The 288358-nt window shown below is 32.5% G+C and overlaps 22 protein-coding genes, 3 long non-coding RNA genes and 3 other non-coding genes across 31 annotated transcripts; 23 read left to right on the top strand and 5 right to left on the bottom strand.

Annotated features, from left to right (window-relative positions):
- Positions 1 to 23189: 23189 nt before the first annotated feature.
- LOC138855724 (uncharacterized) lies at positions 23190 to 23846 on the bottom strand. Its single transcript, XR_011394795.1, has 2 exons — positions 23461 to 23846; positions 23190 to 23397 (listed from the first exon to the last, which is right to left on the bottom strand). It is a non-coding gene; the product is annotated as an uncharacterized lncRNA (long non-coding RNA).
- Positions 23847 to 24274: 428 nt separating this feature from the next.
- LOC106616239 (cecropin-2) lies at positions 24275 to 24802 on the top strand. Its single transcript, XM_014232805.3, has 2 exons — positions 24275 to 24483; positions 24575 to 24802. The coding sequence occupies exons 1-2, from the start codon at positions 24385 to 24387 to the stop codon at positions 24665 to 24667; spliced, it is 192 nt and encodes a 63-aa protein (XP_014088280.1). The 5' UTR covers positions 24275 to 24384; the 3' UTR covers positions 24668 to 24802.
- Positions 24803 to 27512: 2710 nt separating this feature from the next.
- On the top strand, positions 27513 to 30402 carry LOC106616218 (cecropin-2). The gene is made up of 2 exons (XM_070105582.1): positions 27513 to 27840; positions 30310 to 30402. The coding sequence occupies exons 1-2, from the start codon at positions 27742 to 27744 to the stop codon at positions 30400 to 30402; spliced, it is 192 nt and encodes a 63-aa protein (XP_069961683.1). The 5' UTR covers positions 27513 to 27741.
- A 3031-nt stretch (positions 30403 to 33433) lies between these two features.
- On the bottom strand, positions 33434 to 34031 carry LOC138855739 (uncharacterized). The gene is made up of 3 exons (XR_011394817.1): positions 33804 to 34031; positions 33689 to 33739; positions 33434 to 33626 (listed from the first exon to the last, which is right to left on the bottom strand). It is a non-coding gene; the product is annotated as an uncharacterized lncRNA (long non-coding RNA).
- Positions 34032 to 35594: 1563 nt separating this feature from the next.
- LOC118681850 (cecropin-2) lies at positions 35595 to 36000 on the top strand. Its single transcript, XM_036368383.2, has 2 exons — positions 35595 to 35712; positions 35813 to 36000. The coding sequence occupies exons 1-2, from the start codon at positions 35614 to 35616 to the stop codon at positions 35903 to 35905; spliced, it is 192 nt and encodes a 63-aa protein (XP_036224276.2). The 5' UTR covers positions 35595 to 35613; the 3' UTR covers positions 35906 to 36000.
- A 3370-nt stretch (positions 36001 to 39370) lies between these two features.
- On the top strand, positions 39371 to 39913 carry LOC106616225 (cecropin-1). Its single transcript, XM_014232790.3, has 2 exons — positions 39371 to 39574; positions 39677 to 39913. Exons 1-2 carry the CDS (start codon positions 39476 to 39478, stop codon positions 39767 to 39769), a joined length of 192 nt encoding a protein of 63 aa, XP_014088265.2. The 5' UTR covers positions 39371 to 39475; the 3' UTR covers positions 39770 to 39913.
- A 4069-nt stretch (positions 39914 to 43982) lies between these two features.
- On the top strand, positions 43983 to 44768 carry LOC106616227 (cecropin-2). The gene is made up of 2 exons (XM_014232791.3): positions 43983 to 44408; positions 44531 to 44768. The coding sequence occupies exons 1-2, from the start codon at positions 44310 to 44312 to the stop codon at positions 44621 to 44623; spliced, it is 192 nt and encodes a 63-aa protein (XP_014088266.2). The 5' UTR covers positions 43983 to 44309; the 3' UTR covers positions 44624 to 44768.
- Positions 44769 to 50978: 6210 nt separating this feature from the next.
- Positions 50979 to 51553, top strand: LOC106616236 (cecropin-1). The gene is made up of 2 exons (XM_014232801.3): positions 50979 to 51212; positions 51282 to 51553. The coding sequence occupies exons 1-2, from the start codon at positions 51114 to 51116 to the stop codon at positions 51372 to 51374; spliced, it is 192 nt and encodes a 63-aa protein (XP_014088276.1). The 5' UTR covers positions 50979 to 51113; the 3' UTR covers positions 51375 to 51553.
- Positions 51554 to 54043: 2490 nt separating this feature from the next.
- LOC106616234 (cecropin-1) lies at positions 54044 to 54524 on the top strand. The gene is made up of 2 exons (XM_014232799.3): positions 54044 to 54267; positions 54339 to 54524. The coding sequence occupies exons 1-2, from the start codon at positions 54169 to 54171 to the stop codon at positions 54429 to 54431; spliced, it is 192 nt and encodes a 63-aa protein (XP_014088274.1). The 5' UTR covers positions 54044 to 54168; the 3' UTR covers positions 54432 to 54524.
- Positions 54525 to 55568: 1044 nt separating this feature from the next.
- RpS7 (ribosomal protein S7) lies at positions 55569 to 57584 on the top strand. Its single transcript, XM_014232837.3, has 4 exons — positions 55569 to 55669; positions 55983 to 56147; positions 56216 to 56548; positions 57380 to 57584. Exons 2-4 carry the CDS (start codon positions 55983 to 55985, stop codon positions 57461 to 57463), a joined length of 582 nt encoding a protein of 193 aa, XP_014088312.1. The 5' UTR covers positions 55569 to 55669; the 3' UTR covers positions 57464 to 57584.
- On the top strand, positions 56610 to 56747 carry LOC118681853 (small nucleolar RNA psi18S-1377). The gene has a single exon (XR_004977608.2). It is a non-coding gene; the product is annotated as a small nucleolar RNA psi18S-1377 (small nucleolar RNA).
- LOC118681852 (small nucleolar RNA psi18S-1377) lies at positions 56804 to 56941 on the top strand. The gene has a single exon (XR_004977607.2). It is a non-coding gene; the product is annotated as a small nucleolar RNA psi18S-1377 (small nucleolar RNA).
- On the top strand, positions 56986 to 57082 carry LOC118681854 (small nucleolar RNA psi18S-1377). The gene has a single exon (XR_004977609.1). It is a non-coding gene; the product is annotated as a small nucleolar RNA psi18S-1377 (small nucleolar RNA).
- A 14581-nt stretch (positions 57585 to 72165) lies between the features above and the next one.
- On the top strand, positions 72166 to 91306 carry LOC106616258 (acyl-CoA Delta-9 desaturase). 3 transcript variants are annotated; one of them, XM_036368241.2, is made up of 7 exons: positions 72166 to 72369; positions 72728 to 72844; positions 86430 to 86978; positions 89434 to 89564; positions 89638 to 90029; positions 90079 to 90272; positions 90955 to 91306. In XM_036368241.2, exons 3-7 carry the CDS (start codon positions 86495 to 86497, stop codon positions 91113 to 91115), a joined length of 1362 nt encoding a protein of 453 aa, XP_036224134.2. In that variant the 5' UTR covers positions 72166 to 72369; positions 72728 to 72844; positions 86430 to 86494; the 3' UTR covers positions 91116 to 91306. The 3 variants fall into 3 exon arrangements, with proteins under 3 accessions (XP_036224134.2, XP_036224133.2, XP_014088308.2); XM_036368240.2 differs by lacking the exon at positions 72728 to 72844; XM_014232833.3 differs by lacking the exon at positions 72728 to 72844 and having other exon boundaries at positions 72167 to 72369; positions 90097 to 90272.
- A 484-nt stretch (positions 91307 to 91790) lies between these two features.
- LOC106616230 (acyl-CoA Delta-9 desaturase) lies at positions 91791 to 95157 on the top strand. The gene is made up of 5 exons (XM_014232795.3): positions 91791 to 91896; positions 92965 to 93195; positions 93424 to 93554; positions 94292 to 94497; positions 94588 to 95157. Exons 2-5 carry the CDS (start codon positions 92976 to 92978, stop codon positions 95087 to 95089), a joined length of 1059 nt encoding a protein of 352 aa, XP_014088270.2. The 5' UTR covers positions 91791 to 91896; positions 92965 to 92975; the 3' UTR covers positions 95090 to 95157.
- Positions 95158 to 112469: 17312 nt separating this feature from the next.
- LOC106616222 (acyl-CoA Delta-9 desaturase) lies at positions 112470 to 127369 on the top strand. 2 transcript variants are annotated; one of them, XM_014232787.3, is made up of 5 exons: positions 112470 to 112768; positions 113265 to 113651; positions 124372 to 124502; positions 125839 to 126230; positions 126328 to 127369. In XM_014232787.3, the coding sequence occupies exons 2-5, from the start codon at positions 113267 to 113269 to the stop codon at positions 126722 to 126724; spliced, it is 1305 nt and encodes a 434-aa protein (XP_014088262.1). In that variant the 5' UTR covers positions 112470 to 112768; positions 113265 to 113266; the 3' UTR covers positions 126725 to 127369. The 2 variants fall into 2 exon arrangements, with proteins under 2 accessions (XP_014088262.1, XP_069961682.1); XM_070105581.1 differs by having other exon boundaries at positions 112471 to 112626.
- Positions 127370 to 152334: 24965 nt separating this feature from the next.
- Positions 152335 to 153272, bottom strand: LOC106616245 (uncharacterized). Its single transcript, XM_014232812.3, has 2 exons — positions 152950 to 153272; positions 152335 to 152888 (listed from the first exon to the last, which is right to left on the bottom strand). Exons 1-2 carry the CDS (start codon positions 153100 to 153102, stop codon positions 152487 to 152489), a joined length of 555 nt encoding a protein of 184 aa, XP_014088287.2. The 5' UTR covers positions 153103 to 153272; the 3' UTR covers positions 152335 to 152486.
- A 1078-nt stretch (positions 153273 to 154350) lies between these two features.
- Positions 154351 to 156068, top strand: LOC106616235 (pyridoxal phosphate homeostasis protein). Its single transcript, XM_014232800.3, has 5 exons — positions 154351 to 154565; positions 154627 to 154839; positions 155251 to 155398; positions 155460 to 155701; positions 155784 to 156068. Exons 1-5 carry the CDS (start codon positions 154476 to 154478, stop codon positions 155853 to 155855), a joined length of 765 nt encoding a protein of 254 aa, XP_014088275.2. The 5' UTR covers positions 154351 to 154475; the 3' UTR covers positions 155856 to 156068.
- Positions 156069 to 161483: 5415 nt separating this feature from the next.
- Mlc2 (myosin light chain 2) lies at positions 161484 to 166114 on the top strand. The gene is made up of 3 exons (XM_014232785.3): positions 161484 to 161610; positions 162565 to 162804; positions 162934 to 166114. Exons 1-3 carry the CDS (start codon positions 161608 to 161610, stop codon positions 163357 to 163359), a joined length of 669 nt encoding a protein of 222 aa, XP_014088260.1. The 5' UTR covers positions 161484 to 161607; the 3' UTR covers positions 163360 to 166114.
- A 4931-nt stretch (positions 166115 to 171045) lies between these two features.
- Positions 171046 to 177704, top strand: Rsod (Related to Sod). The gene is made up of 12 exons (XM_014232838.3): positions 171046 to 171506; positions 171774 to 172079; positions 172140 to 172734; positions 172790 to 173836; positions 173908 to 174079; positions 174150 to 174620; positions 174687 to 174821; positions 174896 to 174980; positions 175039 to 175228; positions 175311 to 175461; positions 175521 to 175650; positions 177422 to 177704. The coding sequence occupies exons 1-12, from the start codon at positions 171419 to 171421 to the stop codon at positions 177517 to 177519; spliced, it is 3468 nt and encodes a 1155-aa protein (XP_014088313.2). The 5' UTR covers positions 171046 to 171418; the 3' UTR covers positions 177520 to 177704.
- Positions 177705 to 177931: 227 nt separating this feature from the next.
- VhaAC45RP (VhaAC45-related protein) lies at positions 177932 to 181160 on the top strand. The gene is made up of 4 exons (XM_014232807.3): positions 177932 to 178387; positions 179007 to 179259; positions 179873 to 180246; positions 180317 to 181160. Exons 1-4 carry the CDS (start codon positions 178064 to 178066, stop codon positions 180524 to 180526), a joined length of 1161 nt encoding a protein of 386 aa, XP_014088282.2. The 5' UTR covers positions 177932 to 178063; the 3' UTR covers positions 180527 to 181160.
- Positions 181161 to 187212: 6052 nt separating this feature from the next.
- LOC106616246 (mitochondria-eating protein) lies at positions 187213 to 206689 on the top strand. The gene is made up of 8 exons (XM_014232813.3): positions 187213 to 187298; positions 188154 to 188926; positions 201098 to 201471; positions 201566 to 202312; positions 203445 to 203574; positions 205287 to 205472; positions 206138 to 206276; positions 206343 to 206689. The coding sequence occupies exons 3-8, from the start codon at positions 201227 to 201229 to the stop codon at positions 206471 to 206473; spliced, it is 1578 nt and encodes a 525-aa protein (XP_014088288.2). The 5' UTR covers positions 187213 to 187298; positions 188154 to 188926; positions 201098 to 201226; the 3' UTR covers positions 206474 to 206689.
- On the bottom strand, positions 206601 to 209568 carry LOC106616249 (uncharacterized). The gene is made up of 3 exons (XM_014232816.3): positions 208980 to 209568; positions 207152 to 207297; positions 206601 to 207036 (listed from the first exon to the last, which is right to left on the bottom strand). Exons 1-3 carry the CDS (start codon positions 209272 to 209274, stop codon positions 206809 to 206811), a joined length of 669 nt encoding a protein of 222 aa, XP_014088291.2. The 5' UTR covers positions 209275 to 209568; the 3' UTR covers positions 206601 to 206808.
- Positions 209569 to 210494: 926 nt separating this feature from the next.
- Positions 210495 to 211990, top strand: Tpi (triose phosphate isomerase). Its single transcript, XM_014232831.3, has 3 exons — positions 210495 to 210599; positions 210695 to 211294; positions 211382 to 211990. Exons 1-3 carry the CDS (start codon positions 210540 to 210542, stop codon positions 211586 to 211588), a joined length of 867 nt encoding a protein of 288 aa, XP_014088306.1. The 5' UTR covers positions 210495 to 210539; the 3' UTR covers positions 211589 to 211990.
- A 1843-nt stretch (positions 211991 to 213833) lies between these two features.
- On the top strand, positions 213834 to 218164 carry LOC106616264 (uncharacterized). Its single transcript, XM_014232839.3, has 8 exons — positions 213834 to 214475; positions 214545 to 214704; positions 214768 to 215029; positions 215095 to 215233; positions 215293 to 215422; positions 215481 to 216158; positions 216253 to 217515; positions 217938 to 218164. Exons 1-8 carry the CDS (start codon positions 214220 to 214222, stop codon positions 218113 to 218115), a joined length of 3066 nt encoding a protein of 1021 aa, XP_014088314.2. The 5' UTR covers positions 213834 to 214219; the 3' UTR covers positions 218116 to 218164.
- A 2600-nt stretch (positions 218165 to 220764) lies between these two features.
- On the top strand, positions 220765 to 226782 carry LOC106616217 (uncharacterized). The gene is made up of 6 exons (XM_070108208.1): positions 220765 to 221747; positions 221812 to 221983; positions 222058 to 222235; positions 224702 to 225040; positions 225123 to 225420; positions 226242 to 226782. The coding sequence occupies exons 1-6, from the start codon at positions 221033 to 221035 to the stop codon at positions 226583 to 226585; spliced, it is 2046 nt and encodes a 681-aa protein (XP_069964309.1). The 5' UTR covers positions 220765 to 221032; the 3' UTR covers positions 226586 to 226782.
- Positions 226783 to 227422: 640 nt separating this feature from the next.
- Positions 227423 to 287214, bottom strand: LOC106616215 (protein similar; the record flags this gene model as incomplete). The annotated part of the gene is made up of 6 exons (XM_070108171.1): positions 227423 to 230626; positions 252593 to 253407; positions 261824 to 262628; positions 263184 to 263644; positions 276541 to 277664; positions 287138 to 287214. Coding segments are annotated over 6 exons (4008 nt in total), but the record flags the coding sequence as incomplete, so codon positions are not given.
- LOC138855738 (uncharacterized) lies at positions 247869 to 248686 on the top strand. Its single transcript, XR_011394815.1, has 3 exons — positions 247869 to 248197; positions 248287 to 248328; positions 248387 to 248686. It is a non-coding gene; the product is annotated as an uncharacterized lncRNA (long non-coding RNA).
- Positions 287215 to 288358: the final 1144 nt, after the last annotated feature.

The raw sequence follows: 288358 nt of genomic DNA, 5'->3' as shown, positions 1-288358 counted from the left end.
TAATATATTAGACCTGACTAGCAGAAGACTTTGAAAATGATAAAAATAGAAACAAATTTATATTACACCTTTCAAGACTCGATAACTACTAGAAAATCTTTTTTATGTTAATAGGAAATTCGGATCAGAACTTTTACTATCCATCGCATTTTTAGACAAACCGAATATCCGATCTAACACTATAATATCTACAAGTATAAATAAATCTCCCATCAAAATTTCAGATTTTTTTTTTAAATGTGAGTAGGCTTACAATTGCTGAAATCTCTTCTTTCTTTTGATATTAAAAATATTACTATGGTAAATTTGCTCAGAAAATGCAAAAATAGTTCCCACCATCGAATCATATCAAGAAATAGGACTTTGATGTCACAATTTTTCGAAGTAGTTTAGTTAAATATTGGCAATTTGATAATTTTTATAAGTTTGATGTGGAAAAATTTCTATACCTCTAACAAAAAATATCCTACATAAGCTATGCACCAAATCGATTTTTCCTAAATTATAATTTCGAATATTGCAAATAAGACTAGTATGTAAATGACCCCCCCTGTACTGTATTGTATTATACACTGTACTGAGGAAATTATAAAAGAAGCTACTTCCTTCAGCACCGTGACAACCAAAGAACCAAAGAGCTAACTAACATTCCAAAAGCTAATTTTGAACTGTAGTACTACTTACATAATACACAACACGCGTATATTTCCTTTCTCAACAGCAGTTCAACTCGACTGTACGTACCTACTTGCTATTATTCAAATAGTATAAAAATATATGGTATATTTATTTGACTATTTATTGTATTCTCTGCTCGGACAAATTGAAACTCGAATATCATTGATGAACAACAAAGCATCACAACAAGGAGGAGTAGTATGCAAATATTCGAGGCTGGTGGTGGTGGCTCGATGTGGAGAGCTGTGGTATGGTATTGCATTATCCCGCTGTTCGACGTATTATAATGACTCAATGTTTCACGCTTCGATAACGCGTTAAGCATTCATAACATTTTTTTGCTGGAGATTGGTAGTAGCTGGAATTAAAATTTTATTGTTCGGGAAGCATTTGCCATTAATTTTAAGTGGCACATTCGAAGTCACATACAGCTCTGTGTCTTAGGAGAGAAATAAGTGTTTTCAAAGTTTATTTTCGTATTTAAAACACTCTGTGTATTTATTTAAAATTTCGACGCAATTTTAGGAGTGTTAAATTTTTTTAACAAGTACTCACCATAGATACATATATATTTTTTAATGTATAAGTGAGGTAGAGATTTCAGGCGTAACAAAAAGTTACTTTCTCTAAGTTAAAGCCGAAGAAGAAGGAAATATATCGAAATATATATTCATAAACATACCTATGTACGTTGATAATTTTTTTGAAAGCTCAGACTATAAACTTCGTATGGTTTCTTTTAAAATATTTCAACTTTCAAAAAGCATGTTGTATGATGGACCGAAATCCAAACGTGGAATTGCAACAGTGAGTTGACAAAGTTAAGTCATTTATATCTTGGAGTGTGAACGATTTACATAAACAGTCTTTAAATTGGAAAACCATCAACAGCAACGATGAATGACGAAATCAAAGGAAAAGTATCCCTTTTGAAGAAGAAGAAGGCCTGTTTCTACAAGACAGTTAACTGGTTTATCAAAATGATGGATTCCTTTTCCAGCTTTTTTTTACCATTTAGTGTATATGTTCACTATTTAGGAAATTATCGCCCGTTTTCATTAACTTTGTACAATATACATATTATATAACATTACAAACATTTCCCAGTTTCATTAAGATGTTTCTCTTATCGCCTACGATTATCAATCGGATTTTCTGAATTCTGTATACTCGTTTTTTAAAGATTACTATTAACTTTATATATTCCTATGTAGATGTAACTGAAAATGTTTGACCGTTATACCTTCTTTAGTTTTATTATTTCCAGTATACATCCTGTGTTAGCAAGAACACGATATAGTCCATTTAAAGGCTAAGGAACACATACACGTGCTATTTACTCACATATCATCTTAGCCCTTGTGGTTTTGGTATTTATAACCTTACAGCTATCTCGATTACACTATATTTCATGGTGTTACTACTACTATATATATATATGTATATATACTATATGTTACGAGAGGTCCGATAGTTATGGAATGACACATTTTCATCGAAAAGTTCTGATTTTAGTGGGCATTAGTTTTGGTTTCAAAGTAAAGCATACAAAAACTTTAATTTAACTGGCACCGAGGCTATAAACCTTTCACAAATAAACTTACAAGAACTTGATTTCGCTCGGTCGGTTTGTATGGCAGTTATTTGCCATTTTGGTACAATTTCAGCGCTTCCGCCAAATGAGCAACTTCTTTAGGAGAAAAAGACGTGTGCAAAATTTCAGATCGATATCTCAAAAATTTACGTCCTAGTTCGCGTATAAACAGACAGATAGACTGACGAACGGACAGACGATACACCACCTTACAAACTACTAACATTCTGAAAAATGTTCAAAGCTCATCACCAGTAAGTACTAGTTATTAGATTTGTTTTACCTTTACAATTTTTTAAAATTCTAAGCAAGAATTTTTCTATGCAAATAAAAGAAAGAACTGAAAAAGATCATACACACATGTGTGTAACTCCTTCGCGACAACATCAAAGACAAACAAAGCAGATAATAAACAAAAAAACGAAAATTTGGCAATAGACAACAAATCCTTTGAATATGTACAATGACTTACATAGGTAAGGCAATTTGTGACCTTAATTTGGCAAACCAAACAAACTCGCTGAAGTGTAGCAGAAATAGAAAAGAAAAGTCCCAGAAAAAAATTAGAAAGAAAGAATTTTAAAATCTAATTTCATGCTATTTATACATGTGTAGAAAAAATGCGACAAAATAAATAAAATCAGGAAGCGCAGCAACGCGTTCGAACACACTCGAGCCTTCACAAGATTAAAGGCGAATCCTAATACACGGCGAAGCGGCATAGAAATACACCCCTGCATGTATGCGCGTTTAAATTTACATATGAGCAAATATTGAGTACCTTGCCATGGAACGGGTTCCGTTACTCTGCGTGCTTTGTATATTTTTTCACATATTATTATTTGCAAATTAGCCACCAAACGTTGCGCCCACCCACGGCTAGAGCGCTTTGTCAATACAACGGGTGAATAGAGCATTTCGAACCAATAAAGCGTAAAGCCAACTGCGCGACCGTCGAGGAGGCTTTGAGGACCAGCCATCGCGACGGCCGCAAGGAATGTGCTGGTTGTCATTTTGTCAAACTCATTTTAAAATTTTCTTTGTACCTACATGCATATGTATTGTGCCAAAGGGTGTGCGAGGCCTGTACCATAATATCTTTTGACTTTCCGCTTCGTATGCCAAACTTATTTGTTTGCTGTCGGTTTGCAAATTTCATTGCTCCGATGGCGAACAATAACAACAAACTACACACGATTGGAGTAAACATTTACCACCGTGGTGCATATTGATGTGATGGACATCCATCCTGAGGGTTTTGTCGACTTTTTAAAGAGACATGTGTGCTTTGGTTGCTGAACATTGCCGTTGATATGGTTCGATGGGCTTAAATAACTGGTAATTTGTGGGGCTTGGTGAATAAATTTATGTTGCAAGTTCTTCAGAAACTAATCAATGAGAAGCTTTCGAATTTGCCGAAATTTAATTAATATTTTGAACGAACTGGACACGGAAAAATATTTAGTTGTTATACAATGTTTTAATCATTCGTTATTTTGTCACTTTCCCGTTGGATATTTCTTGGGAATCAAAATTTGAGAGATAAGGTGTGCTGAACTTTTAGCTGAATTGGACATGCTGAACCACTGACTTTAATATTGCGGCAGTAGTGAAGAATATATAAATCGGTCGTGTAACATCGAAACACTCTCGCGCTCTTTAATCTAAATTCCACGCATTGATGTAAGGTAAGTAAGTTTGAATCGTAAAGGAACTTAAAATGGACAAAAATTCTGCATCTATGTTACGCACGTGATCATGGAAATCAATCTTTGATCATCTTGCTCACTGTCAATGACTTGACGAGCTCCATTGACTACTCGAAGTTGCGACATAGAGACAATTTCTGACTGTATTTTCGAATTTTGGAAAAGATACCATTAATACCTGAAAATATATGTTTTACAAGTAAGGCGACTCTCATTTGCGCTTACGATATTTTTTTTCGCTCTCTGCATCAAAGCTGTTATTAGATTCTAGGCATCCAATAAAAAATATTGGGTCTCCTAACTATATTCGTGTAGAATAGTATAATTCAAAGCAGCGCCCATTCGAAACTTTAACATTTTCCCGTCTCTCTCGTGAATTCCATCACAAAGGAACTTCGCCGTCCTGGCGGCCAAGAATGAATCAAGCAGTTTTTGATGTTAACCGTATTCCAGTGGCGGCCCCACTTCCACTTTGACCGTAACAAATAGTAGTCAGAAATGGTAATGTTGGGGCTACAGAGCTGGTCAGGCAGAACTTCCCAGCCGTTGTTTTCCAAATTGTTTTTAGCCGGGCTTGTAACATCAAGCCGAGCGTTGTCATGATAGCAAATTATTGCCTCGCGTCTATTCGCAAATTCCGGTTTCTCCCGAATTTAGAAGCTCATAATACAACACACCCTTCTGACTCCATCAAATGCAGAGCAGGTTGGTTGGCCAAGTTTCACATATGACTCTTTGCATCAAGTCACAATCCGATGCAAAAACGATTACTTTTTTTAGCATTCAAGCAGCATTTCTCACATGCAAAATCGTCTTTCAACGACTCTTGGCCTCCCCTTCGTCTGCCAAGTTATTGTTGTTTACGCTTCAAGTGAAGCGCAGTCACAGCTTTCCAATGCATGTTCGGAATATTGAAACAATGGAATAATAAACATTTTAGGCCACATCTCTGAGCATCAATATAATTATAGACACAATATTTTACGACGGGCCTCAGCAGAAAACAAAAAAATCCTTCATATATATAATACATGTTTGCCGAACAAACAAAAATTAAATACAAGGTTTTGTAGATCTTAAAAAGCTAAACGTTGCCTAGTGTTCGAAAACAGAAAAAGTTTTCACAGCGAAGCAAAGTTCTGGTGTGTAAGAGAAGGAAATCTTCTACCAAGCAGTCTGAAAGTTTTGTATCATTTTAAGGAAATAATTCTTTTGAGGTAAGGTCCCGTTTTCATTGACACTTAACACGACATTTTCAACGAAGAACTTAAAAAAAACTGTACTTTAAACTCTGTCATGATTTTTGACCCTCGTTTAACTGTTAAAATTTAAACTAACCATTCACATCACTAAGTTTAACACCGCCCAACGTACTGCATAACAAGCATAATCTTCACAAATACAGAGTGTCAAACATCTGTTTAACTTTTCCTAGCTAACAGTATATCAACATAGTCGCAAATGCAAGGCTCGTGTTTATGTTTAAAAAAATTAAAAATTGTAATTTATGCTTTCTCAAGTAAAATTGCGCAGTCATGTGCACTTTTCATGTAAGCATTCGAAATCATCCTTCATTTTGCACAGCTGTTCAGTTGCATTGCGCTCACAATCAATGCACGAACCAGTAAAATGTGACAAATGGTCATTCCAAAATATCAATTTATTCACGCTCAATGACTTTCAATTACTCCTAAACTTATATTTATATGACCAATTGGTCAGTTGGTTAAAAAAAAAATGGACGTGTTCATGCAACTTGTAGAAGGGTTGTATGTTAATTGGATGTCACGTGGTGCACAGAGATTGTACAATGTCACATGAGTTGTGACATGGCTTTCGAAGCAGGGGTCATTTGTAATAAACGAGCCACCGAAGACCTTGTTGAGTTTTTAACAAATAGTTACATGTGTTAACACAAATCCATAATTTAGACAGGCAATTTAAAAAAACACATTTATACACCATGAAACATTAGACTTACTGAATTACCACAACGCAGAATTTTTAGTTTATAAAAACAAAGAGTAGTCAATATTGTTTTTTTTTTTAACAACGTGTGATTACATTATGTTTCTTGAATTCACAAATAAGTATTCTTCAGAATTTTTTCTTATAAACCATCAGATCAAATTTAAGTTCATGAATTTTGATCTCATATGTCAATTAGTGTGTGTTTGCCAGCAGTTTGTTTACGATGCGGAAGTTTTGTCTGGTGATTTTAATATAGTAAACAAAAAAAATTTAACTACGAGTATGCATGAAATTTTATGTTTCCAATAGAATCACGGCTACGGAATCACTGAATATGTTGCGGAAGTATTTTGGGGAGTCTACTTTGTCACGAACACAGTAAAGGTCGTGAAGACATCAAAAACTTGCCTTATGGGAGTCTTCTATCCACCAACATAACGACTTTTGGTTAATGCTCTGGGTATGAACAACGTCGAAAAACGGTTGCCAAGAGATGCTTCACAACGTAGCTGAGGACATTCATCAATCGTATCATTACTGCTAACGAGACGTGTTTTTATGAATATGATGTCAAAACTGTCACACAATCTAGCAATGGCACTCCAAAAAAAAAACGAAACGAATCCACAAAACAAAAATTCGATATATAAAAAGTCTATGCAAAATTGGAAGCCAATTTTGAAGTCGATAATAAAGATTGGTATTCATATTTGTAAAAAAATTTTTTTTTTTGGCAGTCCGGGTCATTTTTGATCAGATGTTGTTTATGAAGCTTATGTAAAAGACTATAATTTTAGATTAATTAGATACGTTGTTTTTTGAACCTCGTTTGATTGACTTTAAAAGTGCGGTATTATATCCACTTTTCCAAAATCAACTTAAGTAGAGGCTGCGCCTAACAAAAGCTTACTTTGTTTTATCTATTTCGAGATATAGCTGCTTGGGCCATTATTCTGCTTTAAGCGACTTACATCTGCGCACCCTCAAACTATTGCATGAGCAATTCGGCATCCTCAGAGGGAACATCTTGGCCGATTTAGCTCTTCGTAACTCTCCGCTATGAAATCCTAAGGAATCTCTGAAAAGATATACTTTGCCTTTCTGCTATACTTAAATCCATAATAAGTAGTTACCTAGAAAGATCATATTGACATACTTGTACTTCCTTCACTTGGATGTAATTGGCATTATGTCAATAGCTTTCAAAGGTTTGCACGAGGTTATTGCACATCGAGGCACCCGGCACTGGATAATAGTTGAGTTACATCGTACATCACGAAGCTTGTTTTAGTTTCAGTGAAGGGCTTTTAAGCTCAGAATAACAAGCTTGACAAGATATTTCACTTAAACTGGGTATCCTTTACGCTTTTAAGTACTCAGGTATAATTTAGACCCTTTTTTTTTAAATACTAAAATTCTGCGTCTCTGACAGGTCTACTTTCGAATCATCTATCAAGACTGAAATAAGAATGGAGTCACCTTAATGAAGCTAATGATAAATGGTTATTTTTTCCACCAAATAATTTTCGTCTATCATTACCGAAGAAAAATTTACATACATAAAAAAATGTAAATCTCAAAATAACGACAATTTAAGCTGTCATTGTGATCAAAGCACGGGTGTTGGTCTTCGTGGAGTCAACCCTTGCCAACAACCGGGATCAATGGTTGAGGAGTTAAACCGCAACTGATTCTACCAATATGAGTACACAAAAAAAAAACAACAAAAACAGTCGTTACATATACTCATACGATTAACGTCGATGACATTAGGCCGTGACATATCATAACGCTTGTTTATAAGAAGAGTGGCGTAACTCGAAAATGTAAAAGTTTAAAGAAAGGAAGAAGAAACTAAAAGTTAACAATTTAATAAAAAATAAAAAAACTTTTGAAGGGAATATGCATTAAGTGATGAAGCAACCATAACATGAAATTAACCGGTATAATATTTTGATAAAGTGTGAGTAGATTCTTTTTCTATGATTTTTGAAAATTTGTAATTTATGAGTTAAGCCAATCGTTGGGGAAACAAGCGATATGTGAACATGTGGGTGTATGCGCAGTGCGTTTCCGAAACGTCAAAATCGCGTTTGTCACACATCAACACAATATCACAACATCAATCAAAACCACGAACCGTTACATGCATACATACCTTCATATGTGCATATGTAGCAGGATGACAACCGAAAAGGATTGGCGGTGTAATTTTCGCGTTGACTTCACATAAGCTGCGCTGAGCCACACTATTACTTTTATGCGTTTTCAACCTCATTTTTTACAAAGCCTCTTTTTTGCCATTTTTTTTTGCTTTTTGCTAGCAAATGCGTTTCCCGCTGCGTAAGTGCTGCGCACCCTCTGGGACTTTCCGCCACCGAAGTTTGTGTGTGCTTTGCGAAATTTAAAGTTTTCATTCAGAAATTTTCAACACATTTTCCACGATTATTTGCATGTGCAACACGAGGAGTCGCAGCCGAAAGTAACGAATCTAGCAAAATACATACATACATACGAGTAAGCGCCTTCTGGTCGGGGAGATGTGGGCAAAGTTGACAACTGCAACAGGCGGCTTTTGTTAGTCGTGTGCACGAAGCACATTTAAAAACACATATCTCAAATCAGATTTTATGGGTACTTAGCCTGTTGGCCTGTGTTTGTAAGCAGTATGCTTGAAGGGGTGGTAGCTATTCGGCACCACACAGTATTTTTTGCATATCCTAACAACAATGTGTGAAAATTAAAAAATAAATTGCTCCCATATCTGTAAAACTGATTTGAATTCAAGGCATCATTTCTCAGCACAGCGTGTTGCAGTGTCAGGCACGCGATTGTGCGACGTCAAATTTCATAGTTTTCCCGATTGTCATCAGCAGTACAAAAATATGATTATTTCTAAAAATAAATAATAAATAAAAATTTTTATTACACACTAACAGAAACAACTAACAAAATCACACAATCACAATTTAGACAAAAAGTGAATTTCTACATAAACACCTTGCAATTATTTAATACTGTTATAAAAGAACAATCAAATTCTAATTTATGTAATTTTTCGTTTTCGTTTCTTAGTATTTAAAGAAGCCCAATTTCCCTTTGAATAAAAATACCCTAATTCATACATAACACAACAAGGTATATAGGCAACTAAATTCTCTCAGAGCGTTTTAATTACAAATAATAACACACATTTGTCTTAATGAGTCATATTAATATTTAAATTAGTCATAGGTACATGATTCATATGTGATACCGGAAATATTTCATCAGTTGTCTGCTTAGTCTAAATAGACATACTCAGTTATACAAACATATTCATGTGTGAGGCTGGTTCAGTACTTCAAGATAATCAATTTTCTTAAATAATTGTTTATAATTTTGTAGAGAAGGATTTATTTAATAAATTTTATTATGCTAAATCAGATATTATCACTCAATCTTATGACATCTCACATATTGGCGAAAAGAAGTAACTGTAACGAACGAACACAATTCGTTACCTAAATCTGAACGGTTTGAACATTAGCCTCATATTACGGAGTTATTGCTGTGGAAACAAACAGTGCCTAAAGGTTAGGTTAGATTAATTTGGCTAATTTAACGGCACTATACCATACTTCGTCTTGCCATTAATTATGTTACAAAGTTTACACAGCGAAAACAAATTCGCGGAAGAAAATTCCGTTATGTTTTATTATAATTTCTTTGGAGTGTCTAATAATATTTATTAATGAGCTAACTGTTTGCTTTCGTTTTTTAACAATGGAATAGTTAGCTAAAGGAAATCATACTTAAGTGTGGAAAAACGCTGAACGTGAAATTTATGATAATATTTGGAGAATGATTCTTTACCGCACTATTGATCGTATTTTCTCGAATGTCTACAGTTGATAACAGAAATAGAAGTGGTCGGCGTATTTCGAACCAATTTAGTCTTACCATAAAAACTGTTCGCGAACACATTTACCTTAGAAAACAGAAAATTATGTCAAGGTGAATAAGTATATCGACCTGATCAATGTCAAAACTTATTCGAGATGATCTCCACATGAAAACCTACCATCAGTCAACTGTTCATCTTCTGACAAACCGCTTGAAGTAAATTAGGGTGAACGTTTCCTTTTTACAGATGAAAAAGTATTCGCTGTTGAAGAAGTCTTTAATAAGCAAAACGACAAAAACTATCAAATACGGAAAAAATGTTATTCCAAGGGTTCAACGTAGTCACCATCCAGCTGCTGCAATGGCGTGGTCTCCTATTAGGGCGTTAAATCTCGGCACTTCTGTGAAAAAGGGATTAAAACTTGGGCACAAGTGTACCAGCAGGCTGTTTTAGAAGGTGTGGTAAAGCAGTTAAGCAAAACTTTTTGCGATGAAGAGCATTGGAACTTCCAGCATGAATCTGCTCCAGCACAAATTTAGAAAGTCTCACAACAACTTTGGTTCGAGCAGCGTCATCAATACCAATAGAAACTCTGCGTGCTGCTATTGATCAATAGCCGAATCATTTGAGGGCTTGTGTGAACAAATAACCGCTCCCAAGTCTTTGATTTTCTTCAGGATTCCAGTCCGAAACTGTTCTGGTAACGTCGTGAGATTTTCGAAACGTATATACGGCGTCGAAACTCGATATGGACCGCTAGCTATTTGGTTGCGATCCGGAGCAATGCTAACCGCTAATAACTCTTGGAGAATCCGCGCATAATTTTTCGATGGCATCAGTTGAGAATATTGTAGATTGTAGTGTTTGTAAAACAGTCGCTGTAATGTTCCACAGACAATATGACAATACTTGTAGATTTCACGCTTGAATTAAATATTTTTATATGTGTACTTTGTAACAGAATTTATGGCAAGACTAATCACATACATACGTACATGTATATCACCAGCTATTCGACTGAAAATGTTGTTTAGATTATTATTTATTGCTATGATCCCCCCATTACATTCCCGGCCCTAATATTTTCAGCAATTTTTGAAAGAGCGGTGTTAACTATATTGCATATATTTTAGCTTGGTGGTTGCCTCAAATGTTATTTTCTGAGTTGAGAGTTCTCATCCTATTCTTAGTTGACTTTTCCAAAACTAAAATTCTTCTCACAAAATATTTCTCTTATTCACATCGCTTTACAGTCTGTAAAATTATACAACTTTGCTATACATATTTATATATTATATAAGTCCTCCCACCACCAACGAACTTATTCCACTCCTCAATGCATTTACATTCATAACGGTGTTCAACTATGCGTTGCTGTAACCCAAATTGGGACACATCATTTTTCATAGGCCAAAGTGTCACTTGCACATTTTACCACAAGCGTAACAATACTAAGAACAACAACAATAGGTGTATCGCAACTGCTAACAATCAGTTGTCACTCAGCGACGCACCCAATCATGAAGGCGATGTGTTGACAACTTTGTTGCGAAAATCTCAAGAAGTAGAAAAAAATCAGCAACACAAATTTGCATTCATTAAGAACGCAGGGGAAGGAGAATGATTGCAATAATAGGAAATAAACGAGTTTGAAGGAAAGCGCTCTGCAACATATTGACAGCATAATAATATGATACCGTTTTTTCAGCAACAACAACAAGTAAAGTTGACTGCTCCAAATTTGAAGTGTGTGAGTGTCTGTGCGTAAAGATGATGGTATTCAACATATGCTGAGTGCCACTTCCGGCCCATCATTGCCGCCATACGCGCGTTTGTCACAAAAATAAATTGTTTATTTTGAAGAAATCAAATTGCAACCGTTTACACAGCTTGTGATTCACTTAAAAAGTGAAAGTGCGAATTTTTTTCGCTCGCGCTCAATGCAAATGTCACCTTAGATTATTGTAAAGCATCAACGCCAGTGACGACTCCCGCGTCAACACCCTTGAAGCTGAATCCACCCTAAAAATAATATCAAAATCGCGAATCTTAAATTAATGATAGGCATATTCGTGGCACCGACTGTTTTCTTTTCATTTTCGCACTCACACTTAAAAAAAAAACTGTTGTTGCCAAGATATGCAAACTTTGTACACTATCGTGCCTAGATGCGACATGTGAAAATGCTCTTTGTGATAAACACATGTGTGTCTCTTCATTTCCGTTTGCAATTTTTCCAATTCTCTTGTAAGAAATGCTAAAACATGAATTCGAATTTTTAAAAAAGAAACTGCATTGGCTTTGATACGCTTATTATGTTAATATTCTCGCTATTCCGTGACTGCAAAGATGACAGGCGCCATTAAAGAGTTTTGATTAATGATGGGAGTCGAGAATTATGTGAGTAGCGTCGTCTTGTCAGCGTTGAATTTATAAAACTTAAGTGACTCTTAACGCTGATTACTTCTGGAAAGAAAAGCACATGTGTTTCATTATTTCGCATATGCGAAGGCGCCCAACAACTTACATAGATAGGTAGTGACCTGAACCTATATTGTCATATGTACAGTTATTTGCATAATTGACTGTAAAGGGAAACAAAAACCATCCATTTTTCATTTCGAATAGAAATCTACTTTAAAGCCTCATTTACAAGCATTTCCGAGAGTTCCTATAATATTCACTTTGTAAACGCTCCCTTTGACAACAAATATGCCTATGATATAAATGAAGATTGAATTCGTTAACCATCAAAAGTCAATTAATGTTTTTTTCATAATGTAAAAAATGTTTTTTTTTGTTTTTGGCCTCTAAACATTGCCAAAAATATAAGAGATACCAATTTTTTGTCTACCATTTTGATTTTTCCAAATATAAATCACGAAAAAGTACTTTCTTCAGTCCCTTTTGGAACTTCCTCTCTTACCGGTTATGCACGAGCGGTCGCCATAGTCAGATCCACCGCAACTGCTGATTCTGTCGGCGCTCTTATAACACATTAAAATTATATCAAAAATTCAGACAGACTCGTAGATCGCCGCTCCACGAACCTCTGAGTTACTTCTGTCATGAAATAAAACCTTCAGCCATTCGAAGAGAATTTATAGCCATTAAGAGCCTATATTTGTCAGATCTAGAAAATATAAAAATTGTTCAGACACCTGAATGTGACCATCTAGACTTAATAACTCAATGCAAACGAGTTGAGTTTTAAAACAGATTTTGGAGCGAAACATCTATTTACGCCTTTGATTGAAAGTTCTGAAAAAACTCCTCTCTGATCATCTAAATGCAGCCCATACCACAATAAATATCTATCGGCTGTACTCTATTGGCAGCTATATGTTATAGTGATCCAATCTGAAAAAAAATATCTACCTTTGCCTTGAATAACAACCCACGCCAAATATCATGAAGATACCTAATATATGCATATGTACATACTTTTTAGGTTCTCCGACGTTTCCTTCTTGATGTTACAAACTTCGTGGTAAGCTTTATATACCCAGTTCAGGATATATAAAAACAAACATCGGAAGAGATCAAATGACATTAGATTTCACATCGACTAGAATTTAAATACTCAGACGTCCTCGGATAAAACCCGAAACTAAATTTCGCTTTCGTTTGCCTTTACCTAATCCGCCTCTAACATTTCTTTAGAAAAACCAAAAAGTCATATATTTACTAGCTTAGAACACTGAAATAATACTGCTTCTTGTTTTCTACTTTATATCCGGTTACATCAATTTTATTTCTATAATTTCATTCTTCAATCCTTCACTGGTCCTATTTTATTCGTCATTCTAACGCTTACTTTACATTTCGTCATATCGGAGTAAAATAACTACGCAATAACATGTAAAGTGTAGTGTAACAAGGAAAAATAAATTTAATCTCTCAAACGAAACTTTTATATTTATCCAGTTCTACCAAGTACCTTGTGGCTTCAAATTACGCCACTCTTCATTTCCAACAATATTGAAATAAGCCAGTCTCTTACGGTTACGTTTTTATTTATTCATTCAATATTTGATCAATACAACTCCGTTGAGTTGAGTTGAGTTGGGGTTGGGGCAGGCATCAAGTCAAATATGAATGTTAATCAAAAAATCAAACAATTGACATTCAATATGGTCTAATTTTTACGCTGCCATTATACAAATTATAATGATAAGGTATAAAGCATGAGAGATGGAATAAAAAGCACACGCCAACTGACGCAAAGGACGCAGTAGACAGTGTAGTTAGACCAGCCGCAGAATTCCCCAGAGAGACGGTGAATATTCATTGAGAAATAAGAAACACGAAACGCAAGTGATTTCCGCCGCAGAGCCAGAAATACAGAGTAATTGAAATTTTAGAGCTCACCAACTGGCTCGAAGATGATCGAATTCTTGGTTAAAGCAATTGAAAATGCATTACTTACTAGCATAATAAACAATATCGATGGAATACTCATAAAATAAAGGTAAACAACTGCAGCGTAGTCGAAGTCCATTGAAGACACGATGTGACTAAGGGTGGTTTGGTAAATATGTATTTGTATATATGTATTAAAGGTGCTGGGGCAAGTATGGATTTATAGATGAAATGTAAACAAACTATACAAAGCGGTGAAATTAAATACAAACAATTTGAACACAGCTTTTAGAGTACCGGCGATGCATGCTTGGAGTTTTACTTAAAGAAATTAATATAAATATATATTCAATTATGTACTCCGTATATATATTTATTTTTTTTTGTGTGGCTTATATCTAAAAATTTATTAACGCTAATCACAAACAGACAATTCGGACAACACATTTTACCTTTCACAAACAGCCGAACAGAAGCTCAAATTGTGACTGAAATTATAGAAAAACCAACGAAAATGAACCAAAAAAAAACAAAAAACGTACGAAATATGAAGTTGAAAGTGAAGTGTGCCTAATTGTATAATCCTCTGCCTTCTCCCTTCTTTGTTATTGCATTAGCATAATGCAGAGATAATATGTGGCACTTAGTTGCCCTCTAACTGCATTCAAAAGCCTCAAATTAATTCACAAAGGGCTCGCGATATGCACGCAACCCGAAATCATTCTAGCACCAAAGAGAATTTATTAAATACATACATATAACATCTAGAAGAGAAAAATATTGAGGTTCTGTCACAAGCAAGCCAAACTCGACTGAACTCTTAGCGAACGGCCAGGAAAGCGCTAACTCCACCTCATTTCAGAAACTCAAGCAAATGTTGGAATATAGCACACACGAGTGTGCTTACATAATGAACTAGTATATTCTAGTTACAAATATAGGTATGTGTTTAATTCTGATGGACGTGCATTCTCGAGTTTTTACCTAATTTCACCTTTTATCTTTGCAAGAAATGATGATTTGCTCTAATCGCACACACTTCACTTCAGCCGCAAGTGAAAGAAAAGCCAAAAAAAGGCGAGAGTTTACTTTGTGTTGGCCACACTTTCGACGTCTTATCTTCATCACAAACACCCTATACGAGCAAGAATCGCATCAGGATACTATCACACCAGCATTGTTGTTTCTGCTGTCACCAGTCACCCACCATCAACACCACAGCACAAAACAATGCATTAAATATGAGGCATTCGTGGACTCAGGCATAAGTATTTCGAGAAAAAAAAAACATAGAACAATGGCACAGTGTTCACGAATATTAAAATATGAAGTAAAATACCAAAAACTTTATAGCATTTTGGTCAATTTATAATTTATCCAGCGGTTCCGACAGTTTGACTAGTCGTTTCATAAAGAACAGATTTACTTCGGAGCAACGTTTGCAAATCGTGCATATTTATTAACAGAATAATGGTTCGGTTCGCGCGACGCATCGTAAACTGCGTCCAATATTCGGTCGACATAATCGCCTATCAGAATCGGTAATTCGAGCAATCATGGATCGGTTTCGCAACATGTTTACGCTATTGCTGCTGTGGAACAAAATATCGAAGAATACCCAAATGATTGCGAGTAACAAGACAACTTTTGGTGAGCGCATTATCATGCATCGTGAACCTGTGGCGTGGCCTCTAAGATCGTGTTATAATGTCGCAAATGACGGTTATATGAAGTCGCAAAGTAAAGTGGTCAAAAATTGGACCTTGGCTGAAATTTATTCGTGTTAGCAGCTCCGGTCATTTGCCCAAAATCAAAACATAATGGCAAACTCTTATCTTTATAATATAACTAAATTCTTTGCCATAACATTAAATTATATGCACCCTTTTTATAATACTTTATTAGGTCGCCGAAGTTTTCTTCTGGTTGTTAATAAACTCGTGGCAAACTTAATACATCCTGTTCAGGGCACAAAAAGGAATATGTTTAAACCTTTAAATATAAGATATTATCCATGATGAGTTTTATATTACGCCCCAAAGCACTTGTACTCAAACATGTATTTCGAAAAATCTTTCCGTGACGTTGTGACATGATCAGGCATACCATCTTCGTTTATAAACATTGATTGTTCTTGGTAGAATATAAATCGAGATTTTTCAGTGTTACATAACCAGTTCTGCAATTCCAAAGTTATATTACATATCTGTAGATAGTCCATGCGCTTATAAAGCTTAAAAGCTTTTTTATATGCTATTTCATATCCAACCGCCATTATTTATAAAGCCTTCAGGGGTAATGAAAAATCGTTTAATTTTATTTTAAATTTTACTTTTGTTCAACATCGAACCACTGTTCCATTACACTGTTGTGGATTGCGTGAACTGCGCTGGTGCTGATGCCATTGTTGTTTTCTTTGATTAAGTTTTTGACACCAAAGACAATTAAATGTCCATAAAAAACGACTAGTGCTTCAATAAACGAAGTACCTTCGAATTAAGCAACTGCCTAACGGTTCAGCGAATTCCAGCCCAACTTCCTAAAAGTTCACAAACCCACAAAAAACACATACCCTGGCCAGCGAGTTACTAATTTCCCGTTAATGAGCGCTATTTGCCACAACACCGGTGCGGTGCAGATGTGCTTTCGCAATCGCTTCGAGCGCACATTGGTGGCAAGTGTCATACACCGTCATTAATATTTGGTTTTCAGCCTACGCTTCCTTTCATTTCTAAGTGTATGGCCCAATGCTGCGTATTAGTTTTATTTTTTTTCCTTTCTTTTCTAAAGATTAATTTGTGCCTGGCGAAGAATTGACATTTGCTGTCAACGCTATGTTCTCGTAATTCTCCGCTCAGTCGGGATTTGTATCGAAGCGCACATGAGCTTTGTCGTGTCCGTGTGTGCTCACCAGCATTTCTCTTGATTATTTTTCAAAGCTGCCACATATTATTCCATTGTCTGCCTCAAAGTTATTGGGCGGAAAATTGTTATTAATTGTTCTGCAACACATCAAAAGTCGCATGAGCGCACGGCGTACGTCCGTATCGGATTTCAAGTGATGGTGTTAATTATTATATTGCGTTTTCTTTAACCGAAATGCATATGCATACATACTCTCTATTAGTTTTAAAAGGGAAAACATTGTGGTTGCATAAATCAAACCTATTTTATATTTATTTATGTCCTCCGACGTATACGACAGTTAAGTTTATAACCTTATTATCTGGACTCGATCTTGTTCCAAAATGCATCGATTCTAATCAAAATCAAACCTAAAATGAAATCTTATAATAATCCTCTTTAAAATATGCAAGTTCTTAGTTACTTCTACTAATCGTTTGAAGGTAATGTTTTCGAAACAAATGTCTCATTTAACGTCAAGAAATGTTAAGCTCGATTTTGGAAGATTTTTATTGCTAATGAAATGTTAACCGCACCAGACAAAAACTTTTTCTGTATGCAAAGCATTGCGGGGTCTCTTTATTCGCGCTCTAAATAGCATTATTTTGCATATTTATATACCCGCTAAGCCGAGTGCGAAGTACTTTGAGAGTTTACTTCGCAGAACTTGAGTTTTTAAGTCTGTGCACACTAATATAATAAATATTATAATACTTTAAATTCTACGGAATATAAATGTCAAACAGTTCTAAATGGTTATATCATAAAAGTTAGGCGAAAACATTCCTATTTGTCATTATTTAAAAAATTGATAATTGAGAATATTATCGAGTAAGAATAGGTACTGCTACTAACATAGGCTAGTAAGGTAATCTGTGGTACCTTCGCTCAATTTAATATTCAAAATTGCAAAGCATCAATCGTATTTGAGCACCTCGTATCATTTGAGAACTTATTGCATATTCGGTTATTGGGTGCGAGTCCCACTTGCTTGTATTCATTGGTCCAGTGTCTAGATTAGCTTTCTGATATCACAAATGCCGTGGGCATATGCAGGAAAAATTATGTACTCTTCGAATTCACAATTAAAACTTTTTTGGGGTTAGACCTATTATAGGTATGTAAGCTCTCCAAAGAGCTTAAGAGTCTCTTTTTCGTATCTGCATGTTTACGTATGTATACTTTTGTTTGAGCTGTTGATTAGGCCATTTGTCCTTGTCTCAATCTATCTATCTATCTAGGCCAAATCTTTTGGCTTGGTCATATTTTTTACTCAAAGTGTAACTGGTTGTCTCCATGGACAGTTTATCAAAGACATTGGGTGATTTCGTCGTTGGATTTATTAAAGTTAAAGATCCGTTAGGAAACTGAATTAAAATGGAACCTTTACCGTATAGATTTAAAAAATGTTGTGGGAATTATTGGTCTATATACTTGTATAAGAAAGGGAGTATAGTTTTAAGTAATATCGTTTTGTCGTATAAGCCATTTTTTAAATTAAAGCAACAAATCGCTTTGAGCCGACCACAAATTTTATGAGGCGGCTAATGTCAGTTACGGCTATGTCTCCTGGTTCGCCGAACGTTTGACTGCTGAGATGTTTCAACCTCTAGCAAATGCTGGACAATGGTTCTTCGCCATTGTTGTCGATGCTTTGATATTTGCAATTCACTTTCTTTCATACAACTTTGACAGTTTGCGTCCGTATGGATTTTTAGCCTTACAGCGTGAATGCCTATTGGACAATATCCAGTAAGAACCATTGGGACAAGATAAACTTTACTAAGGGCAAGTAGTATTACTAAACACACTTTTTTTACGTTCTCATGACTTCCTTGTTTCCATTTTAATAATTTTGTGTGATTTTTTTGTGTTGGAATGTTTTGAAAAGTGTATTTTTTAATCATAAAAACAATGCAAAATAGTTGATTTTGTCATTATGAGTTAAAACACTTTTGACAAACTGTTGTTTTTGGGCTATCGACAAAACTTTTAATATATGTGACTAACTTGTCACACTGTCATATTTAGAAATACAATTTCCACTTTCAAAAAATACCTTACTACTTTTTAATACCAAAAAATATGCAAAACTATATTCAAATTTTAGATTTCACCCCGCACACGTAGCATCATATCGCACGCATCAAACCCAATAAAAGTGTAAACGGCGGCACATTAGCGGGAATTGGGCGCAAAGTTGAAAATCAATACAATTACAAACACTTATCGAAACTAATAAAAGCGGAAAACAGCAGCAAATAGATTTCAAGTGCATTATTCAAGCAACATGCGTTTTCAATCATTTTTCCAGCAACGCCCGAGGCTATAAAAATTCACTAAGGCCTCACGGCGCCCCGGTGCTTATATATTCTAAGCTTAATATGGGTGCATGTACGTTTGGATGGGTGTTGAAAATGAAATAAAAAAGCGCTTATGTGGAACAACGCGAGAATACTCACACCTTTTAAGCAGAATTTATTAAACTCCTACTGTGACATGTTATCCTTTCGCTGCGGGGGGGGGCTAAGAAACACCCATCATCACACACATTGACAAGTACTTAGGCAATACTGGAGTGGAATGCAGCGTGCAATCTGCGTAGTTGGTTATTGGATGTTATATCAATAGATGTATTTGTTAAGGAAATAACGGGAAAATGTGACATATTTTCAAGTGCTGCACGTCATTACATCAAATCACGATTTACGACCCCCGATTTAACTCCCTGTGAGATATGCACATGAAAGTAAGTGGAATGTGCAAAAATATATGGAAATCATTGTGAATGGATATGAAAAATCCAAGCATGAAATTCAAAAAAATAGCCAATGAAATGAAGGCATCACATGCGGATATGGAAATTATAGCAATGACGATTTAAAGCAAATTAAATGAAAAACCTTATTTCGTACCAGAATTTAATAATCAGCAATTCAGCTGCTCATTTCATACACACATTCAAACCCGCATTATCAGCCACCTCATTATTATTCAAATTAATTTCTTCTATTATGCGCTTTTTTGTCAATTTAATCCAGCTTATACACGCCTTCACAAATGAGTGAATGTCACATGACAAAACTTCGACACTCACGCTCACTCATCCTGTCTACTTAACGCCTCGCATCTTCTAATGACCGAGAGCGCTCATTGGTTACCACCCTAAAATCCTTGTTCTTACCAACAAATCAACAATTCATACCTATATAGGTGTATACTTGTATCATAGTATATGAACGTAGGTTTGAGATACTTGCATTTGAATACCTAAAATTTGATTCTGTTATTTGTAATCATCTCATCACTTTTCAGTTACTTTTAAGCTGTCAATAATTCGTTCAATCTGCTCGCGATTTTTACAAATGCTACCAAAAATTAAACCAAATGAGGCGAATTGAGTAGAACAAACAATGCCGTGGGCCATAATGAAGACGATAAGAATATATATTTATACCTATATATATATTATAAATGTGTATGTGTAACAATGTCGAAATTTGACATAATTCTTGCACAACCTGGCAATTTCCCAGGAGGCGTGTGAAACATTGTTACATTTTCAATCGAGAAGGAACATGTAGGTATACCCTCTTATAACTTTGCATACCATATACTGAACGTGCGTCTTATTAAAATTTCATTTGTTTCGTCCTATTTCTTTCTTCAAGTGGGCGTTAACTGTACGTGCTTTAAGGAATTTTTTTTGTAGAAACTGTAACGCAATGAGTTTTATATTACTACAGTATTCAGTCACAAAACTCTGTTCTTTTGACAACTCTTTTAATTTCGCATAATTTCTCATCCGAACGATTTCGTTTATTTTCCACCGGCGATTCGTGTCACTATACGACCTCGTTAAATGTTTACGAGCAGTTCGCTGTTCCAGAGATAAATCGTTATAGATCGTAAGCTCTACAACCTTCATACAATTAATTGGAAAATAGTTTCAAAAGATCGAGGAGAAAGGTTAAAGGTTTAATCCTAACCTGGGCATACCTTATCTGTAGCAGCCACTAAGAATAGACATGTTTTGCAAGTATAAGCTTGGCGATTTTCGTTTATTAAAAAAAAAAAATCTAAAGCTATAACGGGTTCACCATGGTGCATTCGTAATGAAAATATTCAAAAACATCTTGTCATTCCTATGATAAAGAAAGTATTCTAGGACAGCTGGATGAACTATGAGCATAAACTTCGTAATATCCATTCGCTAATACCTTGCTACAACGCTGTAATCAAACTAGGTTAAAAACAAAAAGATCTACCAGCCTTATAAGGAGCAACGTATCACCAAACAGGCTCACCTACAACCCTGAATTTGTCTAGTTAAACAGATTTAAGATTTTATTACTTATTTTAGGTTTTGAACAAGCAGATTCAATAAATAAAGATAATTTCGAAAAAAAGAGGATAAAAGAGGATAAGAATCCATATTCGGTAGACATGGCTACGTGTGACTTTTTCCTATTTTCAAAATTAAAGGGAACCTTAAAGGGCAGTCGTTTTACAAGCAGAGATGACATTAAAAGCAGATCTCTGAAAGAGCCAAAGACTATCCCAAAAACCGAGTTTAAGAAGTGTCTCAATTATTAGAAAAAGCGCTGGCATAAGTGCATAATATCGAAGAGAAACTATTTTGAAGGCCACAACAATAATCTAGACGAATGAATAAATATCTTTGTCAAAAAACCCATGTGTTGTTATGTTTTATGGAAGGAAATTGAATTTAATTAGTTAAGCTTTTCCAACGCTCAGCGAGGGCAATGAGCACATCACAAAAATTAATTTCAAATAAAGTTTGAATAATTATTTTATGTTATTTCAATTATATTCAATAATTTGCGCGCTGTCATTGCCAACTCAAATTATAGGCCCGCTTTGAGTTTTATAAGCAAGAGGACGCAACTAATCAAGTGATTTCCCTATGCGTGTGCCATTGCTGTGAGTCAACTCAGGCAAAGCAAAGAAATGATATGTTGGCTACTAATTGTATAAAATTTCTTTTAAACGGGGATTCTTCATATGTTTGAGCTGGTATTTTTTGACTTTGGATACAGAAAACAGCTGAGTTCGGAAGCGTGTACAATGAAAGTACTTTACTATTTTTTATAGCATGAAAAAATCACACTTTTTGTGTAAAATTAATATGTTTAATGTAATTAAAAGATATCTAGAACTAGATTATGGAAAGAAGACCATTGGTCATGTTTTCGGTCACTGGGGTAATAGAAGAAAATAAGAATTTATAGACTGAAACATTAAACTGAAATTCAGAAATACAAAGGCACCTTACAAGAACTTGTTTCCGATCGTTCAGTTTGTATAGCAGCTTTATGATATAGTGATCTGATCTGAACGTCAGGAAAGGACAGGTGCAAATTTCAGATCGATAGCTTAAAAACTGAGGGACTAGTTCGTATATATACAGACAGACAGACGGCCATGGGTTAATCAAGCTCATGCTGATCATTTATGTATATATTTTATAGGGTCTCCGACGTTTCCTTCCGGGTGTTACAAATTTCGTGGCAAACTTAATATACCCTGTTCAGGGTATTAAAAGGTATTCCTAACAAAGAAAGCTAATAATATAATAATAATAATCTTTGAAAATGAACTGTAAAACATTGATGTATTATTTTAATATTCGCTTTGTGATCTGCGTCTGTATCAAACATAGAGGAAAAAGACCCAGAAAACTTATTTCAGTGACTAATTATTCGGCCAAAAAACCAGGAACAAGCGAGACTAAATATATTGTTTTGACGATCTCATTTTTAAAACAATTGTAAATATTACTTGATATGTAATCTGGGATCATTAACTTCACCAATAATGATTGAACGATTCTTCAAGTAATACATTTGTTCACCGAAATTTTCGGATTTCGAATCAATGAAGTATTTCCATTTTTCATATAATTAGAGCTAAAACCGCTGAAAATCTAAAAACCACCGATCATACGGAATGTATAGTTCTAACCTTTTTGGAACTCTTATTTCAAGGATCGGTCTATTTTTTATATAAATTATTAGTTTTATGAAGTAAATATTTGTTTATATAAAATAAAAAATTTATAAAATTTTTCACATTTAAAAAAATTTACTAAATATACAGAAACTACACAGCCAATATCGATATCTTTACTTAAAAATAAAAGGAATAAAACATTATTCCTCCTCATTCGTATCTGGATCCAAATTTCTTAACATCTTTCCAAGAACATCAATATTTGTAGCAATTTTATTGATCTTTTCCGCATTTTCGTTCACCGCATTAACCACTTGACTCTGAAAAAGAAAACATTTAAAATTAATACCGAAAGATATGAGTGCATTAAACAAATAACTCACAGTTCCCTCGTTGAGATCGTCCAACCAATCGGCCTGTGTGATTCCCACAGCGGCAATAAGCAAAAAGACAGCAAAGATTACCGCGATTTTTGTATTCATCGTGAATGAAGCGAAGGCAGCGAATGTGAGGAGTTTAATGATTGATCTCTTCAATGCAATGCTTTTATATATAAAAGAAATGCTACGCTTACGAGCTTAAGCAGGGGATTTTTGCACAGATACTCTTCTAAAGTAGTATTTAGTGATAAGAAAACACAGCGGCAAGATGCTCAATGCTAAAAATAATTTCTACACAAGAGTGCTTTCATTTTCAAGATTGTTGGCCTGCCTGTACAATAATTGCTATATAATACTTTTATTGCGGTAGTAAAATGTACTGACCCGCATATTTTTGTAAATTTTAATTAGACGGAAATTGTTGAAGTAAAGAAAAAGAAGAAACTCTCAGAGTTTTAGTAAAGCTTAGAGTTAAAATGTTCCTTTATTACCTTAGTTTTAGTCCATATACATTAGGATTATAAATTAAAATTATAATTATTTTAGAATTAGCAGATAAACTTTTATAAGACTACTTATGCACACCATTTTAGTATTTCTTAGGCAATCTTTTTTTTAAGGACTATGCACTAACCGAAATTTAAATTGATCACCAAAAAACTACAATATATAGAACTGTGCACACATTCGAACCAGCATGCATATACATACAGCAACAATACAATACGTGAAGTGAAGGAAATCCCCGCCAACGCGCTGATAATGAAAGGTGGCGTTTGATTATATTTCCGTGTGTTACGAATATAAAAGCATTGCCGAGCTGGCTAATTATCAATCAACCCTATTCAAGCTTCGAATAAAGTATTGTAGAAATACACCAAGCGTAAAAATATTTATATTAATATATAATCAACTCACAACAACAAAATGAACTTCAATAAAATTTTTGTGCTCCTGGCTGTCTTAATCGCCGTCTTCGCTGGTCAAACCGAGGCGGGATGGTTGAAAAAAATTGGCAAAAAAATTGTAAGTTGCCTTTCAACACTTAAAGAATTTTTATATAGATCCACATTTCTATACATCTTATTAATTTTAATTTATTTCTAACAAATTTCAGGAGCGCGTTGGTCAACATACCCGAGATGCCACCATTCAAGGACTTGCTGTGGCTCAACAGGCCGCCAATGTTGCAGCAACTTTGAAAGGATAAACTGAATCTGCTCGGAAGTTGCTACAAAAGCATTTATGTACCTAACATAAAAATAATATTTATTTATTTAGAAAATAGTGAATAATTTATGGAGATTAATGTTAAAATACTACAATAAAAATATGTTTCCCAAAATATTTTTCTATATCTAATTCTGATACTAGATCGCAGAGATAGAAGGAACTATAGTTATGGTTCTTAAATGTTACGCTTGTGATAACCTAAGTCATTTTAAAAACAATTACAATTGAACCCTACCTTATAGTGATAGTTAAAGAGTAGTTCGCATTATGGAAACGGCGCAAAAAGTTGTATGAGCTTTGATAGGATCACTAGACTTTACTAAGTCGATCTAGAAGTGTGAGCAAATTGTCAGGCAAATAACTTGTAGGCACTCACTCATAAATTATGAGTCATAATCCAACAATATTATGTGAACTTCCATACTTCCTCAAGTATGACCAAAATTAACATCAGAAACAATTGAATATGTAATATTCGTATTATTGGTGTAGTATAAGCAAATCCATTATTTTTCCATTAGATGGCGTTATTTATCTGTACCTAGCGTTGTGTAAGTCCGATCGGGTTTGGCTAGATGGCGTTAGAAAGTTGACCTTTCGTTTTGTTTGAACGCGCGTCAACGATGGACACTAGAAAAGAGAAAATAGCTATATTTTACAGTTTTTCTTCGATAAGGGCGAAAACACAAGCTAGACGGCTGAAAAAGTCAATAGCGTTTATGGTTCTGAGACTGTAACAGCCAATCATGCGCGATTTTGGTTTCGTCAATTCCGTTCCGGTAATTTCGATATCAAAGATGCACCACGCTCTGGGAGACCAATTATCGAAAAAATCGCTCAAATAATGGAAAACGCCAAGTCCAAACATCGATTGCGATTGTCCAGGACCTAAATATTGCACAAAAAACAGTTTGGAACCATTTGAAGAAGGCTGGATACGAAAAGTAATAATTAAAGCATTCAATTTCATGCAAAAATAATGAATTCATTTACACTACACCTAATATAATATATTTAATAATCATAATAGATTGAAATTGCTTCCTCCAAGGTATGCTAGGAGTATAGCTCAGTTTTTACAAGAACATGCCTAAGAACAAAACTATAGTTATTGCAACAGATCAATAATTCCACTATATAATAGTTTTTTTGTTTTTGTTTTTGTAAGCTTGGCATATTTAAATAAATCCATTAATCACACTGTTCTTATTCAACCTAAACAATTACAACTAACTAAATGTAAAGTATTAATTCAATATGTACGTGAAAATTTGACAACAGAACTCTTCGACCTAGTTCATTCATCCTCCTGAGCAGTAAACGAAATCTCCATGCAATTATCTATGGCATTTTCTATTTGCTTCCGAACATCGTTTTAATAATTTCACAAATTATTATGCTTTCGAGCTGACCTATGACAACGCTATAAATATCAAAGTTTTATTTTACCGATCGAAACCAATTTTGTTTGTATTTTATGTTATGTTTAGGGTTATTTAAAGCGTGTTTTCCAAAATGACGTAAACAAAATATTGAGTTTCCTGCAACAAAAGTGGAATGTTTGATAAAATAGTTTCGATTTCGGATAGAAGGAAATACAAAAAAAACCGAACCCGTAATAAAGAGGAATCACGTAATACCCAGAAAAACAATACTCATGATATTTCACAAATAATTTGCAAATACTGAACAGATTATTAATATGTGTGCTGTTACTGAATTGAAAGTAAAGAAATAAAAAGAAGTAAGAAATGAAACAAACGAAAGATAGAAATATAATTGAAAGAAATAGCAAAAACTTCAAACATTCAATAAGCATGGGTGTTTGTCTGTAAAGACGTTTTAATTAATTACTCGCACAACTGCCCTGCAGGAAAATTTAATCATCAATATACCGAAATAAAAAAAATTAAGGCTACTTGTTAAAATTTGGAAAGTAAATAATTTGTATATAAAAAAAAAATATTTATTTTTAATATATCATGTATTATTAAATTTATCAAAATTATTAATAGTATAATAATAACAATTAATGTGTGATATAAATTTATCAATATAATGTAATGATAAAGAAATGTTTTTTCTTTTGAATAGTTGCATCAAAAATTTCAGTTCAAGTTTTTCATTCAGATTTATAAGTATAAAGACATTTATGAATGAAACAGAGCTGAATTTATTTACTTGCACTTCTTATACAAATTGTTGAAATAGTGTAGATATTTGCTTAAATAATGTCAATACAAGTGATTTTTTATTTCCAAGTCTCAAACTGAAAGCAAACGAGCGGTTTATTTGCAGGTGATTAATAACTGAAGCTGAATTTTTTTAAACTTTAAAAATTGCCTCAAAATGAAGCATTGTTTATAAATATAAATGATGCCAGAATAGCTGAGAAAATATTGTTGATAAAGATTAACAAGCGCCAAATAATAATTCTCAAGAAAATGAGAAAAATACTTTTTGTAAGAAAACCTTAAAGATTGACTAAGTTTTTTATATTAGTTTGTGAGCGTATTGAACGAAGAATAATATCTAATCAATATTTTTATAATGTAATCAAGTTAGTATTCAATGTTCATATATCCAAATTTTAAACTGTATTCCTATGTGATAAATAGTTGCCCTTATATATTTAAGATTACCGTAATAGATTTAAGATTTTCCAGATTTTAGATTTCATAAGAAGTTCTCTATGAGATAACGTTTGAACTTACTGTCTATAGACAACCGCAATTGCAAGGTCGGCGATGGCTTAAAAAGGGGATTTTTCCACAGTCGACATTCTAGAGTTTTAGTGATAAGATAGGCAAGATGCTAAGGCCTAAAAATAATTTCTATACACGAGTGCTTGCTATTTTTGGATTTGTCTTACTAACTTTGTCCACCCAAATTTTTTTATGCTGCAAATAAATAAATACATACATACATACATAACTCCTTTGTCAAGCACTGAGTGTCATACAAGTAGAAAGAAATCCCCGACAACGCGCTGATAACGAAAAGTAGCACTTGATTGCATTTCCAAGCTTAAAATAAGCTCATACTAATAAAATGAACTTCAATAAAATTTTTGTTCTCTTGGCTGTCTTCATTGCCGTCTTCGCTGGTCAAACTGAAGCAGGATGGTTGAGAAAGATTGGCAAAAAAATTGTATGTCTCTACCAAAAAGTACTCTAAACAGAAATACATTTCTGTACTAATTCTTGAAGAACGAAGCATTTACATGTGACTTTCCCTTTTCTTTTTGTAACATTTCAGGAGCGTGTCGGTCAACATACTCGTGATGTCATAATCCAGACTATTTCTGTGGCTCAGCAGGCAGCCAATGTTGCAGCAACTGTGAAAGGAAAAACTGAACATGTTCGGAAGTTATGTAGCTAAATTAAGATTAATATTTATTTATGTAGATAAGTTTGTAACTGAATTACTGAAATTAAATTAAGAATAAAGACAATTTTTTCAAAAACTAAACACTTTTTATACTTACTTACACTTATATTTGCTATATAATAATTATATCAAACCTTCCGAATACTGTTATCCAGAAATTTCTACGATAATATATTTTTTGTTTTATATCTTTAAGCTTTCCTTAAAGGAAGAAATTACTTTCTTCTCGACTGTCCAGTATTCGACAGACCGATTGAAACATCATGTCATACCTTCGCTGAGTGAGGTGAATTTGCTGAAAGCTCAACTAATTTGTGCAAGACGCTTCGACTCAAACCGAAACCTAACCTCCTAATGTATAGTATATTGGGTCAGTTTTTGTTTTCGAAGGTTTTGTGGCTATGCTGGGTGTTAGTTTTATGACACATGTTTACTTGAAAAAATCTCTCATATCGAAGGATTCTACCTGTTTCAAGTTTAATATTAAGTCGTCTGAATTTAACTAGTTACAAACGGGATTAAATACTTCTCCCTTTACCTTCAATCAATAATATTTCGACTCACAAGCTCATCGTACCACCAAGGCAACAACACTCCAGACTAATAAAAGTAAGTGTTATTTATACCGAATACAGGGTATAGAATATAATTATACCTTGAGCAGGGTATGTTAAGTTTGCCACAATGTTTGTAATATATTATATATGCCTACTTTATTGGTATCATATACATATATAAATGATCAGCGGGACGATCTCGATTTAGCCGTTTGTATGTCCGTTTGTATATACGAGAACTAGTACCTCAGTTTTTGAGATATACTTGTATTTCTAAAAATTTTGCACACCTTCTTTTCTTACTATTAAGCTACTTGTTTGTCGGAACCGCCTATATCGGACTATAGCATATATCATATAGCTGCCTTACAAACTGGCCGGTCAAAGTCAAGTACAAAACAAGGTGACAAGGTATCTTAACAAAATTTCGTATAAATTATTATCCAAAGCATCGTTGCAATCTTCAAATATATTGTTCAGATCAGACCACTACTGACCGATCAAAATTAGAGTAAATATATTTTTATACACTTTTATGATATAAAAAATGCACCTGTAAAGAGTGTTAACTACGGTGCAACCGAAATCAACGTGTTTTCTTGTTATATTATTTTTTTTTATGTTTAAAATTCAATTCACTGGAGCACCTTACATCCTCTAGAAACCATTTGAATTATGGAATACCAGCAAGTGAAATTTGTGATGTTTATTAATGCCAAATACTTTTCTTTAATATAATATTGGATAATCTAGCTAAAAAGCTCAAAATTATTTAGAGCCTTAAAATTTAATAAAAATATACTAATTTGGCCATAACTGTTACGGATTGTTAAAAATAAGTAAAGCGATCGCGCTCATAAAATTTTGGACAAAAATATATATAAAGCGTCTACCAATAGGGATGACGTGTTTTTACAGCTCGCGGCGGCCATGTTTGTTTACGGATTTGTATCAAATTTTGTCAGTGATTTCAGTTAGGTTTGCCATTTTATTATGTCACGTTTCACTTTGGCACAACGCTCGAAAATTGTCCAAGATTATTACACAAATTCACGTTCTCCGAAAAATTCACAAATTCACGTTCATCGAAAAATCATAGTCTCAGATGAGGCCCATTTCTGGCTTAACGGCTTCGTGAAATTCTCGTATGGTTTAGGAAACGCAATTGCTTCCCCAAATATTTACCGTTTGGTGCGGATTGTGGTATGGCGGCATCATCGGGCCTCATTTTTTTCGAAATAATGCAGGAAGTACCGTTACCATCTATAGCGAGCGTTATAACATAATGTTGACCTATTTTTTTCCGGAATTCGATGACATCGACGAGGACGATCTCTACTTCCAACAAGACGGTGCGCCGCCTCATGTTTCACGACCATAGACACGTTGAGTGCAAAGTTTGACGACATGTTAAGTTCGAAAAATGGCTCAGTCAAATGTCCGCCAAGATCATTTAAGGCCTCAAGATTATTTTCTCTGAGGGTATATTAAATCAAAGAACTACGCCAATCAACCAGCAACGCACGAGGAGCTTGAAGATAACCTTCAGCACACTACAGCCGAAAGAAAATTGTAAGTCTCCAACAAATACTGTAAACGGAAATATACTTCTGTACTAGTTCTTAATGAACGAAGAATTTATGAATTTCCTTATCTTTTCATAAAATTTCAGAAGCGCGTTGGTCAACATACACGAGATGCCTCAATCCAGACCATCGCTGTGGCCCAACAGGCTGCAAATGTTGCAGCAACATTGAAGGGATAAGCTGAATGTTTTTCCGCGACAAATATCTATTTCCATATATGTTTTAAGACTTAATTTAAATTAATATTAATTATTTAGACAGTCTGGCCGATTTATGGAGATTAAAACATAAGTAGTATTCTACAATATTAAAATAGCTATTAAGGTTAAAAAAAATATATATATTCATTACATTTATTTATGGCCTTTGTGTTAGCGATGTATCAATCTTTACTTTAATTTTTAGATTAAGTAAAATTATACTGAATGCCAATAAAAACCAATCGTTTTAGACAATTCTTCTCACTTTAAATTTTCGATCTATTGAAATTATATTATGAGCAAAAATGTCTATAAGGAAAAATTTTTAGCACCATTGCTCGTTTTAGTACTATTGTATTTTATACAGTATTGACCCTGCCGATGATTAATAAAATTTAATGAAATTTTCAAAATAAGTACGCATATTTAAAAAATAAGTCAGAAATTTTCCACATTTTTTTTCTGGTAGAGCGGGTTTCATACAAATATATATAACTTTGTTTTGTTTTTTAAAAAATGTCGCAGGGAGACTAACAGAAAGAAAAGTTATCATGATATTAAAAACAAAATTTTCATTTTGTGATGCCGATGTTGGGATTAAAAATTAAATTTAATTTTAGGTATTAAAAATTAGGTTTTTAATATGTTTTAGTTTTAAACCCAAACTAATGAGAAGTATGTGAATTTAAATTTTGTTTAATCCCGTATTTGGAATTACAAAATAAAATAAAATTTATCAAAGAACCTAATTGCAAAAAGTGAAAAATCACAGATCGACCATATATAATAATAAGAATAGATTTGAACCTTCTTTGACTACAGAAAGAACAGCTGGATCAAGTCGTACGGAGGTAATACTTATAAAAAAGAGTTCGTTAAGGAATTTAATGTCAATCTCGAAGAAACGGCAGCGGGTATTAAAAGTTACCGAAAATTGTAACGAAATGGTTAAGCCCATTCATGATTTAGACCTTTTTGTGTTATGATTATTTCAAGTATCATCCGTTAGTTCCTTACATTGCGTAAAACTTAATATCAATGCAGGAAAAATATATTGTAGACTTGCGGTTGAGGTTCATACAGCCTCGCGCTCTGCTTTATGACAATTCCAAAAACATTTTATGAATCTAATTAAATCAATTGTTCAAGTCATATCATACAAGTATTTATCGATTGACTAATACGAATTCGAATATAGCTCAGAACTTAACATAGAACATAGGACATACGCATGGTATTTTTATTTAATGTTTGGACAGCAAGATATATTCGAAAAAAAATCCTCAATTTTAAAAATTGTATGAGCGCACAGACCGAAATCCGGTTCTTTAATGTACTTTTTATTTAGTTACCAAGTGTTGAATCAACTGGTGTTTCGCAAAATGACGTGTCTCAAATTTTGGGTTTCAATTAACAAAAGTTGATCATATTAAACATTTTGAAGAAAGCAGAACTGAAAAAATCACGAAACTTGGTTAAAAAGGAATAACCGAATACCTAGAAAAACAATGCCAACGAAGTTTCAGCAATAATTTGCGAATAATAAGCAACTAATTTGTATTGTTGAATGGTAAGTAAAAAATAATAATTATTAACAAATGAGACGAACAAAAAATAGCAATATGATTGAAAGTAATAGCGAAACCACAAACATTTATCCACACACGTAAATATGTGTTCGTGTATGTAGCTCCATCAAAGTTAATTATGCGCACAAGTACCTTGCAGGAAAATTTAAGCATTGCTCTAGAAAAACAGGTTAAAATTAAACTGACTACTTTAATTAAGGAAAAGTACCTTATTATTATTTATTATATATTTTTAACTTTAGCCACGTACAATCTTGTTCAAAATGTTTAAAAACAAAACAATTAATGATAGCATCATTCTTATGGTTTCATAGATAATATTGATATAATATTTAAAATATATATAACAACTTTAAATAGTTGATTTGTTTAAAAATCTCGAGTTACATAGGTATCAAAAAGATTTTTTGTGTGAATATATACGAATATAAATATAAAATATATTATATAAAAAAGTACCAAAAATACCTCGCCCGACGAAAGTTATTCGAAAATAAATTTCAAAATTTGATGTTTTCGTTTGTAGAGAAATTTTAATTAATAATTTTCCTACAAGGCAATCAACAATTAATGAAGATATCTTTGTAAGTATAAACGCATTTATGAATGAAACGTGCCTTTACTCATAAAATTTACTATAAATGTGTTTGTAAACCTTTTTTAACTTATGCACTGTAATTGGTTCCCAAAATTTTAAACCGCGTTTTCTCGAACCACTGTTTTCAAAGTCTGTTAGAAAAATTGCTCTGAAACGGATGAAACGATCAACTTGAAATTGTCACACGATTCTTCGATATATTTGCGAGGTAATGATTGAAAAAATAAGATTTTTTATAATAATTACATATTTTTAAACCAAACTAAAGTGACAATTTTTTCACAAAAAAGACTTTTTTTGGGAAGCCGACACGTTTTTTTGGTTTTTTGCATTCTAGATATTTGCTGACCAACAGAAATTTTTTTCGGAGGTCCTCCTGAAGAACGGCTGCAGGAAAAATATAAAATTTTTAAAAATGGATTGTAATTTTGTTATACATCATTTTGTATTTGGGAAGTTATTTAAAGCATTAATTCATGATTATAAAAAGATCGCCATATTTTTACTTAAATATACAGACTCCCGAATCATACAATTAATTCGTTAAAAAACGATCGTTTGAGAATTACAATTATAATTTAAGAACTGCTCACTTTAATCAAGCAGTATTGTTATAATATTCAAAAAATCATTTTTCCAAACTTACTTTACGCTCTAGCAGAAGAAATTAAATTCCTCATATTCATTTGAAATAACTTAATCTTACAACGCTCTATCATTCTAAGAGCAAACAAACCTTTTCGATACATTATATTAAACTTTTCTTCAGAATCATTTTAAACCGGTTAGAAATTAAATTCACTGGAACTAACTGTTCTCAAAATTTTCAATAGCATACATTATCTAGGAATTTATTTTTATTTTCATTCAAAAATGCATTTTACTAATACACAACAAATAAAAATTTATTAATTTCATTTAGAATCATGATAAAAACTTTTCCACATCTTTTCAAACATATCAGCAGTTTTAGACGCTTGGTCTATTAAATCCAATTTCTTTTGCAGCAAATCAGTCTGAAAAGGAAAATACTTGAAATTAAACCGATGTATTTGAATGTATTAAGCAAATTACTAACAGCACTCTTAGTGAGTTCCGTTTTCTTTTGCAGCAAGTCTGTAAGTTGAGACTGAAAAAGAAAAACACTTTAAATCAATATCGAAAGATATGAGTTTAATAAGTCAACAGCTAACAGCGCCTTTGGTGAGACTGCCAAAAAAGTCCCGCTGTTGACATTCCACGCCCGCAAGAAGCAGAAAAGCACCAAATATTATCATCATTTTTATAATCATTTTGAGATGAATGCTTGATGCCTCGAGATAACTGCTATTTTTCAAAACGGAATGCGACGTTTACGAATGTAATGGATAACGGAACGAATTTTTGCTAGAAATAGCGTCTCAACACGAATGTTTCAGATTTTTAAAGATTTCTTTAGGGCGGTTTGAGAATATACAAATTAGACACGGTAACAAATTTGATTAACCGGAACGAAACACCTAGTGTGCTAAATGAAATCTCATGCTACTGATTATAATACGAATATTGAGCCACTTTTTAGTATTAAGCAGAACAAGAAAAAAGTTAACTTTGGCTGCATCAAAGCTATAATACCCTTCACATGTGTATTTCTTTTAGCGACTATATGCATAACTAAATCTGAAATCGTAACCGTCCAACGTTTTGCATCCAATTTAAAACATTTTACGCGTTCTTAGTAAGTCAGTTTGTATAGCAGCTACATATATGTATAGCATAGTGATCCGTTCTGAACAAAATATTTCCATACAAGACTTCGATTTTGACCGATCACTTTGTATGCAGCTCGATAATAGAGAGAGTGTTGTACAACCTGATAGTTGTCGGAAACAGAATTGAAAGCGATAAAAAAATGTAGTAGGTGTCATGAATTGAGATATTATTGGTTTGACGTTCGAAACGGAAATTGTATCGGTTTTGGGTGTCACGGAAACCAATTTTAACAAAGCAAGAGGATAGTCGCTGACAGATTTGAAATGTAAGTTAAGAAATTAATTTATATTAGTGTTACGATTTAATATATCTTTATTTCTATAGAAGAAAACATAAGAATAAAACACAAAATGTCATAATTATTGAGTTTATGGAATAAATCCAGATACTTTAAGAGGATTTATAAAACGTAATAAACGCAATTTAACACCCAAATGCGTGTTTATACAGTCGATAATGTGATATAAATCTGTAAAGTATGCATGTCTACAAGCATACAAGCGAATGCAAGCCAAATATCACATGCGATTACCCTGGTGCATCAAGTGGATTACTGTGATCTCTTAATATTTTCCTTTTAATTTTTACTTTACTTTTTTCTTCCAGAACTGGTTTGCAATTCTGACAACTACGCAAATCTATCTTGGATTCCACAACACCGCTGATTACTTCCAGACAGATCAGTCATTTATATATACCTTCTATAGGGTATCCGAAATTTCTTTCAGAGTGTCGACCCTCTTCGAAAATTTTAATTAAAGCATAAAAGAAAAAGCTGTAGTCACCAAAATTTACTGAATTGACTGAATATTGGTATAACATAACGACAACCAAACAAATCAAAACAAAGTATGACAAACGTATCACACTCAGCGTATTAGCTAGTTCTGACCAATATATATGGTGTACGATTGTCAGACAGAATAACGGAAACCAGTAGATTCCATATATGAAACTTAAGAGATGTTATGGAAATTCAGAACGTTCTATGGCGTGGTTATAGGACACAAATATTGATCATCAAAATTTTATATGGAGCAGTAATATGAATGTATATAGCTATTCCAGCTTGCGCTGAGTACCATAGAAAGAAATCCCCGACAACGCGCTGATAACGAAAAGTGGCACTTGATTGTATTTCCACTGTTCGCGTACAACGAGTATAAAAACAACCTCAAGCTGGCGAATGTTCAATAACCACAATTCGAACGGCGAATAATACAGAACTTAAAATACACGCACACTAACAAAATGAACTTCAATAAAATTTTCGTTCTCCTAGCTGTCTTCATTGCCGTCTTCGCTGGTCAAGCTGAAGCAGATTGGTGGAAAAGGATTGGCAAGAGAATTGTAAGTCTACAACAAATTCTCTAAACTAAAAAATATTTCTCTACAAATTATTAAATTACAAAACATTTATGAATTTCCTTTTCTTTTCATAAAATTTCAGGAACGCATCGGTCAACAAACTCGAGATGCCACCATCCAGGTCATTGGCGTAGCTCAACAGGCGGCCAATGTTGCGGCAACATTAAAGGGATGAACCAGCCAGCTGATACAACAAACAATGAAATGTAATGTTTATTTAGTTAGATCATTTTGTGACTGATATTAAATTAATAGTAAAAAAATAAATTCTTTTTACTTTTATACGCATTATTATTATTAAAAATTGATAGAATTAACTTTATTTTAAGGAAAAATTTATTGATTTGTAAACCATAAATATTCTTTTTTCATCATATTTTACGCAAGAAATGAAAAAAATAAACCAAATACTAAATATTTTATGTTTCATTTCGCTAAGAACAAAATGTTTGTTTTCTAAAAAGTTTCAAGGTCAAGGACTGTCAACTTGGCAGCATTCGTTTTGAAAGTGTTTACGCTCCTCATTGAGAATCTGCTAGAGTACTTAGGAGGATAACAAATATTTGATCCGATTTTCATCTTTTTATTGTTCACTCAAATATAAGAAGAGATACAATTAATATGAAAATTAAAATTTCGGTTATCTTTTTAGTCGACATATTTTATTAAGATTGTGCAACATTTTGTGTCAATCTTAAAGATTTCTCATTTGTACACCATGTATGCGGGGATATATAATATTAGGTAAAGTAAAAAGTTCATTCGGTTTTTTATTGATTTTTCAAAAGATGATAACTTTGTGTACATTTGTCCGATTTAAGTCAAATATGCGCCGTTTTGTCCGTAAACTTATTGCCAACCTCATTATACCCCTCTCGTAGAAGGCGGCGTCCCTATTGGCAAAAAACTCGGAGAGCCAATTTTCACAGGCCTCTCTTGAGGCCAACTTCTCACCACTAAGCGCGTTCGCCATGGACAGGAAAATATGGTAATCACTTGGTGTCAGGTCCGGACTATAAGGTGGGTGCATTAGCACCTCCCATCCGAGCTCCCGGAGCTTTTGGCGCGTCACCAAAGACGTGTGTGGCCTGGCATTGTTCTGATGGAACACAATTCGGCCGCTGTTGATCATAGATGGCCTCTTCTGGATGAGTCCTGCCTTCAAGCGGTCTAGTTGTTGGCAGTAGAGGGCTCAATTGAGCGTTTGGCCATAGGGGAGCAGCTTGTAGTAAATGATTTCTTGCGAATCCCACCAAACACGCAGCAAAACCTTCCTGGCCGTCAATCCGGTCTTGGCCGCCGTCTGGGCCGCTTCCCCGAGCTTTGACCACGACCGTTTGCGCTCGATATTGTCGTAAGTGACCCATTTATCATCGCCAGTCACAATCCGCTTCAGAAACGGGTCGATTTTGTTGCGATTCAGCAGCGATTCGCAGATGGAAATTCGGTCCATCATGTTTTTTGCGTTAGTTCGTGTGGCACCCAAACATCGAGCTTCTTTTTGAATCCAAGGTTATGCAAATGGTTCCAAACGGTTTTCTGGCTTATCTTTATTTCCTCAGCACTTAAATAAGTGCCCACGTGACGGTCTGTTTCCACTATTTCCATGATTTTATTGCAATTTTCGATGACAGGCCTCCCGACGCGTGATGCATCTTTGACATCGAAATTACCGGAACGCAACCTAGCAAATCACTTTTGTGCTACACGTTCGTTTACAGTATCGGGCCCATAAACTAAATTAATGTTTTCAGCCGCTTTGGCTGCTTTTTCGCTTTGATCGAAGAAAAATTGTAAAATATAGCGAATTTTCTCTTTGCTGGTATCCATCTTTGACGAGCGCTCACAACGCACTGAGTCAATCAATCGAAAAACTGTCAAGGACAAACTTTGATGCGCCACGTAACACTAGTACTATGGACAATAACACCATCTCTTAAATAAAAGCCGAACGAACTTTTTACTTTACCCAATATATGTTAAAATATTTAATTTAATCTAGTTATATAACCCCACATTGGATGGCAAATTGAAAATCGTTAACTTTTTTCATTATGAAATCGATTTCGATGGTTCACTTGCTATTGGAAGAAGCATGTAACTTAATTCAAAGTACATGCACTTTCTTCTTGTTTTCTTTTTGAAAAACCTTTCTTATATCAAGATTTTCGGCCTTATCTACTGTTGACCAAAAACGTCAACTGTATTTTGTTAATAGAGCCTAGTTCATATAAAAAGGTTGTAAAATCAAGTAAATAGTTAATAAAGTATGCTTACACTTTATTGATAGTTGTTTTCCATTAACAATTTTGAGAACAGATTTCATGGATTCACATACAAAAATTACATCTACGATGAGGGCAAATTTTCGAATATGGAAGATGTTTCTCATATTAAGTTCCCGATAAGAAAAACACAGATATCTGAATTTTCCCCCAAATTATTAAATATTTTCACCAACAAAAAAATATCAGAATTGTGATTTACTTGGAACAAGAAGTCTCCAGCTTGTCTAAAAAATCTGAAATCTAAACTTTGAAGTAAGCAAGTCTTCGCTTTCGGATATTCGACATTGCTGATTGTCACATACAATATGTACATATGTACCATACAATATATGTTTAAGTGAGAATATTTATTTACCTGGAATACACATACTACTGAATGAAAATAATAATTATTTCAAATAAGAATATATTTGTACATATTCGGTTAAATTGTCTAGATAATATTTTTAATTCCACAAATTAACCCAAAGACAGATAACACTGGATAACAAAATTAAACTTTTTTGTTTTATGAAGTTTATAAACTGCTTCTTGCTATTTTGACGTTGCTGATTTCAAATCTTTCCTCAGTTTCTTTCTAGCAGCTCTAGTTTTAGTGATGCATTTACTTCTTGAAATATCGTAACTTGGCTTACTTGAATTAATTTTTAGGGCAAAAAATTACTAAATTTCATAAATAAATAGCGGTTTATTATTATCTACATTAAGAAGAACTTATTTAAATGATCCGAATAGTGTTTGTGCTGTTTCTGGTGACTATATATTTAGAGAATGCCGTTTAAATGCGGTTGATTCTATACAAAAGGCCTATTTGACTACATTCAACACATTGAGCAGCTCATGTTGCTCTCGCAGAGACTAAGATGTAACATGAGCATTGAGATGGACATCCTTTTTCTCCATTTAGAATACTTCACAGAAAATGTGAATATGATAGCTGATTACTGCTGGAGCATTCAAAATAAGACTGATGTTTCTACTCATGCAAGAAAAGCATATAAAAGAAAGTTTTTTTCATGTAAACTAAGAGCAATATATTTTCTAATTCTAAAATTGTATTGTTTTTGACTAAAAATGTAATATGTTCATATTTCGAAAACTAGAGCTGCTAGAGAAAAACTGACTACAGATATGGAATCAGCGTGGTAAAATCATACAATATAGGATAAGAAACGTCAAACAAAACTACCGTTTCCCACTGTAATGAAAAATTGTATGATGCTGGCAACACATACATACTTAGCAACATTGCTAGTCTCTTTAGTGAGTGAAAAGAAATCCCCGACCACGCGCTGATAACGAAAGGTGTCGTTTGCTTTGTATCTCCGATGTGCTATAAAAACCAAGCCGAGCTAGTGAACTATCGATAAACACAATTTGAACGTCGAAAAAGGTAGAAGCACATCAAGCTTAAATAATATTTCATACAAGCAAACAAAACTACATACATAAATAAAATGAACTTCAACAAAATTTTCGTTCTTTTGGCTGTCTTCATTGCCGTCTTCGCTGGACAAACTGAGGCGGGTTGGCTGAAAAAGATTGGCAAGAAAATTGTAAGTCTTCAATAATTAGTCAAAAGTGAAACGAGTGTCAATATATGTTCCTTAACAAGAAGCGTTTATTAACTAATCTCAATTTCCTTTCTTAAATTTCAGGAGCGCGTCGGTCAACATACTCGTGATGCCACCATCCAGACCGTCGCTGTGGCTCAACAGGCAGCGAATGTTGCGGCAACATTGAAGGGTTAACTGAAACTGTTTGGAAGTTGCTGCAACAAATATTTACGTACCTAAATTAAGTTTAATATTTATTTAGTTAGATAATTGTGTGATTGATTTCTGGAAATTGAAATAAAAGAATTTGAATAAAACTAAAATTTCTGAAAAATATAACACACGTTTTTAAATATTATATTATCCATATATGTCATATGATTTTACATTAAATCTTATATTATAATAATACAAATGTTGTCGAACTTTCTTTTCCGAACAATTTTTTTGACATTGAACAACATATTTCAATTTTTATTCAGTGTGAACAAAATTAAATGTAATGTCCATGATGTATTCTTCATGTTTCTCCTTAAGGGGCACACCTTGTGTGACAAAAACATCGATTTTCGGGATTTAAATACTACTACTTCATCGATTGTTTTGAAATTTCCAGGGTATACTTATACATGTTTCAAGAATAAACAGTGAAAAAAAATTAAATATTTTTTGAGAGATACGAGATCTTCGACGGCCCTAAAACAAACAAGTCCTTCACCGCTGCGATGATTCCAGCCGTCTCCGTGGGTGAAACCTAAAAATACATAAACTTCGTTTGACTAGAAGATATTCTCCGTAAAGTGACCTACAATAAAGTAAAATAAAAAACTTTACAAAATGGCGGAGTTTTAAAGTTGAATTTTACCTAATTTTTTTTTTTTTTTTGAGCCTACCAAAATGTAGAAAAGGCAGACAAAAAGTTCATGATGATCGAATCATTTGTCTTTTAGTTATCACTGCAGCAAATTCAAAAAATGCTGTTTGGAGAAAAACAGGTTTAAAGATAAACTCATGGAATTTCAAATTGAACTGAGCGGCTATACTTTAAATGGCTGTAACTCAAAAGCTATGTTATTTTCAAAGGTATAAACTATCGAATAATGAAATTGATCTATTTAAAAATATTATCAAGGGTTATTTGAGCGGTTGTTTCCCAAGCTGGCGTATATGAAATATTAAGTTTCCATCAACAAGAGTTTAAAAAAAATTTACTATTATAAAAACTAACCATAAAGGAAAAAATGCGGCTTAAGAGGAATTACCTAATACCAAGAAAAATATAAATGATATTTCGCCAATAATTTTCAAATTAAAAGCAGATCGATTACCTTTTTTATGTTGTTGAATGAAAAGTAAACAAATATAAATTAATACGAAATGAAACGAACAAATGAAAGAAAAATGATTAAAAAATAGTGAAAATACAAACGTACATCGAAGCGTGCGTATGTATGGTATGTGAAAACAATTTAAATAATTATTCGCACAATGACCCAGTAGGAAAATTAAACTATCGATATAAAATTTTTTTTTATATAACAAAATGTTTATTTCAAAGCGTCGTGACATGCACTTCATCAAGTGTAATAACATTTCCCCCCCAAATGATATCTACCTTATTTATTATGTTCGGAATATGAATAAAATAGATCGAAACAAATATTGTTTTTCTAACAAACATAATGTATTTAAAAAAATGCATAATTATCCACGAAAAGCCATAAAAAATACCATGAAAAAACGTTAGCTTCGGCTGCACCGAGACCATAACCCTTGACAGGTGCATTTCTTATAGCATAAATTGGTATAAAAAGATATTTATCTCGATTTTGATCGATCATTTTGTATGGCAGCTATGCGTACCGAGTTTTATAAACATAGCTTGTCAAATTAAAAAACGTGTTTCATACAAAAATTTTATTTAGAGTTTTCAGTTTGTATGGCTTATATGCTATAGTGGTCCAATATCGGCGATGGCGGCAAAAGAGCAGACTATTTAGGAGAAAAGGACATATGCCTAATTTCTGATCGAAATCACAATAACTGAACGACTAGTTCGCGTATATACAAATATATTTAATAGGGTCTCCGACTTTTCCTTCTGGGTGTTACAAACTTCGTGCCAAACTTAATATACCCTGTTCAGGATACAATAAAGATAGATTTTTTTGTTTCATAGTGTCAACAAATTTTAGTCAATATTTTCCCTGCTGGGTCATTTAATAATTTTCTTTATGAATGCTATTATAGATTGCAAAAATATTTATGAATGAAACAGAGCTAAGCTAATTACACAATTTGTTTACGTACGTTAACGGAACGATTTATTTGCGTGTGCATTTCATTTGTTGTTCCCAAATGTCGGGGAACCAAGCTGCAAATCAAAATCCCCGCCAAAAAATTTTGATTGGAACTTTAGAAATTGACTCATAATAATAATTTGTTGGAAAACATAAGTTGAGAACTACCAATAACTAGCAAAACATTCAGAAACCAAAGTATATATAAATAATGCAATTGCATTGAAAAATATTGCATTATGCATTAGCAGTGAAAAATATTAAAATACTTGTAAATACCTGTATGTAACTATTTTATTTAAAAATTCTAAATTAAATCGAAACAAAAAGATTTTATCAACATAAAATATTTATTTTTAATTTTTTAACAATATTTTAGCACTACTTTTTAAAAATAATTTAACAAAAATTACAGTCAATTAAAAATTTTTTTCAAAAAGAATTATTCCTCCTCATTCGTATCTGGATCCAAATTTCTTAATATCTATCCAAGAACATCAATATTTGTAACAATTTTATTTATCTTCCCGGCGTTTTCGTTCACCGCATTAACCACTGAAAAAGAAAACACATAAAATTAATACCGGAAGATATGAGTGCATTAAACAAATAACTCACAGTTCCCTCATTGAGATCGTCCAACCAATTGGCCTGTGTGATTCCCACAGCGGCAATAAGCAAAAAGACAGCAAAGATTACCACGATTTTTGTATTCCTCGTGGTTGAAGTGAATACAACGAATAGAGATAATTGAATGATTGACTGACCTCCAGTCAATTCATTACTTTTTTACTTTACATTCTATCATAAAAGGGATCGACGTTGACGTACGTGAAGCCTAAAGAAAGGGGATTTTTGTACAGATGCTGTTCTAGAATTCAAGTGATAAGAAAACAAGAAGACAAGCTTAGCTTTAATTGTATGCACTAGTGCAATATATTTTATAATATTTGTGTGTTCGTTGAAATAGTTTAGCACTCACCACTTCGGTGGAAATGTTGAAGATAGCGGTTCACAAAAATTTTTTACGTTTCAATAGCTTTTCGTGGGACTTTCGTCCTTATTTTAATGCAAATACGTGAAAGAATAAATTTAGATACTATAGAAGTGATGATTTCCCATTGTTCGTCGTTTAGGCGATGTTTGACATATGTACATATGCAACATCTGGTCGAATTTGACTCGTGTCAGAAGTCAAGTCAGTCACAAAGCCTTTATTGATGGCCGTCAAGTCATGAAAAACTTGCCTCATGCGAGTCGAACGAAACAGTGCTTGTGATCAGTATTGTGTTGACATTTGAAAGATAGCAGAGGATCTCAACATTTTTTATGGATCAATTTAACAAATGTTGGTTAATGTTTTGGGTCGACGCTAGAAGCGTACCAGAAGGACTGAATCTTGTGCAAAAACAATGTCGCGAAAAGATCGCAAAAGATATGCTAGGCAACTTAGCTGAGAACTCTACATTCATAAAACTGGTGACGAGACATGGGTTTCTGAAATGACATTGAAATTGTCCTAGCGTATAAAGAATGGAGCTCCAAAAATGAGCCGAAAGGGCAAAAACCGCGTTGTCAAAAATCAAGGTGATGCTTATCGTTTCCTTTGGTTAGCGTCGTGTTATTCACCATGAATTTGTTTCACAAAGTCAAACGATCAATAGAGAATACAGCTTCGCTGTTTTCGGGCGTCTACGTGAAACAAATCGTCGTAAACGACCGGATTGGCGAAAGGTCATGCTTATGTGAGAACTAGTTATAATACATTTTATAAATAAATTAATTAATGTATTCTTGAAAAAATTAAAAATATAAATACATATATCTTAAAACCTACATTTTCTGGCAACATACTAATTTTTGGAAAATAAACCACAAAGTTAATACTAAAGAAGAAGAAAAAGTTTTACCGAACTAAACTTACATCCGATACAGTGTACTTAATGTATCCTTAGATTATGATAAGTACATATTTCCATCTTAACTGCTTTAGTAGGCTTATGCTTCATTTATACATACATTGAAATTTAAATTAATATAATGTGATGAGCATAGCTTCAATAATTCTACGGCATTTTAAATAAATTTAATACTAAATCATAAAAATTATGTACCTAATTTTATATGGAAGAGTAGACAAGTCAAAAATTTTATTTAAATTTTTAATTGCCCAAAAGTTAAGCAGCAAATTTAAATGATGCTGTAAGTATATACAAATATACAGATATACTTGCACTAGTATAGAAAGAAATCCCCGGCACTGCGCTGATAAGGAAAGGTGCCGTTTGCTTTGTATCACCGATGTACTATAAAAGCAAAGGTGTGCCAGTGAACTAACAATAAACACAATTCGAACGTCGAAGAGAGTGGAAGCACATCCAGCTTAAATAACCTTTCATACAAGCAAACAAATATATTGTACATACATAAATACAATGAACTTCAACAAAATTTTCATTCTTTTGGCTGTCTTCCTTGCCGTCTTCGCTGGACAAACTGAGGCGGGTTGGTTAAAAAAGATTGGCAAGAAAATTGTAAGTTAGAAAAAATAGCTAAAAAATATATGTTTTTTAAAGTGTATTCTGCAATAAGAAGATTTTATTATGACTATATATCTATATATATATATATATATATTTCTTTTCTTAAATTTTAGGAGCGCGTCGGTCAACATACACGAGATGCCAGCATCCAGACCATCGCTGTGGCTCAACAGGCAGCCAATGTTGCTGCAACTTTGAAGGGATAAACTGAACATGTTCCCTTGTTGTACAACAAATATATATATATATTTACCTAAATTAGTTTAATATTTATTTATTTAGACATATTTGTAACTGAATTATAGAAATTAATGTAATAGTATTTGAATAAAAATAATTCTTACCAAAAAATATGCATTTTACACTTTTATATATGTTTATGTATATTATATGAACTTTGATGTAACAATCTAAGTATCATTAAGGCCATTGGCCAATGCTATCTATCTTTGCTTGCTGTATTTCGAAATACCTATGACACTATGAACTCTTTCAAGTCTGGCATACGAGTGAGGAAAAAGAGATATCTTGACGAAGTTAGAGAAACGAAATAAAGAACTCAGATTATCATAACTTTAAAGCGCTTCAAGAAATTAAATTGCCATTACATCACTATTCATATAATATATTTCAGGACATTTTTATTAAATTTTGAAAGCTATCGAAGCTAATAAATAAAAATTGGTTTTCTATAATCAAGCAAAAACAAAAAAAAACAACAACTTCGGTCGCACCGAAGCTAAAATATTCCTCCGAAATGCACTAAAATGGTCGCGCCTTAGTAATAATAGAAACAACAAAATGTTTAGTTGGAAATTACATAATTTATCATAACGTAAGATCAGCATTAACAAATGTTCATAAATAAGTGCGAAAATTTTGTCGAATTTGCATAATGAACTTTTAAGTCCATATGAGTATATGTAAACCAGTTTGCAGTTTCAATTAATCTTAAGATTCTAACTTCAGTTTCCAATTATTCTACATTCAGGCTCTGTAAATATAAAAATCTATATAAAAAAAAAAAAAAATATGGGACTCTTTCGTTCACTTTCAGTTTTTTCGGGGTGTTTCCGAATCTTACGTTAATCAAGAATTTGGATTTCCATTAATTAAAAAGTAACAGTTATTTTCTCGTTAAAAATTTGTTTTCTTGTTATGAAAAAATAAAGAATGATGTAGAGGAATCACCTAATACCAGGAAAGACAATGACGTTTTACAAACAAATTGTGAAAATTGAGCAGAACATTAACCGCTTTCGTGTTGCTTGAATTGAGAATAAGAAATCAAACACTGAGACAAATGAAAGATAGGGATAAGAGTAAAAGTGAGATTAATGAGATTTTAAAATTTTATAGAAAGATTTATGGTATATGTCGACACATTCAGTATTAATTATTCGCACAAATAACCGGTAGGAAAATTTTATATAATTTAATTATCGCATAACTAAAATTATTAAACATTTAAATAATAAATTAAAATTCGAAAACTATGTTTTTTGTAATGAAATAATAATTTATACACATATTTTGCAAAATTGTTTGACGTAGACATTGAGAAAATGCATCAAATAGATCGAAGAAAATACTTTCTAATACTTGAGATTAAAATCGAACATTCAAAGTAAATTATAATAAATGGCAAAGAAAATAATTTTCTTTGGTGTGGTTTCAATCAGAAATTTCTGATAATTTTTTCCAATTGGGGCATTGAATCACTTTATGACTACGTTTATAGATATGCAAATAGAAAACTTTTATGAATAAAACAGAGCAGAGTTAATTGCCTAATTTGTTTGCGTGGCTTTACTTATAAAATTTAATATATAAGTATGTAATGAATGACGTTTAATGTGATTTTTTATTTCCGATACTCGAAGCATAATAACCGATCGTTTCTTACTAGATTAATTTCATTTGTTGTTGCCAGATTTCGGTGAACCAAACGCAAAAACAATGATTGCTAATTTAAATGCTTTTTTATGAATTTTAGGAGCGCGTGGCTGAACAAGCCGCCAATGTTGCTGCAACATTAAAAGGAGAACTGGGTGTTGCTGCAACAATATCTAAATACCTAAATTAAATTTTATATTTATTAATTTAGACAATTTTGTGGCTATTTTATAGAGATTAAGAGAACCATGTTTTAATTAAACCAAATTTGGCAGAAAATATAACATTGTTTATTATTATTATATAAAATATATGAAGCTGGCATTTGTAACTGAAAAAAATCTAAACTTAAATAGTAACAAGTAAGGAAGTACTAAGATCGGGTGGAACCGATTATTTTATGCTCTTGAAACTTGCAAGGATCAAATCCGGGGAAATACCTTCAGGCGTAGCAAAACTCGATATGAAACTAGAAAAAACGTTAACTTCAGCTGCACTGAAGCTCTAATACCCTTCACATGGGCATTCCTTATAGCAAAAAAGGATATAAAAAGATCTTGACATTAATCGATTAGTTAAAATGGCAGCTTTATACAATAGACGTCCAATCTAAACAATATATTCGTAAATTGTAGTATTGCTTTGGACAAAACTCCATGCCAAATTTCATGAAGATATTATGTCAAATAAAAAAAGTACATACAAGGACTTGATTTTGACCGATCATTTTGTATGACAGCTATATCCTATAGTGGTCTGATAGCGGCGGTTCCAGGTAGTGGGTTTTTTGGAAAAAAAGGACAGGTGGAACGTTTTTTACACGTTAAGGGACTAATTAACCCTTTGTTTACATTTAATGGGATTTAGGTCAATGGCCCTTTTGTTTACAATTTATTTACATTTTGCCGAGGTCAATGACCATTTATGAGGTCAATTTAGCCAAGTCAACAATCTTTGTTTACATTGAAGTCAATGACCCTATTGTTTACACTTAGCCATCTTATCTTCTTGCACGAATTCCGAAATATTATCCTAGAACTACTTAACTAACTAAGATTACCGATTTTAGTTGAATGTCTATCATTCGGGAAGGTTTGACGTTCAAGTAGAAGGCAAACCATCGTGCATTCATTTTCAATAATTAAAAATTGATCAAATTTAAAGAAATTTTTCTATTTTATTTCGCATGCATCTTCGTATTTGTCGTAGGTAGGCATCGTGGTAGGCATCTATGGAATTCATCACTGATTTGTGCATACACGTTTATAGAATATTCTGCCTTTAGCCGAAAATATATGAAGTGGACGGATGGACGGACAGACAGACAATCACTCAGAATTCAAATTGTCTCGTCATCTTGATCATTTATATATGTGTATATTTATATATATACATATACCATTGTTACTTATTATATTTATAGGTATATATGTACCATATTTATGAAGTTTGCCAGAAGAGCGAAAATGAGGTGTTAAAAGTAAACATTTGTATTTGACAAGATTTATTCACAAAATTTGGAACGGATTACTATCGAATGCAGCGCTACAATCTCCGAATAAATTGTTCAGATCGAACAACTATAGCATATGCTATATGAACGAATAGCATATGTCATTTAAACTGACCGATCACAATCAAGGAATTGATCTCTATAAAAGGTTGTTTTCCGTTGGATGCAAATTGTTGGCCGGTAAAGTTTTCAAATTTAGTAATAGATATGGTATAATAAATGCACCTGTGAAGGTTCTTATATAATATATTATATATAATAATTATAATATCTTCAGTGCAGCGGCAGTTACCATTATTTCTGGTATTTCCATTAAATTTAAAATTATTATCATTATACAAAGTAAATCGGCCATTGTTACCGCAATTATCGTATGTATAGAAAGCAAGGAGGAAAACTTTTCAATTATTAGCAAGAGCCACATTGTTTTGTGTAGCAAAAAATTCCGAAATATGTTTAAAATATTTTACGAACCGGAATTTATAACGATTAAGGTTTATATAAACGAAAAAACAACTAGTATAAATCGCATAAACTGGCATAAGCACATAGCGATAGAACAATAGGTATTTTACAATTTTGTTGCGGTATTTTGTACTGTACTGAATTCAATTGGATAACTTTATTGATGCTATGAAGTTATTTGAGAAGAGAGCATAAGGTAATCCTGCCGACAAATAAATTTGAAAGGAATATAGTTATTTTATTTTATTATCAAACTATTATACTATATTAAAAAGTTTTAATTACAGAAATAGTAAAAAGCGCAAGTGCGTAAAGTAAACACAAGTAAGGAAGTACTAAGTTCGGGTGTTACCGAAGATTTTATAATCTCGCAACTTGCAAGGACTAAAGCCCGAAGTATTGATCCGATTCAACCCATTTTTGACACAAAACATACTATTAGCGAGAATTTCATTTATTTAATTTATTATATAAATTTCAATTATACATATATCTTACACATTGACCGATATTTTGGATAAAAACTATAAGCACTGGGGTCCACATATTCAGTACCTAGGGGCTTGAACAGTTTTGGTTCGATTTAGACAATTTTTGGTCCCAAGGTGGCATACTTTAAAAGTATTATTCATGCAAAGTTTTACCCCGATATAATCATTGTTGCTTGATTTGCATAGAGGAAAGTGAAAGAATCAGATGGAATTTAAAGTGGTGTTATTTGAGAAATATCCGATTTCGCCGATTTTCACACTACAAGTATAACATTAAAATATGAGAAAAATGTTATGTATCGGATTTGGTTGAAATCGGTTGGGCAGATTTCAAGATATGGGTTTTCACCTAAAAGTAGGCGGTGCCACGCCCACTGCCTAATTTTGAATTTGCTTTCTATAAAGTCATCTTATACCATCCCAGAAACAAAATTTAATTTATCTGGCGTGTATAGTGCTTGATTTATCGCGCTTTTAGTAGTTTTTAACAGTACCGTTACATGGGGAGTGGGCAGGCTTGTCACCCGATTTCACACTGACGATAGAAGTGCTAAAAGTATTTGTTTTCAGTGTATTTTGGTATTATAGCTTTAACGATTTAGGAGATATCCACATTTTGAAACGGAACTGCCCCTCCCTAATGTGATCCTGCATACCAAGAAACAGTCTTGTGTCTTATGGCAATTTATTTGTTTTTGCATAATGGCGTTTTGTGGCCTTGCAGTGGCCTGATTACGCCCATCTGAAATACCAACCGTCTTACGGTACGAAGAAACATGTGTACCAAGTTTAATAAAGATATCTCAATTTTTACTCAAGTTACGACGGACGGATGGACGGACAGACAGTCTCCCGGATTTCAACTCGTCGCTTCATCCTGATCATTTATATATAATATATATAACCCTATGTTTATCTCGATTAATTTTAGGTGATACAAACAACCGTTAGATGAACAAAACTATTATACTCTGTAGCAACATGTTGTCATCCAAAAAAATGTCGCAGAAGCCTAAACGGCCACCAAATTGCATTAAGTACCGCCAAATTTTCAAATTATGATATATATTCGACACGGAATGAAGACATCAACGACTTAAAATTTACTAAAATGGCAAAGCTATAATGTCCTTCGAACTCAAACACACTACTAGAAGCGCAAAGGAAGGGAAACAACACCTCCACCTTGGAAAAACCCCACTGATACTGAAACTTGATTTCACTCTATGTATCTAATCGACTTTAATATTTATAACGAAGATATGACTGACCCGAAAGAACAAACACGAAGTTTTATTGAAACTGTTTTTGTCAAGAATCTTGACGAACATTTGTTAAGTTTTTCTTCAGATGTCTTATAGGCGTATAATGCAAACTCACCATCTGAATTTTAACAGCTCTCCGAAAGTAGGAAATAAATGATTCATATAGGACACAGTTTCCATGTAAAGTCTTTTAAACCAAAGCAAATGCGTATTTATATACACAACCCATCTATATATAATGAGTAAAAAAATAATAATTTAAATTAAAACAAATTAGAATATTAAGTCGATTGCATGACTAGCACTAGTTGGGTCAAGGATTCAAATCCCAAAAATTATATAAACAGTTATAGAATTATTCTTCAAACGGCATTCGTCACCGCCTTGTAATCCAAACGTTCACCAAGTTAAGTTGCAGCAACATAAAGTGGTTCTCAAATAAATCCACGAGCCAGATAATTTCAATAGTAGTCGATATGCATTCAGAAAAAAGCGAAAAATATTTTTTTCTGTGTAATAAATAATATATATTTATATAAAAAAAAACATAATTATAACGGATATATTGTGTGAATCCATCGGAAAAGTAGTTTGATGTACTGGAAATATAAATGAGTTTAGGTAAATACACATGAGATATATTAATGTATATATAAAAACTCGGTTTTGAAAACAAAACGAGCTTTCTTTGCTGCTGAGCGGAATAAAATCACCTAATTTAATCAAAAAACGAACAACAAAATATAACCCACCTAACAGTATATATTTATACTAAAGGTAGACAGTGAATATTACACATATATGTATGTATGCATATATGCATACTCGCATAATTGACGATCGGCGCCTGTGGTCCCCCTTAAATATGTTTGTATATAACCGCTTGGCATTCTTTCCAGCTGAGTCTAGCGGGCAGACCTAGCAGACCAGCTCACTATAAAAGGTGGAAGCAACGAATGCATCGCCATCAAATTCACTTCAAGTGTCTTGAGAAGAACAAAAGCGACCAATAAACTATATCTTGTAAATTCCATACGTTTAACTAAATACTAAAATACGAATCAACATGAACTTCAATAAAGTCTTCATCTTTTTGGCTGTGGTGATTGCCATTTTCGCCGGACAAACGGAGGCGGGTTGGCTGAAGAAGATCGGCAAGAAAGTTGTAAGTATTTTTACTAACGAAATTGTCTATCTTTGACATAACTTAAATTCTTAATTTTGTTGCCGACAGGAACGTGTTGGTCAGCATACCAGGGATGCCGCCGTTCAAGGAATTGCTGTGGCGCAACAGGCCGCCAATGTCGCTGCTACTGCCCGCGGATAATTTTTATTGCCATATATTGCAAATATTTGAATTAGAGTTATAAACTCAAATTTTCCTAAATATGTCATAGCATTTACTAAAAAAACTATTGTATTTATTTAACAAAACAAAAAAAACGCAAACATTAAAATTATTAAGATGACGAACAAATTTAGAATAAAATGAAATTCCTAAAATAATACTGGTATTTATTTATTTTCCCTATAATTTATTATTTATAGGTATACTCCTTTTATACTTTAAACGATTTAAGAATATTTCGTAGCAACATCTTCAAATCAGGTAAAACTGCTAAAAAACCAATACAAATAACTTTTTCATTTGGATTAGTGATTTAATTTTACCGAATTTGAATTTACGAATAATTATAAAGGTATTAATCTACAATAATTTATTTGTTTTATAGATTTTCTTAATAAGTCCGCACTATATACGACATTAACTTTTTGAAAAGCCTTGCGGATTTTCTAACTAAATGGATATGAAATTTTATTGGTTAAGCCAACCGAAAACAAGCAAATGTCCTCCTCGAAAGCATTCAGAGAATACCAGTTAATAAACCAATATCCTAAGGCCCTTATACAGAAAATATCTGCAATATCAAGGATATAAGGACCTATGTACTGGAAATTCTGTACAATCTATGGTTTGTGGACCGAATTTGTGAGGCATAAATATATACATCCTCATATTTTCCATCATGTATACTTTTTCTATAAGTGGAAAATGTATATGTATGTGGATATATATGATCTCTGATTCTTGCTCGAGTTTCTCCTAAACAGTTTTTGATGTTTGTCAGTATAGACATCTAACTCTAACCTTAAATATTGACACATCCAAGCACTCAAAGCTAATAGAGATTAATAAATATGATTATTTATAAGAAACGGTCAAAATGACGTGACGGCTTCCATTGTTCGTCTATTGTGAGTAATTTAGACAAAACTAGGTACACGTCTTCACAAGTTAAGGAAAAATAAACCTAATTTGGTGCAAAGGACCGTTAGTTTGAAAACTTTGAACGTAATTGAAAATCGGACAATAGGTGTGGATATTTGAAATGGACGAATTCGAACTATAACGAATAAATAAAGGAACAATGAAGATACTCGTATCGAAGAATTGTCAAAATAGCTAACTAACATAACTTAATTATGGGGTTCTATTCACTAGCGAATTTCAAAAAATCGATTTTTTATTTTGCATATATGTACATATATCGAATGTAAATATATATTCTCCGAAAAATTGAAGTTGGCCCGGCAAATCGTTTTGAAGGTATGAGCGTATTTGCAAGAATTTTTTAACTTATTGTAATCGGCACCAAAAACTTTAAACGCATATTTTTCGAAACGCTGTTTTCACCGTTGTTGAGCAAAATTTCTACGAAATGGCTAGACGGGTGATTTAAAATTTTCACACTACTTTCTTAGATATACAGATCAGATATATATATATATATATATATATGTATATGTATTTGTCAGTTAATGCTGACGGAATAACTTCAATTTTTTAAGCCGCTTTGAAGTGTAAAAATTTGCAACAAAAAGCCACTTTTTTTTTGGCAAGACGCCATTTTGTCAAAAATCAAAATTTTTACTATGTCTTCGTTTATTGTCTGTATTCATCTATGGTAGTAATTATTATTATTATTTTTTTTTTTTGGTTTAATTAATTTGGTTAAATCTTGCTCTCCACCGACACTTTCTAGCGGAGGTTCTCCTAGAGATCGGCAACGAATTACTATTACTAATTTATTAAGTATCTTAAACAGCTTAACTGAAATCGGCACAGATCTGGCTTAACTCTTATGTATATAACCAATTTTATACTTTGGACTTTGTGGTTGCCATTATGCCAAATAAATACTACAATATTGGTCTGGTTTATGATCCGAATTTTAAGGGATATTATATTTTGAATATAAAGCAAGTTAACTTAATAAAACTAATTGATCATATGATCTATAAAATAAGTAAGTAACATAATAATAAAAATAAGAGCAATCGGTTTATAATTTCCTCCAGTAAATATTATGTTATTCATGAAACTCATAGGCATAATTTTTCATGTTTTCATAATACCGTTTAGTGGGTATATAATTGCTCTCATTCCGGCTCTTCACTCAAAAATAATCCGGATATCACTATTTCTATATAAATTGACTAACATAAGTGCATAATTAATATATATTTATAGTAGTTAATTTCTAAGATACACACTTATTTAATCACCCACAACAAGTATCGCATAATATAATATAACTTTCATTAGAGTGCTTCCGATTTGTTATTTTCTCGAGTATCAACGCAATTGAAGATATTAATTTTTTATGCGCTAAAAAGTGCTTCCTTATCGGGGGGTAGGTGTGCGCTTTGTTTGCATTAAGACGGGGATTCTCCTAGAGTACTCTATTATATGAATGATTGTCTATAACCAACTCGGTAGAGACAAAACTACATATGTATGTATGTATGTATGTATGTACGCCTCTGCGCTGCTATCATCGAATAAAATCACCGGGTTGTGTAAAAAAATATTATCGGCTTATCAATATGCGCCCACATAATGAGCGCCGTTATGTGTCTGTGCTCCCCCGTTGCATTTCTAGGTTTCATAATGCCAAAAGCCGACGCTTGAGCTCACTATAAAAAGTGCAGCCAACGAATGCATCGCCATCAAACTAATTTCAAGTGTCTTAAGAAGAACAATAGCGTCTAGACAAGCGCCAATAAACTACGAAACTTGTAAATCACACACTTTTGTAAGCAGAAAAAATCATATCAACATGAACTTCAACAAAGTCATCATCTTCTTGGCTGTGGTGATCGCCATTTTTGCCGGGCAAACGGAGGCGGGCTGGCTCAAGAAGATCGGCAAGAAAATTGTAAGTATTGCCACTAAGTTTTTTGGTTTATATTTTCCAAGTTTACTAACATCCCTAATACTTTTCGACAGGAGCGTGTTGGTCAGCACACCAGAGATGCCACCATTCAGGGACTTGCTGTGGCGCAACAGGCCGCCAATGTTGCTGCCACTGCCAGGGGCTAATTACTGCCATGTTCGCAAATTACCCGCTGCCTAAATAAATTAGTGTTAAATTATTTCAATTTTTATTTATTCTAACAATAAATTTATCGATGCAAAACCAAAAGTTTGTTAATTTAATTATATCGGATGGTCTCGCTGAAAAAATATATTGTTATATCTTATATACCTATAATAAAAATCACCAGAAAACAGCGAAAATATTAAAAACTACAGTAGAATGAAGATTTAGTAGTATTTAGACTATGTTAGACTTTAGTTTATTTATTTATTATTATTTTTTTTTTTTTTGATAAACGATAACAACTCGTCCAACAAATTAAAGTTTGTGTCTTGAAAAGGCTTCTCCATCTCGATGTAGTTGTTAGCGGAGGGAACCAAGTCAGGTCTGCAAACTCATTCGAGTCGCATAAACTAATGGTGTTATCGGACCGCCGTTAGTTAACCCAAAAGATTTAACTTCTAACAACATTTAAGTCATATAAAATTACAGAATTTATAGATATACATACATATTTATTTATTACATAGAGTTTTTCCCAAACCCTTTTTTTTTGACATTTCATTGCGATATTTCATTATCTGGAGAAATATCTAACAATTTTTAATGTTCCATATTAAATGTGTTATAAAACTTTTAGTAAATATTTTTTAGTAAAAAAAATTCAATTCTTTCTTAATACCCACCACAAAATAATAAAAAACATCCATACATATTACTCGAATTTTTTTTATATAAAGAGCCCATAATTATAGCGCCTGTTCCAGAGATACAATATTGGAAGTTTCAACAGGACGGCCTAAAGTTAACTTTCTGCATAATTAGCATGCTTTTCAATCTTCAGTATAAAGCTAATATAGTTTCAATATTATGTAACATTTTTTTCCATATATAATTTTCTAAATTTGTAGAACAGGGTTATGTCACTACTAAATTCTATAATACATTTATATAAAAAATTGTATAAAATATAACTATAGATTTGTGATTAAAAATTTTATTTTATTTATATATTTCCTTTTTATAATTAGTGTTCATTCTTTTATTTTCAAACCACGCTGTGTAAACAAATATGAGAGCGCACTCTAGCGGCGACTAGATAATGTAAGATCGCTGAATATTCACTCGCTTGTATGTGACAGCCAACTCGCTGCTTACTAGCTTGTCAATATGCGAATGACGGAAGTTACTGTTCTGTGGCATGCCTTTACTTCCTTTCCTGTCAAAATAATTGACCAAGGTTGGTGTACTTTTCTGTAATCTTCACAAATTAATTATAATTTCCATATATGCCAAGTGAAATATGCAAAAATGTTGCATGCAAACAAGCTAAATAAATCAAATATATCGAATATTGTGTATTTAATTGAAAAAATGTGAATAGTGACGAAGATGTGCAGTGATTAAATGTACGCCGGTCGGACGCTGTTACATTTTACTACTTGTTAAAATATGTGACCTGCTTATAGCAGCTGAATTGCTTTCGCATTCACAGAAGCACACAAATTCAATTTAGCGCTGCTAATAATAAACTTGTGGTGTTCTATTCACAGATGATCGGCAACAAGATTATCAAGCCCGGTGGCGCTGAACCTGATGACTTTGAGAAGTCCATTGCCCAAGCTCTTTTGGAGTTGGAGGCCAACAGCGACCTGAAACCCTATTTGAGGGATTTGCACATCACCCGTGCACGTGAGATTGAGTTCGGTAGCAAGAAGGTAAGTTTGAGTGTTATGAACACAAAAAAAAAATAGTGTACAATATGTTGTTTGTATTGCATTTGCAGGCTGTCATCATCTACGTTCCAATCCCACAACAAAAGACGTTCCAGAAAATCCAAATCATCTTAGTGCGTGAGTTGGAGAAGAAATTCTCTGGTAAACACGTTGTTGTAATTGGCGAACGTAAAATCCTGCCCAAACCTACCCGCAAGGCCAGGAATCCATTGAAGCAAAAGCGGCCACGCTCACGTACGCTCACCGCAGTGTACGATGCTATCTTAGAGGATTTGGTCTTCCCAGCTGAAATCGTTGGCAAGCGCATCCGCGTCAAGCTTGATGGCTCGCAGTTGATCAAGGTGCATTTGGACAAGAATCAACAAACCACTATTGAACACAAAGTAAGTACAGTGAATAAGTGTGTAGCAAAATCGAGAGTTTATAAATATGAAACAAAGTAGTTTGTCCCTGTGTTGTTTGCTGATTGATTACCTAAAATCAGCGATTGTCAAACGGGACGCACATTAAATTCCAATGTCTCGTTATTGCCTTTTAATCGCCTTCGAGGCTTTAAGGCACTTCCATACATTGGAAACAAACTTATCTCAATAGTATAAATTATTGCAAAAAAGCGCATTTTGTTTTATGTTTAAATTTCGTCCCTGTGTTGTTTGCTGATTGAATTGCCAAAATCAGCGATTGTCAAACGGGACGCAAATAAAATTCTTAAGTCTCGTTATAGTCTGTATTTAGCTTTTACGGCATGTAGACTTCTCCATACTTTAGAAACAATCAAACAATGAAATAAATTAGTACAAAATGCTCTTTTTGCCACGTAACGTTCTTGTGTTGTTTGTTGATCGCTGCTTCAGGTCAATAATTGTCGAAAAGAACGAAAATTAATATGTGTAACTTTAAATTTATATGCCTCAATTTTACTTTAAAAATTAAGGCCGCTTTTAAAGTTGTGCACAAAAATTATGTAATATATAAACAAATAATTTATGTTCCGCCGTTTTGCCTCCCGCCCGTCCTTTTTCAAGATCTATGGCGAGTTGGGACTTCCTACATAGGCGGAAAATTAACAATATCACCGAAAATGCTGTTATACTGTAAATGGTAAACAACAATGGTCTGGCGATATTTACATTATAGTAATTTTATTTTAGTTGTATTAAGAAAGTTTATTGGTATGTCGAAACTAGCTAACCAAATATTTCTCTTCTTTTCAGGTTGATACTTTCACCTCTGTGTACAAAAAGCTTACCGGTCGGGATGTCACTTTTGAATTCCCAGATAACTTCTTGAATGTTTAATTTCTATCCGATGCGGAAAAAAGGGGGAATATTAAATGATTCTTTGGTAAATACGTTTTTAACAACGTATTTGGAAGAAAGTAATAACTAATAAAAATTTTTAAAATAAAATTAAAAATAACGCGAACAACTGTTTTGGTTTTTGTGACTAGAATTGAGGAATTTGAATGTGCTTAATACAAATTTATCGCTTCGTAGTGCATGCACAAAAGTAAGTGTCTTAAGTGATAATGAATGAGTATAACAGTGCGAATGAGTGCTAGAGCCTTTTTAAAAGACACTATAATATAACTAAAAACAAATTATATCGATACTGAAAAGTTAGAACCGGTAAAATTTCGAAATTTCTCAAAATATTTGTCACAGAATTGATACAGCTGAAATACATAGCTGCTATCTATATAGATTTCATGAAATAACTGAACCAATCTACAATTGTTATGATATCTCAAAATTACTATTTATAATGTGACACCACTTGAAGCACTAAATAAATATCACCTCCTCCACCTATAAAAAAATAACGCCGTTATATAATAAGATACGTTTAACTTTTACGGGAATTAAAAATCGAAACAGTAAGTCAACCTGTGGGCTTTAAATTTGAATAATACATACGTATTTAATAACGATGTAAGAATGATCCTGCCCTGGCGTATACGTCAACAGTGCCCACCCTCTTTTTTGTATTATACTATTTCGGGGTGGTGTGATAAAAGGGGTTAATACCACCGTCTTGCTGCATGAGTGGATACTTTTACACTCTTTATACATACTTCTACACTAATTTGCATACGAATACGCGTTTAATTAATATGCTTCTCATTACAAACATAGGAACGTGTTAGTATGTATGGCTTTTGAAAAACATTTTTCACTAACGGGATATCAATGTTACAAAGGATTATCAGCAAACATACATATATGTATACCTGTTTGAGTATTATCATACGCCTTGTTGCACTTCATTCATAAATATTTGTTCTTTGCGTCTTAATTAAAGAATGTTTCGTTTTTGTTTGCCTAGCCGGTTTGCCTTTTTGGATGGTACATATGTAAATCCATATAAATACATATGTATGTATGTACCAATGTGTGCATAAAATCCCTTGTAACCCGAAAATTAATTGTTTAACGACATGTGTCACTCATATGGGAATTGCGCCAGTTTTTGTTTGAACATTTAAATTAAAGGCAACACACGCAATTATTTATTTTTTAACACATGTGTGTGCGTACAAGGCTTAGCGAGTATTAGTATCAAGTTTTGTAATGAGATACATATATTTTCGAAAAATGATAACAGCCTACGAAATTGATGAATACTTAATTTGTGTTAACAGACTTACCCGACTTTATACTCTGAAAATGAAAGAAATGAGTAAATTAGCAAAAGCCATATAACATTTATGAAAAAATGATATTCCATGCAATATTTATCAATAAATTTTAATGTTAAAGTATTTTTAATTAATAAAAAGTAACACTTGTATATCGTTCACTCAGTTTTGCTTTTTGCATCACACATATTTATTCCTATATCTAAAAAAAATGTAAGACTCTTTTTGCTCATTTTCTCCAATAAACAAATATATAAATAAATAAATAAATTTGATTATTGCAACGATTTAAGTGATATTTTAATTTTGTATTCAGTTAAGTCAGACCACCAATAACTAGTTTAACGAATATTGAAAAGTAACTGTTAATATTAAGTTATTTGTACTACAGGGTGAACCAAAAGCTTTTAACTCTGAAACTGAACAAAAAATCGACTGCAACTTTTTTGCACCGCCTAGGGTTTCAAATGTTTTGCTTTAAACATTTTGAATTAAAAATTTGATTTTCAGTTTTTAAGCTCAACATCTAAAGATTCAATATGTTGAAAGTCTGATGCACAATTATAAAATTTTTAATAAAAAAATTAGCAACCTCGTCCTTTGCAAAAGATGCTGGGATTAATAACTAAATTTTCAATTTAATTGAAATTAAATTTTTAATTCCGATTATAATGCAAGATATTTGGGATGAAAAATTGATGATTTTATAGTTAATATTTAAAATTCCATTTTTAATGCCAAAATCAGAATTATATATTGACATTTTATGTATTGAAGATAATGGCTCTGTGCGAGCACCAGTTCAAAATGGTAGAACACGAAGTACGCAAATTCTAAGAATTGTAAGTTCAAAAACAATTTGTTTGTTAATTTTTAGTTATGTAACTATAAGTTTGGGTAATTTTTTTTTTATTTAGGTTTTTATTTTTCGATTATAAATACAATTTTAATTCGGTTTTACGGATTACAATTAGTTTTTATTATTTTTCAGTCACGTTTTTGGACTACCTTTTGTTTTATTTTTCAATCCGGTATTTTGGATTTAAAATTTCAAAATTAAGACTTTCGGGATCACAAAATAATTAAAAAAAAATTAATTCAAATGTTAATTAAATAATTTTTTAATGCATTATTGACAACCCTGGCAACGGCAATATAAAGTTATAAAGGTTTTAGTCACCACACTCTGGCCGGATATAAAAATGCGGTCTGTTATTTAATAAAATGAAAAATTGTGTGTGAAAAGTTCAAATGTACGCTGTATAATAATTTGTATAGTACACATCAGTGACTGTTAATATTAGACTTTATTTTTTAACATTAACATATAATTTTGTTATGATTTTTTACTTTTTAATTAAAAAGAGTTATGTTGTCTATTTAGTAAAATTTCAAAGGGAACTTTTTATTTAAAGCTTTCGTTTGATAGTTAATTCTTAAGTGTATTATGATCAGCTGGACAAATTGAGTGATGCACTCAAACAGAAGTGCCCAGAATAGGCCAATAGAAATGGTGTAGTGTTCCACCATGATAATGCGAGACAATATTCAAATTTGATGACTCGCAAAAGCTTTAGCGGCTTGAATGAGATGTGCTATGACACCCAAAATATTCTCCATACTTGGCACCTCCGGACTATTACTTGTTCCGGCCTTTGTAAAATTCTTTGAACGGGAGAACATTCACATCAAATCAGGACATCAAAAACTACTTAGACAGGTTTTTTGCCTGCAATGATCAAAAATTGTATGAGCGTGGTATCAATCTCTTGCCCGAAAGATAGCAAAAGGTTTTGGATCAAAATGGGGAATATATAATTTCATAAAATGTTTTACACAATAAAAAAATCGTGTTTAAATTGCACTAAAAAAACGAAATTACTTAGTGAACGACCCAATTTAAATAATTAGCGTGATGAGCTGAGTAGAGGTCGGAGTTAAATGTTTTCCTTTTATGCCCATTTTAATCGTGCAAAATGAAGAGAGAGTGAATGTGACTGAGTTAATAAAATTTAAGCGCAATCTTTATATGCAACAGGTATAATAGTAAACGTATGTTTGTATGTATGTATATATTGCTATATTCAATCAAATCCATATGCATATTGAAAGTCATTACCGGCTGAAAAAGAACATTTTCGAAGGTAAGGTTAAGACTTACACGGTTATTGCAAACATTAATTAGCCTTTCCGTGGATTACCCTCCAAATAAATTATGAAGATGAGATGAATAAAATTTTGTAAAAATTATTCGAGTGATTTACAATTTTTTAAAAACCTAGATCAAATCAACTAATCAGAAATAAGAAATTAAATATAATCCACTATAATTTTGTTTTATTGTACAAATAGTAAACTGATCAGTTAATGGTAAGTTACCATATAATGATATTAATATTATTAATTTCTTGTATTAGAAATCTATAACAAATTTTTGGAAAATAAATATTTTCTTTGGCTTTTAAAAATTTTTGATCGATTAGTCGGAAATTTGTTTTCAGGATTTTTACCAAAAACTACAAAAATCTATAAAAACGAAAAAACGGTTCATCACGTTCACGTTCCTAACATTATATAAGACATTTTTTGTTTTGCATGTCGGAGAGTGCCTTCTGGTAAAAAATATTTTGAATTAGTAAGAATAAGAAAAGTCCGCTTGTAAGAACATCTGTCTATGGTAACTTTTACTATATATGGTACATTCAATGTGGCAGTAGGGTATATAATTCTTTTTTTTTTCCAAACTTAAAATTTCAAGTCGGTCCTAGCAAAATTTTTATACCTGTTTTAAGAACATTTTACATCAGATTTCAAAATTTTAAAGCTTTTCCCTATAGCTTACATTTTCAAAGTCGGTGCTCCTCATAAATTTAAAACTACTTCACAGATTCTTTTGAAATCTTTTCTGCACATACATATTTTACGAGGTAACGCCGAAGGGTTATTTATAAATTTGTTAAAAAAATTTTAGTTTACAATAACAAATTAGCTGATTTTTTCGCTAAAAATCGAGTTTTTTTCTTAAAAGTGTTCTAAAATATTGAAAAATTTTAATTTCGAAAAGCACGCTTGCTTTACGTGATGGAAATTATTAATTAATGAAAAAATATTGATTTTTTATTTTGAAGGATCCAGCACCCTGTTACGAGCGACAACGCAAACTTACTTTTTTTCCGAGACGCTCCAGAGTAATTGCTACCAGTGCCGAATTTTTTCATATTTCTCCAAAATAATTTAAAAATGTCATACTAAAATGTACCATTGGTTTTTAAAAATAGATTTAAATTGTTTCATAAAAAAATGGGCCTTTTTTTTACAAGAATTAGCCCTGCTCCCCTTTATGGGATATACATATATGGTATATACATATATACGAGGTGTGTTCAAAGGAAAAGGTGAATTTTGAATTTTTTTGCAAAGTACTTATTTATTCAGCAATATCTATTTTGTCCGCTTCAAAGTAATTCCCATCCGATATAATACACTTGTGCTAACGCTTTTTTTAATCCTCAAAGCCCTTCTGAAATGCGCTTTTCGGTATGTCGCTCAGTTCTTTTTTCGATTTTGACTTGCAAACCGCTTTCCTTTCATTGGTTTCTTCCGTTTTGGGAATAGGACAACCGTATTGTGTCCGTGGTCGCACCTGCAGATGCTCATCGTCATCAACATCTTCTCGGCCTTCTGTAAAGCGCTTGTATCACTTATAAACATTTTTTTGAGACAAAGTAGACTCAACGAATGCCACAGTCACTTTATTCCATTTTTATTGCAAAATTCAAAATATATTCTTTGACCCATTTCTTTAAAAAATCGAAAAGCAAACAAAAACGTCACTAACCTTTTCTGTTGTCAAAAACAAACTACTAATCGAAATTGGCTCCTAATGCAAGCACATGATAAACATATGTGTCCGATTATAACAATAATCGATAATATTGACAATCGAATGTACACAGTTCGAAATTCACCTTTCGAACACACCTCGTACCAAACAGGATATTATTCTATTCCTATACTATATTCATGTCCAAATAAATCTGCTTTTAAAATTATTAATTATTATATAATTATTACAAGATATGGTTGTTACAATCGATCGATTAATAAGTAAGTAACTAAACTTTTAAACTGCTTGGGTGTCAAGGGATTTGCTAAAACGCTATTTATTACATATTTAATATAGCTTTAATGACATATTTTAGAGACATGCAACATTTTTTGTAAATATATTTCTGCGAGTATATGCATACATATGTACAAATGTACATACATATGTCAATATTAATTAATTTTCATTCATGGTAGAATAAATATCTATGTGTACACATACGAGTATAAGTAAGTGATTTTTGTGTATGACTAAACAACACTATTTGAGATATGGAGCATGTATATATGTACATCTGTATGTTTGTATCTCCTACCCTTTCAATCGACACGATAGTTGCTAATAAGCTTTCACTATCTGGTTTCGTGCGGCAAAAACATTGACACATTTCAACAATAAACGAATGTGGTTTGGTATGAAAAAGTGACTAAGTAGAGTAAGCAATATTATGAAGCTTGAATTATAAAGACCTAGTTATTGCATAGTTGCTTTTGTTAAAACTATAATATTTTGATTTGATTTCAAAAAAAGATAATTTCTACTGAATTTTCAAGAACTTTGCGAATGTTTTCTTTAACTTTAGGTAGTAAAAATAATTTAAATAAAAGCTATTTCGTTAAAAGTTCAAACTTTTAGGGTTCTTCGTGTTACCTCATTATATAATATTGATAGGCAAGCGTCCATTTGGTTCGTGTGTAAAGCACGTGCAAGTATCGAGATTGACAGTCAATTGTGTTCTAGAAGGTGGTGATTTTAATTCTTTAGTAGTTATATTTTTTCTAACGTAAACTTTGTAGGCGCTAATTGACATTGAACTTGAATTTTAAATAACAGGGGTTGTGGTTATTGATCTTGGGGAAAACCATAACACAAATTTGAAAAGGGACATACCTACTTCAGCGTTATTTATAATCCTTATAGTATTTCTGAAGTGTGACATAACCTCAATTCCGTTTGAGAATGGTATTTACGGTAAAAATTAATTTTTACTAACTTTACGGCATTTTTGTTTATTTATTTTTACTTCTTATCTTATTAAATTTGTTTACCTATTACATATATTTCTTGCAATCATTCAGCGTAATGTGAAAATACTTGAAAAAAAATTACTTAAAGTTCTCTAGCTGATAAAACGTTTTTTTTTTCTTTCTGTCGTAATATGCCAATATGTAATATATCTTAGCAATATTAGATGAACGTTTATTACTGGATCTAGAATAGTTTAATGCTGAAAATGTGTGAAATCCGTCCATGAAATTCCCCAGCTCCCATACAATCCATATAATGATTTTCATTACTCTGGCAGCCTTTACACTGAATACTCGTCGAACAGTGTAACCCACACACTTTTCATAAAAAAAGACATGACACTTGAAAACATGTATTTGAGTATACTTAGGTATTGCTAAAAGTTGTTGCAATCAGTCCAGATGAACTCCTAGCCCTCATATACTGTATAGATACGAGTAGAATAATATCTGACTTTCTAGCTGATTTTGAACCCGATTTAGTGATTTCCGACTTTCCGCCTGAATGTGAACCGAAACTTTTGGTTGTTCAAGACGAAATAAATGCCATACTTTCTTGAAACGAATGAACCGCAACGACATTATGGGAAATTTGAATTATCAAAATATTTGTGTCTAGTTAAATTGATTAACCAAAAGTCCACAAATCCACTTAAGATAATATGCGTGTAGGAATTTTTGAAAGCGTTTGTGCAGTGTGCAAAGTTATGATTTCTACATATATTTACATATGTAAACAATATCCATGTACTTACAAGTGTACATAGATTGCTGAAAAGACAACGAGCAGATATAATTTTTCATGCAACATTCACCTGATGACAGTGTTAAAAGCAAAAACACACAACCCAAACGGATCACTGTACGCCCCGTAATTATATATGTAAAAAATTTGCAGGCAATTTTGGTGATTATAGTGTTCTATAAATAGATATTTCTTCTAACAAATTATGCTTGTACAACCTTGTATATTTTTGGAAATCCTCTCATTACGTCCTTTGATTATAGAGGTATGAATAACGGAATCATAAAACAAAAATAAAGTTGCAGTTTTTAACCAGTATTTCTTATCAGCAGTCTAGTTGCTTATCTAAAGAGTTTGCAGCTGTGTTAACAACTTGGGAATGTACAAGTAGTTAACGCATTTTATCTTATAAGTGATTTCAGAAAAAGTACAATTTTTGTAAACAATACTTCGAAACTAATGTAGTTATGTATTTAAAAACATACAAATAGTATATATTATATATAACGTAGATATATACTTATGTACATAGATATATGTATGTATGTATATATGAGTCTACATGTTAAACATAATTCTTAATAAGTGAAATATTGCTTTATGATAAGCAAGTGCCTAAAATGGTTACATTTTCATATATTGCTATAAATGCAACACCTGGCTGGTATTAAAACCTATTGTTATCAATATTGATTACATTTCTGATTTTTAGCATGCACACCTGTTCAATAACCCATTCAACCGGCATGATTATTGACTCACCGCCAAACCGTTATCTCTTATTATATTATATAAAAGCGAAAGCGACATTTTTTCGGAACAGTGGGTTGTAGGCACATCAAAAGACTAATTTCTATGTACCTACATATATTGATTGATAAGCAATGTGACGCAGATTATAGATTACACCGTCTAAATAGAATTACTATTTGTAATATTGAGATAATTTTTTTTTAAATTGAAATGGATGACAAGAATCATAAAAGAACACAAGAATCCAACTGCAAAGTGACTCATATTGTTTATTTCTGTTTTGTAATGAAAACAATGGTGATATTTTGAATTTGCTCAAGTTGAGCAGAGTAACCGTTTTGGAGATACAGTCTTCAAAAGTTGCGCGCACGAGGTCAGTTATATAGTCATTAAAAACTTTAAACGCGTTTTTCTCGAAACTGTGTTTTCAAAGTCGATTGTCAAGATTTCTCGCGAACTACTCAATCTGATCCGATCCGAATGAAATTTTACACAGGTCTTCTAGACATAATTTACAAGCAATTTTTATCCAATACCTAGTTTGCAGTCTTAATTAAAACAGGTATTGTATTTCAATATATCAACTCCGCATAATCCTGTAAGAAGCTCTGCTGTAAACGCGGTGGAAACTTTGTTTCGAGAGCCTGCCGGAAATGACGTCGTAATGATCTAGTTTGAATATTTTACTTCGAAAATTTCACAAAATCTTGCTAAAATGTGTATAAAAATTTGGATTAATAAAAAGTTTGAATAAAATATTTTACATTTCATATGAAAAAAGGCCATAGGCCGTTTTTTCCTCAAGGAAACCCATGTAACCCCTTAAATTTCTGACCGGCAAATAACTTTTTTAAGTTTGGAAACAAAACCGGGTCAAACCGTGTCAACTTAGCTGTGGTGCCGTCGGAGTTGTGAACCGGTAAGTTGTCATAGCAGCATTAAATTGAATAATAAGTTGGCCGTGATTACAGAGCACCGCGATCTGAAAAGATGTTTATCCAGTTTTGCCTTTAGAATAAAACATCCAATTTTAATTTTATGTACAGATATTTGCTTCATTTTTACTTTTTCTTAAATAGTGCAGTAAAATATATACTTTTGATTACATATCATCAAATAATTAAGCAAATTATGCTTAAGGTCGTGTAGAAATAAGGAGTTTTAGGGAATCCTCTCTGATCTTATAGATAGTGTAGTGCCCTGTTTTTAATACAATTAGGAAGCTTTTTTTTTATCAAAAATGTTACCTTTGAAAATCCTAAGTGTGAGCCGTTAAATTTCGAACGAACAAAAGTCATGAAATATTTGTTCTAAATCTTATGGTAAATATCATATCTGTCATATCATGTCATATCTAGTTGAAGCATATAATTGAAATCTTTTTACATACTAATCAATTTTTTTTGAGGTTGTACAATCTTTTTTGCGTTCGTATGAAATTTGGTCTTCATATGTCAATTAGTGTGTGTCTGGCAGCTGTTTGTTTACGACGTAAAAGGTTTGTCTGGCGATTTTTATCATAAAAAAAGAAGTAAAACAAGTAAGGAAGGGCTAATTTCGGATGTAACCTAACATTTTATACTCTCGCAAAGTCAAATGGTATACTCGTTTGAGATTTCTTTGTGGATTGACTGATATTTTCGGTAGAAGGTCAACTATAGGCACTGGGGTCCACATATTTAGTACTTAGGGGTTTGAACAGTTTTGGTTCGATTTAGACAATTTTTGGCCGCAAGGTGGCATACTTTAATTGCATTATTCATGCAAAGTTTTACCCCGATATAATCATTTTTACCTGATTTGCATAGTGGAATGTGAAAGAATCAGATGGAATTGAAAATGGTGTTACATGGGAAGTAAGCGTGGTTGTAGTCCGATTTCGCCCATTTTCGCACTATGACATAGGAACATGAAAAGAACGTTATGCACCGAATTTGGTTGAAATCGGTTGAGCAGATCTCAAGATATGGGTTTTCACCTAAAAGTGGGCTGTGCCACGCCCACTGACTAATTTTGAACGCGGTTCCTATAAAGCCAATTTATACCATCTCAGAGATAAAATTTAATTCGGAAAAGTTAAAGAAACAATGCTTGAGAACCGAGGTCAATGCTAGACTCGTACCAAAAGACCTGCATGCTCCGTCACATTCTAACATGATTGTGACTGACTTTTTGGCCAAAGACGAAGCGAGAGTCATTACTTAGCCACCGTATTTGCCAGATTTGGCTCCCTTTGACTTTTTTCCTGTTTTCGAAACTGCCTTGACGGCAGTGAAAATCATCCCAGTCGAGGCTTATTACAAGTATATGCAAAATTGAATTACGCGTTGGCTTGCTTGTATTGGCTCAAAAGGAGCCTATCAGTTCGTGTCAAATTTGATCAGATGGCAATCGCTTTGTCACGAAATAGTTTACTTTTGAAGGCAGATACAAAGAGGATTATAGACACATTAAAATGTTATTTCGTAATAATCCAGTGTATTGAGACAGAAATTTAGAATAACGGAAAGCATATAATTTTCTTAGAATGTGTCGCTGATATTTTACAACTTTAATTTGTTTAATGGCATAGCTATAAAAAACATTTCGCTGAAGGAATTTACAATCCCCTTTCCACCATAGTTCTAGCAGGAAAAATGGTGAACGTACCTATATACACATATATGTATATTTTTATGTATATGTTTAATGTCTGTATATATGCATTTGACTTTAATGAGTAGCGTTGACATCATTGCTCAGACATTACGGCGAGTAAAATAGCGTTCACACACACATACACACCTAAGCTTGTATAAGTTTACGTTTTTCCGTTTCTAAAGAAGGCTAGATGATTGAATATGCATTATTTATAGCTCGTTTTCTAGTTTCCTCGATTAAATATTTCAAATATAATATATATAAATAATTGTTGCGAGTCTTTTCTCCGTTTTTGTATTAAATTATTGTTTTCTTCTTATATATTATACCCTGAACTGGGTACATTGAGTTCGCCACGAAGTTTGCAACACCCAAAAGGAAACGTCGGAAACCCTATGAAATATATATATAAATGATCAGAGTGACGAGCTGACTCAATTAAGCCATGTCTGTCTGTCTGTCCATTTGTCTGTACATAACCGCCGATATCGGACAACTATAACACATAGCTGCCATACTAACTGCCCGATCAAAGTCAAGTTCGTGTATGACAAACTATTTTATTTGACGAGATATCTTTAAGAAATTCGGCACAAAGTATTACAGAAAAACAAGTAAGCAAGGGCTAAGTTCGGGTGTAACCGAACATTTTATACTCTTGCAACTTGCATGAATGGAAGCCGTGTACTTACTTTCAGGCGATGGCAAAATTTTATACCCATTTTCGCACTGTAGGATGTCACAATAATGTTATGTACCAAATTTGGTTGAAATTGTTCGAGCAGGTCCCGAGATATGGGTTTTCCACATTGCCACGCCCATTGTCTCATTTTGATATGAATGCCTATAAAGCTTATTTTTAGCATCTCGTGTACAAAATTTAGTGTCTCCCACGCTCTTATTTTTATTGAGTTAGTTGAGTAGAGCTTAGTTGTAGCACTTTATAGGTTTTCGTTTAGATATCTAAATTTTTCCATGCAAGGACGGACGGACGGTCAGACAGTCACTCAGCTCGTCATCGTGCTCATTTAGATATATAGATATATAACCTATATATCTCGATTAGTTCAGATGATACAAACAACCGTTCAGTGAAGAAACCTATTATACTCTGCAGCAGCATGTTGCAAGAGTATAATGACGCTATAATCTCCAACAACAACTTGTTTAGATCGAACAAATATAGCATATACCTCTAATATAAGCTGACCAAATAATGTTGTAAAATAAGACGCGCAGCCGTTCGTGTTTGAAATAGTGCTCCGCTTTGGTTGCCCAGATTTCCCCTATTTATAGATATTCCTTATCCTAGTTCATGTGTTACATATATCTATCTTAAGCCTAATCTACTGTATATAACGGCATTATCTACACATATCTTAATCATAAATATTCACAACCGCATATCACAATTGTTTCCTATCTCTTTATTACTTTAGGATAATTTTACATAGCCAGTGCAATATTTGTATTGCATACAATAAATACTATAGTCTCTATTCAATATATAAGAGTACATTCGTATATGCAGGCGATAATGGACCAAAATATTTGTAATATGATATCTGTTTAAATACAGATTTACAAAACTGTCTTATCTACAATTGTAGCCGTTAAGAACTGTTCAGAAATCTGAACAAATGTACTTGTATGGAAAACTTTTTTATTTGACAAGTTATCTGCGAAAAATTTGACACAGACAATTCTCCAAGGCAACCACATAATCTCCTGATATATTATTGATGATCAAAAAGTTCTTGTGTAGAAAACTTTTTTATTTGACGAGAGATCTTTACGAAATTTGGTACAGATTAAGGCAACGCTATAATATCCGAATATATTGTACATATCGGAGCGCTATAGCACAATGGCAAGAAACATATTTTTTTATACCCTTTTTTGCTATACGAAATTGTTTTTTTTATACCCTGAACAAGGTAAGTTTGCCACAAAGTTTGTAACACCAAGAAGGAAACGTCGGAGACCCTATAAAATATATACATACATAAATGATCAGCATGATGAGCTGAGTTGATTTAGACATGTCCGTCTGTCTGCCCGTCTGTCTGTCCGTCTGTATATATGGAAACTAGTCTCTCAGTTTTTAAGCTATCGATCTGAAATTTTGCACCTGTTCTTTTCTCACTAAGAAGCTGCTAATTTGTCGGAAGGGCCGATATCGGGCCACTATAGTATATAGCTGCCATACAAACTGAACAATCGAAAGCTAGTACTTGTATGGAAAACTTTTTTATTTGACGAGGTATCTTCACGAAATTAGGCATAAGTTATTGCTTAAGGCAATAATGTATTCTCGGCAGAAATTGTTCCGATCAGATCACTATATCATATAGCTGCCATATAAAATCGGAATCAAGTTCTTGTAAAGCGGCTTTGTATTTGAAGGGTTCTATAGCTTCGGTGCAACCGAAGTTAACGTTTTTTCTTATTTTGCATTTAATATTTTACATAATTTTCTTGAAAACAAACACTTAATTATGTTTAATTAATTTATTTTGCTTTACTAGTCGTTTTGTGAAAGTATTTCTAATCTATAACACACATACATATACACCTAACCATTCTATTATTGTTGTTGCTCACACATACGTATATACACATATAATCTTGAACACTGTTAGTATTTGTATTTGCATGTTTTAATATAAATACACACATACATAGTATGTCTGGATTTGTATATGTATGTGTGTGTGTAATTGTGCGCGCATGTATGGGTCAATTGACGATGACGAAATCAAAAGTGGAATTGACTACGTCAACATGTTTCACAGCTTCATGCCGCTGGCAACCCACCGAGATTGTTGTTGACACCGACAGCGTTCATGTTACCGGCAACTATTGCTACCTAAACAAAAACAGTAACAGAAATTACAATAGCAGCGGAATGAAAACAACAATGTCAGCAGTAATAATAAAAACAAAAAAACCAAAAAATATACAAACAATAATAAACACACCTACAAAATAAGAGTGCGAATGGCAAACGTAGTCAAATTATAGTTGCTCTGTTGTTGTTTCGGTGAAGTGCTATAAAAATTATAGAAGGAATATAGTGAATATATGTGCAGGTGTGTATGAACAATTTTATATGTGTATGTATGTATAAATGTAATTAACCCGACTGCGCGCAACTACAACGCCCCGTCGGCACCTATGCGCCACAGACTTTTGCATGTGAATATATATATATATATATATATACATCAATATGTATGTGGTGGATGATTTTTGTTTTCATTTATTGCCTTTTAACGCTCGCCCGCATTTTTGTATATTTCTTAAACTTTATTTTTCCTCCCACTAAATCCAGTGTGAGTTTTTACTTTGAGCGCTTTAATCGGTGAGCGGTGGTGCGCTGAGCGTTGAACATTGACTTTGAACTATAAAATTCCGTCATATGTTTACATGAGGCGGTCGCGCGCTTGGTCAATTGTGGTGACACATTCTGCGCCACGACGCGCCGTACTCTGGCCCGCACCGCGCTGAAAGGGTGGGTGGGCCCTTCACGCGATATTAACGCGTCAGACCGAAACACTAAATAAATACGCCAACAAAAGGGTGCACAAACGCGCACACATGCATAAAAGCGCGCTGTTTAATGGGAAATAGTACCGGGCATATTGAGTCTATGGTATGTAGAGCGTAGCGGTGGGAGCGACAATGCAATGTAGCTACTTGGGTGCTTGGGGTGCTTGGGGTGCTGGCGCTCCATTGCGAGGCTCGATTATTTTACTTCACTACTAACCTACTCTTGATCACTCGTAATTTCTTAGACAGCATGCACACACATACATACATACATACACAAAGCCATAAAAAACATACCTACCCACTATCTATATACAACTTTACTTACAATTACTTATCTACTAATTTATTTTTATGTTTGTAGATACAATAGCTTGTAACTATTGGTATGTCGGTATGTATGCATGAATGTATATGCGACTATGTTCATTTGTGTGTTTGTGTGGCAAGTCGAAGTGTGCGCCCCATTGAAATTTACACACAAACTATATTTACGTATGTTTGTATGTATTTATGAGTTAGTGGAGCCGGTCGCCACTCAGTCAGTCATTGGCAGAAGTTCGGTTTGTTGAGACGCACTCGTTTGTGTTACGCGGTACGCGCTCGTTTGAATTCCGTTAAATATTAAAATAAATTTCAAAAATTGTTTGTTTTTTGTTTCGTGTTATTAGTAGTATTTTTTTGTTTTACTTTGTGTAAAAGCGTTTGAACTGAATCCCAGCTAGTGTTTTCAGCAAAAGGTGATTTAATAAATTTTACATTTCCTTACAACTAATTGTCTTTTTAATTATGGCAATTATTGCTTGAAACAACTACATTTATCGCACTTAATGCTCTAACAAGTAAAAATGTTTGCTGCCTGCTGGTCGCAGCGCTTGATATCATAAACTCAAATATTTGCTGCAGTTAATTATGCCACATTAATGTATCAAAACATTAAACAAATAATAATAAAAATATTTTTGAAAATGTGCTGAGGTGTGTGGTGACTGCCAATGAAACCCACGAGCGCAGGCAGGCAATCTGCTATAAATTATTATAATTTTTTTCGAAATAGTTCAATCAAGCTGTAGTTCAAATCAAGATAAATTATTTCAGATTTTTAATGAGCTTGTATCCATATGTGCATAAGAATTAATGAGTGAATGCTAACAGCAAATAATTAAACGGAAAAAATATATTTATCGACTTAAATAATACAGTTTTATAAAATATGTAAGTATGTGATTTTGTGTTTTAATCCTCAAGTGCGCGGCCTTGTGATAAGTGAACTAACTTTTGCTAATACAAGGAAAAAGGGATTAAATAAATTTCACCAGAATTTTTATATTTGATATATTTTTATCACAAAATATTACCTTAAAGTATGATACGAAACAGTCCGACATTTAAAGAATGAAATTCATAATAAAAATTGTTAATAAAAGTAAAATCACGCTCAGAACGAAAATGATGATAATAACAGCGAATAAGAAAAAAATTAACTCATATTGCTGTTTATAATTGGATTTAAAATCATATTTTTCGAATCTCGGATTTTTGAAATTTTTTTTAGAATTTGTTTTCCCTTGATAAATTTTATAATTTTTCATAATATTATAATTATTTTTTATAGAAAACAAAAAATTAAAAATGATTTACCATAAAATAAATTGCAAAAAGAATACGTTAGATTAAATAATATAGTACATAGAAGCGTTGATCTACTTCAGACTATACACCTCAGTGCGACATGTCGTATACGTGACCACAAAGTCGTAAAAAAGTTTGGTGATTTTTTATTGCTCTCACGAATCAATACTCTTACACAGTATTGCGCGGAATATAATCGCATAGTTTTTTTTTTTAAATATTTTATATAAAAAAGTTAACAAAGTTCAATCAAATAATTTTTTATTTCTTTGTTTGTTGATGTTAGTTATTCTACATTTTTATAAGCGCAAGAAATGACAAAAATTGTCATTTGTTTTTAATATTTGTTAATACATTGAATAGAAAAACTTAACAAGTGTGTGAAAAATATATGAGTGTTTTCAAAAAAAGAATGATTCAATTTTTCTTCCACCAAATTCAATTATGCTCCCCTAATTCTTGTACAACTTTGTACACTTTTTTATATAAGTTATATTATAATTTAAACAGTGTTTCACAAACATAGAAGTACGTTGCAAATTACATTACGATATTTAAACTATATTTACGCTTATAACTGTAAAAATTCCATTGAACCGTAACACTTTATATACAAAATGCATGGAAATATAAAAATAAACCCTTGACAATTTTTTCCGAATTTTCAACATAGCAAAATTAACATATAAATTTTTCTCAGTGTTGAAAATTTCGTGAATAGTCACTTTTGGCATATTTGCTAAGCTAGAGCTAGTTCTCTTACGGCTATTTTCATATTAAAGTATTGAAAACGAACTAGAAAAAACACTTTTTCGAGCATAAAGTTCGGCATATTGAGAAAACAATTCCATAGGTTTATTTTTTAAATTGCATAAATGTAGATTTATCTTAAAAAAAAAAGAAATGAACATATAAATAGAATCGAATTCTGAAGCTTCAAAAAAGGCAGAAACTCTGCTTTTCTTTTTTTTTTTGTTAATGTTTTATTGTTTTCAATCTGCTTGTAAACGAATATGTACGTATGTTTTTAGTACATATATACAACAGTTATATGTTAATTTCTAGTACAAAATTTAAATCAATTGACCTTAAGTGCTCTTTAAGTTATAGGTCGTTTCAAGTGTTATGTGTTAGAAAAAGCGTATGCTTGACATTATTACATACATGTACTTATGTAAACATAGCATAAACTATACTTATAACTTTAACCTACTCGAGGTGTATAAAATTCAATAATATTGCTGGTCTCTTTTGTGTTCGAAAAAAGTATGTTTTTATTTTGTTTACTTCTCATATTCTCTTTTTTTTTGTTCTCCTCATCAACGTAACCAAGTTTTTTTCTGATGTTGTCATATGGTAAACTCTTACTCGCTCTAGCCTCACATTTACATGTATTATATATGTATATATATATGTATAGTCTGTTATAGTCTAACTTATTATATGCTGTAATGAGTCTTAACAAATCGTAGGCGCACCCCATCGTCATTGGCATTGGCATTGATCTCCAACTGTGCTTTGTCGTTGCGAATGCGTGGAAAAAACACAACAACAAATTGGTTCGGAATAAATTAGTGACTTCGAATTCTTATAAAACAGATATTGAAAATCGCTAAGGTTTAGAAAGAGTGACGAAAAGATAAAAACAAAAATGTGTCTGCGTTGAATGAAGCAAACTATTGTTAAACTAAGAACTATGATATATACTTACATACATAAATAACGTAAATGTATAAAGATTAGATATAGTCATTGTGTCAAATAAAAGCGAATATTTTATGTTTTGAATTGGTTGGCCACACATCTGTTTCGTAAACAATGATGTCATTTTAGTGTATCTGTAGGTCGAAATTAAGAGGAAAGCAGAAACTTTTAAATTTATACAAATATGTAAAGGGTGTAACTTTAAGAGATATGTATATATTTTCATTGATAGAGGGCTGTTAAGCTAGCTGTCAAAGTGAAGCCATTTGTTTACATTACAAACTACTATTGTATGTAAAGATTTTAACTGAAACCACGTTGAACATTTTTGTTTTTTATATTAAAAGAAAATCTTTGCTGAATTTGTGTTGTTTCATAAAAAAGCTTAAGTAAGGTTAGGTAAACTGACTGATATTCGCGGAACCACGAATAATCCCACTTGAACAGCTAGGGACGTCTATTCTTTCTGATGCCCGGACCTACTAAGCATAGACTAAGAAGTCCATCCCATATCAAAAAAACGTATGAGCCTGCCACAAATTTATTAAGGCGGTTCACCTGGTTCGTGGAAGGTCTGGACATTTTCTAGATATAAAAAATTTACATTTACTTATTTTATAGTTAACGCATCGTGAGTTTTGAGAGAAATTTCTGGCAGAACCAGATTGTGTATATAGGAAAAGGCTGTAATTAAGGAGCAAAAACTCTAAAAGGAAATTCCATCGCATGCAGAAAAATAGACTGCCTGTTGTAGGCCAAAGGCATAATGTTCACATCAATATGAATACTCTTAGCACTAAAGCAGATTCAAGCGCTACAGCCCAACAAGCCACACATGAAATTTATGAACTTCTGGTAAAGGAATCATATCAAAATATTGGCTAGTCAATTAGTCACCCTGTTCATGTGATTCGATTACTGTTTGTCCTTTTTTGTGGGGGTTATTAATCTGATGTTGTGATACTACCTATATCTGATAAACGACTAACCAGTTGAAAAAGTCTGAATTACATATTAACCATTTCATCTAGTTTTCTGTGTGCTATTTCAAATAAACTCCTATAGCTCTAAAAGAAGCAGCTTTTATATGTAATATATACTACATATGGTATATTAATCATAACACTATATACGACTGAGACCTCTCCCTCCCTTACTTAGTAACAAATCTATATATTTTAAATTTTTTTTTTTTATAAATACTAATATGCCATATACTTACATACCTACAACGTGCACACTTTAGTCTGTAAAAGTATATCACTAGCGTAATTTTAATGACATTAAGCGCAATTAGATTTTACTCTGCATTAAGGCAGTATATTAAAATGTATGTATGTATATGCACCTAAGTAGTTTTGCTTCGACAACGGTTGTTTATTGTGTTTAGTTAGAGTGCCCGTGTTCATAAAATACTTGCATTATGTTCCTGGTAATGAAAAATTTATAACGGTATATTTTCTGCTGATATTAATCAAATAATAATATGTGACACATGTCTATCCCACCGTTCCAAACACGAAACGAACCGGGAGAACATCAAACTATTTACCGAGTTTTTACAAGATTATGGTGACATGTGTTACTCTTTCATTTTAATAACATACAGGCGTAGGTTAATTATTAATACCAACATAAGAAGAAAAAAATTTGGCAATAAAACCGTTTTTTTCTATGTTTGAAGATTCAAAGTTTGATTTCAAGACCCTGGGAAAGGTGGCCATGCAATTATCTGCAATCTTTACTCGCTTAATTGCACTTGAGCAATTACACAATTTTTGTTTTATTAGGTCAATTAACTGGTGAGAAAACTATCATAAATCTTATTTGTTTGGTTGACAAGTTCGTAGAAATATGGCAGGGGTACGATATAATTTACTTTCCCATAACTGGATCGAATCAAGCAAAGTCTAAATATTATGATACGAACAAACAGCTGGTATGAATTTTTTTTTTTTGCAAAAATGCCTGAAAACATTTTGGTATTCGAAGGGCTTTCAACTGAACAGATAGGTTGAATGACTTTAAGCAGTCTATTTTAGTATCCTTCAGTCAGACTCTATTTTGAAAACTTTTTTTAAAGGGTTTACAACTAAACAGATGGGTTAGATTAGGTCGAACTGACTTTTTTAGTAACCTTTTCTAATATTTTCTAAAACAGACAGTGTTGACATCTCCACAAGAAACTAACTCGAAAATCTTAGGACTTCTTAAACATTTTATTATTAAAAATATTAAACATGATATTTGGAGTATCAGTATCAGGTTAATGTGTTTACAGTTCCTAAGAGCAAAACTGGTCAAACACTAAAATTACTAAAAACAAGAAAAAGCGTTAACTTCGGTTGCGCCGAAGCTATAATACCCTTCACAAATACAAAGGCCCCTTACAAGAACTTGATTCCGAACGTTCAATTTTTATGGCAGCTATATGATATAGTGATCTGATCTGACCAATTTCTGTGGAGAATAATTTGTTGCCTTAAGCAATAACTCGTGTTTAATTTCGTGAAGATACCTCGTCAAATAAAAAAATTTTCTATGCAAGCACTTTACTCCGATCGTTCAGTTAATATGGCAGCTATATGCTATAGTCATCCGATCTATACAATTTATTCGGAGATTAGATTAATGCTTTAAATAATAATACACGCCAAATTTCATGAAGATACCTCGTCAAATGAAAGAGTTTTCCATACAAACACTTGATTCCGATTGTTCAACGACAAATGAGCAGCTTCTTTGTTAGAAAAGGACAGGCGCAAAATTTCAGATCGATAGCATAAAAACTGAGGGACTAGTTTGTATATATACAGACAGACGGACAGACCGACATGGCTAAATCAACTCAGCTCATCATGCTGATCATTTATGTATGTATATATTTTATAGGGTCTCCGACGTTTCCTTCTGGGTGTTACAAACTTCGTGGCAAACTTAATATACTCTGTTCAGGGTATAAAAATAGTTCCAAACGCTTTCTTTAAAAGCACATTAATGAAATTCTAGATAACCATACAAAATAATAGAGAAATATTGATTTCCAAGTAATGCATAGTGGCCTTATCCCTCAATTGGGGTTAATATAAACAACATCAATCACATTTTAACGAATCGTGTGCGCAGTATAAACACACTAAAAATAATAATTGTCCAACCAAATGTAAACATACTTCAAGCGAAATTAATGGAACAAAACATTTTATGGACGCTCGCAATGGAAAATCATAATTTTGCTACAAAAATAAATTGGTGTTTCTTTCGCGCTAAGCAAAGCGCACAAGTTTTTAGTAATCGACAGCTGATTTTAGAATATTCAGGCCGCAAAGCAGCTGTGGCGCGTTGATTTGGCATTTGTTTGTTTGAGAATCGATTTGAAAATCAAATGAATTTCGAAACAAGGTATGATTTGGGTATTTGCAAGCGTCTCGTAAAATATATAAGTATATGTGTATGTGGCTAATAAAATATTTACATATAATATATTACAATGCAAATAAAAGAGTTTGACTTAGCGTGCGTTCATCACATTAAGAGAAAATGTCTATGAAATAACGGGTATGTCCGAAATAAATTCCGAAAGCGGACAAACAAAAATGTTAATGTAGCATTCAATAGTATGCGGTCAGCGGTTCCCAAATTGTTTTTGGTGATGTTATGTGTCATTGTGGTAAATAACTTCTGGAGTATTTTCAGCATTTTTGTTATTATAAATACATTTGGGTACCTCTGGATGTACTTTATCGAATATATAAGTTATATCATGTGTATATACAAAGTTATTCTTATTGTTATATTTTTTTGCATTTTTTGGAATTTCAATTTGTCCTTATATCCCAAATGTACATATATATTTATTTATTATTTACATTGCTGTACCCCTGGGTTTGCTTAATCGAGTACACAACCTTACAGTTATTCGTATTTTTTATACTTTTTATTTTCACAATTTCTTTCCTTTTGTCATTATTTTTATTTTTATTTACTTCATACTTGTATTGCTTGGGTGTGCTAAATTATTACCAGTTTACGTAAACATAACTATAATAATTGCAAAGGGGAGGACAGCAACTAACATATTATTAAAATATGTGTAGACGATTGTGTATATAAAGAATGGTCATTAGTTCGAGTTCCTTCAAAGAAGGGAAAAAAGTTATGTAAAGGTCAGGTAATTGTGCTACAGCGGTTTCTGGATATAAACCTCCCGGTTAAGGGTTTTATCTTATACAAAGAAGAGTATGAGATTTTGATAGACAGGGTTAGCAGAAAAATAGTGTTGTAAAATAAATAACTATTATGAGTGAACCCCTGGGTGGGCTTGGAAATCTTCTTTTCCCAAGAGAGGTACTAACTCTTTTTTTTAATTAAAGGAATATGATTGTACTCGTAATTGTAATTTTAAGTATTCGATTATTTTAATGATTCATTGAACATCTCGCCGGTTTAGGATAAGAACCTATTATCAATACTTGCGTAACCATATCTAGTATATACAAGATGTACATAAGTAGACAGTATGCGGAAAAGAAGATAAGAAAAGTCAATAAATTGATCAGTAGCTAATAATCGCTTAAAATATTTTAAGTATGCCAATTTTTTAGTGATTCATTGAACATCTGGCCGGTTTAGAGTAAGAACCTGTTATCAATATCTTGTATGTAAGAGATGTATGTAGAAAGTATGCGGAAAAGAAGATAAGAAAAGTCAATATATTTATATGTGTAGATACGGACAGTATATTTTGTTTATTTTCTATATGTGTGTATAGCGATATTTATTAATATGGTAAGGAGTGTCTATATTTCGGAGAAACCGGATTCAAAACAAGCGTCGCCTATGTCAAGCTAGTTGGTTAGTTTTGTTGATAGTATTTTCAGAGAAAGTTAGGTTAAGTTAGGTTAGGAGGTCGATCCCAAGAAGGATCCCACTTGGACAGCTTAAGACGCTGGTCCGTTGTGATACCTACAAAACTCCTTTAATCTGGATCAAAAGACCCTTACAAGTCGACGAAACGCTTTGTGCTTACAACAAACTTGTTAAGACGGCCAATATCCATTTCGGCTAAGTATTCAGATCCGCCAAAAGTGTGATTGCCGAGATATTTCAATCTCAGCCTAGCGAAAGCCGGATATTGGAGGAGAAAGTGCCGGGATGATTCCACCTCGCCCTCCTCCATCCAACTTTGGCAACTAGTATCGGGTAGTACTCTAAGCCGTACCGCATGAGTGCCCATTAGACAGTGTCCAGTGAGAACTCCTATCATAGCGGCGAGATGCACTTTGCTCAGGGCGAGAAGTTCCCCCGACCTCCTGCGCTCCACTTTTGGCCAGAAGGATCTCGCGGTCGCACAGGAGTTGGTCGTCGACCAGCGCCTGCTGAGTGCACGCGAAGTCCATTGATCCAAAGCTAGAACGCAAGACGTTAACTGAGATCCAACTCGATCCCATTCCGATGTGAGCGGGGCAAGGGTGCCCCCCTCTGGCTAGCTCATCGGCTTTGCAGTTTCCAGCGATTCCGCTGTGACCAGGCACCCAAACGAGCCTGATGTTGAAATAGCCATATGCTAGCTCTAGTGAAGACAGACACTCCTTGACTAGCTTTGATTGCACGGTTCGCGCGCTCAAAGCTAGTATTGCCGCCCTACAATCGGAGTAGATGCTCACTTCTACAAACGAGGCTGCACTACGCAGCAGTACTTCTACCGCCATTTTGATAGCAGCCACTTCCGCCTGAAAAACACTACAGTGGTCCGGTAGCCTGAAGCTAAGACTGACGGAGAGCTCCTTGTAGAAAACCCCCCCTCCAACCAGTTAAAAGGGATCGAAATCACCGTAATGAAAAAAACTAAACTACCTTTTGAAAATCTCTTTGGGAAACTGGTTTTTTTCGAGATTTTGACAAGAGCTACCGTAGCAAAATCTTATAATCTTAATTAATTGTTTTTTATTATGTAAAACACTTTGAAGAAACCAACTCTTTGTAACCAATATAACTTTAAGATATTTAGGAACACTTGGACCTGTTTCTTTCGATTCAAAACAACGTTTTATACGCTGAGTGAAATTATTTAACCTTTACACTATTACAACTAAATTGATAGTTTGTTGTTGCTTTTACATGTACATTTTTTGACAAGAACAAGAACAAATTATTTACCAGGAATGGAAAACGTTAGATATATTCTAAATTATCTGATGCCTTTTTATTAACATTGGAATTAAAAGATTTTATCACATAACTTCGTAATAACAAATTTACGACAAAGTAAGGAAACAAAAATATTTAAAGCTATAAAGTAGGAAACAATTTAATTGCCAGTAAGACCAATGTTTAACATTGCCAAACAAAAATGTAAATAATATTCAATTCATCAATCCTTTTAGACTTTGCTTTTTCAATTACTATAATCTCTCGGTAAAGTGGCACCAATTTTTTCTCCGCTCTGAAATATAATAACTCTTGTAAAATATCGCTTACTTATGCTTCAAATAGTCACCGACACTCCTCCCTTCCCTACTTACCGCCCGTATCAAACCAAGTTGTTCAAAAGTTATGCCCGTAGTTGCAACCAATGTTGCCATTGTTCAATTTGAATACATGATTTTTGACACATTTAGTTTTTTAGTTATAATTTTTCATAATGTAAAAGCTCAAAACTAAAATCCAACTATTAAAAATAGTTTGCCTATTTATAAATAAGTGTATTCGATTGTGATTTTGAGTTATTTTAAGAATATTTCATATATACTCAAGTTTATTTTTTAATTACTACAAAATATCGAGACTGGCAACAGAGTTGCAAGAAATTGCTCTTTCACTCGTTTCTATGCGGAAAAACCAATTTTCGCGGATATCCTACCGTACGGTCTGTAGAAGCGGTCAGTTTAAGATTATTTCAAATATATTCAAATTTATTTTTTAATTATAATAAGAGCAATCATCTGACTCGTTTCTAGGGAAAAATCCAATTTTCACGGATATCCACGTACACGGACGGTAGAAATGATATTCTGCTACATTGCGTTCTCACATAGGTCGTATCAGCTGATGCGGTCTACGGTTTTACGATCACTAACTGAATCATTAAGTTTCGAGCCAAACCATAAGCTACGTATCACTCCGGGGTATAAAAATCGTGTGATAAGGAAAAAATAATTAGCTGTGTAGTAAAATGTTATCTCTACTTCGTGGTATGGCCGTAAAAATTTGCGTAGTTCTAACAGATGTTGTGCACCATTCATCATTGCTGGTGGATGGTGTATATTGAAATATTGTCTATGTTTATATGGGGAAATGCTCTATAGGCACATACACAATATACATACATATAAACAACAGTTATTTATACACGAAGAAGTTATATATTGATAAACTTAATTTAAAAATTCTTATCATAGTCGCTGAGGGTAATATTTACGCAAGCGACTCTAAAGTGTTGAGATTGCCTTTAAAATCAAATTTTATATTTCATCAATGCCACTTTGTCATATATACAATGTATAGCTGTCTTATCTTCGCACATACAAAAACATAAAACAATAACATAGGTTTGTTTACGCGCTTGTTTATCTCTTAGACCTGATAGTTATTGTGTTTGTGTATTTACATCGAAATATGTAAGTATATGTGTTTATCGTAATTCAGCTAATTTTGAGTTTCTATAAATCAGTTGGCAATCATTAAGCGCCGGAAACGTTGAGAAATTTATAATTTTTTTGATACAAATTATTTTTTTGAATTGAAATGCTGTTGACTTATTGAACATTTAAAAATATTGACAACAATTAATTTATGTTTTAGAAGCATTTCTATTTACTATTACTATATGGTATCGAACAGGATAAAATTTATTTAATACAAACTTACTTCCATGTACCATCTGATCACATTTGACGCGGAAGTTTGATCTCCATATGTCAATTAGTGTGTGCTTAGCAGCTGTTTGTTTAGGACGTCTGACAATTTTTACCATTGAAAAAAATTGAACAAAGAGTTCGGAATCATTGAAAATGCTGCGGAGGTGTTTTGGGAAGACTATTTTATCTCAAACACAAGTGAGTAATACAAAGTTCTGACACATTTGACTGACACAAAGCATTCGGTGAAGATACTGAAGTCGCCGAAAACTTGCCTCACGCGAGTCTTTTAATGACAACAAACTAGTAAAAAGACCTCAATACTTTACAAAAACAAAGTCGAGCAGAGGTCGCAAAAGAGATGCTCGTCAAGGTTTCTGAGGACCCTAAAGATTTTTTGAATTCAAATTTCATTTTGAAATTTTTTCTAAATTTTAGAATTTTTTAAATAAATTTTGAAAAGATACTACAATACTTTATACAATATAAATAAAAAAAATTTTGAAATGTTTTTTCGAAATTTTTGGTATAAAAAAAGATAATTAATATGATATTAAAATTACTAATGCATTTTTTTAAAAATTTTTAAATAAAAAAAATTATTTTTAAATTAATTTTTCTTAAAAAAAAGGAGTTTTTTAGGAAAAAAATGTAACAAACATTTCAAAAGAGATGCTTTTCAACGTATCTGAGGTCCCTTCACTCAACAAACGGTAACGGTATTTTATAGAGAATTATTTTTCTCTTTTTAGTTTGAAGTGCTTTAAAAGCGTATTTTTTTAGTTTTGTTTAAACTAAATAATTTTATTTTTCACTTTTTAGTTTTATGTGCTTTTTGGGTACTTTAAACCTTATTATTTTGACACACGTGGTGTTTTCATTTTTATACTCTCGCAACCTGTTGCTACAGAGTATAATAGTTTTGTTCACCTAACGGTTGTTTGTATCACCTAAAATTAATCGAGTTAGATATAGGGTTATATATATATAAATGATCAGGATGAAGAGACGAGTTGAAATCCGGGTGACTGTCTGTCCGTCCGTCCGTCTGTCCGTCCGTCCGTCCGTGCAAGCTCTAACTTGAGTAAAAATTGAGATATCTTTATGAAACTTGGTAGACATGTTTCATGGTACCGTGAGACGGTTGGTATTGCAGATGGGCGTAATCGGACCACTGCCACGCCCACAAAACGCCATTAATCAAAAACAAATAACTTGCCATAACTAAGCTCCGCATTAAGATACAAGACTGTTATTTGGTACACAGGATCTAATTAGGGAGGGGCATCTGCAGTTAAAATATATATAAAAAGTGGGCGTGGTCCCGCCTCTAATAGGTTTAATGTGCATATCTCCTAAACCGCTAATGCTATAATAACAAAATTCACTGGAAGCAAATGTTTTTAGCACTTCTATTGACGGTGTGAAAATAGTTGAAATCGGGTGGCAACTCCGCCCACTCCCCATATAACGGTACTGTTAAAAACTACTAAAAGCGCGATAAATCAAGCACTAAACACGCCAGAGACATTAAATTAGACAGTGGGCGTGGCACAGCCCACTTTTAGGTGAAAACCCATATCTTGAGATCTGCTTAACCGATTTCAACCAAATTCGGTGCGTAACGTTCTTTTCATGTTTCTAAATGGGCGAAATCGGATTACAACCACGCCTATTTTCCATATGACACCATTTTAAATACCACTTGATTCTTTCACTTTCCACTATGCAAATCAAGCAACAATGATTATATCGGCGTAAAACTTTGCGTGAATAATACGTTTAAAGTATGCCACCTTGTGACCAAAAATTTTCTAAATCGAACCAAAACTGTTCAAGCCCCTAGGTACTGAATATGTGGACCCCAGTGCCTATAGTTGACCTTCTACCGAAAATATCAGTCAATCCACAAAGAAATCTCAAACGAGTATACCATTTGACTTTGCGAGAGTATAAAATGTTCGGTTACATCCGAACTTAGCCCTTCCTTACTTGTTTTAAGGATGTGTTTAAGTAAATTTGTTATTCAAATGCCAGCATGGAAGTTAATGCGTTTAGCTACATAGTTTTTTGCGCATTTTTTTGAAGCATGGACCTCTAAAGCTTTTAGCTGCATAGTTTTAGGCAAATTTTATTTTATTTTTTTGTCTTTCACTGCCACTGAAAAGATTTTCAATCATACAAACAGACAGGGGAAACTAATAAAAGCGTTACAAAAACAGCATTTTGTGGAGTTTCCGTATGTTTTGTTTGACGGGCGCCTTCCGACATTAAGTTTAGGACAGTTGAAGGTCTTACTATTTTAAAGTGGAAGTTATTAAGATAAGAACAACATACATACAAGCATATATAATTCTACAAAATATGTGTGTGAGTACCTATAAATACTTTGGTGTTGTGCGTATGTACAGGAATTTGTCTAGTCTCTTAACCACGAATTTCAAAAATTTATAAATAAAGCTGTACAAAACTGGCGTTACGTTAAATATTATATGGATTTCGTGAATTTTATAATTTTATTCATTCATCTAAGCTGATTTTCACACGCAAATCACTCTATTATGAGGCATTTTTGTTGTTGTCTTACTCAGCTGTATGATGTAAGAGATGTAATTACTTTTTATGTATGCAAATTAATACAATATGTATCTATATACAGAGTGGTTCACTTGGTAGCTTGTTTAAAATATATGTGTATACATATACATATATAATAAATGTACTAAAGTATTTGTTTTTTTTTTTTGTGAGAGAATGCCTCAGTTTTATACTAGCTCAGTTGTTCATACTGTCAACTGCCACTATTTAATATTGTAGAGTAAACTAAGCAGCCATTCTACTAAAAGAAGATATCTGAAGAAACCGCAAAAACTCTCAAACTCTGAGAATGTATTGGTCAATAGGTCGTTCCAAAAACGAAAGTCATGTAAATCGATTGGATTTTCGTTCGATAGCGTAGCTCGCAAGTAGAAAAGCACTTAAAAAAAAACTTTATGGAGCACTCTATATTAAAATAATATTTAATATTATAATTAAGATTCTTTTTCTTACATGATTTCATATCTCGATTTCATTATTATTAAGGGATACATCTAGCATGACAGCCACAAAAAGGCGATTTTAAACTAAACTAATCCATCAATTGTTTGAAAATTTGTACATATTATAAAATTACAATTACATAACAAAATTTCTATTTGAAGATTCTGTTCGTACAATGACCTATGGTAAAAAAAATTAAAATTTGACAATATGGTGGCGTTTTTAAAAGCAAATTGGAATTTCACCCAAAATTTTTGTCGTTTTTGGCTTGTCAAAATTCGTTTACATTAAAAACTGCTAGGTCATTGCATATAGAACTATGATTATACAGAAGATGAAAAAAAAAATTAAATATTTGAAAAATGTAGTTTTAGTAAAACGCGTTAAAGAATGATAGAGCTGATTGAATTGAATAGCTACACTTTAGTAGGTTTTAACTCGAAAACTATGCGAGATATGGATTTTAAAATATTACAAAACCTTTTATACATTTACATATATTTCCATAACGAAAAATCCTCTACAACGATTTCCTACTAAAACCTACCTCAATTAATTTTCAGTTAACAAATCGCCGTTAATCTATGAAGAATTTTAAGGGTACAAACAATAAGACCGTATAGTCGAGATGTGCCTTTCGACACCCAACGCTGCCGCTGCGAACAGCAGCACTAGTACAAATGCAGTCACCTGCAATGGAAGTTGTGTGAATCTTAACAACAACAACAACAACAATAATAATATTGATAAACTAAGCGCAGCAGCAAATTGTGGAGTGAGCGAGAATGCAAACAGTGTCAGTATTAGAAATAGATTTTGCACAAACAACAACAACAACATCCAAGAAGAAGATGAACGCGACGTACCTGATGAGCAATCCAAAGATTTAGCTGATAGCTTAGGTTATAAGGAAGAAAATGCTGTCTACAAAGAAATTCCACAAAATGCAGCGGCCCCAAAAGAAGTACATCAAACAAAGGCGGCCAGCGCCGAGATCGAATACAATCCACAGATCAGATGGTTAGATTTAATAGCACAAGTCTTTTTACATACCGGTGCCCTCTATGGAATTACTCTGCTATTCCAGGCGAGATTCTACACAATTTTGTGGGGTAAGCGAAAATTGAATAATAAAAAGGCAACAACCCAACATCTATAAGAGCAAAAATAAATAAAAAACAAAATTATTAGGCACTTCATACTATTTATATCTGTTATCAATATTTAAACAAACAAAGCAAGTTATGAAAGCACACATACACCTACGCACATACATACACAGATATTATTATCTGTGAAGCATAGCTTCTTAAGCATATTGAAATAAAGCACTACACTACAAGTATGTATTGAATTGTTGCCATATAGTGAAAGGTTGGCAACATTATTTCAGATAATTTTTGGATATTTTTTTAAATTTTTTCGAAAGAGTTGAATTTTTTTTAAATTAAAAAATATAATAATTTTATTAAAATTTCCTTTTGAAGTTCTTTTTTCGAAATTTTTGAATGCTTATAATTAAAAATAAACGAATTTTTAAAATAAATTTTGCTTAAAATACTATTTGTGTAGGAAAAATATTTACAAACATTTAAGAAATAAAAACATTGTTCCGGCTAGTTATCTATTATTGCCAAAAATAAACTATAAAATATGCTAAAAATGTCTGCAATAGGAACATATTTACATTTTCTCACTGTAGCTGCATTTGTTTATTTTTTCGGAGGTGTAAAGTTCTGCCTATTTGACATACATGCTTATGTGCACATTTTTCATGACTTTTATTGCATAGTTGCTTGTTTCATTCCATTAGTGGGATAAAACTGAAACTTACTAGAATTGTGCTAAATAGATGTTTGGCTAGTTTCGCCATTCACACACGAGTTGGTCAATATGTACATAAGTATGTATGTAAACCCCACCCCTAAAAGGTTTTAAGATGTGAAAACTTACATTAAACACATGAATGCGGAATATGGCAAATATTTATACATTACAGATTTACATTTGTAATCTAATGCCTTGCAGACGCTTAGTCATGCGAAGCAAAGAAATAATAAGAGTCAAATGTTTCATGACACTGAATTTAATGCTGGCGACGCGAATTTCAGAATATTTCAACTGAAATTTTACAGGCATTCGATTTTAAAGTATAGGGTGAGGCATTGTCAACATAAGTGGCAACTCGACTAGGTCAACATATCGCTCTCAATTTGGCTTTTAAAATGATTTTCAGAACTGTATTTTTTAAATGTCTTCAAGCTTGGAAATACCCTGGAGAAAAGGTTTGGAAGTTTCTATGTATTGGACAAAATGCTTTAAAAACGTTAAGTAAAAACATAACCAGCATAAAAAATTGCACAATTTAGTTAGAGAAAACGTATTTTTAATGTGTTTTATTTTAAAACATACCTAATACTCATATATACCTAATAATCCTACCTTAATTGCATTAAGTATTTACCACAAAACCAGAGAAGTTTAACCACTGTTATACCGTTTAAAATATTCTCACTCTTATCTGTTGCCATATAAACATAAAAGCAGAAGACCTTACATGAAATCATAATTGATTTTATTTTAGTTCAAGTCAATAGTGACAGACGGTGTTCTTTGTTTGAAATTTCAATATGAGTATAAATAATTATCTATGTACCTATATGCATTTGTATGTTCGACTGAGCAATATAAAATTACACAATTTTTTACATTGGAAAGCTGTGCTCTTGCCTACAGTTGCCAAGCTTGCAATCTGTACACTTTGTATTCAACAATTTTTCTAATTGATTATTGAAACAGAAATATTTTATTTTAATCAAAAGTGAACTTCGACCAATACAATTAGTTGCAGAGAGCAACTGATTCAAATTAATGCTTACATACACAAATAGAGTCTATGCATACCAATCTATTGGTACACGCATACACACATATATATTTATATATATACTCATGAAAATATGTGCCGAAGAAAGTACGGCATACGCCCAATGAAGAACGCGCGCGCAATAGAAGAATTGCAAGCACTTGACAGCATCCAGTTAGAACGGCTGGAATTGTTTTCAAGAGCAATAAGAAAAAGCGTTAACTTCCTCGGCACCGAAGTTCTAATACCCTTCAGAGGTGCATTTTTTAGAGTATAACAGGGTATAAAAAGGTCTTTATATTGATTTTCATTGGTTAGTTTGTATTGCAGCTACATGCTATAGTTGTCCGATCTGGGAAACATCTCTAAATATTTTAAATTTACCTTGGAAAAGAATCTATGCCAAATTGTATGAACATATCAAAACGATATGCAAAATTTCAAAACGATATTTGAAAAACTGAGGGACTAGATTGCGTATATACAGATGGCTGAATCGCTTACTGTTCAGGGCATATCAACAAATACATAAATACATACATACATTAAAGTGTGCGCATTTCTGTTAATTTACAGAGCTTTCATGTTTGTAGGTATATTGCAGCAGTGGCTAACACATGTCAGATTCCATCTTGATTGCTTCATAATTGAATATGTGTATTTTGAGAAATTCTTTTCTAAGCAACAACTTTCAATTACAGTGGTGGCGCTTATCTGGAGTTCTGGCATCGGTATCACCGCTGGAGCGCATCGTCTATGGTCACACAAGTCCTACAACGCTTCCATGCCATTGCGGATCTTGTTGGTGTTTCTATTTACGATCGCCGGTCAGGTGTGTATCTTAGTATACCTTACTATATTTATGAGTTATTTAATATCAACTATATATTCTGTACAATCAACAGCGTGATGCCTACACTTGGGCGTTAGACCACAGGATACATCACAAGTTCTCGGAAACAGATGCCGATCCGCACAATGCACATCGTGGCTTCTTCTTCTCACATGTAGGTTGGCTCTTCTTGACGCCACATCCCAAAGTGGTTGAAAAACGCAAAGTAATCGACATGTCAGATTTGCAGAATGATAGGGTGGTAATGTTCCAACACAATTACTATATACCGTTATTTGCACTTTTCTCGATTGCCTTGCCCGTGTGTGTGCCTTGGTACTACTGGGATGAGAATTTATGGATTTCATTTTGGATCAACTTTAATATGCGTTTTACTAGCACACTGAATGCGGCGTTCTTCGTCAATAGTGTGGCCCATATGTGGGGCAAAAAGCCGTATGACAAGTAGGTTGCACTTGCTTATGAAAAACTTAATTGTTGACTGAATTTACAGTTATTTTTTATTTTTTAGGAATATCAGCCCTGTTGAAAGCCCTATCGTGTCATTTTTGGCGTTAGGTGAGGGCTGGCACAATTATCATCATGTTTTTCCTTGGGACTACAAAACCGGAGAGTTTGGCAGCTACAAATTAAATATCACAACAGCCTTTATTGATTTCTGTACGAAGATTGGCTGGGCCAGTGGAAGTAAGTTATGACAATTTTATCTATTAGCGTAGAAAAAATATGTGCCTTCGATTCGCCATAAATTTGCTCGTTATGCATATAAAATAATGTTATATAAAAAGAAGATAAGCGGTATAACCCCTTGCTATTCTATCCATATTTGATAATGATCCCATATAAATCTTTGAGATGTAACTCCTTTAGGTAGTTCTTGAAATTAAAAAAAATATTTATTTATCAGGAATAGAATATGGGAGACGAAAGCCATTAGAATGAAAGTGGTGTAACATTAAACTCGCGAACCGAAATGAAACCGAATGTTCAGCCAGGAGATTTTCTACTATAACTTTAACATTTTTTGAGATAATAAAATTTTGTAATAGAAATACTCAAGAAAAATTGATAGTGAATGGTACAAATTAATAAGATGAAAGTGCAATAATATATAGCTGCAATACAGCCGATTGCATGGATATGAGACTCCAGAAGTTAAGGAGATTAGAACACAAAATTATTTAGTTTTATATAATAACATTTGGGCATTATTTTTGCTTGCGACGAATAAAAAACAATATAGTGATGAAAATTAATATCGGCCTACTTTAGTTAACTGCATGGTTTTTTTTTGTAAATTCTTATTTATTGTATTTTAATTTCTCGAAATAAAAAAATCTTAATAATTTTTTATTGCCAATTTTTTTAGGAAAATCCGTTTCGCCAGATATGATTAAACGGCGCGCTGCCAAGTGTGGCGATGGATCACGTTTTCTCACCGATGAATTCGCTCATAAGGATCAAGTTTGGGGTTATGGTGATCGAGATATACCAAAGGAAGATGCCATTGAATTGGCCAAAATGAAATGAGTATTTCAACCATCTACACTACAACTACAACTACACACAAAATTTTGTAATTTAAGGCTTTTTAATAAGTTTGTATTAACTTCTACATTCGTTCAAATTCTTAGGTCATTTAGACTAAGCTTTAAACTTAAGCTTTATTCACATTTTGTGCCTGCAATGTGAAGCGTGCGTAAATGTTTTTTTTTTATATATTTAATATTATATATCTATGTATATATATATAAGTACATACATGTAATTAAATACTGAACATTGTCTATATGAAAATTAGTTGGTCTAGTATGTAAAAGTACTCCTTGTAATTAAAATTTAACGGTTTCCTCATGAATTTGGAAAACAAGAGTGTAATTGACGCAAGACACTACCAAAGCGATTATATAAATAAATACTAAATACATAAAGAAAAAGAAAATAAAAAAGGCTTACAGTGTCCGTGTTTTTATTTTTTATTTTAATGCTTGAGGTGCATGCCCTTTTTCATTTAGCAGTATTTACAGTTAGTGCGAGTGCGATGTCTAATTATGCCCGGCTCATATGAATACTTAATTATGCTTTAGTTTCCATAACAACGAATTTAATTTTAAATCAACTTCGAATTATATATCATCTTTAATGCTTAGTATATAGTGCGTATATACATTTGTATGTATTACATATGCATATAAGGTATAGCGTTTTTAAAACAAGATTCCTATTTTTGAATCAAGGAAGTTACTTTAGTTGAGTTTGTGACAGCACGCGTAGTGGTTGACCGGCAGTTTTGGATCCGCAAATATATAGAGTAAAGAAAACCCTAAGAATTTATTTTGTGTTAAAGTTCTACAAAAGCTAAAGGAAAGCTAAAAAGGAATTAAACTATTCGATCTATAAAAATCTATAAAAAGAAAATCGATTACGTTTATTGCAAGATGGGCGTTAATTTTTTTTTGATTACACAGTGCAACAAAATAAAAAATAATTGGATTACAAATTATTTTGTTAGGGGATATAAAAAAAATATTTACCAATTTTACCAAAATATATAATTTGATTTTCCCCTAAGTTCTTTAATTCAGGTTTTATCAAAAATTTCGGTCATTGGATGGTTCAAGTTTCCATAATAAGTTAAACAGAACCTTTTATTGTAACTTTTTATATTTTATAATATATCTTATTTTGTTATGTTATTAATAAAACGAGTTTGAAATAATGTCCTTTAGAACCTAATAAAGCAGATGTTTAATACCGCTGTTGTTATATAGAAGTATTATAATCTTAATCTTTTTAATGATTTTCTGTTTAAAAATATCGATATATAAAATATATAAAGCGGGGATACTGCGGGAAACTTAATTCAGTTTGTATGACAGTTATATGCTATGATAATCCGATCAGAATCATTTCTTCGGAGATGCACCATTGAGTTGAGCAATAAGCAATGCAAAATTTTGAGATAATATATCCTCAAATGAATAAATTTTCGACACTTGATTCTGATCGTGCAGACAGCTACATAAATGCCATCCATTCCGACAAAAGTGCAGCTTCTTGGTGAGCAAATGACGGATGCAAAATTTCAGATCGATATCTGAAAAACTGGGGGACTAGTTCGTATCACGTACAGACGAAAAGGCAGACGCACAGACAGACATAGCAAAATCGACTTAGCTTTGACACTTAAAACTCAAGTCTTGGCTAAAAATACTTTTCAATGACACTACTTTTTCCCATATTATATTATATTTTTTATATTAAAATAAAGCTTATTTTTAGAAATTACAACTTTCTTACTTTTTTAATATCTATATAATAAGACAGCGGAAAAATCAATTACTACTATTTTTAATTTCCTTTATTTTTTACTAAAAAGATATTTCGAAAATGGAAACTCAAAGCAATATCGCTAGCAATGGCGAAACCCAACAACAACAACAACAAACACAGTCATTGACGTCGGCAGACACAACTAAGGAACGTCCACAACGCATTAAACGTGAAGCGAGCTGGCCTTCTGTACTATTTTACATACATTTGAATATACTCGGACTCTATGGAATTTTTATAATGTTTACGAACGCCTCATTCCTGACGATTTTATTCAGTAAGTTCAATAGAAATTGACAAAAGGTTCATAAGTCAACGGCTGTATGTTTTGTATACTTCGTGTATGTTTAAATAAAAAAAAATATATAAATATATGTATAAATGTTTGTATGTATGTGTGTATGAGTATCATAAATGTGTATTGGTTGTATAATCCGAAATGGATTGAACTTAAAGGTTGTGGTAATCGATAAAGTAATTCAAATATTTTTTTAATCAATTTTAGCCTTCACTTTGACCTTTCTGGGAATTTTAGGTGCAACGGCTGGCGCTCATCGCCTTTGGGCGCACCAAACATACACAGCCAGCACGTCACTAAGAATATTCCTGATGCTATGCCAAACCATAGCTGGACAGGTAAGTCTTTTATGTTGGTAAGGAGGTATTTATCCTTCGAATTGTTGCACTTGACAATTACAAAAAGCTTAAACTTGGAAAAATTGGATATTCTCAAAAGTTCATTTTGAGTGGTTATAACCACTTGAGAATTTAAAAAAATCGTTTCTTTTTTGCTAGTATAATCGGCTCCCAAAAGTTTAAAAGAATTTTTTTCGAAACGCTGTTGGTAGTGAAAATTTCTCCGAAACGGCTAGACCGTTCGACATGAAGTTTTCACAAGAACTTCTTCGTCAAGTGATGGTCGCAGGAATAAGATGTTTATTTAAATTTTTTAGCGACTCTGAAATGTGAATTAAAAAAAAGAACGAATTTTTATTCAAAAACAAAATTTTGACTGTTTTTTCGATAACTACTTGTATTCATTATAGTAATGATATATTTTTTTGGTTTTGCATTTGAGACAATTTTAAATCTTTCTCATCGCCAGACACTTTTTTTCGGACGTTTTTCCACCTTAAATATATTTTTTAATATTTCTAAACACTCTGCTTCACCCTGTACTAGTTCACACTTAACGAAAAGAATGTAAAGTTAAAAATTCATCGCGGTTGCGAACTTTGCTAAACTGAACAAAAATAAAACCATAAATAAATAGTAAATTTATGTTTACGCTCTTAGCATTCGGTATTATTTTTACGATCTAACGCAAAATTTTTTACAATTTTTGACAATACGAACTTGACTCAATCTCACAGGGCCCAATCTATAGATGGGTACAAACTCATCGTCTACATCATCAGAAATTCCGCCAAGAAGATGATCCCTTCCACAGCGCACACAGCTTTATGGCCGCACAAGTGAACGCACAAATTATGAGTTACACACCCGAACAACAACAGTTGCTTAGTCAAGTCGATATGTCGGATATTGAACAGGATAAAGTGGTGATGTTTCAAAAAAAGTAAGTACTCGAAAAATTTTTCGTTTTTAGAACGACCTTAATATATATCTATCAATAACACTAATATTAAATATATCGAATTTTCTCCAGGTATTACTGGGTACTCTACTTCTTCCTGCACGTTTTGTTGCCCGTCAATGCACCGCTTGAGTATTGGGGCGATTCAATTGCCGCGGCCACCTTTGTGGCCTTCTCGCTGCGATATCTCATCGTTTTGAATGTTTGTTGGCTTATCAATTCGGCACATTTCATTTGGGGATTGGATAAAAACTTCAAACCCTCCGATTCGAATAGTGTGTTCTTCATAACAAAAAGCTATTGGCCTCAATATCATTATCTGCTGCCCAACGACTATCAGAGCGGTGAGTTCGGTGATTATGGTAGCGACTTTATAACCGCAATGATACGCGTGTTTGCTGCTCTCGACATGGCAACGGATCTGCGTACAATAAGTTCGGTAGCCGTGCGCAAGGGTTTGACTACCGCCGTGGAGACAGGACGTCCGATTGTCGAGTGCATTCAGGAGCACGCAATCGAGGAGATGAACGAAATGCCAAAGAATCATTTCTTGAATCGCGACCGTTTTATGTAGAGTACATTCAATCAATATTGTATTTGAATATAGCATTATTAGTCGAATAATACATTATATGGAAATGATGTCCTTCATTTTTACGAAAGACTTTAATAACCTTACCAAAATTCTCAATCTGAAATTGCTACGAATAAATTTCAATCATTAAGGCACCGTATTTATTGATCCAGCATCTTTCTAATGAAATTATTAGACAGCTAGAAGAAATTTAAGACACTGATTAGATGCGACCGAGGTTTATGAAAGCAACGTTAATAGATGATTCATATAATTATCAGTGCTACAACTAATCCATATATAACATTAGCAATGTCTCTTTCGAGCAAAAACTGCTTTTAAGACTATGGTCATGGATGTTAAAAGATTGGTATCATAGCTAGAAATGACGATGGTAGAATTTTGTGGTCTAGTCGATTCGATAGGGTAGCCTATGAATTAAAATACTGCTAAGCTAAATAAGGCACGTTGTTCAGAGAAAGACGCTGAAGCTCTCCAAATATGCACATCACACAGTCTAGCCTACTACTACTATGAAGGTTTTTGGTTTTAAATACGAAGTAGAGAAGAAGATAGAAGTAGCGTAATAAGCGCCCGATAAATACTTAGACTATAAAATAAAAGCTTTTGGAATACTGTTAACATAGGCTCTTCATTGACTTGACCCAATAATTTTTCTGGAAGTCTGAAAAATCGTTTAAAAGAGCTTTTCACTAAATGGGACCACTTTTTCTGCAACTTGGCGTAGAATCTTCATAATCCCTAACAAACGATGGCTACTGTTTATACTGTTTCTTAGTCTTTGTTGTATACCACTGGATCCATGCTTCGTCGACGGTTACATACGCAACGCAGAAACTCCTCTTTTGCTTTTAAATAACGTCAAACACTGCTGTGAAGTGGTCTCACGTTAGCGTCGACTTTCATCATGGGCAATATTTAATGAAGGTCGTTAGGGTCTTGAGATACATACCTATTGTCTTTGTTATTTTGGGCATCCTCAATCTGTTGTCTGCCAATACAATATTGTGGAGTTTTTGCGACGTGCAACCACGTTGAAATTTCCTTCAAAAAGTAAGAATTGAATTCTCAATCGACGTAGCTTTTTTTCCATTTTGATACCCTGAACAGGGTATACCCAGGTAACACCCAGAGGAAAACTTCAAAGACCCTATAAAATACATATATATAAATGATCAGCGTGTTGAGCAGAGTTGATTTAGCCATATCCATCTATGCGGCTGTCTTTATATACACGAATTAGTCCTTCGGTCTTTTAGATATCGATCTGAAGTTATGCACACGTTCTTTTCTCACCAAAAAGCTGCTCGTTTATCGGAGCCGCTTTAGCATATAGCTGCCATATAAACTAAACGATCAAAATTAAGTTCTTATATAAATTTTTTTTTTAATTGACAATATGTCTTAACGAAATTTGGCACGTATTATTCTCCATAGCAATGTAACAATATCTGACGAAATTCTTCAGATCGGACCACTATATGAAAATCAAGTTCTTGTATGGAAACTTCATTTCTGAAGTTAACATTTTTTCTTGTCAAAATGCTAGCCCCATTCGGCGTATATTTTGACACTAGCCGTCTTTATGATGGTAAATTTCTCTGGCGATTTTGGTGTGGGCGTGCCTAATTACTTATCGGATCACCATCGTACGTACAATGCGCATAACGAACTTCATGCGCATTGCCCCTGTGCGCCGAAAAGCGAAGTCAAGGCCAAAAGCTACAGAAATTAAACAAAGGTTGGACCGCTGTTTGCACACGAAATTCCCAAACAGTTTTGTTTACAACTATATATGTACATACTTAAAACGACTTATTAAGAAAGAAGAGTTAAAATTTCATAATAAGAAACCAAGAAAATAATACGTGTCCATTTTCATACTCATGTGAAAAGACACGAACCCAACTCCAGTCTTTATTTAGTTTATTTTTGTATTTTAGTCACACAGTTTAAAAACAAACAGAATCGGCACATTTTCAATGAAGCGATGAGAAGTAGTGTAGAGCTGGGCATTGACGGCTTCAAGCAAATAATGCGTGTAAGTAAGCATGGCGAGTGAGTACACGTACATACATACTGCTGTATCACCACATATGTGTATGTATGGATGTATGTGTTAAAGTCAATCAAAAATATTAAAAATGCGCTCGTCAACAGACGGTATTATGTCAATACTCGAATTCCCACAAATTGATTTGACTTCGAGTGGTTATCCATAGCACAATACCCTAGTACTCGTAGCGAAAACTTACACACATACACACACAATGTGTATTTGTTTACTAATTCAATTAGATAAATCAATTAGATTTTGCAATTACTTATCCGCCGCCATGAAAGTATGCAAAGTAAGTGAATTGATAAGGTGTCAATTGGAAAATACTCGTCACCGGTCGTCTGTCGTCCGTCATCGGTTGTCGGTCTCCCATCATTCAAAGAGCGAATATCGAAAAAGCACTTCAACATAATAAATGCATCAGTATGAAGAGTTTAATTCACGCGTCTTTCTATATGCCATCATATTTGACACTTTGCATTTGAGATATTAATTTGCGGCTGATTAGCACTTGCGTTTTCAAAATCAAACAATTGATTTATGCTCCATTGATTACTTTATGTTTCATGTGTATCAGAATATATGTGTGAGTGTGCATGTGAGAGCTAGTGCTAACTGTGGCTATTATGTTTGTTTGATTCTACACAAAGTTATTATAAATTATCACAAAGTCGGTAATATTTATAAAACTGAATGAATGTGCCAATATTTGATGTCACTAGACAATGGCGTGGCTTAACGGGGGTTTCGGTGAATTCGTAGTTCGATAGACGTAAGATAGCGCATACTGATATAGCTTACTTTATAGCATATTGACTAGATATGTTGTCATGATCAGAGTAAGGGTGTGAACTTCCGCAGGTCATTGCGACATTTTATTTGTACCAGAACAACCAAAAAGCCATGGAAGATCACCCTATGATCTCTTTACTACACCATTATCTCCATGTTGAATGAGGAAACCGGAAAGCGTACATATTGTACATATGGTATATTATATTATATGTTGTTAGCACTATAATATTTACAAAGCACTAAGAGTTTTGTGATTTTCTGACTCAATATTGTTTGAGCAACCGTCAAAGAAGGACACGGGTAAAGAGAAAACACGTCATACATATTGCAGAGTTTTTCTTGGCCAAGAGGAGAGGAGTTATGTTCCATTAAGCCAATGGCATTCAGACACACATCGATAGTGACTCCGGGAGCTTGGTTTGGATGTTCTTATGAATTAATTGTGCGGTTTCTGTCTATGGCGAATGATTTTGCTGAAGAGATAATAAAGTTGAGGGTTTCTATGAGAGTGGCATTATGAAATTACCTTTAAAATGATAACTAGTTCTTGAACATAGCGGTACATATTTGACCTAAATCAAGTTATTCTTTCTGTACTAAATAAAACCTTAAAGTTAGTGCGATGCGGTCAATATGTCAGAATTATCGTAAGGGAAAAGAGAAAAACCTCTTAAAATCTTCAGATGGTCTATTCAAAATACCTGAGTACTAGAAGATTAGGTAAAGGATGGGTGCATGTTTGGCGGTATAAACTTTAATTTCAAATAAAACTCATAAAAATGATTGCAGTTGTTTAATATTTCAACAGAATTTATTGTATACGGCCACCGCAATTGAGACATATGTAGATCCTTCTGTTTGTAAAATGTTAAAAACCCTTTTAACTTTAGGAGATGTTATCAATAGTAGCTGGTTTACATGAATCGTATTTCTGACAATTCTTTTTACCACTTTCCTTCTAGAAAAAATACACTCTGCACATCGCATCGCTGAGCAATTTTGCCAGAAGAAAATATGATCGTTAAGTGTGCTGTAAAATCTTAAATTTATTTTTTATCCTGCCGCCGAACGACTGCTAAAATTTAGAAGCATTCTCAAGGCACTAATTATATATTCGGAAGCCTGCCATTTATCGACTCCTTTGTCGGATTCTTTTTAAATAACTTCGAGTATCTTTTTTCCTGCGTTTTATCGGCATGACAAACATATGTGAGTAGAGAAAACCTGTTGAAACAGAGTGGCCTGAATGAGATGGTAGATCCTCAGTGTCGTGAATTCAGTCAAAACTCTCTTCAGAACTGTTAGATTTTTCGCTAAACGAGGAGATTCGTAGGTGGCCAATCGAAGAAGCACCCAACATACATTTATCTCTTATTTCTGACAGAGCACTATACGATTGTCACCTACTATAAACAACACGTTTCGTGTTTAGACAAATCAGTTGCAATAATCAATCAATTTACATATATCATACATCATACGTATATAATGTTGGTTCCAGTAGTAAAGTTTCTGTCCTTATTTTTCACCAGTCACCCACGAGAGAGTTTTAAATGAATTTTTTTAATTTTTCTTAATTTTGTTTTTTGTAATAATTACATTATGATCATTAAATTCTTAGAATTCATTCATTGTGTCATATATAGATACGAGTACATACATATGGTATATAATATTAATGACTTCAGCGGATTGAACAAAAGTAAAAAAACTGGTGAAATACTGTCGGAACTATTAGAATTATGTGTATATACATATATAGACTTTGTTTTCATCACTTGATATATCTACATACATATGTGTTTGTATTTGTTTAACTAACCAGAATGTAATTAGAGCTTAACGAAGCTTAATATCTTCAATGTTATATTTGAAGGTTATCATTTAATGTGAAGACGATTTGTGCAATTTTTAGATGAAATATTTTTTAATGACTCAGAAATTCTAAATCTAATGAAAATAAAAACAAGAGAAAACGATAACTTCGGTTGCACCGAAGCTATATTACCGATCGTTTAATTTGTATGGCAGCTATATGATATAGTAATCTGATCTGAACAATTTCTGCGGAGAATAATTTGTTGCCTTGTGCCTAATTTCGTGAAGATACCTCGTATAAAAAAGATACCTCACATATAAAAGTTTTCTATACAAGTACTTATTTCCGATTGTTCAGTTTGTATGGCAGCTATGTGCTATATTGGTCCGATATCGGCCGTTTCGACAAATGAGCAGCTTCTTGGTGAAAAAAGGACAGGTGCAAAATTAGAGATCGATAGCTTGAAAACTGAGGGAATAGTTTGTATGTATACAGACAGACGGACATGTCTAAATCAACTTAGCTCGTCATGCTGATCATTTTTGTATATACAAATATTTTATAGGAAACGTCAGAGTTCCTTCTGGGTGTTACAAACTTCGTGGCAAACTTAATATACCCTGTTCAGGGTATAATGGAATAGAAGCATATTTTATATAAGAATTATTTCGAAATGACGTGGTATCTTTTCTGGGATGGATAAACACATTTTTGAAAATATTTATTAACTAAAACTTAGACTAAGGGGCGCTGTGGTAAAATTTTTGGTTCCCATTATGTATTTTCATCAAAAAACCCCTAAAAAGGTTTAGATCTATGGGCTAGAAATTCATTGTTGAAGATCGAAAATTTCATTTACTTTTGTTTTCACCAATTACGAAATCAGTCTCAGTAAATAATAACTCCATTTAAATTCTTTAAAAGCCTTTCAGCACTCGCAATAAAAGGTTATAAAACATTTTAATTTTAAAATAGTCATTTGATGCATGCGATTCCATTGTGAAACAGTTGGCAAATCGCCGAATCAGCGAACGGCAAGCGCTTTGCACAGAGCGTATGCAATTTTACACCCATTCAACACTTCAGCCTAATGAGTGGCGAATATGATTTGGCAATTTTTCTTTGGTGTCAGACAGTAAATAAAAAACAATAACACTGAGGGTTATCTTGCTTTTTTACTAAACTTGAAGTTATACAAAAACAAATACATAAATATATGAATACACACACACCTGTACGCGGAAAATAGTTCGCCTAAAAAACGAAATTGCATTTGTGGAGCCTTTTTTTGCCTTGTGACGCCGGCGTGTGTAACCTAAAGACGCTTAAAAAGTGATTAAACGCTACACTATTACGACTTACGGCATTACAATGAGTAGCAAATTTTATTTTTCTTATGAATGTTGTGTGACTTTTTAACGCAATCATTGAGTACACCATTTTACATGATCGATTTTATGCGGTTATCGTGTAAAAAACGAATTATATACTCGTACTTATCTTCACAGTAATCATCAACAACCATGGCTCGACTAAGGTTACATATGAATAAAAATTCTTTCACTTTTGGATGAAGGTTGACCAATGCTAAATATCCTTAGAGAGCTACTTAGTCCTTTGCAGTTGTCATTGTCTTAATCCTGGTATAAAAGTAATTGTACTCCGAGCTTTGAACACAAATATTTCGTTAAGTTTATTTATGTTGCAGGATTCAAAATGGTAGTATGTTTTCAGACACTGGGAAAAGTGGAAAATATCTATTTTCAATTAGTTTGAAAATTGGGCGTTTAAAAGGTAGTGCTCCAACGCTTCGTAAAAGTCAGCAGTGTCTGTGGGGCTGACATCATTAGTTTTATCCCAAAACTAATCGCGACTCAAAATACAAATAGAATTATATTCTCAACAAAACGGTTATACATACTTGGAGCAAATCTGTTATACTTTTTCGAAAATCTATTATATTTACAACTGTTATACTCATAATTAAACTGTTAAACTCAGAAAAACGGTTATATGCAGAAAAAAAACGTTATACTCAAACCAAACTGCTAAACACACAAGAAAATTGTGATATTAAATAAATTACTATATTATTATTATTATTAATTAATAATAAACTTTTATACTCAGAAAATATGTTTCCTCTCATAAAAAACTATACTCAAAACAAAACTGTCATATTCAGACATAACTGTAATATTCAGAGAAAAACGGTTATATTCAGAACAAAACTGTTATACTTAAACCAAACTGTTATACACACAACAAATTTCTAATATTAAAAAAAATTTAATACTCCGTTATACGCTATGTAGCAAGTGGCGAGTATTCATTAAAATTTGTTTAATAGTGTTACTTGCAATCTTATTGCAAACTTGACTAAAATTTAACAGGTTTTCTCACTTTATTACATACATACATAAAAATTTCCATACTTTCCATATTTACTTTTATTTATTTTATTCTTTAAGTTATTAACATTTACAATGTGAATAAACTTGACACTTTTTTTCTCAATATAATATTTCAGGATCCCGATCTTAAAAACATGTGTGCTTATTCCGCTAGTTTTAAGTTTGCAAAACAAAAAATATGGTCAGCTATGCTGAGGCATCGATAAATTTGGGAAAAATTATGCATAATGAATTAAGCTAAATCTTTCCGAATAATACCTCGTTACTTTTACACCACAATTTTCTCTTCCTTTGAGTCACAGTAGCATATAATATCATTTATGATGGCAGAAAGTGTTTCTCAATTCCATCGTCACAAGGTGAGTCTTAAAAAATTGCGTTATTATTTAAGTGACAAATGTCACGTGCCACAAAAAGTAACTATTAAAATTTTTTTACGAATTGTATTTGTTTATACATTGTTTATACATACACAACATATTGTTTATAAGATTTCGCATAAAAATATATACATATGTATGTATTTACGTGTGTGTTGACTTGTAAGTTATGTATATGCATTTAGTAATGATTTTACTTTAACTTTTCTTTCGTTAAAATAAATAAACTACTTTTCGTCGGCATGCAAAATTTTGAATTTTTAGATAAACTATTTGCCACCTTTGGCACGTTTTTTGGGAAAATATGCAAGTAAATCTAAATATTATATTTATTTATTAACACAATAAAAAATATATATATTTAATCTTTTTTTCAGACAAACTTTCAATTATTTCATGACTGATCCGAGGAATTTCAATTTTGATTTTATCACTTTAAGGTTTGCTTTATAGATATATTTAGAGGCAATAACGGTATTATAGTTAAAATACTTCCCCGTTTAATGGTTTTAGTGAATACACAAACCTATTATTAAACTCTGCATAATTTTTGAGTTCTATTGCTACAAGTCGGAGCTCTTCCGTTGACATTAAAAATGGTCGATTGTTGTGGTTGTGTGATTCTCTTATTAGACTTACTTTCCACTTGCAAGTCAGAAAGAAAGTGTTTTTTTTGTGAACTTTTTTGAAGAGGTACTTTTTTAATAAATAAATACTTATGCTTTTACAGAATTTGATGTACTTTAATAATCGGCGATATAGTTTGAAAATTTTTTAATTTCCTTGGTCCTGTAGCCGTTTTGCTGAAGGACTTTCGAAAAAAGTGTAAGGCGGTAAGATAGTCTTTTTTGTTTAAACCCAAAAACCAAAACAAATTTATTTTTACAAAAGATGAATACCGGTAATCATAGAAGGACTAGTAAAAATTTTGATTTTTGACAAAATCTCGGCTTCCTAAAAAATGTCGTTTTTGTGAAAAAATGTATACTTCCTTCCGCCTTAAAAATTGAAATTATTATCAAAAAACTTATATCTTCAATTATTACTTGACAAATATATCTAAGAAGGTCGAGCGGCAGTTTCAAGATACTCAGAAAAGAGCATTTCGAGAAAAACGCGTTTAAAGTTTTGAGAGTTGATTATACAAAGTTTAAAAATTCTTACAAACACGCTCATAGATCCGAAAATATTTGCTAGAGCAATTTAAAAATTTTCGAGAACTTTTTCAAATATATTTGTATTTGATATATATGTAAAAAAAATCCGTTCTTTTAAATTCACAAGTGGAAAGCTGCTGGAAGCTATCATTCGAGGCGTTATTTATCATGTTGAAAGAATTGTTGCAAAATTGCAACGAGAAGGTGGTCTTCCTAAAACGATCACATGGCTCAGTAACTGGAAACTTTGTTTATACACTAATTTTGATAAATCTTTTACTTTGTCAAACTATTGAACAGTTCATTAATATTTCTGTGATATATTTTAAATAACGTTGTTCAATCTCTGAAGCATACTCTTTACCTGTGTCTATATGTATAGGTATAAGTAAATATGCAAATATGTATATATTTATGTAAACATTTTAGTCGATATAAATGGGTTTATTAAACTTACTCGTCAACCAGAGAATTTCTTTGTATATTTTATCATATTATTATAATCGAAGTGGGTATCGTGTTGATTTTAGCAAATTCACACATACACCTCCTTACATATGTACATAATAGGGTGGGTAAAAAAACGTAATGTTTTTTTCGCTTGATATTCTGAAAAATTCGTTGATAGACACCTCTTAGAAAGTCTTTCCAAGTATGAGCTCTTAATTGTAACGGGAAAGTCCTTCGCCTAATGGTTTTCTATTTTTTCTAATTATCAGATCAAAAAATTCATATTTCCAATCCAACTACTTAAAACGTATTTCATTTCATTGATTTTGTATGTCCTTCAAAAAAAGTCTATTACGATTTTTTCGTAAACCTAACCGTTTAAAAGATATTCACAGTTCAACTTTGACTATTTTAAGGCAAATAGGTTTTTTTGTTTTGAATTTTATAACTCAATGAAAAAAAAATTTAAATGCAAAGTCCATGGTCTTGAAGGAAATTTTCTGCTTTATCAAAATGATCTGCATAATTTTTCGTTTAAGTTAAGTGTTTACGAGATATTCATCGTCAAACAACAATGCCTTTCAAAGGAAAACAGACAAAATTATACCATTTTTAATAGGGCAGTAAATTTCCTAAGAGACTATGAGGTTTACATTCGAACATGATTTCTTTAAACTAAGTTGTAAAATTCAAAAGAAAAAAACAAATTTGCCTTAAAATAGTCAAAGTTCAACCGATAATATCTTCTAAATGGTTAAGTTCACGGAAAAAAACAATAGACTTCAATCCACTTTGTAGAGCATTCAATTTTCTACACAATCCACAAAACGAAATATGTTTTCAAGTAGTTGGAAACGAGATATGAATTTTTTAACTTTTACAAAGGAAAAATAGACACCTGTTAGGCGGAGGACCTTACCGTTACAATTAAGAGCTCATATTTGGAAAGCCTTTCTTAGAGGTATCTATCAAGAGTATTCAAAGTACCAAGCGAAAAAAATATTTCTTTATTTTCACCCACCCTAATACCTATATGTATTTATATACATATAATTAGCATATGTGCATAGAAAATACATACATTTGTTTACATGTTTGTATGAATGTACATATGCTGAATTTGTGGAGACGTCAGCAATGGAGCCATCGCACAACAGTTTGTGACAAATTTGTTGACGAAGGCGAAGGTAATGGCAGCTCTGCTGGCAATACAAATGACATTGACGTTACCAATGGCTTCCGTTCGATCGCTTCACTCACCTGTAGTTTCTTTTACAGTTTGCGTTTGCCAAAACTGGCTTGCTTTTAACATAAACAAAATCATCATACAATAGCTTTATTAACACTTGTTTTCTCCTTATTTGATAGTTTTTTGACTCATAAAAATTCACCTGTCAGTGAACACTCTAGTTAGTTGCGCGCGAAAAATATGCGAAACCTGTAAATTAATTAATTAAAACACAAAATTAGTGTGCTTTTGCAATGAAATTACAGTCAAAAAATATTTACTTCAACCTGTGCCGAATTTATGACATATAAAATCACGTGTGTGTAAAAATTGGAGATGGCCGACGTTGTCTAATTAGATTTAGTGTGTAACCATAAATATCAACAACACCTATCGTTCCATAATCGCCCTTTTGTATATTTATATACGTTTGCGTTTGCGTATGCAATATTTTATATTTTTGACCTTATTTATTTCGGTTTTAATTGACTTGCTGCTTGAGATAATAGGCACTTGGGCACAAGTATCTACATATATATATATATATGAAAATATGTATTTGTGTATACATATGTACTTACACAAATAAATATTTGTTACTTACTTTTATGAATTGCTACATTATTCCAACAATATTCATAATTTTGGTTAAAATATCACTCTAGCGATTCTGTAGGAGAAGAAAGGTAAAATTACAGTATTATCTAAGTATAAGGTTGTCAAGTATCTCCCTTCCGCTTTTTTGCTCTTCATTCAATGCTTTATAAAAAGTGTTACAGTGATCGGATTTAGTTAAAATATGCGCCGTTTTGTTCGATGATCTGTTTCCATCTAGACGGCAACTTCATAATACCTTCCTCGTAGAAGCCCCCCTCCATATTTGCGAAAGACAGCCACTTTTCACAAGCCTCTTTTGAGTTCAACTTCACACCACCAAGGGCATTCGCCATGGACAGGAAAAGGTGGTAATCACTTGGCGCTACGTCCGGGCTATATGGTGGATGCGATAAAACCTCCCATCCGAGCTCCCGGGAGATATTTGACAACCTTATATTATAATCGCAAATACCAGCCAATTAAATTCTAAACAAGATAATATTATATGTATTCAAGCATATCTTATTAAAGAAGTATAACTATTACTCTTCTATCCCACTTGCTTAAAACGAACACTTTGCATTTGTGGTATACGAGTTGGTTGTTCGATTCTGTCTCTGTTTTTCTTATATATATAGCATTTCATCTTTGAACTTTGCCACTTCATAAAGGTAGAGTCAATTTAATAGACAGATTTAGAAAAGTTAGTCAAAAAAGTAATACCTGCTACAGGTAAACATTTTAATAAGTTTCCGTAATAAGAAATAAGCCAGTGAATTTCTTCTTTTCCAAGGTTTTATACCCTGAAAAGAGTACATATATTAAGTTTTCCACAAAGCTTATAACACCTAGAGGGAATCGTCGGAGATCTTTTAAACTATAGCTGACTGACGAGCAGCGTCGATTTAGCTATGCCCGACTGTATATACGTGAATAAGTCCCTCATTCTTTGAGATATCGCTCTGAAATTTAGCACACCTTCTTTTCTCCTCATGAACTGCTCATATCAGACTATTATAGCACATAGCTGACATACAAACTGGCCGATCAAAATCAAGTTCATTTATGCAAACTTTTTATATGCGAAGTTAACGTTTTTCTTGTGAATTGTTGTTTGAGTTCTACTAGAGCAAATTTTTTATAGCTGGATCCATTTGATGTAGATTGTGTTTGCTCAGAGTTTGCTTTTAGTTCAATAATTATTTTTTTTACTTAATGGGTCTTCATTCGGATCGGTTTTTACAAAATCTCTTTAGATTAATATTGTATTCGGCTTAATAATTCCATTCCATTTTATAGTCAAAGACGGGACTTTAAAAGTAATTTTTGTTACCATTTATTGTTGCAAATACACAAGTATATACTCATATTATTTTCACAGAATAGGTGCCAACATTGTGCCTCATATTTAGAAAAGCACTTATTGCATTTCAAGTCTTTTATATTTTTTTATATCTATACATATTTTCAAACATTCATATATTGCATAAAACGGTTGGCAACCCTGCTTCTATTAAATATGTAGAAAATACTAAGATTTATTCACTTTAAAATGTTTGCAACAGTTATTCACCACTTTTAATTTGGAAGTAATTATTAATTTTTAATTTAAAATAAGTGGCAACTCGATAAAATTATATAAAAGATATTTTATTTCAAAACATTTGTTGGATATTGTAATATTTTAAAATAGATATACATATAAATAGTATATATTATTTATAATTTTTAATTGAATAATTTAAACATGTGGCAACCCATTTTTTTAAACCCTTTTCAGTTAAAATATTTCTCATTTCTTTGGACTTAAACAAGTTTTGATTGCATAAATATAAACATATGGCAACGCCGTTTTTTAAAGACCTTTTCAATTGAAATAAGTATCTAAAGGCCTCGCAAAATCAAATACTCAACCACTAATATAATTACATTTACATTAATTTACATAAATTCATGAGTTAATTGAAATACCCGCTAAAATTGTTTTTTTTTTGTATCTCTGTTGATTTTGCATCGACATTGTGTCGCATTTCCTTGTATTCACTAGATGAAACCGCCCACTCTGAAAATATTCAATTTGCTTATACTACAAATGAGCAATTTACTAAACAGCACTTCATTATCAGCATAACAGTAGCAACAAAAAAATGCTGCTACAATGTGTCTCAGGTGCAAAACAATATTATTTAAATAGTACAACAACAAAAACAACACAGTTGAACAGCGAAAAGAGAAATAAGAAAGTGAGTGAACAAATTAACGAAAATTGCCAAAACAGCGTAAACTTAAATGGTTTATTTGTGTTTGTACATGTATGTGTGTATGTATTTGTTTGTACATATATAAAACCTACATAAGAAATGCTCGCGCAAACGACGCTGAAGGGTGTTGGAAGGCAGCGGCAAGCTTGGTGATGCTGTCTACGCTCGCTGCCGCCGTCGCCGTCGCCGCCGCTGCAAAATGCAATTGTAGTCGTAACCACTCAGCGGTGCGACGCTTCGTTGTTGCAATATTCACTTTTTAACTTTTTTCGATTTTTGTATAACTGCCAACTGTTGCTGTTATTGTTGTGTGTTGTATTTGCTGCTGACGGGTCAGTGGAGACGCGAAAGCTTCTGATGAAGGGCTCAGTTGGCCAATACCCATATGATTTTCTGTTTACGTCAGTAGTTATGTGTTGATGTAAGCCAGCATGCACACAGGTTTTTTACAATGTATTGCATGCAACTTCAGCTTACACATAAACATACATGCATACTCGTATGTGAGTGAGTTTTGACCACATTCTTTGCTCTCCAAAGCCGCAGATGCTTTGTCAGCACGGGCTACACGCTATGCAACTTACAATTACCGCTGAATGGGTTGCTGTATTGCCGTGTTGGTGGCTTTGTTGTTTTGGCGGAGTTGGTGTTGCTGAGGTGCTGCTTTTGTGTTTCAAGCGATGACGTCGCGCAAATTCGTCAAGCACCATTTCGTATGCATGCATATGTACATGCAGACATGTATGTGTAAACAAAAAGTTATTTGCATATGTATGTGTGCCAAACATGTGTATGCATATGTGTCAAATACATATGTATGTATCTATATGTATACAATGCGCGATTGTGTGTTTGGTGGCAGCTACACATGCGCAGTCTAACACACTCATAGCTGTTTGGGAGTGTTTGTCAAGTGCCGCAGCTGATGAAGGGTCTGACTTTGAGACATATTTATTGTGGTGTAAAATTTTGAGTTTTTACGTTTTTGTTAAAGAAATTGAATGACATAAGATTTTATTGGTAGAAATGGTACAAACAATTTTTATACTTTTGCAACATGTTGACACAGAGTATAATAGTTTTGTTCACCTAACGGTTGTTTGTATCACCTAAAAATAATCGAGTGAGATATAGGTTTGTATATAATATATATATATTTGTATATCAAAATGATCAGGATAAGGACACGAGTTGAAATCCGAGTGACTGCCTGTTTGTCCTTCTGTCCGTCCGTGAAGCGATAACTTGAGTAAAAACTGAGATACACGTGTTCCTTGGCAAAAAAGTGACACACAAGCAAAACGCCATTATTCGAAAACCGATAAATTTCCATAACCTAGCCATAAATTAAGATACAAATAATAAAATAAATAATAATAATGTTCAAAAGTGGGCGTGGCCTCGCCTTCTAATAGGTTTACTGTATATATCTCTCAAGTTTCAAGCTATATCATCCAAATTTTCACAGTACATATCAGTTCGATATCTCTTGGGACAGCATTTTACACCCAAGATGATACAAAATTGGACGGTGGGCGTAGCATCGCCCATATTTAGGTGAAATCACATATGTATATCCGAACCTACGCCAACAAATTCAACCCTATTTGGCACTTAAGATTATTTTGATATTTCCATGTAACAGTACGAAAATGGGCAATAACCACACCTACTTCCCATATAACACAACTTTACATTCACTTTCCAGTTCCCATGTACCTAATACAAAGATTTTCAAACTTCCAGTTGACTTTATACCACATACATATATCGGCCAATGTTCTAGTTATTTTAATGAAATTGAGAAAGCGTGTTTTTTTTAATAAAAGTTTATCTTTGTGCGTAAAATGTATAAAATTGGGCTAAAGTTTGCCTCAGCCCCCATAACTTATAACTGATACTCACAATTTTGCAACTTCCGGCTGACTTTATACCATATATTTATATGTTTATATATATATGATATATATATTATATAAAATTGCTTGAAAATAAGTTCTTAAGTATATCTCAGCAATGACAAAAATTAATGCAATCAGCCATTTCTATGCCCCGAATGATATTGGTATAATTTTCGCTGTCGAGAAGTAATATATAGTAATAAAACTAAGTGAATCTATGACCTTTAAAATAATTTAATATGATACCAAATGTGATTGTAATCCAACATTTCGTCGAACAATGATGTTAAACCTTTGTTGTATGTAGCGACTCTTAATATTAAGTTTTGCCAACATCTGAAGGTATTTCCCGGCTTGGATGCTTGTTAGTTGCGTGACTATGAAATGTTCGGTTACACCCGAACTTTGTGCTTCCTTACTTGTTCTAATATAAAATATTTTCCTGTTTAAGATTTCTACTGCAATTAAGGTCAAAAAAGGGCAAATATCCATGGAGACTAAGAGATACATGTTTTTATTTCCTGATCCACGAAGATTAGAGATCACATTTTGGGCCTAAAAGGTATTGTATTTTTCTTGACTTTTATAGGTCAGTTTGTAACTCAGCTATTTTTTAATACGATTTGAACCATATGTTCAGAGATTTTAGCGTTGGCTTGAACAATAATCTATGCCAAATTTCGTGAAGATATTTTCCAATATTTCATAAATTGAGAGACGAGTCGGAAATGTGTATTTTGTGTAACAACTTGAAAAACTGGATGTGCTAGAATACAATATGACAGGGTTATGGTGACAGGGTCCATTCGGAGCGAAGATTTGTTTTATTGAACAATTTTTGTTAATTTCTTTAGCTTCCGTACTATGATAGGTGTTGCCTCTATTGAGGAAAATTATATTATTCCCGCTCAAGAAATATGATAATCGTCTTAAATGCCGTTATTACGTATGGTTAAAATCATTAGACTCGTTGCCTGGACATAGCGGAATCGGGAGCGGTACTATAGCCCAGCTCACATCCAAATGGGACCGAGTTTAATCTCCATTGGCATTTTTGGTTCTAGCACTGGACCAATGGTTCTCGCATGCGCTTAGCATATCTAGGAGATCTACTGAACTAAGTTACTTGCTCTTAGCAAAGTTCACCTTGCTACAATCATAGGGGTTCTTTCTGAACAATGTCCAGTAGGCATTCATGCGATTAGGCCTGTGCCAAACACTTTCTCCTCCATTGTCCAGTATTTGCAAGACTGAGGTTAAAACATCTCGGCAGTCTTACCTTCGGCGAACCAGGAGACATATTCGAAACTGACATTAGCCGTCTCAACAAATTGGTTATAGGTTCAAAGCGCTTTGTCGATTGTTAAGGGTCTTATGGTGAATTATATAGGAGGTTTAATATTAGGTCTAATATAGCCTAATATACATATGTATATAGTTCAGTTCAGACCAATGTAAAATATGATGTTTTGCAAAAAAAGCACAAGTTCGTTCTTGCAGGAGACTTTGATGTTTTTTATTTTATTTTTTTTTTTTTTAAGTTTCGTAATTCCAGAAATGATTGGTATTCTATGTTGACCAATGCTGGTGCAACATCATCAGATATATGTAATTCATCCTTCGCGGTTTAAAAAGAATGTGACCATTCAAGCCAAATTGTCTTAAATCACCAATAGTTTTTATAAATATTGTTTATTTGATCTCTAAAACTTTGAGTACATATTCAAAATGTATTTCTCAGTCGACCCGAATCCACAAACCACCCATATATGTAAACTAATGAATAAATGAACTCACACACATAGAGTTATGTATGTACATATGTATGTGTATATGCTTTGTTAGTATGTACGTGCGTTTGTAGTGCCAAAGTTTTGCCGAAGTGTGCATAGATACACACACACATGCATATGTGTCTGTGAACACCTTAACAACAACAAAAATGCTTGTGAGTATGTATGTGCTACCACACGGCAGATGCTGCTCGTTTTTGTTGTCACCGACTGCTACTGTGCCGCCGCCATTGCCACCGCACCGGCCAACAACTGTACATACGACCGACTGACTGCCCTCTGCTGACACTTGTTGCCGTGTTATAGTTTTTGCTGTTCTGCTGTTCGGCTGTTGTTGCTGCTGCTGTTGTGCTTTTTTGCAGCCAAACGGTACACGCTGCGCCGATTTGTTGCGCCGCTGCTGGCCATTGGCGTGTGCGTTGGTGTGAGTGCGCCCATATGTATGTTGCCTAGGAAGCAGAATCTCAACGTTGCGGCTGTAATCCAATAGATACGAAACTTTTGACTTGACCGAGTTCATTTGTCTTCGGAACGGCGGCGTGTAAAGATCGTTAGAAGTTTGGTGCCGATGAGTAAAACAGGAGTGTAAAAACTCTGAAAAGTTTTTATTCACAAATATTCAGTTTGTAGCGCAGCTTTCGAGTTGTAGACATTCAAAAAAAGTAAGAGCTTTGCTACGAAGTAGTAAACAGAGACGAACTTGAAAGAATTTGAAGCGAACAATATTGAAAAGTTAAGCGAATTTGTGGAAAACAGTGTGCCGTTCCGAGTTTTTCGAAAATAAATTGAATTAAGTGCATTTTGGTATGTGTTTTTGTGCGTAACTCTATGTTTCAAAACTTTTGTCAACAGTTAGACAAAGCGACAACAAGTTGCTAAAGTGCTTAGAAAAATCTCACTAAAATCAAAAACAAAAAAAGAGCAAGAAAATAATTAATAAAAATATTTAACAGCAGCAGTGTGCTCAGAAAATACAAACTTTCATTCCCACAACCGTTACGGAAACTTTATGATTTTTTCCCTTAAAAAAAAAAACAAAAGATATTAAAAAATTTTAAAAGTAATTTAAACAGTGTTAAAGCACTAACTGGGCAACAAAACAAAGAAACACTAAATAAATATACAAACAACCCATGCAAACACAAGAAATAAAAAAATATAAAAATAAAAGTATTGTAAAACTTTCTTTTTTTCCCTTCCTTGTCTTAATAAATGTTTACTTAAATTCGTTTCTAAAGCGAATATCTTAATTCATTTATTATAACAACTCTCTCACACACTCACACTGACTTTTAACTAGAAATGGGTCACCAAGCGACTTCCTCAAGTCACGTTGACAGCACCGCAACGCTGCTTAACGATGGAGCTGAGCTGAAAAAGCGCATCAATGGCACAGCAAACGGCATAAACGAAGCTAAAGTAGCTTCTACCGATGCTGCTGCGCTAGCCGGAGAGGCGCCACCGACAACCAATCCACTGAAGAAGATCGGTCTCTATGAGCCCGTTTACCACGTCAATCTGGAGGAGTATACACGCACCTTTAAGGGTGACAAAGTGTTTGGCGTCGAATTCAAAGCGCCACTCAAATGGGATAAAGTCATACAAATATTTCTGGTGCACATTGTGTGCATTTTGTGTTTCATCGTTTTTCCTTTGGAAAAGCTGAGATTGTACACGACATTATGGGGTAAGTGAGCAAAAGTCGTTTAATAACGAGAGCAATATGAAAATATTGAAATTAGAGCTCGAAAGTATGTGTGTATTAGATAACATGTAAGTTTTAAAGTAAAAACTAATTTTAATTTTTTTTCGAAAACGTTTATTATTTGCATATTTTTTATGGCTTGTATAAATATATACGAGTACATACATATATTAAAAGAAAAAAAAAATTAAGCTTTTAAAGTTACTACCTTTTACTATACATTTTGTAATTTTCATTTTCGAAAACGGTTTATGAATTTTCCAATTCATTCATATTTTTTATTGCATATATAAATATGTAGATACATGAATAGAAAAAATATTTTAAAGCTACTTTAATTTATCAGCGGTTTTCAAAAAGTTTATTTCAAAACATTGTACCGTTATGTTTTTCGCTGCACGGTCTTAGTCTCGCTTTAAGTTGGTGTCACAATTTTCTATTTGTTTTGTAAGTGTTTAAACGTCGTTTTCAACTCCGCTTTGTGCACATATTGTCATCCATTTATACAGTTAGAATTATTGTGCTATCTCATCTTAGATTACAACAGCGTTTTTTTCTTTTTATTGTAACGAAATCGTTACAAGGGCGCCATTCGACTCATTAGGGTTTAATTCGATTATTTTTGTTTTTTTTTTGCACATTTCAGTTATACCATAAATATAGCTGATTTGCAGATTTTGAAACGAATAACGTAGCATGACAGTCATAATGTATAATTTTATTGTTATGTTAGAGTAGAGAAGTTGATCGTAATGGAAATATAGATAGTTAAGTATCTTGTTTTCGAAGTTGTATTGTTAAAAAAATGTTTTGTCAGAAATATTGTGAAAGTAAGCAAAATCAGATACCCATTGTCAAATAAACTTTCAAACGATAATTTTCACGCTATTAGAATTAGAAAATTTTAACTTTTGATAACTCTTACCAAGGAATTGTTTCTGTTTTGTAACTATAGAGAGTTATAACTTTTGTAAGAACAAAAACCAAACAATAAAACACGTTAGCTAAGAATACCTTCCACAAATAATAAAATTTTAATTTGGACCATTTGAAAATTTAATTTAAATTTGTAACTTTTATTTTTTTTAGTTTTGACATTCGAAAACTTTTTGGTCCAAGAACTATAAAAGGATTTTTTACTTATACTTTAAAATTGTATATCGTTAAATTAATTACCATAGAAGATGCTATTTTTTGTGCATATATTTTTTGATTCCGTATTACTTTCAGTAAATTTTTTTTTTTTTTTTACAATTCATTCAATTTTGCATTGAATATTCAAAACGTTTTCTTTGAGCCTGAGTATACTTAAATTATTATATTCATTGACTAACGCATTAAAAGCTTTGGCATTAAACGTAATAATCTCTCAATAATAATGAAAAAAATTTTGTTGGCTATTAACCATTTGACCGCATCACGCATGTTTTAAAACGCACTTCTTGCCAACATTAATTTTTGCACGTTTTGCTTTGCTCATTTTCGGCATTTTTTTCAAGTTTGAGCTGCGGCATATAAAACGAATTATTTTTTGGTTTTTCTTTCTATTTAGTTGGCGCTTATGTGTCATAATTATTTGATTGTTGTTTTGGGCGCTTACATAACCACCATTACGATCGTTGAAAGTACCAAAATAAAAGTTTCCGCAATTGTTGAGTTTTTATGCCGCGCTTTTGTATAAGCTCATGTGATTGCCACTTGTCATTTGTCATTTGTCTATTTTGCATGGTTTCCTTTTCGTTTGCATTTAACGGTTTTTAGTTTTTTCGCTTTTCATGCTTTTTGTCAGACTGTTTATGATATTTGCCGCTCAAATGCATGCTGACAGCATAGATTTACAATGGAACATAAATATAGCGGTAATTGCAAATTATCATTAATTTGATGCAGTGATACTATCTGTAAGCGGAACATAAATGTAAGGTTGGATATATAATATTATATTTGCTTATATCCATTTATCCCAGGTATAAAAATACTATGTCTTGAATTTGGTTGGTCTTTTTACAATAAAGCTCAAGTGGGTCTTGATCGTGACGTCGGCGTGCGTACTTCAATTGCAAACTCGTTGCAAAATTTAACTTAATGCTTGATATTATATCAAAGGGATCTTCGGCACTATTAAGTCCAAGCTGCATTATTTTTCTGAAAATTCATCAACTATTCATTTAGGGCTTATAACTAACATAGTAAGTAACTCAAATTGGAAATTTGAAAAATATTTAGTAATATTTCGATAGGCTAAGTTAGGTTCTAGGGCAGATCCCAAACTTGTACAGAAACTGAAATTTATTAAAAATCTGTCTAGGCGTTTACGTCTAATCCAGCTAACTAACATACATACCATACATACATATACATTTATATATAATTCTTGCTTTCATCACATTAAACATAAGTCTCTGACAAATTTCTGAATTTTTTTATAACTAAAATAAGAAAAGCAATAGCAATTTCATGTTATTTATATTTAGGATTTTATGATCTTTACATTTTTTTCTTTTAGTTGCTTACATACAATAAGTAATTATAAAGCTTTTAATAAGCTCAATTTAGAGATTCGCAATCAAATATTTCATGAAAAAGAAGAAATGATTTATATCATTATAATAGTCTTTTAAGAACGCTCTTTAGACGTTAGTTGATAAACTTTAAATATTCGACTGGTTATATGCCTAAAAAATACACTATAACTTCAAAATCGTTGCCCATTGAGTAGAAAATCTGAATTTTTGAATTTTTTGAATATTACATGCTTGTGATTTTTACGAAAAAAAGTCATATATCGCAAAGCCATATATCACAAAATCAAATAAATCAGTTCGCCTGTATATGTATATGTGTAAAATTATGCACACCTCCTTTTCTCTCCAAAAAAGCTGCTCATTTGTTGGAATCATATGGCTGGCATACAAACTGATCGACCAAAATCAAGCAAAAGATATTTTTATATCCTTTTATGCTATAAGAAATGTATGGTAAGGATTATAGCTTCAGTGTAGCCGAAGTTAGAATTTTTTCCTGTGTTCAACCGATTCTACCGATCTACCTAAATGGCTATGGGATTTTATGAGAATTTTCATCAAGGTAGAAATAAGCTTGCAGGTTTGTCATTGCTGATCCATCACAGTTAACACTGAAAAAAATTAATTTACATACATATATTATGCAAGCAGAATATTGCGAAGACAAAATAGTTGTTTATGAAAGAGTAATTCCCAAAAGCACATATATACATGTATATGTGTAGTATGTATGTATAAATAATGTGTTACCACACAGACTTAAATTGCAATGAAACTAGCTTGAGTTTAAAAATGCCTTGTAAATAATTTAATGTATTTACACACATATACATACATATATGCTTTGTTATATCTACATATGTATGTCTATACATACGAGTAGATACTTAACGCTCTTGACAACGAATTGGCTGGTAAACATTAATTGTTTTCCCCGTGGCCGAATTATGTCACCTTACTCATGCTTTGCGCTACTTGCAAGTATGCATGTGTGTAATTTAATTTTATTTGGAAACAGTTTTTTCTTCTTTTCTGCTGCGTCATCATAAAACGTAACGTCTTCAATAAAACGAGTTTACGAAACGCTTGCTTTGTTGGGGTACGCGTATTGGTGTGTTGGTGCTTCACCGTAAATTTTGTTTCACAAGAAATTGAGCAGATCATTACTTTGTGTATTTTGATATTAATTTTATATATAATAATAATAATAATAATAAATTGACAGCTACGCCTTTAACAGATGCTCCGCCGAAATTTTACGTAGTTTTGTGATATCAGTCGTGAGGATATGATGAATTTGCGGCTTTAAAGGTTTTTAACAGCTGCCAGCTGATGAAGAACTATTATGGGACTAAAATACAAATTTTGGGTTCAGAAATGCCTGCTCTTGTAGATATGTTATAGGTTGACACTTCTTTTTTCTAGTTCGTTTAGAATCTGCAATAACCGGCGAGTATAGTCAATATATTATATAAAGCAAATACAACTTGTGTTAACAGAAGAATGATGAATTTTCATGATTTTACACATAACTATGCACATGCATATACATGTGTGTTTGTATGGCATATGCATGCGTAATCTTGGGAATAATCATGGAAAACCCTAAGAGGATACAATTACAAAGTTTCGTTTTTACATTTTAAATAAATTAATTTTAAGATACAATTTATGGATCACTGTGAAAACCAACTCAGGTTAAAATTTATTGTTGTAAAATCTGCACATGCAATTCTTTTCTGGCTACCCCGAAAACCACAGACTAAACATACATACATACACTTGCATTGGTGGTTTCACTCTTTTTTTATGTTTTGCTCTTTCTACTCTGCCCAGCCTAGTCTTTTCGTCTGGTTTCTTGACATTGAGCCAACGACAAAGTGTGCGGAAGATCAGTTAATGTTATCGCGATGCTTTTCGTAAGACCCACCGTGTTCGGCTGAATGGCCGCTTGCACGTGCCACATATACGTCAATGTGTGTGCGATATCGCTGCAGTTCACATGTGAAATAAGGAGTTGGCATGTTCTGCTTAAAAACTTTAATTTTTTGTTTATTTTTAAAAGCTACATACTTCAAGTACGTGTTTGCATTTCTGAGTGATTAAACTGTTGCGTCAAAAATTTATTGATTGTTTCTTGGTATTTTTAGCGTAGCAGCTGAACTATTTAAGGTTGAAATTTGCACAGCATGTATCAAGGGCCACTTCAATATTAAAGGATGGGGTTTTTACGCATATTTTCAAAAAATGTTTACTCGTTGGTTGATTGCATTTATTTAGTTTCATTTTTTATACCCTGAACAGGGTATATTAAGTTTGCCACGAAGTTTCTAACATCCAAAATGAAACGTCAGAGACCTTATAGAATATACTTACATACAATATAAATAAATGATCAGCGTGACGAGCTGAGTCGAGATATTTTCGTCTGTCTGTATATACGCGAACTAGTCTCTCAGTTTTTGAGATATCGTTGTGAAATTTTGCATACGTCCGTTTTTCTTCATGAAGCTGCTCAGTTGTCGGAACCGCCGTTATCGGGCCACCATATCATACATACATGTACATATGTATATCTACGACACAAACTGGTCAAAATGATGTCTTTGTGTGGAAAACTTTTTTAAATATTTGATAAGATATCTTCACGAAATTTGGCACAGATTATTGCTCAAAGCAAGGGTATTCTGTAATCCTAAAATAAGTTCAATAATAGGTGGAAAGCGTTTGAAGTAAGAATGCGACTTACCATCACAACAAATGAGGGAAAAGCAAATTGTCTTGCGGTGACTTAATTATATATTGAATATTTACAATATTACTCTTTACTTTTAATTTATTAGGCCAGATTGTAATTATAACAGTACATTTTGAAGTCAAAATCAAAAATTTCCTTAGACAGCTTTCATAATCAAATTGTTTATGATAATTTGAGTATGTGTGAATGCCAAACACAGTGACTCAATTTACATCTTAATTGCCTCAACTATTGGAACTATGTGATAATGACATTCATTTAAAATTTAAGGCCTTATTTTCTATATTGTAATACTAAAATGTAGTATAAAAAGTTTATATATTGCGTACTAATAAGTCCGGGACTTGCAGTTTCCGGCTAAGATTACAAGTTCCTTCTAAAAGCGGGCATCACTCGCTAGCGCATAATAACCAGTGTATTTTCGTAAAGAGAAAATCTTCTTCTTCAAAACTCCATAAACAGTCAGGGTTTTGTCTTTTGGCACCTACTTGTAAGCAACAGGAAAATGTTTTGGAAGTTAAAGCGACTATTAAAAGTTAAAAACCGTTTAAAATTTGTTATACTCGCAATTGAGTTAGATAAAGATTTTTCTATAGTTATAAATCGATGAATCAATGCAATAATATCATTTTTTTAATCTTCTTATAGCATAAAAAGGTATAAAAATATAAACGTTAAACAACAAATTTATCTCAAAATTTTAATATCATTTTCGTAATAGTCGAAACGCCCAATAAATACAAATTGAAATGGCTTATGCGTATGAAGTAGATACGAAAGAATTGTACATTGGTTGCCAATTAATATTGAATCACCAATTAAAATTTAAAGCGATTTTAGAGTTTTAAAACGAAAAAAAATAAGCAAAAAGTGAAAAAGCTAAAGAAATAATATGCTGGCGAACCGCAATCAATTTGCACTTGTTTACGATTTTTTAGGGAATTCCCCCTTTGCATGCGGAAATTGAATGAATTATTTTTTACGTATATTAACTTTCTGCAAAAAAGTGTTTTTCTAGCAATATCAATAATTACTTAGCTATTTTAAAATGGTTTGTTGAGTGTTATACACATACACATATAAGGGTACTCGTGTGTGTAAAAATCTGAACGCCAAGATCTTGTTTCCTACCTTCGCAAATGTAGAGTTTTTGGAAATGGCACATACAAGTACATATAAGGTATACCTGGTTATATATTTGTCATAAATATAGTATATATATATAGTCAATATTATACATGCAAATATAAATTTACGTATAAATAAATAAACAAACATACAGATGTACATATACGAGCACCCACGAATATTTGATTCAAACTTTATGCTTATAAGTATATTTTTACAATGATTCGCGGTGTCTTCTCTCGATTGTAAAATTTACTCACATACTTTCTAAAATGATTTCATCACTTTCCATCTTTTTTGTTTGCGCTCTTCTTTGTCTCACTTGACACAATAATATTAAAAATAAATAAAAACGCACGTAATTATGCACTTAAGCTTATGTACTTGTATGTGCCTATTGACCTTCGCGTCGTTAAGTGGACGATCAATTTCTCCTCGTTTTCTCAATTCGAAACAGATTGGCGAACTTTTTTCTGAAAGTTATAACCATCAAAGTACCGAACTAAGTTGTTCCTCAATACAATACGCATTGAAGTCGGACACTCTCGAATGATTTTGATTTTAGTAAATGTGCGTAATAACCGGTTTAGGCTACTAACCAAAAAGTAAAATCCATATATTGATAAATTTACAACAAAAGAAGAAACCGAGTGTGTTGAAGGTTAATTCTGCTTATTCCAAATGATCAACAAACTATTGCAAGCGGACTGTAGCTGAACAACAATTAAATTATTTGATATACATATATATTTATATATAGGTATATTGTTTGTGTAGAATAAGCATTTGTAAATGAATATATATATGTATGCAGTATAGTAACGTATAGCTGCTCACATATACTAAGACGTGTGGGTCTTCCCACTTCCAGTCCATTTAGATGGTTTTATAATTGCATTAAGTATACTCGTATACTATTGTAAACATTTGTTTTGTACTTGTATGCTTATTTTGCTAGAACTAATTATAACTAGAGATATCTGTGACATAAACTGTCAAAGTAAATACAAATGTTTGACAGAAAACGAACTCATAGAGCTAATTTCATTTTTTGATTTTCATTATTAAAAAGGTTTATAACTCAAAAATAAAGCTGGTTGTTAGTTTTAATTAACTTGCTTGATGTTTGATTGTGCCCCAAATTTCTTTAATATGTACTTGTAGTATCGAATGTCGATTTAAATTTAATCTGTATTTTCCCTTGCAAACCTCAATTTCAAATCGTTAATATTCTAATCAACCTCGATAACTAATTCGATAGAATATTTCGTTATCTTAGCGATTGCTCTTTTGCCACTCGATTTAATATTTTAAGAATATTTACGTATGTACAATCTAATCGAAATTGACCCGGACTGACAAAAAAATACATTTCCGCAGTTTGTAATACAAATCTTTATTATTGCTTTCATAACAGACTTCTGAGACAATCAAGCAAATTTCGCCTCTATTAAACGTCACTATTATTAATGCTTTGGTTTAATGTAGGGTCCTCAGCTACATTGTCCAGCATCTCTTTTGCGTCCACTACTTCGTTTTAGCAAAAGTTTAAGGTTTTTTGATATGAGTCTAGCATTGTCACGCTTCATACCCAAACCATTAAGCAAAATGTGTTGAGTCAATCCGTAAGAAATGTTGAGATCTTCTGTTATCTCTCCGATGCCAACATGACGATTTTTAAGCGCTGACTCGCATTAGGCAAATTTTTTACGACTTCACGACTTTCACTGAATACTTTGTGCTACACAAATACTTATGTACGCGAGAAAGTAGACTTCCCAAAATATTTCTGCAACATTTTCAATGATTTCGTGGCCGGATTCCATGGAAAAAATTTCAAGCAAACTCGTTGTTCATTTTTTCCATGGTAAAATTCACCAGACAATATGTAGACCAAACTTCACACGAACATGAAAAGTGCTTGGAAAATTTTTTTCGCGATTCGGTTTGCGCGCAAAGTTTTGATGATAAATCTGGATGATATATAAAAATATAATATATTTATTTGAAAATACTTTGACCTACAATCCAGCTTAATATCAGACAATTAGTTAATGCTTCCTTTCTCAAAACATATGTCTATGGAATACTTAGATTTCAGAAATCGCTCTCACGCTAGTTCCAAATAGACAGATAAAAATCTATTGAAGTAATTCTAAATAAAAAAACACCATTAAGACTTATACAAAATTAATAATTTATTAAATTTCTTTATAATTGATACACATTGGTTCTCGGTCTAGTTCATTTTTAGTTCGCTCATTCTAGTTGTAAGCTAAACGATACAACTGTTCTAGTTGTAAACTAGTCAGAATTCAGCCACGAATTTCAAGTTGTAAACCAATGTGTTGGTTTCTAATACTGTGTGTGTGTACATATATTCTATGATATACGAATATGCCATGCATACAACGCCGAATTATATTCTGCACGCATGGGCGTTGACTGTTATTGTAATCTTACCGAGTTTGTTAAGAGTGGAGAATTCCATAAAACGAGCACATAAGTGTGTATGATAATTGGTTGGAAATTTTTTGTGTTTCTCTAAAGTTTAGTTAGTCAATATTAAAATTGAATTTGCATAAAGAGTTAATTTGAGGACAAAATCGTAAAAAACTCTAGAGCTATTATGACAAAGCAACATCTTTGATGTGTGTATACCCTTTTCTGCAATTCATTCTCCCTGAAATATGTGTTATGTGTGCTATAGAATTGCAAAAACTGATGCTGAGCCATTAAGAAAGTAGTTGTTTGAAGTTATTGGGTAAGTTATACGCGGGGATTTACAATATTTTTATTTTTATTTTTCGTGTTATGTTAAAATTTGATTTTCTAATATGAAATGAAATAGTTTTCGTCTACTAAAGAATTTATTTGATCCTCTTGCCTACATATATTGGAGCAAATAATATATTATCTGCTAATATCGTTCAATAACCAAATATTTAATATGCCAAATAAATTTCATGGAATGAAAGACGTTTAAGTATTAACAGGCTATATAATGAAAATCTATTAGAATTTGGTCTTTGAGATAATAGTTGCTAATATAACAGGTAGAATTTACTATATACGGATTTAACTAGATAAGGACTAGTATTCTAAACTGCCCACACCCATTCTAAAAGTTTATTTTGACCATTAATTTAAGAAGAAAATAAAAAGCAAATTTGGGAGATCGTTCCGAATAATTATACTCGACAAAAATATTTCAAATGAAGATGCAGTTTTGGAGATATTTTTAATTTAAAAGTTTCGTTTAAAGATGTCGTTTTGAACAATACTTCGAAAAAAAACATCTAAAATCGTTAGAGATCGAAGCATACTTTTTGTAAGAGGAATATTTTCAGTGAAGAAATCTTAATTACATGTATATATACATATAAAACAATGAATTTAGTTCAGATTCTTATTCGGATAATGCCATTATAATGAAAATCGTCCAGAAAATTAGTATTCGCATAATTCTATTAAGGATCTTTCATGTAAATCATTAATAATACTTAAAGTTCTTAATCAGTAAAATATATGTATATGCTATAGTCACATTAAATCTGAACAATTTCTTTGGAAATTGCATCGTTGTCTAGGACAATAATCTATGCCAAATTTATCAAAGATGTCTAGTCAAATGAAATAGCTTTCCATACAAGCACTTGATTCCGATCCTTCAGTTTATATGGCAGCTCTATGCTATAGTAACCCGTTCCAATAAATGAACAGCTTCTTGGTGAGAAAAGGACAGTTAAAAAAACCCTGTTACGGGTATAAAACCCATTTAAGGAGCATAACTTGTGTGTAAGAACATAAGGTGAATTTGGGAATTAATAGAACCTACTTACCCTATTAAGTCTTTTAAAATTGTAAGGATATATTTACACATATTTTAAAAATGCATAAACAAATTGTTAAAGAACACAAAAAATTCGATTTTTGATCATGCAAAAAATTTGATAGTGATCGGATCATTTGTGTCCGAGTAATCACTCAAGCAAATTTGATAAATGTTATTTTGAGAAAAAGCATATGAAGATAAACTGATGGATTTTTAGAGGTATAGAATAAAGGAATTCCTAATATCTATATTTTTATATATAAGTACTTGTTTATGTACAAATTTATAATATTACTTTATATATTTACTTCTCTATCGTTTTCCGAAAGTCATGCCTCAAAAAGCATTCTGTCAATAATATTAAGTTAAGCAAAACTTATGTAATCAAACCTTAACACATGTACATAAATAATTATTACTAATAATTTCTCTCTTTCCCTCTCTTATCGATTACAGCCTTCTTTATGGGCGGCGTTGCCGGTTTTGGCGTAACTGCTGGTGCTCATCGCTTTTGGACACATCGTTCCTTCAAGGCCAATGTACCGTTACGTAGCATATTGATGCTTTGCTTCTCGGTGGCCGGGCAGGTAATGAAATACCAGTAGTAAATTAAGTAATTAACCTGCATTACTAACAGATTACAATCACTCACTGTACTTAGACGAGTGCATTGTCTATTGTTCGCATGTTTGTTAGCGTATTTATCAATTACCGTCAGCACTATATTTCCGGTTTAAGTGTGTTTTATAAGAAAGACATGTGTGTTACTTATAATGAATTGAAATTGTTAAGAAAATGTGTTAAAGCAAGCCATTAACAGGGTTAATTAAGCTTTTAATTAGCCGGCATTGCTTGTGCATGCCGATTTTATTGCCAATTTTTGAATGCATTAACTAACATTTTTTAATTATGCCTAAAGTGTCATTGCTATTCATGTGAGCACACATTTATATTTACTTAGTCATACATAAAGTACACGTACGCGTTATTAAATGTGTGTATTATGTCTCAAAATTAACAAAAAAACAGTTTCTCTCTATACATTTGAACTGAAGTTATTTTAAAAGTCTCCACATTAACACAAAGTAGCTAATTGTCTTCTATACAAGTATATCCTAAAATGACTAATTTTTTTTGTTAAATTACTAACCATGAATATATTGTACAATACATGACCATGGAAATTGTTTTTGGTATAGTATTCCCTGCGTAATTAGTACGCAGTTATTACATTTTTCAGGTTATTTAAATCACTAGTCTGAATTTCGTCACATTATTGAGTCAATTTGAGGTAATTACACTTAATTTTTGATGAATACTTAACCGTTGGCTTAATAATGTATGTAATAATAAAAGATTACTAAACTATTTTAGGATATATTGATATACATTATTAATCCCTCAATCTTGCTCTATCAGAAAAAAAAAGTTTGAAAATTTTCAAAAATTCATCAACTTTTTGTAGAGCAATTAAGTGGGGCATACTGTAAATCCAATTTGCATATCTTTGCGTCAATCTTTTTAACAATTTATAGTTGTAATAAAAATAAATATTTTTACACCTCAATAGGGCTTGGCACCTTGTAAAATATTTAAGTACATTCACATAAGTTTGAAGTCCTCAGAAATATTTTAATTAAGTGTGTGTTGTGTAAACAGCCATTTACTGAAACATTCAGTTATGCCATAAAAAATTTAAAATTTTTGTTTAAAAGTTGCATATTTTCTATGGAAGTTTACAGCAGACGCTTAATTTATAAAATTAGTAAATTTACTCTATTGGTAATATATGCGAAATTCGCTAATTGACTAAATTAAACACTTGTCTAAAACTCCTATTATTTCCATATGAAATCGCTTACAAAGAAATCTTGACTTCACGCCTTTGTTTTTTCTTTGTTTCTTCTTTTTTTCGCTTTTCAGAATACGCTCTACGATTGGGTGCGTGATCATCGTGTACATCACAAATACTCGGAAACCGATGCTGATCCACACAACTCGAATCGTGGTTTCTTTTTCGCTCACGTCGGCTGGCTTATGATGCTGAAGCATCCAGAAGTTTTACGTCGCGGCCGTCAGCTGGATTTGAGCGATGTAATGAACGATCCTGTTGTGCAGTTCCATCAGAAATACTTTATACCCTTGAAAATAATGCTCTGCTTTGTATTGCCCACCATGGTGCCAATCTACTTTTGGGGTGAGGAATTCCATTTGGCCTTCATTACACAATGTCTCTTCCGTTATGTTAGCAGTTTGAACTTCACATGGTCGGTGAATAGCGCCGCTCACATGTTCGGCACACGGCCGTATGATAAGTAAGTAGAAATTTTTTATTTATTTATATGATAAAATCCTGTTATCTGATTTTAGTTACTCCCTATTAATTAACTTTTACTCCTTTTCTTTTAACAGTCGCATCAGACCCACTGAGAACATTTACGTCTCTATCATTGCCATGGGTGAAGGCTGGCACAACTATCACCATGTTTTTCCCTGGGACTACAAAGCAGCTGAACTTGGTAACTATTTTGGCAACTTCACCACAATGATTTTAGATGCCTTCCATCGTATTGGTTGGGCTTGGGATATGAAGGAACCGTCGAAGGATTTAGTGCGTCGCGTTATTGACAAATATGGTGATGGCACACACCCCACGACAGATAGGTCAACTGAAACACCATCGGTTGGACATTTTCATTATGCGGAGATACCCGATCCTGAATTTGACGCATCCGATGCTGAGTCGAGCAGCACGGAGAGCACAAAGCTAGATGAGAATGAGAATTTGAAGAAGAAAGTGCAAACGTAGAATTCAGTTAGTAGTTGGTGATTAAAATGCTAACTATGGACTGGGTGTAAGTGAGCGTGAGACGTCAGAGCTCCTAAAAATATGGACGTGTGGCTGTTTATTTAATTTTTTTTCATAATGCGTAAGTAAGTGCATATGTCACATACATATAGTATGTATGTATTGGCATAAATATGTGCTTATAATAAATAATGGGTGTTCCGTTTATACATAGATATACATACTTATACATACATTATATAAATTATATTTGCATAATTATCTAGAAACAAAAGCCGGGTAAGATATGTATGTCATTCGTTTTTTGTCGGGTTAAGTGGAATGCACATTCAAGCACTTTGGAATAAATAAATAGGTTTTTAAGCGAAAATATGACAAATGCGTCACAAGTAAAAGATATTCTAGTACCAGCTTGTAAGAATCTTAAATTTATGAAACATTTTTTGTACTATGTAAACACACAAGCGAGATAATTGTGCTGCAAATGATTTACAATTAGTCAGTTAAGGCAACATTCTCAATCACAATGCAAATTTATATTACTAAAATTATTTTTATTAGTAAGTAAGTGTGTTCATTTGTGAACGAAATTTTGATGTACAATAAAAAAATATATCAAATTAAATTACTAAACGTTAAAAAATATTTACTGGTCTTTTATTAAAAGTCTGCAAATTTTTGTTAAATTGTCTGTCCTCAATATCTTCAGTACAAGAGAGAGGCATGGTGTCCTTATATAGGCCTCTGGAACAACTGACTTAAAAAATATAAAAACGATTTTCATTAGTGGACAAATTCAAAACAGTAATATTTTACCATCTGATTAAATTTGACCCAGATTGGTACAATAAAACTGCGCGCGCTAACATAATCGATACATTTTTTTCCCTAGATTAGTACGACCATTGTTTGTGTTCGTGTGAAGTGTGATCTGCCTGTGTCAAATAGTGTCCGTCTGTCAGCTGTTTTTTTACGACGCGCACACTTTGTTAGGCGACTTTTCATTGGAAAGAAATGTAACAATGAGTTTGCTAGAAATTTGGTGTTTCCAATGGAGCCATGGCTTCGGTGAAATCTTACATACGTGTTTTGGGGTGTTTACTTTATCACCAACACAAGTATTTGAGTAGAACAACGCATTTAATGAAGGTCGTGAAATCATCGAAAACTTACCTCTGTTAACGACGATAGCATCGAAAAATAGAGAGATAGCAGAGGATCTCAACATCTCTAATGGATCGACTCAACACATTTTGGTTAATATTTTGGGTATAAAGCGTGTTAATATTAGATTCGTATCAAAAGTTGATGAACCTTTTGCAAAAACGACGTCGAATAGAGGTCGCAAAAGAGGTCGCAAAAGAGTAGACAACGTAGCTGACATGCCGTTCATTCAACGCATTATTATTGGTGACGGGACGTGGATTTATGAATATGACGTTGACACTGTACAATAATAAGTGTATGAAAAATTGTATTAAGCGTTGGCATGCCTGTTTTGGCTCAGAAACCTACTTTGAAGACGATAATAAAATATTGTACGTAAAATACATTGGTATATATGTTGTTATGGGTTAAGATTATTACGGCATGTATCGTTCGATTATTTACCAGTCGCTTATATCAGCTTGGAACATTGGCGGTTTTTCTGATGGCTTTAACTTTTTCAAGATTTTCTTATTTATCTGTCACTCCAAACTGTCGAAGAACGAACATTCTATTATAATATGAAACACGTCAGCTCAGTTCTCGAGATCTCTTTGTCGGATTTTTGTTCTTATTCTCTATTATGCATAACTTGCTTGATATACGCTTTAAGGGGTTTAACTTTAATGGTTTGTTCGCATAGCATGGATCTTTCCCCGATGAAACCGGTTTACGTACCTTGGCCCGTAATTTAAAAGTCCTTAATTTCTCGTTATAGTACAAGCGGGTTTTCCGAACCCTAGATAGCTAGTTTCTTCAGATAACTAAACATGTGCTTTATCAGGAAAGATATGGTAAGGCTCAAACCGAGAAACGATAATAAAAGACAACCTTAAATAGCTCCGTGTTATGTTACTGATCTTCTGTCAACTGAAGTTATAGTATGTATCTATTTAAAACCTATACAATGAAGGGAATAACTCAATGAAGCGTTTTTTAATGTTAGTTAGACTCCAGAAAGTACGAAAATGTATGAATGAAAATGATTTGACCGTCTGTCCGTCCGTTCGTCCGCCTGTGCTAACTTTAACTTGAGTAAAAATAGAAATATATTTATGAAACTTGATACACATGGTTCTTGGTACCGTAAAACGGTTGGTATTGCAGATCGACGTAATCGGACCACTGCCACGCCCACAAAACGCCATTAATCAAAAACAAATAAATTGCCATAACTAAGCTCCGAAATAAGATACAAGACTGTTATTTGGTATATAGGATCACATTAGGAAGGGGCAGTTAAATTTTTTTTAAAAAGTGCGTGTGGTCCACCCCCCCTAATAGGTTTAATGTGCATATCTCCTAAACCGCTAAAGCTATAATAACAAAATTCACTGAAAACAAGTGTTTCTTGCACGTCTATCGACAGCGTGAAAATGGTTAAATCGGGTGACGACACCGGCCACTTTCCATATAACGGTATTGTTAAAAACTACTAAAAGGGCGATAAATCAAGCACTAAACACGTCAGAGACATTAAATTTTATCTCTGTGATGATATAAAATGACTTTATTGGAACCGCGCTCAAAACTAGACACTGGGCGTGGCACCGCCTACATTTAGGTGAAAACCCATATCTTGGGATCTGCTTAACCGATTTCAACCAATTTCGGTGCATAACGTTCTTTTCATGTTTCTATGTTATAGTGCGAAAATGGGCGAAATCGGACTACAACCACGCTTACTTCCCATGTAACACCATTTTCAATTCCATCTGATTCTTTCACTTTCCGCTATGCAAATCAGGTAACAATGATTGTATCGGTATAAAACTTTGCGTGAATAATGCATTCAAAGTATGCCACATAATGACCAAAAATTGTCTAAATCGAAACGAAGCTGTTCAAGCCAATAAATAACTGAGGCAACAGTTCCTTCTTCTTATTATTAATATATATAAAGAAATCTAGAAAAAGAGTATACCGTTTAATTTTGCGAGAGTATAAAATGTTCGGCTATATCCGAACTTAGCCCTTCATTACTTGTTATTTAAATATTAAATTAAATGCGTCTTCTGAAAAAAAAATTCATAAAAAACTCGTTTTATCTGATTTGCAAGTGGATAAAATTCCTAACACCACAGTTTGATATTAACAGAGGTACATCAGTAAATGATCAGCATGATGAGCTGAGTTGATTTAGCCATGTCCGTCTGTCTATCCGTCTGTCCGTCTGTATATATGCAAACTAGTCCCTCAGTTTTTAAGCTATCGATCTAAAATTTTGCACCTGTCCTTTTCTTACTAAGAAGCTGCTCATTTGTCGGAACGGCCGATATCGGATCACTCTAGCATATAGATGCCATACAAACTGAACAATCGGAGTAAAGTGGCTGTATGGAAAACTTTTTTATTTGACGAGGCATCGTCATGAAATTAGATCGGAATCTAGTTATTGTAAGGAACCTTTTTATCTGTGAAGGGTATTATAGCTTTAATTCCACCGAAGTTAACGTTTTTTCTTGTTTTATTATACATACATTCCATATGTATGAATAAAAGAAGCTTGTTGTCATACTCGAATCAAGTTTCGAATAAGTGCAGTTGCACGCTTTTTTATGTACATTTAAATTAATATATTTTTATAATTTTCAAATAACACTTAAACCATTGATTAACCTTTCACATTTATGATAAACAAGAGAAGCGTCAATTTCGCCTAAGTTTGGTCACGTGGAAACATTGTAAAACTGGTGGAAACAAAAGCCGCCAAATAGACAGAAGTGTTAGGAAAGCGAACTGACTGAAATTTAACTGATGTCTTATATATTCACGTACATACATACTATATACTACATACTACATATATAGTATGTTTACACGTGTCTGTACTTTTATTTTATTATGTAAACCAGTAACAACTAAAAAATTGGTCACCAAGAGAATTTAGATTTGATAAAAAAAAACTCAAACCGGGCAGATTTACACACATACATACCAATGTACGCGTATATTGATGTATATATATTGTATGTGTCTATATGTACATAGGTATGTATATATGTATACAAGTATGTACATATGTATTTGCACACAAGCTGCTTTTTAATTAAAATTAATTTGACTAATTTGTTATTTATTCTTAAACAAAAAAATAGTATTTACATATTTAAAAAATAAATAAACTATTACTATTGCCAAAACGCTGAGTTGGTAACAGAACAGGAAGAAGCGGCTAAAATCTAACCGCATGTCGTTCTGTCCGTCCGCTCAACTAATTAAGCTTACATTGTAGCAATATATTTTAATCTGGCCACATTTACATGCTAAATTTAATGTAAATAGTGTATAAAAAGCGATTTTTGAGAGAAAAGTAACAACTCTAGTAACAAAAGTATTGTATTTACCTCGACACAGTACTAGTATTAGAGTGGTCTTTCGCGTACAGTAGCAAAATTTAGATAACCATTTTTGCGCATTTATTTGTACATTTGTACGAATATTTGTTATGAATATTTGCTATGTGTTGTTGTAGTTGTAATCTCGTTTTCTAGGATTAGTGTGGCCAACAGCTTGGCCAGATGTGGTGGCCTACGTGCAAAACTTCACGTACGCTTGCGCGAAGGCCTTGAAAAGGTTCCTTCCTATGCCAGACTATGCTATAAATGGTACTAGTAAGCTGATTGCATGTGAAAATTCCAACATAAATAAATTCTTGCGTTCTTTATTTCTTTTACAACAAGGCACTTGCAGTTTTTGTTGTTACGTTGCTTGCAAGCATTGATCATGTTTCGTTGCACGTACGCCTGGCGTCAAATTGCACGCTTGATCGACATCGGCATCGGCACTTCCTTGCCAATTATTATGAACAATTTGTCAAGTATGCGCTTGCAGCGGTGATAAATTGCTTCGGCTACATGAAGTTTTAAATGACGACTTAATTGCCGTATTACGAGGGTGCAATTCTGGTAAATATCAGGCAAGTCTTGATAAATATTTCTGTTGTCATCAGTGAGTATTTACAATGCGAATTTGTTTATTTATTTATTTTTTTTTTATATATATATTTTTTTTTTGTGTAACTTTCTCCTCCGCTTTGTTTTCGAGCTTATGTCAGAACGGGTACACCTTCTTTGGGCAATTTAAGTTGTTCAAGTTTTTTACAACATTTGACATAAGGAGCCATTAAATGTCTTGAACCAAATTGACTTTGGGATTTCGTTTGTAATTGTTTTGCCAAAATCAAGGTTACACTCAAATTTGGTGATATCCGCTAATTCTGCGTAAGTCTATAATGCAGTCAAGGTCAAATATTCTTGTTAAAATATGATTAGACCAGTTATTTGTAATATTTATTTGAAATATGCATATATATTTTTTTTTTGTTATAATTTGTATTAATTAATCAATATAATTTGTATTGCCAACACTCGTTCTATAGTTAATAACTTATCTTCTATTATAAATATTTTAAGGTTACTACTTTTGCTAATTGCATGAGAATCTCTCGATAGACAAGACCCTGTCTCTATATCACATGTAGTGAAAAGACCTAGATCTGGTAATTTGGACTAACTATGATCTCGACGTTCGATGAATCCAATAATGTACAGTTAGATTTCTTCTTGATAGTTTTTCAAAAAATTACTGGGTAAAGCCTTGTCGACAATGTATTTTTAGGGGCTTGGGTCGACCGAGAAACAACCATTCAATGAACTTCGGTTTGGATTCTGATGTGTCTAAAACAAGAATAGAGCTCTTTGTTTGATCTGAACTTGATTAAATGCCCATACGGTATAGTGGGTTAAAGTCAAAGAACATATGAACATAGAAATGAACATCGAATAATGTGGAATAGATTAAGAAAACCTTTGTAATAGAGGAATTGAAACTGCTTTTCACTTTCGACTTAAGATACCCAGTCATAGAACTTTTCTACTGTGTTCTTGTTTTTGAGTTTCCGGTAACGTTGAAGAGGTTTAGAATATATGTAATGCATTGAAGCAACTATCGAATACCTCACAGAGTACTTTAACTTCGCATCATTTGGAATTAAATTATTATCATGAAATCCTTGGCTTAGAAAATAATATTGCTGATTAGTTTGCCGAATTTAAAAGTGGATCTTAATACAAAATTGTGTAAAGGTCATCCATCAATAGATGTTGTTGCATTATAGAAAAGAAATAAGGAGGAGAAATAATTTAAATGGATCGTAAAGTTCAAACGATCGTAACAAGTGCTAAAATTTCAAGCTACGGACATGAGTTCGATATAGTGGCGCCTTACAAAGAGTCGCACACAGTATGCCAATCACTCATTGGGAAGTTGGTATCAAAAAATCGTTTCCTTCCTTCGATAAACTGAAACAGTTTCTCCAGAAACCGAATAACCATCAATTGATTTTGTATAAACAACAATTCAAGCAAATTTTTATAAATAATAAAAAAAATATAATAAAGTAAAACCTCCCAAATCATTGGTACAATATATATTTTAGCTCTCAATATTCTATATAGATTTTTTATCATCCGAATAGTCCGTTAAATACATACATATGCTTTTGAAGTTTCAAGTGTCAAGTTTTAGCGCAATCTGTCTGTTCGTGCAAACTGTAACTTGAGTAAAAATTGAGATATCGTAACGAAACTTTAACACATGTTTTTTGGCAAAAATGTAAGAACGAGTTCGTAGAAGAGCGTAGTCGGACCACTTCCACGCCCTCAAAATGCCATTAAACGAAAACCTATTAAGTCCCAAAATTAAGCACTTAATTAAAACATAGAACTGTAATTTGGGACAGGGAATTGCAGTAGTAAGGATACCTGTAGGCTAAAATTTTTGAAAAAGATGTTTAATGTACTTATCTCTCAATCCATTCAAGCTATAAAACCCCAATTCGCTCTGAACAAATCCCTTAAGCAGAACTACTGACACTGTAACTATAATATATATGAAATCGGATGGTAACCTCGCCCACTTCCCATATAACGGTACTGTTAAAAACTACATAATGCCCGATAAATCAATGATAAAATAACGCCAGGGACATCAAATTTATATTATTATATTTACATCCGAGATGGTACTAAAGGGCTTTATAGTAGTCACAGTTTGACGATGAGCGTGGCATCGCTCACATTAGGTAGTTAGGTAGCATTAATCGTACAATTTTATGTCGCAGAGTGTGGACGCTATAGGATTACAACCACGCCTACTTTTCATATAACACAATTTTAAAATCCATCTGATTCTTTCACATCCCAGTATACAAATATGATACTAATGAACGTATCGGGATAAAACTTTGTACGAATGAAGTGTGCCACCTTATAACCAGAAATTATCCAAATCGAACCAAAACCGTTCAAACCCCCAGGTACCGTATATATGGTATAAAATGTTAGGTTACATCCGAACTTAGCGCTTCCTTACTTGTTTTAGAATATATTTTTCCGTATATTTCTGTGTCGCCTTCATTAAGATTCTTTAAAGTATGTATAACAATCTCAACCTTTCCTAACAAAAATTAGATGGTTTATAACTATGAAACCGCTACAAACCATAAATGTTTTCACAGCTTTTGTCTTAACTCATATACAGTGGTACATATATATGTGTATTTTGATCTATAGATATACAATTTAAACAGATACATTTTTCGAATTAAACTGAGATTCAAAGCAACATAGAAATGTAAAAATGTTCACCGACCTCAAATGAAGCGATCAAAAACGAAAAACAGATGCGTTGAAGGTTAGAAACAAGTTTAAAATTTCCCATTTTTGTTGAAAGTTAAATTTCACAACAAAACAAATTCAAAGCTGTTTGTTTTGATGTGTGAAAAATCGTTTTTGGCCATACGGCTTATTGGCGTGTAGGTGGGTAGGCTTAAAGATACATTTGCTAAATTGAAGACGATCGATGATATTGCAGTATTTCTCAAAATGTGCCAGATAAAGTTTATGCATATATACTTGTACATTTATGTACATGTATGTATATGATATATTATATGTATATTACAACATCGGTAATTCAGATCTCTTCTTCTTTTTAATAATTATTTTGAAAATTAAAATAATAATGAGTAGATACTGTTATATTGCCATACAATTGTAAAAAAAAATTGGCAATTACTCAACTTTTCGCCATTAATTTAGAACCCCATATTTGATTATGTGCACATAAAAAATGTATACATATAACAAGTAAGGAAGGGCTAAGTTCGGATATAACCGAACATTTTATACTCTCTCAAAGTCAAATGGTGTACTCGTTTGAGATATTTTTCTTGATTTGCATAGTGGAAAGTGAAAGAATCAGATAGAATTTATAATGGTGTTATATGGGAAATAGGCGTGGTTGTAATCCGATTTCGCCCATTTGCACACTATAACATACAAATATGAGAAGAATGTTATGTACCGAATTTGGTTGAAACCACCTAAAAGTGAACGGTGCCACGGTCACTCTCAAATTTTGATCGCAATACCAACCGTCTCCCGGTACCAAGAAACATGTGTACCAAGTTTCATTAAGATATCTCAATTTTTACTCAAGTTACAGCTTGCACAGGCGGACGGACGGACAGACAGTCACCCAGATTTCAACTCGTCTCTTTATCCTGATCATTTATATATGCATAGCCCACTCGATTAGTTTTAGGTGATACAAACATCTGTTAGGTGAACAAAACTATTATAATCTGTAGCAACAGGTTGCGAGAGTATAAAAAATTTACGGGTGATCTGAGTTCATGAAGAGTAAGGAAAGAGGGCGGTTAAATTTATAAGGGTTAAAAACTATTTATCCCGATTTTCGGGAAAACTTTAAGTCCTTTGAAAAAAGTTGCATTGCAATGTTGTAGGTAATAAAAAGATTTGCAACTTTTGTGTTAAACTTTTTTAGATAACCTGAAAATGTATGTGAAAAATTCAAATAACGGTTTTTGTTAAATATATCTTAATTAATTTCAATTAAAACCTTTTTCATTTTATTTTGAATTAGTTTTTCTTCGTTGAAATTTTACTTTTCTGATGGACTTTCCGGAAATTGAGATAAACATTTTTATTAATTAAAAATTCCACCAACCCCCTTCCCTTCTTTTTTCCGACCACAGATCACCAGTAAACTATTTTTCCTTTCTTATTTGGTATGTTATCTTCTTTATCCAATCTGTTCCACCTTATTAAATTTTTTTCCACTTTTTACCAGGAAGGAAATATCAAATCCTTGAGCGTATTGAGAAAGAGGTTTAAGCTTAATGATTCAAATATTAATTACTCCATCTTCTTCCTTTTCTAACAAAATCTGTCTCCAACCTAATTAAAATCGAATCACATTTAAATGTATACGTAGCTATACATACTCGTATATAAGTGTATGTATGTAAATCTTTAAAATATTGTATGTTGCATACGATTTTAGAAATAAATTTGCGCGTGTTTCACACATGCGACAGATACGACATTATTCATATTACAAAATTTGTAAATTACATAACTCATCGAATTAGAATGTCTAGTGGAAAAAACCAGAAATAAAGAACAAAATTTGTTAGAAAACCTGTCACAAAAATTTTATTTATTGGACAGTAACTAAAGACTTAACAACACTACGTATCGTCTTCTTTTGTGAGTTAGCATATCAAATTAAATAGATAGAAATATGCGTTGTGGCTCTCCGAAGTTTCACTCGAAAGGTACTGTAATAGTTGCGCGAAGATCAAAAGAACATATTTACCATATATGAACACATATGTGCATATATATATTATATTGAAATGTTGAACTGGTATTATATAATTTATCTGGCGTTTGTAAAATAACTCGAAAGCTCCAACTGAAAATGTTCATATACTTGTATATATGTATATATCTTTTGTAGCCTGTTAAACATTACACAAATTTCTTGAACATAACCTTACTTTCTTTTTTATTATTCATATGAATTTATTGGCTAGACTACACAATTCGCCTAACCTAATACAGCATAGCGGCTTTGTGATTTAAACAAGACTATAATTTTTTTTCTTAAATAATGCTATAAATAACAATTATTAACGTTGTAAAAAAATAGTTTTCTTTATGATCTTTAGTGTCAGATAACTGCGTTTAAAGAGCAAGAATATATATGTATTTGTTGGTGTTAACAAGCATTATAACGGTAAGTTAGACTTTTAGTTTTAAATAAATGTGTTTCAGAGTTCTATCTTGAAGATATTGAAAATGTCTTCATAGGATATTTACATGAAGAGGATTTACATAAGACTACAAGTATTTACCCAAATCTTGATAAGCTTTAAGCTTTTTAGATTAGCCAGCAAGGTAAATATTTTTGAACTTTCAAACACTTTGATTACAAACTCTTTTAATAATCATTATTTATACAATAGAAAATTTTTCATATGTAGTCTTGCAGTGCTGCTTATATTACGTTAAATTTAGTCAAATTTAGTGACACTCGAAATCCATTCGATGAAAATTCTTCCACTTTTTTTAGGAATTTGAATTGTTTTCTTAATTTAAGACGCCATATAAAAAGTTAGCATGGCTTTAAAATCCAATTCTTTAATGAAATATTCAAACGATATTTAAAATAGTTTTTTTTTATTATTTTATTTTTTGGAATTTTAAAGAAATTATACTTGATCGATACCGATCGTTGTGATTCTTTTCCTATACAAAAGCCTACATTCGCATAGAAGATGTTCTATAGTCTGTTCTCTTCTACCTCTTGAGATCTTCTAGAAAAGTCATTGTATGGTGTTCCCAGTTTGTAGACTTGACCTGTACGCACTCCCTCTAGAGTTCTTATGTCATTCCTTTTGAATTTTAATAGTCACGTAAGGCGTAATGTGTTTCAGAGTTCTATCTTGAAGATATTGAAAATGTCTTCATAGGATATTTACATGAAGAGGATTTACATAAGACTACAAGTATTTACCCAAATCTTGATAAGCTTTAAGCTTTTTAGATTAGCCAGCAAGGTAAATATTTTTGAACTTTCAAACACTTTGATTACAAACTCTTTTAATAATCATTATTTATACAATAGAAAATTTTTCATATGTAGTCTTGCAGTGCTGCTTATATTACGTTAAATTTAGTCAAATTTAGTGACACTCGAAATCCATTCGATGAAAATTCTTCCACTTTTTTTAGGAATTTGAATTGTTTTCTTAATTTAAGACGCCATATAAAAAGTTAGCATGGCTTTAAAATCCAATTCTTTAATGAAATATTCAAACGATATTTAAAATAGTTTTTTTTTATTATTTTATTTTTTGGAATTTTAAAGAAATTATACTTGATCGATACCGATCGTTGTGATTCTTTTCCTATACAAAAGCCTACATTCGCATAGAAGATGTTCTATAGTCTGTTCTCTTCTACCTCTTGAGATCTTCTAGAAAAGTCATTGTATGGTGTTCCCAGTTTGTAGACTTGACCTGTACGCACTCCCTCTAGAGTTCTTATGTCATTCCTTTTGAATTTTAATAGTCACGTAAGGCCTATATTCTCATTCACATTTGACTCTACCGATACTCAGCTTCAAGTATATCTTTAACATGTTTGTGGATTAAATATCTACAAGTAGCCAGAGGTAAATGAATTCGCTTTTTTCGGACTCTAATTGTAGGGTTGTGCCTGTTCTGGCAGATTTATTGTAAAATACGATGTTAGATCCACTAAGAGATTAAGGTATTCTTTCACTATCTTTGATGAAACCCTAAGTCACTTTAGTGATTTCAAAGCCACTTGGCTATCTGTATACATACATATTTTTCTTGTTGTGAGCGCACTGCTTGTCAGAACTGGAAGGCTTTCTTTATGTCATTCTGCTTGGAAGACACTACAATGATCTGGTCAACGGAAGGCGATTTTAATGTCTAATCTTGCTGAAAAGGCTCCACCATCCGATCCATTATCCAGCTTGGGCGCGTCCGTATAGATGCTTATCCCTGTGCCATCTCGCACTTTTCCCACTTTTATCTGAAAGGCAACCGAATTTAAATTTAATTCTATAAGATTTCGAAAATCCGTAGTAACGGAAACTTACTAAGGATTTTAGAATGCCCCTAATTACAGACGGCTAAAAGGAAGAATATTCTATCCAAGAGTTGACTTCGCTGCCAGTTGCTTACAGAACAAATTTGTGAACAGTACCACCATAACAATATACATATCTTATGTCATAATTGGCCTTACAACTGCAGTCCTTTTACAGGTGTATGGTGCTATAGCTGCTTTTTTTTACCCTAGCGTCTAAGTTTGGTTTCCACGAAAGCTTCCTGTTTAAAAGTAGTATAAAATTAGTCCGAAATCAACTAAATTATTTTATATCCTCTCAAAGATAGGTACAATAATCTGCATTTGATAATACAAATAAAATTAAATAATATAAATACAAGAAGAAACTTAACTTTAGCTGCACCTAAGCTACAACACCCTTCACAGGAGCATTTCTTATAGCAACTATATGTACAAGTAATTCTAAAAACGTAACCCATGTTGTTTGATATAAAAAAACCATGTCGAACTAAGGTTACTCAATATGGGAAAACGATTCTTTATGAAGATGTTTATCTCGACTTTAATCGGTTAGTTTGTACAATTTCTTCGAAGTTTGTCAAGTTTTCATATAGGACTTGATTTTGATCGATCTGTTTGCTTGGAAGTTTTATGCTATAGTGGTCCGATAATGGTGGTTCCGAAAAAGAAACAGATTGTTGAGAAGAAAAGCATATGTGATAAATTTCAGATCTATATATCAGATACAATAATACAATTAAATCGAAAATAAGTAAATATCATGGGAATTTATATTCAAAACTCGCGATTTGGGATTTGAGAAACACTACACAACATATCACTTGACAACCCTCAGCGGTGAAGCACACCAAAATGTTATATAAAGGCGGAAACAATGTCTGAAAGGTATATTAAAAATATCAGTGCTGTAATTTAGTTATTAAATGTAATTCATCTCAAGATATTTTTAACAAAGCGGATATTGCATGCTTGAGAGTTATAAAAATACTAAACTGCACTAATAAATGCAAATAAGCAGTCCTGAGTGCATAAGTGTTGTTAGTAAGGCCTATTACTTTGAAAATTGCAAATTAATACATATTTAAATATGAATAAATCACATTTTTTATGTAGAAAGCAGGTACTTCAAATTATGAAGAAAATAGTTTTCAATATTTGTTTATGAAAAAATGTGATAAAACTGATTTTTAAAACTATTTTAAAATTTTTAAAAAGAATTTGGATACAAATAAACATATAACAAGTAAGGAAGTTCTAAGTTCGGGTGTGACCGAACATTTTATGCTCTCGCAACTTGCAATGATCAAAGCCCGGGAAATTACTTCAATTACTACAATTAAAAAGTTAACTATAGGCACTGGGGTCCACATATTCAGTACCTCGGGGCTTGAACAGTTTTGGTTCGATTTAGACAATTTTTAGTCACAAGGTTGCACACTTTAAACGCATTATTCACGCCAAGTTTTATACCGATACAATCATTGTTGCTTGATTTGCATAGTGGAAAATGAAAGAATCAGATGGAATTTAAAATGGTGTTATATGGGAAATATCTAACTCGATTAGTTTTAGGTGATACAAACAACCGTTAGGTGAACAAAACTATTATACTCTGTAGCAACAGGTTGCGATAATATAAAAGTGAATATACAAATAATTTGTTAATTTAGTAAACCGATTTCAACCAATTTTTGTTGTTTTTTTTACAACGCCTTCAACGCGACAACCATTGCTGTAAAGTTTAGCGAATATTCGCGCCATTTGCCATACAACTCGTTCAACTATTAAAAATCATTATGAATTAATGAAGTTTGTGCGAAAGGTGAGAATTCGAAACCTGTAGATCGGCACGAAATTAACATTTCAAATAAAGTATATTTTATTATCGAACAAAAACTAAGATATGTAAATTTATATCGGTTTAATATTATCATACAGCTATCCTTAGAAAGAAATATGTTTGTTTTATGTATAATTAATAAATAGCTTTGCTTTGCTCGCAAACTTTAATCACGTTTTGGTGTAGTGGTGAATGGATTTATGTCAGCACGTGGCTTTTTATCGTTCACCATCTTTGTTACTATTTTTAAAGTCTAATATGCATATGTATAAGCTCAAAAAGGTAAACATAAATTTTCCTAAAGATAATTAGTGGGCAAATATAATTATGCACTAATGGTAGAGGCTTGGTCGAATTTTTTTTCGCTTTTGTGAGTATTGAGCTGGACGGAAAATCAATTTTTCGACTAGCTCTGCTGGCTGAAGGCGAGCCCCTTTAGAAAAGAAGAGGTTGAAGTTAAAGTATCTGATAAGAAATTTTTCTTATAATATCCGAAATAGGGTTTACTTTTTCATCGTTTTCATTGATGGAACAGGTATACGGTGCAATTATCGCTTTGCGCAGAACTTTCATGTTCCTTTGATATCGTTAAAATTTCAGCAATGTCGATTAATTTCATTTTGGATTTGGTGGAGTCGCTGGAGAAGAGGCGCAACGAGCTTTATCACGGATGGGTTGAAGCTAGGAGGTAGAGTTTCCTGTAAGGAGCTCAGGGAGTGTCTGTCCTCACTAGAAATAGCATCAACCTACTTCATCATCAGACTCGTTTGGGAGCTAACCAGAGGGTGTACCCACGAGGGCAATCGAGTTGGATCTCCTTTGGCGTCTTGTGGCGTCTCGGCAGTTATAATTTTGGCACCAGGAGAATTAGCTGAAACTGACATTAGCCGTGTCTCTCAACAAATTTATGATATGCTCAACGGAATTTGTCGATTTGTAAGAGTCTTTTGGTCTATTAGATGGGAGTTTTGCATCTAATTTCGATGTATTCATCTCATAGAAACGAGGTACAATGTTAAGTATGCCTGTTATATTACTGTGACAGTGCGATAAAAAGTGATATTTGGAAAAAATTGGTATTTAACCATCTGCGAGTTGTCCATCCACCTCTGTTAATGATGATAACATAGAAAAAGTTAAAAAAAAAAAGTCTAAGTTGAAAATCGTCTTGTAGGCATCGGGGAAATAGCAGAAAAACTCAACATCTCTTGTGGATCGACTCAGCACAATTTGGTTAATGTTTTGGATATGAAGCGGGTCAATGCTAGACTCGTACCAAAAAAAAAACGGGATCTTTTGCAAAACCGACGTCGAGTAGAGGTCGCAAAGGAAATGTTTGACACCGTACATTCATCAAAGGCATCATTACTGGTGACGAGACATGGGTTTATGAATATGATGTCGAAACTGAATATGAATATGACGTCCAACAATCTAGTAAAGAACGCTCTAAAAGTCGAAATTCACCGAAGGTACTGAAGGCACTGAGGGCCGAGGCTTATAACAACTGTATGGAAAATTGTATTAAACGTTGGCATACTGGTATTGGCTCAGGAGCCTGTTTTGAAGGCGATAATACAAATATTTATATTATATTAAAATATATGAAAATGTAGTTTATTTTGTCAGTCAGAGTCAAATTTGATCAGATGGTACAGTTTCATTTACAGAACTGTTCATTTAAAAGATACAGCTAAAAGCAGTTAAGTATGAAATCTCTTCCGTACGGCTTGGAAGAAAGGTGGTAAGGCTACTCTGAGCCTCTCCGCCTGTTTTTAGTGAAACAAATGAAGCTTCAGCTCTTTATCTTAATTGGAGGTTAGTGGAATAAATCGAATACTTTTCTTTATAATACCCAGTCTTTGACTTAGGAAAACACGATCTATCGACTAAAGCCTAAGTAGTTTGGTAATACTCACATAATTCCCTCAAATCTATCACTGAAATGGGTATAATCATTTAAACTTGATTTGTATATTCCATAGTTTTCTCGACAACGTTGTTCATAGCTATACTAAGAATGGACTGTATGATTAGGACTTTTTGAAAGACCAAACTAAGCTCTGCTAACAACTTTTCTAATAATGAATCATAATCACAGGATTGAACTCAATTTCTGCACAGTATTGAATAATTATCTTAATGTGTATGAAAAGCCATACGGTTGAGACCACACACTCCACAAAAGTGAAGTCATTTCACAAAATCGATTTTCTCAAAATCGCTTAAGTCGCTCATAAATAATTTCAATATTCTTTAGGTTATAAATGCTAATTTAGAGCCTATCTGCATCAAGAAAAAATGTAGATACACACATATATAACATTAAATTGAAAGGATTAATTAATATTCTCACTTTGAAATAGAGCGATTTATTTCCCCTTTCTCACTTGTTTTGCTTAAAAAATGGAATAATTTCCAAAGTTACAACCAAGTATCAAAATGTATGACTGTATGTATTGGGTAGGCATAAAATACTAGTTTGATTAGTTATCGAGTTTCGTATGCTAATTACAACTTATTTAAAGTTAGCCATGAATTAATTCAGCGTTTAGTTAGCGTTTATCATTTGAGCGCTTGTACAGTTTGCTGTTCCAAAAATAGATTTTCTAACCTTGCAATGTTTTACACGGCAAATACCTAATTTAATGCCATTTAACAGTATTTAATTGTTTTGAAATAAAAGTGATTGTCAAAACAACCTTCTAAACGGAAGCTTACTGTCGCAGAAATTATTTTGTATTGAAAATGTAGTGCACACATTCAAATATCTCATAAATATTCTTCTCATTGGTTATAACTGTTGCGCGTGGGCATATTATAATGTTTTATGTGTGTGCATATGTACATACATTTTTAGAGATGCGTAATTTACATAACTGTGTTGTTGGGATGTCGAAATGTTTGAAGTTCAGAAAATGAAAAGAAATCATAAATTTACAATTTGCACAGCACTTATTCAAGTTTGTATGTATGTAAATATAGACATAGCCTTTATACATTTTCAATTACTTCGGCAAAATAATTGCTTTTATGAGTGCTTTTTGTGTTTTCGAATGTGTGAAGACTGTAGAAAATAAATATTGAGTTTAAAGTTTTTAAAAATATTTTTCACTTAACAAACATCTCAAAAAATACGTGAGTTGTTTCGAAATTACTTCATATTTTTGAATTTTGCTCCAAATAGAGAGGAGTTTTATCCCACCAAAATTACATTTTTCATACAATCGAAAACTGGAGAATCATTGTATGGAGAAATATCTATAATACATATAGTAGATATGTATCTTAGGTGGGTTACAAAAAAAAAAAACCGAATGTTATTGGTTGTTAGACACCTCCAAGTAAGGCTCTGCAAGTATAAGCGCTTAATTGTAAAGGGAAAGTCCTCCGCCTAACGTTTACCTATTTCTTTCTTATAATCGCTCTTCCAACTATTTAAAAATATATTTTGTTTAACGGATTTTGTAGGAAATTGCATGCTCCTTGAAAAAGATCTATTACGATTTTTTCGTAAACCTAACCGTTTAAAAGATTTCAACAGTAGAAGTTGGACTAGTTTAAGGCAAATTGGTTTTTTCTTTTGAATTTTATAACACAAATTTTATAAAAAAACTTGTAAGTTCGTGGTCTTGTAGGAAATTTTCTGCTCTACAAAAATGATCTATATAATTTGTCGGTTAAGTGAAGCGTTTACGATATTTATATCGATATTAGTCGTGTGATAGTTACGCTAAAGAGACACCCGGACACGTAAGATAGATATTAGTTTATATCATATTAAATGCAACCCGTTTGGTGAAGAAAAGCTTAAAATATTTTTTTTTTCTTTTTGCCATAATGTGTATTTTTAGTGAATTCCCAATATTTAAAATTTTAATCAACATATTTACAAAAACAAAATTGATAATGTTTTTGACGTACTCCTTCTCCTACGTTCATTTTTACTCTTACAATTATTGGTAATATAAGATTCCTCGTAAAATATTTGTGCCGAAACAATTGAAACGAGTTAATGACTATTGCATAATGAATTTAAGTAATCACAAAATTAATTGAAATGTGATTACATATGGTATATGTATATTTGCAATGTTAAATAATTTAATCGTTAGATATGATGACTAAATTGACTGTCAAACTGTGCAATTAATAGCCGAAATTAATTGGATGTTCAGACACGCACATACATGTAAAATATCTTTCACAAGTAATTTCTTATCTATAAAAAGGCTTTATTGATTACTTTTCGAAATAACAATTCACAATTTACATATGTATGTATATATTGGTATGAATTTTAAAATTTTTTTTAGTTTACAAAAGGCATGACAAGTCTTATAACAGAAAATTATAATACTAGTAACCAAAAATAAAAATTGTTTTAAAAAGTTTGCTTACTTTTAAAGAGAAATTTACTTTTTTTGACAAAATTTATAGACACAAGCCACATTCATCGGAAACCGTTTTGCTTTATTCACACTTATTGTGTGATATAATCAAACTAAAGTCCAATGGACCGACGACAATCAGCATATGTGCTATACGGGGCTAATGAAAGACGTTGACCGACTTTATCTATATAGATTACTTAAACTTACACTAAGTGAAAAAATTCTCAATTAATGACCTATCTATAGGTTAAAAAGTCGAATTGGGCGAAACCGTTAATATTTTAGTACATGCATAAAGCTTACAGGAAAACATTAACCCAATTATTTTCATGTACTTGTATTTTTACGATTTCTTCGATTATTCAGTGCAGACTCAATCAAGCTTATGGAATGCAAAATGTGGTTACAAGAGACGTAAAGGTTGTTCTGATTAAATTTTGTCTATTCTTAAAACCGAAAAATGGGCGCACAAATACGAATTTACTTAAAGGATTATTTCTTGTGTATTTCAAAAAAATCGTTTTTTTGTTTTGCAGCTATATCGAATGTAAATATATTTGAGAATATTCTCCGAAAAGTGGTTGATCCGGCAACTTATTTTGGAGATATGTATATGTGAGAATTTTCGAACTTTGTGTAATCAGCTCTCTTTAAAAACGTATTTCTCGAAACGCTGTTTTCATATTCGGTGAAAAAAATTTCTCCAAAACGGTATACCGATCGACTTGATATCTTCACCCGACCTTCTTACAAATATTTGCCAGTTAATGATCGAAGCATAATGGTTGTTGATAATAAACAATTTTAAGGCCACAATGAAGTGTAAACTGTTTCACAAAAATCGACTACGACGAGCTACCAATTTGTCAAAAATCATTATTTTGACTAGATCTTTAATCATAACCTGTATGTATAGTAATCGTATTTTTGTTTTTCATTTTTGAATTCCAGATAATTTCAAGCAGAAAATTACGACATAACGTCCGTTTTGCATTATATTAACCAACATACTCGTATGTACATATAGGCACTTTTACATGAGCGTTAACACATATAGTTTGCAAATTACAACCTTCAAAAAGACATACATACACACACCTAAACTCTTGAGTATTTTTTTTCAGTGAGTACAAAAAAATTACAAAAAATAAAACACTTTGTTCGACAAAGAAAAGAAAGCAGTGGAAAAATAGTAAAAACGAAAAGTAAAGTTAAAAATAAAAAAACAAACAGATAACAACGTTTGTACCCACACATCTACAAATGTACATATGTATATAGGTAAGCATGCGAGAAGCCATGCGCATGCGTTGAAACCTGTCTCTGCAGCGCTAATACGATGAAATGATGAAATGTATTGACTTGTGGCTCATACGCCGGCACTAATACTGCATTATTTGAAATTCATTGATTGGAAGGTTATAACGAAATATTTCCTGCAGCGCTTTCATCACTTTTACATAGCTACTCGTAGGCATACATACATATGTATACCTACGAGTATACAAATGTATATGGAGTGATTAGATTTTCATATACAATGAATTATTTACTCATTTTATACAATTATATATGGATATTATTAAACAAGCCGAATAAATTTTGCAATTTACTAAGAAATAGGTACACCAAAATTTAACTTTTCGTTTAACACAGCGAAATTACACAGCTGATATACTCGTATGTTATGTATTACATTGAGTAACATCCAAAAGCTATTGGAGTAATATGGACCAACGGCAATTAAGCAATTATTTAGAGGAACTCAAATAATTTTAACTATATTTTAATTGTAACAATGTTTATATTGTCGACAGTAAAGCATTAAATTACCCAGAATAAATACTAAATTACAATTAGAATGACTAAAGTAGAAATACAAGTAGTTAGAAATCCCACAGACTTACAACATTTTTTGGAAATTTGACACCAAATTAATATTTGTTTCATTAAAACGCGGAGTTGTTCCTGCCAATCTAATTTAACGACTTAGTTAGATATCTGTGTCGAACTACATTTATACATATTTTAAGAATACATAGAAAAAATTTTGTGGAAAAAAATTTTATATTTTTCGAACTAGACGCAATCTCCGACAGCGCTAAAAAAAGAACGTTCTCCATTACTGCAATGATTCCGGCCTTCTTCTAAGATGAAATCTAAACACAAAACTCTACTAAAAGATATTATCCGTACAGTAATCAACGGTGTAAAAAAGTCGAAAATTAACAAAGAAAAAGTTTAATTTTGGACAAAATTTTAATGATTTTTGGCCTGCCAGATTTCATATTTAATCAGGCTAAAAAACTTTACATTAAACTTCATTGTATGAAAACCTATATACAGAATATGCAGAAAAAATTTGACAGTGAAATTGGAAAAATTTAGTTTTGAAAAAAGAAACTGTTTAAGCATAAACTGATGGAACTGGGCGGCTACATTTTAGAAGCTGTAACTCTAATACTACTTGAATTTAGTATGTTATTTTTAAAGTTTTACCCCATCGAAATATATCGATTCATGAATTTCACACTAGGTGTACAGAATATTTTTCATAGTGTAACGGCATACTGCACCAAAATGAATATCGGTTCACGTCTTCCCACAACGCCAATATGCCGAATATACTATTTTATGTTAATAAATGTAGTTAATAGTAGCTATTTCATATACAAGTATAAAGAAAAGTACAACGCAAACACGTGACCTATAGTATAAGCTACTTTGAAACTATTGTTGAGCAATCAGTTCACACTTGTGCCTCATAACGAATGTTTATTTTAAACGGAACATAGTTTGGAATAATAAATTTAATTTTTTCTAATGACCATCTAATGTTCGCTGCCTCCGAACTTAGTAATTGCATACTTTTTATTGTGTTATATATACATCTAGCACGCCTTAAAATAAAATTGTCACTCAAAAAGCGGGGAAAATAAACAACGGAATCGGTTCAATACCTTTACAATTTTCTAGTCTGGCTGAACTTTTTTGTGACACTTTTTTATACGAAAAAATACTTAAAACAAAAATAGTATACTTAGTTAATAAAAAAAACAATTAGTATTATATTTATGGTTTTCATCTACTCTCTTTGCTCATAATTTACGGTCGCTACTATTAAAATTGTACTCTAAGCCCTGATTTGAGGGTTAATATAATTAAAGCAGAAAGAGCGCACATTTGCTTAATTTGTATTTTACCGTGTCCGCCCATTAATGTATGGCACAGTTATTACTCACGTTTTTAATTATATTCATTAACGTCTGCTCTGTATGCTTTCTAGATTTTCGTATCGCAATAACGATGCTATTACGCATACGATTCGCACACACATTCATATGTATTGTACATATAGACATTTGTTGATTTCAATACTTGTATATGAATGAATGTGTGGAAGTGTGCTCACCTGTTCGTTTATGCTTCAAAATTAATGGTCATAAGGGTCACATTTATTTTTCTAAGCGTGATTCAAACATAACACACATATGCATATATACATATGTAGACATATTTAAATATGTATGTATGGATATTCGGTCGTGTTTTCAAACTCATCTACTCAGAAATGCTGATATCAATTGTGATCATTATTGACGAAGTTGTGAAACTTACAAATGCACATCTACAATGCACATACATATCTACACAAACATTTATAATACATACAAGTACATGTGTTTGTACAAGAGAATTTTATGAATTATGTACATATGCATGTATATGTGGTATTTGTGTATTCGTAAATTTTTGCAATTTTCGCTTTGAGTTATATAATTTGTTAATGTATGAATTATGAAATGTCTTTAGTTAAGTATTACAGTAAAATCTATTGATTGCAACGATATTGTGTGACGCAACAACATTCTAACACATACGCTATGTCGCAGGCTGCTTCGATTTGAATATAGTATTTAGTAAATTCTATTTGAAAATTGTTTAAAATAAAGTTGCCACCTGCCAAAAATTTTTTTATTCGTTTAAATTATTGAATAAATTAAATATTACAATCTAGGGAAAAATTGTAGAGAGTTTAAGCGAGACTACAATTGCTTTCTTATAAAATTAATGTAACAGTGGAATTATTTGAAATTAAAGTATTACACTAACTGATAGTAAACATCTTTAGGATGATCTTCAAATTGTAATATACCATTTTTAAAAAGGCCATGTTCAATAAAATAAATAAATAAATGAAATAAAAAAGACATACATAAATACACTGGTAAACACTGTTTTAGTCGTACGAACTTTGAGATCAGTTTTTTTTTATATTGCTGGTACCCTCATTAACACTATATGTACGTATAATAATTTTGTTTCAATCACGTCCAGATTCTTTGAGACAGCCTCTTATATATACGCGTATTTATTAAATAACTTAATATATACGACTATATAACTATTACATTGGACTAACTTACATCATATTTACATTTGTTACATCGTAAACATGCCACGAAAGTGTTTTTGTTACGTGAGTAGAGAATTAACTTTTAAATATCAGCATCGTAGTTTGACGTCATTAATTGAACAGTGCTATTTAGACCATTTTGGATTTACTGTGAGGAATCAAGATAAATTCTTGGTTCCACATAAATGTTGCACAATATAACGTATAAGAACGCTATTAGGTTGGGCTAAACAAGAACTCAGACATATGCCATTTCCTATACCAATGATTTGGACCGAACCAAAGGATCGTGTAAGTGATGGTTATTTTTGTTTGACTCAAACAAAAGGCACTACAGCCAAGTCCAAAGACACTATCCAGTAACCAAACTTGTCGTCAGCCAACATACACATTCTACATAGTGCCGAACTGCCTGTGCAGTTAACTAAGCTCGAAAAGGCAGTGGATTTATATATCTGAAAGAGAAATTCCACAAACTCAGTGAGGCAAAAATAAAAAGGGTATATTTACAGGTCCACAAATACGGAAACTGATTAAGGATAAGATTTTTGAAGAAAAACTGAAATTGATCAGGAAAAACTCGCTTGGAAATGTTTTGTGAGCGTTGTCCAAAATTGTCAAGGAAACCATAAATCGGAAAATTACAAAGACCTTATAAACGAATTTCTAATGTCATATATAGCTTTGGCGTGTAATATATTCTTAAAAATACATATGCTGGACTCTCATCTGGATTTCTTTCCGGCAACTGCTGTCAGTGCCGTACCAGGGGAGTGGTTCCATCAGAACATGAACGGAGAAACGTTACAAAGGGAAATGGAGCGCAGCAATGCGAGCAGATTATTGCTGGATACTTTAAAAAGGCCTTCCAGAGTCACATATTTACGAAAATGTATTTTTTCTATATTATGCAATAATTTCTCTAAATGTAGCTGATCTTTGTACTTTTCAAGAAAATATATATTTGTTTGGTTGTCACAAGTAAACCTGACGTTTAAATTTTTTTTCATTAACATATTATGGTTTAGTAGTCCTGGGACATTCAAAATTTGATATGTGTTCTTCATTTTGTTAACCAGTGTTATCAAACCTAAATGTATTTAGCAAGACTTGCATTTGATAATATTTTTAGAAGGGTTACCAGCTGTTTAAAAAAATGCAATCAAATTAAATTGAAGCCAAGTGATAAATTTTTAGAAATAATATAATAAACCTTAAAAAAAATTATGAATATTTAGTTTAAACGCAAGTTACATTTTGATGGTCAGCGCAATGCAAGCTCATCATTACTTTCATAATGTCAAAAAATTAGAAAATACATATGCGAATATTTTATTTTGTAAGATCTAAATACATATGTATATATGAAGGTAATAAAAAAGCTATAAACTGTTTGCAACTAGGTGGTACTAACCGCATTTCCTTCGCACATTAACTGTGAGTAACAAACATTAAATACATTTTTTTTATTACTTATGCATATATGCTTTTAACTGTAATATGTGTTAAACAATTTTAACTGCGAACCTGAATGAACATTTTATTTAATATTTTTCCAAAAGGAGGTCACATATATACATACATATGCGATGACCTTGTGAGAGGTTGGTAACAACTAGATCGAAAGGGCCTTGAAAGTTTTGAAACAAATCGAGATTCTGAAAAGTCGACTTCTTGTTGTACTTAGATTGGTTTGAAAATAGGTAGACATAGCGTATGGAGGCAAAGGACAAGAGCTCGCATTCTTTTGAGTAAAAGGAAATAATGTATCCCGTCAACAATGACAATATTCCGAAAACGGTTCTTGAAATCTTTGATAAAAAGACTCTTTAAAAGCTCTCTCTGGGTTTATAACAATAAATATGAACGTCGCTGTTTGTGCTCCTGAAAATATTTAATACAGTACTAGCTGGTGGTCCTATGGTATAGTCCAATATTTTAACATTGAATTGAAGATTTTATTTAGCATAAAATTATTCTATTTAGGTCGGTGAAGTATGTATCGTTTTGTTCGATAAGTTGTTGGTATTTTGAAGATAATTTCATAACACCACTCTCATAGAAACCCTCGTCGCTATTGGCAAACAACTAAGAAAATCGGTTTTTATAAGCTTCTCTAGAGACGAATTTTTCACTAACAAAATCATTCGCCATAGACAGGAACAGGTGGTAGTCACTTCATGTCAGATCCAAACTATAAAAAGGATGCATAAAAATATTCCAACCAAGCTCCCAAACTTCTGGGGAGTCATTATCGATGTGTGTGGCCTCGTGTTAACCTGATGGAACATAATTACTCTTCTATTGGCCAAAGCTTTCCGCAACTGGCCTATTGCTTCCTTCTGGCGATCCAATTGTTGACACTACAGGTATGAATTAAATGTTTAATCGAAGGAGAGCAGGTCATAGTAGAAGATTTCCTGCCAATCCCTTCAAACACATAGCAAAACGTCCCGATTGCCAATCCTAAACTGGCTACCGTTGCGAGCGCTCACCGCAATTCTACCACGACCATTTTCGCTTGACGCTATCGTAAGTGACTGGGTTTTCATCGCCAGTAACAATTCGCTTCAGAAATTGATCAGTTTTGTCTCATGACATGAAGTGAAATCAGTTACTTGTGGAATGCAACTGCTTCAATATCTTCTGTGTTAGACTATACGCGTAATGATTTCATACTAATATCCGAAAGCCTATGTACATAATGAGGTTTACACACTAATTTGAACTGGGTTAAAGAAACATATCCACAAATGTTTATACATTTATATTCCTAGACTTTTATTATCGAACTTTTTAAAGAATTCACCAAAAATTCAGTTCCACCAAACAAAATTAAATTCTTTTTTCACGTTTTCTGCTTCTGTCTGATTATAGAATGTTAATAAAAATTAAATTAACCTTTTCTTCATTCAATTAGTTTATCTGAGTCACCAGCTTCACTTCCCATTGCTGTGGAAGGTTGTTTGGAGACAACAGCTTCTGCAGACACCACTTCAGCTTTGCTAATTTCAATTTTAATTTCATCTTTAGTTTCTTCTGTAACGCTATTAACGGCTGGAGCTTCACTCTTAAGTATACTTGGACTTTTCCCTTCTGACGCCACTTTTTGGCGCAATGTTTCATCTATAATATGTTTCTCCAAAGACAACGATTCAGTTTTTGGCAAATCTACAACAAAGGGATAACTGCTCGACTCATTAGCATTATCCTTGCCTTCGTCACTGGGCATAAGACCACTCGAATTGGCGACAACAGCGGCGGCTGCAGCCGAGAGACGGCTTGCCGCTTCAGGCATTATGCTTTCCCACTGAAATTTTATAATAAACTAAATGTTGTTGTACTAATAAAGTATCGAGATATGGCTATACCATCATAAAAATTCCAACCGTTATCCAGAAGGCCAACGCCAGCACTAGCACAAATTTTGATAGTTCAAGAAATACGAAAGATATCGGGCCCAGTGTTATTTTAATGAGGATACTTCTTAAGCAGTACAACATATTTTCTATTGTGTTCGCCATTATTTTGGGTTTTGTTGGCACAGCACAACTACTATACTGCGAAATTTTGATAGTTTTTTTTTTCAGATTTATGGAGTATAAATTTATTTATTTACAATTTTTTCTAAATTCTTTAATTGTCTTTTTTTTGATTTGTGATTTGTTTTGTACCGAATTCGATTTTGATTTCGAATTTGAGTTCTGGGTCTTGTAATAATTTTATAACAAAAACGAAATAATATTACTATTTACTTAACTTAAAAAGAGATTCTTTTAAATATGCCTAAAAATATTTCAAATTTTATTTCGGCAGTAAAATCTCGGCGAATGACATACATACATACATAATCAAGATTTGGGTTGTGAACTTTTTAATTTAAAAATTTTGAACTAAAAATTAGATTTTCAATTTCTAATCCAAATATCAGAATTTAAAAATTAAAATTTAACTTTAAATCCCAACATGAGGGATCAAAATTAGATATTTTATATAAAATTAGATTTTTAATGTAAAATTAGATTTTTAAATAGATTTTTAATGCAAGTAGTAATTACAATATTAAAATTTAATTTTTAAACCCAAAATTAGAATTAAAATTTGAAGAAATACAAATCGTTTGAATATGTAAGTTTGACGATCAGTGCCAAGAGTATTGAAAATAATGGCTCTGTGCGAGCTCTAGTGAAAAAATTTTAATTCTAAAACAATTTTTTAAATTATTAATTGTGTGGTTGGGATTACGATTTTTTTTATTTTTCAATCTGGTATTGACAGTTAAAATTTAAAAACAAGTTCTTAACCCAGTTTGGGACTACTTTTTTTTATTTTCGTACCCGTATTTGGGATTAAATGTTGGTTTTTTCAATTCGGTATTTTTGATTAAAAATTTAAAAGTTATTTTTAATTAAATTTAAAAACTATTTTTTATCAAGATTTCGTTATTACCAAGAAACATTTATTTCAAAAGTTAATTCAATTATTTTTTTAAAGCAATATTTGCAATCATGTTCAAGACACATATATGTACGTATATACATATGTGTGGATTTAAAAAACTTTAGTAAATTATATATTATCTATAAATTTTAAATAAACCCTACTACTAACAGAAAAAAAAGAATTCGTTTTCTATGTTATTCACAATTTTCATGAGAGCAAGATTAGTGCGACATCCGAGTCTGAAATTTTATATGTCAACGTTTTCCAAAACTCTCGCATACAGATGTCCCTACTGTACAAAACAGCTGACTCATATTTACGTTTTTTTTTACATTTTCAGTACATATTGGACAAATATTTATTTATCATAAATTATTGATAACATTTTGTTTTTTAATAATTATATTTTAACTGGCGTAGTTAATAACTGATTACATTTAACGCTTTGAACTCTATGATACGCACAATGTCGGATGTTAATGTCAAAGCGGGCATAGAATGCATTTTAAAGCGCATCGATGAGGCTTATACACGTCGGTCGCCGGTAAATTTATTTAAAATTTAATAACTTAATTCATATTCCTAAATCTTTTGTTTTATATTAGCATATTAAGGCATCGAAACCACTGCTTGTGGCGGTTAGTAAAACCAAGCCGGTTGAAATGATCATCGAAGCTTATCAAGCTGGTCAGCGACATTTTGGTGAAAACTACGTGCAGGAGCTAGTGGAAAAAGCGCAGCACCCTGACATTTTGCAGCATTGTCAGGAAATTAAATGGCATTTTATTGGTCATCTTCAGAATAATAAAATCAATAAAGTAAGTGTAACAAGGTATAAACCAGTTAAAGTGTAAAACGAATTGTCAGTTTTATCTTAAATTTATTCCACCTAGTTGATTCTTGTTCAGTTTTTATAAAAATATTTCGATTTGATTTTTCTATATGTTCAAAATGTGGAACCATCATGGTTATAGTTTTAGAGTGTTGTAACAAATATTACTTGGAAATTTTTTTTTGGGGGTAAAGTCTGTTCGGATATAATTGGGGTTAAACTACTAGAATATTTATTGGAAAAGCCATTGAATTATAAATTATGGGCTTACTATAATGGCAAGCATTTATTTAATCCGCTATTAAAATATATAAACATTTTTACATTAACTACTGCTACTAAATAGTTTCTACTTATATTTATTAATTTTTTATCAATTGCTTTCATTAATTTGAAGGTGCTCAAATTACCCAACCTATATATGATCCAAACTGTTGATAACGAAAGATTGGCCAACGGACTCAACACCGCTTGGGAAAAATTCCAAAGTGATAATAAAAAGCCTCTTTCAGTTTTAATACAAATCAACACTAGTGGAGAAGAAGGTAAATAAACATTTTATTAACTGTGATACTAACTAATTATCTAAAAATTAATTTTTATTAGCAAAGAATGGCGTGCCACCAAGTGAAGCTCCAGCACTGTACAAGCATATAAAAGAAAATCTAAAACACCTTCAATTAGAAGGTGTTATGACTATTGGCGCATTCGGCTTTGACTATTCAACTGGACCGAATCCTGATTTTATTTCGCTGATAAATGTGCACAAGCAAATCTGTGAAGAGCATAAACTGGACCCGGAGGCTCTGCAAGTGTCCATGGGCATGTCTGATGATTTTGAATATGCGGTAAATAATATTATTTTTAAATAATTTGTTAGGTGCAGTTTTGCCATCTCATTCTTAAATTTTGCGTTTCACTTCCCTTTAGATTGAAGCGGGCAGCACCATAGTACGTGTTGGAAGTGCAATTTTCGGTTTCCGTGCGAAAAAGAATGTTTAATGTACTAATATAACGGTTTCACGCACTAAAGAAGCCGATTCTTGGATGTTTAATGTGCTAAATTGCATAAAAATTTACTAAAATAAGTAATGGACTTATTAGTTACTGTTTTGGCTCTGTAAAGTTATACTCATTCATTGTAATAAGCTATGGAAGTGTATAAAAGCTTAAAGTGTTAAGAATATATGTATACGTATGTTTATATAACTACAATATGATTGTTTAACAATTAAAAAAACATCGTAAAATTCAGGTAATGTAGACATTGTCAGATTTTAGGTTTGTCATTTTAGGAATAGTATAATGAGATATAATATCAAGAGAAAAGTGAATAATTTGCAATCAGTCTTGCTCAATGTGAAAAGTTTTCGCAAAAGCGCAAGGTTTTTCCTTAACTCCCAGTATGTGGTGTGGTGCCAAACTTTTAGGAAGATTTCAAAACTCTTCAACAAATTGGAGGTGACGCTAAACATAAAATTTAGCAACCATTTGATTAATAATTAATTTATTTTATTTATACGATTTTTTTTACAATTACAAGTACATAGATTTATCCAACAACAATAAGTGGAGACGAATAAAAATTGTCAATACACGAGTACAACAAAAAGAAATTCACAAGGCAAGTTAGATGACAATATTGGTACTAATTATTAGTAGTTTATATTTGCAACAGTTTTCATTTGTATGACCGTGGATTCCAAGACTACTGTGGCTACGATCAACTCTGATAATTATACGAACATATTCCACAAAATTATTAAACAAGGTCGCCTAGACACCCGCCATAATTGTAAGTATCATATGTATTCACAAAATATATACATATTTACATTTATGCGGAAGTTTACAAGCTGATGATATATGCATGCATTTTCAACTGTCTCCCGTCATAAATACTAATTTCTGGGCACCTAATAATCACTGCTGAAAATTTACCTTTTCTATTATTTACCAGTTGATTCATCTCTTAAATAAATTCGTTGGCCTTTTGCCAGTAAGAGTGTTAGTGTGTCTATTATGCTTGAATATTTAAATATATGTATAGGTGTAGACTTTCGGTGGAATTCACCCAAATATATTTAGTTTTTACGTTTATACGAAGCCTTGTATTTGAACATATGTACATATAATATTTATACGATCTCGTATATACAACAAATACATAAATATATATGTAGAGTAAAGGAATTGTATATAGCGATGTATAGAAAAGTATTTTACCACTTGTAAGCGTAAAAGTTTTAAAATTCCATTGCGTCTATTCAATTGAAATAGTAAATTGATTATGATTGATAATCGTATGTTTCTTAAGAAAATGGAATTTATACATATATGACATCATTATTATTTCTTTGTTAATTACTATGACCAACACATACATAAACGAACTAATTTTAAAAAAATTAAAATAATTGTAGACATTTTTTGCTTTATATATGATACACATATATGTATGTAAACATTTTTAATGGTAAATCTAAATATAAAAATCTTAAACTGTAAAAAAGTAGAGGCAAAAGTGAGTTAAATAGAAAATTCTTTTCTCAAAAATTACTGAAACTATTTATCAGCTTAAGTAGGGTGAAAAATGCTTTAAGTTCCCTTAATATACATATGTAAGAGTAGCGACTAAGATATAAAAAAATTCTTTGTTTTTTGTGATAAAATTTGAAAAACTATATATATACATACTTGTATATACCCAATCTATTAGGTTAGATTAGATGGCTGATAGCTGAAACAAAAAAAAATAGTAAAAGACTTTATTTTGTTAGAAGCAGCTTTCTACATACATACAAATATCGAAAGGCTTTAATTATTACCTAAACTACTTAGCTAGTTATGACTCTTATACTATATAAACACATACTAGTTATACATCCGTAGGAAAATCAATTTTAGAGCGAAAATCTAGTCAACGTTTGTGATTGTTGCTATGCCATTTTGTGGAACCATCATATAAATATGTACGGTATATACAATTATATGAAATTTGTGCTTAAATTAGGCCTTAGGTAGTGTTCTCTATACAGATAAGTCATAGAGAATTCTTTAGTATCTTTGAAACAATGTATTATCTCATATACCTATGTATCTTCTTCTTGGCGATTTTGCAGCATATTTTAAAAATTGAAGACAACCCTTAAGAACCGCAAAGCCAAAATGTTTATTTGTCATCAGTTGTAATGTTGTTTCGCTAAAAGTAAACTCAACAGTGAGAACAATATTCGGAAAAACCAACACTTATTTGATGGATCTTCTTGTATTGTAGATCTTGAAATTTAACCTTTATGACAAACTTTGCTGATACACTTCACATGCCTTCCTTACATTATTTCCTTCAACCTTAAATTGTTTTGTGGGTTCTGCATTTATGAGAAAACTTTATACCGTCAGAAAGAAGATATTTTAACGGAAAAGCTTATCGACTTAAAAAAAAAGATATTTTGACGTTGGAATTTTCGATTGAAATTTTCTTCCTTTGCCGAGATTAAGTCAAAATAAGGAGAAATAAATTACGGAATATCTGGTAAGTAAAAGAATTGGTTTACCCCAATTTTCGTGAAAGAAGAAAATTTTTTAAAAGAAAAAATTAAAAACTCGGTTATTTAAATTACTTAAAAAACCATTTTGAGGTTATGTTAAAAATGTGTTAATTTAAAAGTTGTAGAACTTTTTATTACTTACTACTTTGATATTAGCCGTTTTTAAAAATTCAGTAACCCCCCTCCTCGTCCTTTCCTGAGCTCAGATCGCCCGTCAAGTATTTTTCTATTAATTTGTATTATTTATCTTCTTTTTCCAAAGTGCTTCATTCTACTATGATTTTTTTTTTACTTCTTACAATATTTCCATAGAAACTAGTGTACTTGAAAACGTAGATAACCACACTGAGATTACAATTTTCGTAAGCGCTGCTTGATAGTAATCGATTATATTATATACACAAAATGCCCACTACCGACGCATTTGCAAGCAGTGGGCTAGCAGTATTCACTCGTAATGTTAATTTTGGTATACTCTTGTCGAACGGTAACCAATTTTGCGTTATTATAGTTACGTAATAGGGTCGATAGTTTATGCCACTATGTCTATTTTGTAGTCATTCTTTCAGTATTTTTACAATACGTGGCTACTTTACAATAATAAACACTTTAGGAAATTTAAGAATGATGCAACGTAACCTAATATTGCAAATGGGCACGACGGCCAATTGTTAGAGTTGCAATAACTTGGTACGAAAATAACCTAAATCGATGCTTACCTATAATATGAAATATTTTTATTTAAAAAATCAAAGGCTTCAACAGTAATAGAAATATTATACATTTCAAAACAGTATTGCTAATGCTTAATGTTTTGACTATTTTGACTGGACTTCTTTTGTGGCGGTATGTGAAGTCGCTTGTCTACGCAGATAAGCCCAAGACCATTGACGCTTTGGTAGAGAATTTCGGCGCGTTATTGCTAACATACGGCCCCAATTACTGCAAAAAGTGGTCGAAAAATTATGCTCTCGACTGGAACTTATTTGATCCAGCCGCTGCGATCATTTGTACGATATTATTTTTAAAACATAATGTAAAGCCCTTATCTTTATAATAAAGTCTAATTCTTGGCCATAACATTAAATTGGAAGCGTTTTATTTTTAGGTTTAGAAAACCTAATGTCCATAAAAAACACCTCTTGAATACTATACATTCCCTTATTTTAAAGATAGTTGAGATTTCTTAAGTTAAGTAATTGTGTTGCTCTTTTAATACCTAGTACCTATCATCTATGTAACTGGGTTTAAGCTTAATGCAATACATTACATTAGAAATATTTGTATACACACTTCCTTAACTTGTTTCGTATCTTATAATTTCGTTTGACGCCTTGTGAAAAAAACTTACTATTGAGTTAAAATACAGTTTCGAAATATAAGTCTTTAAAGAGATTCTTCAAAAGTAAGTTTTATTGTGTTGTGTGGTTACATGAATAAACAGAAAAGTGGCGATCATGAGAAAAGGACCTGTAGAGATATTATGTGTGCCTGTAACTACGTAAACCATGCGCATGTGGTAAAAGCGGGTTTCATATAAAATATCTATCTTATTAATTTTCCACGAAGTTTGTAAAACTCAGAAGGAAACGTCGCAGACCGTATAAAGTATCAGCGTGATGAGCTGAGTTCATTGAGTTATGTCCGTAAATCAGTTTGTTTTTTACTTTTCTCTTCAAGAAGCTCTAAAAACATTCTTCAGATTGGACTACTATAGCATATAGCTGTCAAACAAACTGACCGCACTTGTGAATGGTATTATAACTTCAGCCGAAGTTAAAGTTTTTTCTTGCTTTTTATAAATATTAAAATTTATATGCTTAAATCAGCAATAATTGATTGATAGGCGCCTTAACTAAAAATAAATTGAAATGCATTTATTATATAATTCAATTATGCTTGGATAACACAATTATATAATGTATAAGTATGTGTGTGCGAATGTTGTGCATAACATAAAAATATCATAATAAAAATAGTCTTGAGTTTCAGTAACACGAAAGATATTTAGAAATGCAAAAAAAAAGCAAAACAAAATATGTTATTGCACAACCGATTGCTCGACAATATTCAAACTTATACCAACATATGTTTTATGCATATAGATGTACATACATACATACTAAACAATATGTACAAGTGTTACTCAACCGATTGCGTACGGCGGCCGAAATCTTATAGAATGCCACGGATTCGATTCCTAGATTCTTTTTAGGGTGTGGGAGAGTAAAAGTCTTTGTGCACCACATATGCGTATGTATGTATGCAAGTATATAAAATATTTAATATGTATATATTAGATATATGCGCCAAGGCAGAATATACCATATAACATAGTAGAATGCTTTGGTCCGTAGGTGCTTTCGACCGAATTTAAATTTCGTTCATAAAATAACAAAAACAAGTTCAAAATAAAATTAAAAATAAAATGAAAAATAAAACGCATAAACATTAGATGCTTTCAAAACCACTGACGAAATTTCGTTTTCGTTGGTACAGAATTTTCGATCAGGCCAACACATCGAAATATACCACAAACATACTTGAGTATATACTTGCATACTTACATATATCTATATACCTATGTATATTCAAGTATGTGAGTTCTATAAGTACATACACCAGATTGCGGTGCGACAGAACGAAACACTAAAAATTAGAAAAAGAAGAAGAATTGGTTTTTAAAATTAGATTTTCATCGAGCATCAAAAAATGCGCAGAAAAAGTGCGCATACGGGCACAAACACAAACATATGTCCAAACACATTGATATACGCACCTAGCCAAAATTTATGTAGGGTTGTGTACGAGATACAGGCATGAAAGTGGCCAATATACCCCACCAAGCAGCCGGGCGAACCACAGCACGGCTACTAAAAAAGGTAGCACGAATATGTGAATGCACGAATGGAAAATCCGACGTATGAATATAGTTCGGCAAAGCAGACCAAAGGCCGAAACAGCATAAGATGGCGCTATATTAATTCTAAGAGGAGTAAGGGAAGGTGGCAAACTGATTGAAAAAATACCTGTGTATGGGTATTTGTGTGCGCAGGTGTATTGGTGTGTGTGTGTGTGGTTGGAAAGAATCGAGGCGCAAATTCTACAAAAGAAATGATGTCTTCCCGATAAAATCAGCCAGAACACTCAGTGTGCTCTGACCGCTCGATCCGTTTAGACAGCACAGAAAAAAGTTCAGCATCATGGTAAGGACTCACTATGGACTAGCCTTGTTTGTGGACTTATGAACTTGTGCACAAAGCAAAGGATATATAGCAAAATTAAAAAAAAATAAATTAAATGATTGAATATACAAATAACTACACAAAACAGTAAAGTGAATGAAGTAATGCACGCAATGAATGGAATTCGAACGAAGTAATTTTGGAAAAGTGATAACAAATTGAAAATGGTTCAGAAGTGAAATTAGTGATCAAATAACGGTTAATATAATATTGAAAATCAATTATCAGTGAAATTATATAAATAATTCTGAAAAATATCCCTTTTTTGAATGAAAAAAAATAATTTTTTTTTTTCAAAACTTCCAATTGTCGAAATTTTAAGTGATCAACGCACGCAATTGGACATACCTCCTTCAAACACTAGTGCATGCGTACATAGAAATACATAGACTATGACGAAATCAGACTTCTATGCGTTACTCGATTGTTTCATTTCATGTTACTATAAATGGAATTCGTAATACGATATAACTATACATACACACATAATGTGAACATTAGCGGTGGCCAACTAAATGGTTTTTACTTTAGTGGAAAATATTTTAAATTGCGTAATTGTTTCAAGATTTAATTAAATGTGATGAAAATATGAAATAAATCACACTTTAATGCAGTTTTTATTTTATTTTTACATATTTAAATATTTTTTCTTTAAAAAAGTTTCACTTTAAAATATTTGTACCAAATTAAAAAAAATATTAAAAAAGGCCGAATCCTTCTGAATGTTTTATTTCAAATTATTTAACCATAATATATTCCCTAGTTTGAATACTTCACATCACTGCTGTTTACAGTACTATTATGCCTTACTGCAATAATTTACTGAAATTTGTGTAAATATTTGAAAAGTTTTCGACTTTCTTTTTAATTGTTGAAGTCAATGTCTTTAATCGTAAACTTTTCAATATCTAATAGGCCGATGAGAAGAAGAAGGTTAAGAAGAAGAAGACCAAGGAAGAGGGAGGTACTTCTGAAACCGCTTCTGAAGCCGCATCTGAGGCCGCAACCCCAGCACCAGTGGCCACTCCAGCTCCAGCTTCAACCACTGGATCAAAGAGAGCGTCAGGTGGCTCACGTGGCTCAAAGAAATCGAAGCGCGCTGGTTCCAGCGTGTTCTCTGTTTTCTCGCAGAAACAAATTGCCGAATTCAAGGAAGTAAGTACAGTTTGTGTGTTACAGTAAAGATTTTTCCGCTTAGACTAACATAGATTTAAGTGCTGATATGAAATTAATACCGTGTGACAGTTACTAATACCATCCCTTTTTATACCTGCTTTCCCATAGGCTTTCCAACTAATGGATGCCGACAAGGATGGCATCATTGGCAAGAACGATCTGCGTGCCGCTTTCGATTCCGTTGGCAAAATCGCCGCCGATAAGGAATTAGACCAGATGTTAGGTGAAGCCTCCGGCCCCATCAACTTCACACAATTGTTGACCTTGTTCGCCAACCGTATGGCATCAGCCGGTGCCAATGATGAAGATGAAGTTGTCATTGCCGCTTTCAAAACATTCGATGTCGATGGTCTCATTGATGGTGAAAGTTTCCGTGAAACACTCATGAACTTTGGTGATAAATTCAGCGCCAAGGAGTGTGACGATGCCTGGGATCAGATGGTTATTGACGATAAGAATCAAATCGATACCGCCGCCCTTATTGAAATGCTCACCGGCAAGGGTGAGGAAGAAGAGGAGGAAGCCGCAGCATAAACAGCTTTACACTGCACTCTAGCAACAACATCAGCAAACAAATAAGTAAAAAAAAAATAAAAAATTATATATAATATATAAAAATAACCTTAATACAAAACACTAAGATCCTGTTTTGAAAACCAAAAAAAAATGTATCTTTACTTTTTTAAAAAAAAATAATTAACAACATATTTTGTGTGTAAATTTACGCATTCAGTTATTTAAAAGAAACAACCACACCTTTTCTTCACAGAAAAAAAGCATAACGATAAAAAAAAATAGTCCCTATATTAGTGAGCAATGAAACACTGAACAGTTAACTGAAAGAAAAGCAACAAATGTGTAACTGCGTAAAGAAAGTTTCGTTACATTTTGCATTGTACTCAAAGTTGCGCGTCTCCACCAGCATTTGGTATATGTCAAGCAACAACTGGCAGTTAGTTTTTTAGTTGATAATTTAAATTTTATAAAAAAAACAAACTAAAAAAAAATACTTAAATTATTTTATTTTAGAAAAAAACTAAAAACCAAAAAACAAATAAGAAAAATCAACAAAAAACTTAAAAACAGAAAACTTTCTAAGATTTTTATTTGTTGTAGCAGACTTTTCCACCAACCTCAACAACAGCAATTATCAAAACTCTTTGCACACTCAATGTAGGGACGCGTGTTTTAATCGTCACACATGGGAATTTCAGCGTAGGTTAAAGGCAACCAGTGTAGGCCATTAATTATTAATAACTATTAGAAACAATGCACGTTTATTGTTAATAACTATTATTGCGAATAAGCTTATTACGAATAGACAAACAAGAAAGGATGTAGTAATGAAGAAGAAAAAAGAAACACTTAATCATTCACCAAAATATCAAAATATCTTAAACTATCACTCATCACTCTCACTAAGCTATACCTATAAATAATGCTTTTCGCCTATATTTATTTTAACACATTTATATATACATACCTATCACCATAATATCGAAATGTACGCATGAAACCTAATTTATAAGTGCTTACAAATTTTGACAAACAAGATCTATAACCTTACACGATTTAGTACATATATCTAAAAATCTATATGTGTTTTTGAAGTTCTATATATTTATTCATACGAACCTAACCTAACTTTAGTTTTGTGTTTTGAAGTTCAATAATTATTGTTATAATTCCTACCCTATCCGTTTATGTTGTTTTGAACTATTTAGTTTAGATTTATTAAACCCTTACCCGATCCGTGTATGTTTATTGAATTTCTATATATTTATATATATATTTAACGTTATTATATATACACATATATAAATGTGTGTGTTTTTTTTGGAATACTAACCCGATTTTATGAGAAACGATCATTAAATATGACGATTATAGTTAAACTTACTAAACATTTGCGCGTTACTTTGAATATTCTTAACACTTTTTGTCCATAAAACAATTGAAAAAATATTAGGAAAATATATACATATAATTTATTGCAACACTGAGTATATGCACTTTATATGAACATGAGATGATTATGTCGATTTTTTGCAATTTACCAAAGACTTACATATATATTGCAGTTATATTCAACTGAGAAAGCGTTAATGTTATAATTATTTCAAACATTTAAAGATTTTTGAATAAATATTTACAAATACTTGGCAAATGCATGTTTGCTTTTAGCAATTTTAAAATAACATTTTAAAGTGAACCATCCCTTGGAGAACTTATACATATATAACGAATTTAATGTGAAGAGATATAAAAATAAAATAAAAATCAAAAAAAAAAAAATACGAAAACAACATGCATGTTTAAACTTATTATTTAATCACATATATACTATATACATATTGCATAACTTATGATGAATTCTATATAAATTTCAATTTAATTCAATTGTTCTACTACTAACACACAAGTATAAACAAAGTATATTCATACATATTATTTGCAAGCGCTATTGTGCGATTATATACAATATTTATATATATATACGTATTTATATAACCGAAACATTTAACAATTTTGAAATTTATGCACTAATAATTTACATACTTGTGTTTGTATATACGTTGCTAATCAACGATTAGCTGTTATATGAAAAGAGAAAAAACTTTAGGAAGTCTAATGATTATTCACAACAAATTACAACTGATAAATATTGAAAATTCTACTACTATTCATATATAAATTATTACATATATATATATATATATAAAAGAAAATATTAGTTATTATTTGCCTGGTATATGTTTACATATATGTATATATGCCAAGAAAATGTTTTACTAAACAATTAAAAAAAAAAAAATACATATACACGTATATATTTACTAACCGTATAAAATACTTAAAAATATTACACTCACATGCAAGCAAACAACGAACATTAATGAAGACCACAAGCACGTAATATTGAAAAAAAGTATTTTATTGTAAATGTATATACACATAAATACATATATATATATATAATAAATATACATATATATGTATGTGTATATGCATATATTTACCATAATAATAGTACATCAAGTACATAAAGAGCGGCAAAACCGAACGATGCTACTATATAGTATCAGAAATCTTTAACTTATTTAAACGTGCACTCAAATTCTTTGGAATTATCTATTATTTATATAGCATATAAGCAAAAAGACACGCTCTAGTCCTTCGATTGCTTATAACAACACAAACTAACTGTATGTATTTTATAAACTGACCAAACTTGTGCTAATGCTATAAACATTTTTTGCAAATATAACACTGTTACTCAAACTGCAAACGAAGTGTTTAACATGAACAGTTTAAAAACGAAACACACACACATACACTTATATACAGAAATAATTTTAGGGCGTGTTAGGTTTAAACGCATTCAACATCTTGTGCTGAATAGAGATTTTTTATTGATTTTGAGTGTAGAATGCTTTTAAAAATTTTAAAGAATTTATTTAAACTGTTTATTTATTAATCAATTGAAATGTCCCTTTACATATATATACGTTGCATATAATGCAACTTAAAGGCATCTCTAGCTATTATTAACTCTTAATTACAAAACATTTAAATATTTTAATTATAAACCCACAAAGTGAACGACGAAATTTTTAAGTATATAAAATTATATTAGTTTGTAGCTATTCATATATATTGAGAAAGAGGGCTAAAATCATGACAAATGAATACTATTAATCCATATAATATAATGACTCTGACTTTTGTAGACAAATTGTTATGAAAAATAGAAAAAAGAAGAAAAAAAAAACAGCAACAGTTGTAAAACATCTAACAACTGTACATAGAAAAATAATATCCAACGTTAACGAAACAAAAAGTATATAGCAAATCAAGATGACTTCAAAACATAATCAAACAAAATACTAAACCAAGCTGAATAAAACAACTTAAGTCATCTATAGAACAGCAAAAGAAAAAAAAGAACGCTTGTTTCATTTATGAGTATATCACTTTGCGTGCACTCAAGCGGATATGACGAAAAATTAGTTAAATTTTTTATAATTTTTTTTTTATACATTTTGTTTTGTGTTTTTTTGTTTAACATTTTTATTTATATTTTTAATTTTATTATTTACAACATTAATTTTTTTTTTGTATTATTGCTTAACAGGTACTTGTGCATACACGTATAATGAGAACGAAAATCATTACTAAAAATTTGTCACGTCTTCTTCAAACTAAAAACGCCAAAAACTAATGCATAAAGTTTTTACAATAACAATGTCATACACAAATTTCATTCGCTAGTTTATTACAACAAATCATATATAATATTTGTATAGTATGGATCGAACGGATTACGATGCCACTACATATGTACGAGCATATAATGATTTAGGAAAATTGAGAGTTACATATACACATATACTCGTATTATCCCATATTGCGTAGGTGGAACATAATGATACGAAATTAACATAACTTTGCACAAAACCCATGTTTAGAGATCACATGAAATCTTTATGTCGGTTTATTTAAATTAGAGTAGATCAAAAGAGATTCTGAAAATTCTGAAAAATCTAGAGCTTTTTTATCTTATGGTTTGCGAAAGTGTTATATTATAAATAAATATCTCATACACTTGCTACACCCGTGTCCAAATGTGCTGATCACACGTTGGATGCCTATTCGGTTAGGCTGTTCGACGGTTCTTATAGTCACAATATCTAAATTGAAAGCAGCATTCACCGCTCGACAAGCAATAGCATACTTAGAATAGTGTTTATGAGAGAATTTTTTCCTAGAAAAATCTACCAGCATTGAAGAGGCGACAAAAGCTTTGTCTCCACAATTTAAGAGATTACATCAAAACGAAGCGCACAAAATGGTATGATTGTTTGGGCAAACACTTGACTGGAATTTCATTTTACTTGGTTGAAATAGTATCCACTGTGAGCCAGAAGTGCTTGACCTTTTAGCAATTGAAGAAAAATGTGACAAACTTATTTTTTTGAATTCTGAACTCATTTTTATGGGTATTACCAGTACCTGTTAAGTAGTAACTATACTAAAATCATGTGTATGCAAGTTTTTTTGACATCGAGCAAATTTGTATTGAAAAGTAAGTATTTTCAAACAACTGAAGATTTTGCTTCGTTCCTTTGTCGATGAATTCTTGAAGGTTTAACCCTTACTGCTGAGAAATAAAAACGGGCGTCCCATGGTACATGTATGTATACTGAAGATCCTTATTGATCCGCACTGGTCCATATAAACTGCGCGTGCAAGCCGAATCGATAAAAATGCTTTACTAGATTGATATAATCTGCATTTATGTTTGTGTGACGTTTGATCCCTACACGTCAATTAGTGTGTGTTTTGGTTACTTTAACACGAATACATATTCGTATATTTGAGTGGCACAAAGCATTCTGTGAAGGTGTACTCCGCTCCTTAACAACTTAATTGATTGGAATGAAACACGGCACGAAGATTTTATTAAGATTTTTTAGAGAGATCAAAGATAATTTTGAGTTTTTGCGAAAGTCAACGCATGTTCCCAACCGCGTCTCTAAAATCGGTTTCTTTATTGTATATGGATTGGATGATTCGTTTACTTCGATATGAGGTGACCGTCTGAAGGAACACTGCTCATGAAATTGGTTTAATATAAAGATGGCTCGGTGTGAGCTCAGCGATTATGATCATCATTATTGAATTCACGGAAACGTTCAGAGAATTTTGTAAAAATTTAATTGAGATGACTTATTAAGTTATATTATAGGTCATAGATTTATTTAGTTTTATTGTTATATTTTACTTCGCGCCAGCTAAAATTATATTAAAAACATTATCAAATGTGGTATAAACTCTACCGGAGAGAATAAATTTAATATATTGATAAAACGTCCAACAAACGGTTTATAGTCGGCTGGAATGGATATATTGCCGGCAGAGAAAGGTCTCGGCTTATTGTGCTAACCTTTGACATTGTTAAGGTATACTCGAGAACATATTTTCAAGCAATTTTACATAAAAATAAGTAACTCACCCACTAACCGACATATTCGGCATAAGGTTTGTAAAAGTAACAAAAAGCATTTTATGTACATACAGAGATACTGGTAGTATTGACCCGACTTTATATATTTTTGGTATTATTACATATTGCTAATGAAAAAAATGTTTCTTCAGGTATCTCACATATCTCGAAAATCTTTATGTTAGATATATGGGGGCTAAGAGAAGTATTGACCCTATGGTCCACATCTTCGGTATATGGGGGCTTGAACAGTTGTGGCCCGACTTAGACAATTTTTGGACTTGAGTTGGCATATCTTGAATAAGAGTGTTATTGCAAAGTTTTATTTAAATATATTCATTAGTGCGTGATTTGTATACCGGAAAGTTCGAAAATCAGATGGAATTTAAATTTGTGTTATATGGGAAGTGGGCGTGATTGTAATCCAATTTCCGCCATTTTTACACTGTAACATTGGCATGCCAGTATAATTTTACTAACCAAATTTGGAATCGGCCAAGTAGATCCCGAAATATGGATTTTCACCTAAAGGTGGGCAGTACCACGCCTATTGTTCAAATTTGACTCCTATTAAACTTGATTGTACCATCATATGTATGTGTAAAATTCAAAGTATCCGACTTGTTTATTTAAAGAGTTATTGCACTTTTAGTAGTTTAACTCAAAACCGTTACGTGGGAAGTGTGCGGGGTTATCACCCGATTTCACACATTTTCACACTGTCGGGGTGCTAAAAAGAATTGTCCTGAGTGAATTTGATTATTATAGCTTTAATGGTTTAGGAGATTTGCACATTAAACCTATTAGAGAGCGGAGAACGCTCACTTAACAAAAAAAAAAATTTAAATGCAAATGCCCCTCCATAATGTGAATCGTTGTACTAAATAACAGTTTTTTATCTTATTGTGGAGCTTAGTTATAGCAATTTATTGGTTTTCGATTAATGGCGTTTTTTGCGCGTGGCAGTGATCCGACTACACCCATCTACGATACTAACCTTCCAATGGTTCCAATGATATCTTAATTTTTCCTGAGGTTACAGCTTGCATTTGTATATATATAACCCTATATCTAACTCGATTAGTTTGAGCTGATACAAGCAACCGTTAAGTGAACCAAACTATTATACTCTTGCAACATGTTGCTACAGTGTATAATAAGTTACATTTATAAAATTGAATGCGCTTTAATAATCGGTAATTTATTTTGAAAAAATTTGGGTTACCTTGATCCCGTAGCAGATCTCCAGGAGGACCTCCGAAAAACAGTAGAAACAAGGAATATTTTTCTGCTTAAAATTAACTCAAATCGAAAAACAAAAAACACAAAAATTTTTATAACAATAAAATACAGGTTAAGATCGAAAGGCTGTCAAAATTTTGATTTTTGACAAAATAGCGGCTTTCCGCAAAGGTCGTTTTTTGTGAAAAAATTAAAAAAATTAAAAATTAAATCTTATGCCTTCATCATTATTTGACAAATAAATATTTATATCTAAGAAGTTCCTGTAAAAATTTAAGTCAATCGGTTCAACCATTTCAGAGTAATTTTCCTTATCGAATCTAAAAACAGCGTTTTGAGAATAACGCGTTTAATGTTTTCAGATTTTCGGAGACTATTCTTAAGTATATGTACTCGATATATAAGCTTATATTTATATTTCGAGTTTTTGAAATTTACAAGTGGATATAACCCTTAAAATTCAATCAATTCGAGTAATTGCAACTTTATTAATAGGACTTCCTATCGTAAAAGAAACAGTGACAGTTGTATTGGGCTTTTATTAGCCCAAATTATTGCAGAATAGTAAGATGAAACGGAATTGTTAGCTGCACTAAGTAAGTATAATTTTTTGCACAGATTGGCGGATATAAGTAGTTAACTCAGGAAAAAAATCGGGTTATGCTCTCTTAAGCCAATAATTTTAAAACAATTTAACGAGTATTTATCCAGTCAAACACTATGAAGATGCAGTATACAAGTTAAATTTTTGAACACCTAATGTACACTGCCTGGTTAATATGGAAAGGGCAGCTCAAAGTATTAAATAATTTGCTCCTCAACGCATACTCAACTATCATTTTGTTTATTTGTTGCATGTAGATATTAGATATAAACAGTTAAACAACAACAATACTACCGGAATAGCACTAAGAACAACAGCAGCTTCAGTCAAACAACTTAAACAGCTGATTTCTTCAAAACCAGTTTCAAAGTTACTTCACAACCCATAGTACATAGCAGAAGCGGAAGAGAACAACTTTCGTTACGAAAGCACCAAATGGCCAATTCTCTTTCGAACCAACTCGAATGCGTTTTTAAGTCGACTTTAGCAGACCTACCATGGCTTTGTTGAAGAAAACCAGATTTAGTTGTGCGTAAAACGTTAATGAACGACTTTGCAAAGCGGTAAGCAGTGGCGATTTGTAGTGGAAATTTCGACACGATGTGATAGTGAAAGGAATTTTTAATTAATTTTTTTCAACATAATTTGTTTTTGTTGTACGATTGTGCAATATTTTTTTAACGCAATTAATGTTAACCTACGTGTAAATATTTTTTTGATATAAAGTATTTGAAAATATAATGTTGGTACAGAAAAACAAAATGAAGTCTCCAGGCAGTTATATATTGCTATTAGTCATCGCTGCTTGCATATTGTCGCAAAATATTGGTGAGTACGTAAGAAAGTGGGATCCAAGGGCGTTAACAAAATACAAATAAAAATAAATATTGGAAAAAATGCAAGAAAAACTTAACGCTCGTTTGCCTTTCCTTCACATTTCTTAACAACTATTTTAAGCGATCGCTTACTACCACAAAGACTGCATCTTCGTAACTTGTATACTCGTTAACGCACATTGTACATGACACGTTTTTTCTTCTATGTCTAATTACTTCTTTTATCGTGTTACTGTTTTCGTGCTTATTTCGTAAATAGTCGGCGCACAACAACTAATCGCGTACCTCTCTCAGCACGGTCTACATGGTGAGATTACCTTTCGTCAAGTGAATGCAACAACTGTGGAGATCAACGCCAAACTAGAAACCACGTTACAATATCCGGATCAGGTATGGAGTTGGGGTGTCAGACAGTTTCCAGTAGATTATACTGATATTGATCCAGAGTCGCGTTGTAGTGGGGAGCAATTGGGTGCACAAATTGTGAATTTCGACGATGAGCTAGATTTTTTGGTATTGCCCGGAAATGAGTCAACTACCTGGTATCGTGATATGACTTTAATAGGTAAGACAAATACATTTGCACAATACTTACAAAATTAAATTAAATCTTGCTGCATTGCAGGTGAAACTGGTATTTGGGGTAAATCTCTCGTTCTAACCGAGGTCAGTTCGCATACGCGCATTTGTGCTACTATCACCACAATCCAGATGTCGGTGGAGCATATGGCAGAGGCGCGCTTTAACACACCCATTGCGGGCTCTGTACATTTTCGTTGGTTAGCGCCAGTAGATGGTGCCGACGGTGACACACTGATTTACTCCGATCTCTATCACATACAAGCGCAACCGCCTAACGATGATACTAGTAAACCTATGACACGTCATAGCTGGAAAATTTTCGTTACCGACATATTTAAAAATGATCACCATCGTACCGAAGATAATTGTAACTTCTTGCAATTGGTATTCGACCCACAAGGCTATGGTGAGAACAAGGGTATTGGTGATCTTGACGCTAGATTAGGAAAAATAAGTGTGGCAAAAAATGCTTTACAAATGCCACAACGCGCAGTTTATAGAGATGATAAATTTGTGTTGTTACCCTCCGATTTATCCATACCCCATCGCACGTTGTATCTCGTCTTATTCGACGATCAACATCCCGATAACTTCCTGGCATGTACACAAATTCGTCATGTGGAACCACTGATATACAAGTAAGAATTATTTCACCTTTTATGAACACATTTTTATTAAATTTTTTTCCTATAGAACCTTTTTGAACTCTGGTGGCATTAAAGGTGAAATAACATTTACACAACGGTCTCGTTTTGATCCAACATTTTTGAATTTCACACTCGAATCGGCTGGCAAACAGGCACGGTTCGTTAATCGCAAATTCGCTGAAGACGTCTCCGCATTTCGTATACATACTCTACCACCTGTGCCACATCGCAAAGGTCTACCTAGTTACTGTGAATCCACTGGTGGCTTATATAATCCCCGTGAACTTGATAAATCTACCATACCACCACCTGGTTTTGGCACACAGGATCAATATCCTACTGGAGATTTGAGCGGGAAATTACAAAGTCGCAATAAAGATTACTATCATAACTATTTACTGCCAGGTGCTAGTTCAGAACTTAGTGGTCTGTATTGGGACACCTTTTTACCGTTACAAGGTCTTAAGAGCATAGCACACCGCGGTATGGTTATCTTCACTTATAATCGCACTAATGTTGACAACATTACTGAAAATCCTTGGAGCTGTTCAACTATAACACAATACCTTAAGAATAAGCTGTATCAGAAGCCGATGTATACAGCGCAAGTTCTACTCCGCTATCCAGTGGTGGGACGCGTACTCTTTCGTCAACCGGTTGAAGAGCCTTGGCAAGACACCACAGTCATATTTGAATACTTAATACATGCCGATGGATCCACACAAAACAATACATTCGAACATCGTTGGGCCATACATAGTAATGCGCCTGGCAAAGATTTTTACGACTGGCAGAATCGTTGTCTTTCCACCGGAAATGTTTTCAATCCACACAAAGTACAGTGGGGAAATCGTTCACTTGATGACTATTGTAAACCACATTTGCCGACAATGTGTCGTGTGGGAGCTTTGGATACACGCGTAGGAAAGTTGACCATAGCGGGGAGAAAGAAAAATGCAGAGAAGCTGAGTCGTCTCATGTTTACGGATACGAATTTGCCATTGTCGGGCAGACATAATATTTTAGGGAAGTCATTAGTAATCTATGATGATTTCGGGCCCGTAGCACGAGGCGAAAGACTGGCTTGCTCTGTGTAAGTAAAAATTGGTTTAAGGTGAAATGTTAGCGAAGATTATTAACAAAAAAACTTTTTTTTTTTAATAGCATTATAGGACACGTTCGACGCAAAGTAGTGGCAAAGGACTGGTACGCCAATGGAGATGAATTGACCGTAAGTGGGCGCTTGGAAATTACACAGCAATCGGAATACGACATTAGCAACATCGAAGTGCAGTTGAAGGGCTTAAGTGAAAACAGCGGCTATCACATACACATGGTATATATTAGACAATTATGAGAACCTCAAATTATATACTTATGTGTTTATGTACTTCAATTTCTTGCAGACACCAGTTGAATCGAATCTTGAATTTCCTTGTGAAGACACCACACTTTATGGTCACTGGAATCCCTTCGATATAAATGTCAAATCATCACCTCCGCCCAAACAAGGCACAACAGATCAGTATGAAATGGGCGATCTGAGTGGCAAATTTGGCACACTCGATGAACTAGTGCAGTACGAAGACGCCTATAACGACACAAATTTACCGCTTTTCGGTTACAACAGCGTGATCGGTCGTTCGGTGGTAATACATAAGAAGCGTCGAAATGCACGTTGGGCCTGCAGTACACTGGAGCGCGGTTACAGCCCTAGCGAGGCGCGTGAGATACGTGCGATAGCATCATTTCATCATCCCACTGGTTATGCCTACGGTTATATCAAAATGACACAACTAATACATACTGACGGTAGTCAATCGGAGACTGTTATCGAGGTGAAATTGAGGCATCCGGGCAAAAATGATCGAAATATGGTTTGACATGCACAAAAATATGCTAGGTGTTTTTTTTTTTTTAATTGGGAATATTTTTTATTTCAGACCCATAATCACAACTGGCAAATATTTGTGAATCCTGTCGGTGTGGATGCTGCAGTAAAACCAACGATAACACGTTGTGTTGCCGGCGGCTATGTGTGGAACCCTTATTACACCCAACTGGCAGATCCATTAAATGTGCGAATGATAACTAAAATGCATATATTACAGTTCCATATACACAGTTCTAATGAATATCGTCTAACTTATAGCGTGACTTGTACGAGCAGGAATGTGGTCCTGATAATCCATTACGTTGCTATGTAGGCGATGTTGGTGCGCGCCTAGGAACAATAAGTAAGAAGTATGCTCTTTAAATGAAATCCACCGTCATTAAAATTTTTTCTCTTTCCAGATCTTGGTGTGGAGCGTGTTGTATTCATAGACTCTAACTTTCCACTCGAAAGACCTGTGGGTGCCATCGGTCGTTCAATAGTCATCTTCGGACCTGAATACTCCTCGGAACGTTTCGCCTGCGCTAATATTGAACCGGATCATAATGTTTTCAAATATGTTAATTTACAGAAACCACCGAGATTCGTTGTGTAAGTACTATATACGTATTTACTTAATTTTTAAAACAATATATTATACTCGTACAATTTTATATTTAATATGCTTTGCTAGCGCTCAATTCTTGGAAGAACTACGCTCGGTTATGGGTATTCCAGAATGGATGTTGGATGTGGATGCGCGCAAAACAAAGGAGTTACACGGTGGCGCTTGCATTCAAATGATCATACACTTTAAGGGACCAATAGCACATCGTTTGGAAATGGTAAGATAATTGTTTTTTAAAGAAACAAAGTTGGCTAATATTTAATGTTTTTATATTAGGATATGTCACGCCTAATAGCTGCTGGTCGTTTAGATGCTCCTAGTCTATTCATTCCCGGATATGTGAACACTAAAAGAAAAGCCACCATTTCGTATAGAACTTGTGGTGTACGGGATCCAAATGAGAAACGTAAGTGACTCGTTGTTATTTTGATCATTTATTTTGCTATTTATCAGGCTGTGCAAATTAAAAAAAAAAAAGTTTTGTAAGAAAATTTTGCAAAACAACCAATGAAGGACTAAGTTTAAGCTTTTTTTTTAGTGAATATGAAAAAAATTCCCAGTTAGAAAGAGCCTACAGTTATCACATTAGAATCACCTAAAATTATATGGAAAATATTTTGCGCTCCTACAACAAAAAACCAACAAAAACTGGAGAATACTGCCCCAATTTGTATGGAAACTGAGAGAGTAGAGCCTCAATCTAGAAATATTTTAATATTTCTAACTTTCGAATGGAGTGGTTACCTAACAAAGTAATTTATAATAAAAATGTGTTAAAATATTCGAGAAAAATATATAGCACTGTCTAATTGACATAATATGGATTTAGCGGCTAGAAAACTTTCACCCATTTTTACTAAAAATTCAAATTAAGCCCACTCGTTCAATTAATTACATTCAGCATCTCTATTAGGCGCAAATAAAGCCAAACAAAACTAAACAATCTGATAGAATTCACCGGTTTTCAGCATTAGAGGCTGTTTATTTTATTTAGATTAGTTAAATAACGTGTGATGAGTGATTGAAAATTTTCCAGTAGCGACGCCAAGAATATTTTAACATTGACTTCTCCTTTCCATACATTAATTACGAAATTTTAACTAAAGAAATGTTAGATGAATAAACTGTTATACACTCAGCAATATGTCAGAGAGTAATATCTCTGTCACAGGTTGGATAGGTAGACAGGGTAGATGTCTGGCGACAAACATTTAGGAGGCCCATTGAGAAACCACTGAGACTAAAATCCTCTCACACTATCAATTCCTCTCTGAACCACACTGTGCTATTAATGAAGTTCCTCAATTAAAAAGGTTTGATATGTACAACTTCAGAGATATCGTCAAGGAAACCTTGATCGATAGTAGCGATTAATTTGTGACACAAAGCTTTGCAGTCGCAAGGAAGATTCTCTATATAATATTCGTCCTCTGTCTTTTGAGAGCTTCTACAGTATGATATTACCAGTCTGCTAGCGTGCCTTCCAATAAAACAATTACCTATTAGAGCACCTACTAGAATTCTTATGTCATTCCATATTCATTTCATGCCACGTTTGTCTACTTGTTGAACAAGTCAGGTTGTTTCCACCGAAACTCAGCTATATCTACAAGTATAACATTTTTGTCGATTAAATACCTACAAGTATCCAGAGGCATATAAATACCCTCTTTATCGCAGTCTATTTGGGATGTTAGATCAAGATATGATTTTAAAGCTCTTTGTCAGAACAAGAATGCTTGCTTAATTTGCTGTGACCCTCGCTTTGTAGGCATTGCAGTGATCTGACTGGAGTGGAAGACAATATTTGGGGTCATATTTAAGTTCTTTTCTTAGAAATATTTAAAAAGTATCGACGGAAACTTGCTAAGAATATTATAATGTCCCTTAGTACCGGTGACTAATCCTCCCTGGTTTCCCTCAATTTGAGAGCTGACTTCGCTGTCAGTTGAGGCGTACCACAGCTTATAACAGTTTCATTCACGTAATGGCTTTTTAATTGAAAAATATTTTTGAAGTCTTTGTTTTTAAATTAATACTAATCTGGTGAGAACTCTTTTGAAAATAAATTAAATTATCTGAACTGATCATTTTTCAATTATTTTTACTCAAGGAAACTTATTTACCGAACTTTATTTATATTTATATGAATATTCATTTTTCTACTTTCTTTTCAGGCACGAAGACGTTTTACGGAAGTTTTACCAACAGTTCAAATCGTTCGCTGCCAAATTATTTATTTTTCGCAATTTTGATTGCGCTGAGTTTATATTGAACAATAATTATTTGTTTAGCAAAATTAAACACACACATATACATACATACATACATACATACATACATAAAAATGTATATGTAGTCCAGAGTTTTTTAAAATTCGCACCTTTTTGTATAACTTTTATATCATTTTAGTGCATAAAAGCGATGAATAAATAAACATAATTTATTTTTAAAACCAAACTCTCTTCTGTATCTCTCTACCGCTGCGCTCTGCAATATTTACGGCTTTTGAATCTCTTTTACCACAATGCCGTCACCATTCACTTGCAAAGGCCGGCACTCTCGACACCCCTAATCTGACTTTCCTCCAAGCAGCTTGTTGGAAATGAGTTTATTATTTTGATTCTCAGCTGGCATTGCGTTTGCGCTGTAAACATGCGCCGTCAGTATCGATTGAAGAATGGATAAATTTGTTTGTGCATATCACGACAAGTTCCAAGCGTTTGCCTGCCAGCAGCAGTTGTGAAAAGTCACTTTTGTAGCCGTTGTGTGCCGCAGAGAAGCAGTACAGCAAATAATTAACAATATTGGAATCAATAATGCATTGCGTTTTTCTAGCGATTTACTTGAGTTTAGCTGTTACGACTTGCAGTGCTACTGGACTTAGTGGTCCGTACCTCTTTTGGGGTCATCAGAGTGTCATTAATTTGCAACCACGCGCTCTTGTCGAGGCCAGCGAAGAAGATCTGACCAATTTATTTCAGGACACTAAGGCCATTGTGGTTTTTGTGCGGAATACAACTGGACGCATTGATGGCAAGGCATATCCCAGATTTCAGCAAGTGGTGAAGTCAAACGCTTGGACATATTTACCACAACATTTTCTTAAAGCGGAACCCTTTAACTACAATGCCAATATAGAGGTGTGTATATATGTACATATATATATAGTATACCATATACGAGTATAAGTATGAAAAATGTAAGAGATTGCCAATGTTTGTTGCGAATGCAGATCGCATATACATACATATAAATCTATATGCATATGGATGTTTGTTTGTTTGAGCTCGAGCGCTTGATAGCATACATGTATGCGTTCGCAACGAATATCCCAGTGAGAAATCGTTAATGCAATTCTATTTCGGTATTTGTGTTTAATTTGTCATATGGGAAAAAATGAAAAAATGTTCTTCAGTGTTATATTTAACTACATTCTATACAATAGCTTAATAAACATTAATTTTTAGCTAAATTAGAGATTAAATTCTCAGAAATGGCTAAAGTTTGGAAAGTAGCTGGCAATTGAAATTTCAGTGAGGAGATCCATTTTTGCATTAATCAAAGAAAATATTGCTTTATTTTTCAACTTCCGAAAATTTTAGTTTAATATTTAAATAATAGATAAATCTTTTTAATTCTTCCATGATTAGAATTAACTTTTTGACAATATATCTATTCAAAGTTAGAGAATAATTGAAAAAATTTTGCATTATCCATGTGTTCACTGGGTTTCCAATTGATTTATTTTTTCGCGCGAAGGTCATTAATCTAAGCGGCAATGCTGAAGAAGAAGATGAATCAATTGTTTCTGGCTATAATGATGCGCTTACCATTTACGGCGAAGGAGAGGTATTGGGCATATTAGCGAGTCGCGATGATGACACACATTACATTTCTAAAAGAGACGCTAAAGAACGTGAAGAACGCACAGAAGAAGAACGTGGGGCAACAACGACTTCTCAGACACCAACCGCTGATGAGGAAGACAAAACTTTTATTTACGTAGCACTTGGTGGGTATACGTAATTTATTCTTAATACAAGGGAGCACATTTGACTGTGGAAAGGTGGGAGAGGAAGGCAAAATTTGTTAGAGGTGAAAGTGGATCGGCGGTGATATTCTTTACTTTCCATTTCAAACTGGTCACTTAAAATATTGCTCGCTAGATATAAAAAAATACCAGTAGAAATCAGATTTACTGGATTTGACTCTATGATAATTCTCTCTTCTCGACACTATTTTATTCACTCCTTGGAACGCGTTATGCGTCGAGTCCGAGCACATTACTATGAACAGATTTGCTGAAGGAATTAAATTCAGACTATGATTTGTGACAAGTATTTAATTCATATAAAACGAGTTTTTTTTTTTTTTTTTTGTTTTTAAAGACCCTAATCATAGTCATAATAGAAGTTGGTTGAGATGATAATGTTCAAGGGAATTGGAGTTTGAGAAAAAAACTTCAAAAGTTATTTTATACTATATGTACTTATTTAAATCTCATCATAAAAACAAAAAATTTTAGAACCAGCAGAACCAAATATATATTATTTAAATAATTTAGTCATAAAAATTATTGAAATGGACTACATAAATGTTGATAATATTACGCTATAATTTTACAGGCGACAAAGCGGTGCTTTATGTAACCTCAGCTCCAGTAATTAATATCACCGGCAGATTAAACGACACCAAGCTTATTTCGCATAACAAGGATGTTACTTTTGATGATCAAAAGGGTAAAGGATATGGGCGTCTCAATATTATATTCTCGGTGGAGACACAGAAATTATTCTTGCGCTTCAATTTTACACTGAGTCGTGGTTACTGGTACATGAAGGCTGTTGAAGTGGAGTACAATGATTACAAATCGGTGCTACCGGTTGTGGGTACAATTTATAGCATTCCGTCGGCACCAATTGGTTTTTCATATCGCTGCTCCTCGCGCAGTTTACAATTTGGCAATGACAGCGACAGTCTCGTCATAAATGACTTTCAGGTGAATACATTTTATTTACTTGTTAATATTTTGTTGTAATAAAGTCAAAATATTTTGTATATATGCTCAGGTGCAACCCTGGTTGAATGGTGTGCCACATTTTGGCGATGTTTACGATTGTGTTGGCTTTACAACTGCTCCTATTTGGGCTGGCATTTTGGTAACACTATTCTTGATTGGCATTTTGTCACTGGGACTGATTGCATTGATGGATATTAAAACACCAAATCGATTTGAGAGTTCACGCAGCAAGCAATTATCACTCTTTATACAGGAGTAAATAAATATTATAGCTTTAAGTTTAAGTCCACTCTTCTGCGGTTACTTAAATTGTCGCTATTAAGAGTTCGATATATTAAGTAATCAAATGTGTAAGTAATTTTGGTTGGAAATGTTCATACTAATTACCTACGGCATAGCAAATCCTTTTGTGCTCCTGACATTGGCTATAGAATTTTTTCTCATACATTTATTATTTATTTTAATTGTTATGTATGTTTATATCTTATTATTATATTAACCCTGACTATAATGTTATGATGTTTATTAGCCAACAATATCTGGTTAAAGTATATATGAATATAGGTAGTTATGTGAATATCCAAAATAAATACACATCATTCAAAAAAAAATATTCGTATATGTACTTTATGTATATGGATCTACTTATATTTGAAAAATGCTGGGTAACATTTCTGCAACGCTTGAGAAACTGTTACATAAGTTAGGTATAGCGAGAAAACTGATAAAAAAGTTTAATCTGTAGTATATTCTTTTCGTTAAATGTTTGTTCGCTGATATTTAAGTCCATATAGGTAATTTATTACAGTATGGAGTGATATTTGTTATGGATCAAAGAATATGTATTGAATTTTGCGTTAAAAATGAAATAAAGTTCTCCAAGCCACTTGAAATGTTGACTTCGGTGAGTTCACTTTGTCTTTTAAAAGTGTTTATAAGTGGTACAAGCGCTTTACAGAAGGCCGAGAAGATGTTGATGACGATGAGCATCCTGGAGATGCAAACACGTCAACGAGCGAAAAAAACATCGAAACGGTGAAAAAAATTGTTTTTGAATATTGGCATATCGATCGGCTCATTCCATTCAACTTTCTCGAATGTTTTAGGCAACGTCTGACAGAGAAGTTTGTTCCGAAATTGCTAAATGAGCAAAAGCAATGTCGCATTAGTATCGCTCAGGAGTTGTTGAATGACGTCAACAATCATGCCTCAACCACCGTATTTATCAGATTTGGCTCCCTGCGACTTTTTCCTATTACCAAAACTGAAGAAACCAATAAAAGCAAAGCGTTTAGCCAAAATTGATGATATCAAGTCAGAATCGAAGAAAGTGCTGATGACCATACCGAAAATCGTTGACACAATTGTATTATATCCGAGGGGCATTACGTTAAAGGGTACAAAATAGATATTAATGAATAAATAAGTACTTTAAATAAAAAAATCAAAATTCACTTTTTCCTTCGAACACACCTCGTATATGTAGATGAAGCGGAGTCACCTAACTAACTTAAAGTTCCATTTAAGCTCTGAAAGTAAAAGAACTCTGATTTGGCTCCCATTTTCTAGTATATATATTGAGCATTTCGAAATCAATGACGATATAGATAAATTAATTTTGTGCGATTGCATGAAGTTGCCTATCATACAAAGTCCAAAGGTTTTCATTGTGATGCCGGTAATAATTGGAGACGAAGAAATATCTGAAAACTACCCTAAACCATTTCGAAATACTTAATTTGCTTTCAAAATACTATCTGACCAAATATTTTGATACAAGTCTTTATACGATATGCTGATGCTCTGCTGTCTCTCTGATGCCAACACGATGATTTTCAGGCACTGTTTCTTTAATTTCTCGAGTGCGGCAAGTTTTCGATGACCTTCATTAGATACTTTGAGCAACTTAAATACTCGTACCTATATTCGTGATATTAGAAATGAATTTTTGGAACATTTGTAAATAGTAAATACACTTAATTTTAATGAAAGCCTCATTGCAATTAGAAAGAATGATGAATGAATAAGAATACGTTGTATTACATGTTTGTATGTGTTTGCACATGCTCTTAAGCGCTTTGGACGTATTCCTGCGCATGTTTGTTTCGTGCCTTTTTCCTTTCATCCCATTTATGTAGACTGGCAAGCTTTCTTTGCTTATCGATCTGTAGCTCAAACAGTTTTACTTTCTAATTTTGACCGGTATACACTTGTGTACATAAATACTTTAACGCCCAAATCGGGGAGCATTAGCAAAAACTAGCCAAAACGCATACGCAAACAAACAAAAGTATGTCGCCCGTCGAGTGGTCCGTTTACTCCATCAGCAAACTTGCAGCCCAAATGGCACACATGAAGAAAAGTGAATTCTGGTAATACACGACACCTGGTAAATGAAAAGAAAAGTTCTTCGCTTTCTGCATAACCACAAACGATGTGTACGCATAACGGTATGTATATGTATATTTTTGCAACAATGTTGCATATTCAAGTATTTTGCTCTTGAAAGTTTACATTTTATTATTTTAATTCAATTCAAATTACTACCGGTCAGTTGACTTTCGTTGTCATTTCTATGAAAAACGAAATCTATTGCTCGCTGTAGCTACTCGCGCATGCGCAATTTAGCCGCCTAATCAAAATGTATGAACTGCCGTAGCCAGCCGCCAACCGCCAACCGCATACGCATCCACACACAATCTGTGTCAATGCAGCCTCGTAAGTACTGTAAGTAAGTAAGGCACCGGCCCCAACCTGTCTGATGATGTCCAGCAGTGAATGTTGGCAGAAACAAACAGGATCGATGTGAAAGTGACTGTGTTTTTAAGTTAGTATTTACGTGGACGAACACAAAACGATGTTCGGCTATTTGATTTATGTCGCAATTGAGTAAATCGACGGTGAGGTTATTATGTTTGTGGGTTGTAGATCTCAAGTTGTCGAGTAATACCTATGTATGTATTTATTTAAGTATAAAAGATTTAGTTAAATTTTCCAAATTTTATAAAGTTATAAATAAGTTAGATAAGAATTGAAAGTTGAAAACATACATACTTTACTAGCACGCTTTAGATGCCAATTTTAATTTTGTTTTAGATGAAACGATTATATAGAATCAGCTTCTTTAAAACATTATTCCAAAAATTGGCTTCTAGCCGCCACTTTCTATCGAAATTTCAATAAGTTTTTTATAAATAATTAGTGTTTAATAAAGCTAAAAAGATTGCAGTTCAATTGTTTTCTCTCACGCTTAAAATAAATTATCGTTGGTTGACATATTTCGAGAGCTCTAGACTGGCCCAACCCCATCATGGAGTTCGAGTCAGAACTCCCCTACCTACGAGTATATAATATTTCAGATTGTCTGTCAAATCATACACTGTATGTATATCGAATGGGTGTAGAATATATATATATAGAATTAACCTTAGTATGAAGTGAATTGATCATAAAATCAAAAAGGAAGAATGTTAACTTCGGCAGCACCGCAGCTATAATATCATACCCTTCACAGCTGCGTTTACTATATGGCTAAATCGACTTAACTCGTCACGCTGATCATTTACATTTTATGATCTCCGACATTTCCTTCTGGATGTTACAGACTTTGTGGCTTACTTAATATACAATCTTCAGGGTATACAAATTAATAAAATAAGGTGTTTTTTTTTAGATAAGAAACACATATATTTTATAAATTACTTGTTGTATTTCTTCAGTAAGTTTTCCAAATGTGTAAAGATGATTTTGCCTTCACACCATATACCGCATTCTACAAATGTGTCTGCTCATCTATCAAACAGAAATAACACCCCATTTTGCAAAAAAAAGTATATTTATATACGTTTTCTGAAATATACCAATTAATCGTTGCATTATTCATAATTATTGGCACCGCATATTTGTGCGTATTTATAAAAATAATTGTCATTACCGACTTTGTTAGTCATTCAAAGTAATTTCCTCGAAAGAGAAATCCATTTTCCACCGCATAGCTGCAACATTCATGGAAAAGTTAATGTGGAAATGCAGCGACAATGCGCAATGTTGCACGCAACGCACACATACACACACTTAAGTTGCGCACACAAACACATGCCACTGGAGAAGTTCGAAAAGCCTTATTACCCACTATTGCCAACTATTGCAATTAGGCTTAACGCTTTTGCAGCAATATCTGCACTCATACATAGGCATTATTATTTTTTGTTTGTGCGCCATAAAATCATCAAGGCATCATCATTCGAGATACACATAAGTAGATGTACATAAGCATGGCAATATGTCACTCGCAGTAAAACAGTTTTTTTAATATAATTTTTCATCATAAACTTTTTAATGGTCGTAAAAGTTTTTCATCTAATCAAAATGCTGCATTTGATTTGAATAGTTATCATTTCTGTTGAACGGATTTGTAGCTAACTATTGTACATATGCATATAATATATATAGTCAAAAGAGAAACTACATATATTGTATTTAAATTAAATAATATTGATAATTTTGTGCATAAATTCCGATGTTGAGTTGAATCTTTTGGCATAATATTATAAACAAATGTCATTTTAAATAAAGACATTGCGAAAAATTAACTTTCAAAAACAAATATTTATTTTTCATGAAAAAAATCTTAAATTTAATAAGTATTGTAGTGATTATTTAATTCGCTTATTCCAGTTTAGAGGTTTTGAAAAATGGTTTAACTAGGAGCCAAGAAAAAGGAAACGAATTTCTCTCTTTCAAGCATTATTTAACACCTAGTAACCATGTGTTTAATAATAATACTGTGAAGATGCATTGTAAAAGTCGCCGAGTACCTCATTTGAAAAATGCAATTTTGAGAAAAACGTTTTTAAAATAATGTGCTAAACAAACAGAACCGAACGCTTCAACACTACAGCGATTTACACAGAGAAAAAAATATTTTTTCAATAACCTTAAAACATACTTGATCGTAAGTACACAATTTATCCAAGTTAGCTAGTTTTATTATCATAATTTTAAGTAAAAAGTAAAAGAGTACTTTTTTCTTAATTATTTACTTATATAATTAGTTTGATAACATGATGAGTGTAAGCTTTACACTCGCTACATTTACATTTTCTTAATCGCCCAGGCAAATTAGCTGGCTACTCCAAAAATTAGGGATATATTTATACGAAGTGTCTACTTGTCCGTCTGTATATACGTCAAATAATCCCTCAGTTTTTGGTATATCTATCTGAAATTTCGCACACGAAGTTTTACTCCTAAGAAGCTGCTGATTTGTCGGAATCGCAGGTGTCGGACCTCTACGAGGTTTGTTCAAAAATTATCGCGACTTTTGTATTTCTTAAGAAAGTGTTTATTTATTCATGAATATCTATTTTTCCTCTTCAAACTTATCACCCCTATATAGAATGCACTTGTACCAACCACCAAAGTAATTTTATGTGATCTTCAATTTTGGGAAAAAAAGGTACAGAGGCTAGGTCTGGGGAATACGGTGGCTGCGGCAGAATTAATGTATTGTTTTTGGGCAAATACGAGGTTTGTTCAAAAAGTACCGTGAACTTTGAATTTTCACGGGCTACATGTATCCCATCTTCACCGATATCTACTTACCTAATGGCGTAAGTGCATTATATCTAAGAGTTATTACTTTAAAGAGAACAAAATAATTATTCATGAATAAATAATACTTTCTTAAGAAATACAAAATTCGCGATACTTTTTGAACAAACCTCGAATAGCATATAGCTGCCTTAAAAACTGATCGATCTAAATCACGTTCTTGTATGGTCATTATTTTATTTGACAAAATATCTTTACTAAATTTGGCACAGGTATATTGCACTATCGTATATAGTTGTCATACCCCTTATGTGTTGCTTCGGCGCGTTGAAGTTATAATTTTTTTGTTTTATACTATCAATAATATCAAACCTCTAAAAATTATTTTGGCATTAAAAGTTTCTAATAAATTTATAAGAGTTTAAAATGGCTTCACATGCAGTTTATCATTGAATATTCTTTCACTTTGAGGACAACTAGTAGACACCTAACATATCTATCTTGGAAAATTGGCACCTTCAACACTGTACAGGTGTTATAAGCGCCACATTATTGTTACTACTTCATAAATGCATATTTTTACGCTTAATGCATTAATTCTTAGGTTAAAACTATGTACGGTTGGTAACACTGAAGATATTATAATATAATATAACCTTGTCTTCTTAACACCTAATTTAACAATGTACACAAAATAACAAATGCAAAACTAAGTTTAAGTGTTACACATTAGATAATATGAACCTTATACAAACATAGGTACAGATACGTTGCTGTAACCTTAATAATTGTTGCGATATATTATTTTAAAAAAATTAGCTAAAAAAACTTTACAGTCCGTCGCGGTTACAAAAAAAAATCAAACTATATAAAGTGACTCTTTGCATAGAAGAGCCCGAATAGCATATGCTCATTATTTATATATGGGTAAACAAGTACATGCAAGTATGTAAATACAAGTATGTATATTAAAAATAAAATATTATATAGAAATATAAATATATATGTAACAAATATGTACATATATGAGAACTTAAATATTTAATTACACCCACAAACTTTGTGTGGGTGAAACCAGCGGTACGCATAAATTAGTTAAACATTGGCCCCCAAACTGTGCGCCAACATGGTTACAGGTGTACTCATCGCTTGCTCTCTTAATTTTTACTTTTAGCAAACAATTAGTGCTTAAATGTATGTATATGTTTCTTCCTTTTTTTATTTCCAAAAATTAACAGACACTCATGGTTTTATTTGCAAAATATTCAAATGAATATGTAAATCAAAAAAATTACTGTGGTGGAAAGGAAGCCATTAACATGAGTTAAGTAATTTGGTCATTAATGAAATATTGAATATTTTTATTGTTTTTTTTTTTTTTGTATTTGCAGTGGTGTGCTGGTTTTTTGTAAGCAATCGATATGCAAATGCACTGAAATTGATGAAAAATGCTAAGTAAAATTTCTCAGAGGATTTCGGTAGGAACAAACAAACAAAAAAATATATTTTTACTTTCCATGAAATACTTCTATCATAAATGTATGTGTAGAATAGTTGGGTTAGGGGTTGGGCCAGTCTCAATCTCTCAAGAAAAGCCTCACTTTGACAATGTATTCAGGAAATGCCAAAAACGGCTACTATTACATATGCATTTGAGTGTTTAAAAAAAATATTATATTAATATCTTTTATATACAAGTAGATATCTATAGAAAACATTTTTCAAGAAGGTTTCAGCTGCCGACGGCAATTCTAAGAATTCGTGCAAACTGAAGAAAATATAAAACGGTATCTTAATCCTCATAAGACTCACTTATAAAATACGTATATTTTAAGCTTTATGTACATAAATTTTTAGTATTTAATTGACAAATTTGTGAAAGTTTCAAAGGTTTTTAGTAAAGATATTTAAGCCTAACTTACTACAGAAATTAGAAAGCTCAAATAGTAGTCAATTGCAAGTCTAGTCCTTCTAGCGAGTTAAAAGTCTAAACATGTCTGATAATCCTCTTATTCTTAATTCTTTTCTATTTATTTTGGCTAATTTTCTAAAAACAAAATTATACCGTATTTAAAACATAATGAATTTGATTAAAATATGTGCTCAAAATTTAAAATCTTATCAATATAAGCATCAGCATAGATGCATAAACAATAACAACAACAAAGTAACAATTGCGCTGAAAATTAGTGTAATTAGTATCTGAGTTGAAGCTGCATATATGTATACGATCTTATTATTTACTCTTTTCTCTCTGCTTACACAATTTTCTTAATTATTTCATTAATTTGTTTATCTTTCTTATCTATTTCTATTGTTCTTTCTGCTTTTAGCTCTCTGTGTTATATTTGTTGGTCGAAAGTCAAAGAAACCCGTATAAAAACCGAAGTGTGGCAAGTGCCACCGTACAACAACCACTTGCCTTTACATTACTTCCTCCTCACTCTGGCGCTACTGCCACAGTCTGGCCTACACCTTTTAAGCACTTGTTTTTGTTTTGATTGTCTTTTGTTAACGCTGGAACTGGCTTTAGCACTGAAACTGGCATTGGCACCTAGCCGAGCAATTCTTCAGCATAACTGCTTTGATGCTCAAGAAAGTCGCATAAGCTGTGGTCATGACTTTCAGTCTGCGCTGGACTTGTATCGTGATCGGTTGTGTTTTACGGAAGAAGTGTTTAATTTACAGTTTTATTGCCGGCAAGTAACGAAAATCAACGCAAGGTGTTATGAAAATTTAAATTCTTTTGTTGCTCGGTGTGCGTTGAAGCGATTTGTTTTTTTAAAGTTGTTACCCATATTAACGTGTTTATATATTTTTTAAATGGACTGTTAAAAATTGAACTCCTTGTACTTGACCAGAAATATCGAAAATATCAAGTGATAATATTATTTGAATTTATATAAAATTTGCAAACTATATGCATCTGTCCATTGCGTTTAAAAATTAATACACAATTTAAAATTTTTCGATTGTTGAATATGATAGAATAAATACATGAGTTTCTTAATTATATTGGAATTGGTTAAAATGGCATTGATTATACAAAGAAACTGAGTTTGGATATTAAATACAGTTTTTATGAAAATCATCAAAAAAAGACTTGGTAAGTATTATTTTCTAGGCTCAACTCATTCTAAAAGGGATCATGAACTGAAATCGCCTACCTATTATATAATATTCCTATTCCGTTACTTAACTTTATTTTGCATTGAATAACTTGTATAACGGTATGCAAATATGTATTCAGAGCTTTTATTGCACTCTTTGTTTAAGATAAACAACTACCAAAAATGTGAAAAAACGCTCCACAACTTCGATTTTCTAAGTACTGTATAAGGAATTAAATATTGTCTGCAATATTCTATAATACAAGTGAAAGAAACAAGAAAAAACGTTAACTGCGGTTGCACCGAAGCTATACTACCCTTCACAGTTACATTTCTTATGTTATAAATTGGTACAAAAAGTTCTTTGTTTTGATTTTGAGCGGATAAATTTATCCGCAGATTGTAGCGATGCCTTGGAAACTAATATACGCCAAATTTCGGGAAGTTATCTTGTCAAATAGAAAAGTTTTCCATATGAGGATTTGATTTCGATCGGTCACTTTGTATGGCAGCAATATCCATATCGGTAATATGGTCGAATGAACAGAGGGTCATAGCTAAATCGATTCAGCTTGTCACGCTGATCATTTACATATATAAATACTTAATGAGTGCTCCGACGTTTCCTGCTGAGCGTTACAAACTTCTTGGCAAAATGAATATATCCTGTTCAGGAATATATCATGTCTTCTCATCTTATGTAGATTTAAAGCTTAATCTATGTATCACTGAAGGATATATATTAAAAATGTATAAAATAAAATGGAATGAAGTAACTTGATTGAAATATATCGGAATTTTTTGTTCATTTTCGAAAGCATAATATAAATAATAATAATAATTTTATTTTGACGTTAACATAATTATGCTAAAGTTATAACTTTTAACATGATTATTTCATATATAATGAGATATATTGTATAAAATACAAGATATTCTTCTACTTTGCGTCTCAATAGATTACCGCATATGTTAAGTTCTTCCTTATTGGTTTAAACTGGTTTTGGCCAAAAAATATTAATACATTGGATTCACCCACAGTGCAAGTACTAAGTACCTAAAACTTTTTTCACCCACCTTCAAAACTAACTATAAAACTCATGAGCTACAAATGTTGCATTACATTTGAATTGGAGTAAAGAAACAACACTTTCAGGTAAAGTACAAAAGAATAGCAGCTAGATCTATTCCTATGGTATAATCACCATCACATAATAAATATTAGCAATCGTCAATACTATATAATAAATAAAAATATATAACAAATTTTTAAGAAGACTCACCTGCTATCAAGTGATGAAACTCTACGATGAAGCCGCATTTTGGTAAAAAAAAACCAATAAATATAAAACAAAGCAGTTCTTCACACAATAGCACTGACACAGACTTTGCCTCCACAAGGCATTCACACATTATCACCAGCCCTTTGGCATTTCATTGAAAAATCACAAACTTTTACATACATATTTATATATAATATATATTTGCATTAAGAAGCACAAGCTGCATCACCATTTGACACAAATCACTTAATTTTTTTTTTATATTAACGCTTAAAACAATTTACACCAATTTTTACTTATTTATCACAAACGAACGGAAACATCTACACGACAATTTAATTAGCGGCGAAAATTTGTCACATGCATAGATTCATATTAGCATTGAAAGTTTGTATTACTTGAGATATGATTAAAAACGAATAATTAAAATTTAGTAAATATATATACATATATGTATTATATATTTTTTACTATTCTCCTGCAAGTAGGAGTAAATATAAAATACTGACATATTAAATGATGGAAAATAAAAATGTGAAATTTTTAAAATATGCTCCATAAAATATTAATGTAATTTTTTAAACAGTACATTAAACATTACTGATTTTAAAACTTGTGGAGATAAATAATAATTAAAATAACAAACAAACAAAAAAACATATGTGCAATAAACCACATTAGACTCAAACTTTTTCAAAACAAAACTAAATTTTATAACATTTCTGGCAACGCCATTTCGGAAATTGCTTTATCCTATTTCCGCTGCCATTTCAAATAGCTTGAATTCGTTTGCTATTGGTCGATCAAAAAACCTGTGAATTCGTCAAGACCCTAGCACAAAGATTTGCTTGTGTAAATTTCATAACTTTTAATGAAGCGTCAATTTTTTTCTATTTTAACACTTTTACACACAGCAAAATACCACTTTTCTTCTTTGATGTGCTTTGCGTAATTACCCACATCTGCATATGTATATTAAGAGCTCCTTTGGCCCTTGACTTTTACAACACAAGCTAAACATATACATCTTTTCACATAAAACACAAACGAAATAAATTTTTTGACACAATACACCTTTTTTTATTGATATTAGTATTAAAAGTACCAATATTTCACAAGAGAGTGGGAAATGTATGCGCGACAATTGAAAAGGCAGAAGAAACTAACAAAGTGAATAGAGTTGCATTTGCATTGACGGATTGTCAGTTGCGGACTTCACTGTTAGAGGAATTATTGAAACTCTAACAATATTATTATTAACGCGTATCCGACAATAAGATGGCGCAGCTTTCAGGATACATTCGTAAAGTGCAAAATGTCACAAATGATGCCAGATCGGTTAAAATTTGGAATTACACGAAAACAGTAAACCATAAATTTAGTATACACCGGTAACATTACTTTTCGAATTCTCTGGTAAAAAACAACAACAAAGTGTGGGGTTTTTAATTAGATTATTATTAAATAATAGTAAATATTGTATTTTGGTGACATTCTAAACATTCATAATTTCGTGAACGCACCTTATGTTGTAACCGTGTAAGTTCGTAATCGTCTAAAAAAGATGGCGCTATCTATGTTACAGAACAAAGATATACAAAAGACTAAAAAATAATGCTGACAGATAAAATTTACAGCAAAACGAGTTTAATTAAAAGCAAGGATTATACATTCATTGAATTTAGTGGCTTAAAATATATATAGTATTTTTAATTTTTGTTATTTATTTGCATTCTGGCAGCTCTATTCCTTCTATTGCATTCCCCAGTTTCCGCCGCCTTTTCAAACGTCGCTCATACATTTCCTATTTTCCTGTGAAAAATTTGAAAATTGTGTGAATATTGTGTTGTAAATTATGCAAATAAGGAATTTCAACAGAAATAATGTTGTGTTGAGTGTTTTTATTTATTCGAACAAAAAAGAGCCTATGTAGGTACTATTACATATATTTCTGATTCGGAATAATTTTCTGTGCAACTGTAAGTAAATTACCTTGAAGAAAAGAATATTAGATGAGTTTGCAAATTATCCTTGAACTTACTTTTTTATAGGGAGCTAATCAATGATGATATGTCGCCCACTTGGCAAAAAGGTAGCAGGAGGGCTACTTAGTATTTGCATTTTTTTGTAGCAGATATCAAGAAGGTAATTATGGTATTTTCTTAGAGGGTTTTAAGTAGGGTAAATACATAGGGAGACGATAGACTACTTACTTTGTACAGAAAAACAATTGATGGCATTGAAGAAGTTATTGCTGGTCATTGTCGGTCATTTAAAATCAGTATGTACTTATACATATACCCTGAACAAGGTATATTGCCACGAAGTTTGTAACACTTCAAAATAAACGATCAGCGTGATGAGCTGAGTCGATTTAGCCATGTCTGTCTGTCTGTATACGCGAATTAGTCCCTCAGCTGTCACTTAAAGACTGAAGTTAAGGTTTTTTGGTTTCAATTATCATTGTGTCCTTTTATTTACTTTATTTTCACTAAACTGTGTCAAATATTTTTCAATTAAACACATACGTAATTAAGTAAGTTAGAAATTGCAAAACAAAAAATGCAACAAATTTCGAATAAGTTTTAGAACACATAACGGTTGCGAGTATTATAATTACAGAAAGATCTGTGCTCTTTTGAATGAAATTATGACGAGCAACCCGAACATTGTAGACACAAAAACAACAAAATGATAATTTAATGGAGGACTGATATGGACATAATTACATTCAAAAGTATATAGAAAGTTCTCAACAAATCCCACAAATTCTCAAATTCAAAATACATACATATTCCATAGTGCGGAAGTTCTAAATAATTACCGTCATTTGTGTATACTTGAAATTCTCTTTTTCTTGCTTCACGCTGAACTTATCAAGCCTTCCGGCTCGGAAAAAGCTTAATAGTGGTAGCAAGCATTGGTCAACGCTGGCCGGCCACTGTCTTTTCTACGCTGAAATTCTTCTCCGCTAATGATTTTACTGCAGCAATCAATGTATTCGTTATTGTTGTTGTCCAAAGCAAAAGTAGGTCTTTTTACTGAAATTTGAATTGCTAGCACTTTTCTAAAATTCAGCTCTTACGTTTTTAATGTTTTTTGGAATTTGAATAAAAACCGTATGCAAATTAGTAGCTGTGAAAAAGACACGTGTAAGCTTGTATGTATGTACATATATATGTACACAAAATTGTTATTGAAATTTCGATTGAATTCATGCTGGAAATTGTTAAGCAATGAACACCTAGTTGTGTGTAAGCAACAGATGCCAGTAAAGAAATGTAAATAAGTGTACCGAATAACTGTGACTGCTGTCAATAGGCCATAGAATACCAAATAACAAAACACAAATGACGAGTCAAGTTATATGCCACAAATAAATATATACGTAATTTCTCTTATTGTACCGTTTTGAAAGAAAGTGTTTAAAAAAAAAGTTAGAAATTTTTGTTTGCTCTTTCATTGGATTTCAGTAAAGAATAGAATCGTATTTGATCTTTTGACATATTTTATAATAATTACAACTAAAGAAAATTGTGATATAAAAAATATAAAAACATAAGAAAAAATGTTAACTTCGATTGGACGGAAACTGTAATACCCTTCTCAAATACAAAAGGTCAGTCAGTCAGTATGTATGGTAACTATATAATATATTTATTCGCTCTGAATTTTTCGGAGATTATACCGTTGCCTTAAATAATAATCCATGCCAAGTTTCGAAAATATATCTCGTCAAATACAAAAGCTTTTTATATAACTGGATTTTTATAAATCAGTTGTATGGCAATAGCTTCTTTTTGAAAAAAGGAAAGGAGAAGGAAAATTTCAGCACAGAAAATTTAATTAAATATATTTTAATCGAAAAATGGTGTAATAAATAAAAAATATTTTTTAAATCAATAACTGGAATGAAACAAGTTAAAAAAGGTAAGATTTACATATATCTCACTGAAACACTGTAATTAAAAGTAATTAAATTTCAATAAGACAAAGAGTGTTAAAATATGTTGAAATTTTATTAAAAATAAACTTTTTCTTTTATAAAGCTAACCAAATTGGTAGATGACAAAGTAAGCAAGCAATATTTTACAGTTTAAAAACACAATTTTTTTAAATTTCGGATTAACATTTTTTATATTTTTCATTCCAATGTGTAGGATTAAGTTTTCATTTTTACCTTATATTCCGATTTTTTGGATGAACAACTTTTTCTTTTAATTTTCAATACGGTATTTGGATTGGAAATTGTATAATAATATTTCATTTAGATATTTAGAAATCCAAAATAAAAAAAAATAATTTAAATGTTAATACAATTGCAAGTCATTTTTTAACAATAATTCAAAAATCTTGGATTAAAAAATTTTATTTAATTGATTTAATTTTTAATCCAAAACTTTATTTCGATTTTTAATCCCGATATTGGGATTAAAACTTAAAAATCTAACGCTTGGGATTAAAATTTTTATTTTTTAATTTTAATGAAGTACGCAAGCGCGAAAAGTCATTAACTTAAAAACAATTTATTTTCTTTAATTTTTAATTATATGCTTAGGACTAAAATTTTTCATTCTGATTTTTTAATACGGTAATAGGGATTAAAAATCCGGTATGTGGGATAATAATTATAATTTAATTTTTTCACCCCGTACTTGGAATTACCAAAAAAAAAATGTAATTCAAATGTTAATTCAATTAATTGTTTAATACATTATTTGCAACCCTGTGTTGCAACTGTAAAAAACACCTTATTTTTAATAGAATGTTCTTAGAACTAAACAAAATTATAATAATAATTAGATATATACATACATATGTTTTTAAGTCACTTTAATTGTTCACTTTGCGCTAAGACCTGCACAAATCTTTGTTCGGTTTTATACGGAATCGTAATTATGACAAAGGGAATGCACCATTTATGAACTCAAACAAAGAATAAAAATCATCTAGGAGCTTAGATGCATTCACTTGAATACATATGTATATATTACATGCAACTACACTTTGGCAGCAGACTTAGTCATTTGCACCAAACTCTGTGGTCATGCTTGAATGCGGTTTTTGAAGAGGGCGCTTCCTTGCCACACAATGACTAGATGCCAATGGCATTACATTAATTGTATTACATACATACATGCATACTTATACACTTCATAGCTACCAGATAGTTCTAACATTATAAATGGTTTATATTTCGTGCTTCCTTATACACACATACATACTTGTATATACATACATACTATGTACTTATATGCACATACATGGTGTTTCAGCCGCCTAGAGAAGTCTACAGTTCTCAAGTTTAATATGCGCTTTGGTATAATTACGCCATAAAGCGGTTATAATAATCACTCAACTCATTGTTTAATAAAGGAAATTACGGGGGGTTAAGCAGAAAGTGTAACAACGAATTTCTATGTCGAAAGAAATGGTAAACTAATGTCTGTCCATTATGCTTTTATCATACAAACGAGTTCTGACAACTGTCCACTGTACACCTACATTTCCGTTATAAACTAATGCACAAAATAAATAACAACAAAATCTGTTTGTTAGCTCTACAAATACATACACATACGGAGACATGTATGCATGTATGTATGTATGTATGTTTAGAGTTAGTTAATTATTTCTGAGGTTTTTCGCGCAAACGAATTAATGCAAGAAAGTCTTAACTTTATTATTTATATACATCCGTACATATTATATGTATGTATGTCGCTGGATGCGTGCATAACTCGTGGAAGTATCTGCTGTCAGCGGCTTCTAAAGAATGTGGAAAGGTGATTAGTTCGCATATACTAACATTTTTAATCATTTAATTGAATGTAATAAGATGATATTGCTAAAAAATTATATAAACAAGGGAAAATGTTAACTTCAGTTGCATCGTAGCTTTAATACCCTTTACCGAAACATTTCTTATAACATAAAAGAGTATAAGATCTTTATCTTGACTTTGATTGGTCAGTTTGTATGGGAGCTATATGCTATAGTGGTGTGATCTGAACAATTTGTTCGGAGATTGTACCTTTGCCTTAAACAATAATGCATGCCATATTTCGTGAAGGTATCTCGTCAAATAAAAGCGTTTGCTATACAAGAACAGACAGCTATATGTTAGAGTGGTCCGATTTCCATCAAATAAGCAGCTTCTTGAGCAGAAAACAATGTTTACAAAACTTCAGATCGATATTTCAAAAACTTAGGGATTAGTTCGGGTATATACAGGCAGACAGACAGTCATTATTTAATCGACTTCAGCTCATCACACTTATCATTTATATACATATATATTTTATAGGGTCTCCGACGTTTCTTTCTGCGGGTTAGAAACTTCGTGGCAAACTTAATATACCTTTTTGAGGGTATAAATAATAATTTTATAACTTGCACGGAGCCATTATCCGTTAAAACGATTTATATTTTATCAAGTTGGAATTTTGATTGGATTAACAAAAACTTGAATTAAAAATATAACTTTGAAGTAAAAACTTAAATTGAAAAAATCCAATTTTTTAACAAAAATATTTTAATGTAAAAAATGCACAACCCTGGTTACTAGTGACTTAATGTTATATACAAATTTGAACTGTATGTTAATGATACTAAATAGCACTATTCTCTACCAAACTAAATATTAAGTTTACCCAGCACCACAATTTACTTCCGACCAGTTTTCCTATAAAATTCATATTTCAAAAAAATAAAATACCACACTCTATCGCTTAAGAGTCTACTTTTTCTGGTCTGCAAACAAAAGTATCATTCACGGTTACGTTTTGCTTGTAGTGAGTACGCACAGTAGTTGTTTTCTTTCTTTGTGCGATGGAAAAGTTCATTAAACCATCAACGCACTTTTACGGTTTTCTAGAATTTCATTTCCACTGCAAACACCGTTTGTTTAGATTTATTTTTTACTCTTCTTTGCCCTTCTCCCCATTTCAGCATTCATATTTGCTATAGCTGAGGTATTTAAATAACTGAAGGGAGATTATAACCGTACGAGTACACACGCACACACAAGCACACCTTTACATAATTCAAACAAGCACATATGAACTACAAAAACTAAACAATAACACCTATATATGTTATATGTAGATGCTCATATCTACTTATATACTTATGTAAAGATTATTACTTAAATACGTGGTATAAAGTAAAAAGTTTAACCCTGCTTAAGTATAAAATAATAAAAAATTTATTAAAAGAAGCCTATTTATGCCTGAGATAACTTATTTAGATATTTTTACAAACAAGAGGTAAGTTTATGATGCTCATAATCTCAGTGTTTTTATAGGCTTAAAGCTGATTAAATACTGTTTACACATACTTACATATATTACGTACTTATTTATAATCATTAGATATTATAACTAGAAAATTAAATTTGTAACAAATCTTTTTTAAGAGAAAAATGTTTTCCTTCTTGCTTGAAATGTGTTGTTCTTGTTTTGGTTTTATTTTACTCGCTCTTAAATTATTAAATCTCGTGTTGACCTATTTGGATATTTTCATTAAATAATTGCATTTTGGCCTATAGCTCGCTTTGACCGGAAATCGACCGAAATGTATCTGCGATTTGTTGTTCTAATTTTTTTCCGGATTTGTTGAGGTTAAAAACTAAAAGAATACATACCAATAACAAACGCACTACAATACATACAAATATTTTTAATTGTATCGTCGCGTTTTCTACACTTACCACTATATAAAACATGGATGTTGAATTAAAATGTTTAGACATTCACTTTTTATTTTCAGTAAGTAAGACTTTAAAAGCGCCTTTTGCGAATGAATGTAATAACTATTTTATTTTATTGAGCATATATGTTGTCCTGACAAGCGCCACGCAAGTACGTTAACTTTTACCGACTTTCATTCAAATAAAATTTAAACAACTAAAAAATGCTTCTAACTTTTTTTATCCAAACGTTGTTATTGCCATTTTTGTGGCGCTGCTCTCTTGAAAATAGTTGTTTCATTCGCTATGATAATAAAGTTCGTTGTTTAAGTCTTTTGTTTACAGAAAAAAATGCCTTTCAGACGTAGCTTTAAGGGGTTATATCCACTTGCAAGCCAAGCTTTTTGTGTTTTTTTTTTTTTTTGAAGAAATATTTTACTTAATTAAAAAATAAATAAATATGTACATTTACAGAATTTAATGTTCATTAATAATCAGTGATGCAATTTTAAATGTATTGCATTGCTTTGATCCCTATGTTGACCTATGAGTAATTATATCCAAAAAAAAATATCTGTCAATCTGTAAGATATCTTAACGAAATTCAGAGCGCATCTTTTTCTGATTACAATGAGTCATAGTGCTAAAAATAGATCAAATGACTTCAGTATTTCCCCTAAGAAGGCATGCTATTTTATACATAACAGTTTCGATTTTGTAACAATATGCACATTTACTAGCTTAATTGCAAATAAAATGATGAGCAAAATAAATACGGTAGTGTAAATTTAGCCTTTATGCGCAATTTTGTACAGGAATTTCATTGTACTTAACATTGTATTATCTTCCGGTTTACATAATACTCGTATACATTTTCTCACATTGTAATTATTATTGGCATATCTTTGAATAAACCTTAACATTTGAAGGCTAAAAGTTAGGCCAACTACTCTAATAAGTCGAATGGTACAACAACACCTATAAAATATAAAAGAAATATATTTTATGCAATGCTACTAGCGCAATTAATAGGAAATGCAACCAGCAACAAGTAAACTCCTCCGACACATTGTTGCATTTTGCATTCAAACAAAACCACACAAATTTTAGCACGCTCTTCAAAAGCCGATTGTTTTGTTTGAAAAATCATGTGCGTTTATAATATTATTTTTTATTTTTTTATTTTTGTGATTTTTTTTTCTACTATTTTTGCCGCAAATCGCAAACTCATATCCACTTGAGGAATGCAACGACTGCTTAGCGTCAAAAGCATAATTAATGAATGAAATGCAACTTTTGTGGTTACAATTTTCGAAAGCACACAATTGCTTGTAAATCGTAATCTCCCAGAGGCATACTTTTATGAGATATGCTGAGAATTTTACGACAAGACTTGCGTGCCTACATAAATTCACTTACACCTAGTTGTGTCTGTTTATTGACGTGCGTAAATATTTATAACCGCACCTGTGTGCGGACATGCAAACAAACAAACATACACCTATACTATATAAATATTTATATGAGTGCGATCGTCTGTCAGACCTGCTCATGACATGCAGGTGAAAGTGCGAATGACAGCTGTAGTTATTTCGTCGTGTTTATTTGCGAATTCAATGAGTTAAGTGTCATAAAAATAAAATGTCTTAGATTTTTATAAATTTTGCACTAAATGAAATCTATTTATACATTAAAATAATTTTAAAATACCCCATATAAAATAAACGTATTTTATATTACTAATTTCAGTTCCGTTGTATGCACCAGTCGCTGATTATTTCATATTTATGCGCGCTTTTTGAGTTAATATGCTGTAAGTGTGATAAAAAAAAAAAATTTTATTCAAATCTACAATCATTAATACTCGTTTATATAATTACGTACAATATTAAAATAATTGAATTAACATTCAAATGAATTTTTTTTTATTTTTTAGTCCCGGAGAACTTAATAAAAAATAATTTTCAAGCTTCTAAAAATATAAAAGAAAAAAAATAAAAGAAAATGTTTTTTAAAAAATATTGTATATAATTTCCGCGCTTGCGTACTTCGGGTTTTACCATTTTGAACTAGAGCTCACACAGAGTCATCACCTTTAATACTCTAGAGCATTTTTTGGCAAACCACATTCAAACGTTTTATAATTTATCAATTTTTAATTCCTATTTTGGTAAAATAATATAAATTTTAAATTTTTAATACATTATGGATTAAAAAATACTGGAAAAAAAAGTTTAAATCTAATGTTTATTCCGAAATCTTTTAATTATATTTACTTATTTATTTACAATATTTTACAATATTATTGCACACATCCCTTTACTCCTTTATATATTAACATGTTGGTCCATATAGTTTTTGGTTTTTATAATGCAGAAAAAATTATGAATATCCAATATTTTTATTTTATTAATTATAGTACTACATTGAGTTTGAAAATTGGTTTTTCAAATCTCCCAAATTTCTTCAAATAATAATTGAGCTTCGTTTCAAGCAGTTATGCATGTGCCATGTTATATAAGGTCTAGTAAAAACAAATCCGTTATCATTGTAGTACATTTATTTATTTTTAGCTTAGTTAGAATGATCTGATTTAGGTCAAATATACGCCGTTCGATAACTTATTGCCATTTTGAAGTCAATTTTATAATGCTACTCTCGCAGAAACCCTCGTTCCTATTGGCAAAAAACTGGGACAGTTAATTCTCACAAGCTTCTCTTGAGGCGAATTTTCCCTCAGAAAATCATTCACCATAAACAGGAACAAGTAGTGACCACTTAGGACCAAGTCCGAAATATGAGGCGGATACATAAGAATGTCTATGGTCTGGCGCTGTTTTAGTGGAACAACAATACTATAAACAGTATCATATTTCGGTCACATAGCTCTCATTGTTCATCTTTGACTCGTGCACAAACCATATTTAATCAAGCAATCACAAAACTAGCAGTTTTTTAGTACGAAATCTTATCTTTCTTACACCATATAGCTTAACTCGATCGCACTGGCAACGCGATATACACATTATTATAGACATCTATAGAAAAATGATAGTTTCCTTTTTATTAGACATCATGAAATGCATAATAAAACAACTATATGAACCACTTTTTACATATTGTACATAAGTATGTATAAATAATGTCATAGACTACCGCTTTACATTCCATGTACTCCATTTGTATAATTCAAGTCATCACATCTGCTTATCTGTCGTAAAAACCACTGAAGAACACAATCAAAACAAAATTGAAAACTTATAAACATACCACGCAGACGACAGATATTACTGAAGAATCATCAGGAATCGGTGAATGACACAATGGCCGATAGTCGAGAGCGTATACGTGGTCCACCACGAGATGGTCGCGAATTTCTCACAAGTCCCAGACAGGTATTGCGTCGCTTAATGTTACTCTCCGAGGGACGTCAATACAGAGAGGCGGCAGGTGTTGTGGGTCGACTGGGGCCGTCCGTTTTGCGTTCAGTTATAGCAGAGTTGCCCATCGACTTGCTGCTGGAACATTTGCCACACAGCGCCTATCTGTTGGAGTCATTTTTTACAAGGTACTTTTTGAATTAGAAAGAAAATCATTTTTTTTTTGTAGAAATATATATTATGATTACATTTTCACAATAAAAATATCTTGACTGCTTACAGATTAATCACCGTTAACCCCTCACCAAAACCGGAGGTGCCCATAGAATCGGTTGTGTGGCAGCTGGTGCGTCTCTTTTCATATCCCCACGAATCAGCTATGCGGCAACGTTGTGCAAAGCTTACACAAGCCATAGCACAGTATGAACCCAATTTACGTCAGACACTGCGCGAGCGCCGAAAATCCTTCGATAACGCTGTACAAGGTTTGGGTGTTCACGGTCTCACCACAGACGCCACCGGTCAGCTAATATCATTGCATCATGCGCTCAAGACCGAATTGCAAAGGCATTTGGATATATACAAAATGGCCATACATAAATTGGAGGAGCTGAGCATGGTAAACGCGCATCAAGATCCAGCACATTCCTCGCATCAACGGTTACTTGCCATCAACTACGGTGACATACAACAAAGACTGATCGAGAACAAAACCCTACTCACCATGCTGGATAAGCCGGCATTAAAGCAGCTAGCATGTCTTATGGAGAATCTTAGTCAACGTGTGGAGAACGACAAAGAGGTGCTGAAGTGTGTGGGTCAAGTGAAACGTTTAGATGGTAAGGCTTGTATAGAGAAACGACCGGCGGCGGGGTTGCTAATGAACTTTGCACAAGGCTGCGAAGCCGTGCTACAGCTTATGGGTCCCGAAAGTCTACCAACAAGTCCGACTGCCATTTGCAGCGGTAGCAACAGTAGTAACTGCAGTGATGGCTATCATTCGGATGATTCAACCAGCGAAGAAACGAGGTAAGACAAGAAACATGTCATAAATGTGTAAAAGTTATTTGTTTTCTATTTATTTATTTTTTTTTAAATTTTTTATTTGGGTCATTATACATACTTATGTGGGTGGCGTGTCGAAAAGTTTAACATTCGATTTTGCGTACTCAGCGTGCCAATTAGTAGTGACACAAACAAGTCTAATCCTTATAAGGCACGAAAACTTCAAGACGAATATTTGACTTTCTTTAATGTACATTTGTTTGAGTTATTTATTATTAAGAATTTTATTTTTTTTCTATTTGGGGAATGCGTTGAAAAAAGAATACATTAAAAGTATAAAATCGCAAAATGCAGGGTTTTTTTAATACTGGATTTTTTTTTAATAGTGGTACTCAAAATTATTAACATTCATAACTGTACGGGTAAAAGGGTTTTTTTCTGAGTATTGGACCAAAACAGGTTTGTCGAGATATTGAATCATATGTAAGCAAGTAATTTCGCTGTTTTTCGAAGTTAGCCCCCAAATTCGAAATAGTGCCTTTGAAGTTCGAAAATAAGCATATTTCAACCATAATTATCAATTGGAATATGCCAGCTACTAAAAATGTAAAATTATGTACATAACCTAAATTTTCTTTTTATTTGAATGGTGTACCGTAACATTTTTCAAACAAAAAAAAAATTTTTTAGAACTTATGACTCAACCTCTCGAAAATTAGGTTTCGTGGCCTCTGTATCTGTATAAGTAGGGACGGTTTATCTTGAAAATAATTATTAAATTTCAATGACAGAAATTATTATGAGAGAAAAATGACATTTACGTCTAACTGATTTAGAAAATTTTAACTTCGAAGATTAAAATACAATTAATTTTATTTTACATATCCCTCTTAAACATTAGCTTCATATATTTATAAATTCTAATTTTCTCAAAAATAATTACCATTTCGTCTGCTAAAAAATCTTTCACTGAAAAAAAAAACAGTGAAGTACATATTTTACCTAATACCACAAAGGAATCAATTTGATTATATATACATTTATACATGTATGTATATTTCAAAACATGTGAAAGTGGAATATAAATACATATGTATGTAGATATCTATGTATTCTTATATACATTAAGAGATTTCTAATTAAAACTTATTTGTAGTGAAATGGTAACTCAATACCGTACGCTATATCTGGAGAACCGAGCGGACACTTTGGAGGCTTTGGATGGATTGCCGCAGCTGAAACATGTTCAAAATTTGAAAGCGAAAATACTCTTTTCGATAATTGTGGTAAGCTTAATACGTGAATAAAATAAATTGTTATATCATATCATATATCATACAATAATAGAGAGCATATTGACATCTAATTAAATTGTTATAACTGCATCCTATTAACCTGCTAATCTACCTTTACTCGTATTTGATTATGCCAGTCTACCATATGATCAAAATTGACTCGGAATCGTTGAAAATGTTGCAGAAGAGCGGAGTTTATTGTTTTTGGGAGTCTATTTTAACACGAACACAAGTATTTATGTGGCAAAAAGCATTCAGTGAAAGTCATGAAGCCTTCGAAAACTTGCCTCATGCGAGTCGTTCTTCCTTCTCTGTTAAAAACATTGAAAAAGTCAAAGAAACTGTGCTTAAAAATCATCGGGTTGGCATTAGAGAGTTAGCAGAGGATTTACCATCTCTTATCGATCGACTCTACACATTTTGGTTAAGGTTTTGGGAATAAAGCATATCATGCTAGACTCATATCAAAAGATCTTAATGTCGCATCGATTAAACGAAGTCGAGTAGAGATGATGCTAAACAATGTAGCTGAGAAACCTATATCTATTGTATATGCCGTCAAAATTTTCCAACAACGTCGACAAGCACCAAAAATGAGCTAGTGAAAAAAACCGACTTCACTGAAGGCACTGAAGGCCAAGCCGATGCCTATAACAAGTCTATGGAAAATTGGATTACACGTTGGCATTCTTGTTTCGGCCCTGTAGTCTATTTTGAAGACAAAAAAAAAATATTTGAATTAAATACAAAATGTTTTTTTTGTCAGTGCGGGTCAAATTTGGTCAGATAATATTCCATTGATACCAGTTGTTTGTTCGATTTACAGATTGTATGCTTACATACAAATATATAATCAATCAAATAAGCACTAAAATATAATATTTCTGCTATGAAAGCGAATAAATCGTTAACTTTACAAGCCGAAAATACCAACTAGTTATCTGCCGATTAAAAAAAGCTTGTTTGCCATTAACACTTTTGCTTTCATCAATCGCTCTATTTTTTCAAATGCTTATTATTAACCATATTATATGAAATAAATAACGTGTTATAATCAAAATGAAATGTTCAAGTGCTAGCCCATTGACTATGGCAAGTTGTGTGACAAGCAAAGTCGCTCAATTATAGTGAATTATAACAGCTAAAAATACCTGTGAGTGGCTGAAGTACAAGTAGAAAGTGATTTTGAGCGCCCACAGGCACGCTTCTTTTCGCCAGCACAACTGCGCGCCTTTAAAAAAAATTATGTGTGAAATTTGCAAAAGCCGATTTTAGCCTAAAGAAATTGATAAAAATTCGACGAAGATGATGATGATAGACAATTTTGTCTGCAAGCTATTTTTCCTCGTGATTATTGATATTTCGGTAGACTGTGCGGCACTTGAGAATAAAGCTAAGCACTAATGGACACATTAACTTAAAGTATGCCTAAATAAAATTAGAAATTTCAATAAATATAATAATAATGATAATCAGATGATTTGGTTAACAGTGTGATTACCTGACTTTCATCAACATTATTATTAAGTAATTTTATTCGACTGCTTCAACACTTGCGAACAACTTTAGCTATCGTGAACGCACTAACTACAACTACAACTCAATAATTACCATAATTAAGCTAAAGTATTTTTGTTACACTCAGGGTTGGAAAAAATGCATTAAAAAAATAATTTAATTGATAAGTTTTGTATGACTTTCAGTTGTCATTTCGTCTGTGCCATGCTATGCGCGAAAGGAAAGTAATTGAAGTGCGCCGGGTATTGAATTGCGCCTTGGACTCGTCGAGTGAGAGTACGCTTGCCTTGGATCGTTCGGTGCGCACACATTTGCAGGAGACCGTTGAATTCTTTCCGGTTGGAGAAATTGAACGTTCCGTTTTCAATCAGGTATATTCGAATACAGACAACTTTTAAATAATTTATTATTACCAGATTACTAAATAATGTATTAAAAAAATAATTGAATTAAAATTTGAAATACAATTTTTTTTTTTATTTTGTAATCCCGAAAATCTTAATCAAAAATAATTTTCAAATTTCTTATGCCAAATATCGGATTGATATGAAATTTAAACCAAAAAATTGCTTTAAAATTTTTATTTTTAATACCGTATTGATAAATAAAAAAATGTTAATCAAAAGTATAAAATCGAAATTAAAAAAAAAAATTTTTTTAAATTACATTTTTCCTGTTAAGTATTTGTTGTTCTACCATTTGGTAATATTGTAAAACGAAATGCTTATATTTAATAATATATCAACCTAGTTTAATAATATTTGTCTTATTTGCATTTAATTGAAATAATAATAAATTTTTTTTATTTGTTACTCTAAATTTTAAATAAAAAACACGATCAGATGTTTGGTATTAAAAATTAAGAAAATATTTTTTTTATTTAGTAATTGTTGTAACAAATAAAAATAATAATTATCATTTTAATTAAGTGAGAAATTTAAAATTTTTAATCCCAAAATTTTAATTATTTTAATCCAAAATTTTTGTATTAAAAAGATGCCCAACCTTTATTATTACTATATTTATTATGCACCAGGTGCTTTCCACTCTCCACGAATATCCCTGCTTGGAATCATGTCCACCCTTAACGCATTTCGTCAGCGCCTGCGTACGCTTGGCTTGGCGCATGATTAACCAGAAGTCACCTTACTACCTTGATAGTGATTTCAATCTTGGTAAAGCAAAAAATTATATTTTGTAATAAAAATATTTATTTTATATTCTTTTTGTATTGCAAACAGGTTTCTTGCGCCCGGAGAAGCACGAACGGCATTCACAATCAGATCGGCGCTCCGACTTGATCAAAGCATTTCTTTGGCCAGCGCTAATGCAGAACAACCACTGTGTATTCAAAGCGATAGTAGCCACTTAGAACAAGCTTGCAACTTTCGCAAACATAAAATTAAAGTTTATATAACTGTTACTTGCCTTAAATAGTGCCTAGAGGCCGGTTACACGTAGAGTTTATTTAACCACTTTTTCTGGTGTAACAGTTCTCATTTAAAATTCCAATCTTTATTAGCATGAATCTGCTGCAAGTCTCTTCCAATATGTACATACATACATATAAATATACATAGATATAATACTTAACTCTTTTTCTATAAAATTAATATGTAAGTAATAAATATTAAATACTTAAAATTAATTTATATTAACAAAAGTACAATTAAATTATATATCTACAAGTACATCCATATTTAATTTCTAAGTAACTATTGGTTTTAATACTAAACATACGCTAATATTTTTATTTGTACATTGTAATGCATTAAGGCTATAAAAATCGATTATATCGCTTGGCGACTTGAATATTTTCTCATTTGGCTTTTGCTGTCCGATGCTGTAAGAATCTTTGCCACTTAATTGCCTGATGAAGAGGTGGAAATATTGTTGCTGTGCATAAACCGTTACGATATACTTTATTGATAGATCCTATAGGACAATATATGGACAAAGTCAAGATATTAGTATGACAGATAATCTACTTGAAAATAATGAAAAATAGTGGAGCTTATGTTAATATTTTTGTATTTGTTGCAAAACATACCGCTTCTTTGAACGGTCGCACTAGGCAGGCACCATCTTCGCGGCAATTGAGAATATGCTCAGCAGATGCGCGATCTACTAGACGATAATAATGTTCTGTTTCGATTTTACGGCGCTCAATTTCCAGATAATTAGCGTCTATATCATCTGAAAAGAAGCAGGCGAAAAGCAAACAAAGAGTAAGTAAATGGGAGCAAAACTCACGAATTATAATAATTCAATTACATCAAATCAAAATAAAACTTCAAGGATCTCTCCAGAAAATAACCTGATAACAAGAGAGTAGGTGGAGATCTCACTAAAATGGTATAATCGCTTGGTTTTTAATACCTAATTGAGTATGCCAGATCTATTTACCTTATAACAGTTGTTTATTCGATTCGCTACTCTACATGGTTTCACAAATGGAAACGAACGAACACAAAGCACTCAGAAAAAAAGCTTCAATTAAAAATATCTGCGGCATAGTTGATTATTGGATTTCATCTGTTCACGTTTTACTTGCTATTGTTACATTTACATTGCAAACTAAATATTTAATCAGTTTCGAATTTGGTTGCATTCATGCCTCGGTATAATAAAAAATCGTGATTCAGAGATTAATCTAAACATCAATTTATAACCCAAAACCGGATAATGAAATTCGCCGAAAAAAATTGACAGCTTTGCAGATATATTGGACCAGAAAAGCTATATGAAGAATTTGGGGGGTGCAAGGTATATTTGCAGAAACAAAAAATGTAAAACCCATGGGCTTACCTAACTTGTCGGATGGATATACCATCTGGTAAAACCTTTTTTGTTTTTTGTTCGTATGAAGTTTGAACTCCATATATCAATTATTTTGTGCTTGCCAGCTGTTTGCTTACGACGCGAAAAGTTTATCTGGCGATTTTAACCACGGAACAAAGAGCCGTGAACAAAAAGTTTGCTAGAATTTTTTTTGTTTCTAATAGACTCCTGATTAGAGAATAATTGAAAATGTTTCAGAACTGATTTTGGAAGTATACTTTAAGACGAACCCAAGTATTTCAGTAGCACAAAACATTCAGTGAATGTCGTGAAACAAACAGTGCTTGAAAGTCATCGTGTTGGAATTAGAGAGATAGCAGAGGATTTCAACATCTCTTTATGGATCGACTCAACACATTTTGGTCTATATTTTGGGTATGAAGCGTGTCAATGCTAGACTCGTAACACAAAACATGAATATTTGGCAAAATGGAGTACAGGTCGCAAAAAAGATAGATAGATAGATAGCAAAAATGATGCTCGACAACGTAGCTGAGGACCCTACATTCGTCCAACGCATAATTACTGGTGACGAGAAGTGAGCTTATGAGTATAAAGTTGGAACTTTCGCGCCCCAAAAATTAGCCGAAACCGATAAAACCAAAATACGCTGAGGGCACAAAAGGCTATCCTAGTCGAGGCTTAAAAGAATTGTATGAAAGATGTGATGAAACGTTGGCATATTTACTTATATCGACTCAAAGGAGGCCTATTTTGAAGGCGATTAAAAAGATTTTTATTAATTAGCGTAACATATTTTTTGTTTTCATCAAATTACTTTCGATGGTATTTCTCCTACATGCATTAAACACAGTTTTTATATATAGAGTCATATATATTTATTTATATACCTATATTTCATCCTTATTATTTTAATACATGTACATATGGTACATACATTTAATATGTATGTATCGAACCCGATATGAGCAATAATAATGATAGTGTATTGAGAGGAAAACACTTGCTCCTACAACTGTCAATTAATTCCAGATATCTGCTGAGCCAAAGAATTTCTCACTTTCTGACGTACTTACCAACTATGACGTAATCGTGGTGTTGAAATGGAGAGTTTGCTTTGGCTAGCCCCTCTTCAATATCCGCTAGCGTTAATTCACTCTGCTCTTCGTCATTATCATTTGATTTGCGCGCTTCACGCTGAGTATGTTTATAAAACAAACAATGACCACAACAAAAACAACAAGTAGAATGCGAACAACACATTAAACGCGCACACAGATCACTGTTATATACGGAATCGGCAAATGTTGTCACAAATCGTGTGAACAAATTATGCAAAACAGTCCAATAGACACGTAAACACCAGCACATAGTGACAGCTGGACCACGGTAGACACTCAATTTGATACTGGGTTCACTTGTCACAAATTATTTGCGAAATATTTCAAATTCGCCAAATAATTTTGCCGCATGAATGCATGTCCCCGCAAGTAGCGATCTTTATTTCATTAACACAACAATAACTATTTAATTAATAACTTGAACATTGTCTGGATTACGAATATTTGCATTTGTAGTATCGCGAATGGAACGGCGACTCGCTTGAAGCCGATCTTCGCGCCACACATCTTAAGCGAGAGCGTGTCGCAGACTAACTGCGCACCCAAAACAAAATACAAAGCATTTGCTGTTTTAATTACATACATAATAAATTAAGTAAATAAAAATAACAACAACAACAAGAAAAAAATAAAAAATGAAATTGATACCAGAAATAAAATAATTTTGTATTGTTAGTTTACGATATCTTTGTGAGAAAATTATTTGCATACATGCATACATATGTACGTTTTTGCGTACAATTATACACCCATCCATACATTTTTACAGTGAAGACAAAATGTAAGCAAGCGGAAAGAATATGCTATCCAGATTAAATTCCAACAGCAGTGGATCAGTGCTTTATGAGCACATAGAAGCAGACAAGTAGATATGATGGTGTTGCATGTATGTATGTGTGACAATATGTATCCTTAAACTTGAATATATGCAGATGGATGTTACTGTCGCTAAATTGGGGATTGTCGGCGGAGTTCTCACGTTACATTTGTACAATAGCATTTATACATACATACAAACGTACATATGCATATAAATGCGTTTATTTGTACCCATATATGCATATTGTGGTATTTTAATTTTGCTATAAATGATCGCAGCAGTGCATCTACAACAACGAAATTGGATATACCTATGTACATACATATATGTAAAAGCAAAGTGTCATCTCGTTGATGAGTACAAAATTTGTTTGCGCTCAATTTCTTTATTTATACAATGCGTATTTGAAACTTTGTTATTTTGAAAACATTAGTTTTTAGCTCACACTTTCAACAAACGGTTTGAAAATTATCCAAAATTCATGAAAACTTTCTTCAATTGTGTAATCAAAGATAGCTGCGCATAAATTTTCGTTTCCATTTTAATTTCAAATTCAATATTCCAATTAACGGTTTTCAGATGGCAGCGCCATCCGTTGTTTAGTCACGCTAACTTTGACCGAAGGGTTGCATTTGCCATTTTATTATACGTACTGTACCGAATCAAAGAACACAGCAACAACAATAAAAAAAACTATGTTGACAACTGCCGAAAGGGTCGTTGCAAGGTTATTCATTCGACCAACTTCTTGCAAAGTGAGTGAAAAATTCCGGCTGCTCCAGTTATTACTTCCAGTCCATTTAACGACTTTGTATTAACAAATAAGTGATTAACAAACAAAAATTTTCAGTATTTTGCTTTGCAGTTTACTCGTTCTCTCAGCAGTTGCGATAAGAATAAAAAACATAACAAAATGTCACGTCAATTCTGCGTTGGTGGTAACTGGAAGATGAATGGCGATCAGAAATCCATTGCCGAATTGTGTAAAATTCTTTCTGCAGGACCATTAGATCCCAACACAGAGGTGTATGTCGGCGTACCAGCTCCATATCTCATTTACGTACGCAGTCTATTACCTCAGACCATCAATGTGGCCGCACAAAATTGTTACAAAGTAGAAAAGGGTGCGTTTACTGGTGAAATTTCGCCCGCTATTATTAAAGACACCGGTGCCGGTTGGGTAATTTTGGGACATTCGGAACGCCGTCAAATATTTAAGGAGAGCGATGAACTTATTGCCGAGAAGGTCGAACATGCGTTGGCAGTTGGTTTAAAAGTAGTCGCATGCATTGGCGAAACTCTGGAGGAACGTGAAGCCAATAAGACACAAGAGGTTGTCGCTAGACAAATGTGTGCGATAGCACAGAAGGTGAAGGACTGGTCGAATGTTGTTGTCGCTTATGAGCCAGTATGGGCCATTGGCACAGGCAAAACAGCCACTCCCGAACAGGTTCGTTAATATGGCAAACATTTCAAAATTTTACTATTATAGAAACTAATTTGAATATTTTATGTATGTGTATTTGTGTATTTGCAGGCACAAGAAGTGCACGCCTACCTCCGTCAATGGTTGACCGAGAACATTTCAAAGGAAGTAGCTGCCACATTACGCATTCAATACGGTGGCTCCGTGACTGGTGCCAATGCCAAGGACTTGGCTAAAAAGCCTGACATCGATGGTTTCTTGGTGGGTGGTGCTTCTCTGAAGCCAGAATTCGTGCAAATTGTCAATGCCAGACAGTAATAGTCTCATAAAAAAAGCTGTTGAAGTACACGACTGCCTGCTAACTCGGAAGACATTTTAGGCATGTAGTTCACATCTCAAGTACTGTTAATGGACCATGTTGTTGTTAAAGGAAAATAACTCTTTTTTTTATAATTTTGCTTAGTTTAACGCAATTTGCACAACTAAGCTAAGTGAATGCATATCTGCTGTTAAGAGTAAATATAATTAGAAAAGTTTTCACTTTATCATGTCAGAAAAGAAGAAATTAAAAATTGTGCAAATTTAATCATGTAAACCTTGCATACCATTGTATTATGCAGAACAAATCATTCTTCTGAGTATATTTATTATACTAGAAGAAAATGCTGGAATTTAATTTTAGATTATTAAATAAATGTTGTTAAGAGTTTTAAATTTAAACATTGGATTTGCATTTTTCTTTCGCTATTCGATAATAAACAGCTCTGTAAACACATATACGTATGTGTGTAAACATATATGCACATTTGTACATACTCATGACATGCGTCGAATCATCGCACGATAAAACACAAATATATGTATGTACATATTTACCAAAAGTAATATATTATTGTCTGCGCATATATATTGTACATATTTATTTTAAAGATTACGTAGTGTACGAGAACGATAACCATTTGCTAATAAATATATAGTATGTGTGCATATAATAATATATGCATTATGCAATGTTCAAACAGCAACAAATGAATACATGCATATTTTCACGTCAATGAAGAGCAAACAAGCGAATTTGTAAATAAATCTTTGGGATTTTGATTTAAATTCAGGAGATGCCACGAAGGTGAAAGTTGTAGTTGTAACAGCTGAAAACACTCCCCAATTTCTATAGTGTGAATTAAGAGATACAACTGATGTTGTTCGTATTGTAATAGCAATATATTTTTGCACGAATTGCATGATTTTTATATTACCGGTCAGAAACTTTTTTTGAAATTGCCGATCGTTTAAACTCATACAACTTATTTACAAATGCTCGTGATTTTCCAGTTCTGGGTCCGATTAATCTCTCAGCAATCTCATTTTTGTTGTTGTAGAAGCAGAAATAATTACTCAAAAATCTTAAGATATGTTACCGAGTTGTAAATCTTTAGCCAGACATTTATCCAAGATAATTTTGTACGTCTTTAGCCGGGGTGCTTCTGACAAGAGAATTGAGAATTTTTTGTATTTTCGCAGTTTGTTTTCTATAGCTGTAATAAGATCTTATATAGAGGAAAGATGTCGAAATCCAAAAATGTAAGCATGCCTTAAAATTCCATTCAACTTCAGATCACTTTTTCGAGTTATTTAAGCTTTTCTGTGTGGACTTGTGCATTAAGATTCTATTATGATGATTTAGTAAACTGACGCACAGAAAACATATGAGACCCATATAGGGACTGTCTTTTTCGGTTCGGATATTTCCACCTGATTAATTTTTTGTTTTAGCAATTAAATTGAGATGTCTATGATTAATGAGGTTTGTTGACTCAATAAAGTCGCTTTTGGTTGAGATCATTTGAGATTACATAGTAAAGATGATGATTGTTGTTGTCGTAGCGGAGCATGGGGGAGAGCTCAAAATTGACTGTCATCGAAATCAACTCACGGAAGGCGAGGAAGCTATCTGTTTCGATGGGGTCGGACAATTTGGAGAGAGTTCATTTAGGTTTGGTGGGGCATGCAAATATGAGGTTAATATCATTTGGGAACTCTCTGCAGTATCTAGAACCAAGTTATGCACGAGTCACTTTTGGTTTTAAGCCGCAAGTCGAGCTCTTGCTCTACAATGATTGGTATTTGAACTCCAAGGACATCATTCACTGGAAAGGAGTCAATAAAAGTGTTTACAACTTCACCGTAAATGACGTTCAGTACTTATCTGAAGTTAACAGCAGTTTGGTCGGCATAGTGCTTTATCTCGTCGACGTAGTGTAGAAAATTATCTTAATGTTCCTTGGAGACCATCCCGCTCCAAGCAGATAAATCCAAGGATTATTTCTGCAAAAGCATCCCAGCCGAAACTGCTTATAGAGATGAATGGTGTTCGGGCAACATGGTGACAGTTTTAAGTTTCATTTAATAAATGTATTTCCAATTACGTAAGTCACACTCTCTCTGGAACTGCTATATTCGTTTCTTTTGTCGATTCAACTCTTAACTCATCTCTATAAAATCACTTTGGATTTCGATTTAAGGCATAGGTTTTCATAACATTGGATTTGTTTTCATTTCTCTCAAAATAATTGAAAAATTTACAATTAAGTTGTGTGAAAAATTATATTTTAAATAAGGATTTTTTCGATTTATCAAATATATTGTATCCGTTTTTAGGAAATTTGTCGAAAGTTATCGGGTATTACTTTCGAAAACTATATTCGTTGCATCAATTACAAAAAAAAAAATTAACAGCCAGCGTTTTACAATATTGCAAAATCGCAGAGGGTTATAAAGAAAATTCCAAAAAATAAAAAAAAATTTAAAACAAAAACAAAAACGGCAGTGCAGACATCGTTCGAAAAGTTATCAAGCTTTTGAATACAGTAAACACCTATATTAAATGACCGAAATTGCAGTGTGAGGCAAGAACTCTCGGCAACTAAAACGACGAGTACAAACACCAACATGGTCACAGGTTACATATTCGATATAATCGTAGTGCGTATTGACACGCCTATGCAAAGATATGACGATCCTAATCTCTTCGCTGTCGATGTCAATTACAACAACGTCTCGCTAAGCATCACCGCCAGCCGTATCAATGTGGCCGAGTTTCGCTCCGGACGCAGTTATGAATTCGAGTCGACGCCAGATGACCTGCGCGCCGACATGGAGGCGAGTCCACTCAAGCTAACCGTCAAATATGATAACGTCATTGTAGGCAAGTGAATCGGAAGAACTCTCTTGCCTTGATTTTATATAATTCATATGATATGTTTTATGTCTATAGGGTCCGGTGCGATGATTTGGCCGCCTTCAGTGCTTAATAAAGTATCGGAAGCAGCTAACGAGATTACACATGTCGATGAGTGTGAGCTCATGTTCGATGAGGATAAAGTGGGAACTGTTGAGGTGATCGTGCGTTTGCAATGTAAATGTCAAGAAAATTGGTAAATCTCGGCAGACGGTTATTTCATCCAGACATAGTATAAAAATATATATTTCTCACATAGCGATGACTTCATGGCCGATCGCGATGATATTCGTCATCACTTGGACAAGGTAATCAACCCACATGATATTCTCTTTGTGGTCGGCGATACTACCAAGGAAGACGAATGTACTGGTCTATTGCCCGATACAAATCACACCTGTGATGGCGATCGCTACACGACAGCGCTCGACTTGTCACGCTATCGTGCGATTAACGGCCGACTGGTACCAACACCTGATGTGCTAAATACCTGCGGTAATACGGAGTGCTGCGAGTTGAAGGTTTGTGTCTTAAAAATACCGACGTGCGGTTGTGTATAATATAGAGCGCTTGTGTTCCTTTATAGAAAATGTCCAACACATATCAGAAATTGATCGATTCCATAGCGGCGGCGAACGATAAGCGTTCGTGCCGGGCAAGCACCCACATACGCGAATGTCCACACGAAAATAAGTATTCCTCGAGCAGTACTAGGGATAGCTCAGGTGAGTGACATAATATAAGTATTTGGCAGTTCGCTAAATGCCATTTTCTTGTTGTAAAGATTGCAGATTTCCATGCTCTTGTTTCGCCAATCAACACTCGGAGAATGGCGCATTTGCCGGCGAAAAACTCATTAATATTTGTCCACAAGCACCGCCAAATACCAATCAGACGGTCATGCACACACCGAGGTAGGGAAAATGATTGTTTTGAATGTTATTGGTTTTGATTGATTTGGAAATTTTCCAGACTTTGTCCAGTCTGCAAAGAGAATATCTCTTGGCTCCCAAAACTTGCCTGCTGTCCTAAATGTGGCTACAAGCCGGTACCGTACGTGGAAGAGAAGCCATACAATGAAAAAATGACCGCCGATCAAATACTACAGGAGTACTTGGATAAACAGTCAAGCGGCACCGATCAGAAGTTAAGCGACTGCTGTCGGCATGATGGTGGCGAAATGCCATCAACCAACGAAAAGAAAGAATGCCGTTGTACTTGTAAAAATGGCAAGATATGCGCCCATTGTCGCATACGTAAGCTGTGTGAAGATATCTTCCAGCCACCGCGACCGCCAGAAGAACCTGAACCGGATTGCGGAAAGTGTGAATCAGATGAAATGTTCAATGTATGCAAGACCAGCAGTAAAGACTGTCGTCCTTATCTAGCACGCGTATTCTCGGAGCTAAGAGATCTATATGATATAAAGAAGGCACAGTATAAACCCTTCAAACAAGATGAGCGCTGTGAAAAAGAATTGCAAGGCTCAGGCGGCCGTCAAAAGAAACGTCCACCACAAGATAGTACTGATAAATCAGAGAAACAGAAGAGAAGTCCACAGGAGGAGGAGCAACCCTCTAGACGAAAGAAAAAAACTCGAACAAGAGCTAAGCCGAATGAAGTCGAGCAAACCAAGAGGGATAAGAAAGCGTAAGTAAAAGGGACAATACTTTTTACTCTATACATTTTAAAATAAGCTAAAATATATCAAAATGTGTTATACGAGTATAACTTCTTTTACCAGCTACACGTATGGCGGCTCTTTTCCAGTCAAGGACGCTCGTCACCTGAAGTGCGTCAACGGCTTTAACATCGGCAAAAAAAATGTTCCACGTAACATGGGTTGGTTGTGGAATTTGGATACGAATGGCCAAAGGCGAGGCTGGAAACCGGGCGCCATACGCAAACCCATTAAAGAGATTATGAGATTCTTTCTGAAAGATTATCCAGCCGACACGATACGCGTTTCTCAATACGCATATCGCGATCAAGGCAAAGGTGATGGTAAAGAGTGCGGGGAGGAGATGGTACAAAGACCAACATTACATATTTGTAAAAAGAATGACGAGTACTTCATAACGCTACGTCCACTTAAAGATGCCGAAGCTTTGAAGGAATGCGCCGATCCTTATCTTAACATGAGACCCATACAATTTAAAATAACCAAAAATCCGTTAATGGTGGAAATGAGTAAATTGAAGCGCTGCCTCAAACAAATGGGCTTCGCCAAGTGTACTTGCCACAAACCAGTAATTGAGTGCTTCTGTCGAAGTTTCTTGGATAAGAAGCGATTAGAGTATCAGGTCAGTAAGGAATGTCGCAAGCGTGAAATACCCTGCTGTAATAGCACGCTGGTGCTGTCCGACACCACCGACTCTGATGTGGAGTTTGATTTCGGTGTAACACCACCTGCTGGCGTTATTAAACCAGAGCGTCTTAAGAAGCCTAACCTAGTCAACCATGGTACACAGTATGTAGAGAACGACTGGAATATACAGCCGAAGTATCCATTTCCGCCCAACAGATTCATGAAAGCATATAATTGTGCAACTGGTGCACATTACGATTTCAGTGGAGGAGGTTGGGGTGGTGGTTGGGGCGGTGGCCCCGGTGGTGGTCCTGGCGGCGGCTGGCGTGGAGGTAGAGGTGGTTGGGGTCCTGGTGGTGGCAGAGGTGGTAGGGGTTGGGGACCAGGTGGTGGTCGAGGTGGCTGGGGTCCTGGTGGTGGTAGAGGCGGTTTTGGACCTGGAGGCGGTAGAGGTGGTGGCGCCGGTGGTTGGGGTCCAGGTGGTAGAGGTGGGCGCGGTGGGGGCCGAGGTGGTTGGGGTGGCGCAGGCGGCGGTGGTCCAGGTGGTGGACCCGGTGGCGGACCTGGCGGTCCTGGTGCAATCGGTCCGGATGGCAAACCAATACCCGGTGGAGGTGTTGATATGATGAAATATTTGAAACAAGGCAAAGGTGGTGGTGGTGCTGGCGGTGGTGGTCCTGGAGGATCTGCATATCAAGCGTAAGTGCCATAAAAACAACGTCTTCCTAGCGATGTGTTCATTACCACTGATAAATAAAATCAACTAAACGCAAAAATTATAAAGCTCCGAACAGTTTTCGAATAGTAATTGAAGCAGATACACTTTATCAAGTATTGAGATAATTCCAACATTCCCGGACTTATTGGACGTTATAAATTTAAAGTAATGGCGCAATATAGTTAGCCAAATTGTTTTGCTTATTCCAAATTTTTGTACGAAATTATTAGTTAAAGATTAATGTTTTAATAAACATATTTACGCCTAGGCAAATGGAGATGCTTTTGTCTTGAATCGAAGGTGATTGGGCTTCCACTATTCGAGAACTGGACACGGAACGTAAATCAACACACAACGGATTTTCAAAAATATATATTTTTTTATTACTCATCTTTATATATAGGCGACTGCGGCGTGAGCGTTTAACCGAAGTTCCTCCTCCTTTGCTCTGTATGATTGATCGTCGTAGGAAACCAGATCCTTGTTATTATCCATGTTATTCTCCCTGCTATCCGTCTTGCTATTCTCCGTGCTATCCGTGTGGCGATTGTTGTTATCCGTGTCCAGAACGAATATGTTGATTGTTTTACTATAAAATTGGAAAAGTGAAAAAAAAAAATTATATTGAGACTTTTGATTTTTTGAGTGGGAACTCTGGTTTCTGTAGTTGGGATCTCTATTATGAAGACTTTCTAGCGGTGTTGGGAGATTTTTGTTGTAGATTTAACGTTGTTATTAAGTTAACTTTTGGTTAATTCCTTCCAAATCCGAAAACCTTTTTTAAAATAGCGTAAAGCGATGATTTTTTGAAAACCCTATATTTTTGAAAAGAATTTCCAACTCTCAACAAACACTAGAAAATACAGAATGTTAAAAACGTGTATTTCTAAATATTTATATATATATTTATATATATTTATGCAAATTTTCGCACTACTAATCAGTTTCGTTGACGCTCCGGTAAACAAAACATTAAAAACTTCGCAATAGCTATTACTACATACACACATACATACGTAATGAATTATTTAATAAATTTTTTTTTCAAAATTTTCATTTACGTCTGTTCGTGAGGCCAATGAACATTTACAGCTGTTGTACTAAATAATCTCCGATTTAATCTTAATCTATAAGTAAGGTGGTATATGGCTTCAGCTGCATCAGTATGTCTTAAAATAATATTACTTCTCTATTTATACCTCTTTATGCTAATTGTAGACGCTTACAATTAAGGAGGTTTGTAATAAATATACATAGTATATCGATACACATGAAGATTCACCTTGAGATATTTTTAGTATTTTTGTGTAAACGTTTTTACAAATCAAATTTATTAGGCTAATTTTTCTAAGTTAAAAAAGTTCGGTTTGTTTAGTTAGGTATTATGACGGCCAAGTTCATATTGTGGCAAAAAAAAAAAAAACATCCTGAAGGTGAGTTAAACCATCTTATTTTCAGGAAGTGTCTGGAGTCCATCATCTAGTAAAGTGTTTAATTCCTTTTTCAATTTAATCACCTAAAAACTGAGAGCCTATGTGTTTAAATCTTAGTTTCAGAAAAGCAGGATAGTCGAGAGCTGATTCCAGCTCCAACTTTCATTCAATGCCAACAATTATCAACCGAAAAAATGTTTAGTCTGCCTGCATGGGTGCCAATCGGACAATGACAGAACTATGTATACTGAAAGACATATGTTTGGTATATGTTTACTCTGAAACTTTATTTTTTAAACTTAGGTACTTATGGTGTATACTCGCTTAAATAATTGGTGCCTATTCCTTTAATAAATGGAACTTTTCTCTCCTTTGTGCTGTGCTAAAAGATTTTCAGACACGTTCGAATGGCTCATAAGTCAATAAATAAGACTGTTGTCTATCGGTCAGCGAAGTTTATTGGTAGAAATGTATTCTACATACATTTTTAAACTGATTTGTTCACAATGTTAAGGTTCATATAATGGTATTTAAAAAGAAGAAAGTCGATCAAATTTCCTTTGGACCTCAAAGGACCTCTGAACTAAACCAAATTTTGCACTTGGTGCAATTTCGGCAAAAATGGAAACTCGTTATGAAAAAAAGTTGTAGAAAAACATCTTCTAGTTAATTTTAGTTTTCGCAAATATTGCAGGTGAATTTGACATCCAATTTGCCAAAAAGCAACGAAAGTTTGCACACTACTCTAATAAACTAACAGTTAATCATTTTAATGTATAGTTTTATCTGTGAAATCTGCAGAGCGGAACCTTTTGCGAATTTGTTCAAGAGAAGAGATAAATCATTTGAAAATACTAACAAAGTAAAAATACTTGTTTCAAATGTACATATTCTTTGCGTGGTAGGTACGAGAGCGGCTTCAAACCCCCCGACTTTATAATTTAGTAAACTCTTCACATATATACTTACCGAATATTGGAGAAAAAGAAAATTTATTGGATCCACAACTATATTCGTGCGTATTGACAGAGATATTGTAACTTGTTTATTATTCCATTCCAAAAGGCTGTGTTGTATTATGAACTTCTGAAACCAGACGAAACCATCAATGGGGAAACGCCACCGACAACGGCTCATCAAATTTAAGCTAGTGATTGCCGAAAAATGCCCGGAATTTGCGACTAGATGCAAGGCAATAACTTTGCATCATTACAACGCTCGCCCTCGTCCTGCAAGGGGTTTAAAAAATATTTGGAAAACAGCGGCTGAGAAGTTTTGCTTCACTCGCCTTATAGCCCAAACCTTTCCCCTTCTGTCTACCATTTTTTCTGGTTGATGCAGAACGCTGGAATGCGGTTCACATCAGAACAGGGTATTAAAACTTTGGCCTGATTCATTCTTCTTTTTTCGAATTTCGACTATTTAATCTATTTTGCATTAACATTCTTAACTTATCTTATATATCAACTCAGCAGATATTACTAGACTTTTTTTTAAAGAGCACTTCCTGTCTAGGACGCTAGATATTTTTGGTCAATCGAACAAAACAAAACAAAAGCAATCGTCAGCTGCCTTCACAGTCATTTTGTCTCTCTATCACCATTCCCTATAACTGATTGTTATTATTTTTTATTTGACCTAAAGATTAACCAGCAAACGTGGAAAAGAATTAGTGAGCCTTAACTTACTGAAAATATAGTTATTTAGTCACCGAACATTAAAATTTCGATAAATGCATGGCATTAATATAAAAACAATTTTTTTTAGTTTACATTATCATTTTCAAGAATTTACCCAAATCACCTTCAACCGCCACCGACACTGTGTTGCCTCAAGCTTAGCTTTATGGTGCGCGTGAAGCATGAAAAGCCCGCAAATGAAGACTTTGTCAACGTATATTACCTTTTTCTAACACAATCTCGACTTTATTATTATTTTTGCAATTGTCATCGTATAATCGTCATAGTTTATTTATGTTTTTGGTTCATATAAACAACGCGGTGTTGCATGCGACCGCCTTCAGACCGCTGCCAAACATTTTCGAGACAATACCGCCGCGGAGAGAATGTGTGCGAATTTCGACACGAGCCTATGGTGGAAGGGCCACCATCGAACCAACGGTGTTTTACTGTTATTGTTGTTGCTTTTAAAGCCAACATTTATACAAACATTGCGTGAAATGATCGATGAGAATGGTTTTGATTATTTAAAGATTAACAGCAACAAGCATTATGCAAATACAACGAATATGCCTGAACGCCAAGCATCAAGTGAAGACAGTGGGGTATTACATTACTTTCGGTTCCATGGCTTCGAACCGCGTGCGCTGAGCACCTACACTTGGACTACATCGACAAGCAGACCAACAGTGGAGGTGGAAAGAAAATCTATTGGCAGTAAAGAAAGTGCTAATGCGATCAGCAAAAATGTACCGGAAAACCGCAAGGCTCGTGGTATACACTTTGAGGCCGACGGCAAAGATCTTTCCATCAATCTGGAATTCATTATACCGTTTCTGCGTGTGCCCATCGCGCGTAGTGTTCAAATCACACAAGCGGCTTTTCGTAAATTGGCCGATTTGAATTCGGATACACTGCTGCTCAGCAGTGGCTTTGCAATTGTGGGCGCAATTATAGCAGCGATTATAAAAACCTTGACGACACCTACGCTCCTTGGTTATGGCTATAAAAAAGCCTCACGAGCTGCGGACTTCATGGATGGCTTAAATTTCGCCAGTTATGTGCCGACGACCGATCAAGGTGATACAGTAACGAAATCTAGTCAGTAAAATCTATTGTATAAGGAATATTAATTGAAATATACATAAATTTTTTTTCTTCTCAGTTATCAAAGTTCAAGATATGCTAAATGTTTTGGAGGGCAATCTATATGCAAACCACATAAATATAAGCGTTTGCGCTCAGCGAGCGATCTGCAGTTATGTGCAGCAAGCCACAACAGGCGTACGCACAGGATTGGGCTCACCCACTGATCGCATTATCGATGGACTTATCAGGTTTGTTGTTTGTGGAATGCTGCAAATTAAGCAAGTCATACTATAATTCTCTTCTTATTGTTGTTGGAGCACAGTTTGGATCTGCTGAAGAACTATTTGAATGGCACCGCTTTGCATAATGCTATAGACATGGGTCGTACGAAGGGTATCACGGATTGTGAGCTCATATATCGCGATTGTGAATGGTCGAAACTGCAAAATAAAGCTTGGGAAATAGCGAAGAAGTTTTTTATTGGATATCTCGGGAGACAGGTGTAGTGACTTTAGTGACACCACACGAGTTGTGCTTGTACCGTTATTTTTGTTAAAAAGTTGAAAAGCTGTTGTAATATTTCTATAATCTTATAATAGTGTAGTATTTTTATATTTTTTCTATGAGCTTAAGTGCCAAAAATATATATTTATTTATTTTTTACCTAAATTCATTTATAAAGCAACTGTGTTTTTCTAAATGAGTCGGTAGGTAAGACTTCGGTAGTTTATGATTATTTATATTGAAAACCTTTTTCTAATAAGATATCATAAATAATTTAAGAAAAATTTGAAAAATATGCAGCGAAGTTGAGGTGGATCTAATATTGCCAAAAAGAAACAAATCATTCTTGGTCAACTATTTGGAAAATTATGAACTTTTTCGACACATAAGCTATTTAAAAATTCATATGCCATAATTTATGGAATTTTCAAAAATTAAAGCGGAGTTTTAAACTGAAATTGAAACTGTAACTTTTTTTTAATTTTCGACATTTACCGTTACTTAGAATTTTAAATAAAATAAAAAACCATGGTGTTTTAGAAGATATGCGACGTGTTTTTAGGAAGTAAAGCGATTCTGGCATATTCATAGTTCCTGCCGCAACGAATTATTACCGTATTACATAATTCGTTTACATTTTTGGTCCTTCTGAGTAATTCAGATCACCATTAGCAGTATTTATTAGCTCTAAAGCGACGTTCAACCGAACATTCTTTTACTCGCCTCAATCACAAAGCACCCAAAAATATTTGTTGACATATACCTAGATTATCTCCAAAGTCCTAATTCAACTATTTCTAAGACTATTTTCCTGATTTTTACCAATTACACAGGTCAACATAAACAACATTTTTTTTTGAACTTTGGTTTTACTTAATATATTCTGGTTATTTAAGCAAATATACAAGTATATATAAATTATAGCCATTTGACCATTTTTGAATTTCGACCTCATATAATATCGGTCTTCGCGGGCTGTCAAAAAAGAGGGAAAAGCACAAGAGATAGTTTCGATTGTAACGGTCGTTGCGTACGACAGTATGTGTTCGCAAATTGCACAGATGATAATGTGTTTCATAATTTTGTTTCCTGTAACCACCAGTACGAAATGCCATTGAGAAGTTGTAAACGAGTTTTCCTTTTTATGCGACGAATTTATTAAAATGAGAGAAAAAAAGTACAATATGATTTAAGTAAAAATTTAAAGATTTGGAAAACATGTCAAAGTTACTTCAATCTACCATCTGGATGCTGAATTTATTTGCTCTTTTTTTATAATAACTATGAACTATTTTGATAACATTAATTCGGTTATAATATGTAACGTTTTATTATAGGCTTGTACCGAGGTGAAAAAAGAGCACTGAAGTTTGCAGTGTCGAGAATTCGGAGGGAACCAGGTTATCATCTTTCAAATATTTGAAACATTTTTTTTTAACTTTCAAAGGAGAAAATAGAAGCTGGAATCTTTTTAGGCTCTCGAATAAAAAAAATATGAGTTGTGATATTTTCCCGGAATTTTTTAGCAATGAGGAGAAATAAGTCTTAAACAATTTTTAAGGCAGTAATGCATGGTTTCCTTGGCAACCATAGAGCTGACAATTATAACGAGCTGATCACTGATATAATTAGGAGTTTCTCCATCATCGGATGTAGAATGTCTCTAAAGAAACATAATGTGTGTATTACACATGTTATACTTTTATTTAGATAAATTTAAAAATAATATGAGAGATTAGCCTGCAAACCAAGGAGAACACTTATATCAAGATATAATAGAATTTGAGAGACTTTACCCAGGCCAGTATACATTATTGGGGACTATATTTGGAATTTATTAAGAGAAACTTCTACGGAACATGACAAGTAAAGTTAAACAGTTAACTTTTAAACTTCAAAGTATAATTTAAAATGTCTAATGGAACGTCCACATTCGGAAAGGTTCGTCATTTAGTTATTTATTAAGTAATTTTGAGTAGCTACAAAGTTTATTTTAGAAATCACATACACGATTGTATGTAGGTGCATATAACTATTCCTTTCTATTTTCTTTTTACAACTGACCTTGATGTCATCAAGCTTTACACAAGTGTTACAATATTTTATGCAAATTATTTTTATATGTACACAAGTATGTACAAGTATGTACTTGTATATAAGTACGCATAGACTCATATCTAGATCAAAAATTAAGTCACTCTATCAAATCATCACACACTTAGATTACTTGCAAAAAAACCGAGACAACTAGGCGATAAATACATAACAAATTCGAATTAGCTCACCTGTTTAAAGAGCACATCACACATGTGCAAATAACTACATTTAATATGACACATTACATATGATTACCCGAACCAAGTAGTGCAAACCCAGACAACCAAAATTGTTCAGTCCAATTGATGTGTGTTTCAAACGAGCAGCAGAGCATGTCATACATACTCGTATGTTGAAATGTAAAGCATTTCCTTTCTGCGGTCTCATATAAAACGAAATTCTTCACGAAATTTCCTGTAGAAGCTTTTAGACCATCATCCAAGGCTGACGGGTATACACTTGAAAATTTACAGTTTAACACAAAATATTTGCAGATATTTCTGGTAAATATGTTACTAAATGCTTTAATAGTTGCGCTCTTGCCATTGGGTGGTTACGCAACGGACACCACCAATATTTTTTTACCATCCGAACGCAGTGGACACAATAGCTTTTTCTCATTTCTTCCACTCGGTGACGATGTGGCAATGGGACTGGATTTTGAGTTGCCTTTCCTTAAGGAAGACAAGTACGGCAACTCTCCGGTAATATTAATCACATGAAATATTCTGCTATAAATACATACATACATATATTTATGTTATATACATACTATATTCTTTGCAGGCTATGGTGAACATCAATACAGCATCTTTGATAACCAGTGGTCTATTGACCGGTGGTAGCCTGATTGTGGGGCATCTTCTGCGTTCACTTACTTTTCTTAAAGGACGATCGTTTGAGGATGTAGAGACGTTGCTTTTGAAAGGTGGCATCAAAAAGACTGAGAAGAAAAAATTTAATGAGGAAGAAACAGAGAAAAGAGAGAAACGTTACTTCGATTCCCAAAATAATTCTTACGATGCTAAAAATATTTTCAATTACTTTCGTTTAGTCTACAAAAATGACACCGGCGAGCGAATTGGTAAGATGATTTTGATTTAAACAGTTAATAATTGTGAGGAGCTCGCGTATAGAGAATTGGTCCTTAAACTTGTATGTACCTTCCTTCGCTAACTTCGCTGAATTTGCTTCATAACACCAGTCATTCGTGGCATTTTATAAGAAATTCAATCGACGTTATGTCTTTAGCTACGTACGTACGTAGGTATATTTTTCTAGTTATCGAGCTGCTGTGCCAGACACCAAATATCTATAGAATTTTGTGCTATGGCGCATCAATCGCCTTAAACCAAAGCCGGTCCTAGTTAATTTCACCCCTTTTCTACACAAAAAAGGCGATTTCAGATCTCCATTGTGCTCACTGTTGCCCAAAATCTCGTATTTCTTCAAAAACGAGGACATAATACAACCGCTCCGGAACCTTAGCTAACTATCTTCTAGAAAACATTGACTTCCCGGCGAACAACAAACAACCAGGAGTTCAGTTCAAAATGAAAGACCATAATGATGGGTGGAACCTCGGAACTCAATTGTAAACTCTCGGTTAGGCCAACAACATGGATGTTGTGTTATAACTTGCCAGTCTGAAAGTATTTTCAAAGATTTTAGTTAGACGAGGTAGGGTCTAATTTCCCGTATACGAATGGCTAATAAATTCTCTCATGGCTATTTTATGGAATAAATACATTCGGTAGTTTGATAATGGCAACTGTGACAACTATATTCTAGTCTCGTCCGAAATTGAGCACACATCCCATTAAACAGTTGCCATACTGAGCTAAATATTATCGGCTATACATTTTCAAAAATACTTTTATAAAACTTCCTTTTCTCCTTCCACAGAGACGACACTACCAAGCCTTTTTGCACGTATCGAGGAGACATTCTTGGATAAAAAAATCGACATCAGTGCTTGCGTGCAAAAAACCATTTGTCTAATGCTGCAGGAATCCAGTCAAAAAGTGCGTCACGGACAGGCGACAAGCATGCAAAAAATCGTCGATGGTTTGACGAGCTTTTCGTGGGTGTTGGATGTGTTCGCGCCTTACGGAGAGTTGAGAAAAGCGATAAAGGCGGGCAAAACGAATGTAAATACGAGTTGTGTAATCGCATATCCCACATGTCACTGGTCCAATCCAGCAAGTGAACTAACAGAGCTCCTGTGCAATCATGTAAAGTTTACGTAGGCCGTCACAACCGGAAAACTTTTTTTACTATTAATTATTATTATAAGTATTTTTATACTTACTTTCGCTAAGTTTCGCTTGAAATAAAAACAGAAAATGTGTTTTTTTATTACAATTTACGATTCAATTAATATTTATTTAACATTAAACTCACAATTTTATATGCATTTATGTTATGTGTAGAATATTGCCAAAACAGAAATAATAATAAAAAAATATTGTAGGTGAGAACAAAATCAAAATAAAACTAAAAATTTGCTTTATTAAATGTTTACTGATGAATAAAGGAGTGAAAAAATTGCCAAATATTAATATGCCTTAAATAACAGTTAGAAGTAACAACTAAATTTGCAGAGTATACAGTTATACATTTTTTCAATTTACTTTGGATTTTTCTATTTCTGGATTATATTAAAAATTTACTAATTCTTGACTATAGATTTGGTAATTTATCTACGCTTTGCTTAAACGCACATGCGGTGAGAAAGTTTCTGTTTCCGTTTAAACAAAAATTATTATTTTTTATAACTACTTAGTGTTTGTAAAAAAATTTACAACAATTTATCTTCTACTGAAGAGTACCGCTTTTCACTAAAAATGTCAAACAATTTTTTTAAGCTACTACCAACGAAATAAATCAATAAACCCACATATTTTTAGAAGCAAAGAAACTTTTGCAAAATGCAAACACCAAATACATACAAAATTTTATAAGTTTTAAAAAATTTTAATTGAATGTAAATTGTAATTTTATTTTTAATAACTCTAATATATTGTTATAACATGCTTTGCAAAAATTGTCTGACTTTTTTGTAAAAAACGAGCACTCAATGTAAATAAAAGTGTCAAGCAAAACTGTTGCATACTGGGAAAAATTCAAATTTTGGTACTGCTTCAAGCCGATAATATATACATATTATGTTTTACGATCATACAAAAACTTTCTCTGCATTAATGATTTTCCTTTACTGTGTTTGAAATTTAAAAATAAATTTTATTCCTTTGTTTTTGAGTATAAGTTTTAGTAAACTTTTTTTGTATAAAAAAAAAAATTATTCTTCTCTGCTTTTATTAAAGTAATGCTTAAACATTTTTTATAATTATTTATGATTGTTTTTAATATTTTTTTTTTATATATATTGTATAATAACTAGCACTTAACCTAGATTAGATTTTTTTGTTTCATCATAGTTTTTGTGTGGTCTACTAAATTTTTACAGGTTTTTTGTGTGGTGTCTTTGAATATTAAAAGTGACAGAATTGATATTTTTTGAAAATTAAACGCAAAAAATAAAAAAAAATATGTATAAAAAAAATAAAAGTAAGAATATAGACATTAAAATTAAAATAAGAAAAAAAAATAATAATAAAAAAATAAAAATAATGTAAAATTAAAAAATACGAAAAAAAAGAAAATTGAAATAAAAAAATTAAGTTATAAAAAGACAAAAAAAGAAATTTAAAAATAACGAAATAGAAAAAAGTAGAAAAATAAAAAATTAAAAGAACATTAAAATAAAACAATGAAAAAATGATAATAAACAAGCAAACAAAACCAAAAAATAATAAAAAATAAAGTGACTGGTTCTTGAGGTTTTTTTTAATATATTTCTTTTTACAGTATATTATTTTGTGTTTGCTTAAAAAAAATTATATCCTTTAAAGAAAAAATTAGATTTAATTTCCAGATGTCAAGTGTTGGTTTTTTTAATAAAATTTTATTTAGTAATAATTTTTAGAAACACTTTTAAACGCAAAAACTATGACATTTTTTTTATTTATTTAAAAAAAATTTTTTTTTGTTAACTTTGTGTTAACTTTTTTCAATTTTCATATATGTTTGTACATACTATATAAAGATTTGCACTTACATAACTAATCGTAATGTTTACTTCTGTTTTGGGCAGTAAAAAGTTAAGACTAACAAAGTTTTTAAATGTATATTTACTGCTGTTCTATTTGTTGTTATTTCTTTTATTTTTTTTTATTTTTTACTGCTGACTACACAAATTTCTTATTATTTTTATGTGGGTTCTTGATTCGGTTAAAAGTTGTTGCTATATGATTGTATGTATGTGCTGCTTGGTTACCTTTAATATTTTTCGAAAATTACATAAACTTAAGAAAAATCCAAAAACGATTAAAATTTTTAAACTTGAAAAAATTAAGAAATAACAGTCCAGCACTCAATTGTTTAGATTATTGCTTAAAAAAGCGTTCTGCCAACATAAATGAAGCGAGCCTAAGCGATTTAAAAAAATCGCACATGTATGTTTTCCAAATTTTTGGAACCATTTGTAACACGTACTGTAAGAAACTGTTTGGTTTTGCAAGTAATTTTAACAAAATTAAAAAAACAAAAACTTATGCGTATATGCTTCATGGGAATCCCTTCAATTTTAACTTGTCTCGAAACATGTTCTCTAGGTTTGTCTGTAATGTTTTCGAAATGAAATAGTCCTTCAAAAAATCGCTTTATTTATGCCAGCCAAATATTTTTCAGCCGAACAGCTTTTCAAGCGTTTATACATTCCAGTATTATAATATAATTTTTTTTTTGAGGTGTGAGCTTTAAAAGTTGTTATGTTGTTCCTACTTAGTGGTCTGTAAACCTTTTTGCTGTATTCATTAAGTGTGATGGTATATTCTCTATTGTTTTTATTTCTCTTTACCTGAAACTAAATTAATTGCATTATGTGTGTGTTTGTTGGTAACTGTCCCGTAAGAAAATAAAGTATTCGTAAAAATATTCCTTTCTAAGCCTTTACGCAAATCCAAAAGCTCGAGCTTGCTATTCGGCAACAACAAATTATAGCCAAAATGAGCTTTTCCAGGTTTAACTGCACAACTAATCGAATTTTCAAAATAAAAGAGCAAAATTCGGTGACGAAGGATCGCTTTTAGTTTTCTTTTCTTTTCTCAATAGCGATATCCTCTGTCACCGGCGCCAACAATTGAATAATGCTTTAGCCATCGCTTGTTGTTTGCACAAGGTATTTGTAAATGTCGACCACAGTTCTTCCGGAAACTTCCGAATGATGGCTTTATTTACAGTTACCCCGTTACAATCTGTTTTGTGCGTGCGCCAATTGTTTTTCCCCACAACCTATACAATTATTTTAGCATCTACCTACCTTTTACATATGTACGTGTGTAAATGCATTGAATATGTTATAAAGCTCTTTCTTAACCCCCAATATTTTCCCTATTTCGTCTGCCTTGTCATCGTCTCTTCGACGATTTCGTCTTTGTCGTGTGTAAATGTTTGGTTCGTATTTTCCGTATAGTTTTAGTATAGCTTACGTTCACCGCTGACTAGGCCATCTCGTGGCTCCAGTTATTAAGCACATTATCAATTTCAGTTGGTCCTAACAATGGCTCGGTTGGCACAGCGTAATCATCATTACATAAATCCATTATAAACGGTTCCATGAGTGGATTCATATTATCGATGAAAGATGTTAGCGAACCCTTACGACCGCCAGCAGGACTATTGGTCGTCGTCTCGCCTAAACTGGCAATACCGTTGCCAGCAGGTGGTGTTTGTTGTTGTTGTTTCGCTTGTACCTCACTGAGCAATGCACGCTTTTTGGCCGCTTTGCTGTTCAAGCATTTCATTAAAAGCATATCCTTGGTGGCGGCCGAGCAACCGCTTGTCGACGTCTCGAAATGTGGGCTGCTAGGTTGTTCCAATTGTATTTTAATCGGTGAGGAGGTTTCAATCATGCTAATTTCATCTATGCCGCTGTCCGAAGTCGATTCCGTGTCGGCCGGTGTAAGGCCAGGTGGGCTTAGTTCGCCGCTGCTGCTGCCGATAGAACTATCGTTACTGCTAGCCGCTCCAAATAGTGGTGATGGCAACACACCGGGACCGCCAATCATGGGATTGTGACGATAGTTGCGTAACAATGCAGCCGTCGATGTTTGACAATGTAAAGGTTTAATGAGTGATGGCGACATGGCCGACGGTGGTGGAGATGGTGCTTGATCCAATGAGTCTTCATCCATGAGCATACCGTTCTCCTTAGTAAAGGTAGGTGTCTATTGTGTGGTTATGGTATTAAGAAAGAGAAAATAATTAGAAAAATAAATTAGTTTTTCAGTTTTTAATTATTTTGCAAATAAGTTTTTTAAAGTCGAAAGAGAATAAGCGTTCCAGAATCACCCGAAAATTACGAAAGTTAAAGCTGTGACTACTTTCTCACATGCATTCCGCTGTTCTATGTTAACCTTAAAATATCTATTACATTTATTTGGAATAATATCTGGGATGAGTACTTGTGATGAAAACCTATATTTGACTTTAAAATGTCAAATCCTGGACTTGTGCGCTTTTGGAAGTACAACAAATTCTTTTTCGACTTTCAATTAGATATATAGGTATTTAATTAAAAATAGAGTTTAACTAATAACATTTCCAAATTCTTGAAATTTACCAATGCAATGGTTATAAACTAGAGTTTAAGAAATTTTCTAAAAATAAATTACTTTCATTTTAATAAATTTGTATATGGATCGATTTTTGTTTAATATTCTTATAAAATACTCGATATAGATTTAGGTTGGGTTTATGCTTTCATTAATAATACTAATTTTAATAGAAGTACAAACTTAACCTAAGTGTATTTATAATTTTTGTTTAATTTTATATTTATTTATTTATTATTTGTTTAATATTTTAATTATAATTTTGACAATGTAGTTCTTAATTTATTAAATTATTGATGTTAACATTAGTTTACAATCTATTGCCATACATACTAATTTTTTTTGCATATCTTTTATATGTGTATACATACTTGTATATTGTTTGTAAACCCTTTCACTTGATTATCAGCTAAATTATCATAAAATAGTTTTTTCGAAATACGTTTACTTTTTCACCAGATTATATTATTTTAAATAAATATTTTATTTAGTTGACAAATATAACAACTACAAGGAATAAGTTTCAAATATGACTTTATTATAAGATATAGTCTATTTTTCTGCAGTCTCCACCTAACTAACTTTGTTGAAAAAATAATAATACATCTGCGTATAAATATATGTACATACATATATATATATAAATTAAGTATCACGTTTTCTCCGGGATTATCTTCTAATTTACTGATTTTAGTAAAATTAGCACACTATGCCCAGTTTGATACATTTTAAAATGCAGAATATTTTATATCTCAATTATATTAAAAGTAAAACAATTCATAAATAAAAAAATATGTTTCTAAACAAAAGCATGTTTTCAAAAATCAAAAAAAAATTTAATTAAATTTTCAGTAAAAGGAATAGTTTTCAAAATTACGTTTTCGCCTTTTTTAAATAATATTTTCACTATATTGAGTAGTATAATTATTTAATGTGGATATATCATAGCCATAGGATGACCGAATGTACTACTTGTATATGTACATATATATATAGATTACACATATTGACTATTGGTAATAAAAAAGGTAGTATTTTTTCTTGGACACACTATTTGGAACCGGTAAGACTGTGAGTTCAATCCTACTAACCTATTAACACTAGAACTACAAACCGGTCAAAATGACCGGTTGCATCATTTATTTATACCATTTCCTCTTTATTCCTATTTATTATTTCACAATAATTTCATGATTTTTATTAAATTTGTGTATATAATATTATAGATTATTTTGTTCTTACGCTTTTAATTTTCAGAGAGAGATAGAGCTATTTGAAATAGCTATATGATAAATCTTCGTAGTTCTAGTGTTAAATACATAAGTACTTGTAGGTTATTATAATACAATATTTAATGTATACCCAGGTCCATAGAGAGAAAACCGGGGCTCGGACGGTAATAGAGAGAGGACCCCCGATCCATCAAATTATTGAAATTATATTTTATTTATTTTAAGAAAAAATTTGTTTAATTTTACGGTATGTACTTGTATATTTTTTGTTCATGTTACTTGTTCTCAAATACATATGTATATGATAACTCGGGTAAAGCATCATGAAGAAACATTGATGCTGATTTCAAAGAATTAAAATTTTCAATTGCTGATGACCGCTGAGAAGCATAATTTTAAATTACAACATTACAAGCAATTATTCGTATGAAATAAATTAATTCATAATGGTACTGAATTGTTGGAGAAAAAAATTTGCAAAAAATTGTTGTAAACCACTGGGCCCCGATCTAAATAGTTCTTTTTAGCGCTAATGGTTTAATTTAATAATTATAAATTAGAACATGGTTGCCACCTGTATTTAGTAAATTTATATGATATTTAGTGATATAAAGTTATTTAAATGCTTGCTTACAAAAGGAAGTCAGTTCTCAAAATTTAAACTTGATTGAATAAGGCAAAAGGTGGTTTGAAAAATACTATTCGAAAATAGAATGGAGTGTCTTCAAATAAATTTTTTCATGGTGATATACAGTTATAATTATAGTATTCGATCTAAACAATCTCCTCGGATATTGTAGCGTTTCCTTGAACAATAATCTATGTCAAATGGCATGAAACAAAAAAGTTTTCCATGCAAGAACTTGATTCCGGTTGTTTAGTTTTTATGGCAGCTATTTGCTTTTCTTGACTGAAAGTGATAAGAGCAAAATCTGAGCATTTTTTGTATATATATTCAATCGTAAGCAGAGAAACAATTACAAAATAACGATAAGGCTATTTAAGTATATATGTACTATACTTATCACATATCAAATGTTATCTACAACAACACCTAATTTAAAAAAAAAGAAACTACCTTCCCCGCAAAACCTTAACATAATAAAATTGTGAAATTTAATTCTCGTTTGGGCAGAAACTTTTTAATTTCACTCTAAAATTAATAACACCTTGTAAACCACTGAAATATTATTATATCTAATCAAGGTTCAAAGATTATCATCGAACAGCAGCGCTGAGTAACAAACTAAAACAGTTCTAGATACAAACAACCGCACATATCAGCAAAAGCACACATAAGAGGTGTGTTCAAAGGAGAAAGAATATGTATTAACTTTGTCTCAAAAAAGTGTTTATAAGTGGTACAAGCGCTTTACAGAAGGCCGCGAATATATTGATAATGATGAGCATTCTTGAGGTGCGACCACGTCAACAAGCGAAAAAAGATACAATCAGTGAAAAAAATTGTTCTTAAAAATCGCCGAATCGTTATTAGGGAAAATGCAGAGTATGTTGGCATATCGATCGGCACATACCATTATATTTTTTCGAATGTTTAGGGCATAAAAGGTGTGGCAGCGATGTTTGTTTCGAAATTGCTAAATTTTGTATAGTGCACCAGTTCACACATCAATGCTTATTCGTGATTTTTTGATCAAAAACAAAACCGTAATCATGCCTCAACCACCGTATTCCCAAGATTTTGCTCCCTGCGACTTTTTCCTATTCCCAAAACTGAAGAAACCAATGAAAGGAAAGCGTTTTGCCACAATTGATGAGATCAAGTCAGAATCGAAGAAAGAGCTGATGGCCATACCGAAAAGCGCATTTCAGAAGGAATATCTTGTTTTCAAAGTTGTATTTGCTTTACAGATAAAAAATTTAATTCAAAAGATCAAACTATCTCATGTTAAATACTTAGGAAAAATTATATGATTTAAGCACGTTTTAAATTAAATATAAACGTTTTTTTGTGAGAAAAAAGTCAATTTGGAAATAACGGACACCCTCAAATATACTTGTATATACATATGTAGAGGTATTTTTGTGTATGATTGTATGCAGAAAAGTAAATACATTGATTGATTTAATAAATTTTATAAATAAATAAGAAGGCTGGTTTTATATAAGAAGAAGAAAACTTTGATAGCGAGTAGAGTCTAATTATAGATAAATGATAACAAAAAATGTTTACAGTTGCAAATAAACAGCAAAGTCATAAAAAACTAAACCATATGCATGAATATCTGTATATAGCATTGTAGTAGGTATATCGAGGAAATCTTGCGATATGATTATACATATTATAAAAGAGAGAGAGAAAAAAGGCATATATATATAGGTACATAAATGAGTATATATCATATATATAAATACAAAAACACATCCGCTATGAGCTTTTTATGTATTCAAGTTATTCTGCTTGTTCGGCAACTGTTTCCAGGAAAAAGCTTCCCGCTAGAGCTTTTCGTAAAACAAGCTACAACATGCAATAAGAATTTCAAAACACAACGGTCTTTGACCCTATCGCCCACACGCACACACACATACATATAATAGCTTGTTGTTTTGACGCCCTGTCATAGCAGAACGGAAAATGAAAGTGAAAACGGCACTTGTGCGCCGTGTTGTTGCAGGTCATTAATGTATTTGCCAGCACGCAAGCAATACGGAAATGCTCATACCTACGAGCACGCTGAGTGGCGCCTATGTTCGGCATGATTTTACAAAACTTTCGACTGACTCAATAAAAAGTGCCTTCTTCCTCACTCAATTAATGCTTTTAATTAAGTAAAAATATTTGATTTTGTCATTCATTCCTTCTATCAATTATCTGTGCGTAACATTTTTTGCTCGTGATTTAGGCAGCGTAAGTGCATGTGTTCACTTATAGTAGTCTACTTTAAGGCGCTTCAACTTACGTGGGCAATAAGTTCTTAAACGCTTATAATATAAAATTGCTGTCGTATTTATAATGATTTTGCTGCATATTACCGCCGAATATGTAAGCCGAAAAGATTTGTGGGGCGCGTTAGCGAAGCAAAGTGGGTAGCAAGACTCGCCAGTTGACTAGGCGACTTTTACACAAGCAAGCAGTAATTAATGAGCTCATTTCTATGCGTATCAAATATTTACAATCCTGACATTAGAAAAAGTTGAATATGATACAAATAATGCGTAAATACATACATATTCATAAATAGAAATGTACATATTTGTGCAGACATTTGTATACACGTGTGCGTTTATCTTAAAGGAAATAAACATCATATTTGGTTAGCCGGTTATTGACCGTTACAAAATTAGGGGTATTATGAAGAAAAAAGAAAAACTCTGCGCTAAGATATTCATATGAGCATTTATGAACAATTTTATTGTGTTTAAGGGTGTATATGTATATAAGTACATATGTATTGTACAGTATATACGTATACAATATTCGTAGCAGTGGAGTTAAAAGAAAATATAATTTACAATAATTCGTGTTTACCTGTTAAAGCATATCTGTGGAATATTTTGCATCAGGTTGTATGGGCTATTTATTAGCCGCAAAAAGAGGCACATTTTGGCCGATTGGGTACATCTAATACCGCTTAACCTGACGTCAGCTATATATTATATTTTGGCAGAAAAATGTTAGTGTGAGTGTAACACAATTTCCATATTTATCTCGACTTGTCAGATATGTCAAAAATGGTTCGTTTTCAACATTTCATCACCAGTGATTATTGAGATTTAATGTGAGTAGAATTCTAGTGATATTTTTTCTAAAACCTAACTGCAAAAGAACGCTGCCATTCGGTAAAAATATCCTTGTTAAATAACATGTGCACTTGCGAAACCCTAGCAGGAAAGGAAAAAAAAAATAACAAAATAAAATGTCAGGGAATATGTCTAAGTATACATGAAGGTTTTTTACCAAATCCACTGAGTTGTTGAATACGGCTTAATTGCTTACCATCCCGGAGTCTAATAGGCCTTACAAGTATGATGGCCTTAGTCCAGCAGCATGCATCTGGTGCTCCTTGTCAACCAACCAAGCACCATTAAAATTGGTTTGTTAATACTTGCTAATCAATCAGATTCGGTTTTACAAATATTAAACCATTAACTAATAACAATTTTACTAAACCTTGTAAAAATTTACCGTTATATGGGGAGTGGGCGGGGTTGTCACCCGCTAGCTTTAGCGGTTTAGGGGATATGCACATTAAACCTGTTAGGGGGCGGACGCCCTTTTTAAAGAAAATTTTAACTGCAGATGCCCCTCCCTAATGTGATTCTGTGTACCAAATAACAGTCTTGTATCTTATTGCGGAGCTTAGTTATGGCAATTTATTTGTTTTTGATTAATGGCGTTTTGTGGGCGTGGCAGTGGTCCGATTACGACCATCTGCAATACCAACCGTCTTACGGTACCAAGAAACATGTGTACCAAACTTCATAAATATATCTCAATTTTTACTTAAGTTACAGCTTGCACAGACGGACGGACAGACGGACAGGCAGTCACCCGGATTTCGAATCGTCTCTTCAGCCTGATCATTTATATATTTATATATAATATAACCCTATATCTAGCTCGATTAGTTTTAGGTGATACAAACAACCTTTACGTGAACAAAACTATTATACTCTGTAGCAACAAGTGGCGAGAGCATAAAAATGTACTTATCTGTCAATCACCTACTAAGATCCATTTGCGGCTTTAGCACTCACAAAACCAAGCAATTGATTGCACAAGGTCTTTAAATGTTAAGGAATGCTCAAAGACGGTACATATGTTTACGTATGTGTGCATTGTTAATTCATGTGTCAAACCTCGTTTGATAATACTTTTATAAATGTGACACGTACTGCGCAAAACTTTTCCTCTTACGCGAACATAATTGAAACACTTGCAAAGCACGCGTCGCAAACAAAATTGAATGCAAGAGAAATACGGCTAAAGGAAGAGAAAGAAAAGTTGAATGTACATATTTACGTGACAGCGCAATAACAAATCCAGAAAATATAAGAATTCCACAGAAAGCAAAATCTTTGCGGTAATGCTGAGCAGTCGTGGAAATTACTTACATATGTGCATTAATATACACATACATATACGCTATATATGTGACTTATGTTGTTTAATTCAAACATATTGGGAAAGCCTGACAAATACTAGATTAAAAAAAATATACCCGGAATTATATTTTTCACACTAGCAGCTTGTTAAAATGTCTTTTAGTTATGCATTGAGTGTTGGCACTTTCATCGAAGACTTTATTGGAAACTTGACACAAATGTGACAAATAGCGTTACCCTCATTACTCACATAACGGTTTGATGTAATATCGAGTTTCAGAATTTTTGGTTGCTTTATTTTGTATGTAAATTACATGATGCGGGTCCATTAAATTCTCAGAAATATTAGTGGAAATGATTGCCGCTTATTTCAAGTAAAAGAAACGGCTATCAATAAAAGTATCCTGTAGGGAAATCAAAACTTTTCATGTACTTTGTTGTTCTTATAGATTAAAACTAGATTAATGTCGTTAAATTTTTAAAGTAACTATATGAAATAAAATTGTTAAAAAAATAAAGAAATAAATAAAATGTATGCACTGAAATACTTAAACATTTTCCTCTGGGATTTCTATCCCGTTTCTACACTAGATTATAATGCGTAAGATTGTAAATCGGAAATAAATTGGAAATTTCACACAATGAAGATGGTTTTTAAAAGGCGATTTGTATGTCAGATATGCTGCTTGAATTGCTTCAAAAATAAGTCGTTTCAGCACCGTTTTGTGATTAGAAATGTCTAAATTTGAATTGTGGATCCATTACGATAACCCTAAACGCAAAATAACCATAGGTTAAACTTGGAAGCCGAATATCCATGACGCCAAGGTAATGCTCTGTACTTGGTGGGATCTGAAAGGCGTGATTTATTATAGGTTTCTAAAACCAGGCGAAACCATTAATGGAGAACATTACTGACAACAACTCATCAAATTGAACCAAGAGATTGTCGAAAAACGGCCAGAACTTGCGACTAGACACGAGACAATAATTTTACATCATGACAACGTTAAAAACTATTTGGGATAACAGCGAATGGGAAGTTTTGCCTCACCCGCCAAGAGTGAATAAAGTCAAAGTATCAAAAATTGGCTTGATTCATTTTTGGCAGCCAGCCGGTGGTTCTTTTGGGGTTGAATATTTTTGAATTTCTAAGACACTGCATGTTTATGCCACATATATATTATATATATTGCGTTCTTACAATGAAAAAATTCAGCAAATTTGGATATAATCTACGATATTAGTGTTTTCGTTTACAAATCATATGATAGGGATGCCAAAACCAGGTGGCACTAATAAAGAGAAAGGAAAAAATATGAGCAAGATTTCAAAATCAAACGGCATAGAAATACGATTATTCGAAAAGCTTGGTAACATAAAAGGCATGATAAACAAAAATTAGTACATATCTGCGTTTCAATTCAGGAAAAAATAAAGTTTCAAGTATTTTATTTACTTTAAAATTTTAGGCATCCTGACTATTACTTTTGAGTATTGAATTTATTAAAACTATTATTATACCCCGAACAGTATATATAACACCCAGAAGGAAACATAAAATAACCTATAACATGTATATATACATATATATACAAGTATATATATAAATGATCGGTATGACGACCTGAGTCGATTTAGCCACACCGTCTACCTTTATATATGCGAACTAGTTCCCCAGTTTTTGAGATATCTCAAGCTTCCTTTTCTACCCAAGAAGGTACTCAATTGTCGGAATCACCGATATCAGACAACTATAGCATATATAATATCTGCCACAAAAACTGAATGATCAAAATCAAGTTTTTTATTTCACGAGATATCTTAAATTTGCATGAGTTATTAGAGGAAAATCGCAATTATCTCAGAAGCTATCAATTTTACGTAACTTTACTACAGAACCTTTTTTGTAGAGAATTAAATTTCCGATCGATATAAGGTAACAAAAAACCGAAATTTTTTTTTCTTGAAAATATTTTTTTGTTAACAAAGAAAAATATTTTCGGTATTAATAATGAAAATTCTAAAAAAACGGATTTTCGGCCCACCCTAACGAGTATGTCCAAAAAAACCTTTTACTACAAAAAATTCAGTCTAAAACAAAACTATTATACTCTGTAGCAACAGGTTGCGAGAGTATAAAAATTCGTCTCTGTAGTTACCAGGTGCAATCAGACAAGACTATTGTATATTTCGAAATAAAACACATTTTTTGTTATCTGCAGCATACTTTTTACTTCAATACTTCATTACACAATCTTGCGTTTTCCAAACGATCGATAATCGATTATAATCATTTTATCATATTATTTAATTATTATTACTTTTAATGAGAATACTTATAGTAAAATACCGTTAGTGTGTATTATGCGTTCTTCATATCATACATAATACATATGTATTATATTGTATATAATAATATTGCATGCAAGTATGTTTGTATGTATGTATTTGATGAAAGCATTGCTAATACAACAACATACAAATGCAAATGGTCGATAAATAGTAAGAGGAATAATAGTAGGTATTTATCTATATCTTTTTTGTTTATATTTATATATAACATTGATTTAAATATTCTGTGAATTATACTTGATTCGAAAACCATTGTTGAGTATTGAAATTTTATACATATGTGTGTATGCATGTATGCATTTATATAACAGATGATGGTGTGAGGTAAAAAATGTTTTAAAGTACGCTATTGTTCATGAGGTAGACTATGTCCTTGTTCACTCTGTAAATTTTTCGCTATGCCTATTTTCATACAACAAAACATTTTCGGTTATTTTCGCAAAGTCAGCAGTGTGCTCACAAACACATACATACACATACATACACATACAAATACGTACATATGAACGCGTCTCTCTGTGTCGTATTTCAAATGTTGAGAGTAAAAGTTTCTAGCAATTTTAACACAAATTACTATAATCATTTCTCGACGTTGACAACTTGACAAATTTGCTGCTACCAGTTAATACTTTCAAAATTTACGCCCACGAAATTAGTACGAGGGCATAGGCGGAAGTTGTGTAACCCCAATTTCGCTGAATTTTGCTGCTATTATTTTGTAAATTAACATTAACTGTCGTCAACCTCGGTATTCATAATACAGTTGAGATTGCTTAAATTGAACTTTTATATGGTAAAACGAATTTAGGCCGAGTTTCACCTTCAATGCCGTAATTTATGGGTCACGTACTCAGCATACCAAGCTACGATCATTTTTCAATCATAATCAAATTTTATCAAAGAGTTCAAGTGGGAAAATTTTAAAAATACGATAAACAAAACTTTTCTAGAAAAAATTGTATACTAAAGTAAGGAGAGTGATATCACGCCTCGTAATACACAAGGTCGATTAAGTTCTAAAGATGCAAATATATACTTGTATATCTAGCAGTAATAAAGTTAAGTCAAAAATCTATAAGAAAATGCTTAGTAGAAAAACTGTCTTCGATTCGATGAAAATTGTAGAATGGTGAACTGGTATAAATCACATAAACTAGTATAATCACAAACGAAGCTGTTTAATAAGGTATTGAAATAGTCTTTTGCATTAAATTCAACTCTACAATATTTTTTGTTGCTTTCACATGTAAATTTCTTTACAAAATATCAAAGTCTTAGCGATCAGAGAAGTGATAAATTGAAAGGCAACAAATTATAACGCACTCTCATTCGAATTCCAAGTACGGTGACCCCACTGTACATATCAAGAAATTCTGCTTACTCATGCTCTTTGATGGACTAACGCCCGAAGTTAATGAAGACATTTTGTCAAACTTGTTGCATGCAACATCCGCAGACACTATACTTAACGCTACACACTAGAAAATAGGGCGGCAGAAGCTGGGCATGTAGCAATAAAGGCCTTATAAAAAACAGCCGCCACCTGCAAAGTGCTTAAAAAAGAAGCGAAGGGAGGCGTAGCCAAAAGGCGTATAATAATATAATTGACGACAACGGCTAGCGAAATGATATACTTTATCACAACACACACACACACACACATATGCTGAGACAGCAAACGCAACTTTCAGCACTTCGTTGTTAGATTTATTGCTTTATATTAGTAAGTGGGTATCTTTGTGCTTGTGTGTGTGTAGAAATGTACGCTATCGTCTCGTTTTTCATAGCGATCATTAATTATATCTTTGCTTGAACATTCTCGCCGTCAAAAATCATTGTTATCACCCGCTCACCTCGCTTCAACCGTATTTGTGGCATCAAATTCGAGGAGTTCAAATGTCGGCAGTTGCTGAGTTTGGCAAAACGTGCCAGCTTCTACACTTCCCCGCACTTTGTTATTGTATTTATGCCCGTTCCCTCTCGCCTGTTTTCCTAATTTCCCTCGTATTGTCGTAATTTATCAAAACTCATGCTCCCCCCATAACGTGTCAAGTGAGAGTTAAATGAGTGCAACTCTATAAAATCATTTTCTGCACACGCTCAGCCTCTCGTGAAATAAGTAAATCAGCTGTTGAGACACTTTGCGGTAGATATGTGCGTATGTATGTGTATTTGTATTTCTGCGTACACTGAGACAATTTCTTATATTTTTTTATTGTATTGTATATGTTAATATATTTGTTTGTTGTTGCAATATTTTGGAGCGTTAGGTAAAAAATCTTTGAGGTATATTAATTTTTTACTATAATTTTATTATTGTACATACTTTTCTTACGATATATAAATAGTTTTATGGCGGCATTACGAAAATACGAATTGAAGATATGTTCTTTTGCATGATTTTCCTTTAATTATTGCATATTTCGACGCATATATATATGTATACATATATACAAGGTATTTATTTAAGTTTGCTTAAAAAGAATATGTTTTATGTAAAATTACAACTATTTTTGCTAATTTTGGTCTAATTTTTCGTATGAGGCTATTTAAAAATGTGCAACACTCACACATACATGGCTATTTTGCTTCGAAAGCAACCAGCTTCACTGAGTTTACATTTGTTTATATACTTGTATATGTATGTACTGTAGAAAACCGCTTGAGTATACTGTCTATTATATAAATGTTGCTATGTATTTTTATTAATTATAAGTTGTTGTAAAACTGCTACTTCGTTTTGCTATTTTCCATTACATTTTACGCTAAAATTTACACTATTCAAAAAAATTAAAACAAAATTTTTTTACTAAAAAAATTCTTTCACAACATCAATGACAACGACAATGATGCACCCAATTTTACTATTTTACTAAAAGTGATTATTTACGAGTAAGACTAGTTTTATGCATTTAATACTTTTTTATTAATTTTTTTTTTTTCAATTTTCGGTACTTTTTTCTATAAATATTTCGACATCGAGAATATTGAAGCTAGTTTCTTTAATTTAATTTATTAGAATAAATATAATTATATTTATGTATGTATGTTTGTATGAGCGTGCGTATGATAGGAGGTAGGTGAAAACACTCATGACATTTTCTGGTGGACAAGTTGGGTCATTGGCCTGCATGTAGAAATACAACTTTTCCTTCCAAATCGAAATGAATTCATATTTTATAAAGCATTTATCTATATGTTGAGGTCAGTGTGTATGTATGTATGTATGTACATTTAAGTTAACCCAACCGTCCGTTATGTGCATGAGTCATTTATGAGGTATGTCATTGTATATTGAACTGTTGTTGCTTTTTTCTTTTCGTAAAAGAAACAAATTTACACACTATATACTTAACTAACAACCATTAATGGTTGCGCCAATTAATTTACTTTATACTTTTTCACTGCTCTGCATGCTATTTTTTTCAATAAAAATGATTTTTATGTGCTAATTATGCGCTAATTGATTTTGAAATGTTATATTTGCTTATATACTGTATATATATATATATATATATTTCTCTTTTTTTTTCTTGCTTTCACATTATGCTATTTTTCTGCTATATGTAAATTTGACATATAGGAATATTATTATTCTACTTTAAAGCCACATCGATAATTTACTGTTATGCTAAATATTGACCACATGTTAAGAATTCTATTGTTATTGTATTTTAATTTCTATTTATCTATGTATATTAGTCTAGGGTTCCTAGTGTTCATGTATACAGCTAATGCGCCTAAATTTATGCTACGACTACTTAGCTCCTAATTCATTCTTTCATTTTGCACAATTTGCTACTTGCTTTTCCTTCAGAACTATTGCACCAACGATTTTATCAACATGCCACACAGTCAACGACTGATTTTCTAACTACTGATTAGTATAAATATTGTAGTCGTTCCGTAAAAGTCTCCTATGACAATCTTGCTTTCTCAAAAATAAAATTCCTATAATGAATTGATTATAACTCCATAAAATTGCATTACTTTTTTAAATATATTTTATAGTCTAGTTCTAGTTCAGTGGTGTTTGGATGCCTTAATATACGGTTAATTGTACGAGTATTGAATGGATAAGTGAGATTAAGGGTGTTCTATTTATATACATACATATTTTTACTGATTTTACGATATTATCACTGCTATTTATCCTAATCAAACGATGTGTCTCCTAATATAATTTCCAATAAAATATAGTTTCAATATTAAATTTCCAAATTCATGTTACAAAAAAAAATATAATTACCAAATTTTTAATGACAAAAAAAAATTCCAAAAGTTTAATTGATTGACAACTTTTCACTATTTACTATTTTCGATTTTATTTAAAAATTATCTTATTGAAATCACAAAAAACTTAATTAAGAACACCCCTAACATAGCTAGCATATCATTATTTACCGCCTTCACTTAATCATTTTTATTATTTTTTAAATTTTTTAGTTCGATATTTATTATTTTTATTTGATCTTATTTATTGCGCTTTATTGCGCGCAGTCTTTTTTTAACACTTAACTACCATTTTTCCACACATTTACACAAATACAAGCTTAACTGGATTTATACACACATTTATGTAAGTATATTTCGCTCTGCAATATTCTAGTTGATCTACAATTTGGATTAGGATTGCTTTTCAAATACCATGAACTGCTTATTTTAATACTCATAGAGTCATTTTATGTCTAATACTGTGTATCAATATGTAAATTTCTAAAAGTATATCAAAGTTTAATTTGAATAAAAAAATAGTTTTCAAAAGAAAATAAAAGCAATACATTTTCAGATCTATATCTCAAAAACTAAGGTAGTGTTTCGCATATATACAGACGGACTGACAAACGAGTGTTACAAATTTCATGGCAAACGTAATACACGCTGTTCAGGGTATGTAAATAACAATAGAATTGTTAAAACGTCATAACTTGTAACAGCCCTAGACTTGAATTGTGACATTCTCATTCACATCTAATTATTGTATATATACGAAAGCTTATACCCCTATATTACAATGAAAAAAATGTGGGGGCCAAAACTAATGTGTCGCACATAAGAAAAAGCCTTCGTCACTCAAATCTACTGGAACTTCCTAACAACAAGTAAGCCTCGCTACCGGTAGTTATCATGAATGCAGTTTAAATAATTTAAAATTTGGGCCTGAGCAACCTACCAATCCATGCTCGTTAAGTAGGCTTTAAATATTAGGACTACCGTTTTTGTGCACAATGAAAAAAATAAAATCGACTGAAGAGGAGTCAAACGCTTCAAAAAGTATATTTCTAGGAATAGTAGATTGTATCGGCTTTATATGTTTAAAACATTTTCCGCGATCCCTTAATTTTATTTCTACTGTTTCTAAATTGTGGCTTGCCTGGCCCAGTTGTGGGACTCTGCTCTACGAGCTGAACACATTTTTCTCCTTTTTTTTTTTAATAAATTTGTAAAAAATAACTGATTTAAAAAAAATATAGATAAACACTTTTTTTTTAACCATTTTCTATTTTGTATTAATACTTTTCCCAGATAAAGCCAGTCATGATCAATTCTACATATATATTATGGTCAACCACGACACAGAGTCAAAAACTACAAGAAAGTTGAAGTTTGACAACACTTCAACTAAAATTTTTATTGACGGTTTGAGTTGATATCGATAATACCGGATTTCAAAATTTCACCCAAAATGTAGTTGAGTTGAAAACCGTAATACAGGCTTTGATTATTAATAGAATTTCTTATAGCAAAATACTTTCATGATAATAGATTTTTAACCGAATATGGACTGTTATCCTGGCAGCATTCTGCAAACCAATTTGTGATATGAGTTGTTGTAGCAGCACAACAATAATTAATAAAAACAATGATTTCAATTAGGAGAAAAATATATAATAATACTTGCAATTGAGCTAATCTACAACTTTGTAGGTATGTAAATTCATCTAACCACTCCCCATTTCATTTCCATTTTCTTAAAATACAGTTATTTGCTTACGACTAATGTGATTCGACTACATATATTATTAGCTACATATTTTACTATATACTATTGTATATATGTGCATATGCATGTATATACACACATACATCTATAATACCTATATTATATATATAAGTTAATTACTTTTACATATAACATTCTCACTATTTTCCATATACAATTATGTATTTATTGTGGCTGTATTGGTTGTTGGTGTTGTATAAAAATTTTAAATGCAACGCTGGAGGTAGATATGTCCTTAACAGGAAATGTGTTTAGATTATTTCACATATTGAGGTAGCATTGATTCGTCGTTACTTCTTTGTTATGTGTATGGCTTTGTATGAATGATGTATGATTGTATGTGTGTATTTATTGATTTTACAGATGAGTTCCGTAACGAAAATGTGTCAAAGAAATGAAAGGATATAACATAAGCTCAACACAAAAAACTTGATATACTCTTCAAAATAGACGAAAAAAAAGAACATTAATTGTAACTAAAAGTCACAAGGCATAAAAAATGAAAGCAAATAAGCTATAACTAAAGTTGCACAACGCTGCTTACTCATCGTGAACACACGAAGAACTACGCCTACATTGATTGTCGCACATTTATTTGTTTCTATTTTACAATATTACAAGTCTCATCAATGCGCGTCAAGGATAAGTGTGCGGCTCGAGGCTAGTTGAGCCTATTCAAATTCGAAAACCTTCCAAACACCTTCCACACACAGGCACACACACCTAATGGCGTTCGCGTGAATTTTTATGTACATATGTATATGTGTGTACTTGCCGAGCGGATTAGGTTACGCAAGCTGTTGGGTAGACTGACAGTTGAAGCTCGGAAACCCAGACAGGCAAACAAGCGAAGAGACTTCATGGCAGACGAGAAGGCGGCACACACATAGATAACAAAACCGTAGAAATATGTTTGTTAGCATAAACATATGCATATACACAAGAAAGTGAGCCCCATTGTCTGTAGCATGGTAAATATAGCAGCGGAAGCTAAGCAGAAAACCAAATCACAGCGTGAGACTGTCGATAAAAATCCAAATTATACATGTATATAAAATATATGTATATATTAAAACAAAGTGTGTGAACATGGTAGTTTGTTGGAGCAAATGACAAGCTAGGCTGATACACGTCAAGCCATAAAACAGTTGGACATGGCGTATGAGCAATCACAAGCTAGCCCAATTAAATGGAGAATACATATACATATGTAGGTATTTACGTAGGTATGCATGTGAAGGATTAGTTGTGAGCACTGACTTTTTTACGAAAAACGCTTAACACAAAATCAATATTCTACGCGTGAAGGATATATCGCAAGCAGATACTATGTAGATATACCACAAAGTGAAAGAGAAGAACAAGGCGTAGCAATGTAATTGCTCAATAATATTAGAAGCATACATATACAAAACAATCCAAAAAAATATTTTTGCAGCGCACACATGTATGTATGTAGTATACTTGAGTATAAGTGAGCATTTGTTTGCGAACTCTTTGCAACAGTTCTTTGTGAACTACAAGATAGTGCTACTTTCTTTTGTAAAATTCCGCACGAAAATGCTATAAAAATGCGCACAGGCCAATGTAGTGCCAATGAAGAAGAAGGGATGCACAAAATTCAAATACAAGTGTTTGATGTACGTGCTAGTGCTCCTTTATAAGCTTTAGAGAGAGTCGAGGTTAACAAGCTGTTGCCTACATTTAGGCGCATGTAGGCAATAAAGCAAACAACGCATATGGGTATGTAACATGACATTGCTTTTATTAGTGCCCATATTACATATTAAAGAGAAAGTCGTTGCTTAACTTGCTTGTAAATTGATTTTAAATTTTAATCGAATTAATAGTCAATTTTCATAATTCACTTGACTTTGAATAAAGTGGCTGGTAAAATTAGATTTTAAATGGAAACAAAAATAGAATATTCAATTAATTTTGTTCATGTGATGCATAGTTAAATAACATAGCAATTATTTTAAGTTTTATCAACTCATATATCTAAATATATTGTACATACATATATCTCAAAAGAGAAGTAAAAACGTACAACAATATGCGCATATGTATATACATAATAATATGTACTCGGTACTCGGGCAATGAGCGGAATCTGTTTGTTTGAATGTGAAATGAAATAATCATAAAAATTTAAACATCATTGATATTGACATATATTGAAAATACACTATATATTCAAAGATATGCATAAATAAGCAACTATGCAATGTCACCATAAAAAATGTATAAGCAATTACTGTAGATAGGCGCGTAGCACGCAAAGTTAGTGAAGAAAATAGAGCACAAAGCCAAGAAAAAGTGTACATTGATAGGTATATAGTATACTATGTAAACCATAGGTAGAATTTTAAAATATACTCAGTACTCAGTAACGAATAATGAAGGGTTGAGTGAGGTCAGTGAGTTGGCAATAATAAAAAATATATTATATATGGACATGGTAAGAAGACCTTGAATATGGTAAAGAAGAAAATTTTCAAACATTCAAAAGACACGTAGATGAAAGTAAGAATATATATTATATATCAATATATATAATAAAAATATTATAATAAAATAATAATATATACTCTTCACATGTGAATTTCTTTTAGCATAAACGGGGTATACAAATATCTGTGTCTTAATTTTGAACGGTAAGTTTGTATGGCAATTAAATACTATAGTGTTCTAATCAGAACAATATGTTCGAAGATTGGAAAAATGCCTTTGACAATAATTTATGGCGAATTTCGTGAAGATGTCTTGTCAAATAAATACGTTTTCCATAGAAGAACTGGATTGTGATCGGTCAATTTTTGTATGGCAGCTATATGCTATCGTCGGACCAAGACGATCTGACAAATAAGCAGCTTCTTGCGGTGTGTGCAAAATTTTAGATCAATATCTCAATAACTGAGGTACTAGTTGTTCGGCGTATAGGTAAATATAAATACATAAAACAATATAAATAGAGAAATAATATAAATATATAATGTAATATATGCATCTTTAATCAAGTACATAAACTTCATTAAAAATTTTATTTAAAAATAAAAAAATATAAATTTAAATATTTACTGTTATTTTATGTGTAGTGAAAAAGTAAACGCTTATATCAAATATAAAAAATAAAAATTTGCAATGCAAAAATATGAAATAAAACCAACTTTGTTCAGCAATTTGCATTATGTTTTGGAAAAAATGTTATTTATTTTTTTCGTGATGTTTAAATTTGTTCTTATTATTATTATTACTTTAATGTTGTGGTTTTTATATCGTCTGTGCACAACTCAAAGCGTCGCTTTTGTAAACTAAAACTAAATCTAAATTAATTCGAAAGCATAAGTGGTGTCTTATATAATAATATATAATAGATGATTTTTTAAAAGGAAAATAATACTTAGCAACTAAATAAAAGGAAAAAACAGTACAGTATGTGTGCATATGCATAAGAACTTCAAGTAGTTTGAGCATATATTTAGACAAGACAATGTAATAAAGATTATCAAAAATAAACTTAAAAGTAAAGAAGTTACATTTCAACTTATACAACTTAGTACAAACAGCGTGTGTATGTAAGGATGCCAGTAGTTTTGAGTATGTGATGTGACTTGTTTTGGATGTATAAATCACTTTGAATAGAGCGCGGCGTGCGTTTTGGCGAAAATATTGATAAATATTACTAGTTGTAAAAAAGTTTCGCATTTTTGAATATAAATAAAATTTTGAAAATTGCAAAAATAAATATTTAGTTTTTAATATTTCCGATGGAACTGTTTTGTTATTTCATTATTCTACTGTTTTTCTTGTATTTGTTTAATTTTTTTTAATTGTTTTAATTTTGTAATTTCAATATTTCCTTATTTTAGCGTGTTCTATTTATTTTAAGGCTTTATGTTAGTAATATTGTTGCTATTGCAGTTATTTTGTTTACTTTTTACGCAACTATTTTGATTTTGTTGCTATGCAAATGTGTCTGTCAACTGTTAGTGGCTTTTAATGAACTTGCAAATTCAGTAATTTCATTTATACTTTTTATAACTATTCTAATGTATACTACCAAAGTCCGCTTTGCACCTTCATTTTGCAAATAGTTAGTTTGTGCCGCCATCTACGTCGTTCCAAGCGTCCTACAGCTCGTTTTTACCGTTGACTTCACACATAACATTAATATTGTATTTTATTTGCTTGGTATTTCAATGTTTTTATTTTTATTTATTTTTTTTTTTTTTTGTGTTTTGTTTGCATATTTCTTACATAATTCCGTTATTCATATATAAAACTAATTTTTTTTCTATTTTGTTGTTGCTCTGATTTAGCAAAGTCAACGCATTACCTGGTAATGCTTGTGCGGATGTTACAAATTTTGCTTCCGTTATATTATTTTTTGTTTGTTTTTGTACCATCAGCGCTCCAATTTTTTACATTTTTCTACTTTAAACACAATTTTTCGCTATATTTACCACAAATTCCATCGACACCTAATTCTTTTACTATTTTCATATATTTTCATATTGCTTCTAAAGTTACTAATTTTTTTTTATAGTCAACAGAATTATGGTAAAAAAAATTGGAAAAGTCAAATAATAGTGTGGACGCCTTTTTTTATGCTCATAAAATAAAAAGATGGTAGCACATATGGTCTTACTTTGCTTTGGCGGAAACAAGGACTTAGAAATACAATATATATTTTTATTTTTGCAAATTATAGCAAATATGTCAAATAATAAATATCACGTGGTTAAATTAGTAACATTTAAGCTTAAACGATAGCTTTAACCTTAAAAGCTCATTCCAAACTCAAAGATAAATTTTAAGTTCAAAGCTGATTCTAACCTCAAACGCTCGCTTTAACCTCAAAAGCTCATTCTAAGCTCAAAAGATAATTTCTAAACTCAAAAGCTCGTTTCAAACTCAAAATTTCGTTTCAATCTAAAAGGCTCATTTCTCATCTCAAGAACTCAGTCTAACATTAAAAGCTCATTTCTAACCTCAAAAGTTATTTCTAACCGCAAGAGCTCATTTTAAGTTTAGGAATTCAGTTTTGACCTCAAAAGCTTATTCTAAACTTAAAAGCTTGTTTTAACCTCAAAAGCTCATTTCTAACCTCTAGAGCTTATGTCTAACTTCAAAATATCATTTACAATCTCAAGCTCTCATTCCCAACCTCAAAGGCTCTCTCTTAACCACAAAATTGCTCAATTAAACTTATAAATAAATATGAACTGCATTATTTTTAACACATTTCCACAAAGAAATTTCAATTGTGCCACAACAAATTTGTAAATTTGTAAAATATTATTAAACAAATTCACGCATGAAAGGTCGGAAACAAATTGGATTCCCAATATTGGCTGTCTACATGTACAAGTTCCTAACTAACTTAGATGTATGTATATGTATTGTGTGTGTGCTACACAAATAAAAGGAAAATTCTATCACAGTAGAAAATTAAAGTCGCTACAGTTTGTGCATAAACACGTCTATATAATTTAACCCTATTTAAAATTATATATATATTTATGTAAGCAAGTATATATGTATGTGTATTTATACAGAACTGAGTCAATGCGGACGAGCTATAGTATTTTATTATAATATTAGCTGTTGTTTTTAATTGTGCTTTTGTTTTTTGGTATGTGTGCGCTAGATTAGCTAACTATACTGCATACTAACTGAAATCTCTAAATTAGCGAGTCTTATAAAGACAGCGTTGCGCCATGACTTTGCCGATTGGGGCCGTGTGTAAAAGCATTATCCTAACGCTAGCGCTTAATTTGGTCGGTCTTCAATGCTGTGTAACTTGAAATTATTGTTTAATTTAAGATTTTTTACGATTTATTTATTCTACTCATACTATAAACACTTATTACATTAACGCTCCATTTTTTGTTTAGTCAAATCATTTTATATATTTCATTTTTTTAGCTTGCATTTTTGCTTGCGCTTATTTCATACAGCTAAATTATTTATTTACAGTGTCCGTTTTAACAAATTTAACAACTTTAATTTTATCCTAAAAAAAAATTCTCCTTTTTTGGTCAACTTAAAGCTGAATTTAAAATTAGTGTAAATAACAACAGCGGAGAATTGATTGCATCTTCTGATATATAGTTTTATATATAAAGTATATATGTATGTATATAAATACACATGTGTGGTTGTGTATGTGTGTGTTTGTTGAGTTACATACGTATGTATGTGTATAACAAATCTCGAAGCGTTTGCCGCTCCACATTTCTCACGCTGCTTAGAGCTATTCGACTAGTGCTAAAGTTATAGTTTAAACTATTTTACTAGATTATACTCATAAACGTAATTTTAAATCAATAATTTTATTTTAATAATATTTTAATTTGTTCTAGGACTAAATATTAAATAAAGTTTTTTTTTTATTTGCTGTATCTACAGTTTTCTTTAGCATAACTTACGGCGTTAAAACTAAAATATTAACAAAAAATTTTGCGTGCGTGTGTGTGTGTATACACAAACGTATTTATCATAAAATCGATCCATTTACAAATTTATAAAACTAAATAAACCAATTTGCAACTTTTAAAGTAAACTATGCATTAATTGTGTCTGAAGAAATTCCAAGCACAAGACTGTAACACAGCGAATATTACGGAAAATGAATATCAATTTTCATTTTTTTTTTTTTTTGTAAATTGCTTTGTGTTTTCATGTACAACGGCAAATAAACGGTCGTTGGTTAGTTATTAGGCAAATGTATTTTTAAAATACAGCTTGTTATGGCTAAATGTGCGGCTTGAGTGGCGAGGCGATAGGCTGAAAAGCGCTAAGCGGCCCTCCAACCAACACGCAAACGCGCCACCCCGTCGCCGCACATGCGTGCGCAATTTATGCCTTCGCTAGTTTTTTGGGCCGCATCGGCACCAGACAATAGCCTGCACTTACATCGCAGCCGCTAATTAGCAAATTCTTCAGCACTGAATTTGATTGTGGTTGCGGTTGTTGCATGCCATTGCAGTTGGCTTTTAGCTCGGCGGCGGTGACCCAACGCGACACGCTACTGTTGGCTTTGCGTGCCTGCTGCTGTTGTTGCAGTTTTTGTTGTTGCCCCTTCAAGTGTTGCGGCTGCAAGGGCGATACTAGTTGTTGCAGCAGCTGTGGCACAGACTGCAAGTCCATTGCAGCGCTCTTCATGCGCTTGCTCTCCAGCTGTGTGCTGGGCATGGAGCTCACCAAATGTCGTTTATGCGACTGTTGTTGTTGTTGTTGCTGGTTTTGCCTTTGTTGTCCGTGCTGCTGTTTAATATCAATCATACGCACTGTGGCACCGCTTGTACCAATTGTTGGTGTTGTCATTGTTGTTGCTTGGCCATTCAACAACTTGATTGTTGTGACTTTATGACCACCACGATTCGCTGGCAACATTTCATCTTTTATTAGCATTTTATTGCTGATATTGAGTTGTTGTTGTTGTTGTTGCTGCTGCTGCTGCTGTTGCAACAAAATATTCTTAGTGTCTTGTATTGTTATCAATGGCACGGCATTCAAAATTATATTGTGCTGTTGCTGCTGGTGCTGCTGCTGCGGCGACGACAGATGTTGCTCCAGGCGCAAGTGTGATTTGCTATTGTCCAGCTTGTGCTGTTGTTGTTGTTGCTGAGTTGGCGAGTTTAACGATGCCACAGGCGAGGGCGATGCTGAGGATGAAGTTTCGCTGACATTGATTTGCAACAACTCATTCCAGCAATCAAGATTCGTAGCTATACGAAAGTAACGGAGGAAGGTAGAGCAAACGGAAAATATTAAAAGTTAAAATAAAAAATTTAAATGTGTAATTTGGTCTTACTGCAAACAGAAATGCGCGTGTTTTGGAGGAAATTCGTTGAGTTTTGAGTTTTTTAAATATAAACAGTTATAAATGAATATAAAAAAATAAAAATAATAAATAATAAATAAATTTATATTTCCATACAGTGTACTCAGGATTTCGCTTTTTTTTTTAAAAATAATAAAAATGTATTATACAAGTATTAGATAATTTTAAATAAATATAATTTTGTGGCAAATTTTGTTTTTTTATGGGGTTACATACAGTTAGAATTTTCAAAAAATCGGTTTTTTTAAATTTTAATGTACATATATTTAAGAATACACACAGAAAATTTCTATTGTTCTGGTGAATATTTTCGAAGTTACACGCAAATTTGAAAAGACGTTTTAGAGTACTTGGAAGTACAAGGCCGTAGCGGCAGCGACTACATGACTAAACTTAAAGACGTTTTTCTCAGAATGGTGTCTTCTAAATCGGTGACCAACATTACTCGAAAACGGCTAAATTGATTAGTCTCAAATTTTAACACGAGCTTCTTAAATAGATTTTTTAGTAATTTAGTAATTGACCGAAATTTTTTTCTCTCCGATAAATATTTTTGTTTTTATTAACAATTAATGGCGAGAAACTGTTATTTTGTCAATAAATTTTATTTAGCTTATTCCTTCCCATATGAAAAAAGAGATAAGAAAATACTAAAACATGAAATATGATAAAAAATGGTTTACAAAATTATAGCTTTTATTAACTTTTTTATAATAAATAAATTTAAAATATAATAAATTTAATGTAATTAAAAAAAAAAAAAAAATTATGAAAAAACTAATTTTTTAAACAATATAACAGTTATCAAACATTTTTTATATATAAAAGAAATAAAAAATGTGATATTTCGAAAGAAAAATGCTCATCGATTTAATCTAAACTAAAAAATTAAATAAATATTATGAAAAAAAATAATTATTTTAAAAAATTATAGTTTTTATATAAAAAAAATTTAAAAAAATGTATTTGAAAACTAAATAATTTAAAAAGAAGTTTTAATCAATTTAATTAAAGATTAAAAAACTATATATATAAAAAATATGATTTTAAAAAATTATAATTTTTATTAAACCTTTTTCATATGAAAACCTTATTGAAAAAATGTAAAATTTAATTTTGTTATATACTTAAATTAGTAAGAATCCTAATATTTTAAAATGATTAATTAATATTTATATAATGATTAAAAAAGCCGGAAATATTGTGTGATGTTTTAATTCCAAATAACAAATTTGTCACAGCCCACACACCAACTAACTAATTAATATTACAATCAAAAAAGCAATAAAAATAATCCGTATAAATTTTCAAGAACTCTGCAACATTTATGTATTTAAACTTATTTATAGACCCTAAAATCGCAGCATATTCTATATTGCAATGAACTCAATATAAAACAAGCAAGGAAGTTCTAAGTTTGGGTGTAACCGTAAATTTTATACTCTCGCAACTTGCAAGCATCAAAGCCCGGGAAATTACTTCAAGTGTTGGCAAAATTTTGTATTAAAGGAAGTATTGATCCGATTCAACCTATTTTTGACACAAAAACATACTATTATCGAGAGTTTCATTTATTTATTTTATTATATGAATTTCAATTATATATCTTACACATTAACCAATATTTTCGGAAAGAAGTCAACTATAGGCACTGGGGCCCACATATTCAGTACCTAGGGGCTTGAACAGTTTTGGTTCGATTTGCACAATTTTTGGTCACAAGATGGCATAATTTAAACGCATTTTATCACGATATATTCATTGTTGCCTGATTTGCATAGTGGAAAGTGAAAGAATCAGATGGAATTTCAAATGGCATTATATGGGAAATAGGTGTGTTGTCCCCCGATTTCACTCAATTTCGCACTGTCGATAGAGGTTCTAAAAACATTTGTCCTCACTGAATTTTGTTATTATAGCTTTAGCGGTTTAGAAGATATGCACATTCAACCTACCCACATGGCATCACGCCCACTTTAAATAAAATTTAAACTAAATATGCCCCTCTCTAACATGATCCTGGGTACCAAATAACAGTATTGTATCATATTGCGGAGCTTAGTTGTGGCAGTTTATTTGTTTTTGATGGGCGTGGTAGTTGTCCAATTGCGCTCATCTGCAATACCAACCGTCGTACGATACCAAAAAACATGTGTACCAAGTTTCATAAAGGCATCTCAATTTTTACTCAAATTACAGCTTGCACGGACGGACGGACGGACAGACAGTGACCCGAATTTTAACTCGACTCTCCATCCTGATCATTTATATATATATATAACCCTATATCCAACTCGATTAGTTTTAAGTGATACAAACAACCGTTAGGTGAACAAAACTATTATTGTATAATCTGTAGCAACATGTTGCGAGAGTATAAAAATGTCTATAGCCCATTTGATTTATTCCGGTTTCGCTTATCAGCCAAACAAAATATAATAAAAAGTAATAACAATGTCCCTGACATTGGCAGTAAAACATGAATATTATACAATTGTGTTGAGAGGTAAGGCCTACAATACTTTTTCGTAAAAATATATAAAGTATACTTAAATATGTACCATATGTATGTATATATGTAGTATCTAAAAATGCTGGTACATCAAATATTCGATATATTGCTGAGCACCGAAAGTGAAAAGAAACAATGCGGCTGGTCAGTTTTCTCAATGCCAATTTGCATGGTACAATTTCTGTCGCACAAAAATTCAGTACATAACGGAGAGTGACATTTTGTGCTTTCTATTAGATTTTAAATTTAGAATAATGATTAATTATGTCAGTACTCTCTTATAGTACGTATTATTTTTTGAAAAAACACATACAAGTAGATAAAATATATGTGTTATAATTTTGTGTGCTATATACCCCATTTCGATTAATTGAAGAAGTGTCGTAAGATAAAAAATGTGGGAAAGAGTTAAAAATTAATACAGTATTTTTACAGTAGACACGAATATGTTAAGAGTATTAGGTAATTTAGATTATAAATTTTCGGTTTTTAAAATAAATCAAGAGTTATTGATTTCTTTTCAAATAGAAAAAAGATAATAATAACAATATAAGTCGGAAAGGATTAAGAATATTTCAGTATTATTTTTAATTATGTTACTAATTGTTATGTGTTAAAGTAAGCCGTTATTTTTTATTTGGGTTTTAATTGTACTTTCAAATATTTAAAAAAAATCTCATACAAATAAGAGTAAGTTCTTAAACAAAAAGTGCTGTGAATGAAAATTACTGAGAAAAATCCAATGTACTGTAGTAGCAGCAGGGTTAAGGTTTTAAGTCTTTTCTTTTGAATTTTACAATTATTATTATTTGTTTTTACAATCATTTTTTTAATTATAATACAAGGTGCGTTCCAAAGTAAACAGTAAAAAAGTAACAAAGTAAACTCTAGTGGCGCCATCTATATGTCGACTAGGGCGTTAGAATCTGCTATCCTTTATCGACTTCCAATAAATATTTCATGACATTTCATCTATTGGAAGTGCAGTTATTGCATTTTAAGTGTCAGTATGTTTTTGTCATCGGTGCGAAAATGAGTTTCAAACAAAGAGCCAACATTAAATTTTGTTTTAAAATTGGTAAAACTTTTACCGAAACGTTTCAATTAATAAAACAAGTTTATGGCGATGATTGCCAATCCCGTAGCAGAGTGCACGAGTGGTTTCAACGCTTTCAAAGTGGTCGCGAGGACATAAATGAGAAATGAGCCGAAACCCAAAAAAATCGCGCCTGGAGAAGTCAAAAGTGAAGACAATGCTGATTTGTTTTTATGATTCCAAGATTTGATGTCCACATAGGATTTGTTCCACCCGTCCAAAACGTTAATGCGGTATTCTACCTTGGAGTTTTGAAGCGTTTGTTGCGCCGTATTCGACGTGTTCGGCCCGAATATCGCGAAGATGGAAGTTGGCGTTTGTTGCACGATAATGCGACGTCTCATCGATCGACGCTTTTGGCCGATTATTTGACCAAAATCACATTTTAACAATCAACCACTCCTCGTATTCACTTGATATGGCACCGTGCGACTTCTACCTTTTCGGAAAAATGCATTTGCCGATGAAAGGAAAGCGTTATGCAGACGTGGAGGCCATTCAAAAGGCTTGCACCGGCATACTGGCGGCCATACCGGGCAACGAGCTAAAACACTCGTTCGACATGCTTTTGGACCGTGCAAAAAGCTGTACTAAAGGAAAGAGACTATTTTGAATACAATTAATTGATTTTGCAGATAAAACCATTTGTTCTGTCTTTTTTTTTTAAAGTCCTGTTTACTTTGAAACGCACCTTGTATGGTACTGGGTACTGGCAGAGTTATAATTTGATTGTTTTTTTAACAACTTTTTTATATCTTTTTTAATATATATATTTCTTTCTTTTTTTTTAATTTTAATTATTTTTATACTCTCGCAACCTGTTACAGAGTATAATAGTTTTGTTCACCTAACGGTTGTTTGTATCACCTAAAACTAATCGAGTTAAATATAGGGTTATATATATATATATAAATCATCAGGATGAAGAGAAGAGTTGAAATCCGGGTGACTGTCTGTCCGTCCGTCCGTGCAAGCTGTAATTTGAGTAAAAATTGATCTTTATGAAACTTGGTACACATGTTTCTTGGTACCGTAAGCGGTTTATATTTATATTATGAGATGACTTTGTAGGAACCGCGTTCAAAATTAGTCAGTGGGCGTGGCACCGAATTTGGGCGAAATCGGATTACAACTACGCTTATTTTCAATATAACACCATTTTAAATTCGATCTGATTCTTTCACTTTCCATTATGCAAATCAAGCAACAATGATTCTATCGGGGTAAAACTTTGGGTGAATAATACGTTTAAAGTGTGCCACCTTGTGACCAAAAATTGTCTAAATCGAACCAAAACTGCTCTAGCCCCTAGGTACTTAATATGTGGATCCCAGTGCCTATAGTTTACTTCTAACCGAAAATATCGGTCAATGTGATGGGTACATATTTCATATAATAAAATAAATAAATGAAACCTTCGATAATAGTATGTTTTTGGGTCAAAAATGGTTTGAATTTCCTTTAACATAAAATTTTGCAAACACTTTAAGTAATTTCCCGGGCTTTGATCCGTGCAAGTTGCGAGCGTATAAAATGTTCGGTTACAACCGAACTTACAACTTCCTTACTTTTTTTGAAATTTTAATTATTTTAATTAGTAAAATTAATTTTTTAATTTCACGTGTTTGGTTTGCGAAATTTCAAATCTATATTTCAGGGTTTGAATTCTTTTTTCACACTCTGAAGTTCAAAAGCAAATAAAAAATAAATTTTCTATTTTTGCTTTTATACTTCTACTGCTACATCTTCTATATACATACCTAGAAACGTGTGAACTTTTATACCGTAGAAAATATTCGTATGATGCTCAAACATCAATCAAGAAAATAAATAAAGCGACAGCGGAGAAGAAAACACGGAATAAAGTTCAACAGGGCACTCAATCAATAATTATTGGAATTTTTATGAATACATATTCATACATAATGCGTGCATAACAAGTGTAAAACAAACAAGCATCACAAATAAAAGAAAAAATATTATAAAATACACGCAAACATACTTGTACAAGTGTATGTTGTCGCTTTCAAGTGTGAAAATCTACTAGCGCTATAATTTTGACTATTTATTGACTAATTAATGAATATTACACTTTAGTGGCAACATGAGGTGGTGAATAGGAATTGATGGCGCTACAAACGGCTTAATTACTTGGACCCTTGTCAATCAACAGCTGCCGGAGAAGCATTTTATAAACAAAGAAATAATATTGTATGCATGTAGTTATGTACATCAGCATATTTTGAGTCCATAAACAATTTGAAAATTGAAAAACGTAATCACCTTCTTTATCTTATTCAATTTGCATCATTGAATTGATGGCACGTTAGCAATAAATGATAGCATAAACGAAGGGGGAACCAGCGAACATCCCACCATGAGCTCGAAGACACATTCAACTAAACATATTTATTATATATGCGCCGGCACGTGTGTGTGTTAAAAAAAATAATAATAATAATTTATGGAGTGGGTGGTCTATCAAGTAAATTTTTTATTTCAATTTATTTTACTCTACACTAAACTTTTATGAAGACATTTAAATTATAATAATACAAAAAATCGCACTTTTTGGCAAATGAATGCCACTTGCTTGTTTTATAGGGTGTTGTGAACTATTGAAGTGGTGCAAAACTTAATTAAGCACAACGGTTTAATTGACATTCGTGCGGCAACCAATTTGAAATTGAATTAATATTATGCAACTTGATGAAAATGAAGCCCAAATTGTTCGAAATTGTCATATATTATACAAAAAATATACAAAAAATTAATATAAAAGTAAATAAATATGCCGACGACACACCCTATACTTGTTGACATATAAATAAAAAATAAGAAAATTCCACTTGAGTTTTATTACTGCTCCAACATATTTTAAGAATTTGCAAATATTTACAATATTTTAACCATAGTAAGGCGAAAGGGGCCTATCCACATATAATATTTAATACACATATGGTACACACACAAATGTATGGCAAAAGAGCAACCATAAAGGCAGCCAAACGTCCGGCAAAAGAAATTACACAAAGATCGGCGACAATTAGCCTAGGAAAAACGCACACGCACACGGAGAAGCGGAAGTTCAAATAAATTAAAACAACACAACAACAAAAAACATACATATATAATATTATATGTGTATAAAAAGGAGGTATGCATTATTACAGTGTGTATGAAGTGTGCCAAAAAATTAAATTTTTTGTTTTTGTTTTTTAAATTTTGCATGCTATTGTGTTAATTAATATAAATTTAGAGAAATAAAATTAAAGCTATATTGATTATGTTTGTAAAACAATTAATCTTATATAAATGATATGTAATGCAAAGAAATTTGAGTAGCTGAGGCAGAAAAAAAATAATCGAACGCATTTTTATTCTTATGAAATTGGGCTTCAGAGTGTTCTCACTTAATACAAACTCAAAAGAATAGTGTGGTTAAGAGAATTTTAAAGCCTTTACATGTGCAATTTTTATAGCACAATAGGGTATAAAAGATATTTTTCTAGAGTTAGATCGATCAGTTTGTATGACAGCTACATATATATGCAATAGTGGCTCCATCTGAAACATATCTTTGGAGATTGTAAAGTTGCCTTTGACAACAATATTTCTCAATTTTCGTTAAAATTTATTGTGAAATAAAAACGTGATTCCTGCAAGGACTTCATTTTGATCGTTTAGTTCGGATGTTTGATCCGATATTGACTTGAATCAATTTAGATTCTTAAAAAATCTTATAAAACTAATACGGCAATTTCTTATCGCAATCTTACAAAAAAAAAAGGAGAAAATTATTTAAGAATACAAAAAGTAACATGTAAATGTAGACAAAATACAGACGTTAGTAATAAGCCCGGTAAAAAACAATTATTAGAACGAAAATAATAAAATGAAATGCGAGCGGAAAATAAATAAATAAGATAATAATAAACTAATTTATTTAATTGTGATTTTCCATTCGCTTTTTATTTTATGTGCATATACGTATGTGCATTCAGCTCGCTTTGCTTTTGTTTTTGAATTCTATTAGTTTTTTTTTTGTTGTTTCTTAATCGCCGCAACCTTGGCATTGAATAAACATTTACACGCCAGGGGATTAAGATGCAAATATACATACAAACATACATATGTACACATAAATGCAAAATAGAAGTGTTGGCTAACTTTTGTATTTGAGAAGCAGGCAGCTAATCCAGAGATATAGCACTATGCACATGTATCTATATTATTGTATAACTATGGTCCCAAACAAACAACACAAAATAGTATACGTAAATAAAGTAAATATAACTAAACATATGAAAAATATATACATATATTTTAAGATAAAACAGTACACTGAGTTAGACATCAAAGGCAGAACGCACCCCTAGTGACGTTAACAACAAACGACAATCAAATACGAGATAGTACAATAAAATAAGAATAGCATTTCGTCAAGGGTCGCTGAGGTGCCGCTACATGATAATCTTTCAATCAGCGCAAAGTCGCAATTTAGCCAGGGATTATTTAAATTTAATTACAATTAAAAAATGTTGACTGATATGTGTCGAAATACAAGTTGAAAAAATATGCTTATATATAGCTCAACGAATTTCCGTATTTCCGTTACATAGACGTACGCATTTCTTAATTTTTACGTAAGACGAAGTGGAGGGTATGTTTGCTCGAGCCGGCGATACTTACAATCCTTACTGTAAACATTGTCAAAGGTGTCCTCCAGCGAATCACATAAGCTCGGCGACAGTGAACTCTCCTTCTTGCAATCTATGTTCAAGCCGAGCAGTTGCAGCTGCCGTTGCTGCTCTTGCTGTTCGGCGGCCAACTCTTGTTGCAACTGCAAACGAAAATCAACGCAATGTGTCTGCTGTTGTTGTTGTTGCTGTTGTTGTTGTTGTTGCAAAGCAACATTACGATCCTCTGCACCACCACTACTACCACCACCACAATTATTATTCAGAATTGATAAAGTGCCGTTACCGGAGCCACAAAGAAGCGCCGCCAATTCACTAGTGTCCGTACTATAAACACAACTTGTATCTTGCAGTTGTTGTTGTTGCTGCTGCTGCTGTTGCTGTTGTTGTTGTTGATGATTCACCGGTGACGGTGATAGTGATGAAACGGTCGATGCAGGTGAAGAGCACAATGAATTGAAATGTGATTGACTGATGTGTTGAGCATCATGATAGCCATTCAAGAGGTTGTGATTGCTTTCGCTAGACTGTTGTTGTTGCAATTGCAATTGTTGCAACGTGGCGTCGACATCCTTTTGATTGTTCAGCTCTTCGCTGCCGAGGCCATTGCTGGCGCACCACATCAGATCGTCAGCAGTGAGGAGTGGCAAATCCTCTTGCTCGTTCATTGGAATATATGGTGCACGCATACTCATGTCTATGTCTTCGTCAACGCTCATTGTCATAAATGCAAATCCATCATCCTGACTGAGGGAGTTGGGACTGCAGAGCGATGGTAGACTGCTTGCTTCAGGACTCTGCAAATGTAAATGGGAGAGTAACAGAAATTTAGTAAGCTGGGTGAGTAGGAAAATGTTTTTATTGGTTTCATTTATAAAGTTAAAATTTGAGGCTATGGGAATTCGTAAAGCTGTTGAAAAATTAATCGTAACAATTGGTTTTATTTTTAATTTTGGTTTTTACTGCTCAATTTTATTGTTGTTTTTTACTTTGACTTTTGAATTAAGAGCTCCGAAATACAATATTTATTTTTTGAACGAAAATTTTCATCAGTATTGAAATTAAAATAAACGAATATCCGATCATAAACAGAGATATATCCAACGGCTTTACTGACTACTGAATAATTTTAATAAAAAGTAGTAAAATACGAGAAAAATTAAGCTAGTTGATTTGCTCTCAATAAATTTCAAAATTATTTCAGTCGTCAATTACAAAAAAATTATTTAAAAAAAACAGAATTAAAAAAAAATTAAAAATAAAATATTTAAACAAAAATTTATATTTGAAATATTACCAATTACTACATATTTAAAAAAAAACTATTTTCTCGTGCTCTCGCTTTAACTCACCTTTGATGCCACGCTGGGCGAGAGTAAATGCTGCGAACAGTTGGTGTCATTCGATTCCTCCCTATAGTTTATGAATGGATCGATGTGTACAACTGGTTTGTTGCATAAATTATTGCTATTGCTGTTGTTATTATGCAATGTGCCAGCATTTAAATTGCTATTACAATTCTGTTGATGTGTGGGACTACTCAAGCCGATTTTGTTAATGCTATTACTGTTATGATTGTTATTGCTGTTATTGATAGCGCTGTTGTTGCTATTTTGATTTGGTGTATCTGGCGATGAGGAGCTCGTATTGGAATCGAGTGAACTGTAATCATCGGGCAGGAAACTGCCATAGGAGTAAGAGCACAGACCTAATAGCATTTCACCACAAAATGGTACAGGGTCGTCGAGGCGCATGCAAGCATCAACAGCAGCTGGAGCCAGGTGTACCAAATCATCGGGTTCCTCTTTGAGCACTGCAATGAAGAAGATTAAAGAGAATTATAAATTAAAGTGTTGTAATTAAGCTGCTGTAGAAAATATTATTTAATTATATGAAAATGTGTGGATGGATGTATGAATGTGTGTATGTTAATAAACATAATGATTATTTAAATTATGCTAATTGCCTACAAGCATCTACATGCTCGAGTTATATATCTAACGTAAGAATGACACTCAGGCTCTAATTAATCGCTATAGAATATTGCGAGTATTGCATGAACGCTAGCATCTAAATATTTTTGGAATTTCAATTTGTTACTCTCCTACCTTTTTTTTTTTTGTTTTGATACACAGATAAATATTTCATCCTCCACCCTTCCCCTCTGTCCATTAGTGGTTGTGTCGTCACTCATTTAATTGACAGATTTCAATTGAGTCTAATTAAAGTTCATCTGAATTAGTTGATTTATTAGTATTTTATTGAAGCATTTAGTTATATGGCCAACGACTGAAAATGGCCTGCCGAAAATTTACTACATACGTCTACGTTTTCAAATTTATAGAGTTCATTTTTCGATGTATAGAATTTCGTACCAATAGAGAGATAGCTGTCAAATGTGTTTGACATTTATGTCGAGTATACTTCCGGAAATCGTAAAATTTGCAACGGATGCAGAACTACAAGTCATGAAAATAAATTTCGCATTTAATAAGTAAGAAAAACTGTCGGATTTGGAATGCGAGATCTTATGAAAAAATTCTACAAGCTCTCTTGCATTCAGAAAAAGTTTCTGTTATATGTCTTGTATGGGCATACTTCTTTAAGATTACATATGATGAGTTATTGGGACTAGCTTTTGGTAATCAAACCGTATCATCCATAGAAATGGAGTTGTTATATGACGAACTAGATCATGTGATATTTCATTATTCGTTGGAAACTAAAATTCGACCCATTTTTTTCGAGATTATACGAGTATTGATAGGAAGAATAGCCGAAATTTGGTTCAAAGGATTTTCGACCTAATAAAGGCAAATTATTTGCCAATCCATTACCTTTTCTGTGAAATGAAATTTGAATGTGAATTAATTTGAAATAAAAGTGCAACAACACTAACAAAAGGACCCTTTATATTTCTTATTTTCATATTTCATATGAACATGGAAAAATTTAACCGAAAATTTAACTGAAACCCCAAAAATGTACAGCATTCGGAAATCTCAACAATATTACTATAATATTATAGGTATGCGCGTAAATACCCACATATACGTTGTTACGTTATTCTCCTTTAGCAAATAGATTTTTACAATACTTGACATTTATTTCTACCTAATACACGTGTAGTAAATTTTATAATAATCGTTTAAAGTGCTTAAGGTGGATTTCATCACATCTTTTCATTTAATGGCATTCGAATTTTTAAATAATTGAATATTTTAAGTACGCTATAGATATTGAATCACGTCAATACATTATTACAATTTATTGTGAAATAGAACATGTTTTGTAAGAAAAAAGTCAACCATTACGGGATAAGTGCTTAGCCGCTAGGTGTGATAACCTAGAACCGACAACTGATATCTTAACTACTACTCAATAACATAAAACCTTCTATGACAATCTATAGCGCAGAAGTCGAGTAATCTTCTTAATTTCATTTTTGACTACTTCAAAGTATGATAACGATTAGACACAGACAACTCAGTACTATTATTTCGAATGTTAAAAGTTGTTCATAGAAGTTTATCAACAGTCGATAAAAATATCGAAAGCCTTGACTCGAAAGATTTTTCAAGTGTGAAAACTCGAAACTTTTCAACATTAATGCAGATGCGATTATAAACAAGAGGCCACTAAGAGTAGGGGGGGGGATATACAAACTAAAGCTATACACGATTTTAAAAATACACAAATAACGTTATCCACACCTTCAACAGCAAAAGACAGAACAAAATTTCGCTAAAAATAATACCAGAAATAAGAAATTTGAGAAAAATCTCACACAGGAAGGCGCTGTGCCGAAGAGAGTTCAAGCGGACAACGCAGACAAAACGACACTTTCGAAACACGTGTATGTATGTACTATTTATATGCGAGTATGAGTTTGTCTACTGTTTAGTTTTACCATGTCTTAGGGAATTCTTTATAATCTTGCATTACTTAGTGGCGTTTATATACATTTATATATAGGTATATATATATTAGTTATAGGGTTTTCTTACTTTTATGCGGGTGTTAAGGGTATTATAAAAAGAAATATTCAGGAAAATAATGTAAGAGATCGATCTAAGGAAAATTATGAGAAATAAAAAACTAAAATAATAAGAAAAATATATAAATAAAAGTAATTAGGTGATAATAAATTATATGAATTAAAAATATAACTAAAAAAATAAAATTTATAAATATATAAATGAAATAAAATAGTAAAAAAAAAAGTAGTGATAACTAAAAATTATAATCAGATAATATATTATATAAAAAAATATTTAAAAAAAACTAATAATTATAAAAAATTCAAAAATATTTTTAATGTATATTATTGTTGTTTTTACTGAATTGTTTACCTATCTACAAATATTTTCGTACACAAACACTCGCATCGATTGCGCAATATGTTGTGTTGATAAGCAATTTGCTTTTGTTAACATAGTTGTAACAAAATAGTCTCATTGACAGATGTTTTCTAACGTTGTTGACGTAAATCGTTCATATTACAGACGTTTGCGGAAAAATTGCATGCAAATCCTTCGCTTAAAAGATCATTATCATAATTTTACAAACGTCATAGAATCAAAACCTTATGTGTGCTGTAACAATTGTTGATGCACTCGGCTAATTAAGTTGTATGTAAAGAGATGTAAAAAAAATTAAATATTTGAGTGGTGGTAAGGCAATTGAAAAAAAATTAAAAAATAAAATACGACAACATCAAACGGCCTTATCTCACTTTCAGGTAGTAAGATAACATGATAACCCTTGCTCTACAAGTGCTTTACTAATTACTTTTAAACATAATATGGTACTATGCAATTTGACTTTTTTCGGTAAAGAAAAAAACCGATGAAGTAGACTATTTCCGTATTCATTTCTGGCAATTGGGTTGAAAAAAAATAAAAATATAAAATAAAAAGACAAGAAAGAATGTTTACTTCGGCTGCACCGAAACCAGAACACCCATGGCAAATAAAGAAGTTTCCATACAAACTTAATTTTGATCTGTCACTTTGTATTGCAGCTATACAACATAGTGGTCCGATCGGGAAAAATTGTCGGAGATTATAGGGATGCCTTTGATAAAAATTTATGTCAAGTTTTGTAAAGATACCTCGTCAAAAAAAAATATATATATTCCTTCGAAGGACATGCATTTGATCGTACCGTTTGTATGGCAGCTATATGCCATAATGTTTCAATATCGGCGACTCCGCTGATGATTAATTAATATATTTTATAGGGTCTTTCCTTTTGGGTGTTACGAGTACAAACATCGTGGCAAACTTAGGGTATATTAAGTGCATAAAAACAATAAAAGCGATTTCAATGTAAAATTATTGGTTGTTAATTATTTTAAAACTAGGGTTTAATCATCAGAATCTAATAACTGTACAAAAGGGAATTGAATTAATGGCCTTCATTTTGATACATATACACTTTTTTTTAGAAATTCTTTAAAGTTTTGCAAATATTTATTTTGATTAATAAAACAAATTTTTTTCTTTTAATTTGGATTGGAATTTTAAAAGACTGTATGGAGCCGAAAAACAGCATATAAAAATTATGAAGTAAAATTACAAACTTTTAAATATGCACCTCAGAGTTAAAAAGCAACTGACAAAAACAGTTACATAAAATGTTTGGCATTGCCAGCTTAAAACCTACCACTATACTAGTCTATAACAAATTACATTTGAATAGCATTATAATCATATGAAAAATATATCTAATTGGAGTTTTTAATCAATATCATTTCAGCGTTATTATAATATTGTAATAATTTTTTTTTTGTGTCGTGAATTTCATAAAATTAATTATAGAAATAATAACAACCCTACTGTTTATAAAGATATGCAATATATTAAGTAAAAATGCTTTAATTACAGCAAACTATTTTTTAAGTATTAATTACTCATCTAATTACAAAGTAAAAAATTTACAAAAAAGAAAACAAAAACGAGTAAGGAAGGGCTAAGTTCGGATGTAACCGAACATTTTATACTCTCGCAAAGTCAAATGGTATACTCGTTTGAGATTTCTTTGTGGGTTGATCGATATTTTCGGTAGAAGGTCAACTATAGGCACTGGGGTCCACATATTCAGTACCTAGGGGCTTGAACAGTTTAGGTTCGGTTTAGACTATTTTTGGTCACAAGGTGGCATACTTTAAACGTATTAGTCACGCAAAGTTTTACCCCGATATAATCATTGTTGCCTGATTTGGATACTGGAAAGTGAAAATATCACATATAACATTGAAATATGAGAATAATATTAGGTACCGAATTGGGTTGAAATCGGTTAAGCAGATCCCAAGATATGGGATGGCGGTGCCACGCCCACTGACTAATTTTGAACGCGGTTCCTATAAAGTCATCTCATATCATCCTAGAGATAAAATTTAATGCCTCTGGCGTGTTTATTACGCCGATCTGCAATACCAACCGTCTTACGGTACCAAGAAACATGTCTACCAAGTTTCTTAAAGATATGTCAATTTTTACTCAAGTTAGAGCTTGCACGGACGGACGGACGGACAGACAGTCACCCGGATTTCAACTCGTCTCTTCATCCTGATCATTTATAAATATATAACCCTATATCTACCTCGATTAGTTTTAGGTGATACAAACAACCGTTAGGCGAACAAAACTATTATACTCTGTAGCAACAAGTTGCGAGAGTATAAAAAAGCAAGATAAAAGTAAACAAAAACTCGCGCGAATGTAACATTGGCAATCATATATAGTATATACGTATGTAGAAAATGGACCAATATTGTGAAATTCAAAACTTTTTAAAAAAGAGCCAGACACTAAATACCGACAATTTTACTTTAATTAATACTTGACTATATATAAATGGTAAATATATATATATATATATATATATATATATAGATATATATTCGTATGTATAATAGATTAATGTATATCTGTATAATCTAGAAGTGGCGCTCAGAGCTACGTTAAAAGACGGCCGAGCTTCTCTGAACCCTAACTATGACTTAATCTTAGACATATATTGACAGCAATTATCTGCATTAACGAAGCTGGTTTTCAGCGCGACAACGCTGCCACAGGATTTTAGCCGCCAAGTGCTGTCTCTCAAAGATAAACTTCTATTTTATATTTTTGGCTTTTAATGAAGATTTACTTTGTGTGGGTCTCGCGAATAATACAAGGAATTTGAATGAGAAACTTTTCAGTGCCAGAAATTTATACAATGATTTTTAGACTATTGCAAGCACATATTTTATCTGATTTCAAAAATTTTCTCTATGTTAGTTCGAACTAAGGAAGTGCAGGCTTGCAGTCAAGCACCTAGCATTCTTATCTACAAAAGCCGTATATATTCGATAATTTGTTGACAATATTTTTCAGTTTGTTTAAAACAAGTCTAGGTAAAAATTAACACCTGGTCGAAAGCTGTTTGTTACTATTCTGCTCCAGCTACTAATCTTATTGTAAACTACATGTAAACAATAATTTTTTTCGCACTTAATATCCGAGATATAGGTGTCAATTTCAATTATTAGGTCTATATATAAATATTTAGTATGTATGTATATGAAACCTGCATGTACATTTAAATACTGCGGTAGTAATTTATCTAAAGTAGACCAATAATTCGCATAATAACAACAGATGACGTAGCTAAGAAAAATTGTAGAATGTTTATTTCATTCGGATTTCAACTCATGTGACGAAAAACTTCCTATAATATATTAAATTAAAAACATTAAAGTCAAAAACTAACGGAAAATTTTAAATATGCGATAAAAACAAATAAACTAATAAAAAATATTAAAAACACGTGCGGGGAGAACTAAAAAAACCTACACAATTTTGAAATTTAATTATAATTTGATCAGAAGTATGCGAGTCAGATGACCAAGCGTGTTTGAGGATTGTGGGACGCTAGCAAACACATTTGTGAAAACAGTAAAAAAAAGAATTAAAAAAGTAGAATAAAAAATAAAATAATAAAGTGAAATACAAAAAAGAAAACACAAACAAAAAAAATTAAATTAAAAAAAAATATAATCAAAAAACTAATAATAATAAACAAATAATAACAAAAAAAATGTTTTTAAAAATTTAGAGAAAAAAATTTGCAGACACGCGAAAATAAAAAATAGCGCAATGCGCGAGTTTATTTTTGGTTCAGTTTCTTGTATTTATTTCCATTGTTTATGGTGGCCGATTCTCCTCGGCAACTGCTGCCGCGGTCGCCATAAAAAAATTTCCACAAACACCCAGTGAAGTGCACACGACCACACATGAATATAGTACATTAGCATGTATGTATGTCCATATTTATGTACATATAATAAAGTAAAACCAGTAGCTGCTGATGAATGCTGGTCCGGGAGTGTGTCCAAATAATAAGTATGAGCCAATAAAAACACAAAATGTAGATTTTTTATGTAGGTCCGCGTGTGGAAAACAGCGAAACCAATTAATTCATTTAGAAATGTTGCGAAAAATATTCCAACAAACACCACGCAAAGTAAAATAAATTAAGTGAAATTAAAAACAAAAACAAAACACTTACTGGCGAATGAAAGAATTTCTTTTTTGTAGGCGATGCAAGGGGTGCGGAGGAGCTCCGAGTGTATTTACGTTTTTTTGTTTTCTTCAACTAATTTTAGCAAACTAAAATAAAAAAGTATAGCAACAACTTAATTAAGCCGCATAGAGCGGTTAATACTCGATTTATTTAAATTTTGGTGGATTTAACAAAATAAATACTATAAAGAAGATAATTAAAGCAACTGAAGTGAAATGAACAATGCAACAAAAGTTTGAACAATTTTAGACCAAATGGTAAAAAGCAAAAATATTTAAAAATATTTACTTGTACAACAAAACACGCAATTTGCAAAACTGAATGGTTATTACAACAAAAAACTCAATTTGCAAATTTAAATGGTTTTTAAGGAAATTTATTTAGAATTTATTATATATATTTTTAATTTAATTTTTTTTATATATATATATTTATTTTTTGTGATATATAATATATACATATATTTTCTTTTTATAGTTTATGTTAGTATTTTATACTTTTATACTTTTATTAAATTTCTTTTTTAATTTTCAAAATTTTTTTCTTATATGAGACCTCACTTAGTTTTTTTTTTTTTGTTCTATTGATTACGTAAGAGCTTCTTTCGCGGTATAACAGACATTTCACAATAAAATTATCGATTTCTGTTATTATCAAATCTTTATTTAAAGAATAGCTGTTGCCGGGTGGCATAATTAATTAATTTAATTCTGAGATTAAGTTAAAGCTGCAACTGATTAGCAGCTTCTGGCATTTAAGTTGGCGCCTACTCAGTATGTTTTTAACTGTGGGCTATGCCAGCATATTTTTGGCAATCCGGTCTTTAACAAATTCATTCCATTTCTTTTGCTTTCTTTAAAAACAAAACATTATAATGGGGTCAAAAGCATGTTAGCATGAGCAGTATATATTGTAATCTGTAACTGAGCAGAGCCAGTTTTATAGAAATAATAATAGTGCGGTAAAATTGGCAAATGAAATAAGGAAAAGCTTTAAAGAAGAAAACTAAAAAAAAGAATATCTTTGTTTTAAATTTTGTCAGTATAAACTTTATGTTTTTTTTTTTAATTCTGTCGAAGGAAGAAATCTTTAAAAAAGAAAATACTCGTATATAAATTTTTCTACTCTTTTATTGTATATAGTAGCCCTATAAGGCATATCAAATCATCATGATTTTTCTAAAGTAGATAAAAGTTATACAACTTGTAAGACCCTCTTTTTGATGAAAGATATCACGAAAAACATCTCAAAAAGTAACGAAACTTGTCTAAGTATCAAACAATGTTGTTAGTGTTTTTATTTTTCGAGGTATAAAACTTTAAGTTGGCAATACTGTTCAAGATGGTGACCGATTTAACAGCTGTCAAGTGATTTATTCTCAGTTTGGTTTGACAATTCATCATTATATAGACTCACGCCTGAACAACGCATGCAAATAGTGCAATTTTGTTTCGAAAATAATGGTTCTGTGCGGAATACGTATCACGCACTATGTTCAAGTGCACTACTAAGTGCGATGAAGCGCACTTCTGGTTGAATGGCTACGTCAACAAACAAAACTGCCGCATTCGGAGTGAAGCTAATCCTCAAGTGTATGTCCAAACACCGTTGCATCCAGAAAAACTGACTGTTTGGTGCGCTTTATGGGGTGGTGGAATCATTGGGCCGTACTTCTTTAAAAACGATAATGGCCAGAACGTTACAGTCAATGGTGATCGGTATAGAGCCATGATTACTATTTTTTTCAATCCTGAATTGAACAAATATGAAGTCCAGTAGCTGTGGTTCCAACAAGACGGCGCAACATGTCCCAGCTCGTGCCACAATCGATTTATTGAAAGACACGTTTGGTGAACGCCTAATTTCCCGCTTTGAACCAGTGAATTGGCCTCCAAGATCTTGTAATTTAACACCGCTAGACTACTTTCTGTGCGGTTATGTAAAGTCATTGGTCTATGCGCATAAGCCACAAACGCTTAATCATTTGGAAGACAACATTCGCCGTGTTATTACCGATATACGGCCATAAATGTTGGAAAAAGTCATCGAAAATCATATTTAAAATGTAATGCCACAAGATTATCGGATAAATACAATTCATGGCAATCGAATAATCCAACGATGTTTTATTGCAATTTAAAGCCTTATACCTCTAAAAAAACACCCTTTATAAACCTCCATTAATTACGGTCATTAATCGTGAAGAAATTCTTAATTACACAGTGAGTTCTAAATTTTCAATTAAGAATAAACTGCTTGTAACAACTTAGAAGTTCAATTTGGAGCATAATTTCGATTGTTTTACTTTTAATAGGTGAGCGACACTCGTTTAAATGATTAAACTGTAACATAATTTACTTGCCGAGATATATCAAAACTGTACACAAAAATTATATAAATTTTTTAAATAAAACAATGTTATTATTATAGTAATAGAAAAAATAATTTAAAAAGTAATACACAGCTATATTTGGTTACAAAAATTTTAAACCATCCTCGTAGTATAATATTGTTTGCTATCTAGCCGTAGAATTTTCGCTGTTTGCGCACTAGCTTGTTATTATAGCACCACGACTTGTTGAAGTCGCCAATTTGGTTATGTAATGGCCACGTTGACACAGCGTTGTGAAATCTTGACTTGAACATGGTAATTCTAGCATACTAATAGTACTTACGGAAATTTCAAAACGATTCAACAGTTGCGATGACTTATACCTATATGTTGTGAAACATAATCAACCTTTGGTCTTTGCCAAACTACGCAATATACCCAAACTATGGTAAAGAGAAGTTGTTATATGACGAAATAGTTTAACAATTGTTAATCGGTACTTCGCTTATCTACCAGAACTATTCAGAAAAAGGCATCAAAATATATACATCTGTATAAAATACTATTTATGTTTATAAGAACGCTTCTATGTTTGCGTAGATAATGCAATCGCAAGTAATTATTGATAACCATTGAACGTCAGATACCTCGAAAATCAGCAAGTAATTGTGATATAACAATTTTACGAGCGTGTAAATTGTTTATTCATTCTTTATATACATAAGTACATATGTAGATTAGAGAGTATAATTTTATATATTGTCAACTAATAATACATTACAGTCAGGATTATTACACTGAATGAATCGAGCCTATTTTTGTTTTCAGATATACGCCAGTGAGTACTTATATACTATTAATATAATAGAGATAAGGGTTCAATAATATGTTGTCATCATAATAAACGAGTATATAAATTGCTTTTGCTCTATGTTATCATTGAAACAGCATAAATATAGACACCGAACATAAAACTTAATTTAATGCTGATATTAAAATTAATATAAAAATTCTTCAAGATACGAAATGAAACATCTGTATATTATAAATATTATACAAAGTATTGTATTAAAATATCAAAAATCAATTTATATAAAAAATTTTAAAAAATTGAAAAATAAAATTCAAACAAAAATGTAAAAAACAAATGTAAAAAAAAATTTAAAAAAAAAATTTAAAAAAAAATATTTAAAAAAAAAATTAAAAAAAAGTATTAAAAAAAACACACAAAAAAGTATTAAAAAAACACAAAAAAAGTATTAAAAAAAAACACAAAAAAAAAGTATTTAAAAAACAAAAAAATATATATTGTACATATATATTTACATATAAAAAAATTAATTTTAAAAAATATAAATAACAAGTAAGGAAGGGCTAAGTTCGGATGTAACCGAACATTTTATACTCTCGCAAAGTCAAATGGTATACTCGTTTGAGATTTCTTTGTGGATTGACTGATATTTTCGGTAGAAGGTCAACTATAGGCACTGGGGTCCACATATTTAGTACTTAGGGGCTTGAACAGTTTTGGTTCGATTTAGACAATTTTTGGTCACAAGGTGGCATACTTTAAACGTATTATTCACGCAAAGTTTTACCCCGATATAATCATTGTTGCTTGATATGCATAGTGGAAAGTGAAAGAATCAGATGGAATTGAAAATGGTGTTTCATGGGAAGTAGGCGTGGTTGTAGTCTGATTTCGCCCATTTTCGCACTATGACATAGAAACATAAAAAGAACGTTATGCACCGAATTTGGTTGAAATCGGTTGAGCAGATCTCAAGATATGGGTTTTCACCTAAAAGTGGGCTGTGCCACGCCCACTGACTAATTTTGAACGCGGTTCCTATAAAGTCATCTTATACCATCTCAGAGATAAAATTTAATGTCTCTGGCGTGTTTAGTGCTTGATTTATCGCGCTTTTAGTAGTTTTTAACAGTACCGCTATATGGGGAGTGGGCGGAGTTGCCACCCGATTTCAACTATTTTCACACCGTCAATAGAAGTGCTAAAAACATTTGCTTCCAATGAATTTTGTTATTATAGCATTAGCGGTTTAGGAGATATGCACATTAAACCTATTAGAGGCGGGACCACGCCCACTTTTTAAAAAAAAATTTTAACTGCAGATGCCCCTCCCTAATGTGATCCTGTGTACCAAATAACAGTCTTGTATCTTATTGCGGAGCTTAGTTATGGCAAGTTATTTGTTTTTGATTAATGGCGTTTTGTGGGCGTGGCAGTGGTCCGATTACGCCCATCTGCAATACCAACCGTCTCACGGTACCATGAAACATGTCTACCAAGTTTCATAAAGATATCTCAATTTTTACTCAAGTTAGAGCTTGCATGGACGGACGGACAGACGGACGGACGGACAGACGGACAGACAGTCACCCGGATTTCAACTCGTCTCTTCATCCTGATCATTTATATATATATAACCCTATATCTAACTCGATTAATTTTAGGTGATACAAACAACCGTTAGGTGAACAAAACTATTATACTCTGTAGCAACAGGTTGCGAGAGTATAAAAATTTAAATCAACTATAAAAAAAAACACTAAAAGATTAAAAAACTAAAAACAAATTAATAATCATATACATATATTACAATTAAAATACATAAAGTATATTAATTAAAACAGTTAATTATGTGTATAAGTATCAATTATATCACAAGTGTAAAATGTTAATTGCATTAACAACTTGTTAAAATAACAAAAAGTTATATCAGAGAAAATACCAAAATTTTAAAACACACAAAAAAAAACAACAAAAAACCGACAACAAATCTGTTTCAATAAATAGGAAAATTAAACTACATAAGTCTGTTTGCCATCTTAGTTAGGCATATTGAAAATCAGCAAATTAGCACAACAAATGGGGCATAGCAAAAACAAACATGCTGGGAATCGAGTAATTTGTTTAAAAATAGAATCGAACACCAAAAAATGTATTGACGATAATTGACTCTTTAAAAATAGAATCGAACACCAAAAAATTTATTGACGTTAATTGACTGTTTACACAGCGACAATATTTACACTGCGCCGAGTCAGCCTGTAAATACGAACGATTGCCAATTAATAATCTCAATCCCTGAGAGACCTTTTTTCAAGTTTTGCTAGTGGGTAGTTTTACAGATTTTAAGTTTGTTAATTGTAAAGGTAATACAAAATAGAAAAAAGTACATTTTTAATAAGACAAAAAAATGTGGCTTCTGGTAGCATAAAAGTGTATAAAAGGAACTTTATATTGATTTCGATTGGCCAGTTTGTATGGCAGCTATATGCTATAGTGGTCCGATCTGTACAATAAATCTATATCTATCGAAGATTGTAGCGTTGCCTTAGACCATAATCTATGCCAAATTTAGTGAAGATATCTAGTCATAGAAAAAGTTTTCCATACAAGAATTTCATTTGGATCGATCAGTTTATATGACAGCAATATGCTATAGTGGTCCGGTATCGGCGATTCTGACCAATAAGCAGCGTCTTGGGGAGAAGAGAACGTCTGCAAAATTTCAGGACTATTTTTCTCTGGGTGTTACAAATTTCGTGCCAACTGACTATACCCTTTTCAGGGTAAAGATGGACTAAAAGTCTAGATAGATCAAAGACAAAGATATCTACATAAATATTTCTGTTTGTCGCTTCCAATGCAATTATTATGACTTCAAAGCGCAAAACTTAAAACGATAATGATTGCTTCTGTATGTGTATGTGTGTGTGTGACACTTAAACTAAATTAAATGCTACTAAATAAATAAGAAGAAGATTGCTCTACTCACTTGTTAACTCATTTGTCTCATCCCCGAACGACAAAAACTTATTCATATCTTGTGTCTGCTGTGTCGGTGTCTGTGAGTTTTGGTGGTTCTGATGATGTTGTTGTTGGCCACTGAGTATTGCTGCTGTCACCGTTGTTGGTGTTATAATGGAATTGGTTTTAGCAATGTGTTGTTGTTGTCGATTACACAACTGCGAAATCGGCGTAAATACAGAAGCCGTTACCGATTGGGCGCGCGGAGCGGCGTTCAACGGCGGCAACGACGGTGCATTTGCTGCATTCACAAATACCGACGAAGTGCTCGTAGTCGATGGTACGAGCGTTGGTAGTGGCGGCGATAGCGGCGTTGCTGTTGCCGTTGTTGTATGTGTACCGCTCAAATCGGCCAATGTAGCCGGACGAAATACCGATGCGGTGACCGACTTGGGGCGTTTCTCTTCGAGCGATTTTGCTAGAAGCAAATTCTTATTGCTCGAGACACTAGTGTTATTATTGTTGTTGTTGGTTTTATTGTCGCTGCCGTTTAAACAATTCGATTGTAAATTCTGACGCAATGGAGAAAGTGACTTTTCACATACAATCGTTTTATTAGAGTCGATCAATTTCGTGGTATTATCTAATGGGGGTGTGGCTGCGCAATTAGTGTTGCCTGAGGTAGTGGTAATGGTAATAGAGGGATTTGCATTAATTGCGCACGTTTTTTCGCGTTTAATGGAGGAACATAATTTATTAGTTGTATTGTTGTTGTTGGTTATGTTTATATTACGATCCTCGTTGAGATCGTTGTTGTCGGTGGTTAGGTCTGTTTGCGTTGACGGTGGTGAGTTGGCTGCTTTGATCGAATGCAACGCAATTTTGCAAGATTTATTAAGGATTTCTGGATTTTCTTGTTCTTGTTTCAGTTTTGATTCTTTACTGCACTCTAATAATTTCCGTTTAAAGTCGTCAGTTGAGTTATCGTTGTTGTTGCAGTTGCTGTTATCGTTGATTTTCTTTGTGAGATTGTTGTTGCCACAGCTATCGCCAATGTTGCTTTGATTGCTTTCACTGTCGCTTGTCTCCACTTTAAGCTTGCTTGCCTCGTATTGTGCAAGTGAATAAATCTCATTGTTGTTCTCAAGATTGCTGCAAAAATTTACACATATCGCGAATTTTACATTATGGATTTTTTTTTTGTTCGGTTTTTATTGGTAATCGCTTTAGCGATTTGCTCGTGTAATGCACACACTCGTACACAATAATGGGAAGCATGAAACACTCGCGATTTGACAGATAGTAAGAATTGCTTGACAGACAAGTGGAGAATATTCACTTTTTGATTTGGAAAATATTTTTTTTTTTAATTATTTTATATTTGTACTTTGTAATTTTTCTTTAGACAACTTTCATTGATAATACATAATTTCCTTTAATTATTTAATTAATTTATAGCATATTTTATTTTAGTGGAAACTTTCTTTATTTGGAAAATATATATTTATATATATTTTTTTTAAATATTTTTTTATGATTTGATAATGATTTTTCTTAATTATTTCATCATTTTATAGTATACAATATTTTAAAAGCTTCAATTTGGAATATATTTCTTTTAATTATTTGATATTTGCAGTTTATCAATTTTTAGGTATTTTTCACTTTTAAACTCCGGAAAATATTTTTTTTCTATTTTTATATTTTGTGTTTTTGTTTTGAATATATCTGAATGTTTTTATAATAATTTTCTAAACCTATTTCAATAATTTATAATATACATTATTTTAAATCATATTTTATTTTATTTAAATTTTAATAGTAAAGTTTTAATTTCATCTATTATTTAAATAATTATATTGAATCCACTTTGGAAAATATTTTCCGAAATATTTTTATTTGGAAAATATGTTCTTTTATTTAATTGTTTGATATTTGTATTTTATAAATTTTCTTAAGATAATTTTTACTTTTTAAATGGAAAAATATTTTTTTTATGATTTAAGTATGATTTATTTTTTTTATTTGATAGTAGTTTTATTTTAATTTACTTATATTTTTAATATTCTTAAATGTTATCATTTAATGTATATATGTATTGTACATATGTATGTACATAAATATAATTATATGCGCACTCGTGCGATATTTTGCTTACTTATTAGCGTTTTCTACAATGCATTCAATATAAAAACTCACATACACGCATGCATTTGTTCAACAAAAATTGCCTGTTAAATATTGCGTCATTAGAACATACGCATCACGTGATTTTCGTTTAGTTAATTACTCCCATATGGCAGCAAAAACTAAAGAGAAAAGTAAATAGTATGGTGCGAGATCGTGTAATTGCAATTAGTAGCCAAACAAAATGTAAAAAAAAAAAAATTAAAACAAGCTATTATATAAAATACCTATAAAAAAAAACTTGCCGCAAGCAAAAATAGCAATTCTTGATGTGCGAAGGAGAGTATCTCGCTCAGCTCGTGGTGTGAGCTTTGAAGAGTGCTGTGATTTTTTTCCCCACATAATGCACTGAAATGACACTACAATACATTTGCAGTACTTATTTAAGAGTGTGACGGCAATTCCTAAGAGATTGCAAAGGGTATGCCTATGCTCTTAAGCGCATTTGTGTCTCTATTTGCACTCAAATGCAATAAATGCTGTATATGCAAACAAAAATGAGTAGTTAAAAGGCATTTTGTTGTTGCTGTATCTATATATATAATATATATTTTTTTGGTATTTATACATTTTGTTTTTGTAGTAGTTAAAATGCATTTTGTTTTTGCTATATATATATACATATATTTTTTTTTATTTGTTGGTATTTATACATTTTGTTTTTGTTATTTTTTTGTTTTTTTTTTTTGCCTCATCTCTATAATCAATTCATTCTTGTTGCACACTTTTTACCGGCGAAATTGGCGTACATTCACGTTGTTGCTCGTTTATAGCTGTAATATTTGCACTGAAAGTGCTGCTGTGCTGCTGCTGCGCCTATGTAGAGGTCTGTATGTATGTATATTTATGTGCATAAAAGCATTTCCTCTACCTCGCTTGTTGTTGTTTAAAGCTTTATGTATTTGAAATGGGTGGGTAGCGAGATCCCCAATAGTTTTTCCAGTGCTTTGTTCTATCATTTCGCAATGAGCAACATATTGCAACACGACTAATGCATTTTAAACTGAATAACTGTATGTAAAAAATGCTTCGAATTACAGTAGAAAATAAAGCTGTCTAGTACGTATTGACGTACATATTTACACATATTGCGTTTTTAAATATTAGCTATTTGAAGAGTCAACTTTAGTGTAGTTTATTGAAAATAAAATATTATGTCATACAGTTAGACATGTGTATGTACATATGTATGTTTTTAATAACAATATTTTTTTGATTTCTAGTTATGGATGGCATTCAATTCTTATTAATATATTTTATAAAACTGAATTTATTGAGCCGTACTTGCATTTGTTTCTTTTTCCACGCCGGCATTACGCAACGAGAGACGAATTATTTTTCCATTAGAACGCACCAGCGCCAAGCGGCGGCCGAAGCCGAAGCATGCTGGTCATGCGTGCAAGTCACCAGTGCGCACGCAGCAATTAAAAACAAAATCCCAGAGAATAGAGATTACAAATCGAGTGTTCCAGCGTCAAAATGGCAAATAGTAAATTGGACGATCTTGATTTGAGCATTCAAAACTCAATTAACACGTTTGAAGTGCTGCCGCAACATGCCGTTATGGTGCTGATAACACAATGCAAACAGTGTGGGTGTGTCTTAAAGTAAAAACAACAAAAATTAGGAAAGTAGCGAAGAAGATGCTTTAATGAGGCCTCCCACGACAGTTGGGTCAATGTAATCCGAACGGATCCAGATTTTTATACGGCGAAGGACTATGAACTCGGCACCATTCCTCAAAATTTGTGGGGAATGTTTACTGCCGCTACAAAAACAACAACAAAACACTTTAATAAAAATAATTATAAGAAGTTTGTAGTAAAATTCAAATTTCGGCTTTACTACTTGAGACAAACAAGCCGATAAATCGGCGTAAACACGTTTTTTTCCACACATAATTTCAAGTTCATCGCATAACTACTTCTAAGATAAGCGTTTGCGCTAATTATTTGTTTTTTTTTTTTTTTGTTTAATTAACAAAACTTATGTGCGCTTAAAATACATTACTGTACCGATAACGGAGGCAAAAGCTTAGACAAGTAAGCAATAAATGATACGATTAAGCTCTCATGCAACTGATAATCGAATTATATTATTTATTTTTTATACTCTCGCAACTTGTTGCTACAGCGTATAATAATTTTGTTCACCTAACGGTTGTTTGTACCACCTTAAACTAATCGAGTTAGATATAGGGTTATAATATATATAGATGATCAGGATGAAGAGACGAGTTGATATCCGGGTGACTGTCTGTCCGTCCGTCCGTGCAAGCGGTAACTTGAGTAAAAATTGAGATATATGCAATAAGATAGAAGACTGTTATTTGGTACACAGGATCACATTATAAAAAAAGGATAACGGTACTGTTAAAAAATTCTAAAACCGCGATAAATCAAGCACTTAACACAACAGAGACATTAAATTTTAGCTCTAGGATGGTATGAGATGACTTTATAGGAACCGCGTTCAAAATTATACAGTGGGCGTGGCACAGCCCACTTTTAGGTGAAAACCCATATCTTGAGATCTGCTTAACCAATTTCAACAAAATTCGGTACATAACGTTATTTTCATATTTCTATGTTATAGTGCGAAAATGGGCGAAATCGGATTACAACCACGCCTATTTCCCATATAACACCATTTTAAATTTCATCTGATTTTTTCACTTTCCACTATGCATATCAAGCAACAATGATTATATTGGGGTAGAACTTTGCGTGAATAATTCGTTTAAAGTATGCCACCTTGTGATCAAAACTTGTCTAAACCAAACCAAAACTGTTCAAGCCCCTAGGTACCGAATATGTGAACCCCAGTGCCTATAGTTGGCCTTCTACCGAAAATATCGGTCAATCCACAAAGAAATCTCAAACGAGTGTACCATTTGACTTTGCGAGAGTATAAAATGTTCGGTTACATCCGAACTTAGCCCTTCCTTACTTGTATTAACTATATTTATTTCTTTATAGATGACTTTGATGTACATATATATATTTTAGGGAGTGCAGTTACACGCTTATCTGCGCGAATGGCAACAACGCTGATACCAAATCAAGCCAGCAACGATTTATAATACATAAGCACGTCTCCATCAGCCGGTAGCCGGCGTGTAGAATGCATGGCCTGAGTCTGATAAATGTTAGTCGAAAGTCAGTCTAAAGGTCCACCTGTTCACTTATGAGTAACATGTAAGTTTCCGATCGCTTCAGATGGCACTATGTGTTCGAAGAGAGTTTTCAAAAACCTCTTAGCGTCAAGTGGCGGAGCCCAGTGGTATGGCATGAATAAGCGACTCTGCATGGCAAAGGAAACGTTTCTCTGATAAGATATTAGTGAATAATGGTGAAATATTTGCGCTAAACAAATGTTTAATCGCACACATTATCTTTTTATGCTTTTAAATTTCTAAGTTTTCAAACTTTTGCTTTCAAGGCTACAACAAGCATTCGGTGTTGTTGTTATCTGTGCTAAAATATCTTAAAACGTGAATGTTTTCCTTTTTCTTTTTTTTTTCGTTTGTATCAAGTGAAATATTTATAGAATTCCAACGGCGACACGCTGTAGATCAGGCCACACATGAGTATAATAACAACAAAATACTGGTGAATGTCAAGCGCTGAGTTCGTGCAAAACAGCTGAGTGCCAAAATCGAGCGATGACACCGCCAGCATACGAATAGCGGAGGCGACGCTGATACCAGCAAATATTTATATATTTATTTATTTAAATGAAATATAATTATAAATAAAGACACTTCATATACAACGGAACGCTTTTAGCAAACTAGTGGTAGTTTTATGAGGCTGATAAAGGCTTAGAGCGAATTTTGATAATACGAGGATAAGTATTTGCTGAACCACACCTATCTTTTTGCCTCTAAACACAAAGCAAACGACAAACAATTTTTTTTAAAATGACAGGCACAATGAAATCACAACTAAAAATTCAATATAGAAAACAGCCGAACTTGCATGTGGCTCAAAGGGTGGTTTCAAGATGCAGGGCGTTAGTTTTCAATGAAAAAATCTTCATTGTGAAGGACAGCTGCTACCACCAGCTCAGTAAAAGCTGCCAAGCTGCAAAAAGTATGCAAATCAGGAGACAAAAAAACATAAAAAAAGAAAGAACCAACACACAAACTAATGAGGCCTGTATGTCAGTTTGGCAAACTCGCCATACTTTTACGCTAGTTTTGCAATCGTCAATCGAAATTCGCACAAGTAAACAGCAGCTGGCAGCCCACACCCTAAAAATCAAAAAATTAACAAATTTAAATCGCCATTAACACAAAACATGAAATTGAAATTTTTGCTTTCATTACAAATTACTGCTTTTAAGGAGCTAGATCAGTGTAGGATTTTCTACAAATTAATTAACTTTTTCGGCTAAAGGGATTATATCCATTTGCAAATCAGAACAAACGCATTTTTTCAATAAATAAATACAAATAATATAAATTTACTTACAATTCTAACACTAGGAATTTTTTGTTCTTAAATAATCGGCGATTCTTTTTGAAAAATTTTGGATTACGTAGATCTCGTAGCCGACTTAAGGACGACACCGAAAAAAGTATTTAACAGTGAAGAAGATTTTTTTGCCTAATATTTTCTCAAATCCAAAACCCAAAAAAAAAGTATTATTTATTACTATAGATGAACAGAAACTATTTAAAATTTAGATTTTTGATCAAATGGCGGCATTCCAAAAGAAGTTTTTTGTTTATCAAATTCTAAATGCCTTCTTGAAAAAGCTGATACCAAAGATTGAACCAGTAGATGCCATTTTGTAACAAAATGACCATATAAAAAATATATAATATAGAGAAGTTCCCTTTTTCCTAAATTTTGAAGCTTTTTTTTGGAAAACTCCAGAATCAAGTTCCGAGATTATAACAAAGGGCTTATAAAAACTAAGATTAATTTTAAATAAAAGCGGAGTTATACTCGTACTTAAACATATGTATATATATTAAGTACATACATTTCAGATCGCGTGATGTAGATCAGATAAAAACAAAACAATAAACAGAAAAATGTGCAGTAAATAATTGTTAAGCATTGCTAATAAAAACACAAACATTTACAAGCGCACTTAAATAATAAATTAATTTAAATATATGCATATGTATTTAAGTAGATGAGGAGTGGGTATGCAAATTTGCTATATAACCGCACGACTGCAATGATTTGCAAACAGCAGCAAATGCGATCGGATCAAAAGAAATTTGCGACAGCAAAATAGAGAAATAGAAATCTGACTGCAAATTTAAGGCAAAAAAAGGAGGAAGAATACCCCGCCCCTCTGCTGTAAACAAGAGTACATCGAATAACTGAATGCAACGACACAAGTATGAATGACGAACTGCACAGAACAGACAGATAGAGCTGTAGATCAAAAGCATGACAATTGCTCTTAAACAAGCCAACCTCTAACAACTTCCGTACTCTTAGAGAGCTAATGCCGGTGCTCACAAAAGTAAAAATTAAAAAATAAATAAAATTTCAATAAAAAAACCTACAAAAAAAAATGTAAAAAATGTAAAAAATAAAATCGAAAAAATTAAAAAATAAAAAAACAAAAAACAATTTTTTTAATGAAAAAAAAACCATTTAAGTGAATTAAATTAAAAGATTTCATTGTAGAAAGCATTACTTAATTGTGTAAATAACCGAAAAAACACAACAAAAAGGAACAAATTGAATAGAGCGAAGATAGGAACAGAAGATCGCTGTCAAATTGATGTATGTATGTGCAGCAACAACACTGCGCGCATACGAAACGTCAAGTTGACAGCTAGCAAAAAAACTCGCCATAAAACGAATAAAAAATAAATGCATCGAACGATCGAATACAAACAGTGGGTAAGGTAAATAAGGTGAATTACACATATTTATGTGTGTGAAATGTGTTCAAAGAAACGTGACACAGAATAGCAAAATACGTAATAAATAATTCACTTTGTTGAAGTGTGAGTAAATTGCAGTAATTAATATTAAAAATAAATGTTTTAAACATTATACGAATTAAAATGTAGATTTCGCACTCAAGCGAATCATGTATGTCAGTAAACAAGAGATGGGGGTAGATCGGGGCCAATACATACCGGACCCGAAGTTTTCAGGGCGGCCCGGTGCTCTGTCACAATTTTATGCGCCAAAAATTGATGGATCAGGGGGTCTATATCCTATATCCTCCCCGGACCTCGGTTTTCTCTCTATGGCCCTGGTCCCTATAAATTATCATATGTGCAAATATGAAATTGTATGCCGTTTACTAGCCCACCACTAACCACAACAACCAACGGTAGGGGCGTAACAGCGCCAAGAAAGTAATCGGGCGCAATTAAACACCCACAGCGCGACAGTTACAACAACTACAACTGTATTTGTAAAAAGCAGCACAGCACAGCGCACAAACAATAACAACAATAGCAACGAATAATATGTACTTGTTTTAATTACAAACCACTTTAGCGCATTAAGTTACCTATGTATGTATGTATGTATGGATGTATTTACAACGCGAGCACAAACTGCAAGAAACAGTACAGGGAGAAAAGAAAAAACACAACAAATGCGCATTTATAGAAATTAAAAAGCTACCGCATGTAAATAGTAAGCTATGGTTTTTTTTTTTTTTGGATTTTATGACAACGTCATTATATTCTACACAATGGTTATTGTTTTGCTTTATTTGTTGCACTTTTGATGCGTTTAAATTTATGCCATTTCTTCATATGGTTTTCATTTATTTAGGTGTTTTCTTTTAGATATGTCCGTTTGCCATACACATATGTCACGGATGACGTTTAATCTGAATATATGTGTATCTGTTAGCAGCGTTGCTGGCTTAATTCATTTTAATTTATTTAACACAGATATCACTGCTTTAGACCATAACCCATGCCAAATTTTGTGAAGATATCTCGTCATATGATAAAGTGTTCCTCACCAGCATTTGATTCTGATCGATCTGTTTGTATGGCAGCCAAATACTATAGTGGTTCGATATCGGCGGTTCCGACAAATGAACAGCTTTTTGGGGAGAAAAATACGTGTGTAAAATTTCGGATCGATATTTCAATAAGTGAGGGACTCGTTCGTATATCTACAAACATACGGATAGGCTAAATTGACTCAGCTCGTCATGCTGATCATTTTTATGTATATTTTATAGAGTTTACTTGCAACAAAACTCGTACTTCCGAACTTCGCCCTGAACTCGCACTCTACCTTCGTTTTATTACATTTTTTATTATTTCGTTTGTACTTTTCCATCGTGTCGCTTGTGCGCTTTTTCTCAACTTCCTTGTCAATTTATGATTGTAAATTTTTTGGTTTTTTAACTGCTTTGGGCTCTTAAACAAAAAAGCCTGTGCTCAGGATAGACAAACCAGGATCGCGCTAAAAGCTTTTTGATTTAAAATAGAAACCAAAAATTGCGTGCAATTGTTGTTATTATATAATTTACGATTTGTTGCAACTAATTACATTCTACAATTCATTTTACTATTTATTTCTTTTATTTTCCCCACAAGTACACTGTCACAGCCATTAATCACACTACATTAGAGAAAATAAAGAAAACTATGCACAGGAAAACGTGAGCAATACAAATGAATGCAGAATGAAGAAACTAATAAGTATATGTAAACTGTCTGCAGAGAAGACCGAGCAAAACATGAAAACAAATAAAGATTCGAAAAATACTAACAACAATGCGCCTGTCATTAGACTAAGCAGGATCTAACGAACTGTTAGTTCGTCTAGATTTAGCAAATGGCAAAAGTGCTAATTTGCTTTTACGTTTTTTTTTTAATGTATTGTTGTGTTTTCCTAGCGTTTTGCTCATATTCTGCATTTCACACTTAGACGAGATTACGTTTTTGGCAAACATTTTTTAGGTTATGATATTGTTGTGTAAAAACTTTGGTACAAATCTGCTATAATTTTATTTTATTTAATTTTTTTGGAAATCAAATCATTATTTAATTATTTGAGTTTAAATGTATGTATTTTTCGAGTTAAACCGTACAATTTTTTGTTTAAATATGCACTAGTCAAATTTTTCAACTTGAGAAATTTTTTAAACTTGCAAATTTTTAGCTTAGAAACTTTTTGAATTGTTTTTATTTTTTCTACGCATGTTTATTTATTTGTATTTTTCGTTTTTATGCATTATTTATAGAATGTTTTCGAAAAACTTTTTTTTAACAAACTCATTTGCAAAAATTTCGGTACAATTTAAAGCGTATAACGGAGTAAATCTCTTTTCCCAATTACTATATAAATATATGTGGGTGGGAGTGTGTATGCGCTTTGCACGAGAAAATCGCTTGCTGCTTGCTTTTGCAATATTATTTTCAATAACTATATAGTAATTTGAAAATATTTCGGCTGTTTTATCTGCTAGTCAAAAAATCTCACAATAAAGTGCAGTATTTAAAACGAACGAAAATCGCATATATATTTTTAACTTCGAATTTTACATAAGAGCACTTATTTTACTTTCACGAAAGCTAAATATTTTTTTTTTTTGCAATTGCAGCCGCGAAGTTTGCTGCGACAATATTTCTTTTGATACGAAAATGTTTAACTTTTCTTTACTTTAAATCACTTCATACGCGTTGGCGGTGTAATTTTTTTTTCCTTTACCTTCCCTATATACTCGCATTATATCACTTTATTTTTACCTTAAATGCTTAATTCTGCGTTTTGCATTTTTCAATTTTCGCAATTTTAACTTTCTGAGTATTTTTGGTGATTTACGACTCGTTCAGTGAAAATATAGTACAAATAATAGATATTTATAAATTAAAAATTTTCATTTTTTCACAAAACAGATAGCACTTTGGCAGGCGGAGGCACGTCAAAAATATAACCGTATTGTAATGAAAGATATTCGCCATTGACACAACACCCGATCTTTTTGACATTTGCGCTTCTTTTCTTTAATTAATGCTTTCTTCGCGAACGTTTTTCGAGTGCTTTGCAGATTTTAATGAGTTGCAACTTTTTTTATTTTGAGCTTTTAGCAATTTTGTTTACCGCACTTAGTAGAAAAGCGTTTTCATGCTTTCGATAATAATATTATAAATACACTTTGCTTACAGTTGTTTGTATTTCTTTGTAGAATAATAATTTTCTATTTCCTTAAAATTATTACTATATATTTGCACGAAGTATAAGTTTAGAATCACTTGTTTGCTTAGTTTTCAACCACAATTTTTTAAATGAGTTGATTATTTAATTAAAGCAAAAAAATTATAATTCTAAAGTTTCGAGTTTCTGTTCCGCTCTTAAACACACAAGCGAATTCGTCAACGTTTCTACGAGCAGTGCACGGTTTGTCACTACAAAACGAAGCAAACACTGGCTAATAGCCTGACTGTCTGCCTTAAATGCCACCGAACAGCGTAGTAAAATTCTCGGCGAGTGTAAACGTGCACGGAGTGGCACACCGAACGCCAGTTGGCTCACGCGATGCCCACTGGGCGCCCCTCGCAAAGCCCCAACAAACTAAATACACTCGCTCGCACTCCACCAGGTACGAGTATACGAATTATGCATGTGTATGCATAAGAGCTGCGAAACAAGTAGGAAACAAGTTGTACACAAATGAGTGCCCTGCGCTATTTGAGTGAGCGC

This window comes from Bactrocera oleae, chromosome 2 (assembly GCF_042242935.1).
Source record: "Bactrocera oleae isolate idBacOlea1 chromosome 2, idBacOlea1, whole genome shotgun sequence".
NCBI classification, from domain to species: Eukaryota; Metazoa; Arthropoda; class Insecta; order Diptera; family Tephritidae; genus Bactrocera; species Bactrocera oleae.
The sequence above is the reverse complement of the archived record's forward strand: the minus strand, read 5'-3'. Positions and strand labels throughout refer to the sequence as shown.

Bases quoted from the DNA above. Each gene is read 5' to 3' on its own strand.
- LOC106616239 (XM_014232805.3), top strand. From the start codon at position 24,385: ATGAACTTCAATAAAATTTTTGTGCTCCTGGCTGTCTTAATCGCCGTC. The intron at 24,484-24,574 runs GTAAGTTGCCTT...AACAAATTTCAG, and splicing joins AAAAAATTGGCAAAAAAATT to GAGCGCGTTGGTCAACATAC.
- LOC106616218 (XM_070105582.1), top strand. From the start codon at position 27,742: ATGAACTTCAATAAAATTTTTGTTCTCTTGGCTGTCTTCATTGCCGTC. The intron at 27,841-30,309 runs GTATGTCTCTAC...ATAAAATTTCAG, and splicing joins GAAAGATTGGCAAAAAAATT to AAGCGCGTTGGTCAACATAC.
- LOC118681850 (XM_036368383.2), top strand. From the start codon at position 35,614: ATGAACTTCAATAAAATTTTCGTTCTCCTAGCTGTCTTCATTGCCGTC. The intron at 35,713-35,812 runs GTAAGTCTACAA...ATAAAATTTCAG, and splicing joins AAAGGATTGGCAAGAGAATT to GAACGCATCGGTCAACAAAC.
- LOC106616225 (XM_014232790.3), top strand. From the start codon at position 39,476: ATGAACTTCAACAAAATTTTCGTTCTTTTGGCTGTCTTCATTGCCGTC. The intron at 39,575-39,676 runs GTAAGTCTTCAA...CTTAAATTTCAG, and splicing joins AAAAGATTGGCAAGAAAATT to GAGCGCGTCGGTCAACATAC.
- LOC106616227 (XM_014232791.3), top strand. From the start codon at position 44,310: ATGAACTTCAACAAAATTTTCATTCTTTTGGCTGTCTTCCTTGCCGTC. The intron at 44,409-44,530 runs GTAAGTTAGAAA...CTTAAATTTTAG, and splicing joins AAAAGATTGGCAAGAAAATT to GAGCGCGTCGGTCAACATAC.
- LOC106616236 (XM_014232801.3), top strand. From the start codon at position 51,114: ATGAACTTCAATAAAGTCTTCATCTTTTTGGCTGTGGTGATTGCCATT. The intron at 51,213-51,281 runs GTAAGTATTTTT...TGTTGCCGACAG, and splicing joins AGAAGATCGGCAAGAAAGTT to GAACGTGTTGGTCAGCATAC.
- LOC106616234 (XM_014232799.3), top strand. From the start codon at position 54,169: ATGAACTTCAACAAAGTCATCATCTTCTTGGCTGTGGTGATCGCCATT. The intron at 54,268-54,338 runs GTAAGTATTGCC...ACTTTTCGACAG, and splicing joins AGAAGATCGGCAAGAAAATT to GAGCGTGTTGGTCAGCACAC.
- RpS7 (XM_014232837.3), top strand. From the start codon at position 55,983: ATGATCGGCAACAAGATTATCAAGCCCGGTGGCGCTGAACCTGATGAC. The intron at 56,148-56,215 runs GTAAGTTTGAGT...TTGCATTTGCAG, and splicing joins TTGAGTTCGGTAGCAAGAAG to GCTGTCATCATCTACGTTCC. The intron at 56,549-57,379 runs GTAAGTACAGTG...TCTTCTTTTCAG, and splicing joins AAACCACTATTGAACACAAA to GTTGATACTTTCACCTCTGT.
- LOC106616258 (XM_036368240.2), top strand. From the start codon at position 86,495: ATGTGCCTTTCGACACCCAACGCTGCCGCTGCGAACAGCAGCACTAGT. The intron at 86,979-89,433 runs GTAAGCGAAAAT...TTTCAATTACAG, and splicing joins ATTCTACACAATTTTGTGGG to TGGTGGCGCTTATCTGGAGT. The intron at 89,565-89,637 runs GTGTGTATCTTA...TACAATCAACAG, and splicing joins TATTTACGATCGCCGGTCAG to CGTGATGCCTACACTTGGGC.
- LOC106616230 (XM_014232795.3), top strand. From the start codon at position 92,976: ATGGAAACTCAAAGCAATATCGCTAGCAATGGCGAAACCCAACAACAA. The intron at 93,555-94,291 runs GTAAGTCTTTTA...TCAATCTCACAG, and splicing joins GCCAAACCATAGCTGGACAG to GGCCCAATCTATAGATGGGT. The intron at 94,498-94,587 runs GTAAGTACTCGA...AATTTTCTCCAG, and splicing joins GTGGTGATGTTTCAAAAAAA to GTATTACTGGGTACTCTACT.
- LOC106616222 (XM_014232787.3), top strand. From the start codon at position 113,267: ATGGGTCACCAAGCGACTTCCTCAAGTCACGTTGACAGCACCGCAACG. The intron at 124,503-125,838 runs GTAATGAAATAC...TTCGCTTTTCAG, and splicing joins GCTTCTCGGTGGCCGGGCAG to AATACGCTCTACGATTGGGT. The intron at 126,231-126,327 runs GTAAGTAGAAAT...TTCTTTTAACAG, and splicing joins GGCACACGGCCGTATGATAA to TCGCATCAGACCCACTGAGA.
- LOC106616245 (XM_014232812.3), bottom strand. From the start codon at position 153,102: ATGGCGAACACAATAGAAAATATGTTGTACTGCTTAAGAAGTATCCTC. The intron at 152,889-152,949 runs GTATAGCCATAT...ATAAAATTTCAG, and splicing joins CGGTTGGAATTTTTATGATG to TGGGAAAGCATAATGCCTGA.
- LOC106616235 (XM_014232800.3), top strand. From the start codon at position 154,476: ATGATACGCACAATGTCGGATGTTAATGTCAAAGCGGGCATAGAATGC. The intron at 154,840-155,250 runs GTAAGTGTAACA...ATTAATTTGAAG, and splicing joins AGAATAATAAAATCAATAAA to GTGCTCAAATTACCCAACCT. The intron at 155,399-155,459 runs GTAAATAAACAT...AATTTTTATTAG, and splicing joins CAACACTAGTGGAGAAGAAG to CAAAGAATGGCGTGCCACCA.
- Mlc2 (XM_014232785.3), top strand. The intron at 162,805-162,933 runs GTAAGTACAGTT...GCTTTCCCATAG, and splicing joins AAATTGCCGAATTCAAGGAA to GCTTTCCAACTAATGGATGC.
- Rsod (XM_014232838.3), top strand. From the start codon at position 171,419: ATGTTGGTACAGAAAAACAAAATGAAGTCTCCAGGCAGTTATATATTG. The intron at 173,837-173,907 runs GTAAGTAAAAAT...TTTTTTTAATAG, and splicing joins GAAAGACTGGCTTGCTCTGT to CATTATAGGACACGTTCGAC. The intron at 175,229-175,310 runs GTAAGTACTATA...ATGCTTTGCTAG, and splicing joins AAACCACCGAGATTCGTTGT to CGCTCAATTCTTGGAAGAAC.
- VhaAC45RP (XM_014232807.3), top strand. From the start codon at position 178,064: ATGCATTGCGTTTTTCTAGCGATTTACTTGAGTTTAGCTGTTACGACT. The intron at 178,388-179,006 runs GTGTGTATATAT...TTTCGCGCGAAG, and splicing joins ACTACAATGCCAATATAGAG to GTCATTAATCTAAGCGGCAA. The intron at 179,260-179,872 runs GTGGGTATACGT...ATAATTTTACAG, and splicing joins TTTTATTTACGTAGCACTTG to GCGACAAAGCGGTGCTTTAT.
- LOC106616246 (XM_014232813.3), top strand. From the start codon at position 201,227: ATGGCCGATAGTCGAGAGCGTATACGTGGTCCACCACGAGATGGTCGC. The intron at 203,575-205,286 runs GTAAGCTTAATA...TATGACTTTCAG, and splicing joins TACTCTTTTCGATAATTGTG to TTGTCATTTCGTCTGTGCCA. The intron at 205,473-206,137 runs GTATATTCGAAT...ATTATGCACCAG, and splicing joins AACGTTCCGTTTTCAATCAG to GTGCTTTCCACTCTCCACGA.
- LOC106616249 (XM_014232816.3), bottom strand. From the start codon at position 209,274: ATGTGCTGGTGTTTACGTGTCTATTGGACTGTTTTGCATAATTTGTTC. The intron at 207,298-208,979 runs GTAAGTACGTCA...GCTTCTTTTCAG, and splicing joins CCACGATTACGTCATAGTTG to ATGATATAGACGCTAATTAT. The intron at 207,037-207,151 runs GTATGTTTTGCA...ATTGTCCTATAG, and splicing joins TGCGACCGTTCAAAGAAGCG to GATCTATCAATAAAGTATAT.
- Tpi (XM_014232831.3), top strand. From the start codon at position 210,540: ATGTTGACAACTGCCGAAAGGGTCGTTGCAAGGTTATTCATTCGACCA. The intron at 210,600-210,694 runs GTGAGTGAAAAA...AAAAATTTTCAG, and splicing joins TTCGACCAACTTCTTGCAAA to TATTTTGCTTTGCAGTTTAC. The intron at 211,295-211,381 runs GTTCGTTAATAT...GTGTATTTGCAG, and splicing joins AAACAGCCACTCCCGAACAG to GCACAAGAAGTGCACGCCTA.
- LOC106616264 (XM_014232839.3), top strand. From the start codon at position 214,220: ATGGTCACAGGTTACATATTCGATATAATCGTAGTGCGTATTGACACG. The intron at 214,476-214,544 runs GCAAGTGAATCG...TTATGTCTATAG, and splicing joins ATATGATAACGTCATTGTAG to GGTCCGGTGCGATGATTTGG. The intron at 215,423-215,480 runs GTAGGGAAAATG...GAAATTTTCCAG, and splicing joins ACGGTCATGCACACACCGAG to ACTTTGTCCAGTCTGCAAAG.
- LOC106616217 (XM_070108208.1), top strand. From the start codon at position 221,033: ATGTGTGCGAATTTCGACACGAGCCTATGGTGGAAGGGCCACCATCGA. The intron at 222,236-224,701 runs GTGTAGTGACTT...TGAAATGTAAAG, and splicing joins TTGGATATCTCGGGAGACAG to CATTTCCTTTCTGCGGTCTC. The intron at 225,421-226,241 runs GTAAGATGATTT...CTCCTTCCACAG, and splicing joins TGACACCGGCGAGCGAATTG to AGACGACACTACCAAGCCTT.